The following is a 288,358-nucleotide window of genomic DNA, read 5'->3' as shown; positions in this document are numbered from 1 at the left end:
TATTTTTCCTTGGCACTTGACGAAAGTCCTGATGTTCGTGATTCTGCACAACTTCTAATTTTTATTTGTGGTACGAATGACTATTTCGAAGTCTCAGAAGAGCTTGCTGCACTGCAAAGCATCAAAGGAACAACTACAGAAGAGGATATTTATGAAAATGTTTGCCGAACTATGAATAGTTTGGAGCTAGACTGGACAAAACTAGCCAGTGTGACAATGATGGTGCTCCTAGCATGGTGGGGTCTAAGAAAGGAGTAATTGCTTGCATTAACCAAGAGATGGACAAACATAACCATTCTCCTCCAATAGCCATACACCGCCTCATCCACCAACAAGTGCTGTGTAGTAAATCACTGAAGTGGGACTCTGTTATGAAAACTGTGGTATCTTGTGTTAACTTCAGTAGAGGTAATCCACTAAACCACAGACAGTTTCAGGAATTTCTGTCTGAGCTAAATGTTGCCTGTGAAGATGTTCTGTACCACACAGAAGTCCATTGGCTGAGTCGAGGGAGAATTTTGAAACATTTCTATGACCTACTTCCACAGATTACAGTTTTTCTGCTTTCAAAAAACAAAGAAGTACCAGGGCTCAATGATGCAGAATGGAAGTGGCACCTTGCCTTTCTGACAGGTGTAGCAGAGCTACTCAACAGTTTCAGTGTGCAACTTCAAGGAAAGGGGAAGCTCATCTGTGATATGCAATCACATGTGAAAGCATTTGAAGTAAAATTAGGCCGCCTCATCAAACAAGTGAAAGAGGAAAATTTCTGCCATCTCCCCACAACTCAAAGTCTGTTAGCAGAAAATCCATTGGTTGCAATCCGAAATAAAATGTGTGGATTCACTGGAAAAGTTGCAAAAGGAGTTCCAATTTAGATTTAAAGAGCTTCATCTCCGTGAACAGGACATACGGTTTTTCTGTAACCCATTTTCTATTGACATTGAAAATGTGGGTACAATTTACCAAATGGAACTGGCTGAACTGCAGAATTGTGACTCTCTGAAAGAGAGTCAAGCAGCCTTCCTAATTTCTATGCATCTCTCCCCTCTGAGACATATTCTAATCTCAGGAACCATGCACTCAAAATGGCAACCATCTTTGGTAGCACTTGTGTCTGTGAACAGACTTTTTTCAGAATGAAACATCTGAAATCTCCAACCAGATCTAGACTAACGGATGCACACTTGCAACACTTATTAGGACTAGCAGTGACAAATATGGAACCGAACATTGACCATCTCGTTAGCCAAAAACAGGCCCATAGTTCCCATTGAAATACTGGTAAATTTGTTGATTTAACTTTACTTGTTCTTCATTTTAAATATTGTATTTGTTCCCATTTTGTTTTTTTACTTCAAAATAAGATGTGTGCATAGGAATTTGTTCATAGTTTTGTTTTTTTTTATACTATAGTCCAGCCCTCCAACGTTCTGAGGTACAGTGAACTGGCCCCCTGTTTACCCACCACCACATCTAGCTAGTTTTCCTGTTTTTAGTAGAGACAGGGTCTTCCTCTTGCTCAGGCTAGTCTGGAACTCCTAAACTCAAGTGATCTACCCACCTTGGCCTCTGGAGTGCTGGGATTGCAGGAGAGAGCCACAGCTCCTGGCTTAGAGTTTTATTTTCATTGTGATAACCAAACCTATAGGAAGGGGTTACTGAAAGTGAAACTATGCAAAGGAAGAATTGGATTCTGCCTGTGCTTTTGATCTTGCTCGGTTTACTTTTGTTCAAAACCTGACTTAGAGGTTAAATTCACCATGAGAGCTCGAACCAGTCTCTTTCTTACTAACTACAAATTCCAGAGCTCTCTGGACATAGCACCCGAGTGTGGAAGGCAGAAGGAAGAGTGTCGGGTTTTGTCAGTGCCCCATAGACATTTCCAATGTCAGGCTCGCCAGCCAGACAGTCTTTTCAGCTGTGAAATTATCAAGCTCAGGGGCTTCCCCATGTCTGAATCACATCCAACGCTTTTAAGAACCTGGATTAGTTAAAATATGCTAGTCATTCTGGCTGTTCCTTAGGTGAGTTAAGAAACCAATCCCTTAAAAATCTAAGCTGGCATTGTCTGCGTTTTCCCCTGTCCTCTCTCTGTGTGAGTTGAGTGAGTGGACACCTTTTGCTGCTTTTCTACTTTTACTCTTATTTTGTATTGGAGAGTGAGGCTCATTCATGGTGTACATCAGTTATAGGAACTACGTCCGACTCAGAGCCACGTGATTGCGCAATGAATCCTTTAAGCTAAATGGTATTTTCATGAATGCAAAGAGGGTTCACAGGGTCCCAGGGAAAATACTAAACAGTAATTTACACTTTGCAAGAACATAACTGACCCCAGAAAGAATACATTTTATTATTATTATTATTATTGTTATTTTAGACAGAGTCTCACTGTAGAGTGAGTGCTGTGGCATCATAGTCACAGCAACCTCAAACTCTTGGTCTCAAGTGATCCTCCTGTCTCAGCCTCCCGAGTAGCTGGGACTACAGGCACCTACCACCATGATGGGCTAGTTTTTCTATTTTTAATAGAGACAGGGCCTCCCTCTTGCTCAGGCTGGTCTTGAACTCCTGAGCTCAGGCAAACCACTGGCCTTGGCCTCCCAGAGTGTTGATATTTTAATTCTTAAATGATATGGACTTACCTATTTTCATCTCACTTCAAGCAGTGGGGCATTTGGTTTTCTCTCAAATTATTCTCGGTTCCTTTTCAGGAAATCAGCCCAAGTTCACAGCCTGAGGATCTCTTCCTCTACAGGTAAAAATAACTGCTTAAGGAACCTCTTGATTCTCTCCAATAGGAGTTTCAACAATTCTTTGTTAAAATGTAAAAGCAAAGTGGGATCACAGCCCTTCCATTGCCCCTCCTTTAAAATAACGTGGACATCCCTTGTTAGGCCTTTGACCAGTAGGATCCCTTGTTCCAACTCTCCTTGTCCACCCAGCACACTCACATAAACTGCTTCCTGCTTTTTGCACAGACATAAAAATACAAGAGTGACAGTGATCACCCCTTTTGTAAGGCCCCTTGCTGTAGCCGTGGGGAGCTAGAGTGGTGACTTCTTGGTGCGGGTTGTCTCCTGGGCTGATAAAGCCAATTGGGTGATGGGTACGCAGGGTCCAAAGGCCAATCATTGCTTCCTCTGCCAATGATTCACGAGGTGACTTTGAGTAACTCCCTTCTTTCTTCTGATAAACTTACTGGACATGAAAAGGAAGTGGCAAAGTTTTCTTATCTTTTTAGGAGCCAGAAGCTTGTAAAGACAGGGCTGGCCAAGCCTCCTGGCAGCTGCTTTTCATGGCTGCTTTGTGAAGGAACACTTGGGAGGGCACACGAAGGCCACTGAAAGAGAAAGTGTAATTGTGTGGGAGAAGTTTCTCTCACTTGTCACAAACTACTTCCTTGCCTTTGAACTACTTTGAGACTTAGACTCCGTGGCAGATGCTTAAAAAGGGGAGGAGTATTGTTCAATAATGTCTAAGAAGAACCATTTTTTTTTTTAATGTCTTTCCCCAGGAATGACAAGTTTAGGACAGTGTTTTTCAACCTTTTTCATCTCACAGCACACTTGAACCTGTAGTCAAACTTCTACAGCACACTGAAATGATGTTGATAAAAAAAAAAAGAGTAAAAAAGAGAACATACTTACTGTATTTTGAACTCCTTTAGAAAATGGTTTAACTAATTATCTTTAAGCTCATTTAGCCACACCCCCAGTCTGTCCTCCAACGCTGTGCTGTTTGCACAAATCTTTTTAAAATGACTTCTCCTGTACAGTTACTTGTGAATAATAATACTATAATAGTATATGGCACTATGTACAGAGTGTCCATAAAGTTTGTGTACAATTTACAATATAAAACTTTTAAATTGCACATGAACTTTATGGAAATCCTGTCTAATATTATAATACATAAGCAAGTAATTTGTGTATCTTGTTGTCATATAATAACAATAAATATATATACTAATATATAAATACATAAATAAATATACTATTATTATGACATAATAGTATATATAATATTATTATTATATTATAATATTGCAAGATTATAATATTATATGGCAACAAGATCCACAAATTATTTGTTTGTATTGTATTTCACAACTCTTAGGAAATATCAGACAGCTCAAGTGATGGGATGTCATCTTCTTTAAATCCTACCCTGTGGTCTAAAGTGGTGGCTTGCACATGAGTCAGCTTCATGAAATCTCAAAGGATGATAAGGATGCAGGGCAAAATATGTTAACTCCTTCTCCAACTTCTTGCCATTATACATCATCTTACAAAAAAGGGAGGGGACCTCTTCCTTCTCTGCTTGAGTGCTACGGGTATGGGGCTCTTAACAAAACAAACAGAAAAGCATTTCTTTGTGCAATCCAGGCTTTTAAAGTTTACATGCCTAGAGAGCTGCATAAAAATAGTACAGGGCTGAGCCTTCTAGTGAAGTTATTTTTTTTCAAACAGAATCATTTCTGAAAATTGGGCTGAAATTATAGTTTGCACATTGTAATGCATTGAAATTCCCTTCTGTTTTACCCTAAATAGCAATTGTAGTGTATCTAGTTGCAGGGATGGCATAAAATTACCGCAGGAGAATTTCAGTCTCGTTCTCAAAATGAAGTGTTGCCTGCTACACAGGGAGACTCCATGGGAATGGGGGAGGGTAGCAACAAAAGTGACATGTGGGTTGTGACTTCTAATGGAAAAGAACAAATTTTTCATTTTGTATGTTGTGTGTATGTTAAAAATACATACTCAATTATAACATGTATATTCAGGGTGGACATAAAGTTCATGAGCAATTTACTATATTAAACTATTTTAAATTTCACACGAACATAGTGTCCACCCCGTATATAAATCCACTTATTTTTATGTTTGCCTGAGTATATTGTAATTTTGCCACTAAAAGTTATGGCATAAGGACGTATTTTTCCTACAACCCTTTTAAAATTAAAAGCTACTGAACCAAAAGGAACATAAAAAGAAATGACTTTTTTTTTTTATGCCAGAGACCAAATTTTCCACTGTCATGAACTAGTTATGATTTATAAACATAATTACTAGTGATGTCCTGGAAAGAGAACCTAGGGGAATTCTAATTAGCTTTATTTAAAAAATTGCCCCCAATTTATTATGCACTCCCTGAAACTATTGACTATTAGCAACTGGTTTCTCCTTACTGTGAAAACGACTCAATGCCCAAGATTTCCCTATAACAATTTCTTTCTTGTTTTATTTCAAATATTTCATGTATTTTCTTGCTTATTTGTTAAAAGGAGCTCACGTGAGTGTCTGCCGCCTTGCAGAATGTCATGGAGTTCCCATGCGTGGTTCTCGTTTTGTAAGTTTTTATGAAAACCTATCTGCTTGTGTTATTCACTTCGAGATTTACAGATGTGGTTAAATATATGCTTTTCAAAGCTGACATTGCCAACTGTTACTGGGCCGTGTTGACACCGGACCTCCCAATATAATGTGGCATTTCTGCCAAAAGTGCATTTCCTGAATCTAATTACAAAGAAACATCATACAAATCCAACTGGAGGGACATTTTACAAAATAACTGGCATTTACTCAAAAAATAATAGGATGAGGGCCGGGCCTGGTGGCTTGCACCTGTAATCCCAGCACTCTGGGAGCCCAAGGTGGCAGGATCCCTTCGCCTCAGGAGTTCAAGACCAACCTGAGCATGAGTGAGACCCTGTCCCTACTAAAAAATAGATAAACTAGCCAGGAGTGGTAGCAGGCGCCAGTAGTCCCAGCTATGCGGGAGGCTGAGGCAGGAAGATGGGCTGAGCCCAAGAGTTTGAGATTGCTGTGAGCTGTGACACCACAACAATTTACCTCGGGCACAGAGTGAGACTCTGTCTCTAATAATAATAATAGTAGTAGTAGTAATAATAATAATAATAATAATAATAATAATAAAGTGTCTACTTGACTTCATACTATCTTTGTAATGTTTTGTAAGTTTGAAATTGCTACATGGGTGGATTGCTTGAGCTCAGGGGTTCAAGACCAGCCTGAGCGAGAATGAGACCCTGTTTTTAAAAATAGCTTGGTGTGGGGCGGCACCTGTGGCTCAGTCGGTGGGGCGCCGGCCCCATATACCGAAGGTGGCAGGTTCAAGCCCGGCCCTGGCCAAGCTGCAACCAAAAAATAGCCGGGCGTTGTGGCGGGCGCCTGTAGTCCCAGCTACTCGGGAGGCTGAGGCAAGAGAATCGCTTAAGCCCAGGAGTTGGAGGTTGCTGTGAGCTGTGTGAGGCCATGGCACTTTACCGAGGGCCATAAAGTGAGACTCTGTCTCTACAAAAAAAAAAAAAAAAAAAAAAAATAGCTTGGTGTTGTGGTGGGTGCCTGTAGTCTCAGCTACTCAGGAGGCTGAGGCAAAAGGATCACTTGAGTTCACGAATTTGAGATTGCTTGTGAGCTATGATGCTAAAGCACTCTATTGAGGGTAAAAAAGTGAGACTCTGTCTCAAAAACAAAAAAAAAAAAAAAAAAGAAAGAAAAGAAAGAAAACTTACTAAAATGAATTATAAATAGACATTTTATTTAGTTATATTATTTATCTTTCTTAGGGTATAATTTAGGACTTCATGTTATAGGGCATCATAATCTTCCAGTTTTATTTTTGAACTCTACTCTTGGAGTCCAAATCACATACTAGAAAAGCACCAGCTTTTCCAAAATGTTCTGCTATAATTAATGAGGAATCTGGTGCAGTGTTAATTTTGAATAAAAAATATGTGAGTTGAGTGACAGACGGCACCAGCTGACAGGGCATTAATATTGAGGGATTCCATGCAGGTGGAACACATCCAGCTGTGGGTGCCTGGGAGGTCTGGAGGGAGAAAAGTTTGAAAAGAAAAAGTCTTATAAAATGTGTGCATTCTGGAAAATTAGGGATGCTAATTAGTCTTAAATGATTTTGGAAGCAAAATTAATTCTTAGTGAAATCACTGAAATCAGAATAGGAACACAAGTATAAGAAATGTTAAAACTCACCTCATTTTAGCCGCAGTCTTTTTTTTTTTATTTTTTTATTTTTTTTGTAGAGACAGAGTCTCACCTTACCACCTTCAGTAGAGTGCCATGATGCACACAGGACTCACAGCAACCTCTAGCTCTTGGGCTTCCGCGATTCTCCTGCCTCAGCCTCCCAAGCAGCTGGGATTACAGGCGCCCGCCACAACACCCGGCTATTTTTTGGTTGCAGTTCAGCCGGGGCTGGGTTTGAACCCGCCACCCTCGGTATATGGGGCTGGCGCCTTACTCACTGAGCCATTTTGAGCTATTCCTTTGTCTTTTTTTTTTTTTTTTAACTTTTACTCTCAACTAAATGCAATTCTAATTATATTTCACTTATGATCCAAAGAACAAAGTCCAGACTTTTTAATTCATTACAGTGTAACATCTAGGAGTCTGTGTGTGAGAGAGACAGACTCAAAAAACACTGTCTATATGTGTGTATACAACTCAAAGACCATTTGTTGAACGTTTTGAACTATACACAAGGCATTGAACTAGATCCTAAAAGACTCTCAGGATACCAAGAGGAATCGGTCTCATCATGTTCTTTCTGAGGCCTTGGCAGACATACCAAGGTTTTTCTGGGTCTGCTATATGGCATAAATATGACCTCTGAAGTCATCAGACTTCAACTTGTCTACATCATGGTATTCATACCTTTTGCCCTGCAGGGGTTTCTGTGAGGGTCTCTGAGGCCTGTCCAGCCACTGAATTAAGGACCCACCCCATCTTTACTGCAAGTAACTTTTGTTTTATTTTATTTTACTTTATTTTATTTTATTTTGAGACAGAGTCTCACTTACTTGCCCTTGGTAGAGTGCTGTGGCATCATAGCTCACCACAGCCTCTAACTCCTGGGCTCAAGCGATCCTCTTGCCTCAGCCTCTTGAGTAGCTCGGATTACAGGTGCCTGCCACACTGCCCAGCTATATTTAGAGACAGGGTCTTTCTGTTGCTCAGGCAATCCACCTGCTTTAGCCTCCCAGAGTGCTGGGACTATAGGTATGCGCCACCAAGCCCAGCCTTGCAAGTGACTTTTTTTTTTTTTTTTGCAGTTTTTGGCTGGGGCTAGGTTTGAACCTGCCACCTCTGGCACACGGGGCTGGTGCCCTACTCCTTTGAGCCACAGGTGCGCCCCTTGCAGGTGACTTTTAATGAGTCTGATGTTCATCATCCTGGTGCTCTCTGAAGGACCCCAGGGCTAAGATGCCACAGTGCAGTCTGCCCACAGGGCTTACCATCTAGAAGTTTCTCTGTCATTGTCTCTTTCATATAACTTCTTCAGCTACTCTCTACTTTTTGGAACTTTGGTTGAAAACATGAAGTACCTTCTTGTTTTATTCTTCGGGTCTCTTCTTTTCTTTCTTTCTTTACGATAGTCTCGCTCTGTCACCCTGGGTAGAGTGCCATGGCATCACACCTCACAGCAACCTCAAACTTTTGGGCTCAGGTCATCCTCCTACCTCAACCTCCTGAGTAGCTGGAACTCCAGACACCCACCACCACTCCTAGCTAGTTTTTCTGTTTTTAATAGAGATGGGGTCTTGCTCTTGCTCAGGCTGGTGCTCCTTCCTTGGCTTGGGACTACAGGTATGAGTCACCATGCTCAGTTTTTCTTCATTTCTCATGAACTCCTTTTGATCTTTGGCTCTGTCTTTACCAATTATCTCTTCAGCTCACCGTGAATCTGCTGAATCTGCTCACTATGTGTTTTTACTGAATCTGCTCATTGTTTTTTTTTGTTTGTTTATTTTATTTATTATACTTTATTTGCTTGTTATTAAGTTCGTCGTTTTGTTATTTTCTTTTTTTTATTATTAAATCATAGCTGTGTACATTGATATGATCACGGGGCATCATTCACTAGCTTCACAGACCGTTTACCAAGTTTCACATATACCTTGTAAGATGCACCACTAGTGTAATCCCACCAATCCCCTTCCCTCTACCCACCTTGCTCACTGTGTTTTTAATTCCTAAAACTTCTATTTGATTCCGTAAAAACTATGCTTGTGAGTTTTTTTTTTAATACTCTGTGTTCCTGGTCCCTACTTTCAAATTCCTCTTATATTTCTCTAAGGCTAGAACATAACCATATTATATTCTGGTGGTTCTTTTCTGCTGTCTGTTTTGGTTGACTCCTTCTTCTGTGTTCTTGTTTCTTTGGGTGTTTCGTGACTATTTTTAGTGACAGCTCATATTCTAACTATGGGAACTCATTAATGTCTACATTGAAATACTGTTCCCCCAGAGAGAGTTTGCATTTGCTTTTCTCCATCATTTTAGGCACACTAACTTCTTCAGCTGGACCCATGTAAATGAAGTTCTTTGCTTTAAGTTTTCTGAATTCCATACATAGGCAAATTGAAACTTTAATAGTGTCAATTCTCAAAATCTTTTCTGCTTTGTTCCAGGGTTGAGACAGACAGATTTTTGTACTGTCCGCTTCTGGGAGGTTGGTTTATTTTTCATTGTCAAGGCTGAGGGTGTGAAGATCTGTGATGTCCCATTGTTACACATGGGTATCTTCTTATTCACCTTCCAACCTTGGGCATGCATTTCTTTATTTTATTTTATTTATATATATATATTTTATTAAATCATAGCTGTGTACATTGATATGATCATGGGACACCACAGGGCATGCATTTCTGTTTCCCTTTACTTTTGGCCTTTGTGGATTCCTTTCTTTAATGTCACCTCAGCAATGCAATTTGTGCCCTCATAATTCAACATTTCAGTCATTTTTATTGGCAGAATCATTCAGGTTATCTAGCCTATAATAGTGCCAGAGACAGAAGTTGGCTTGAAGCTTTCTAGAAGCCAATGAAAAGAAGGAAATCCAATCAATTACATGGTCAGAGGGGCCAGGAGAAAAAGGGCTCTCAGTTGCTTTGGAGAGGTGCCACAAGTTTTGGCACTGAGGCCAGACAGGGATTTTTCTCAGAAGCCGTTCCAGCAGTTGCCATGGTCTCTGTTGTTTCCTGGATGGGCCAGGCAGCTGCTCCTCACACTTCGAAATAACAGTACCCTTGAGATTGCCAAAGCTGGGTGGTGTTTGAGGATGAAGACGACCCAAGTGGACGGAATACTCTCTCCACCTCGTGCCATACTAGTAACAAGGGTCCTGAAGCAACGAAGCTTTCCCAGGAGCTATGGAAGGCTTGTGTCTGAAGTTTCTTTCTTTTCTTTCTCCCTTCCCCTCTCCTCCCCTCTCCTCCCTTCTCCTCTCTTACAGAGTCTCCTCCTGTTGCCCAGGCTAGAATGCTGTGGAGTCATCATATCTCACAGTGGGCTCAAGCATCCTCCTGCCTCAGGCTCCCAAGCAGCTGAGACTATAGGTGCCTGCCACAACCCCCAGCTAGTTTTTCTTTTTCTTTCTTTTTTTTTTTCTTTTAGTAGAGATGGGATCTTTCACTTGTTCAGGCTGGTCTCCAATTCCTGAGCCCATGCAATCCACCTGTCTCAGTCTCCCAGAGTGCTAGGATTACAGGCATGAGCCACTGCACCCAGCCCAGCGGGCTTCAGTTTTTTAGACATGCTCAGATGGGGATCTCTTGAAGTACAGGCACGGAAGATAATTTTCACTTAGGCAACCTGGAGTTGGCCCCTAGATGACACCAGTGGAATGAGTCTGTAGTAAAACTGAGTCATAGTGTCTTTTACACCCATTTTATGGTGTTGTTCAACCACCTTAAAAGCACATCTCTAGATAAGCTGAAATCAAAGATCAAAATGTTTTTCAGTTAAAGAACACCCTCTGTAATAGTTAACCATTGTACATTTGATATCCTGTTCTAGTTTGTTATATTTTAGTTTGGTTTGCTAGTAAAAAAAAAAAGTTTATAAAGTGAAAAAAATACTTATTTGGTAGATGGGACTGTTAAGATTAAAGAAGTTATTAGTTATTCACTACTTGAAAAAATTTTAAGAGTTTTAAATGAAACTTGGCTAGAAGATGTGTTTTCTATAGTAGTTGAACAGATTATATGACAAATAGAATTCTAGATTTCTGTTTCAACTTAAAATATTCAGAAAAATTCAGAATACTCACAGAAATATTCAGAAATATTTGTAAGAAACCTATTGCAAGGGAATACTATGTAAGTAATAGTCTCCAAAGAGTACTAAAAGATGCTTACTTAAAGCTTCTATACCTAGGAGAGTTGAGAGGAAGAAAAAATTTATATTATGAAATAAGAAAAGTTCAATGAATTGGTAAGGCCAATTGCTAAGAATGGATCTCCAGGAGGTTGAGAAAATAAGCTTCAGTTAAAAGAGAAATAACTGCCTTACAATTTCAGCTGGGTTTTGGTAAAGAAGCAAAGGGTTGAAAGCAATTGCATGAATCCCCTTATCTTGTGTAGTGAAAACAGAACTAACGTTCTTAGAAGGAATTTTCTGCCATTTCTCAGAAATAATAAAAAGTGCTATAAGGATTTCATGAACTGATGTTGGAAGACTGTGAAATAAATCATTCTTTATTGGATTGTATCCCTGCTGGAAAAATACCTTTCATAGTAGATGGGCGATTCCAACCACGTTGTGAAGTTAGCAGAAACTCTTGCCTATCTCTGAAGCTTTAGCGTTTGGTGAACTCAACTACATTATAAAATGTTTGTCTTAATTTTTAACCCGACTATTGTTTTCTCTCTCATGTTGCATGGGTAATAATAGCAACTTTAAATTCATAGTCAAATCTTTTGGTTTTGAAATGGTATCTGCAGTAATTTTTGGTTTCTAACCATTTTTCCCTTCATAGACAAGTTCTCCATCATGACAGGAAGGACACACACCAGGCAGAATAGACAGATTCCAGTGCTTGCTTTGTCATCAGGAAATCACTGCTGAGGTTTAGGATTTTCTGTCCCCCCCACTTAAAAATAAGAAATACCGGGCATTGTGGGGGCACCTGTAGTCCCAGCTACTCGGGAGGCTGAGACAAGAGAATTGCCTAAGTGCAAGAGTTGGAGGTTGCTGTGAGCTGTGATGCACAGCTCTACTGAGGGTGATAAAGTGAAACTTTGTCTCTACAAAAAGAAGAAAGAAAGAAAGAAAAGAAAAAAAGAAACTGTTTTGCCAGCTAGAAGAGTTCAGTGTGAATATTTAAGCCTGTGAATAAATCTAAATCTATAATTTTGTTACAATTTTGAGAAAGAGCTTGAAGCTCTTTTCATTTCCATTTTCTTCTCCACTCAGCTGGAATTGATTTATTCCAAGTAGTGTTACCAACACTGGTTCCCTATTGACTATTTTTACATGAATTAGGAAAACACAAAGAAATAATGATCTATCCAAAAAAAACTTTAAACAAAGAAAGGAAAATACCCACTTTTAAGGGTAGAATGGGCATTTAGCTTTGAGATGGCCATGCTCTTTTAAAAGGAGAAATGAGTATGAGTATCAATACCGAAAATCCAGGTTCTGCAAATTTTATGATTAAATGGCAATACAATTTTATACATTAATGAAATAAAATAATGTGAAATCTCTCAGTTTGAATATCTGCCCAAATGATGAAATTTCACCTGGTGGTAGTTTAATTGAGTTCTCACATTATAAAATTTAATTTAAGTGACTTTTCCTTCCAAGCTTTGGGTGTAAAACATCAAGATTCACCTAATTCATGACTTCAAGCACATGATTTTAGAATATTCAGGAAATTTCAAGTCACTCACCACACAGACAACCTGATATTCAAATGACCATTCATGCTTTAGTTCAGGTGTAAATCTTTACTCGATGACTGATGTGTTTAAAGCTTTTCTAAGTAAAAATTACAAAGAACTTCTAGGACCCACTTCCTTTTTGGGGGTGATTCTTTCACATTGTGGACATCTTGGTGTTAGGCCCTGTTGCTTCCTCATGATCGGTCGGCAGGGACTGGAGAAATCTATACTTTGGTCAGCTCAGCACGGTTTCTCATCCTGCCCCTCTTTCTCTGTTCCTTGGGGTCCAGATGGCAATGTCCATCACCAAGATGTCTCCTTCTTTGTGGGTGGCCTTGTGGCCATGCCTAGCTACCAGCGTGCTGAGTATTCATTCAGGAGTGTGCGTGAGACTCTAGAAAGATAAATTAGTGTCTGCCCTGAGAGACTGTTATGTGACTGCTGATGGGTGGAGGAAATCCAACTCCAGTGGGATTGCCAGGCAGGACAAAGGTGCACTGGGGCAGATTGAGGTTATCTTGTCAGACACAAAGACACAGAGGAGCCTTCCTGTAACACAGCAAGTGGAGAAAAGCGCGGCAGAAAGGCAGAGAGGAAGAGAGGCAGGAACTGAGCTATTGCTCACCCTGGCTCCATCCATGCTAAAAGGTACACCCAGCTCTGGATGTCCTGCTCACACAGCCACTGCATCCCGCCTTTCCTTACGCCACTTTGAGATGAGTTTCTTACAGGGCCAATCAGAAAGGGTCTTGCTTTATCTGTATTGAAGAACTTCAAGCCAGACTTGACTATAATTTCATTAAGTTCTCTTGTTCTTCTTCCTTCCTTTCCTTTCCCCCTTCCCTCTTCTACCTTCCCACTTCCCTTCCCTTCCCCTGCCTTTCTCCCTCTCTACTCCCTTCTGTTCCCTTCCCTTCCCTTTCCTTTTCCTTTCCCCTTTCCCTTCCCTTCCCTTTCCTTCCCCCTTTCCCTTCCCCGCTTCCCGTTCCTTCCATCTAACCCAGGACCAGATAAGGCAGTTTAAAGTTTGTATGGTAATCTGAACAAATCCACACAGAACATAAAGAGTGAGGCCTCAGTGCCGTTCCCACATAAATTCCCCACCGGAAAAAAACCCTCAGGTATTTGTACTTGCCAGCAGCCTTGTGTAGTAACTCTGGGTGTGAAGTCAGAGCACCCTGGGAGTTAACATGCAGGACAATGTAAAGAGGAGCATATATTCTTCCAAAGCAATTGTAGCTGTCATTTCGTTTTTTGAGAGTTATGAATGGAGGTATTGTTGCCAACAGCTGTACTGTGAAGACATTTAAGCCAGTTATTACTGCCTATGGTGTCTGCACTCAAAATGCTGCAAACACTAAAATGATGATTTACAGAGGTGAAAAATGTAACTTTTGTAAGATCTAGCTATGTGCTTGGTTCTGTCTCTTCATATTATTAAACAGATTCTTTTATAATGATAATTTTAAATCTGAGGGCTTGTGATTCCAATGAATTTAAAAGGGTTGACCAGAATATGTCACATAACATGTAATAATATATTAATTTGGAAAGCAATGTAGTAACATAGATATTATTTTGGTTGTATTTAATTACAGATGCTCACTGACTTGCAAAAGAGTTATGTTCCAACAAGCCCATGGTAAGTTGAAAATACCGTAAATTGAAAACGCATTTAATGTCCCTAATTTACTGACCATGACAATGACAACTTAGCCTAGCTTACCTTAAACATTTGCCAAACATTTGTGTTAGCCTACAGTTGGGCAAATCACCTAACACAAAGCCTATTTTATATGTAGTGTTGAATATCTCATGCAGTTTATTGCATACAGTACTAACAGTAAAAACCAGAATGGTTATTTATTTAGGTACTCAAAAGAGTTTCTTTTTTTTGGGCAGTGCCTGTGGCTCAAGGAGTAGGGTGCTGGTCCCATATGCTGGAGGTGGCGGGTTCAAACCTAGCCCTGGCCAAAAACCAAAAAAAAAAAAAAGAGTTTCTTTTTTTAATCATTTAAAAAAAAACAATTTCAAATTAATATGAGGATACAAATGTTTAGGTTACATTGTTTTCAGTTCCAAGATAAAGTTCAAGTTGTAACTGAACCCTTCACCCAGGGGGCGTGCTGAACACCCTCACTTTGTGCACATTTGGTGAGATCCTGCCAGTCACCCTCCCTTCTCCTTCTTCCCCTCTCTCTCCTCTCTCCTCCCCCTTGAGAGACTATACTTGTATTTTTCTTTCTTGTAGGTGTGTAATTGTTTATATATTGGTTTGATATTAGTATTGAGTACACTGGATTTTTATTTTTCTATTCTTGAGATACTTTACTAAGAAGAATGTGTATCAACTCCATCCAGGTAAACACAAAAGATGTAGCGTTTCCATCTTTTCTGATGGCTGAATACTATTCCACAGTGTACATATGCCACAGTTTGCTAACCCATTCACAGGTTGATGAGCATTTGCGTTGCTTTCAAAGCATAGTTTCTACTGAATTGCACAGCACTTTCTGTCCATTGTAAAGTTGAAAAAGTGTAAGTTGAACCGTTATATGTTGAGTACCCTCTGTATTTCCCACCACACAATGTTCAATCTATATTCTGTGGAATACAATCTGAAGGCTCATTATATAGTAAAATAATTTCTAAATACTACATATCTTAGATGACAATGAATTTATTTGAATGGAACTGAAATGTTATATTTTGGAATTGGAAAAAAATAATTTTATGTCTCCTGGGAGAACTCTTTTATATATTCTCATAAATCTTTTTCTTACAATAAAATGAGCTATCTTCAATATAAGATCTGTTGTTACACTCATTTCACTGGACTCTGATAGAGTTTCTTCTTTTCTCATCTTACCCAAATCATGACACAGTCCTTCACGGAGATCACATGTTCCCTTTGGATGACTTACAATAGTATATCACCCACCATTTCACGTCTCTTGGTTCTCATGCCAGATAAAAGCTATTCTAAGAAAAAAAAAAAAAATATATATATATATATTAGACAGAGTCTTACTCTGTCACCCTGGTAGAGTGCAGTGGCATTATAGCTCAAGTGATCTTCGTACCTCAGCCTCCTGAGTAGTTGGGACTATCGCACCTGCCATAACGGCTGGCTATTCTTAAAGATGGCGTCTCATTCTTGCTCAGGCTGGTCTTGAAATCCTGACCTCAGGCAATCACCCACCTCAGCCTCTTAGAGTGCAAGGATTACAGGTGTGAACCACCTCACTTGGCCTATTCCTGGAACATTTGCAAAAGGGTAGCCAATAGCAATTTCCCAATTAGTTTTCAGGTTAATAGAAGATATAATCTCTATTCTATTTCTCTGCACTGCATTTTCCAGATAGAGTTGGGTCATTTAATCAATCCAATTTTTTAACTTAAAAAGAATTTTAAAGATTACGGATTTTTGTTTTGGAAGGATTATAAGACATCAAGGGAAATATTCTCACTTCACAGATGTGTCAGGATGCTTTGGGAGGGTGGCATGTCACAGAGAATTGATTCAAACTTTCTTAAGTAAAAACCAGGAATTTAGAGGGTACATCCCTGAATGTTCCAAGTAAAAAAAGAGACTCTAACCAGGGCACAGTGTCTGTGACAAGCCCTATGTTTATCTCTCTAGGTTCAAGTCACCCTGGGTAGAGTGCCCTGACCTCATAGTTCACAGCAACCTCAAAATCTTGGGCTCAAGAACTCTGTCTGCCTCAGCTTCCCAAGTAGCTTAGGCTACAGGTGCCCACCAACAGCCTGGTTAGGTTTTCTATTTCAGTAGATGGGGTTTCACTTTTGCTCAGGCTGATCCCAAACTCCTGAGCTCAAGCGATCCTCCTGCCTAAACCCCCAGAGTGCTGGGATTCCAGGTGTGAGCCACTGTGCCCAGCCTCCAAGGACTGCTTCTTTAGCGCAGGCTAAGTTGGTAGACAGATGTGGGAGCGGTGACTGGCAGCTTGTAATACAGGCTTCCTGTACTTCCTCTAGGACAGAGTATACCTCCCAGATATTTCTAACCGAAATCCTAGAAGTAAGTTTTCATGGCCTCATTGGCCTAACTTGTGTGCCACTGTTTTGTTTGAATTAATGTCTATGATAAGTGGCATCATATTTGCTAACTGGCTTAAAGCAACCAGCTTCCCATCCTGGAACCAGAGCCAGGATCAACCCCATACCACTATTGCAGAGAAATTCAGGCTGCTATTTCTGATAAGATGTTGAAGTCTGAGAGAATCTGAGTGCCTTGGCCTGGTCACACAGTAAGCAGTAAATCCTCTTTTAGAATCTAGTTCAAAATTATTTTGTCTGTCAACAAAGGTCCATGAACTACTATGAAAATTGCCTGAGCCAGAGCAAGACCTCATGTCTACTGAAAATAGAAAAACTAGCCAGGCATGGTGGGGGGCACCTGTAGTCCCAACTACTCAGGAGGCTGAGGCAGGAGGATTGCTTGAGCCTAGGAGTTTGAGGTGCTGTGAGCTATGATGCCATGGCACTCTACCCAGGGTGACTGAGACTCAAAAAATAAAATAAAATAAAGCAAAATCTGGATATCACTTCTGGTAGGAGGATGATGAGGTTTTGCTAAATTCATGTAGCAAACAGAGAAAGCTGGAGAAGACTGATGGGCAGAGTTAAGAAACATCTTTGTTTTTCCCCACAAAGGAGTATCAGCAAGTATAAAAATGGTGAAGTTGGGGGGAAGAGACAAGATGGTGGACTGAAGCCAGCTTTCCACAGAGGGTCCCGTCGAGAAGGAGAGTTAAGGGACAGGAATTTAGTAAGTATCCTGGTGGATTTCAGCTGCACCAAGAGAGAGGTTGAAGAACGCACATCAACACCGCTGAGGCAAGCTGTGATCACAAGGACGCAAACAAAAGCAAAATGGCTCACTTCTGGATATTCTGAAACCACACCCCCTGTCTCCCTGGGCAACCAGAGGAGGTCACCAGTGAGCAAAGGATTTGCCTGATGCTGCTCACAAACCCTGGAAGCTTCCAGGGCAGGGCCGACTCAGAGAGGTAATCGGACACAAACCTCCAGCAGCAAAGACGTTTGAACTCAGAACAGCCCATCTTCTGTAGGCGATTTTAGCAGAAACAGAGACAGAACCCTGCAAAGTTGTCTGTTCTGTTCTGTTCTGTTAGCAACATCAATCAGGGATGGGGCTAAGCCTGAGTGAACACCTCCCCCCTCACCCACCTGCATCAAGCACTCAAAGATGTCAGGCCCCATCTCCTCCTGCTAGATAGCGGCAGAATGCAGGGGCCTGGCAGACTTCCTTGCAATTCAGGGAGGTGCAAACCCCTGGAGTATCTGTTCACTACAGGCAACTGGGTTAGCCATCTGCAGACCAGTGACTGGGTCCGATGGAGGGGCAAGTGGGGAAGGAGACATCAACCTTCCCAGACTGATCTATTTGCTAGGTGGCTCCTCCTGACTCCACACAGCACTGGAGTAAGCCATATCAGAGGAGTCCTCAGACCCCTGTGATCCAGTTCCCAGAGACCTCTTGAACTCTCCCACCCAAGACAGGTGCCAATTGAGACAATCGATTTGGACCTTTTGAACTGAACTAATAGACTGAGGACTTTTCAGGCAGTGCCATGGGTATGCTGTTGTAGGAAGGTTTGATTTTCCTTTTCCTTTTCAAATTGGTGCCAGAGGTGGGCAGGCGGGGTGACTTAATTGCTGGTTTTTCCACACAGCTGAGACTTAAAGCCAGAGTAAATGTTACAATAGGATCGAACAGAAAGCAACTGAAAACAAGACAGAACCACTTCACCCCACCACGCAAGACAGGGCCCCAGTTTCTCAGGCCACAACCCTGTACGGGCCCTCAATAAAGCTCGAGGGGAAAAATCAAAGGGAGTAAAATAACCATGGGGTGGAATCAGCGGAAAAACTCTGGTAACATGAATAACCAGAATAGATCAACCCCCACAAGAAAAGATACGGCAGATGTGATTGAAGATCCCATTCATAAACAACTGGCTGAGATGTCAGAAATCGAATTCAGAATTTGGATTGCAGACAAGAGTAATAAAATGGAATTAGGAATTCGAGGAGAAATTCAAAAGTTGTCTCAAGAATTTAACGAATTTAAAGACAAAACCACCAAAGACTTAGACACACTGAAGCAAGAATTTACAGCCCTCAAAGATATGAAAAATACAGTAGAATCCCTCAGCAACAGAATGGAGCAAGCAGAAGAAAGGATTTCTGACATTGAAGATAAAGTCTTCGAACACTCCCAATCTCTCAAAGAGGAAGAGAAATGGAGAGCAAAAATGGATCATTCACTCAGAGAACTCTGGGATAATTCAAAGAAAATCAATATACGAATAATTGTGATTTCTGAGAATGATGAAGTGGCCTTAAAGGGCACAGAGGCCCTTCTGCATGAAATTATGAAAGAAAATTTTCCAGACATGCCTAGAGAATCTGAAATTCAGATAGCAGACAGCTTCAGAACCCCAGCATGATTCAACCCCAATAAGTCATCCCCCAGGCATATCATAATTAGCTTCACTAAAGTTAATATGAAAGAGAAGATTCTCAAAGCAGCCTGGTGAAAGAAAACCATTACGTACAAAGGAAAGAATATTAGAATAACTGCAGATCTCTCTGCTGAAACTTTTCAAGCCAGAAGAGGTGGTCATCAACTTTTAATCTCCTAAAGCAAAATAACTTTCAACCCAGAATCTTGTATCCAGCTAAACTGAGTTTCATCTATGATGGAGAAATTAAATACTTCAATGACATTTATATGTTGAAAAAATTTGCCATAAGTAAACCAGCTCTTCAGGATATTCTCAGACTTTTCCTCCACAATGACCAACCCAATCCTACACCACAAAAGTAAACTCACTCAGAAACTTCGGATCAAACTCCAACTTCCACACTGGTGAAAGGATTAAAAATGTCCACTGGACCTTTGAAAAACTCGATACCCAAAATTCCACCAGACTTATCAATACTCTCCATTAATGTGAATGGCTTAAACTGCCCTCTAAAGAGGCATAGGTTAGCAGACTGGATACAAAAACTCAAGCCAGATATTTGTTGCATACAAGAGTCACATCTTAACTTAAAAGACAAATACAGACTCAGGGTGAAAGGATGGTCATTCATATTTCAGGCAAATGGTAATCAGAAAAAAGCAGGCATTGCAATTTTATTTGTAAATACAGTAGGCTTTAAACCAACAAAAGTAAGGAAGGACAAGAATAGTCACTTCATATTTGTTAAGGGTAATACTCAATATGATGAGATCTCAATTATTAATATCTATGCACCCAACCAGAATGCACCTCAATTTATAAGAGAAATTCTAACAGACATGAGTAACTTGATGTCCTCCAGCTCCATAATCGTCGCAGATTTCAACACTCCTTTGGCAGTGTTGGATCGATCCTCCAGCAAGAAGCTGAGCAAAGAAATCTTAGATTTAAACCTAACCCTCCAATATTTAGATTTAGCAGACATCTGCAGAACATTTCATCCCCACAAAACTGAATACACATACTTCTCATCAACCCACGGAACTTACCCCAAAATTGACCACATTTTAGGTCACAAGTCTAACCTCAGTAAATTTAAAGGAATAGAAATTATTCCTTGCATCTTCTCGGACCACCATGGAATAAAAGTTGAGCTCAGTAACAACAGGAATCTGCATACTCATACAAAAACATGGAGGTTAAATAACCTTATGCTGAATGACAGCTGGGTGAGAGATGAGATTAAGAAAGAAATCGCCAATTTTTTGGAACAAAACCACAATGAAGACACAAACTACCAGAACCTCTGGGACACCACAAAGGCAGTTCTAACAGGGAAATTTATAGCACTGCAAGCCTTCCTCAAGAGAACGGAAAGAGAGGAAGTTAACAACTTAATGGGACATCTCAAGCAACTGGAAAAGGAAGAACATTCCAACCCCAAACCCAGTAGAAGAAAAGAAATAACCAAAATTAGAGCAGAATTAAATGAAATTGAAAACAAAAGAATTATACAACAGATCAATAAATCAAAAAGCTGGTTTTTTGAAAAGGTCAATAAAATAGATAAACCTCTGGCCAACCTAATCAGAAAAAAAAGAGTAAAATCTCTAATCTCATCAATCAGAAATGACAAAGACGAAATAACAACAGACTCATCAGAAATCCAAAAAATCCTTAATGAATATTACAAGAAATTTTATTCTCAGAAATATGAAAATCTGAAGGAAATTGACTGATACTTGGAAGCACGTCACCTTCCATGTCTCAGCCAGAATCAAGTGGAAATACTGAACAGGCCCATATCAAGTTCAGAAATAGCATCAACTATACAAAACCTCCCTAAAAAGAAAAGCCCGGGACCAGATGGTTTCACGTCAGAATTCTACCAAACCTTTAAAGAGGAATTAGTACCTATATTACTCAACCTGTTCCAAAAGGTAGAAAAAGAAGGAAGACTACCCAACACGTTCTATGAAGCAAACATCACCCTGATCCCCAAACCAGGAAAAGACCCAACAAGAAAAGAAAATTATAGACCAATATCACTAATGAATATAGATGCAAAAATATTCAACAAGATCCTAACAAACAGAATCCAGCAACACATCAAACAAATAATACATCGTGACCAAGTTGGTTTTATCTCAGGGTCTCAAGGCTGGTTCAATATATGTAAATCTATAAATGTAATTCAGCACATAAACAAATTAAAAAACAAAGACCATATGATTCTCTCAATTGATGCAGAAAAAGCTTTTGATAATATCCAGCATCCCTTCATGATCAGAACACTCAAGAAAATTGGTCTAGAAGGGACTTTTCTTAAACTGATAGAGGCCATCTACAGCAAACCCACAGCCAATATCATATTGAATGGAGTTAAATTGGAATCATTTCCACTCAGATCAGGAACCAGACAAGGCTGCCCATTGTCTCCATTGCTTTTCAATATTGTAATGGAAGTTTTAGCCACTGCAATTAAGGAAGAAAAGGCGATCAAGGGTATCCATATAGGGTCAGAAGAGATCAAACTTTCGCTCTTCGTGGATGATATGATTGTGTATCTGGAAAACACTAGGGACTCTACTACAAAACTCCTAGAAGTGATCAAGGAATACAGCAGCGTCTCAGGTTACAAAATGAACATCCATAAATCGGTAGCCTTTATATACACCAACAACAGTCAAATTGAAAAAACAGTTAAGGACTCTATCCCATTCACAATAGTGCCAAAGAAGATGAAATATTTGGGAATTTACCTAACCAAAGACTTGAAAGATCTCTATAAAGAGAACTATAAAACTCTAAGAAAAGAAATAGCTGAAAATGTTAACAAATGGAAAAACATACCATGCTCATGGCTGGGAAGAATCAACATTATTAAAATGTCCATACTACCCAAAGCAATATATAATTTCAACGCACTCCCTATTAAAGCTCCGCTGTCATACTTTAAAGATCTTGAAAAAACAATACTTCGTTTTACATGGAATCAGAAAAAACCTCGAATAGCCAAGACATTACTCAGAAATAAAAACAAAACAGGAGGAATCACACTACCAGACCTCAGACTATAGTATAAATCGATAGTGATCAAAACAGCATGGTATTGGCACAAAAACAGAGAAGTAGATATCTGGAACAGAATAGAGAACCAAGAGATGAATCCAGCTACTTACCTCTATTTAATCTTTGACAAGCCAATTAAAAACATTCAGTGGGGAAAAGATTCCCTATTTAACAAATGGTGCTGGGTGAACTGGCTGGCAACCTGCAGAAGACTGAAATTGGACCCACACCTTTCACCATTAACTAAGATAGACTCTCACTGGATTAAAGATTTAAACTTAAGACATGAAACTATAAAAATACTAGAGGAGAGTGCAGGGAAAACCCTTGAAGAAATTGGTCTGGGTGAGTATTTTATGAGGAGGACCCCCTGGCAATTGAAGCAGCTTCAAAAATACACTACTGGGACTTGATCAAACTAAAAACCTTCTGCACAGCCAAGAACACAGTAAGTAAAGCAAGCAAACAGCCCTCAGAATGGGAGAAGATATTTGTAGGTTATATCTCTGACAAAGGTTTAATAACCAGAATCCACAGAGAACTCAAACTCATCAGCAAGAAAAAAACAAGGGATCCCATCGCAGGCTGGGCAAGGGATTTGAAGAGAAACTTCTCTGAAGAAGACAGGCGCACGGCCTTCAGACATATGAAAAAATGCTCATCATCTTTAATCATCAGAGAAATGCAAATCAAAACTACTTTGAGATATCATCTAACTCCACTGAGACTAGCCTATATCACAAAATCTCAAGACCAGAGATGTTGGCGTGGATGTGGAGAAAAGGGAACACTTCTGCACTGCTGGTGGGAATGCAAATTAATACATTCCTTTTGGAAAGATATATGGAGAACACTCAGAGATCTAAAAATAGATCTGCCATTCAATCCTGTAATTCCTCTGCTGGGCATATACCCAGAAGACCAAAAATCACATTATAACAAAGATATTTGTACCAGAATGTTTATTGCAGCCCAATTCATAATTGCTAAGTCATGGAAAAAGCCCAAGTGCCCATCGTCCATGAATGGATTAATAAATTGTGGTATATGTACACCATGGATTATTATGCAGCCTTAAAGAAAGATGGAGACTTTACCTCTTTCATGTTTACATGGATGGAGCTGAAACATATTCTTCTTAGTAAAGTATCTCAAGAATGGAAGAAAAATTACCCAATGTACTCAGCCCTACTATGAAACTAATTTGGGGCTCTCACATGAAAGCTATAACCCAGTTAGAACCTAATAATAGGGGGAAGTGGGAAAGGGAGGGGAGGGAGGGGGATTGGTGGGATCATACCTGTGGTGCATCTTACAGGAGTATTTGCGAAACTTGGTAAATGTAGAATGTAAATGTTTTGGCACAGTAACTGAGATAATGCCAGGAAGGCTATGTTAACCATTGTGATGAAAGTGTGTCAAATGGTCTATGAAGCAAGTGTATGATGCCCCATGATCATATGAATGTATACAGTTATGATTTAATAAAAAAAATAAAAAAATATAACTACTCTGCCCACTCATCACCCCCCTGAATTTCTCAGGCTACTGTGAAATAAATGCCTACTTGTGAAGTGCTTGTGAAAAGATAAAAAAAAAAAAAAAATCATAAAAAAATAAAAATGGTGAAGTTAATACAAGTACGGAAAATATATTTACTATGACAAATAGTAAATATTTTTTTCAGATATATTATTTACTTTTCAGAACTCTTCTAAATTGTCCTCTGGGTATGATTCATACTTTAAGACTTTGCTCAAATCTGCACCTCTTGGGTGGTTCAAGTAGGATGTTGACAGAAGTTACTGAAAATCATTTCCATGCTGACTGCGGCTTATCATAAGAAGTACAGCTTTCACTGTGTGACCTTGTTGGATCCTTGTTTGTGTCTGACAACATAAATCCTAAAACACATTTTCTCTTTTTTTTTAATTTCAGATTAATGTGAGAATACAAACAACTAGGTTACAGTGTTTGCATTTGTTAGGTAGAGTCCCTCTTGTAGCTGTGTCCTGCACCCAGGAGCTGTGCCATGTGCCCTTACATTGTGCCCATTAGGAGGGAGATCACCTATCCCCCTCCCTCCTCCCTTCCTCTCCCTCCTATCTTCCCCCTTCCCCCCAGCTGGAATTGAACTGAATTTTTTCTTTTGTGGGCGTGTGTTTGTTCGTCTACTAGCTTCATATTAGTATTGAGTACATTGGATACTTGCTTTTCCATTCTTGTGATACTTTACTAGAAAGAATGTGTTTCAAGTCCATCCAAATTTTCCACCTGCTTCCAAGAAACGACCTGGAGGGGACCTGCTGTCTCCCGAGGAGCTCCTCCTGCAATCCCAATGGCTGTTGTTACCTTATTAGCATAGTTTCTTGGAGAGTGATTGGGGTGTGGTAGTGACTATCAGTATTGTTTTTAGATAGTAAACAGAAGTCTGTGGAAGAACAGTGAGTTAGGATTATTACCACAGTAAAACTGACCTTTCCCCCCTGCATTTCTTGCAATGCTAAAGGATTTATGAGATATGAAATCAAACTACTGTTTGCTTCGAAGGATGATTTTTTTTTTTTTTTTTTTATGTGCTGCCTGAGGAGAAAATGATGTAAACAGAATGGTGAGCGAAAATTCTACATGCAAAGCCAGGTGCCTGTAATCCTAGAACTTTGGTGGGCCATCATTCTCGGTGGTCACAATGTTTTATTTATTTATTTATTTATTTATTTTATTAGTATTAGATCATAGCTGTGTACAGTAATGCGATCGTGGGGCACCAAACACCGGTTTTATAAACAGTTCGACACATTTTCATCACACTGGTTAACATAGCCTTCCTGGCATTTTTTTAGTTATTGTGTTAAGACAATCATATTCTGCATTCACTAAGTTTCACATATACCCTTGTAAGATGCACCGCAGGTGTAATCCCAATCATAATATGCCAATTAGCTTGATATGACCTTTGAGTTGGTTTGATAGTAGTCCATATGGATGTGTTTAAACCATACAAGATTTTCATGTGATTAGCTGTTGCCAAGGGTGCCTATTTGCATCGAAAGATGAAGATGAAGATTTGTTTATGGTAATGAAACTACACACTATCACCCTAGAACTATGTAAATACTTAAAACCCCTGCCTAGCTTTCCTACCATTCTTTCTAACCAAAGGAAAGGTGATTCTTTTTTTGGAGACAGAGTCTCACTCTGCTGCCCTCAGTAGAGTACCATGGTGTCATAGCTCACAGCAACCTCAGACTCCCCTGCTTGAGCAATCCTCCTGCCTCAGCTTCCTGAATGGCTGGAACTATAGGCACCTACCACCACACCTGACTATTTTTTCTATTTTTAGTAGAGATGGGGTCTCCCTCTTGCTCAGGCTGGTCTCAAACTCCTGAGCTCAAACGATCCACCTGCCTTGGCCTCCCAGAGTGCTGGGATTACAGGCGTGAGCCACCTCTCCTGGGTGGGCACATGGCTTTTGATGACAGCAGTGTAATGTAGCTAACAGGGTTTAAAATTTGTGCTACCTCTCAAGTAAATTTTTAGTAACAGTGATGAAAATAAAAAGCTCAAAATCTCATCCTTTTTGGCAAATAATTCTTTATACTTTTGTATATTCCTTTTCAGGCTTTGTTCTTCTACAGATAGAATTTTGTAATCTTGCATATATGCATAATATTGGATCCTATTTGTTACTTAACATTTTCCTTGCTCTATGATTTCTGTAATTGTTGTTATCTTAATGGCTACCCAATAAACCATTGAGTTGATTATATTTTATGTGACATTTTCTAAATGTTAAGCTTGTAGATTTTTCTACTTACTTGATAATAATTAACAGTACTGTACAGATTTGTCCTGCACACCAATTTTGTCCAGAATTTATTTTTGTAAATAAAATGTCATGAGAACGCAGCCAGGCACTCTTGTTTATATATCATCCATTGTTCCTTTTGCACTGCAACAGCCAAGTTGAGTAGGTGCATCAGAAACCAGAGGGCCCACAAAGCCTAAAATACTTATTATTTGGCTTTTTACAGAAAAGATTGCCATGGCTCGGCACCCATAGCTCAGTGGTTAGGTGCCAACCACATGCACTGGGGCTGGTGGATTCGAGCCCAACCAGGGCCTGCTAAACAATGACAACTACAACAAAAACATAGCTAGGCATTGTAGAGGGTGCCTGTAGTCCCAGCTACTCGGGAGGCTGAGGAAAGAGAATAGCTTAAGCCCAAGAGTTTGAGGTTGCCATGAGCTGTGACGATATGGCACTCTACTAGGAGCAACATAGTGATATGGCACTCTACTGAGAGCAACATAGTGATATGGCACTCTACTGAGAGCAACAAAAAGAAAAGAAAAGAAAACAAAACAAAACAAAAAACGAAAAGTTTGCCAATTCAAAATTGTTATCTCAGCAACCAAATTGATTTTGGATAATTTTCTTCAGCTGAATTCCCAGGATTGGGATTACTTAGCTCAAGCAAATGGATGTCACATGGTCTCAAAGTGCAATTCTAAATCATTTTGTAATGTTGCTGTATTGATTCATGAGGCTGCCACCAACATATATATAGGCTATTTTCGTTCAACTTTGTCATGATTGGCTGTGATCACTCGGAGTTTTTCCTAATTTTGGGACTCCTAACAGTGCAGCAATCAGTAGTCTCTTTGTTCCTCTTCAGTATGAAAAAAATATCTCCCTATAGACCTTTTCCCCATTTCACTGAATATATTTTTATTGGCCTTTGGATAAAAACAGGAATTTATTTGCCAGGAAGCATGATCCAATCATTTTTCTGCTGGAATCATCTCATGACTCCTGTTGGTTGATTCTGTGTTTGGCCCCCATACAGCCTGTCCTGTGCTTCTTGTCTGGTCTGCAATGCTGAAACCTGGTCTGCTCAGTACCGCATAGAAGTCAGGCTGTAGATACCAATGCTTGGGTCATATTTGATACCCAGATCAATGTACTCTTGAATGTCAAAGCCAAACTTTACAGTATCTGAGAAGTTCTTTTTTCTTTTCTTTTCTTCCTTCCTTCCTTCCTTCTTTCTTTTTTTCAGTCAGAGTTTCACTCTGTTGCCCCAGGCTAGAGTGCCATGGTATTATAGCTCACAGCATCCTCAAACTCCTGGGCTCAAGTGATCCTCTTGCCTCAGCCTCCCAGGTAGCTGGGTTACAGACACCTGCTGCAACACCCAGCTATTTTTAGAGATGGGGGTCTCAGTTTTTGCTCAGGCTGGTTTCGAACTCCTGAGCTCAAGTGACCCACTTGCCTCGGCCTCCCAGAGTGCTGGGATTACAGGTGTGAGCCACCGCACCAGGCCAGAAGTTATTTTTACTTAATTCATAGTCTCTTACCTTTAGACATTTCTCCAGGAGTTCTTCTGCCTTGGTCTCTCTGTGCAGGATCTGACAGTGTATCTAGCTTTGGAAAACACATTGTTCTGTGAGCAGCTCCAGTACTTTGGCTCCCCATGAAGATACTGAGGCAGATCCTGCAGGCAGGGAGTTCCCCCATGGATTTCTCCTTCCCACCTAGATACTGCACCATGATGGGAGACAGGAAGGGTCTCTGTAGATTTATCAGTTGTTTTTCTCTCCGCTGAAATGTCTGTTCATGTTTCTTATATGCTAATCTGTTAGGGTCTTTATTGCTTCACTTGTTAATTTGTATGAGCTTGGGAATGATTTTCTGACTTGCAGTAAAAAGAATCAGCAATAAGATATGTTGGTTGATGGCTTTTGTGCACACAGATACACATAAATCATGCAAGCTTCATGTGATTCATGGAAGCAGACAGGAAGGCCAGGCTTGTAATAATTGTGAATGCTACCTTTTAAAGCTGGAATATTTGTGTCACTGATGTAAATAATACCAGTAGCTCTTTTATTACTCTCTAAATCTGGAAGCTGAACTCCTGCAAGGAAAATATGTCTTTTTTATGTAATGAAAATATTTGCTTATGTAGTATTAAATTTCTCATTTGTGTATGACTCATTAAAGTACACAGCCACCTCGGCTCTGGTCCTCAATCAAAGAACCTTGTTACAACAATCTTTTCTCTCAAGATGCAAAATGTTGACAAGTTTGAGTCTCTTTCACTCTGGCTTCAAAAAATTGAAAAGGGTTGCAGTGAGATTCTATTATACAAGGGAGATCTGTGAGCAAATGCAGGCCAGAATCCCCTAGATGAGGAAGAATAGGTTCAGGGGGAGAGGAGCAGGGAGAATTTACTTCTTTATATTTGTTTATGATCCTAAGGAAGGGTTTTTAGGCAACATTTGGTACAAAAATACCAATGTGTATTGGTGATATTGTGAACTTATGAAGTCAGCGAATTTCATTTTCCATTTTGCTCGTTTTCCCTTCTTGCCAGCCAATGATGGGACAGGTCTCCCCGGGAGAAAGGTATGACCACATCAGCTGTGCTCACAAAGCTGAATTACTTGAGCAGGCAGCAAGACAATAATCTGAAAGCCCGGTTTTTGTGAGAAGGAGACGCATTTTTTAAATGTCTTTAGCTCCCGTGAATACACATGGGATTGGTTGATTACACTAATCAACCATGCATACACTATGCAAAGTGTATCAGAACTCAGGGTTTAGAGATATAGAGAAATAAGAAATATTTCCCTTTTGAACACTTCTGCACTGCTGGTGGGATTACAAACTAATACAACCTCTATGGAAAGAAATATGGAGGGTTCTCAAAAAACCAAAAGTGGACCTTCCATTTGATCCTGCAATTCCATTACTAGGTATCTACCCAGAGGAAAAGAAAATCACTTTAACCAGATGGACATTTGCACTAGAGTGTTTATGGCAGCTCAGTTCACAATTGCCAATATGTGAAATCAACCCAAATACCCATCAACCCATGAATGGATTAATAAACTGTGGCATATGTACATCATGGAATAGTATTCAGCAAGAAAAGATGGAGACTTTACATCTTTTTTGTTTATGTGGATGGAGTTGATACATATTCTTCTTAGTAAAGTACCTCAAGAATGGAAAAACAAGTATCTAATATACTCAATACTAATAAGAAGCCAATGTATAAACAACCACACCCCTATACAAAAGAAAGACACAAGTATAGTCTATTGAGGGGGAGAGGAGAAGAGAGGAAAGGGAGAAGGGAGGAGGGAGGGTGACTGGCAGGATGTCACCCAATGTGCACAATGTGAGGGTGTTTGCATGCTTCCTGGGTGAAGGGCTCAACTACAACTTAAACTTTACCTTAGAAATGAAAGTAATGTAACCTAAACATTTGTAACCTCATATTAATCCAAAAGAAAAGAAAAAAGAAAAAAGAAAGGAAGTATTTTCCTTTTGATCTGAGATACAGTGCAGCTAAAGGATAAACAGACATAGAGTGATAATGTTGTTAGTGTATTCCAGCTGTGATAGTTGTGTTGGGAACAGCTGGTGTTCCCTTCCTGTGTTGTGGACACACAGTGCCATAGTGATTGAGGAAGGATATGGGGACAGGAATGGTCCTGGTCCTCCCGCCTGTCGGGGGTGCTCAGGGCTCCAGCTGTCTTTGATGCTTTGGAGAGGGACATGGAGCTGCTGAGGACACACAGGTCATGGTGTATGGGGATGTCAGTGTCTGCAGGCCACCGCTGGGACTGGGAGCATACCAGCTTGATCCCTAATGATCAGATGGAACTTGTTGCCCCATAGAACTCACCAGGCTAAAGAGCAGATCAAACAGCAGATGATGAAAGGCCTGGGTGATTCTGAAAGGCCCATTTCTTTTCTGTCTTTTTTTTTTTTTTTTTGAGACAGCATCTCATTCTGGTGCTCTGGGTAAGTGCAGAGAAGTCATCATAGCTCACAGCAACCTCAAAGTTCTGGGCTCAAGAGAGACTCCTGCCTCAGCTTCCCAAGTAGGTGGGACTACAGGCCTACCTACGCCTGGAGAGTTTTTCTGTTTTTAGTAGAGATGGGGTCTGGCTCTTGTTTAGACTGGTCTCCAACTCCTGAGCTCAAGCAATCCTCCTGCTTTGGCCTCCCAGAGCGTTGGGATTACAGGTGTGAACCACCATGCCCAGCCCATAGGCTGTATTTGTAATAAGCAAAACCCTCTTCAGTATTCCAGCACATTTAATATTTACACATAAATAACTTTTAGTAACTAACCATGTTTCTCTGACATTGTTAAGTGAATGTATAGTCATCCTACATGAGTTACAGATTATGAAAATCAAGCTTACACAAAGTATCATTGCACAACTGGTAATAATTATACAAGTTAATCTATAAATCTTAGATAAATAGGAAATAGTCTGGGCAGGTTAAGAAACTTCCCTGCATCCACTGTTTGAAACAGTCATGTGGCTATCCTATAATTAATTGTGTATGCCTGTTTCATTTTTCTCCCCAGGCACGCATCATGATTTCATCTTAGGAAGCTGACATTTTCTTTTTTACACCTAAATTTCTTTCTATCCTGATTGGTCCTGAACCGGGATTTTTTTTTTTTGTTTGTTTTTTTTCTCTCAGTAGATCCCTTACTGTATAATGTAATAAATAAGTAGAGAAAACTAGCTCTTTTCATCATTTATTTATTTATTCATTCATTTTGGACCAAGTCTCACTTTGTCGCCCTGGGTAGACTGCTGTGACATCAGAGCTCACAACAACCTCAAACTGCTGGCCTCAGGCAATCCTCCTGCCTCAGCCTCCGGAGTAGCTGGGACTATAGGCTTCCACCCTCATTCCCAGCTGGTTTTTCTAGTATTAGTAGAGATGGTGGGGTCACAGTCTTGCTCAGGCTGGTGTTGAACTCCTGAGCTCAGGCAATCCACCTGCTGTGGCCTTCCAGATTGCTGGATGACAGGCGTGAGCCACCGCGCCCGGTCTCCTTTGGTTAACTACAATCAACCAACATGAACTGAAAATCAAAAATCAACAAACACACTGGAAAAAAAAACACCTTGAAATCAAGAGACAGCAAATTGAGACCTTCAAATTCTTCAGGTATTGAATTACTAGAGACAGAATTTCATTAATTTGATTAAGATCTTATAGTGAGATCTTATAGTGAGTGAGTGATAGAACCAAATTTGTATACATGTGTGAAACATATGTGTAAAAATACATGTGCACACATACATGTGTGAGATTATATGTATGCTGACTATTTTCTTCTGGAAAATCCTTTCTCCAAATGTAGAACTTGCCTTCTTTTTTCTTTTGTTTTCTTAGATACTGTCTCTTTATTTGGTCATAATCACCATTGTTGCCACAATTCAGATTTCATAGTTAGAGTTTCTTAGCACATTATTTTGTAACGATTTCTACCATCATAATAGAAATAGTTTTTTTTTTTAATAGAGATTTGTTAGTATTGCTATCTAAATGAAGAAAGCAGAATAGAACAGTTTGAAGTCACAGTAGAGACCTGGCTGACATGACAGCCTGAAGGTCTTATTCATGCCCTTGGGGACCTTCAGAGCCCTCTCTGCTCCAAACTGCAGATATTTTGCACTGAATTGCCAAAGAAAATCCAGTTTTAACATTATTTACATAAGCCAAAACTATCCTATTAGACATAATAGTAGGATTTCTAGTCTTTTGTTGATATACTTTTAAGAAAGTCCTTGACCTTTTTCAGGACTGTCAAATGCATTTTATTAACCACTTTGAGAAGTGTATGGGTAAAACAATGGCCAAGAGAGCATGGCAAATTAATTTGAAAAGTAGAACAGAAGCCTGCCATTTTTGCATTTTATTTTTCCATGTCTTGCATTTTACAATTCTTTGATCTGTCCGTGAAATTTGAGAGGTCGGTTGTAAGTTGGGTGAGCTCAGCTTTCGAACGGTCATATGGATAGTTCTAGGAGCTCGGGCAATGTTTCCAGTTGTGTTATAACCCTAGAACTGCCTCCATTTTTAGCAGTAATCATAAATCAAATATTTAAATAGTACAATTAAAATAATTTAAAAAACTTTAGGAACCCTTAAAAGTCATACCATGTCAGTCATACGAGTATAGGGTTGAAAGAATTAGGTGTTAGGGACAGAATGATGTGGGTAAAATCCAAGAATCACTGCTGGCCATCTATGAGTGTTGAAAACAGTACTTGCTAGACCCAGCCTACTGTCCTGGCTCTAAGTCATACATCAGCAGTGATAAGATTAAGGCAAGATAGAAGTACTGTAAACAGGCTGTGTTAGGAGTTCAAGAATGCCGTTAACAGAAAAACTACTTGTTTTAACCTTTACTCTCTTCATGCCTGAGCTTGCAATAAAAGACATTAAGGAAAGTTGGGAGGGACTTCAGCCTCGTGTCTCCTTGTGCAATGCTTGCTGGTGTTGGCCTCCCTGAGTCCCTCAGTTCAGAGGAAATTGTCTGAGTAGGTGTAACTCATTTTTGGTCAAGTTGCGCTGACAACACCATATTCTAGAGTATAACAAGAAAGTGAGAGAGTGGAGGAGTTACTCAACCAGTACCGTGGTTGTCATTTAACGTACTTGGCCTTCGTTTATATCTGCAGAACAATGAGGACAATACTATAACAGTAGCATCCAAAATTTGATGCTGCTGTTTGCAGCAGTTGAACCATTTATGGAGACCTTATAGGCAGGAGCCCAATAACAGCAGAGTTGCTGTATTTAAAGCACGCATATGTGTGTGTGTGCATGCGTGTGTCCACGTATATGTTAGGAGGTTGTAGAGCCCTGGCCTTACAATTTCTTTTCTCACTCGATGTCCTCCTGAGTTCCTTCTGCAGAACTCTTTGTACTTCTAAGACTGTAATCTGAAAATGATTATTTAGAGCAGTGGTTCTCAACCTTCCTAATGCTGTGGCCCTTTAATACAGTTCCTGTGGGTTGAGACCCACAGGTTGAGAACCGCTGATTTAGAGAATTTCTAAAATCCAGCCCTAAATAACTATTGGCTGGTTTCCAATTCTTAAACTCAGGAGATTCACCTGCCTCGGCCTCCCAGAGTGCCGAGATTACAGGTGTGAGCCACAGGGCCCAGCTTCATTGTGGTTTCTTTTCTGTTTTCTTTTTTTTTTTTTTTTAATTTCAAGTTAATATAAGGGTACAAACAACTAGGTTACAATATTTGCATTTATTACGTTGTGTTCCTTTTGTAGTTGTGTCCCTTTTGTAGTTGTGTCCCACACGCAAAAAGTGTGCCATACACTCTTACACTATGCCCATTAAGTGGGGGTGCACCAATCCCCTCCCTTCCTCCCTCCAACTTGAATTGAATTAAGTTTTTCTCCTATGTGGGCGTGTATTAGTTCATCTACTGACTTCATATTAGTATTGAGTACCTTGGGTATTTGGTTTTCCATTCTTTCAATACTTTACTAGAAAGAATGTTCTTTAATTTCATCCAGGTTAATACAAAAGATTAAAGTCTCCATCTTTTTTGTAGATGAATAGTACTCCAGATTTATTCCTGGGTTAATGGGCACTTGGGTTGTTTTCGCATCTTGGTGATTGTAAATTAAGCTGTGATAAACAATCGAGTGCAAATATCTTTATGATAAAATGATTTTTTTTCTTCTGGATACATACTCAGTAATGGGATTTTGGGATCAAAATGGAGGTCTAATTTGAGTTCTTTGAGGATTCTCTGCACTTCTTTCCAAAGAGGCTGTATTACTTTGCAGTCCCACCAACAGTGTAAAAGTGTTCCCTTCTCTTCACATCTGTGCCAGCCTCTGCAGCTTTGGGACTTTGTGGTGTGGGCTGTTCTCACTGGGCTCATTGTGATTTCTTGAGACTAACATTATGCTAAGTAATATAGTTTGATATTTGACTGTAAATTAAAGAAAACATGGAAGAATCTTACACATTTCTGTAGAAGTAACTTTAAAAGTCATAGCCAAAACCTAAATTGCTTTAGGAGCTCACTGTAATTAATCAGTTAGATAGTTTATGAGAGTAAGGAAAGTGACGTGAAGAAAAAAATCATTGTACTTGGAACGACAATAAGAAAGAAGGTAAATACATTCTCCAGGAAGAGACAAAGGAATGATAATGAGCAGAGGGGGAAGGTTTTATTCGTTACAGAATCAGGACTAATATGTCAGGAAAGTGAAACCACAAAGATGATGCTATAAACTACTGTCAGGCGGGTGAGCTTGGCAGCGTGCTGTGAGGACTGCTGTTGTGAACATCTGCTTTCAGCAAAAAAGGCAAGTATCATGACACCGACAGCTCCAGGCATGTCAACCAAGGAGTCTCCTTGCTCAAGCTAATTCATGCTCAGTGCACATTTCCAGTTGCCTCTGGAATTCTAGGCAGTTGTTGATTTGGTCAACAAGCTGACAGCATGGCAGATCAGACATAATCAGACTAATTCTCACCCACCCTGCACGCTTAGGAAGGGAGATTACTGGAAAGGCCTGAGGGATGCTCTTGGATACATTTCAAAACTTCATGCATCAGAAAGAGAGTGGCTGTAATAGCACAAATCCTGAAAGTCTGCAGTTCAATTCCATTTCGAACACTTTAAAGACTAAAATTGAATGAGGACATTTAAACTAGATTGTTTATCATAGCTCAGTTCATAATCGCCAACACGTGGAAACAACCTAAATGCCCATAAACCCAGGAATGGAATAATAAACTGTACTATGTATACACCATGGAATGCTATTCAGCCATTAAAAAAATGGAGACTTTACATCTTTTGTATTTACCTGGTTTTGTATTTACCAATTTGGATTGAATATTTTGAATCCAAATACAGATTCAATATTTGATACTTCTCAGTAAAGCATCATAAGTATGGGAAACAAGTATCCAATGTACTCAATACTCAATACTAACATGAAGCCAGTGGATGATCTAATTCACGATCACGTGATGATCTATTTCACGATCTTGAATCACATTCAAGATCACATGATCTTTTTCACGAGAAAAAGTCAATTCGATTCAAGTTGGGAACAAGGTGGGGAGAGGAGAGGTGGTGTTTGGGGTGCTCCCACTGATGGAGCACAATGCAGGGGTGTAGGAACATCTTCTGGGTGCAGCACATAACTGCAAGAGGAAGTCTACCTAACAAATTCAAAGATCGTGACTTGGTTGTTTGTACCCTCACATTAACCTAAAATTAAAAAAAAAAAAGACAGAAACCGATTTTCTGCAACAGTGGCTGGGAGGACAAACATAGTCACAGATGGAAGGTAAATCTGTAATTCTTCTCAGAAGTAAAGGAAAGAGTCAGAGAGAAAAAGAGACAGGGCATGTAAATTGCTTAGTATGTTACCTGACACCGAGGCAGCCTCGAATAAATGTTCTCGATTACATGGAATGTGGTGGGTTTTCACACAAGAGCTTTCTCACTTTATTCTAGTAACCCTTCCTGTGCTGCAGAGATGTGAAAGATAAAAGTCTGCATTTCCTAAACCATATTGCACCTAAGGTTCCGGTTGCAAATTAGACTTATATGACTTAGACACAATCATACAAGATTTGGAAGGCATGAAGAAGAAAATATCTTGCTGCTTTTGTCCATTTTCTGCTGGCAAATGGGTTTGTGGAGCAGTGAGTTCTTTTCTGCCACAGAATTTCAGTGCCTGCGTTGGGCCGATTGCATAGATGACTCTAATGAATGTATCCTCCTTTCCCACCGTTGATCCTGGCCTGGCTGCATCACTTGGTTCAGTCCGAATGTATGCGGTACTGGTATGCCAGTTCCAAGCCAGCCTCCTGGAGACTTGCACATTTCTGCTTTTGCTCTTAAAACCCTGCCTGTGCTGGTTATAGGCAACAGAGAAGAGCTGTCTCAGCCATCCCAGATCAGCTAGTCCCCAGCCAGTCTAGGAGCTCAACCAGCCGTGATAAGCAGAACTGTACAGCTGACCATAGAGTGAGCAAAATAGATTTGTTTTTATGGTATACCATTGCTGTTTTGTTGGTTCTGGACTAAAATAAATGTGATGACCTGACTGCTGAGAGCACCTACATCAGAGGTGACCCTGCACTCCAAAGCCAGGGTACAATCACCAGTTAGTTGTAGCCCGAGCTGTGCTACCACTTTGTATTACAGCTTTGGTAGTGTGCTCTTGAATGCAGAGATTCCAGTGTCAGTGTCTTTATCCCCCTCTCTCCTGTCTTCAGAATTTGATAAAGGTAATATGGCAGTTCTTGCATTCTGTAAAGTCTGCAATATTTTGAGTGGCATTGGTGGAAACACAGTTTAGAATCTTCTCCTCCAATCCTTTCGATGTATTTTAAGTGCCTAATACCTTGTATTAAATGCCTTTCTGATGCCTTCCTTCTTTTTTTTTTTTTTTCAGACAGAGTCTCACTGTTGCCCTGGCTAGAGTGCTGTGATGTCATAGCTCATAGCAACCTCAAATTTCTGGCCACAAGTGATCCTCCTGCCTCAGTCTCCTGAGTAGCTGGGACTATAGATGTCCACCACAACACCTGGGTTATTTTTAGAGATGGGAGTCTTACTCTTGCGCAGGTTGGTCTCCAACTCCTGAGCTTAAGGGATCTATCTGCCTAGGCCTCCCAGAGTGCTGGGATTAGAGGCATGAACCATGGTGCTCCATCTGCCCTTGAATATTTTAAATCCAAATACACATTCAATATTTGTAATTGTGCATACTCTATAAAATTAGGGTTTTTTTGTAATACATTCTCTGTCCTCTTTAGCCTAACCCCCCTTCCTTCTTTCTCCTTCAAACTCATATTTCTTCAGGGCAAAATTCCAATGAAAGTATTAAGGATTTTTTTGTTTTTGAGGCAGAGCTTCACTCCGTCTCCCTCGGTAGAGTGCTATGGCATCATAGCTCACAGCAACCTCAAACTCTTGGGCTCAAGTGATCCTTTTTCCTTAGCCTCCCACATAGCCGAGACTACAGGCTCCTGCCACCACTGCTGGCTGTTTTTTTTTTTTTTTTTTCTATTTTTAGTAGAGATGGGGTCTTACTCATGCTCAGCCTGGTATTGAACTCTTGAGCTCAAGGGATCCTTCCACCTTGGACTCCCAGGATGCCAGGATTACAGGTGTGAGGCACTGAGCCCAGCCAGTATTAAGGATTTGTATGCTTAACACCCTAGGGAACAAATTGCATATGAAAATGTTAGACCTAAAGTAAGTGGAATAGAGAAAAGCCAGCACACTGAGTCCAAATTAAGCAAGGCTCCTTGATTGATCAGCTGGGCTGAGAGTGGGCTCACACCTCCAAATCTCTTGACCCCTAGAAGCAGGGGTGGAAACTTTTCATAAGGGGCTTTCCGTGGGGGTGAGGGAATCCTTAATGCAAGAAGAATTTTACAAGAGCCAACACCTGGTAAAGGGAGGCCTTACAAAGGGAAGATGGGTTTTGCAGTTATAACTAAGCTTTTTCAGCTGAGCTTCCTGTCTTAAAGGGGGAGTGCTGAAAGCCCCCAGGAAGATGCAGTTGGGGCATAACACAGAGATGACATTAGTAAGTCAGAGGGACAAAGCTATGTGTTTGAACACCTTCTTGGGTACTTGGTACAACTTGCCCTATCTTAACTTGCTTAAGCCAACTCAGGAATAAAGACCTGGCAGTTTCCCATTGCACTTGTGAAAGATTGTATTAAACCCTAGGCATTTAGTGTGTCCGTGTGGTCCACAAATCTTTGGGCGTTACGATTCACTTTTAGAGGTAAGATGGCTGTGGTGTTCCTGTGGCTGAAATGGTCTTCCCCATAGCTGTGTTTGCTGTCTGAACAGCCTGTTACTTTCTTAGTTTTCTCTCTCGTGGATTATTTGACAGTTTTTTCTCAAAATGTCCTATTGTTCAGCCTGTTGGTTCATCAGGTACTATTTCTATGAATTTCGCAAACTATACTCATCGGTGCTACACTGGAATGTATTTAATTTCCTGCCTGATCCTAACCCCACTGCTTCAGAGCTGCTTAGATCGTTTTCTTTCATCTGTTTTCTTACCTTCCACAACGGGGAGAGCTGGACCACAGGAATCTCATCTCATTGGTGATGATTTCGTCTCATCCAGAATCTCAGTATTGGTTCATTTGTCTTTCCGTTTTATGTTGAGAAATGCTTGTTGGTAATATTAATAAAGACTCACTGGGCAAATCCTCTACTTTCCCCTTCTCCAAAATCATCTTCTGAGATTTTTATCTTTCTGATCTTCTGTGAGTGTTTTTCTTTTGATTCATGTACCACACAAATGTTGTTGTGATTTAGATTGTCATTTCATTTAATTTACAGAATGACTTAGGGTTGAATGACATTTTTTTTTTTTTTTTGAGAAAGAGTCTCACTCTGTTGCCCTGGGTAGAGGGCTGTGAAGTCACAGCTCACAGCAACCTCAAACTCCTGGGCTCAAGAGATTCTTTTGCCTCAGCCTCCCAAGTAGCTGGGACTACAGGCACCCGCCATAACTTCTGGCTATTTTTTGTTGCAGTTGTTGTTTAGCTGGCCCAGGCCGGGTTCGAACCCACCACCCCTGTAACCACTGAGCTAGGGGTGCCAAGCTGCATATTTCTTTTATGTCTTTCAATAATGTTTTAATTTTTCCATGAAGGTCTTTCATACTCTTTATCATATTTATTCCTTATAATTTATAGCTTTTAACAATATAATTTGAGTGGAATTTTTTTCTATTATGTTTTCAAGAGGAACTCTATTGATTTTCAAAATTCTGTTGTTGTATTTAGTAACTTTGCTGATTTATCTTTTTTTTTTTTTTTTTTAAGACAGAGTCTCACTCTGTTGCCCTGGGTAGAGTGCTGTGGCTCACCACAACCTCAGATTCTTGGGCTCAAGCAATTATCCTGCCTTAGCCTCCTAAATAGCTGGGACCACAGACACCCACCACAATGCCTGGCTATTTTTAGAGATGGGGTCTCACTCTTGCTCAGGTTGGTCTCAAACTCATGAACTCAGGCAATCCACCTGCCTTGGTCTCCCACAGTGCTGGGATTACAGGCCGGAGACACTGTGCCTGGCCTGATTTGTCTTGTTATAATAACTTATCCTGTTTATTTTTGGTTTTCTATATATTGTACAATTTGCAAATAATGAATGCTTTTATCTCTTTCATATGATTATCTGTACCTCTTAAAATAGTATTTTACCTCTTAAAATGTTCTTTTTTGGGACATTATCTGGGGCGGCCAGATAATGTTTATGTTCAATAAACAGAAATAGTCACCATCCTTGGTTTGGTTCTGATTATGATGGGAATGCTTCTGACTCTTCATTATTTCCCTTCACTTTGTCTTTAACTGTGGTCATTGTCTTCCTGGATAAATATTACAGAAAGCAAAAAAGTACTTTGTATGGTAATGTATGTCTGTAAAAATATTTCAGGAGCTGGCCGGGCATGTTGGCTCAAACCTGTAATCCCAGCACTCTGGGAGGCCGAGGCAGGTGGATTGCCTGAGCTTAGAGGAGTTTGAGACCAATGAGCAAGAGTCTGACCCCGTCTCTAGAAATAGCTGGGCATTGTGGGGGATACTTGTAGTCCCAACTACTCAGGAAGCTGAGGGAAGAGGATAACTTGAGCCCAAGAATTTGAGGTTGCTGTGAGCTATGATGCCAGGGCAACAGAGTGAGACTCTGTCTCCAAAAACAAACAAACAAACAAAAAACACTTCGGGAGCTTATAGGATTTATAGGCGAGCCTGTTGATTGCAAACACACTGCAAGGTGAATATGTTGAAGAGGCCAACATCCCACCAACTGGCATAGATGTTACTTCAAAGCTATGGAAGATGCAGAAAGAAACTTTTAGAGAACTTCTCTAATCTGATTAGTAGAGAGGTTAAGAGAATCAACTGTTATAACTCCAGTCTGCTGTGTAGAGAAGCCTCAGCAGAACCTCCCATTTCTTGATCCCCTAAACCTCTCCCCCACTTAAGTGAGCCAGTACATAACTCTTTGCTCCCTGACTCTCTCTGTAGGGTGCTGTAGTGTAGGAGCAAAGGAAAGGCTTCCCCTTTGCCCTGGAAATGTTTGCTGAAAAACCAACTCACAAAAATAGATGCATAAGACAGAAGGGAAATAAATGTATTACTACCCTGTGCAAGGTGATTGTCCAACATCCCCATGGGGTACAGATGCTCATCTACAGGTGAGGAAATATGCATGACTTTTGATGCATGAATAGCAGATTTTTAGGGGAATTCAACGGGCTTGAAAAGCATACAATAGTCTGGGGCAATGTCCGTTGAGCCTGCAGAGAGGACAATGGTTTGTGACAAAAGTCTGTCTAGATTTGTTGACAGACTTTAGATTTCTGTGATGTGGGTTTAGTTAATAACAACTCAGCAAGGAGATGGGGGATAATCATGTCCTTTTTGTTTTATTATTTATTTATTTGAGACAAGGTTTCATTCTGTTACCCTGGGCAGAGTGCTGTGACATCATAGCTCATGGCAATCTGGAACTCTTGGGCTCAAGCAATCCTCTTGCCTCAGTTTTTTTTTCATTTTTAGTAGAGAGAGGGTCTTTCTCTTGCTCAGGCTAATCTTGAACTCAGGAGCTTAAGCAATCCACCTGCCTCAGCCTTCCGGAGTGCTAGGATTATAGGCATGGACCACCACGCCCAGCTAATCGTGTCCTTTTTGGTAGGCCCAGACTTTAGGCAGAGAAGGGAACTTTGGCCTTGGAAAAGGTAGGAGATAAGGGACAGGATGGCAGTGGAGGGAAGGAAAGGCTGTGTCTGTCTAGCCTTTATGTAGATGAGGAAAGTCTCTTCTAACATCTGTTCATCTCAAAGAACTTTTATTCATTATACTGAGGAGCCGAGTGTCAGGGCATATTTCTTTGGACCCCATTGCCAGCATGTGTAGTTAATTTTTCTCTTGTCGATCTGTTTGTCATCAGTTAATTTGCAGGCCCCCAAACAGAGGAGATTTTCCTCCTAAGGGTGACAACCTCACAACTGCAGGTAGTTGTCTGCATCCTCAGTTCTGGGGATGCTCTTGGCTGAAAAATGACCAGAGTCTCCAAAGGAAGTCCAGTGTGAAACAAAGTGTACTGAGGAAAAGAAAGGTAGGTTAATAGAGTAAGAGCAAGATGCAGGCTGACAGAGCAGGATACAGTCACCATAGATAGCGAACGGACCTCCATTGTCATGGCAAGAAGAGCCCTGGGTTATCGGCAGTGGTCCCCTTTTATACCACCTGGGTTAGGCCCTACCACATGGTTTATCGGTCACCTTGGAAGCTGAGTCTTACTGCACATGGGACCTCCCATGAGCCTCTCTGAGAGCCTATTGGATATGTGTGTGTGGACCCCCATGTAGATTTAAGATATGATAATTAGCCTTAAGACTGTTCTAGGTCACGTTCAAGATGATAGTACCTAGGCTGCTTGGCTCATGGGCCAGAAAGTCCTCTCCGTCCTTTTGCAGTTGGCATGCTAAGTTCTGACTAGGAGATTGGCAGGGTGTGCCTCCTTCCCTAGGTGTGAGTGGTCAGGATCAAGGTGGGGCATCACCAAGATGGGGGCCTGCCCTTGTCATCTTTGCCTACAAGAGCCAGATCCCTAGCTATTTACTTACTACTGCCACTGGTGGGCATAGACACTGTGGCCTTGTGTTGCTGGTGTCCCCTATGTAGGACATTGTACAAATCTGCTGCCTCTGAAACCAGACGTAGCTGCAGTAATGATTTAGCCTTTCTTTCCACCATGCCCTCTGAATTGTGTGTGGGCCCTGCTCCTTTATAGTTCAAAGTAGGGGAGCAGGTCTGTTCAACGAGCGGAGCCCCATTGTGAGAGCGCAGGTAGTGAGAATAAGGTGGAGTCAGGGAGGTCGGGGCCCACAGCACACGGCTGGTCTGGCTGGGTTAGGTCCTACCTGACCTTCACCTCCTGTCTCCCATTCTTGTTGTTTTGTAAGTTTAGCTTCTACAGATGCCCACCTTGAATGGTTTCGGAAGATTGATTTAGGAAATTAACTTTTTTTCTTTTTTTTTTTTTTTTTTTGAGACAGTCTGGCTTTGTCACCCCTTGGTAGAGTATGGCAGCGTCATAGCTCACAGTAACCTTAAACTCTTAGGCTCAGGTGATCCTCCTGCCTCAGCCTTCTGAGTAGCTGGGACTACAAGTGTCTGCTCCAGGGCCTGGCTATTTTTAGCGATGGGATCTCACTCTTGCTCAGGCAGTCCACCTGCCTCAGCCTCCCAGAGTGCTGGGATTACAGGCATGAGACACTGTGCTGTGCCAGGCCCAGAAATTAACTTTTGGATGAGAAATGCTATAGTAGGTCCCTGGGTTATTCTGATTATTATTTAAAATAAGAGTTAATGTGGTCTTTACTTTGAACCTTTATGTATAAGTCATCTTGGAAATGGAAAAACAGAACAGTTTTGAAGAGACTACTCTCACTGTTCTGCAGGATTGCTGGCCTTCTGACAAATAAAATTTGGTGGACATATCCCTGTCTCTGGGTATTGGCTGACAGTGACAGGTGGCCGGACCCTCTGTCCAGCAACAATGGCATGCCCACACTGCCTGACTGACAGGGAGTTTGGGGAGACAAGAGCTGGGCATTTTTTGGCTTCAATATCAGTAGGTGGGCTAAATGCAAAAGGTGGGTACTCCTTAAAAGAAGAAAATTTGGTGCTGTAGCTAAAAGAATTGAAAAAGGCAACCAAACACTACGTAGGCTTTGAAAGCTGCCAGAGAGCTCTTCATCTGGATTCAGGAGAAGAGCACATTTTCCTTTGCTTTTGGCTGGAAATTTTAAGAATGCTCATTTTCAATCATAGACCAGATGCAATGCAAGGCATGGAATCTGCAAGATGGCATTCTGCTCTGCACATAACTGATACAGTAAATGCCTGGCATATTAAGCGCAAACTTTACAAGTCACGGCAAGATTGCCAGATTAGAAGCTCAGGGTGCTCTGCCCAAATTTTGCCTTAAACACCATTACCAATAACAACCTGCAGGATCCCAGCTCAGCTGAATATTTGGCTGGTGATGTGTGAGGTCGAATGGAACGCAGCTGTCTGGTAGCTGAGCTTTGCTAAGCAGTAGAAACCGGTTTTTGTCAGCTTGTCCACTGTAGGTATATTATATATCATTTTCCTTAGCCATTTATGAGTCAAGAGACACATAAGGTGTCCAATTAAAAATGTCCTTTCATACATGCCCGGTTCAGACCCAAGCCGCACTTTCATACAGAGGAATGCATAAATACACATGATAATTGCCTCTAATGACAGCAAAAGAATGTGATGAAACATTTCCTGATAAAATCTAGTCTCGCCTGCAAAGAGGATCAGGAGTCCTCTTCCACCGCCCACCATGATTTACAACATAAAGGGTGAAATTCTAAAGGGGGAAGTAATTTTCTTCTAAATGGATAATATATGTATGAAGTAGAGAGCAGAGACCTTTGTGTTCCTTGAACAAGGAAAAATTATAAATGTTTTCCAGATGGAAAAGAAAGCATCCATTTGACAAGCCAGCCTTCCTCCTGGCCTTTTTCGTTTCTAGGTTATCAAGTCAATTTTTCAATTCCTTTTACAAGTGTGTTGTGCTCCTGACTACAGAGTAGTCAGGCTTGGTAATCAGTAGGCAAAGGGCATCGTTTCTGGGCTTTCTTCCATTGTTTTTTAGAGCTTGTCTCTAGACCCGCTTGTGTAATTGTTATGAACCTGGCACTCTTTAGAGATCCGGAATGCAGTTATAATGATCAAGGATCTGAGTGCTTAAAAATGATTCTTTTTAAAGCTAGACACAACAGTTAGAAAACAATTGCAAGCCTTTCAATAAATGTCCGTGCTTCTTACAGGTGGGTGGATGTACAGAGAGCTCCTTGGCACGTGATGCTATGTGTTAATAAAACCCAGCAGGACACTTATCAGATGGCTCATTTATCAGATTTCTTATCTCATAGCTGTTCGATGTTCAGCTTCTCGCACAAATGGCTTTAATTCTCTTGGGGAAAGAATTGGAAAAAACACAGAGACAAATAGAACTCCGAGGCAATAAACAAATATTCCATCTGATTCCAAACAGGCTTTTAGCGATGAGAATAATGGTCAACAAAACAGATACCTCAATACTGTATTAAACAGCAAGCACCTGGCAGATTTAGTGTTCCTAACGCTCAGAAAACCAGGCAAAGTCACTTGTTTTGCAAACGGGTGTGCTTCCTCTCTAATTAAAGTGGTTTCAGTAAAGATAGGAAAATATATTCAGCCAATTTAAAAGATACTTGTTTTCAAATAGTCCAGATTATTTCCTGAGACAGACTTCTGAAGCTAGATTGGGGAATTAGCAGCTCATACCTCTGTCTGAATAGATAATCTTTGATGACTATCCATTCAGGTCTTATATTCACTTTGTCACAAATTTAAGAACCATATATGACCTTTTAAATGGGCATCCCCAGAAACTCTTCATCTTATGCTGTAAACTGCTTTTCTTACCTTTTCACTCTGAACAGTGCTGGTGAATGAACCCTGGGCTTTAGAAGTGATAGAGACAGGGGCTTTCTGGATGACACAATGGGCCCCATGCCCCATCATGTTCAGAATGCTAGTAGAGCTGACCACATGGTGGGAGAGTGTTACAGGATGAAGATTGTCTGGCCGCCTGTCACTGTCCACCAGTATGCAGAGGTGGGGATAGGTTCACCAAACTTTGTTAGAAGGCTGGAATTTTGGAGAACAGTGAGAGTAGCCTCTCTAAGACTGTTTTGTTCTTCCATTTCCAAAATCACAGTTTCATACATGAAAGTTCAAAGTAAAAACTATTTTAATCTTTATCTTAAACAACAATAATCAGCACAACCCATGACTCATAATAAACAATAATCAGCATAATCCATGACCCCAAACAACATTCCAATTCAAAAGTTAATTTCCTGGTCTCTCTCACCTTCCCTTCACGAAAGGGACCCACTTCCGACTCTCTGGAAGTGCTCTAAACTTCTCTTTGTCTTCCTAAATAAAATCTTTGCTACCCTGAAACTCGTGTAGGTTACTTTGCTCTCTGTTCACACTGCCTGTGCCGCTCCAGTTATATTTCCAGTTTCTATTCATTATTACTTTTGGTTACCGCCGTGCTTGATTGAACTTTGTAGCTTAGTCAAGTAATAAACCAGGGTAACTGGGTTTGGGGAACTGAGACCACCACCCTCACCAAATAGTTTCCCCCCAAACTTAACTACTAAAATTACTAATAGCCTACTCTTGATTAGAAGCCTTTTTATTACTAGACAAAGAGGGTCTGCCCACCTGTCACTGTCAGCCAACATGCAGAGACAAGGATGGGTCCGCCAAACTTTGGCAGAAGGCTGGCAGGTCTGGAGCACAGTGAGAGTAGCTGCTCCAAAACTGTTCTGATCTTCCATTTCCATCATTATAGTTTTATACATTTAAGTTCAAAGTGAAGACCATGCTAACCCTTATCTTAAACAATAATCGACAGAACTCATGACCCATAGTAAACAATAATTAGTATAACTCATGACCCCACACATATTTCAATTCAAAATTAATCTCCTAAATCAATCCACCTAAACTACTCAAGATAGGCATCTTCAGGATGGGAGTTAAATTTACAAAACAGTAAGAATGGGAGACAGGAGGTGAAGGTCAGGCAGGACCTAAACGGACCAGCCCCGCTGTGTCATGTCTGCCCAGCCTGACAGACTCCATCTCATTCTCACTACACGTGCTTTCCAGATGAGGTGCAGGCTGGCTGCCTCCTGAGGAAGAGTGGGCAGTTGGAAGCTGGCCATGTTCCTTGTCCCCCTGCTCCTTCACCATTCTGTTAAGTAGTCCAGTTCTTGATTCTCATTTTCCAGATAAGGAGACTGAAGCACGAAGAAGCTGGCTGACCTGTCCAAGGTCTCTGGTAGTAAGTAGGAAAAGAGATTCCCTGGAAGTTATTTGAATCTCAGGCCCCCATTTCTGTTTTGCATGACTTTAATCCCTCCCCGATCCCACATATTTCTAAATTTCTTTATTTTCTTTTTTGAGATAGAGTCTTACATTGTCACCCTGGGAGAGCACCTTGGCATCATAGCTCACAGCAACCTCAAACTCCTGGGCTCAAGCGATCCTCCTGCCTCAGCCTCCCAAGTACAGGTGCCCATTACCACGCCCAGATAATTTTTAGAGATGAGGTCTCATTCTTGCTCAGGCTGGTCTCAAATTCAGTTCAAGATTTGCCCTCCTTGGCCTCTCAGAGTGCTGGGATTACTATTAGAGGTGTGAGCTACCACACCTAGCCTTCTAAATATTTTAACCTCTTGGTCACACAATGTGCCTTAATTTATAAATCACTTTTACATACATTATTTAATCTCTATAACAACTCTGTGGATGTTAGATAGGATAGGACAGATTTGGATAGGATAAATTTGGACTTCCATTTGACAAATGAGAAGAATGACGTCCATAGACATTGTGGTGATTTAGAATTAGGCGGCATTAATTCTGGAAAGTGTATGAAGGAATATCCATTTTTAGGACTTTGAGCTTTGGAGAAATGTAGGCTGGTGATTTTCAACCAGTATGCTGAGAAAATTTTTAAAGATCATTAATTAAATTATTTTCAAAAGGAGTTCAAACCACAGTAAGTATATTCTTTTTTTTTTTCTCTTTTTTTGAACCATCGTAATTGAAGTGTGCCTTGAAAGTTTATAGATTCAAGTGTGCCGCAAAATGAAAAAGATTGAAAAACGCTGATGTAGTAAGCCTTTCCCAAGTTCCCATGGCTGGGCCAGTCCAGTCCTGGGTCCACTGTCAGCTGATGCTGGGCAAGTTTCATCGACTTTGGAGCCAATGATTCACTCTTTATAAAATAGGGATATTCTTTTTTCCTTTTCAAGTCTATTGTGAAAAATAAATGACATTATCATGTACCAGGACTACCATGATCCCCATTCCTGTAATAGACTCAGTGGTCAGCCTTTTTGGTCCCTCCTGGGAGACCTCCTTTCTTTCTAAGATTGTTGTGAGGATGCAAGATAAATATTTCATTCTGTACCATGTAGTTTATTCTATACCATGGGGCTATGAAATTAAAAAACTCCCATATACTGCTCTCTGATCTTTTTTCCAAAGCAGTTTCATGCTACGTCTACTGGTTCTCAGCACGTTGTTCTGGCTGTAATCTTCTCTGGCTGCAGAGAAACCTCCGGGCCCAATCAATCAGGTGGCCTGCCTTCCGCCAGATTCCATCTACAGACCAAACTCTGCAGTCCATCACTTCAGTCACGCTCCTGCTGCTATTCCTTAACTCCCTGCCCTCTTTGCTCAGCAAAACTCCAGTCCCCCATCAATCCAAACAGTTGATATCTCTGCCCGGAGCCCACGGAGAGGCCCAAGGGCAGGGCAGAGTTTGCTGCACACTCCTTGTCACCACAGCTGGGCCCTTGATTCTGCCCAGCAATTGTTTGCAGTTCTAGTCCCATCCGCCTCCCAGCTCTTGGAGTTTCTCTGTCTCATTCCTCAAACCCCTCACCCCTGCACTTGTGCCTTCCAGAAAAGATCTTGTTTTCTGCTCTGTTGAGAAAACCAAAGTCGTCCTTGGGAACATAAATGCCACTCCCTGTGCCATGTGTCCTTCACTGACATTGTCTCATCTTCACCAGAGTGGCAAGAGGCAGATCTGGTTGTTAATGCTCCATTTGCAGGGCTGAAACAGCTTAGGCTCAGAGAGGTTGGGTGATTTTTCCAAGGTGGAACAGGTGGCTGGGATCAGGAGGGTGTGGTGACAGTCATAATAACCTTGTGGGTTGCATTTAGAGCTGATCTTTCTAAAATTATTATATACTTATTTATTTTTTTGAGACAGAGTTTCACTCTGTCACCCTGGAAGTAGAGTGCTATGGCATCGTGGCCCACAGTAACCTCAAACTCTTGGGCTAAAGCCATCCTCCTGCCTCAGTCTCCCAAGTAGGTGGGACTACAGGTGACCACACCACACCTGGCTAGTTTTTCTATTTTTAGTAGAAATGGGGTCTTGCTCTTGCTCAGGCTGGGGGTCCTCCCACCTTGGCCTCCCAGAGAGCTAGGATTACAGGTGTGAGCCAGAATGTTGGCCTAGAACTGACCTTTCACATAGGGTGGCCATAAAGTTTCTATGCAAACTACACAGGAACTTTACGGCCACCCATATATCAAACAACAAATTCCTCTAAACAGTAAAATCATCTTTGTTAGTTTTTAAATGTTGGGTTTACAGACCTATCTGGGTTACTCTTGCCACCATTTAAAGAGACAGACAGGTGTGAGAAAACAGCAGTCCTGGACTTCTTTTTTTTTTGAGATAGAGTCTCACTAAGTCACCTTCCATAGAGTGCTATGGCATCACAGCTCACGGCAACCTTAAACTCTTGGGCTTAAGTGATTCTCTTGCCTCAGCCTCCCAAGTAGCTGGGACTACAGGCACCCACCAGAACGCCCTGCTATTTTTTGGTGGTGGTTGTCATTGTTGTTCAGCAGGCCGGGGTCAGATTTGAACCTGCCAGTCCCAGTGTATGTGGCTGGCGCCCTAACCATTGAGCTATGGGCACCAAGCCAGTCCCAGACTTCTTGTCTTTAATTTCTTCTTCTGCAGAAGCAACCGCTTGTAGCTGAGATTTTTGGCACTTACATTAGGCTTCTGAATAACATGCTGGTATCACTACTTAGTGATTTGCGCATTTTATTCCCTTTTTGTGGGCTTCCTGGAGGGAGCATGAAGCTAGAACACATTGATGGGTGATAGGCCCTCTCAGCATACGCGCCATGCTCTCCGCCCTGTCATGCACTTTATATTCGTTTATATACTCTAAAGTGTAAATGCTAACCACAGCTAAGCCAAAGGTGCATTATAATTACTTTTCCTTTTCTGAACACTGTGGTGTAAGGCTTAAAATCAAGGCCCAGGGCTATGTGACATTTAGTGACACCAGTAAGGCCTCAAATGGTCTAACTTAACTTCCCGTCAAAACTGCTGCAGTGGATGAGGTCCCCTGGCCGAATAACTGCCTTCTCCCTTAACCTTCACTTCTTCTTCAGGGCCAGGCCTCTTCTTGGCCTCTGGTTTGGCCTGGTTGACCACTGGGCCCTCTCAGTGGCTGTCACCTGTGTGATACTTGGCATGCCTTGCCTTTGGCCATACCACCTTGATCACGCCTGACCTCTTCTGATTTAGGAAGCTAAGTAGGGTCAGATCTGGGTACTTCGTGGATAGGAAGCTTTGACTGTCTGAAAATGTTGTTGGTCTAGTACAGGGGTCCTCAAACTATGGCCCACGGGCCACATGCGGCCTGCTGAGGACATTTATCCGGCCTGCCAGGTGTTTTTGCCACAGCTGCCTGTCCTGCTTAGCAGCCGACTTGTCTGGGCCGCAGTGCGCATGTGTGGAATGTGGCCCAAACTCTCCGACTTACTTCCTACTCTCCGACTCCCCTCCTTCTCTCTGTCTCTCCCCACCCCTCATTCTCTCTGTCTCTCGACTCCTCCTCTCATCTCTGGTGTAATTGGAGGAGTCACCAGGTTGCCTGTGCAAAGCCTGCTGCTGCCTAAGGACCCAGGTAAGAACAAGTCAGGATTTTTTTTTTTTTTTTTTGATGTTAGGAGGTCTATTTTTTTTTTTTTTTATTTCGCAGTTAGTAGGGCCTTTTTTTTTCGGTTAAGGGGGGCCTTTTTTTTCTGAAGTTAGGTGCTCTTTTTTTTTTGCAGAATAGGGTTCACCTTCTTTTTTGAAGTTAGGAGAGCCTTTGTTTTTTTTTTAAGTTTGTTAGTTGGTTGGGGGTGGTTTCTAGGGGAGTTGCATCACAGTGATAATGCAAATAGCACTCAGTGCTAATGCAAATGGTCAGAGCTCAGAGGTAATGATAATTGTAAGCGCTCAGTGTTAATGCAAATTGTCAGCAGTCAGTGTTGTCACAAATGGTCAGTGGTCAGTGTTAATGCAAATGGTCAGTGCTCAGTGTTATCGCATGGGGGCCCCAAACTGGTAATCTGCCTAGGGCCCCATGAGAACATAATCTGGCTCTGCAGACAGCTGAGGAGTAGGAAACCCAATTTAATTTCCAGTAAGTCCATTTATATTCTGATTGCTATTCAGTTGTGTATGATGTTGTATGTTGTGTGCTGTGTGCTGTGTAAGCCCCGGTTCACACTGTTGCGATCTCTGAGCAGTGCGAGTTCAGCTATGGCCATACTCACACTGCTCAGAGGTGGGTAAGAAGACCTATGCGATCAGATTCCACTGCAGGAAAAGGGAAGGCACATATGCCTTTTTTCTTCTGAAAAAAGGAAGTCTTCTCACCCATGAGATCAGATTCCTGTGAGAGTTCACAGATCGCAGTGCAGTTCGCACAGGGTAGTGTGAACTGGAAAGGTGGTGGAGGAACCAGCTCTGTAATTGTGCCTGTTCCCGCACCACACCAGTGTGAGCCTGAGGTAAAAGTGGAGTTCCACCATATGGGCACTGGCAAGGCTGAAATGATGTGGACTGGCAAGGCTGCATTGATGGACACTGAGCAGACTGCATTGATGGGCAGTGCAGTCTATATGTCTCTGTGTGGGCAAAGTTATTGCTGGTATATTGTTTTTGGAGCAATATATATATACCAATATATATATATTGGTATTTTACTAATAGCAATTTGGAATCCCTAGGAAACAATGATATCAAGAAAGAGAAAAATTGACTCGGAGTATAGGATATTCAAAGAACAATGGACTTATGATTACTTTTTCATGCAGTACAAGGAAAGAGCTGTGTGTTTGATGTGCCAGAATATAGTGTCTGTGTTCAAAGAATACAATTTATGTCGACTATCAAACTCAACATAAAGATAAATATGATTGGTTGGTTGGAGAAGTGAGAAAAGATAAAATATTAAAACTGAAATATACATTGACAACTCAGCAAAATACTTTTGTGAAGCAGAAACGGCTAAATACTTCATCACTACGAGCAAGTTTTCAAGTTGCCAAGCTAACAGTGTGCACTGGCAGACCATTCGTGGAGGGAGGATTTGTTAAAGAATGCCTTCTTTCTGTTGCCAAAGAGATGTGTCCAGAGAAGGCCGATTTATTTAGTACAGTGAGTCTTTCAGGACCCTCAATTACACGAAGGATTGAAGAAATGGGAGACAATTTGCATCAGCATTTGCAAAACTCTGCAAAAAACCTTTCCTATTTTTCCTTGGCACTTGATGAAAGTAATGATGTTCATGATTCTGCACAACTTCTAATTTTTATTTGTGGTATGAATGACTATTTCAAAGTCACAGAAGAGCTTGCTGCACTGCAAAGCATCAAAGGAACAACTACAGGAGAGGATATTTATGAAAAGGTTTGCCAAACTGTGAATAGTTTGGAGCTGGACTGGGCAAAACTAGCCAGTGTGACAACTAATGGTGCTCCTAGCATGGTGGGGTCTAAGAAAGGAGTAATTGCTTGCGTTAACCAAGAGATGGACAAACATAACCATTCTCCTCCAATAGCCATACACTGCCTCATCCACCAACAAGCGCTGAGTAGTAAATCACTGAAGTGGGACTCTGTTATGAAAACTGTGGTATCTTGTGTTAACTTCAGTAGAGGTAATGCACTAAACCACAGACAATATCAGGAATTTTTGTCTGAGCTAAATGTTGTCTGTGAAGATGTCTGGAACCACACAGAAGTCCATTGGCTGAGTTGAGGGAGGGTTTTGAAACATTTCTATGACTTACTTCCACAGATTACAGTTTTTCTGCTTTCAAAAAACAAAGAAGTACCAGAGCTCAATGATGCAGAATGGAAATGGCACCTTGCCTTTCTGACAGAGGTAACAGAGCTACTCAACAGTTTCAGTATGCGACTTCAAGGAAAGGGGAAGCTCATCTGTGATATGCAATCACATGTGAAAGCATTTGAAGTAAAATTAGGCCTCCTCCTCAAACAAGTGAAGGAGGAAAATTTCTGCCATCTCCCCACAACTCAAAATCTGTTAGCAGAAAATCCATTGGTTGCAATCCGAAATAAAACATGTGTGGATTCACTGGAAAAGTTGCAAAAGGAGTTCCAATTTAGATTTAAAGAGCTTCATCTCCATGAACAGGACATACGGCTTTTCCATAACCCATTTTCTATTGACATTGAAAATGTGGATATGATTTACCAAATGGAACTGGCTGAACTGCAGAATTGTGACTCTCTGAAAGATGCATTCAAGTCAAGCAGCCTTCCTAATTTCTATGCATCTCTCCCCTCTGAGACATATCCTAATCTCAGGAACCATGCACTCAAAATGGCAACCATCTTTGGCAGCACTTATGTCTGTGAACAGACTTTTTCCAGAATGAAACATTTGAAATCTGCAACCAGATCTAGACTAAAGGATGCACACTTGCATCACTTGTTACGACTAGCAGTGACAAATATGGAACTCAACATTGACCATCTCATTAGCCAAAAGCAGGCCCATAGTTCCCATTGAAATACTGGTAAGTTTGTCGATTTAACTTTACTTGTTCTTCATTTTAAATATTGTATTTGTTCCCATTTTTTTTTTTTTACTTCAAAATAAGATATGTGCAGTGTGCATAGGAATTTGTTCATAGTTTTTTTTTTTTTTAACTATAGTCCGGCTCTCCAACGGTCTGAGGGACAGTGAACTGGCCCCCTGTTTAAAAAGTTTAAGGACCCCTGGTCTAGTATGTATTTTATGGCTGGGCCAGATTTAGAAGTATTGGTTGGAAATTCTATTTCCTCAGAGCTTGGAAGCAATTTACCATGTCTTTTAGTTTTCCAGGATTGCTGTCTCCAAGTTTAAAACCATTTAAATTGTTAATCCTTCACAGATGACTTGTTTTTCCTTTGCTCAGTGGAAACAAAAACGTTCTCTTCACCCTTTTTTATAAACTTACCAATGAAAAATATACTGGTGTGGTTCTATTTTCATATGTTGAACTTGACACTTGCTGGATCTTTTCAACCTGGAAACACATCCTGCAGCTCTAGGGACGTTTTCTTGACTTGCTCATTTGATGATTTTCTCCGTCCATTTGCTTTTCCCATGTCCTTTTCCTGGAATATGTATTATATAGACACATAGTCTCTTTGAGTAGTTCTCTAATATTTTAAAATCTTTTTTTCTTTTACTTTCCTATTTTCTTTGTTTGAGTCTTTACCTTTCTGGATTTCATCACCTTGTCTTCCAGTCTACCCACTGAGTTTTTCTTTTCTACTGTACTCTTGTGGCTAATTTCTAGAGTGCTTGCTGATGTTTTCTTTTTGGGTCATCTCTATGCTTGTGATTAGGATTGTATTGATGGCAGGATTTGCCAGGGGATGTGTTGGTTGGCTGTTTTTCTCTAGGGTCAGTATCTTTGGTCTTCTCTTGTAGGTGGTCCAGAATCCCCCAAGGAAGGGTTTTCCAAGCTTTCTCCTGGAGGAATCTGCTCCACTGGCCATCTTGTCTCTGGCAGTGGGAAGATAGACATTGGATCATTTTGTCTCCTTCCTCAATGCCAGCTAAGTCAGACACCAGCCAGTTATCTAGTTTCCAGTTTCCATAATTGCACTGCTGATGTTTCCATTCCTTTTTCATTCTTACACTTTTTATTTGTTAATAATTTTACTGTTAATCTGAATGAGATTTGGGAAGAGGCCAAGGCCAATGCACCTGCTAAATTTTTGTCTCTTTATTTCTATTTCTACCATTTTTCTTCATTTCCTCTTATTTTTGCTAAATTCATTTCTAGTCTAAGGCTGTTACTTCATCTGATACTCTAGTACCCTTGTTCTCTGCACTTCTTCTGTCATGTTCTTTTTTCTTTTTCTTTTTGATACAGGATCTCGCTCTGTCACCCTAGGTGTGATGGCCTCAATAGCTCACAGCAACCTTACATTCCTGGGCTCAAGTGATCCTCCTGCCTCAGCCTCCTGAGTAGCTGGGACTACAGGCACCCACCACCACACCTGGCTAGTTTTTGATTTTTAGTACAGACAGGGTCTCACTCTTGCTCAGGCTACTCTCAACTCCTGGTTTCAAGTGATCCACCTACCTAGGCCTCCCAGAGTGCTGGGGATTATGGCATGAACCACCATACCTGGCTTGTCCTGTACTTCTGAATCTATGTTACTCTTTCTGTGGTAGACACCCTCACACATTTAGACATTTCTTTCTCATCTTCCCATCCACATTTCTACTCCAAGCACCCCCTTGGGACTGACTTCTCTCATTCCTAGAGCCCCTCTTCCACTCTCCTCATGCAAAAGGGTTGCTGCTAACACCCCAAGTGACCTCTAGTTTGCCACACCAGCAGACACTTCCCTAAGTTAACTCCTAAGTTAACTACTTTAGGCCCTCTTGACTGCACTTCCATTTTTTTTCATATTAGTTTTTATTTTATTTTATTTTTTATTAAGTCATTTGTACATAGATCATCCCAATAAACATAATAATACATATTCATTATATAAAGTTGGAAAACAGAAAAAATATAGGAAGAAAAAAAGGAAATCCCATTCGTAAATTTACCAGAGATAAATCTTGCTAAATATAGGATGACATGTTATTTGTATAACTGAATGATTTCACATATATTCTCATAAAGTTATATGTTTTGATTTTATGAAAGGTTCCAAAGCTCTCTGTTTAGTGATCTTGAGGGTCTATGTTCTACAGAAAACTCAACATTTTCAAAGCAATTTCCTGGAAAATTGATGCCTTTTAAATTTTCTCTCTATACAACGAATAGTATCACTGTTCAATCAAATGGCAAAACCAGAAAGTTGGGGACATGGTTCCCTTTTCCTCTCCCTCACCCATGCCCCTCGCCCAGGCACAGAGTCCTTCCAATTCTCCCTCTTGCACAGGTCTCCTTCAGCAAACTGCCTCTTCTATCTGAGGTCATCACCACCTAATTAAGATTCCTTGTTTCTAGCCTTCCCTTCCTTCTAAACAATTATTCAGAATGCTGTCAGAAAAACTGGTGTTTTTCATACCATTTCCTTATTTCAAAATGCTTCAACATCTTTTTATAGTTTGCTGAGTAAAGTTCAAATTCTTGAATTTTATTTATTTATTTTTTTTGCAGTTTTTGGCTGGGGCTGGGCTTGAACCCACCACCTCTGGCACATGAGGCCGGCGCCCTACTCCGTTGAGCCACAGGTGCCACCCTAAAGTTCAAATCTTTAGCCCAGGACTCAAGGCTTTCATGCACCTTCCAGAGATGTCGTGCGTCTCTTCATAGCTTTATTGCTTCCCTTTCCCCACGTCTCTTCCCTATGGGAACGTGGCATTCCTAACACCCAATCCAGTATGAGACACAAGATAGACTCTCAAGGTTTACTGAAGAAATAATTTTCCATTCTGATTTTCATGTGAGTATTCTATTTTCTTTATTTTTTTAAATTTCAGCTTGATATAAGGGTACAAATGTTTAGGTTACATTGTTTTCTTTTCTTTTTTTTTTTTTAATTATTGAAACAGAGTCTCACTATGTCACCCTCTGTAGAGTGCTATGGTGTCATAGCTCACAGCAACCTCAAACTGTTGGGCTTAAGAGATTTTCTTGCCTCAGCTTCCCTAGTAGCTGGGACTAATAGGTGCCTGCCATAATGCCCAGCTATTTTTTGTTGTTGATTTAGCAGGCATGGGCCAGATTTGAACCCACCAGCTCAGTGCATGTGGCCAGCACCCTACATACTGAACTACAGGTGCCCAGCCTGTTTTCATTTCTAAGGTAAAGTTTAAGCTGTAGTTGAGCCCTTTGCCCAGGGCATGCTTAACACCCTCACACTGTGCACGAGATCCCGCGGATCCGCCTCCCTCTTCCCTTCTCCCCTCTCTCTCCTCTCCCCTCCTCCTTACTATACTATACTTGTGTTTTATTATTCATGTGGACCTGTAGTTGTTTATATATTGATTTCATATTAGTATTGAGTACATGGATACTTTTTGGGTGTTCTGTTTTCAAGGACAGTCCTTTTTTACTTTACAATTCCTGAATTAGTGTGTAAGCAGTGATGGTTATATGGATGTGGAAGAAGAGGGGAAGAAACATTGAAATTCTTACAGATCAACACTAAGGATCATTCCAAATTATCTCATAGCTGCTTTTAGGACTCAGCCGGAACTGAACCAAAGGGCAAAAGTAGGAAGAGATGGGTGGGTGGTTACTCCATTTGAAAGTTGAATGTGGCCCAAGCACAGCGGCTCATGTCCGTAATCTCAGTAACTCTGGGAGGCTGAGGCTGGTGGATTGCTTGAGCTCAGGAGTTTGAAACCAGCTGAGCAAGAGTGAGACCCCGTCTCTCCTTAAAAAAGAAAGCCAGGTGTAGTGGTGCAGACCTGTAGTCCCAGCTGCTCAGGAGGCTGAGGCAGGAAGATCGCTTGAGCCCAGGAGTTTGAGGTTGCTGTGAGCTGTGATGATGCCACGGGACTCTACCCAGGGCAACAGAATGAGACTCTGTCTAAAAAAAAAAAAAAAAAAAAAAAAGAAAGAAAGTTAAGTGTAATGTATTGTTGTATTTTTGAAGAGAAATTGTTGTGGCATAATATCCTTTAAAGCACTTGAATTACATGGTATGACAACACAGGAAAGTATCATTTAAAATTATACACTTCAAAAATATGAAAGACTGAAAAATCACACAAAATTTGCACTCCTAATGGTTGAATTGTCATTAATTTTCCTCCTGTGCTTATACTCAAGGCTTTGTTTACTGGGTAATGTTCACTCTTCACCTCCCTTGTGGCGTTTCTCTCTTAGTTCTTCAACAATAATAAAGCATTTCACACTGAGACCTGTAATTTCCTCAATTGCATTAAGATGAAGAAGGTTAGTTACTTGGCCTTAGAAACAAGTTGTCACATTTCCCTTGTGGTTCTGTCTGCTAACACACATATGCATCTTCAGAGTGGAGGCCGTTATGCTTTGTACTCCTGATACCTAACCTAGTACTGACACAAGACAGACTTGCTACATTTATTAAAGAAGTAGTTTTCCATTCTGATTTTTATATGGGTATCCTGTTTTCAAGGAGCTATTTTAAAGGCCAGACATGGTGGCTCATGCCTATAATCCTAGCACATGGGAGGCTGAGGTGAGTGGATTGCCTGAACTCACCGGTTTGAGACCAGCCTGAGCCAGAGCGAGACCTGGTCTCAATAAATAGCTCAGCATTGTGGCAGGTGCCTGTAGTCCCAGCTACTTGGAGGCTGAGGCAAGAGAATCGCTTGAGCCCAAGAGTTTGAGGTTGCTGGGAGCTAGGACGCCATGATACTCTATCCAGGGTGACCAGGTGAGACTGTCTCCAAAAAAGAAAAAAAAGAAGAAGCTATTTTAAGGAAGGGGGGACTGGTGTGCTTAATACTAATATCAAGCCAGTAGACCATCTAATACATACCCACATAAGAGAAAAACTCAATGCAATTCAAATTGGAGGGAGGGGGAGGAGGGAAGGGGAGAGGGCTGGAGTGAGGGGGATGGGTGAGCGCCCACCTAAAGGACACAATGTGAGGGAACGTGGCACACCTTCTGGGTGTGCCAGAAGTCCCCCAGTAGGGACTTTACCTAACAAATGAAAACATTGTAACCTAATCATTTGTTCCCTCATATTAATCTGAAATAAGCTATTTTCTAGCTTCTTAGCAACCTGATGGGTTCTAGTGATTTTTCTACCAGAAAGTGGTGGAGATAAAGATGGGAATGGTTTATATCAAAATCCTATCCAGAGGGGTCCTGATGGGTAGCAAGAAGGCATCTGCCATCAGAGTTTTCAGGGTAGTCTAACCACAGACCCCACAAACAGGGTTCCCCGACAGAGTGGACGACCCTAAACCAAATGTATCCAGAGCTTTGACACCAGCAGGACCGCATCTCACTCTCCTGCAATTTCATAGTATCTCAGGGAAGTCAGCAGATCTGCTGATGTGTCAGGGTCCACCTGACACTGCTGAAATCATAAAAACGTTAGCTTGGAAATACAGAAGGAAATTCGTGTCACAAGAAGAAATTGAATTTCTTCAGGGTGAAGACGCAGGATAATCCCTATGACTGCTGTTTGTCATTAGACAAAGGAATTTTCACAATAAAAGACAACCAGAGGGAGCGGCGCATGTGACTCAGTGAGTAGGGTGCCAGCCCTATTTACCAAGGGTGATGGGTTCGAACCCGACCCCAGATAAACTGCAACAAAAAATAGCTGGGCGTTGTGGTGGGTGCCGATAGTTCCAACTACTCGGGAGGTTGAGGCAAGAGAATCACTTAAGCCCAAGAGCTGGAGGATGCTGTGAACTGTGACGCCATGGCACCCTACTGAGGGCAACAAAATGAGACTCTGTCTCAAAAAAAAAATTAAAAGATGGTCAGAATAACAAATGAGAAATGGTATATTAAACAACTTTAATAAATATTGTTTAAAAATGCAGAAAAGGAAAAAAAAGCACATCAAGAACTTTTTCAAAACATGCATTGCTGGCTTCCTGGTTTCCTCCCTCCAGAATCCTGAAACTCTGTAGGAGTTTCCATGCATTTGTGCATTTTAATGCATACACAGATGCATTACTCACACACAAATGCATGGAAACAAAACAGCTTCCAGGCGTTCACTGTATCTTTGCCCCTGCCTTTCTCTTTGCACTGAGAACTATTGATTTTCTGTAGGTTTTCTTTCTTTCTTTCTTTCTTTATAGATTTTCTTTTCAAGGACACTGTAGCTGAGAAGGTTGAAGTTTCAGTGACTTGTCCTGGGTCGCACAGCTAGTTAACTGCAAAGCCACGCCAACACTGGCAGCTCCATCTTTCCTGCCATTGGCAAAGCGATCCTTCCACTCCATACACTGCATTCCTGGTGTCTTCCTAAAAACCATCTCTTTGGCTCTGAAGAATCTAGAGAAATCTTTTTTTTTTAATTTCAGGTTAATGTGAGGGAATAAACAACTAAGTCATAATGTTTGCATTTGTTAGGTGGAGTCCCTGTTGTAGTGTGTCCTGCACCCAGGAGGTGTGCCAAGTACCCTTACATTGTGCCCATTAAGTGGGAGCTCCCCCATCTCCTTCCCTCATGCCTTCTCTTCCTTCCTTCACTCTTACCCCCTCCCCCCAACTTGAATAGAATTGAGTTTTTCACTTACTTGAGCGTGTGTTAGATCCTCTACTGGCTTAATATTAGTATTGAGTACATTGGATACTTGCTTTTCCATTGTTGTCATAGAGTTCTCCAATTCCACCTAGGTTAACACAAAAGATGCAAAGTCTCCCTCTTTTTTATGGATGAATAGTACTCCATGGTGTATATACCACAGTTTATTAATCCATTCATGTGTTGATGGGCGCTTGGGTTGTTTCCACATCTTGATGGTTATAAATTGTGCTACGATAAACAATCTAATGCAAATGTCCTTATGATAAAATGATTATTTTTCTTCTGGGTAGATGCCTAGTAATGGGATTATGGGATCAAATGGGACGTCTAATTTGAGGATTCTCTATACTTCTTTCCAAAGAGGCTGTATTAGTTTGCAGTCCCACCAACAGTGTGAAAGTGTTCCCGTCTGTCTGCATCCACGCCGGCATCTGCAACTTTGGGACTTTGTGTGATGTGGGCCATTCCTATTGGGGTTAGGTGATATCTCAGAGTGGTTTTGATTTGCATTTCTCTGATGATTAGGGATGATGAGCATTTCTTCATACGTTTGTTAGTTGTTCGTATGTCTTCCTTGGAGAAAGGTATCTTCATGTCTCTTGCCCAGTGATAGATGGGAGTGTTTGCTATTTTTTTGTTGATTAATTTGAGTTAGAATCCAGAGAAATCTTGAGCCCAGCTCTGTGGCCTAAGCAGTTTTGAGGACACTCTCAGTACCATCCTGAGGGAGCTGTCCTGCCTCTCCTCCTTTCGCTGTGTTTCCGGAAGGCTCCCAGTACTGTTAGCAGCTGTTGAAAGCTCCAGAGAATGATTTCTCCAGAGTGGGACTTTGCCCCATGAGTGTGAAAAAAAGGCTAAGGAAGGAATGGGAGTAACTATTATCTTTCATCACAGCTTTGAATCTTGGGAGGCCTTAAAACAAAAGACAAATCCTTCGTTAGAGGGAGATAGACCATCATTTGCCCAAACCCAGTTTGAGAATTAGCTGAGTGGTCCTCCTTGCCAACAAAGCAAACTTTAGGCCTGCAAATCACTGCCAGCAGGCGACAGAGAATGTAAACTATAATTCAGAGATCTGACATTGCCGGGGGTGGGGGTGGGGGGGTTGCTGTCTTGTTCTGGAAAACACAGGCACTCTTATGGGAACAAACGGATTACTTTGCACTTTGAGCAAATTTTTTGCCATACAGTTATCTTCTTCCCTAAGGAGGCAGTGTGAGCTTGTATTTTCTTTTCAGCAGACAGCAGGAGGCCTAGAACTTTCCAAGAGAACCAATGGTCCCCTGCCCCTCTTTTCCAAACAATGTCACAAGTCAGTAGAAAATACTATCTCACAAAGGCTTCGACTGCAAGAGGAAAATAAAACCAAACCAACCCCCTCACCTGAATATTCTAGAACCCAACAGAGGAGCAGTAAATGGAATTAGGGATATAGTGTACTGAGCCCTCATTTCTGCACAGGAAGGCGCTGGGCAAGGCACACCCTTGTAAGGGGACAGTGCAGAGGGGATTGTCTGGGTGTGATGCTGCAAACACAAGGCCTCTGTAAGTACACAGGGAGGGTGGGCTGTCTGAGCAGGCTGGAAGAGCGCAGCTGTGTTTTATGCCCTGAGTGGGGAGGCAGAGTTGAAACCTCACATCCAACACTGCCTGTGTACCCAGCCCATATGCACACACAGTAGGAAGTGTCTTCTTTTTGGGCTAAAAGTTAACAAAGCAGTAAGTGATTGCCTAGAAGGGGAAGTTCTAGACTTTGCTCTAGCAAGCAAGGAAAAGAACAGATGGCTGAGGGTTTGCTTATCCTGCTTGACAACCACACGATGGGAGGCAGCAAAGCTGTTGTTTTGTCTTCAGTTTTGTTCTGAGCTACTTGCATTCATCTCTCATCGGGTCTCAAGTTGTGAGCTGCTCTGGGAAGTGCGGTCCTGGCCTCTCCCTCATTGCTGTAGAATGAAGAGGGATAGCTCATCACTTCTAGAGGCCCTGCATGTGTGAGCTGCTGTGGCACGAGGGTGGCTGGTGCCACACAGATGGGCTCACCTGTTGCCCCTCCCCTACCTGTCAGAATTAACCGCCTCATCACTTCCCCTCCTCTCCCCACCTGTCAGTTAACTACATCTCATTACTTCCCTTCCCCCCACCTGTCGGGATTAGCCACACCCCATCATTTCCCCTCCGGGTGACTCCAGTAGTTCTTCTCCTTCATGATCACCATGGTAGAATTCCTTTCCCCCCTGCTCCCTGAATAGAATGACCTGGGATCCAGCTTATTTTTTCTCTAGTTTCACTTTGCATTCACACCATGTGAGTTTTCTAGAGAGCAGATGTTTTCCGGGCTCAAAAGGCCTCCGCCAGTCCTCTTTATTTGCATAATAAAAAAACTTCCCTTCACAAAGTCTACATTGTTTGTGTTGCTGCCCACCCCTGAAGACCCCCCCACCCCAGGCTAGTCTTTTTGTTGTTGTTGTTGTTGTTGTTAATTTCAGATTCATAGGAGGGTACAAATGAGGTTACAGTGTTTGTGTTTGTTAGATAATGTCCCTGTTACTGTTGTGTCCTTCCCAGGAGTTGTCCCATATACACCTTACTTTGTGCCTTTTAGGTGGGAGTGCATCCTCCTCCTCCCTCCTCTTGAGTTGAATTGAGTTTTTCTCTCATGTGGGTGTGTATTAGATCGTCTCCGTCTCCGGGCTTCACATTAATACTGAGTACATTGGATACTTGCTTTTCCATTCTTGTGATACTTTCCAGCCAGGTTAATACAAAAGTTGTAAAGTCTCTGTCTTTTCTCATGGCTGCATGGCATTCCGTGGTATACATACACCAGTTTGTTAATCCATTCTTGGGTGGATGGGCACTTTCCACATCTTGGTGATTGTAAATTGAGCTTCAATAAACAATCTAGTGCAAATATCCTTATGATAAAATGATTATTTTTCTTCTGGGTAGATGCCTAGTAATGGGATTGTGAGGTCAAATGGAAGGCCTATTTTGAGTTCTTTGAAGATTCTCCAGACTTCTTTGCAAAGAGGCTGTATTAGTTTGCAGTCCCACTAACAGAGTACTGAGGCTGGTCTTTCCAAAAGGACTTCTCTCATGGTTCTGATACTGGAATTTCATCTTCAGTAGGTCCTTGGTCTCTGCGATTCAAAGAATGAATCCATAGACCACAGATTAGTGGTAAGACAGGATTTATTTACAGAAAAGAATACAAAAACACCAAAACTCCTGGCCCAAGGGTATATATATGTATATATATATTCACAGGTCCTCTGTCGTTACATTTAGCTGGGACTTGGTAGTTACATTTAGCATGCACAGGCCCTCTGTGGTTACATTTAGCCGGGACATAGGAGCAAATGAATGGCTGCAATCCCTTTCATTCCCAGGCCTAGGAAACCTACATGAAATTGACCAGGCCTAGGAAATGGGGGTGAAGAGGTAAGGGGTTCCCTGTTCAGCTGCAAGTGCAAGGGGAGGGAGACCTAAGGTGCTGGTGTCTCCCCAGCAGTTGTCTGGCTTGCCAGCCTACCCTCCAGCCTGCTGGTTCCTCTGCTGGCTGCTGCCACACTAACACCACCAAGACTGAGGCAGCAGGTCCACCCTCAGCTCATGAAGCTGGCTGGTGACCCACCTGTCCCATATCACTTCCATGTGTAGGGGACTTTCCTTCCCCTTCCTCACTGTTCTGTGTCCACAGCTGAGTGAGGGCCCTGCTGGTTGTCTGCTTCCTGTAGCTCTGTGTCTCTGACCCACCAGGGGCTCCTTGAACAGGACAGAGGTCAGGGACAATATCACAAGAGAATAATGGGAGAGGGACAGGACTGAGAGTAGGTGTGGGGAAGATCATTGTGACACAGAGACCTCTCACATGCCCCTGCTTTGGTGTTGCAGTTCTTATATATAAAATCTAATCTTTGCAAGGTTTGTGCACATTCATCACAACCAGGATTACATCTTCAATCAAATGTTCCATAACATGCATGTTCAGAGGGTGCTGAAAAATGTATACACATTTTAAGAAAGGAAATAAAACTATTAAAATAGTAATACTCAAGTTATGTTTGACTTCTACAATTACAAGATATACAAGATACAATATACAAGATAACAAATGTTATTGGTATATATCGAACATTACAATTTTAATACAGTTTTCTGTATTTAATCCCTTTCTTAAAATTGCACACATTTTTTGGCATCCTCTGTATGAAATGCTCAGGTGTAAGTAGGGTATATGCAGGATATATCATAGGATATTATTTGAAATAGAGATATGAAAAATCAAATCTGTTAAAAATGCCCAGAAAATACTCCAAGGGGCTCTATGTAATCATCAACTTGTAATGTTTGGAGAAAGAGTAGAAGAACATAAAATCGGAGCAAATTTACCCCAATGGATCTTTTAGCTTCCAGATTTGCAGAATGTCTTGTCACCTGCTTCAGTTCCTCGTATAAAAGGAAAGAGAGATTTCTACACACTGCTGCTCAATATTTATTTATGCAAATGAGACACAAGACACAAGGATGTAGAGATGAACCCTGATTTATGACAACATCAAGAAAATAGCTAAAAATAAGCATGTCTCAGGATGATTCAAAGTGCAATAAGGGAATTTCCAATGATTTGATAACAAATGTAGCAGCCCAATGCCATTTATTTTTCCAGCAAATATTTCCAAGGAGCCTGAAAAATAACAGCTGTGTAATCTGAACAATTTTTTCCATCTTAGTTGATTCAAACTTTTGTGTTCAAAAAAAAAAGTGAGAGAGAAAGAAAAAAAGAAAATGTAGGAGAATGTAAATCATAAATCAAGTTGGTGTGTTAATGACTCTGGAAACAAAACTTTCAATAGTCTATTTGTAGCCAAATTTTAATATTCTAGTCATTAATTGCACAGAAATTATACAATAAACAAGATGCAGCTATGTTCTTGGTGAGCTATCTAAATGAAAGTTAGAATTATAGAGCCTTGGAGTTGAAAAGAACATGAGATTATCATTGAATTCACCCTCCTACAATGAGCAAGAATAATCTCCAAAACACTGATCTCTGAGAAGTAGAATCTTACCTGTTTAATACTTAGGGCAATGCCAGGCTCACTACCTCTGTCTTATTTCTCAGGGTTACTGTAATGAATTGCCACACACTCAGTGGCTATGAAGAAACAGTTACTTCTTATCTCATAGTCTGGAGGCCAGAAGCTCCAGGGGGCTCTGCAGGGCTGCTCTCCCTACAGATGACTGAGGGGAGAGTTCATCCTGTGTTTCTGGTTTCTGGGGGTTGCTAGCTTCCTTGGCTTGTGGCCACATCGCTCTAATCTCAGGCTTCACATTGTCTTCTCCTCTTTCTGTATCTTATTTATTTTTAGGTTTTTTTTTTTTTTTTTTTTTGAGACAGAGCCTCACTCTGTTGCCATGGGTAGAGTGCTGTGCTGTCATAGCTCACAGCAACCTCAGACTTCAGGGCTCAAGCGATCCTTCTGCCTCAGTCTCTCGAGTAGCTGGGACGACAGGTGACCACCACCATATCTGGCTAGTTTTTCTATGTTTAGAGATGGGGTCTCCCTCTTGCTCAGGCTGGTCTCAAATTCCTAAGTTCAAGGGGTCCACCTGCCTCGGCCTCCTAGAGTGCTGGAATTAGAGGCTTGAGCCACCCAGCTGTTCTTTCTGTGTGGCTCTTAAAAACAGACACTTGCCTGAATTTAGGAACTACCCAGATAATCCAGAATGAGGTCCTCACCTCAACATCTTTAACGTAATGGCCTAGACAAAGACCCCTTTCCCAAATAAGGTAACATTCACAGGCTCCAGGAATCTTTACATGGACACATCTTTTGAAGTGGCACCATTTAGCCCACTACTACCTCCCAAGATGCTCCATTTTTGGACAGATTTCACTAGAAGGACTTGTGCTGTTTTGAACAGTATCTCTTTTAGGACAAATCCCAGGTAGGGCTCTGTCTCTTCCAGTTGGACCGAGAGGGGCAGGTTTATCTCTTCCTAGTCCATGGACTCTGGGGCTTGAGCATGTGGTCAGTGCGGAGTCATCACATTCCCTCCCTGGGCCTGGGGCTCTGGAAGGGGGATGGGACAGCACAGTCAGAGTGGGCTGTTATTTGTGGCTGCTTGTCCCTAGCACAGCCCTTCTCAGAGAATCCAGTGGTGAGGGTGCCCTTGACAGTGTTGTGAGCCAGTAATAGCATTTTGTCCAGGCCTTGCTTCTTTGTTTTCCCACCTGGGCTTGGCTGTGTAGTCTGCTGATAAATGTTGTGAGCTAGCCTTTTCTGTAGGTCTTTTTTCCATGTATGTTACCAGAGTTTCTAGTGTTGTTGAGAGCCAGAAACCCCTGGCTGATGTCCTCACATGAAGCTCCAATGTGTTTCTATGTTGTAGTCACTTAAACATCTGAACCCTGAAACGGTACACAATAAACCCACATTCTTTTGCCTGTAAAAAATTCCTGAAAGAATGGCTCGTGGAGGCTGGCAAGGTGGCTACACCTGCAATCCTAGCACTGTGGGAGGATGAGGAGGGAGGATGGCTTCAGCTCAGGAGCTGGAGACCAGCCTGAGAAAGAGGGAGACCCTGTCTCTACTAAAATAGAAAGACTAGCTGGGTGTTGTGGCGGGCACCTGTAGTCCCAGCTACCTGAGAGGCTGAGGCAGAAGGATTGCTTGAACTCAAGAGTTTGAGGTTGCTGTGAGCTATCAGGCTATGGCACTCTGCCCAGGCAACAGAGTGAGATTCTGTCTCCAAAATAAAAAAAAAAAAAAAAGAGTTCCTCATGCACGCAGGTCAGAGCCAGCACTTAGCATCCCTGAGTCATGGGGCAGTGCCCTCAATTACCATCCCAAATTGTTTCTCATGTCCTCTCCCTTCCTTAAACTCCAGCCCCACACCTTTCTCCCGAGGCAGACATCTCCAAATTGGTCATCCCTGATACAATTCCCAGGCCAATTTAGTAGTGCTTCTATATTTTCTAATATCACATTATATTACTATTGCAAACAATTTTCTCTAGAAACTAGCAGTGCTTTTAAATCATGCAGTTGCCCTCTGAGACCTTCTGCAAGGAAAAAAATCTTTCCTAGAAATTTCTTAAGGCTCATTCTCAAGGCCCATGTTCTGGGCATGCCCAGATGTTCTGTGTCACTCATTCACTCCGCCTGGCCTCACCTACTCCTGCTTGTCCCACCTCCAGCTCTCCTGCAGCTCGCACCCCTTCAGGAGGACACCCTTCTGTCTCTCTTCCTTGGCCCTGTATATTAGTGTTCTGTCCTATGTTAATGACACCCTCTCAAACACTGATCCTTCCTTTCAGGCAACTGTCACCATCACTTTTTGCAGTGGGCCATATGCATCAGATTACAGTCAACGTGCAACTTTATAGGAGGCTTAGTTTTTTTCCCCCCAAACTGATTTATTGCAAACCTTGCCTTCCCAACAACATTGTAAGCTCCCAGAGGGCAGGTGTGTGGTCTTTTTTCTTTAGTATAATGTTTCAGAGGTGTTTAATGGGCACAGTAGACATTTTAGTTTTTCCTATTTATAAGTAACCTGATAGTACATGACTTGTAAATAAGTTGTCATTTTGCTACAGCAGGAGTTTTCTAATTATAAACATTAAACAAGCTCATGAAAAAGAAAAGTTCCCTAACCACCCCATTTTCCAATTGCACTTGACCTTAATTTTACCAAAATGAAGGGTGTTACGTATGTCCTTTGAGAAATTTTCTTTTGAAATGCAAGCATATTGTCCCTTTAAATAAATATAAAAATATTATTTGCATTGAAAATCCTTTGTAGTTCTTGCCGAATTGCCCCGTAACTTGTTTATAGAACTGAAGAATTTCAATTTCTCTCTCTCTTTTTTTTTGAGACAGAGTCTCACTCTGTTGCCCTGGGCAGAGTGCACTGGCGTCATAGCTCACAGCAACCCCAAATTCCTGGGCTCAAGCGATCCCCTGTCTCAGCCTATTGAGTAGTTAGAACTACAGGTGCCACCCCCATGCCCCCACTGCACCCGGCTAGTTTTTCTAATTTTAGTAGAGATGGGGTCTTGCTCTTGCTCAGGCTGGTCTTCAACTCCTGAACTCAAGGGAGTGACCCGCCTTGGTCTCCCAGAATGCTAGGATTATATTGCACGTGCTACCTCACTTGGCCAACAATTTGAATTTCTCAAATCTGTGAGTTTGGTGAGCAGAAATAAGGCACTTAACCAGTAACAAGAGCCTACCCAGCCTCCAGGTCTCTGACGTCTGGGGGTCTCTGTGCCTCTCAGTCCCACAGCACATAATGTCCATTTATTTAACTCTTTGAGTAAAGTGTCTCAGATAGGAAGATGATGGCTGGTGCTGATAATAGCAATGGAAGAAAAAATATAAAGAAGTCTAAAATAGCACTGGCTTGGGGCCATAGCATAAAAAGTTATTTTTGTTTTGTTTTGGTTTTTTGGTTGTGAGGGAGGAGAATAGGATGTGGTCATGTGTTTATAAATCTCAAAGACCGCTTGATAGAAATACTAAGGGCCTTCTGTCCATCAGTGAATAGAATTGAATTTAGTGACAACAAAGAAATATGAACTGTTGTGCCGTGAATCACTGATAAACTATTGACCTTTCAATTGAAATGCATGTATGCGTATCTACATACATGTAAAATTATATATATAAAATATGTTCTTCCTATGACTTAGTGTGCGGTAAAGGCATGGGAATTTAAAACTATATAGTGTTCTAATAGCCATTCTTAACTCATCTGTTTTTAAAAATTTATTTATTAGCTGGGCACAGTGGCTCACTCCTGTAATCCCAGCACTCTGGGAGGCTGAGATAGGAGGATTCCTTGAGCTCAGGAGTTAGAGACCAGCCTGAGCAAAAGCGAGACCCTGTCTCTACAGAAAACACAAAAACTAGCCAGGTGTGATGGCAGGGCCTGCAGTTCCAGTTACTCAGGAGACTGATGCAGGAGGATTCCATGAGTTTAGGAGTTTGAGGTTACTGTGAGTTGGCCTGACACCATGGCACTCTACTGAGGGCGACAGAGTAAGACTCTGTCTCAAGAAAAAAAATTATTTATTACTTGCATAGTATTTATTGTTTAAAGTCAAATAATATTAAAATATTAACAAATAAATGTAAAGTTTTCTAATGTCCTGGCCCTGAGAAAATAAATACTAAATTTTTGGTGTTTCTAGATTTTTGTGACATGCTTTTAATGTCATATGACTATTTGCCTATGTTTTAATCTAGAACTGTCATGATTGAACTCTTTTAGGTTTAAAATTCTGATGAATCTGGAAATAATTTGTATGCTTCAGAATAAGAAAATAAATTATTATCATTTAGTTTAATTTTTCCCAATGGATAATCAAATATACTGTTTGCTAAACAATCAATTTTTCTTCCTATTATTTTACCATGTAACATTATCATATATTAAATCCCATATATGATTGGGTATAATTTTCAATCTTTCCATTCCTGAGCTAATGCCAAATTTTATAATTATTATAGCCCAATAGTCATTTTTAATATCACAAAATGCTTGCTGATTGCAAAATAACTCATATTATTTATTAAGTTTCTTTCTTTTCTGAGACAGAGTCTCACTCTGTCGCCCCGGATAGAATGCCATAGAGGCATAGCTCACAGAAACCTCACACTCCTGGGCTCAAGCCAAAACGCGATTTAAAAGTGAATAATGCTGAAAGTAAAAGCCTTTCTTCTAATGCTACTTCCTGGAGATCAACATGGCTCACAGTTTGGTGTAGATTCTTCTGGAGGTTTTTTACACAATATGTATGTCTGCATATGTATACTATAAACGGAATCATATTTATCTTGTTTTGCAACATTTTTCACTCAACAATTTATGATGTGTTATTCAAATCAGTGCAGCAAGATAGACTACATGCTTTTAACTGAGTATCATTGTATGGCTGGCCATTATTTATTTTACCCAATATCTTATTGAAAGCACTTATATATTTTTCCTAATATTTTACTATTAGCATCAATCTTCAAAGTCTCTTTTTATACAGTAGAACCTTGTAAGTTGACCACCCAAGGGACTGTGACAAGCTGGTCAATGTACAGAGGTGGTCACCACAGGAACGAGGTACACTGGGCTGATATGGACATGTGGTGCATGTCCCGTCTATGAGAATTAGGTCAGCTTAAGGAGGAGGTCAATGTAGGGAGGGGTCAGCTATGGAGGTTCTCATGCATTTCTGTCTTCAGTATTTCTGTAGAATGAATAGTTACCCATAAGGTTATATGGTATTGTATTACATTGCAATAGATATTTCCAAATTGTCTTCCAAAAAGTTTAATTAGTATCTGGTACAGCTCTAGCCAGGAGCCTATGAAGCTCTCCAATATCACCGAAATTTTTAGGAAACAGGAGTTAAGGAAGAAATAAAGACTTGAATGCAGAATTGAGAAGGAAGTAGGGTGAAAGCAGAGTTTTCTCCTAGGTTAGATAAAAAAGAACAGTTCGCTAGAGTCTCTAAGGCATGTTAGGTAAAAAAAGAAAAAAAAAAAAAAGAACCAGCTTAATTGTGGATGTCTCTCCATGGAACTCTCATTCGGAGTCACTCATAGTACTCAACATTTGTTGAGGGAGAACTTCTCTAAAAAAGGTCCACATAGGGCAGCGCCTGTGGCTCAGTCGGTAAGGCGCCGGCCCCATATACCGAGGGTGGCGGGTTCAAACCTGGCCCCGGCTGAACTGCAACCAAAAAATAGCTGGGCGTTGTGGCGGGTGCCTGTAGTCCCAGCTACTCGGGAGGCTGAGGCAAGAGAATCGCTTAAGCCCAGGAGTTGGAGGTTGCTGTGAGCTGTGTGATGCCATGGCACTCTACCGAGGGTGGTAAAGTGAGACTCTGTCTCTACAAAAAAAAAAAAAAAAAGTCCACATAATAACTGTTGCGAGTTTTTGATCTTCTTCTGTAACTGTGGAATTTTTGGTATCTTTATAGAAGGATTAATAAAAATTAAACTCATGATGGTTAGTATACCAAATGAAAAAAATGCTCAAAAATAGTGTTCACCATAAGGAATTCTAGGATTAATACAATTTTTTTATCTAAACAAGTAATTACTTTAGAATTTTTATATTATTTTCTAATTAGTTGATGATCATACAATATTGTGATTATTATAAAAAGTATTTGCATTAAGATTAAATCCCTTCTTCCCTCCCTCTCTTCCTCTCTCTCTCTCTTCCTTTCTCTCTTCTCTTTCCTTCCTTCTTTCCTGGTGGTGGTGGGGAGAGCAATTATGAAGTATCATATCTCCAAGGAACCTTAATCCAGACGTCTGTGATGTTAGGATGGCGCTTTCTACAAATGAAAGGGTTATGAGTGACTCTGGGGCTTATCTTGCAAATTGTGCTAGGGAGAAATATGTCTGTCCTGGCATCAAGCCCTGGCTGCAAGCCAGAGAGAGGGTTACAGACAAAGATTAAGGTGTCAGTGCTAGAGGCAGGGAAAAGATGTTGGGCAATATGTTGTACCACACACCTGATATTCACCCAGTTTGTGAATAGTTTACAATAGGTAAAATGCCAATAGTCATTTCACTAGGGTAAAGTTTTGAGAGATTTATCTTCTATATTTTTCAAACTTTACATAATGTCTTATTGTTTTTACAATAAACAGTTTGGAATTTAGTCCCTTAATACTTAGGCATGTGGTAATAGCATAAAATGCTCAATATTATTTTGTACATATTAAAACATGCTTGTATTCTTTTTTTTTGTTATTGTTGAAGATTGGCCAGGGCTGGGTTTGAACCCGCCACCCTCGGCATATGGGGCCGGCGCCCTACTCACTGAGCCACAGGCGCCGCCCCAACATGCTTGTATTCTTTGAGATGAAATACTGAAATCAATATGAGATAATATTGCCACTGATTATTAGAAATTATTTGAATGATATAGACATTTAAAAATTATCCGATCCCATACACACAGCATAATCAATACAATCTAAATAACACTTCCAGTATAATTACTTTTATTGGAAGGATAGTTGAGTGTTCAAAATAAAACTTGTTTAGGTTATTTTTTACTGTTTACACGTTATGTCTAAGAGTCTTCTTTAATTATAAAATTATACTAACACAAGGCAAAGCTTTTCCCCCAGGGTTATTTTGATGGATAGCTCTTCCTATGAACATTTCAGCAAAAGAATTCAAGAATTAAGATTTAAAAGCCCTCAGTTTCAGCTTTTTTAATTCTTAAGAAAGAACTGTAGAGCTTTTAAAGACTGAAATTCATCTTTAGAAAGGTAATACTATTACAAGTAAACCTTGATCCATTGAGGAAGGAAAAATGAAAAAGTCTAGGCAGTTTAAATGTATGAGGTTGGACAATTAGGTTCACAAACTCATCCTAGAAAAAGTTCTGTGAAGGGTGGGCTAGACGCCAGTGTCAGTGCACACGGCTTCCCAAGGGGAGAGCTTCCGGGGAGACCAGAGTGGTAGTCAGCAGTGAGGTATGTAGAGCTTTTTCTAGGATGAGTTCAAGAACTTAATTGTCCAATCTCAATGTTTTTTAGATTATAAAGACCTCATGGAACTGATACAAATCTGTTGTTGCAGGGGGAGAAAAAGTAGTGAGAAAATAGCCTCTGTCTACTTTGTTATAGGTGAGTCGTTTCTGGGTGGTGGTCTTGTTTCTGCCTGCCCATTCCCTAAAAATTTCTCCCTCCCTTTCCTCCCTCCTCCCCTGCCCTTCCTCCCTTCCTCCCCTCCTTCCTTCCTTCTTTTTTTTCTTCTGCAACACTTTTTCCCACCCAGCCAACCCCCTCATCATGGTTGACTGCTTGTCATCATTCAGATGACATTTGGAAGCCTGTGCCTCTGGGAGGAGCGCCCTGGTTTCTCATGCTGGATTGCTGTGTCGCCTCCCCCACTGCGAGCTCCCCACAGGAGGCCCATTACATTGTGCTGTAATGGCCACTTTTCCTGCTCACCTTTGTGCCAGTCAGGTCTGGTATCGTGTTTCAACTAGTAAAAGCTGTCTTATTTTTTAAAGAAGAGCAAATAAATAAGCAACAAAACATAATTTTCTTTTTTTTTTTTTTTTTTTGTAGAGACAGAGTCTTAATTTATGGTCCTCGGTAGAGTGCCGTGACCTCACACAGCTCACAGCAACCTCCAATTCCCGGGCTTAAGTGATTCTCTTGCCTCAGCCTCCTGAGTAGCTGGGACTACAGGCGCCCGCCACAACGCCCGGCTATTTTTTGGTTGCAATTTGGCCGGGCCGGGTTTGAACCCACCACCCTTGGTATATGGGGCTGGCACCTTACCGACTGAGCCACAGGCGCCGCCCACAAAACATAATTTTCTTAACTTAAAAAAGCACTATAAGACATTTCTTCATTTGTTTATTCATTAAATGTTTCCTGAGAGCATGATTGTCATCTAAATCTTTCCATCAGGAATGAAACTGTATTTACATTTACCTTTTCATCCAGAGGAGAAAACAACTTAATCCATTTTTTTTTTTGGTTGACTCAACCCACAACTATAAAATGCACAGAAGAAATTACTCTTTTGTGTTTTTTGTAAGAAGATACGATTCTTATTTCCTTTTATCTATGACAGGCTATTTCTGTTTGACTCCTGACTCTGGGTGGTGGTTGGTTTGTCTAAGGAGCTTATGGCCTGATCTAAGATGAGTGTATCCTGAGGTGAATGATTATAAACTAGCTGTCCAAAAACAAGTGACTCATATTCATATGGGTGGCAACTCAGACTGATGAGTGTGGGAGGTAGGCAGAAAGGAGAGCAATGCTGTAGGTATTTTCTCCTTGATGTGTTAGTACATTGAAAACTTTTATTGCAAGATCATGATGATTACTATGTCTAAAGGGAAATGTGCAAAGTTGTGCAAACACTGTGCTAAGACCAATCACTGGTTTTTCTTTTTCTTTTCTTTTCTTTTGTTACCTTTTCAGACAGATTACTCTGTCACCCTGGATAGAGTGCTGTGGTACCATAGCTCACAGCAAACCGTAACTCTTGGGCTCAAGAAATCCTCCTGCCTCAGTCTCCCAAGTAGCTGGGACTGCACGTGCCCACTATAACACCTGGTTAGGTTTTTCCATTTTTAGTAGAAAGGGGGTCTTGAACTCCCAAACTCAGGTGATCCATCTGCCTTGGCCTCCCAGAGTGTTTTGGGATTATAGGTATGAGCTACCATACCTGGCCTGTGGTTTTTCTTTACTCAGTTTCCTGATAACTGAAGTGCTATGGCCAGGAAACAATGGCATTTTCACATTGTGGACAATAATTACACTTAACATCAGAATGGGAATGTTAAAGACTTTCCTCTGTGGCTAATAAATAAAACCAGAGTGTGACTCTGAGACCCTTGTTAACCTCTTGATGTCTGCTGAGCGTGTGGCTCAGTCAGTGTAAATTAAGGCAATACACAAGCATGGCCCCTCACCCAGAGAGAGAGAGAAATGCACACTGCTCTCTGAAACCAGTTACTCAGACCTTGTGCCCTGGATGGCATGTGACTTTGGGGACATGCCTAAAGCCAGCCTGAAAGGGCAGGGCTGCAAAATGTCTATAGTCCTCTCATCTCCACAGTCAAGCAAACAAGAATAAGACAAAAAAGACAAAAATTCATCCCTCAGAACAATTTCATGCACTACAGGGCTCAGAGTGCTATGTATTTGTCATTTAGATTTAGCCAAACTATTTAAATCAAAACGTGATCAAATTTCTCATCTGATATTTCTTTCTGAAGTTTATACAGTACAGTTAAATGATAAAATAGTGTATGCTTACTGGTAGAAAAAGGACGGGAGAATTAAAGTGATTATCTGAGGGAATTCAAATCTCAAAACTACTTTTGGATACAAAAACTCAGGCCAGATATTTGCTGCATACAAGAGTCACATTTTACCTTAATAGACAAATATAGACTCAGGGTGAAAGGATGGTTGTCCAAATTTCAGGCAAATGGTAATCAGAACAAAACAGGTGTTGCAATTTTATTTGCAGATACAATAGGCTTTAAACCAACAAAAGTAAGGAAGGATAAGAATGGTCACTTCATATTTGTTAAGGGTAATACTCAATATGATGAGAGTTCAATTATTAATATCTATGCACCCAACCAGAATGCACCTCAATTTATAAGAGAAACTCTAACAGACATGAGCAATTTGATTTCATCCAGCTCCGTAATAGTCAGAGATTTCAACACTCCATTGGCAGTGTTGGATCAATCCTCCAACAAGAAGCTGAGCAAAGAAATTTTAGATTGAAACCTAACCATCCAACATTTGGATTTAGCAGACATCTACAGAACATTTCATCCCAACAAAACAGAATATACATACTTCTCATCAGCCCACGGAACATACTCCAAAATCGATCACATCTTAGGTCACAAGTCTAACCTCAGTAAATTTAAAGGAATAGAAATTATTCCTTGCATCTTCTCGGACCACCATGGAATAAAAGTTGAGCTCAGTAACAATAGGAATCTGCATACTCATACAAAAACATGGAAGTTAAATAACCTTATGCTGAATGATAGCTGGGTCAGAGATGAGATTAAGAAGGAAATTACTGGGGCAGCTCCTATGGCTCAAGGAGTAGGGTGCTGGCACCATATACTGCAGGTGGTGGGTTCAAACTCGGCCCCAGCAAAAAAAAAAAAAAAAAAAAAAAAGGAAATTGCCAAATTTTTGGAACAGAACAACAATGAAGACACGAATTATCAGAACCTCTGGGATACTGCAAAGGCAGTCCTAAGAGGTAAATTTATAGCACTGCACAGATCCTCTAAACAGAAATTAAACAAAGATATAAGAGATTTAAATGAGACCCTAGAACAACTGTGCTTGATAGACGCATATAGAACACTCCACCCCAAAGATAAAGAATATACATTCTTCTCATCACCCCATGGAACATTCTCCAAAATTGATCATATCCTGGGACACAAAACAAATATCAACAGAATCAAAAGAATTGAAATTTTACCTTATATCTTTTCAGACCATAAGGCACTAAAGGTGGAACTCAACTCTAACGAAAATGCTCGACCCCACCCAAAGGCATGGAAATTAAACAATCTTCTGTTGAATAACAGATGGGTGCAGGAAGAAATAAAACAGGAAATCATTAACTTCCTTGAGCATAACAACAATGAAGACACAAGCTACTAAAACCTCTGGGATACTGCAAAAGCAGTTTTGAGAGGAAAATTCATCGCTTTAGATGCCTACATTCGAAAAACAGAAAGAGAGCACATCAACAATCTCACAAGAGATCTTATGGAATTGGAAAAAGAAGAACAATCTAAGCCTAAACTCAGTAGAAGAAAAGAAATATCCAAAATCAAATCAGAGATCAATGAAATTGAAAACAAAAGAATCGTTCAGAAAATTAATGAAACAAGGAGTTGTTTTTTTGAAAAAATAAATAAAATAGATAAACCATTGGCCAGACTAATGAGGAATAGAAAAGTAAAATCTCTAGTAACCTCAATCAGAAATGATAAAGGGGAAATAACAACTGATCCCACAGAGATACAAGAGATCATCTCTGAATACTACCAGAAACTCTATGCCCAGAAATTTGACAATGTGAAAGAAATGGATCAATATTTGGAATCACACCCTCTCCCTAGCCTCAGCCAGGAAGAAATAGAGCTCCTGAACAGACCAATTTCAAGCTCTGAGATCAAAGAAACAATCAAAAATCTTCCAACCAAAAAAATGCCCTGGTCCAAATGGCTTCACTCCAGAATTCTATCAAACCTTCAAGGAAGAGCTTATTCCTGTACTGCAGAAATTATTCCAAAAAATTGAGGAAGAAGGAATCTTCCCCAACACATTCTATGAAGCAAACATCACCCTGATACCAAAACCAGGAAAAGACCCAAACAAAAAGGAGAATTTCAGACCAATCTCACTCATGAATATAGATGCAAAAATCCTCAACAAAATCCTGGCCAATAGATTACAGCTAATCATCAAAAGTCATTCATCATGATCAAGTAGGCTTCATCCCAGGGATGCAAGGCTGGTTTAACATACGCAAGTCCATAAATGTTATCCACCATATTAACAGAGGCAAAAATAAAGATCACATGATCCTCTCAATAGATGCAGAAAAAGCATTTGATAAAATCCAGCATCCTTTTCTAATTAGAACACTGAAGAGTATAGGCATAGGTGGCACATTTCTAAAACTGATTGAAGCTATCTATGACAAACCCACAGCCAATATTTTACTGAATGGAGTAAAACTGAAAGCTTTTCCTCTTAGAACTGGAACCAGACAAGGTTGTCCTCTGTCACCTTTACTATTCAACGTAGTGCTGGAAGTTCTAGCCAATACAATTAGGCAAGACAAGGAAATAAAGGGAATCCAAATGGGAGCAGAGGAGGTCAAACTCTCCCTCTTTGCTGATGACATGATCTTATACTTAGAGAACCCCAAAGACTCAACCACAAGACTCCTAGAAGTCATCAAAAAATACAGTAATGTTTCAGGATATAAAATCAATGTCCACAAGTCAGTAGCCTTTGTGTACACCAATAACAGTCAAGATGAGAAGCTAATTAAGGACACAACTCCCTTCACCATAGTTTCAAAGAAAATGAAATACGTAGGAATATACCTAACGAAGGAGGTGAAGGACCTCTATAAAGAAAACTATGAAATCCTCTGAAAGGAAATAGCAGAGGATATTAACAAATGGAAGAACATACCATGCTCATGGATGGGAAGAATCAACATTGTTAAAATGTCTATACTTCCCAAAGCAATCTACCTATTCAATGCCATTCCTATCAAAATACCAACATTGTACTTTCAAGATTTGGAAAAAATGATTCTGCGTTTTGTATGGAACCGGAAAAAAACCCGTATAGCTAAGGCAGTTTTCTGTAACAAAAATAAAGCTGGGGGCATCAGCACACCAGATTTTAGTCTGTACTACAAAGCCATAGTGCTCAAGACAGCATGGTACTGGCACAAAAACAGAGACATAGACACTTGGAATTGAATTGAAAACCAAGAAATGAAACTAACATCTTACAACCACCTAATCTTTGATAAACCAAACGAGAACATACCTTGGGGGAAAGACTCCCTATTCAATAAATGGTGTTGGGAGAACTGGATGTCTACATGTAAAAAATTGAAACTGGACCCACACCTTTCCCCACTCACAAAAATTGATTCAAGATGGATAAAGGACTTAAATTTAAGGCATGAAACAATAAAAATCCTCAAAGAAAGCATAGGAAAAACACTGGAAGATATTGGCATGGGGAAAGACTTCATGAAGAAGACTGCCATGGCAATTGCAACAACAACAAAAATAAACAAATGGGACTTCATTAAACTGAAAAGCTTCTGTACAGCGAAGGAGACAATAACCAAAGCAATGAGACAACCTACACAATGGGAAAGGATATTTGCATATTTTCAATCAGACAAAAGCTTGATAACTAGGATCTATAGAGAACTCAAATTAATCCACATGAAAAAAGCCAACAATCCCTTATATCAATGGGCAAGAGACATGAATAGAACTTTCTCTAAAGACGACAGACGAATGACTAACAAACACATGAAAAAATGTTCATCATCTCTATATATTAGAGAAATGCAAATCAAAACCACCCTGAGATATCATCTAACCCCAGTGAGAATGGCCCACATCACAAAATCTCAAAACTGCAGATGCTGGCGTGGATGTGGAGAGAAGGGAACACTTTTACACTGCTGGTGGGACTGCAAACTAGTACAACCTTTCTGGAAGGAAGTATGGAGAAACCTCAAAGCACTCAACCTAGACCTCCCATTTGATCCTGCAATCCCATTACTGGGCATCTACCCAGAAGGAAAAAAATCCTTTTATCATAAGGACACTTGTACTAGACTGTTTATTGCAGCTCAATTTACAATCGCCAAAATGTGGAAAGAGCCTAAATGCCCACCAACCCAGGAATGGATTAACAAGCTGTGGTATATGTATACCACGGAATACTATTCAGCCATTAAAAAAAATGGAGACTTGACATCCTTCGTATTAACCTGGATGGACGTGGAAGACATTATTCTTAGTAAAGCATCACAAGAATGGAGAAGCATGAATCCTATGTACTCAATTTTGATATGAGGACAATTAATGACAATTATGGTTATGGGGGGGGAAACAGAAAGAGGGAAGGAGGGAGGGGGTGGGGCCTTGGTGTGTGTCACACTTTATGGGGGCAAGACATGAATGCAAGAGGGACTTTACCTAATAATTGCAATCAGTGTAACCTGGTTTATTGTACCCTCAATGAATCCCCAACAATAAAAAAAAAAAGTTTATATTAAAAAAAAAATAATAACCAGAATTCACAGAGAACTCAATCGTATGAGCAAGAAAAGAACATGTGATCCCATCGCAGGCTGAGCAGAGGACTTGAAGAGAAACTTCTCTGAAGAAGACAGGCGCACGGCCTCCCACCTCAGCCTCCCAAGTAGCTGGGACTACAGGTACCTGCCACCACACGTCACTACTTTTTTCTAATTTTAGTAGAGACAAGGTCTCTCTCAAACTCCTGACCTCCAGGGATCCTCATCCCTCAGCCTCCCAGAGTGCTAGGATTACAGTCATGAGCCACCATGCCTGGCCAAAAGCTGGCATTTTAATTTGGTGCATGCATTTGTGGTGATGGCCCTGTTGAGAATACCTGACTCCCCATGTAGACACTAGCTAGGAATTTGATTAAGCATGTCTCTAAGAGCTGAAGAAAGGGTATTTAATCCTCTAATTCAGTAGTTCTCAAGATGGGATTTTTTTTGATATTCCTCAGATACGTTCTTTGGGATCTGTGAGTTTTCTACAAGCATTTATTATAAAGGTATTTTTTGTTTAGGTAATGAAAAAAAGTTAAACATTTTTTTACATGAGTTTGATCATCACTTTATAAATGACCTCCATTTCTATGCCTTCTTCTGGGTTATTCTTTAGAACCAGACTGATGCCTAGAAGAAGAGCATGTGGCTTTTATTGTGTTGGGGAGCACACTGGTGGCTTTTTAAGTAGCGCAAAATGACAGTAGCTGTTAGGCCCACCATTGTGCTCATGGGGAATGCTTTTCTTCGGTTGAAGTGACAAAAGTAGCTTCTTTTTTTGCAGATTAAAATTGGCAAATAGATGTACATTAGTTCTTAATGAACTGACAAGAAAAGAATTCATGCTCCCTCAATCATTACTGGGCACCTACCTAGAGGAAAAAAATCATTTTATTACAAGGACTTTTGCAATAGATTATTTATTGCAACTCAATTTACAATCGCCAAGATGTGGAAACAACCCAAGTGCCCATTGACCCATGAATGGATTGATAAACTGTGGTGTATGTATTCCATGGAATACTATTCAGGCATAAAAAACATGAAAGTTTTACATCTTTTGTATTAACCTGGATGGAGCTGAAGCACATTCTTCTTAGTAAAGTATCACAAGAATGGAAAAGCAAGTATCCAATGTACTCAATACTAATATGAAGCCAGTAGACGAACTAATACACACCCACACAAGAGAAAACTTCAATTTAATTCAAGTTGGTGGGAGGGGGGTACAGGGGAGAGGTATTGTTCCTACCTAATGGACACATGTAAGGGTACATGGCACACCTTTTGGGTGTGGGACACAACTATAACAGGGACCTTATGTAACAAATGCAAACACTGTAACATCATCATTTATACCCTCATATTAATCTGAAATTTAAAAAAAAGATTAAAAAAAAGTAATTCAAGTTGAATTAACACATGGCATGTAAAAGATGCTATCACACCAAATGACAACCATGTAGGGGTTTCAGGTACACGATGTTTTCATAGCAGGCTGAGTAGTCCAAGTTAAAGGCAAAGTGTAAGCAATGGTAGGAAAACTCAACTCATGCTGGAATTACCTTCGGAGCAATAGGAATGAACGATACCTAACATTTCTTCATTTCCTTCAGTAATTTGGTGGTAACATTTGTGCAGAAACTAGAAATTCCTTTCAACATCTGCAAGAATTGAAAACTAATTACTGATGTCATTTTCTTAATAGATTTCAACATTAATTGGAATCTATTACAGGTTCACATTTGCAGATTTCAATAGTCTTATACTGTTTTCATTATCCCTTTAAAAGATAATTTTAGTTGGCTGGGCGCAGTGGCTGATGCCTATAATCTCACCACTCTGGGAGGCTGATGTGGGCAGATTGCTTGAGCTCAGGAGTTGGAGACCAACCTGAGCAAGGGCAAGACCCTGTCTCTACTAAAAATAGAAAAACTAGCCAGGTGTGGTGATGAGTGCCTATAGTCCCACTATAGCTTGGGCAGAAGCAGGATCGCCTGAGCCCAGGAGTTTGAGATTACTGTAAACTAGTGAGACTCTGTCTCAATTAAAAAAAGAAAAAAGTTAATCATGCAATCTTTTAGAAGTCTTCAGGATAGTATCTAAGTTGGAGAACCACTGCTTGTGCCAAAGATAGGACTAAGGCAGTTATTTAAGGCAACCCTCTGTTTCTTACCTAATTTTGTAATTTTATGTGGCTGGACCTTTGGAAATATCTCTGCTGCATGTCATAATTTTGTTGCATAGAATCATTTGTGTGTGATAAATTTAATTTTTTTCTTAAAATAAAGACTTCCATAATAGTGAGAGAATGAGAGGGTGGCTCATATTTTGTGGAGGAGGGATTTAGGGGATTAAACTCAGACATTTGTGAATAAATGAGATAGCAGTCCTCAGAGTAAGACCTATTTCTTAGCAACTGTCAGAGACCTCTCACCTCCTGAAATAGCGAGTGGTCAGAGACACCCACCTGTGGCTTTGTGTCATAATGTAGCAACTTGTTGTCTGCATCTGAGTCATAGCTATCATGTTCACTTCCAGTAATGACTTTGTAAATTTTATTGTTATCTTGTGTTTTATAGTTATCCTGGAAGTCAATTATATCTAATAGCATAATTTTAATGTGATTAATTACATGGGAATTTTTAAACTCACAGCAAAAGAATTTACACTAGTTTTAACAACCTATGACTATTTTATATGCCCTTGTATTTTATAGTGAGTAAAATATGCATAAATCTTTGAATATGCACACATTTTTATGAGAAAAATGATCTTTTGCTTTATGTCGTGATAGAATTTTTCTTTTCTCTCTTTCTCTCTCTCTTTTTTTTTTGGAGACAGAGTCTCAGTCAGTCACTCTGAGTTGAGTGGTGTGGCATTATCATACTTGACAGCAATCTCCAACTCCTGGGTTCCAGAGATCCTCCTGCCTCAGCTTTCTGAGTAGCTGGGACTACAGGTACCCCCACAATACCCTGCTATTTTTTCTGTTTTTAGTAGAGATGGGGTCTTGCTCTTGCTCAGGCTGGTCTTGAACTCCTGAGCTGAAGAGATCTACCTGCTTCGGCCTCCCAGAGTGCTGGGATTACAGGGGTGAACTACCGTGCATGGCTTAGAATTTTTCAAAGCTATTAGCAGTATTATAGCAGATACTTATGATTTGATTGGCCTTAAATTTCTCTGAGATTTAATCTTAGTATCTTAATCTTGCCCATGATGAAGATACTAAGTGACAGGGAAAGACTTGCCCAGGAAGAAGAAAATAACCTGATGTGCTAACAAGTTATGTTTGCTGATAAAGCAAGTGCAGCTGAGTTCAAAGGGAAGGCTTTTACAGAATTCCAGCTCTGGCATTTTTTGTCAACATAAATCAACTAACAGAAGAAATTGAAGGGTCCCCCTGGGTGGAAAACTTTCCTGTTTCATTTACTTTGCTTTTCCTATTTTTTCTTTCTTCCCGTCAACCTTTTTAGGCATTTTGCAGCCCCCAAGTGCCATATTTGATGTACTTCTTTGAATAATTTGGCCCCTTTCCAAAGAAAGTACAAGGTATTCATGCATTCAGAATATGTGTGCTGAATATCCATTAGGTGACATCCATGTGTTCAAGGTGAGTGATAGCAACTAATGAATGCCCCGTTCATAGTCCTGTTCTGAAGAGCTTCAGTGTGTTGTGAGAGAAAGGCACACAAAGCCACCCACGTTGTCATATGGCACTTTCAGCCCCAATTGCCTTGTTAGGATAGCATTACTCCCTATGCCTTGGGAAACAGTGTAAGGCTTGACAGCAGATACTGCATGTGACCTAGACTTGGTCAATAAGATAAGAACTCAGCAAACAAAAAAATAAAAAAGGGGAGAGGCACTCCAGGTTCTATCCATGTAGTGGCTACAGTATGTGCAACAACATGGGGTTTTGGAGGTCTGGGACGTGTCCAGGGAAGTCAACCCGGGACAACAGTTATTTTGTCCTTCCTTCACCCTGTAACTGAGAGATGACACCAAGAAGAAAGATTGCCCCCTTGTTATCCCCGCACTCTGGGAGGATCCCTTGAGCTCAAGAGTTCATGGCCAGCCTGTCTCTACTAAAGAGTGAGAACTTGTCTCTACTAAAATATAGCGGGATGTGGTGGCAGGCACCTGCAGTCCCAGATACTTGGGAGTCTGAGGCAGGAGATCTCTTGAGCCCAGGAGTTTGAGGTTGCTGTGAGCTGTGATGCTACAGTACTCTACACAGGATGACAGAGTGAGATTGCCTCAAAAAAAAGAAGGAAGATACTAATAAACATCTTATGTTATTAAAAAAAAATCACATTTAGAGACATAATACAAATAGAAAGAACCAAAGTAAAAAGAAAAGTGACCTACAACTGGGTATGGCACATGTGCAAAAAAAAAAAAAAAAAAAAAAGGTCTTATATAATTGAATAGGAGCCATGAGTAAGTTTTATTGAACAACTACTATGTGCTAAACATCTTATTTATTATCTCATTGAATCTTCACTCTCTTTTCATGAGTAGCCCCAATTTAATAGGCACTATTACTTTATCCACTTTATGGAAGACCAGTTGAGGATCAGGGAGATTGAGTGCCTGGCCTGAGGTTTCACATTTATATTTATCAAGTCCCTAATGCTGGATTTGAACCCATCTTGTCTAGGATCCCAAGGGCTTGATCCCTACACATGCTGGCTCTGCTACGTACACCTTTGATTAAGAATTTATGTGGCTATGACAGACAGAACAAATGCAACACAAAACACAAAGCAAACAACAGCAACAATATAAACGTTTTCTAGCTGAATTTGGATGTGCTGGTTCAAAGGGGGCCTTGAAGTCGTTATGAAGTGATACGATAAAGTCAAAATAAACCAAATTCTCCTCCTCATGAGGTTTTGGTCATGAATGCAAATGAGGAATACATGCATCAGAGTTACGTAGTGATGTGCACTCAAAGAAAAACTCTTCCAGAGTGGAGATTCTGTTAGTGATGACCTGGGATGAAGATGGGTGGAGGAAACCAAAGGAAACGTATGCATTGTTCTGTTCAGGGCACTTAGTCTCTGTCTCCTTTTTCAAAAGCAATTTTATTCTTTAAAAATGGCTTTTCTTTCAATCTTAGATCTCTTCATTATTCTCCTTTAAAACTATCTTCTTCCTCTTTTATATTTTTTCCTTAGTCAACAATATATATGTGAGTCACTATGGAAGTTTTGAGACAGACTGTTGTGATCTATTATTTCTCTTCCAGAAAACCACAGTTGACAGTGCCCTTTCTGATTCACCTGTGCATGTTTCAACTTGCTGGGCTTGTAAGTGTTGCTGGGAGGGCTTCATTTGCTTCTGTCTACATGGATTTTACGTTTCTTGATTTCTGTGTATTTCAAAACTTTTGTAATGACCTGCATATTAATAAAAATACAGTTCTTCAGTGATATGCCTAAGATTTGCAGAGTTTTGGACTGCTTTGCAGGGCAGCATATAGGACAATAGGGGAGCCGGGGCCAGGATGAATCTAAGGTGAGTGTCCATTCCCATTGGGAGAGGGGGACAGAGGGGCACCCAGAGACCCGAAGCCTTGGGAGGCCATCTCTGGCCGACTGGATGATGCTTTTCCTTAGTTAAAAGACAATTGTCTTTTCTGTGAGACTGAGTCTCACTCTGTTGCCCCAGGTAGAGTGCCATGGCGTCATTGTAGCTTATAGCAACTTCAAATTCCTGGGTGTAAGTGATTCTCCTGCCTCAGCCTCCTGAGTAGCTGGGACCACAGGCGCCCACCACCACACCCAGCTAGTTTTTCTATTTTTAGTAGAGATGGTCTCACTCTTGCTCAGGCTGGTTTTGAACTCCTAAACTCAAGCAATCCACCTGCCTCAGCCAAAGGCTATTTCCTGTACATTTAGGTAGAAAGTTCAGTGCATCCCATGTGAAAATGGAAGCCCAATATTACATCAATCTGAGACCCAGGTTTGGTGTTGCCACATACCTGTGTAGGCCCATGGCACGAACACGGCTTTTTGGAGACTCAGAACCTCCAGCATGTCAGTGAGAGTCAGGTGCTGGCGAGGACTCTCTGCCCAGGCCCATCCCTAACACACTGGATTCAGAGCAGATACCTGGTCATGAGTAACAAATACTCTTTTGCCAAAAAGAGACCATGCAGGGGGACTATAATAAGTCTTTGGGGCATCTGACCTGGGCAGGGGTGCAGTGGGGAGGGGTGGGAAGGTTGGGGGGAGTGGGAAACAGGAAGAGAGGGACTTGCAATTACAAAAGGGAAAGTTTGGGTCCTGGGCCATCTGGGGATGGCCCCAGCATCCCGGGAGTCCCACCTTGCCTGTCAGTCACAGCAAAGGTGCATCTATGTACACCATGATAGCAGAGACATTATTCAAGATTATTCTCAGATTCCTGGTGGTCCAAACAGAAAGATTAGACAAAACAATTTACACAATTTTTACTATTTATAAAACAAAACACACCAGGATGGCAAGCGTTGAAGCCAGTTTTCACTACAGTTCAAGATGAAACAAAGCTAGAGGAGGCAGAAATTATTCTAAGAGGAAAATGAACTAGCAGAGGGCCTTTAGCATACCTTTATTTGTCTGTTTTAGAAAGAAATCTTCAGAAGTTGTTTTTCTCAGAGTTTGAAAACAATGCTATAGGCCAGGTGCAGTGGCTCATGCCTATAATCCTAGTGCTCCAGGAAGCCAAGGTGGGTGGATCGTTTGGGCTCAGGAGTTCCAGACCAGTCCAAGCAAGAGCTAGATTTCTTCTCTACTAAAAATAGAAAAACTAGCCAGGCATGTTGGCGGGTGCCTGTAGTCCCAGATATTTGGGAGGCTGAGGTAGGAGGATCACTTGAGCCCAGGAGTTTGAGGTTGCTGTGACCTATGATGATGCCATGGCACTCTACCCAGGGTGACACAGTGAGACTCTGTCTCCAAAAAATAAAAAAATAAAAAAGAAAGAAAGAAAGAAATAAAATACTATATTCCCAAGAGTTCCAATAAATTATAAATTTACCTGAAAAGATATGCAGAAATGTTCAAAAAGTTTCCTAACACTTGCATCCTTTCTGTATAGTCAAACCTGATTTCACTAGACTCTGACATTTTGGTTACACTAAGGAATCCTCCACAATCAAAATATGCTATAGATAATAGATTTTTAACCACAGGGTTTCTATTTGTTAGTATTAGTGTCCTGAACAAGTGCAGAGCAGATAACGAAAATATACATTTGTGAGGGGCAAATTCTTTTCCTCTTGCCTGTTGAGTTTTTAGATGGAATGGAGTTCATTTCTTTTCTTACTCAGTTCTGGAAGTTTATTTTCTAAGAATCTATTTTCCAAGTTAATTTTAAAGAATTAGCTTTGATTAAGAGTGTAATGGAACTTGTGTAGACCCATAGCTAAAATGAGAAATTGGAGCCAGAGAAGAAATTCAAATCTTAGACTTAAAAACAACGGCGAAATATGCATCAGGAAATGCATCATTATTGTTTAATGGTTAAATGATCCAACTGCTGGTACTTAGACAACATGCCTGGACAAAACCTTCTCATTTTACAGTTGAGAGAGAGAGAGATACCATGAGATTCTAAAGGACAGCTCTGGTTTCATTTGGACCAGAATTTAGTTAATACTATTGCTCTTTGTACTCAAATGCAGAAGAAAGGACATACTTTATTGGTCTTTAAAAACAATTTTCACATGGATATTTATCAGCAGGTTTCAAACACCTTAAAGATTTAAGTGGTTTCCTTGGGAGATAAAATAGAAATCTGATAATACAGTTAACCCAGATTTGTGCCAAGTTACTTCATCCCATCAAGCAATCACAGGGATTATTTACATCTTGTGTGGGAACATGAATATTTTAAAAAGCAGACAAAACAATATACTGCTTTTTATTGTTCAGTACAACTTAACCTTTGTAAAAGTCAATGAATTGAAGTCCAGCATTGCTTTTTGTCCTGTGGTGCTGTGGCGGCCACCAGGGACTTCAGACTGTGGGAGGGACCAACAGAAAACAAGAGTAGATGTCATCTAGAAGCCATTGATTTTTGTCCCTGGTGAATTCAGGTAAAATTGCATCACTAACATACTCAAAACTACTGTTAAGCCACTTTTAAGAGGCTAATCTGTCTGAGTTTATTGCGGTTCAAAATATCAACCTATAGGCACAAGTACAAAGGTCAAAGGCATCTTATAGCTACTGAGAACTTGATAAGAACCACCATTAAGCATCCCAAGACCTGGTTTTCTCAACACTGGAAGAAATCATGAAATGCAAGTTCAGCCATAAATAGGAGGCTTAAGCTGTTAAGATGGAAGATAAATTCATTTTCTTTTGGCATAAAACCCAGGAAAAGTGGCGTGTGTCACTAATCTCACCAGCAAGAGACTTAATTTGGTCTTAGATGGAATAAATAACTTTGGAAAAAGTAATATTATTTTCATTCTTTGTGATAATAGAGTATACACAGCAAATGCTACGCCCAAGTCTGGCGACCTGGCATACTGAATATTTTAAACTGAAGGAAAATGAGACCCACCCCTACCCCGAGACCCTAGGAAGGCCATTCTCTGACCTCCTCTGGTCTTTTTCCCTTGAGGCCATAAAAACAATTCCCTGACCTGACTCTCCTGGAAGCAAGTCTAAGACCCCTTTTCCAGAGAGGTCCTCCCCAAGAAGAATCTCAACAATCAGGTCTTGCTAATTTCCCCCTAGTTTATTACTCTTAGGTCACAACCTGTATTTTCTAATAACCCTTCTACAAGACTATCCAGTCTTTGACAAACCTAATCATAAAAATACACAGTTTTCCATGGGTCTTTGGGTCTTCATTTCTGAATGTGCCCTTGTCTTATAAAACTTTGGTTAAATACATTTATATTTTTTATGCTTTCATGTTAATCTGTGTTTTTTTTTTAATAGGGATATCAGCCATGACCCTTGTGATGGGTGAGGAAAAGATAACACTTTTTCCTCCCAACAGTGGATTTTGAACCTTGGATTTTTTTTTTAATTCATAAAACAATATGCATGATTATCTTTCAAGATATATGTGTACATTTGTAGGCAAACAAGACTAAAATTGGTATGGAATATTTATCTTGTCCCATTTTTATACATGGGGTCACTATGAAAGTTTTGAGATATACTGTGCTATGGTCCATTCTTTCATTTTCAAGAAACACAGAAACGCAGTCAACAATGTCATCTTTTATCTTTTTAAAAATTTTTATTTCAAAATGCCTGGAATAGTGGGATGGCTTGGTTGTATGGTGAGGTTTTTGTCTTTTGTTTTTTTTTTTTTAAGACACTGTCTCACGCTGCTCCCCAGTAAAGTGCTGTAATATCACTGTAGCTCATAGCATCCTCAGACTATTGGGCTCAAGAGACCTTCCTGCGTCAGCCTCCCCAGTAGCTGGGGCTACAGGCGCCTGCTATATCACCCAGCTAGTTTTTCCATTTTTAGTAGAGACAGGGTCTAAGTCTTGTTCATGTTGGTCTGAAACTCCTGAGCTCAAGCGATCCACTCACCTTGGCCTCCCAGAGTGCTGGGATTATAGGCATGAGCCACTGTGCTCAGCCAATAGCATCTTTTCTGATTTACCCTTACAAGTTTCAATTTTCTCAGCTTATTGGTGTTGCTGGCAGGGCTTCGTTTGCTTGTATTCTGTGTCATTTTATATGTCTTGGTTTTTCTGTATCTCAAAACTTTTGTAATGACCCATGTATACTTGCAAACAAATCTGTAACTTTTTCTGTTAGTACTTCTAAGAGCAGAAAAACAATTGCACACTTTTCTTGTGTATTTGTTCTTGGTTTTAGTATCATAATTATTCCAAATCCCATTATTAGTTTTTCCTTTATTTTTATAAAATCTTTTTCTGGAAAATCCTTTAATTTGAAGATCCTAAAATTTATGCTTGCTCAGACAGTTGCATCCCCCAAAGAGTTTAGTTTCTTAAAATATATTTCACAGTTCCGCCTGAACTAGTAAAATAACTTGTAGGCTATAATAAAACTTCAAGTTCCTTTTACTGCCTTTGCCAATGTTAAATTCCACAATCTTCACACAGCCTCAGCAAGTGTTACATCTCCTTATTGTCTACCTACTGGTTTCGACGAAGCTTATGACAATCAATTTTTCTGTACTGAGATATAACTCAGTCCAAATCATTCCCCCACTGAGGAGCTTCACTATGAAATACGATATTCCCGATGCCAAGTCTTAGAGTGAAGCCCAAAGTTAGACATGAAAGGCCATTGAAGATGACCATCCTTTCATATTTATTTTAGTCTCCACTGCTGTTAATCCCTGTTCACTGATCCTAAGAGGACTGGGAAGAAAATTCAGACAACCCAGTGTCGATTCAAAAGTGCTCTAAGGAAAAATTTCTTTCTGATTTCGAATTTTGGCAGACCATTAAATACAGGAACACGATTCACCAGAGTAAAGAATGTAATTCCATGTATAGTCTGAAATCTCAAGTGTGTCATAAAAGAAGTTGCATATTTGAAAATGATGTCCTGTTGCTTCCTGCTTGTGCCAGACTGGACTTCAGGATGAAAAGGCACTTCAAAGAATCCACTACTTAATATTTTACCCTATATTGTATTTCTACACTCGATGATGCCATATCATAAATCCCAATAACTCTTTCTTTAACTTGGCTTTCCTGGTACAACCTAAGAAATAATTTCTTTGGAGGCAAGATTTGGGCCTTAGGAAGGTAGAATTTGAAAGTTCTCTATAAAAACACCGTATAGGTGTTTGTATATTTTTTAAGATTGCTAACATACATTATGTGCAGATAATATAATTCTCCCCCATCATAAATACAGCAAAGTAAATGTAGGAAGGGTATAAAATACAGCCATATAAAATACAGCCAACCAGCTAATACCCTGTAAAGAAGAATCCCAAGGTTATCCTTGAAGCCAAAGTTGTCCTTAGCTCTCATTAGAACTATAGTTTATAGTGGTACATGGCCCGAGACAGGGAACTATAAGAATTTTACACCATTTATTTAGAAGTGTATTTGGTTCATTGTATTTATTAATGAAAAAAGATGATGAAGACAGATGAAGGAGAAGATAAAGAAGAATGGTAATAAATCAAATCTGCAACATGTTTACTTCTGTGTGTAGACGTTTTAGGCAATATTCTCCTTCTCAGATAGCATATTTACTTTAAATCGTAAAGAAAGTTAAGAAGTCAAGTTCAAATTCATGGTGTTTTTTTTTTTTTTTTTAACAGCCACTGGGGGAAATAAACCTTTTTACATTAATACATCATTTTTACTTAGTTTATTCCAAGTAATAATTTAAGCTGGTAGGCTAGGAAAAGAAATAAAGTACATAATCGCTTCCCACATAATAATTTTTAAAAATTATTTATGCTATTTATCAATTCAGAGTACTTATTTCCAGTTTGAATTTTTTTTTTTTTTGAGACAGAGTCTCACTCTGTTGTCCTGGGTAGAGTGCTGTAGCCTCATAATTCACAACAATCTCAAACTCTTGGGCTCAAGCGATCCTCCTGCCTCAGCCTCTTGAGTAGGTGGAACTGCAGGTACCCACTACCACGGCTGGCTAGTTTTTATGTTTTTTAGTAAAGACAGGGTCTCGCTCTTGCTCAGGCTAGTCTTGAACTCATGAGCTCAAGGGAGCTTGGGAGCTCTTGGCCTCCCAGAGGCTGAGTGATTATAGGCATGAGCCACTGCACCTGACCCCCTTTTGAATTTTTAATCTTGTGCTTATGATTTGCAACGGCAAATCCAATTAGTTAATTTTTCTGTATGTGAGAAAACTTGGTGGTTTTCTAACTATATGGATAATATGTTAGTGCAATTTATCCGACAAAAATTGCAAAAATCGAAATGGTTTTCTGAGTAGAGTAGAAAGCATTAAATATAAAGATAGGGCAGTGGCTGATGACTGATCCTGAAAGCAGGCAACAGAGTCAACCTGTCTTTTAGTTCAGGCCACAATGTTTCAGGAGGATTTTTCATTTTGATGACACTTCTAATAAAAGCCAGAGATGCACAATGTTAGCATTAGAAATAATTTCAATTTTTATTCAAATTATTGATTTTAAGAGCAGAGCTTTTATTAGAGAAAGCATATGGGCAGTTGGAATGCATTTACAGTTTTGGCCTGGATTTCTCACTGGGGTGATATAGAATGTGAGTTTTGACTCTACAAAAGACATCAAACTGAGTTATACATATTCTCTTCAATGTTTCATTTGAACAGAAAATTAGATTAGTCTTGGCTGACTTATTATTGAAAATAGTTTTAAAGCTTCTAGCCCCCCCAAAAGAAAAATTCACTTTCTCTATTTGGAATGAGTGATTTAGTCCCTACCTGTGGAATGGTGTATATATAAACATATATAGAAATATCAGGATCATATTTACATGTGTGTGTATATGTGTGTGTGTGTGTGTGTGTGTATATATATATATATATACAGGGTGGCCATAAAGTTTGTGTGTGCAATTTAAAATAGTGTGTGCTATACATACATACACACACACACACGCATATATCGTTGACCTTTGAATGACACAAGTTTGAATTGTATGGGTCTACTTATATGCTAATATTTCTGAATAAATATATTGGAAATTCCTTTAGAAACGTCAGCAATTTGGAAAAACTCATGGATGAATCACATAGCCTAAAAATAGTGAAATAATTTTTAAAAAGTTAGGTATGTCATGAATGCATGACGTGTATGTTGATATTAGTCTATGTGTTAATGGACTTATCAATAAGCCTTATCAATAAGGCTTCAGGTCAACAGTAAAATATTAATAAACTGTGACGTATACACACCATGGAATACTATTCAGCCATATAAAATATGGAGACTTTACATCTTTGATATTAACCTGGATGGAACTGAAACACAGAAATTATTAAAAAAAATTTTTTTGAACAGATGTAACCATTATTTTTAGAGATATGCTCGTATAACCTTAAAATTATAAGTGAAGATTATAAATGTATATGTAAAAAGATGAAAGAAAAAAGGAATTCTTTTTTTATTTGTTTGTTTTGAGACAGAGTCTCACTCTGGCCCTCTGAGTAGAATGCCCTGGTGTTATAGCTCACAGCAACCTAAAATTCCTGGACTCAAGCAATCCTTCTGCTTCAGCCTCCCACTAGCTGGAATTACAGGCATCCCCCACCATGCCTGGCTACTGTTTCTATTTTTTAGTAGAGTTGGGGTCTTGCTTTTGCTCAGGCTGGTCTGGAACTCCTGAGCTCAGGGGATCCACCCACCTCGGCCTCCGAGAGTTCTAGGATTATAGGCTGGAGCCACCTCTCCTGACCTTCATTTAGTCTTGGTTTTATCTGCAGAGTCTTCATGATCTGAGTCTGTGCCCACAAATATAGGGTCCTGGATACTGGTGAGGACAGATGCTATCTTTACTTAACTGTTGCTTAGGGAGAAGAAAGTGGATCGCGGTTGAGAAGGAAGCAAAAGCTTGAAGCAGCAGCAAGGGTGGATGGAAAACTCAAGGAGATCTGACTCAGAGGTGAGGGTGACTTGGAACAAGACAGAAAGAAGAGTAAAGGGAGTCAAGGGAGGGGTTCCGGATGGAAGCCTGGATTTGTCAAAGGCCTAAATGATATAGAAGAAAGCCCGAATTCTGAAAGCAAAGTCAAAACAAAGCCACCTTCCCTTGAGAAGTTTTCCTGCCAGGGTGATGGGCAGCTCTAAAAATGCATCACACGCTTTAGCATCAAACACAGAGCCCATTTTTATAAAAAATGGAATGGAATCTAAATTTGTCAAGACCAGTTTATGGCTCCCATTTTTCAGGGTTAATCTTAATCTATACTAATTATTATTAGTGTGATCAATATAAATAAAATAATATTTGAAACAAACATAATGACATAAAATAAATATATGCCAAATATAAATGAAATCAAATAATATATTAAGGCTGGGTGTGGTGGCTCACACCTGCAATCCCAGCACTCTGCGAGGCCTAGGCGGGTGGATCCCCCGACCTCAGGAGTTCGAGATCAGCCTGAGCAAAAGTGAGACCCCATCTCTAGTAAAAATAAAAAAACTGGCTGGGTGTGGTGGCAGGTACCTGTAGTCCCAGCTACTTGGGAGGCTGAGGCAGGAGGATCTGATTGCTTGAGCCCAAGAGATTGAAGTTGCTGTGAACCATGATGATGCCGTGGTGCTCTATCCAGGGTGACAGGGTGACACTCAGTTTAAAAAATAATGTATATATACTCTCCCTCCACATATATACACACACACACATTAAATACATATAATGACAATAACATTTTCTGAGCACTGCTGTAATTGGGACACATGTAGGGCAGAGGACTGACTTTGGTTAGAAGCTGGTGATTACTTTCTGAGATAAATGGGAGTATCTTTGAGATAGAGTGAAAAAACAGTGTTAGAGGGAAGGATTAGAACGTGCTAGCTGGGAGAGAGTGAAGACTGGAGGTAGGAGCACACTCTTAGAAGCCTGTGCTCCCAAGGAAGAGGAAGAAGAAGAGGATGGCTAAAGGCAGGGGGTGCCTGGTTTGTTTGACCCACACCCAGCTCTGGGGTGGGAGGAACTTAGTGTCCCCTCTGCTGGACCGGAGGTTTTAGTCCAGCACAAGCTCTGGTGCCATTCCGGATGTGAGAAAGTTTAATTATCACTTTTACTTTGCAAGCCGTTTTTACTGACGGCTGCAATGTTTCTTACTCTGAGTCACACAGTCCCAGCTTGTGACTTGCACAAGGTGTATCCGGGTCTGCGTTCTCCCACCTCTCCGGCTGTTGCTCTCTATCTAAGCCCTACTTTGCTTTCTGGGGCTCTGGGCTGTGCCTCAGTCTCTTCTGCTTGGGGTTAGATAACCTATTTTAAAGGCAAAGATGACAGCCACAGGATTCTGGCTGGGTATTGAGGATTCTTTGATCCAGATACAAGAAAGAAGCTTGTGGAGTTTGCGGAGTCATCAGCTGGAATAGTTCAAAAGTTTCAGCAATCCCACAGTAGAATACCTGATCTAAATCTTTAGATGAGATGCTGCCCAATTTATGAATCACTAATAAAATCAGTTAGATAAAACTAAATTTGTTTAAATTGTGTCTTTTGACATAAAAAAAAAAAAGTTTCAGCAATCCTGTATAATGAAGAGAAGGCTGAAAAGAAGTGATTAGCGTGTTAGAATTCTCCTTAACCAAAAAACAAACAAACAAAAACTCACAAACAAAAAAAGTGGACTCCACTAAGAAAATTGTAAGAATTAGAGCTGGAAAAATAACTCCCAGTATCCCCACTATCCTAACAAATCAAAACTTTCTCACATCCAGAATGGCACCAGAGCTTGTGCTGGACTAAAACCTCCGGTCCAGCAGGGGGGACACTAAGTTTTTACCCATACAAATATATTATTTTCACTTAGTTATAACAATAGCAGAGATCCAAATTAATATACCAGATCTACTACTAGTATGTTTTACTACCCAACACAATTGGTGGAAACACAAGCAATTTATCAGGACTGGGAGACCTCTTATTGAACCAGCTAGTGGGACTGCAGCTCCTAAAAGTACTATTATTTTTTCTTTTTTTTTTTTTGAGACAGAGTTTTGCTATGTCACCCTCGGTAGAGTGCTGTAGTGTCATAGCTCACAGCAACCTCAAACTCCTGGGCTTAAGCAATTCTCTTTCCTCAGCCTCCTGAGTAGCTGGGACTACAGGCGCCCACCAAAATGCCTGGCTATTTTTTGGTTGCGGTTGTCATTGCTGTTTAGCAGGCCTGGGCTGGGCTCGAACCCGCCAGCCTCCTCGGTGTAGGTGGCTGGCGCCCTACTCACTGAGCTATGGGCACTGAGCCTAAAAGTCCTATTTTTGTAAATGACACTGAACTTCCTCTGTGAGAAAAAGATTACCTACCACCCCAATAAGAACATTCTTGAAAAGTGTGGGAACCCTTCGCTCTATGCACTACAAACACATTCTCTCAATTCTCAGTTGCCAAACATTACCCAAGCTGATCTCAAAACTAACTCCTGGAAGTTTTATTCACCACCCTAACCCCTTCCCAGTTACAGTTTTGAGGGACTAGAAAATAGTCTTTCAGTGACAGAAACACAGCAGTTGTAAACGCAGCCTGTGTTGTCAGGAAAGGATCATGAAACCCTGGGAAGAGGCCCTGCTGCCACAGCCCTTTCAGGGAAGCTCTGTGTGCCGTTGCATTATTTGAATGTGACAATCAGGTAGCACAGTTCTCCAAGATGGAGATAAAAATTGTGGTATGGAAGAAACACGATCTTGGTGGTTGAAGATCACAGTCTGGGAGAGCCGGGGTGAGACTTGTTTGGGGACAAACCTGTGAAGTTGGCAGAGCTTGTCCTTGAATCACCTTGGCCCCATTTCTTCTTTTCGCACTGTGGATATCCTGTCCTCCCAGACTACACTGAGCGGGCTTACTGGATTAATTAACTCTGAGGTTTTAGTAGCTTAATTATTGGCCCTTCTGGAAGGGTATAAATTTCAGCAGGAAAAACCTCAGGGGACAATATTTATCCCCCGTCTGTGGTTCTGCATTCCTGGAAGAAGGAGACGTTGGCTGGATTAAAGGCTTCCTGAACTGCAATTATGTTATATTAGAGCATAAACACCCCATGTGTGTGAAGACACCTTGAAAAATGTTCAAAGTCTTTGGAAAAGGAATTGGGTAGATAATCTCAAGATTTAGGGAAGAATGAGGAAGAGGAAATTGCAACTCATCTTGATTGAAAGAAAGAATGTTTGTTGTGTCAGTTATGGGAATGCTCTATGCCCAGTCCCAGCTCCTGGAGAATGACGAGGTAAATTCAGTGATAATCTGAATCCATGCAGGGAAATATTTTCCCCTGGGGATTTAGTGAACCCTTAAATGAAATCACTACTTTGAATGCTTCTGTGACATTAGGACTTACTGGGCCTCTTAATATCCTTTTCCTCTTTAGTAATAGGTTGGGCAGGTCTTCTGAATTTCTGTCCTCAAGGAGCAATCAAAACTCTGTTGTAGTAGTAACTAAGGCTAAAATTAGGTGAAACCATTGGCAGACACCCCTGAAAGCCCCCAACCCTGCTGAGATACAGCAGCATGGCCAGGTTGGTTCTTATTCCTCTGGGGTCTTCGGGTTACGGAGCACATTTAGGGACATGGTGGCTTTTGACATATAAAGAAACAAAAATCTACAGTTAGTTTTTTTAATCACTTGATGGTAGCTAAAATATTGCATGTCTACTTGAATCAAATTTAAAAATATGTTAAAAGAAAAACTAGCCACGTGTGGTGGGGTGGGGGCTCCTGTAGTTCCAGCCACTCAGAGGCTGAGGCAGGAGGATCGTGTGAGCCCAAGAGTTTGAGGTTGTGAGCTACGATGATGCCACAGCACCCTAACCAGGGTGAGAGAATGAGATTATGTCTCAAAAAAAAAAGGAAGGAAGGAAGGAAAGAATCATAGTGATTACTTACTTACTTTTGTAAATTCATTTACCAATCTAGTTTCATTGGAATTGTATGTAAACATCAATAAACTCTTTAAGCCAGTATCTGAAGGTTCTGTTTATTCGTTTTCCTAAGAAATATATGACACAAGTAAAACTGTACTGTTTAGAAGAGGTACTTATGGATTCAATTAATTGGGACCTATTCTTCCCACTAATTTTATTTTAAGTCACCAGCTCATTTATGTGGTAATGCAGCAGCTCTTGTCACTAGCAAATTAAAATAAGAAATGTCTACTTTTAGAAATTTTTTATGATCTGAAACTTCCACAACCACAGGTATCCGTCTTTTGAAATATTGCTATAAAAATTTATACCATCATTTCTGGCCAAATACAAAAAATTAAAATGGGTTGTACTGAGTATTTATTAGTGAGGGAAACATAAGTAAATTGATACCTGAAACTTCACTGTGAAACTAACATGGTCTTGTTTTCATCTGCCCTGAAAGGTTAAATGCTTTGTTCTTAATAAGACATTCAAACACAGAATAAATCAGATTATCAGCTGTCTGTCTGTCACCTTAGTGGCAAAACTGACAAGGGGTAGTTCTTAACTAGAATTTGCATTTCTTCATGATGGGTTCAAATGATATTTTATTTCTTCCTATAGTCTGCATTTATACTCTTGCCCAAATACATTCTGCACACTCCCTTGGAAAATAATCATTAGTTTATTTATTTTCAAAGGTTAGAAACTCACAGAATTATGATTCATGATGTGGAAATCAAATACACACAGGTAACATATGTATTTTGCAAGACACTTGGTGGTCAATGCTTGTTGGTTTATATACTCTTCTTTCAGACAGTAAAGTCAGCTTTGAGTGCGTCAGAGTGGTGCGCTGGTAACAGTGAGAGCCTGATTTAGAAATTCTCTTCATTCCTTGTGGCTCTGTCCTATGACCCTGCATCGTGAGGTGGAGGCTGGGTGACTGAGTACAACTCGGCCTGCACAAATGTGCTCACCTTTATTCCATTGGGCCCTTTCACGGGCCCTTCTAGAAGTTACTCTTGTTAGTATTGCATTGGAATGGAAGAATCTGATTGCTCTGCCCATCAATAGCCACTCTAGACATTTTTGAAACTCGGGCTAGATGAACTTGTCATTTTTTTCCTGCCTTCATTTTTAGACACATGACTCTATTAAGGGAAATTTAATCCATATGTTTCTGATCCCTTTACACTTAACTCATCAAAATGTTTTTTAAGAGCGCTTTGAAGTCAAGGAAGCCTTTTAAGTCATTTTTTATGGGACTTTTTTCAAGCCTCTTTTCTTAGGAGCAGGAAGTGGCATTTAGCCAACAGTTAACAAACTCAAACACCAGAAGGTTCAAGTGGGGTTTGAATCTCTGAACCCACAAGTGTTTGAATGGACCCTTGACATGCCCTGTCTCTGCCGTATGTTAGTGCCAGTGGCCACCATCGTAACACTCCTAATGGCGGAGATGACTTCTGGCTTCTAACTAAATGCCGGCTTGCAAATGCAATCAATCTGTTTCATGCTAAATAATGACTCATTTGACTTTAAAGGAATTACTTTATAACCCCTTCGGCCAAGTGTTTTTGTGACTTCTCTGAGAGCTATTTAAATTGCCACTCTCACCCAGCTACCTAGCTAGAACTTTAGAATCCAGCCACTAGTAAAATCGCACAGGAGTTCAAGTTCACAGGACAAGTGAATGTTGATTGACCATGAAGGTTGCTACCCACGAAGACACAAAGATTATTTCACTTGCTCAATTTTGGAGGCAAGAAGCTAATGTTCGTAGATCCTGCGGTTCTGCAGAAAACAGAGTGCACATTAAAGGAACGAAGCATCTGGCTTCAGAAGTCCTCCTTTGATTTACGGCTGACAGTTGTCCTGAGTATAAACGGGTCTCCATTTCTCAGGAAATTTATCACCCAAACAAGCTCACAGCTGCCACAGTAGTTCCTGCCGCTGAACGCATTTGAAGTGGTTCTGTCCAGTAGGCTTTCAAATCATCTTACTAAGTAGTCTTGATTCTGCTACTTGCAAATTATGCAATATTGTATATGAGGTCGGACAATTAAGTTCATGAACTTGTCCTAGAAAAAGTGCTACCTACCTCATTTCTGAATATCGCTACGGTCCCCTTCAAGTTACTCCCCTTGGGAAGCTGTGCACGGACACGGGTGCCTAGTCCACCCTTCAGAGTACTTTTGGAACTCTTTTTCTGGAATGGCCATCAGAACTGTCATCATATGAGGGTAGACAATTAAGTTCACAAACAGGTCCTAGAAAGAATGCTATATACCTCCTGGCTGAACATCACTGAGGTCACCAGATGGCCAAGGGGAATACTTTCTAGGTGACCGTGGTGATATTCGGCCAGGAGGTATGCAGCAGCAATGAGAAGTAACTTTAGGAATGAGAGAGTTTTCGGTAATGAACTTGGACGTGAGGACAGCCCTAGCAGACTGCCACACCTCTTCTGCTCTGTGGACGGCGTGTTTTAGCCGGGCTCAGCAGCCTGGGTGTGGTGTGGCCATATCAAGATAGATAGTGACTAAGTACGTGGGGGCTCTGGGATCAGACTACCTGGCTCCATCCACCGCAGGATCTGTGATCTTGGGAAAATGGAGCCAACAACACACCCCCATTTCACTGGGCTGGTGTGAGGATTAAATGAGATGAAATGTGGAATTCCTGGTAGAGGTTCAATAACTGTGGTGACAATGTAGTCACCTAGGAGCTGGGAACAGCACAGCAAGGAAGCCGTGACTCGGGTGTAAGGTAAACACAGGAGGGATGAGCTCCGCATGTTCTTTAGAAATGCTCTCCCATGTCCATGGCTTTATGGGACACTTGTTTATTGATGACTCTTCCTCTGGACCTGCCAGGCTCCCTTCAGCCCAAGCATCAGTCAGCTCCTGTCATGGGACTGTCGCCCTTTCTCCAACTCGCATGTTCTTTTCATGCCCCAGAACTCTGCTGGTCATGCGTCCTCCCTCTGGAGTGTCCCTGCTTTGGGTCTGTCTGGAAAATGTCTGCTCCTCTGACTTCGTTTTGCTGATTTATGCTTTTGCTCACGTTTCCTTGTTGCACTTGCTGAACTGCGCTGGCAATCAGTGTGTGTGCGTCTCTTTCCTCCGCTGTGAGCTCTGTGAGGGAAGGGGCTGCTTCTCATGTCTTCAGACCCCAGACCCCTAACGTGGCACCTTGCACATCTGGTGGAAACTCAGTATCAATTTGGTGAAGGAGGAATGAAGGAAAGAAGGAAATGTGTCTGGAGAAATAACAGCAAGGCAAGGCGGGTTGAAAATAGTTTTGCTTTTGGGCTGGTCATGGTGGCTCACACCTGTAATCCCAGCACTCTGGGAGGCTGAGGCAGGTGGATCTGAGCTCAGGAGTTCCAGACCAGCCTGAGCAAGAAAGAGATCCCATCTCTACTAAAAATAGGAAAACTAGCTGGGTGTAGGGGCAGGGTCCTGTAGTCCCAACAGCTCCTTGGGAGGCTGAGGCAGAAGGATCTCTTGAGTCCAAGTATTTGAGGTTGCTTTGAGCTATGATACCATGACACTCGACTGAGGGGGAGAAAGTGAGATTCTGTCTCCATAAAAAAAACAAAAAACAAAAAAACAAGAAAATCGTTTTGGTTTTAACAGCACTTTTACTAGAATAGACTCGACTCCAAGTCTCTCTTCTTCCTGTGGTCTCCCTAGCACATTCGACTGTCTTGGAAATGGTTTACCTTTATGCGTGAGTTTTGTCTTTCTCCATGAACGATGTGCTGCAGTGCTCTGTGAAGGAGTGAGGCGCGTGTGTGTCCACTGTGCATTAAATATTGAATACTGTAGCCCAGAGTCCAAAGCAGCTCCTGCAGGACAGAAGGGGGTCCTTGATGTTAAATCCGTGCTTGGCATACAGGGGCACATGGTGTTTGATGAGTGAATGTATAAAAGCAAGAAAGAAACTTAATCTAGATGATTAAGTAAAAGCACCAGTGCTGTCTCTGCACTTATTCAGGTATTTGCTTCAGTTCCTGAGAGTGACTTTGCACTCTCAGAGTGACTCATTGTGTTCAGCATCAGTCCTGTCAGATGCCAGTGATAAGAGAATCTTCTTTCTCTATCCTCATTACTAATGATGCTGCCTCGTTGTCCTCACCAGTGTGGGCTTGCTGAGAAACTCGTATACAACCGTCAGAACCCAACTGTGTGTGCCCTTCGTGTGCTTGCAAGTCACAAGCGGTGGATGATGGATGCATGTGACCAAGGGGTGGCTGAATGCCCAGCACGTGCCCTGTTGTGAAGAACATGGGGGCTTTTCCTGGCTAGAGCCCTTATGTGAATCCGAAGACATCTGAAGACATTCAAACCCCACCACCACCCGAACTGTACTAGAAGCCCTGTGCCCTCCCAGCTTCTCTGTGTCAGGGTTGCAAGTTCAGATCTGGGCCACTCTCTCAGCCCTTGTGCTTAGTAAAGTTGTCCTACTGGGTGATTTTTAAACTATAGGTCACAGCCTATTAATTGGTCATGAAATTGATCTGGTAGGTTGCAAATGGTACTTAAAAGTGAAGTAGAATGGTGCCTATCAGTGCCTTTGATATCATAAGGGTAAGAATTGTATGAATCTTTTGTTAGTTTTTAAATTGAATCTCTCTCCCCCCCTCTCCTTCCCCCTCTGCCTCGCCTCCTTCCCTTTCCCCCTCTTCTTTTCTCCCTCTCTCTCTCTCTGTGCTGGCTCTTGATGTAAAATTTATTTATTTCTAACTCTGAGTTGCAGTAAAAGCAAATTGAAAGCTCCTGTCTTAGGAACTCTGAAGCAAGCTGGGGTTTGGATATTGATCAAGGAATTACAACCGTCCTGTGATGCCAAACGTCTCAACTGTGGCCTTGCTTGGCACAAACTTATGTGTGTCATGTGGCTTTTACCAATGCCGCTCTCAGTTACTCATATAAACAAAAGATTTCTTACAGAATTTACAGATTCTGTTGTCTAGTTTGACTCACTTTTCTCCCTTAAAATCTGAGAAACATCTATTGTGTATCTTGTATGTGCCAGGAGCCATTCCAGATGCTGGGGAGTCAGTCCCTGCACTCGTGGACTATGAGACATTTATTTCCTAACAAAAAGTCATACAATTCTGAGTAATAAAGTTAATTGCTTATTATTTTATCTCCTCCTTTTCTCCAGCTGTCCACCTCCTCTGATAAAAAGGCTGATAAACAGAAACCAAATAGCAACCAAAAGAAAAAAAATAGGAAAAAAAAATCAAGCCTGAGTTACACATAATCAGCCCCTGGGTATTTGAAGCAATAGAGGAAGTCATAAAGTCACATTCACACTCTTAAGTTCTAAAGTTGGAAAAATAAAATTAAAAACCTCAAAAATACTTCAGTCATATCTATGAACCCAGGACTTCCAGACTGTCGCGTGGCTGTTGCCATTGACTTCCTGAATTTTCTTCCCGGGAGAGGGAATTTAATTCTGATGCAGATTCCAAATTCTTCTCTGGAAGCCAAGCTAATGTAGCAAGGTATTTTGTTCCTTTGCTATCTATTTTGCCTGGCTTCGAATTGCTCCATGCTTGATTGTAACATTTAAAGATTTGGTCTCAAGAAAAAAAAAAAAAATGAAGATTGCTGAATAAAATCCCTTCAGAATAATCAGCTACAAACCTCCCGTGGTTAGTCACCATTAAAGTAAGGAAAGCAATGTCCTTGCTTTTTATTACATTTTATTTTTTTATTTCAGGTTAATGTGAGGGTACAAATGATTAGGTTACAACGTTTGCATTTGTTAAGTAGAGTCCCTGTTATAGCTGTGTCCTGCACCCAGGAGGTGTGCCATGTACCCTTACATTGTGCCCATTAGGTGGGAGCTCACCCATTCCCCCCCCCCCTCCTCCCCTCTCCCCGCCTTGTCCTTGCTTTTTAAGAGGAAAAAGAAAGAACTCGGTGCTGGGCCACTGAGAGACTTTCCCATGTTTTGTTTACACTGGAATTTGAAAAGCTAATAATATCTTCCCCTCCTTCCTGCTCCTTGATGTAGTTAGAAGCTGCCCCTTAATTCTGATCATTTTAGTTTACAATATTTATAGTCTCATGTGCTCGAATATTCTTCACAAGAAGCATCTACAAAGTAGGGGCTTGATAGCTTCTGAACTCCTATTTTCTTCTCCTTTTTTTCCTCTCAACAAACTCAACTTGTCTTAACTATCATATAATTTTATGGAAGGATCCATTCCCCATTCCTGCAGGAAATCTTCTTTTAAACATGATTATATACTGAGAGAATGAAGCTGCTTATTTTTCACGGAGAGTTCCCTTTTTAGATGACACATCCATAGCAACAGTAGTTTTATTTATACGTAAACTGAAGAGAAAACATGGACTTTGGCTAACCTGGGCGTACAAAGCATGTCATTGTAATTATGTCCACTGGTGGGGATGTGGTCCAAGGTTTATCAGGATTTCTAGAGAAATGTGTTCCATGGCAGGAATCTATCAGCGATCAACATATGTAATGAAATGAACTGGTGGGAGAAATTTCGATTCTTTTAAAACATCTCTTAAATTTAAATGCCATCTCTTAAAAGTAGGCATGATAATCTCAATCTCAACCCACTCAATATATCAATTCAACCAGCTAATATTATTGAATATTTATTTTCTTAAATATAGGGTGAACATAAAGTTCATATGCAATTTAAAAGTTATAACTAGTTACAACTACCTGATTAAAGGCAAAGGCTATCGTTTCCCCAGTCTGTCATAGTCTGGCTTTTAGATTTTTCTATTGCAGAGGAAGAAGGAAAAGCTGAAAGTTGATTGTAATAAGGAGGATGAAGCAAGAGGGTCAGGATGAGCTCTGTACCCCACAGAACCTGCGGGGTGGGCCACAGGGATAAACAGGACGGCATCTGTAACTCAGGGAACTGAGACCCGAGGAGCAGATACATTCATGTGAACGAAGACGAAAGTGGGGCAATAATATATGTGTAAAAATCTGGAATAAATGACATTGGTTCAAATGGGCTCCGGCTTCTTCTTCATCCCCCGGCCTCTCATTCCACATGGCCTTCCCAACAGGAGGGTCTGGACTTTTTCACGTGGGGGTTCAGGGAAAGAAAGCTGCAAGGGCTCTGAAGGCCTGGATGCCATGACACACGACATCATCTCTGCTATGTCCCACGGCTAAATCAAGGTGTCCATAGATTACAGGGCAGCAGAGATGCAGTATGGGAGGGGACTACACAAGGGCACAGCACATGGAAGTGTAATATGAGGTCAACAATTAAGTTCATAAACTCATCCTAGAAAAAGTGCCACATCCCTCATTGCTGAATATCACTCAGGCACCTTTGAAGTGTTCCTGCTGATCCTAGCCTAGCCCACTCTTCAAAGCAATTTTGGAACCCTTTTTCTAGAATGGCCACCAGAGCTGTTGTCATTTGAGGTCCAACAATTAAGTTAGCAAACTCATCTTAGAAAAAGCACTGCACTCACTTCATTGCTGACTGTCCTTAGGGTCAGTCGCCTTTGCGGCCCTCCCCTTAGAAAGTTATGCACTGACACCAGGGCCGAGTCCACTCTTCAAAGCAAATTTTCTAGGGGATGAGTTTGTGAACTTAGTTGTTTACCTTGTACACTGGGGCTGGTTTTTGTACCAATTTACTCTAATACTTCTAAAATAAAAGAAAAGGAGAAATAGGGCAGATTTGGAACACTTCTGAAGTGAGAGGAGGAAATTGGAGGAAGTTTAGGTTGAAAAACCTTCAATTAGCATAGACTGAAAAAAGCTCACCTCTCAAAGGAGAAGTTATGTGATTCCTTTTTGTTTTGTTTTTTGCTTTAGAAAACATAAAATAAAGCCACGCTGGGACTCTAGAATACAGCTCTTACTAGGAAATACAGCATGATATGAATCTACTTGTAACAAAAATTCCCACTTTTTGGAATAAAGCATTTTTTTAAATGCATGTGTCATTTGCACCTTTGGATTTATGTACTTTTAGTTGAACAAATTTCAAGAACTGTGAGGGGTCTGATTTTTGTTGTTGTTGTTGAGACAGAGTCCCACCCTATGCCCTGAGCAGAGTGCAGTGGCTTCATAGCTCACTGCAACCTCAGACCCGGGCTGTGGGCATTCTGCTGCCTCAGTCTCCAGAAACCACTGGGATTATAGACACCCACCACCACACCCAGCTGGTTTTTGTATTTTTAGTGGAGAAAGGTTATCATTTCTGCTCAGGCTGGTCTCCAACTCCTGAGCTCAGGCAATTCTCCCACCTCAGCCTCCCACAGTGCTGGGATTATAGGCGTGAGCCACCATGCCCAGCTGATTTTTATTTTTATTTTGTTTGTTTGTTTGTTTTGAGACAGAGTCTCACTCTGTCACCCAGGCTAGAGTGCTCTGGCATAATAGCTCACAGCAACTTCAAACTCCTGGGGTCAAGCGATCCTCTTGCCTCAACCTCCCAAGTAGCTGGGACTACAAGTACCCGCCAGAATACCTGGTTAGTTTTTCTATTTTTAGTAGAGACAGGGGTCTTGCTCTTGTTCAGGCTGGTCTTGAACTCCTGAGCTCAGGCAATCCACTCCCAAAGCACTGGGATTACAGGTGTGAGCCACCGTGCCCGCCATGGGGGTCTGATATTTTACCTGATTTGCAAGCTATCACCTTCCTTAATTTTCTATGAATGTGGAAAGAAGACATGAGACCTCTATGTCAGAGACAAAGGAATTCATTATTCACACCAGTAGCAGAATCTGAAATACCAGCATTCTCTTGGGCCACTTCCCTCAGCCCCAATCCCCACCAGGCAACACAGAGAGTCTGGTGACATTTTATCATAGAGAGGGTGTTCTAGAAGAGAAAAACTGACTACAGGAAATCCAAATCTATTATGATTGGCAGTTGGCATGCTTGCTCTTTTCTTACAGAGAAATTATACTTTTATTGACTGTATGATATGCATGTCAGTCTCTTGCTGTGGACAGAGATCTATCTTGGTCTCCCAGGGCCATAAGCAAACCTGCTCTTTGCTCCAGAAGGAGACACTATCTCTACCTTCATATACTGTTTGCTTTATCTCCCTGAAAAGATATCCCAGAGCAAAGACAGCCAGTATTTCCATTTGTAAGATATGCAGACATGTGAGAGACCCTTGGAGAAGTGCTTCCAACAACTAATTTGGAAATACTACTTAGTATGCAAGAAATGGTCAAATTAAAAATTTAAATAAATTTATACCATGAAGAATTTTTTTTTTGAGACAGTCTTACTATGTTACCCTCTGTAGAGTGCTGTGTTGTCATAGCTCACAGCAACCTCGAACTCTTGTGTTTAAGCGATTCTCTTGCCTCAGCCTTCTGAGTAGCTGGGAGTACAGGTACCCACCACAATGCCCGGCTATTTTTTGGTTGCAGTTGTCATTGCTGTTTAGCAGGGCTAGGCTGGCTCGAACCTGCCAGCTTCAGTATATGATGCCCCTACTCACTGAGCTATGGGCATCAAGCCCATAAAGAAATATTTCATAGTCAGCTTATAACATGATTATTTATATACTGAATTTAATATCGGTAAGTTTTTCGTACAGGAATAAAAGGAAAAACAAATAGAAGTAGTAAGCAAGGCCAGGCGCAGTGGCTCACTCCTCACTTTGGGAGGCCGAGGTGGGTGGATTGTTCCAGCTCAGGAGTTTGAGACCAGTCTGAGGAAGAGTAAGACCCCATCTCTACTAAAAATAGAAAAACTAGCCAGGTGTGGCGGCAGGCAACTAGTGTCTCAGCTACTCAGGAGGCTGAGGCAAGAGGATCACTTGAGCCCAGGAGTTTGAGGCTGCTGTGAGCTGTGATGATGCCATGGCGGCACTCCACTCAGCGGGACAGAGTGAGACTGTCTAAAAAGAAGAAGAAGAAGAAGAAGGCAAGTTAAAACACGGATTTGAGTGTTCAGCTCCTTAACTAAGACTTTGGGGTAAATTACAGTGACCAGGGTTCTGGTGAGCCTTTTGGGCAGCAGTGACCAATGGCTCTTTCTAGGATGGCCCTGTGTTAGGTGCCAGCTGGCTTTATTTCCTCTTGTTCATCTCAGAGGCTCCTGGAGCTGGTTATGCTCTGGGTATACCCAAATCTAAAAATTCACCAGGAGATTTTGTTTCAGCCCAGAATATGAGCTGGACACATAGGTAGGGACATGATAAAGATTTATGTCTTAAATTTACCATAAGATGGTGCCTTAGTCTGTTTTCTGCTGCTATAACAGAGTAGCACAGGCTGATAATCTATAAAGAAAAGAGATTCATTTGTCTCAGGGTCTGGAGGCTTGGAAGCCCAAGACGGAGGAGGGTATCCCATGAGGGCCTTCTTGCTGCACCCCGACATGACAGAATGCTTCACATGGCAAGTGATTGTGCAAAACCCAGAAAGGAGACAACCCAAACTCGCCCTTTATCAGGAGCTCACTCCCAAGATCATGGCCCTAATCCATTCTTGAGGGCAGAACCTTGTGACCTAAAGGCCTCAACTCTTAATAATGTCAGAGTGCCCCTTAGATTTCACATGAGCATTTCAGGGGACCTTCAGATTATAGCCGGTGGCATGGGTCTAGTGCTGTCCCCAGTGAAACAGAACCCACACATCTCTTCAAAGCAGAACAGGATGTTTCCAGTGACCCTAGAATGCTTTCATTTAGTGGAAAAGTTTGAGTCCCTTCTTTGCTAATCATTACACAGTTGCCATATTTTTCTAACAGATTTAAAGACATAAACTCCATTTTTTCCATAAGCAGAGAGACACATACCCTATTGTAGATTTAATTTTGCTCAATAGGGAGGGGAATTATCAATCCAAATCATGGGTAAATAAGTGGGCCAACTATTAGTAAGGAAGGCAGGGTAAGAATTGGAATTTAAAAGATTCAATTTCTTACCCCAGCCTTGGAACCTAATATTAATTGAAGTTCTTGTTGTCCTTGCTTAAATTTATATTTGCCTTTCTTTTCTTTGCTTTAGTTCATTTTGAAATATAATTTCATTTAAAGGAGGGCACTAAATCAATTACTTATCTTCTTAATGTTCAGTAGTGTCTGGCAACTTGATGAAATACTGAAGTGATTGGGAATGTAGCATTAGCCATGAGAGCCAGAAAGAACAAGGAAAGAAATCAGTGGAAGGAATGCACATGTCAGTTATCAGCTTCTTCTCCTGCCTTTGATGTGCCTACCTTCTCCTATCACCATCTGCCTGCTGGGAGCCTAGACTTACTGCTATTTTCCTATTTCTTTCCTTCTTTAAACATTTACTTTCTCGTTACTTATTTCTTTTGCTCTTCCTTTTTATTTATTTTTTGAGACAGAGCCTCACTCTGCCACCTATAGAGTGCTCAGCATCACAGCTCACAGCAAGCTCAGCATCACAGCTCACAGCAAGCTCAAACTCTTGGGCTGAAGTGATCCTCCTGCCTCAGCCTCCAGAGTAGCTGGAACTGTAGGTGCCTGCCACAACACCCAGGTAGTTTTTCTATTTTTAGTAGAGATGGGGTCTCAGTCTTGCTTCGGCTGGTCTTGAACTTCTGAACTCAAGGGATCCACCACCTTGGCCTCCTAGAGTCCTGGGATCGCAGGTATAAGCCACTGTGCCTGGACTCCTTTGCTCTTCTATTTACTATATTCTTTTTCTCTTTTACTTAATATTTTCTGAAAGTCCATTTTTAGTCTTTCCTGGAGGCAGAGAATTACCACTACAGTGATAAAGAAATGGCTTTGGCAAAATTAATTACTGAAACATTAGTTCTATAAAAACTAAAAAACATAATGTTAGGAGATCCTGATTTCCAGATAAAGGAGTTTTATCATGTACACTAGTCTTCAGCTTTCCCTTTTAATTTTTGAGTTTAATGTCCAACCTTACTGTGCAGGGCGATTGTTACGAGGTATATTGATTTATAGACCCAAATCTGTCACAACCCAAGCAAACAACAGTGGTAACCACAAGGCGGGACTTGAAAGACTATAGAATGAATATCTGTATCCCCCTAAATTCATATGCTGAAACTCTAACCCCCAGTGGGGAGGGTTTGGGGAGGGTTTGGGGAGGTGACCAGGTCATGAGGCTGCAACCCTCATGAGTGGAATTGTGTCCTTATAAAAGAGATCCCAGCGAGATGCCTCACCCCCTCTGTCTTGTGGGGACAGAGTGGAAAGGCGGCTGTCCATGAGCCAGGAAAAGACACTGAATCTGCCATATCTCGCTCTTGGACTTGCCAACCCAGAACTGTGAGAAATAAAGGCGGGTTGATTGTCTATAAGCCATGAGGTCTCCGATATTTTTGGTCTGGGAAACTGAATGGATTTAGACAAGGATGCTCTTCAAACAAAACTTGAGGCTTCTCTTTAAAAGCATAGAAATGACTTGCTGAACGCTCTTGGCATTCTGCTGCGGGACAGGCTGCACAGGGGCGCCTTCTGCTAGGCTGGATCTGCAGGGATGAGAAGCAGGGAAGGTCAGCAGAGGGAGCTGGAGTAGGACTGTGAGCAGAGGAAGTGCTTTAGGAAAGAACAAAACCGAACTCGAGTGTCGCCAGTGTATGGCGCACTGAAGGGAAATGGCTATTATGAAACACAGGACCCCAGAGTACAAACATCAAATGTGGTTGTCTGCACCAGAGGACCTCCTGACTCCTGGTGTCACAGTATGTCTGTTCCATGCAGTTATCACTATGTTCCTTTTCTCTTTGATTGAAAGGAGCTGGGGTCATACACTGATCTTTCTTTGACTATATGTGTCTTTTGGATGCCTGGGTAGCGATGAGACACGGGGACATGGTAGTTGGTGATGGCTATGACAGCAGGAAAGAAAGGTGTGTGACCTGAGCGTCCGCAGGAAACTGGGCACGTCTAATGAAAACACCAGATAAGTGCTCACTGTTTGATTGTCTGCCATGTTAGCAGGTGGAGAGAGAGAGTGTCACACAAGGTGACTTCCGCCCCTGTCCTCAAGTTGGCAGTCTGGTGGCAATCCACCTGGAGCCAGAGAATTCCCAGGCACCAGAGGTAAAGCCAGGGCCCCAAGGTGCCCAGCAAGAAATGTCAGAAAGACAAACACCAGGGGGTTTCTCTGGGGATCTTGAAGGAAAAGCTGTTTCCTCTTCAGCTAAGACATCCTCTTGCAAGGAAGAGGGCAGGGTCTCTCAGTGACTGTGAGGTCCTGAAGAGAGGAGCAAAGGGGACATGAGTGGGGGAAGGCAGCCAGCTGGCTAGAGAGGGTAGGGCCAGTGGGAAGGGCAGAAGCAGACATCACTGGCCAGATGTCTGCTTTAGATGGGCACATCAAGCCTCCAAAGAGCGCAACGGTGAATGCAAACACACAGTGACAGGCTGACCCCCGATAAGCAGGACAAGTCTGCCCGCTCCTCTCCTGTCCTTCCTCCTTTCCTTTCTCTTCTCATCTGTCACTAAGTTGTGAGGCCCATCACCTCTCAGGAACTGCGCCCAAGCAGCAGCAGCAAAGGAACTCTGACCTCGCTGCTGAAAGTGTTGCTCTTTGGAAGATTCCAGAGGCTGGGAAGAGCTGAGGCAGGGGAGGTTCAGGAAAGAAGGATGCAAAATGATACCTGGATGAGAGGAAGAAATTCCAGGGTTCTACGCCACTGGAACATCTTCAAAGAAAAATATATGGGTGTGTGTATACTTTTTTTTTTTTGAGACAGAATCTCATTCTGTCACTCAGCCTAGAGTGCTGTGGCCTCATAGCTTACAGCAACCTCAAACTCCTGGGCTCAAGTGATCCTCTTGCTTCAACCTCCTGAGTAGCTGGGACTACAAGTGCCTGCCACCACACCTGGCTAATTTTTTTATTTCTAATAGAGACAGGTTCTCACTCTTGCTTAGGCTGGTCTTGAACTCCTAAGCTGAAGGGATTCTCCCTACACAGCCTCCCAGAGTGCTGAGATTATAGGCGAGAGCCACCATGTCCTGCCAAAGTAAAATATTTTAAAATTATTAAAAAATATATGTTTAAGAGGGACATTCTTTGTTAGGAAAAGAGGTGGGAATAAAAGATAATACAATGCAGTTAAGTATAACTAAGGCCTGTTGGTAGGATGAGGGGTCCTAAAGATGGAATCTCTAATTCTACAGGGAAAAATTTAAGGGCATGTTTGAAGAAGAGGTTACATTTATGCCGAATCTGAAGATCAACTACTAGTTTGCCATGTACGTATGAGGTCTGACAATTAAATCCTTAAACTCATCCTAGGAAAAGGGTTATCTACCTTGCTGCTGAATATCACATGGTCACCCTTGAGGTCCTCCCCTCGGGAGCTATGCACTGACCCCAGCACCTAGTCCATCCCTCAAAGCAATTTTGGAACTGTTTTTCTACAATTGCCATCTGAGCTATAGTCATACAAGGTCAAACAATTAAGTTCATGAACTTGTCATTGTGCACTTACGTTGTCAGCACTATACAAACAACTCCGTAAGGTTTCATAACAGAAGTATATAAGACTCTCATAGCTGTGTTCATATGGACCTTTGGTGGTGTCTTGTTGAGTGGTATTCATTATAGTTGTTGCATGTTTTTGTGTGTAGTATGACTACAGCACTGATGGCCATTCAAAAAAAGAGTTCCAAAATTGCTTTGAAGGGTGGACTAGATGCCGGAATCAGTACATAGCTTGCCAAGGGGAGGGCCTCAAAGGTGACTGTAGTGATATTCAACAATGATGTATGTGGTAGTTTTTTTAGGATGAATTCTCAAACTCATCTGTCAGACCTCGTATTTCAAGAGTTTGAGGGTAGGATTAAAGAAAACAGAAAATATTATAAGCAGATAAATAGTACATCTGAATGTAAAAAAGGGTGGAAATATGCACAGAAAATTTGGGACACTGCAGGACGCTTGTATACAAAGCAGAGCTAGGCATAGAAATCAGCTTGGAAAGGAGGGTGGGGGCAGATAATAAAAGGCTTTGCTTGTTACAATGTAATCAAATTTGGGGGCGCCTACCCAGGCCACCCCTTTCTGTGGAGTTACCCACATTCACAACCTCACTGGAGGTGTGGGCCCTGTTGGGGACACCTGTCTCTGCTGTCCCTGGCCACAGCTGATTGGATAGGACCCCCTGGGAAGCAAATGCTAAGACTCTGCGGAACCAAGCACATGACTTCTCTTCTATGGTCTGAGCTATAGTCCCCTTGGTGTGTGATGGATGTATGAGCAGAGGTCCTCCAGAGCTGGGGCAGAGCCAGGCCTGCCTCATCACATGTACCCTGATCTAGAGCCAGCTCGTTCACAGTCCAATGAGGCCACAAGGCAGGTGCTCAGGCAGAGCAGAGACAGGACGCTCTGTGACTCACGAGAGTGGCCCTGTGTACACTCATCTGCCTTGTTTGCTGTGAAAGACCCTGTCACTCCTCCCAGGGGAAGTCAGGTCGTGTTCTCTGCAAACACAATGCTGTAAAATATATGCCCCTGCAGCCTGGGGAACTCATGAAAAGTAATAAGCAAGGTTCACGTAACTTTGTATTCTCATCTGCAACTTGTGATTCAGTTCACTTGACTGCAATATGGAGTAGGCCAGACAGTATCAAATTCAGGAGGGGAAATGCCAGCCGGCCATGGGAATGTACAATGCACTGGGCAGAGGCCTCACCTTCCTGAACCAGTAAGGTACTGGGGAAGAGAAGCCTGACCCAAGGGGTATTTAGAAAGCCCAAACCAGCCAGACATGGTGGCTCATACCTGTAATCTCAGCACTCTGGGAGGTGGAGGCAGGTGGATTGCCTGAGCTCAGGAGTTTGAGACTAGCCTGAGCAAGAGTGATAACCTTTCTCCACTAAAAATAGAAAAACTAGCTGGAAATGATGGTGGGCTCCTGTAGTCCCAGCTACTCAGTAGGCTGAGGCAGGAGGATCTTAAACCCAAGAGTTTGAGGCTGCTGTGAGCTATGATGCCACAGCACTCTACCCATGGTGACAGAGTGAGACTCTATCTCAAAAAACCAACAAACAACAACAAAGTAGAGAGCCCAAACCAGGGGGCCCAGGAATGAGTGTTGCCAAGGCCAAAGGATGGGAAGATGGGTGAGGAGTCAATTTTCTGTTTGCAAAGAACAAATCAGTAATCATGGTAAGAACTTCAGAAGGCAATGGATTTGCAAGTAAAATGAGAGAGAGAGAAAGAGAGAGAGAGAGAGAGATGAGTTTTGGAGATATTGAGGGACATCTAGAACAACCCCATGGGGATTATAGGCTCCAAGGAAAGGTCTGGGCTTCCACATACAGATGCCAATTGAGACAACAGGTGCGCAAGTGATGCCAATGAGAGATGGCAACGCGAGTGCAAAGGTCTGAAAACAGGGAGGACAAACAGCCACACTGAAGGGACAGACAGAAAAATGGACTGAGAAAGATTGAGGAGTGAGTAAAAGAGAGAAAAAAAACCCAAAAGACACCAGTCAGAGGGGAGATAAAGGATAGTTCTGGGGTCGTGGTGGGTCTAGCACAAGGCACGCAGGCAGGTGGGGGAGAGGTCTGCTGTGGCAAGGGTCAGGTGCAGCCACAGGAAAGGGAGAGAAGAATTTGGTGATCGCCACACACACTTGCCAGTCTGGGGACCTTTTTCCTTTAAACTATAAGGAAAATTTTAATGATCTACCTATGTTAAGATTCAAGAGCTGCTTTGTTCCCAGGCTTATGAAATGCAAAAAGGTAAACCTCCCCATTTACTATGAGAGAATGTGATTACCGTTTAACCAAAATGATGTAATGGCTAAGCGAGATCATTTAAAGAATTTGGAAGAGTCGTGACTGCAAATCAGTAATTGTATACAGTGCTTCTTTGCCCCTCCCAGCTGAGGTCACTGATGCTGGACATCTGCGGGTACGGCCCCAATGGGGCTGATGGGATGGAGCCCTGGCCATCTGCTTGTAGGGCCTGCGGCCCTAGACGCAGGTTCAGTGTGGCTGGGGTGAGCCATGGGCACAGAGAGTTACAGCCTCCTGCAGGTGAGGCCTGGGTTTCTTGGACACCCATATCCCTGCTGTCTGTGTTTAGCAGGTTTTGCTCTCTTTTCCTACCTTAGTTTATTTTTTAGAGACAGAGTCTCACTTTGTTGCCCTCAGTAGAGTGCTGTGATGTCATAGCTCACAGCAACCTCCAGGTCTTGGGCTTAGGTGATTCTCTTGCCTCAGCCTCCGAAGTAGCTGGGATTAAAGGCGCCCGCCACAATGCCCGGCTATTTTTTGTTGCAGTTTGGCCGGGGCCAGGTTCAAACTGGCCACACTCAGTATATGGGGCTAGCGACCTACTCACTGAGCCATAGGTGCTGCCCTTACCTATGTTTTAAGATTATTGCCACCTGTGCCCCTAATGCCTTCCTCTGCCATCTGGTAAGAACTCCACGGATGCTGACATTGGCCTGAACCAGGTCTGGGTTTAGCCTGATCTCTGCATCAGACCTCAGCTGACCCTCTCCCACATCTCTCTCCAGCAGCCCCCACCTCTGCTTGGCATTTCCAAGGGCTCAGCCTCCTGCCCGGTTCATTCAAGGTCATGATTTTAATCACAGAGAAATAGCTGCTTTAATTGAAAAAGCAGCCAGTTTTTCTTCTAATTTTTTCAGAGACAAAATGCAAGTTAAATAGAAGGAACAAAGTATCCCATTTAACCTAAAGCAATGGGTCACTTTACCTGAAAAAATGATGGAAATGTCCTATTTTGTCATTGAGCTGAGTGAAAAAAGAAAGGATGTGACCATTTTTCAACAAAGATATGTTTCTTTGCAGTGAGCAAGGGGACAATAAGGATCTCTGTGAAATTCCTGCTTGAGAATTGAGAGTCCAAACTACTATTGCAGGAACTGGCTACAGAAAATCCCAGTTAGAGTGGATATACTGTTGTAGTTTGGTTGATAAATAATTTTACTGTCTCTACAATTTTTTTGCTATGATAAAATTTGGCTTTCTTCCTGTTATAAAAAAAAAATGCCAAATTAAAGAAAGAAAAATTTTACTGTCTTATGAAGCTATTTTTACACCTGAGATTAGAGATATGAAAGAAAAGTTATGGTGAAAAAAAAACTACCCATGTTTTAAAAATGTGACTCCACTGATTGACATTATTGTAATAAAACTCCCCAATTGATCCTATCCTAGGTATAATATTTTTCTTCTTCACCCTTCCCCCATCATTAAAAAAACCCTAAGTTGACTCATCTGTCAAATGGCCTTAGGAACATTTAAAAAATATTTAAATTTTAGAGTTTTGATTAAGAAAATGATCACTGATTATTTCCAGTTAGAAATGTTTTATTTGAACATCAATGGCTTTTAAAATGCTCTATTTTACAGAATTACTATTACACTGATATTTTAAGGTGTCAGGTATGTTTTCTCCTTGGATGAAATATTTAGGTAATTTCTGGCTTGAGAAAACCAATAGAATAGGGTTGTCTATTTTGTCAGTTATTTTATTTATTTATTTATTTATTTTTGAGAGTCTCACTCAGTCGCCCTGTGTAGAGTGCTGTGGCATCATAACCCACAGCAACCTCAAACTCCGAGGCTCAAGAGATCCTCCTGCCTTAGCCTCCCGAGTAGCTGGGACTACAAGTGCCTGCCACATTCCCTACCTAGTTTTTTCTTCTCTTTTCTTTGCTCTTTCTTTCTTTCTTTCTTTCTTTCTTTCTTTCTTTCTTTCTTTCTTTCTTTCTTTCTTTCTTTCTTTCTTTCTTTCTTTCTTTCTTTCTTTCTTTCTTTCTTTCTTTCTTTCTCTCTCTCTCTCTCTCTCTCTCTCTCTCTCTTTCTCTCTCTCTCTTTCTTTCTTTCTTTTTTGAGATAGAGTCTCACTTTGTTGCCCTTGGTAGAATGCCTTGGTGTCATATCTCACAGCAACCTCAGACTCTTGGGCTCAAGCGTTGCTCTTGCCTCAGCCTCCCAAGTAGTTGGGACTACAGGTGCCCACCACAACGCCTGCCTATTTTTAGAGAGGAGGTCTGGCTCTGGCTCAGGCTGGTCTTGAACCCGTGAGCTCAGGCAATTCACCCGCCTCGGCCTCCCAGAGTGCTAGGATTACAGGCGTGAGTGAGCCACTGTGCCCAGCCTTATTTTGTCAATATTTTGAGATTCTTTTTATTCCCTGATCTCAAATGGAACAGGCAGGGCTTTGTTCCGACGTGAGCAGTTGGCCACTAAAAATAGCTTACAGAATGTAAAGTCACTAAAAGACATTGCGAGCATGGGAAAAAATGAGCGCCTTGTGATTTGCTTTCTGTGGTAAGAAAATTTCAAAGTACATCAGGGATTAGAATGACATATCTGACTCCTGCTTGGTCCCCAGAGGCACTTATTTTGGCAGTGCTTACAGATGACATAAACATGCCTGTACACTAAATACTCAGGAAGGGAATATGTACTCTGCCACCATGCTAGTGGCAGCCCTTTCCTTCCAGCAAAATCAGGGCTCCATTGGCAGAGAATCAGATTAAGAATTTCATTAGCCTTTCACATGCCTGGCTGCTGGGTGCTTAGTGAGTTCAAAGAAGCCCAGTGAGGAAAGGAGCAGCCTTCATCATGTGCAGTGTGTCTTGTGGGGGATTAAAGTATTTGAAGACATCTCTGAATATACTTTCTCTTTTTCCTGTCTCCAGTTTAATCCCTGAAGCCCTTGTCTCATATATCTTAGAATGCAAAATATCCAGTTTAGAGCTTATTTTGAGGTCTGCTACTCTTAGGAGATGCTTGGGGCTGTGGCTAAGTGTTTCTGGAGCTTCCGCCTTCCAAATTGACACCATCCTTTCCTTCTTCCAGTTGACACCATTCCACTGTGTCTAGAGGCAGAGACAGGGGTCAGCCCCTCCCTAGCTGGGAGTAGTGGCCAAGTTCACACAGAAGGGCTTCTTGTCTTCTTATCTCACCTCCCTGTCATCCGGTCTCAGGTCACAGGTTGACAGGGGAGCCCAAGGTCAGGTGGGAAGTGCTGACAACGTCCCTAGTTCTGCTCATCCCCCACTCTGTGCAGACTGGACCTGTCACAAGAACTCAGGGCCCCTTGAGTCTTAGCACAGAGAACCGAAAGTGTCTAACAACAGCACTGCTCCAGGTCTAGGATGGCAGCATCAGACATGGCAGAGTTCTAGCAATGGATACCAACCGTGCACCCTGCTAATCAGATACTCCATTTGAAGTCATTGGGGGAGAGCTAGGGAGGGCTATGGTTGAATATTACACTGTTATTACATAAATATTACACTAGTTTGTTTCCTACAGAAAATAAGACCATGGCTCATTCGATTATTATAGCCTGAAGAATAGTTGTAGTAGAATTTTCTGCCGACACCTCTAGCCTAACTAGTGGCCCCTTAAGACACACATTATTGTAAATATAGTTATGTGTCCCCTTAATTCTCTGAGTATTCTCAGAGAATTCTCTGAAAAATGCATCATTTTAAGCAATGTCATTGTTGTGTGACAATCAAAATGTGCACTCACTGAACCCGGATGGGACAGCCTGCTGCACACCTGGGCTGTATGGTACAGCCTGTTGCTCCCAGGATACACAGCTGTACACCTGTGCACTGAATACTGCCTGCAGTGGTAATACAGTGCTGAGTGTTTCTGTACCTAAGCACATTCAAATACAGGAAAGGTACAATAAAAATACAGAATTATAATGTTACGGGACCACCATTGTATACGTGGTCCCATGACCATTACCTGGTACTTGACCTTATTTTACCTGTAGCAACCACCATGTGACTTATGGTTTCTGCTTCATAGAAAGAGCAGGTGAGCTCTGACTATGACCTGCATGTCCTCGGGCAGTCACTTCACATCTCTGAGGCTCAGTGTCCCCATCTGTAAACACATGTGTAATAACACCATTCAAGAGCTGTATTAAAAATAATATAACATCCCGTTACACTTAGCAAATAGCAGGGATTTGCATAGTATGCATAATTACTACTGATTAAAGATCTCAGATGCTTCTGTACTTTATACTCTTGTGCATTATGAAGCAGCTGGAGTTGCGCTAGTTTCCAATCTTCTTTAAAAATTGATACTTAGCCTAGGTGAGGTGCCTCATGCCTATAATCCCACCACTTTTGGAGGCCGAGCTGGGAGGATTGCTTAGGCTTTGGAGGTCTCCAGTTTAGAGACCAGCCTGAACCAGAACAAGACACCAACTCCACTAAAAATAGAAAACTAGCTGGGCATGGTGGCAGGCATCTGTAGTCCTAGCATTCTGGCAGACTGAGGTGGAATGATCCCTTGAGTCCAGGAGTTTGAGGTTTCTGTAAGCAAAGCCGATGACACAGCACTCTACGCCAGGGTGACAGAGGGAGACTCTGTCTCAAAAAAAGAAAAAAAAAAAACAAAACAAACCCATTACTAGGCATCTGCCTAGAAGAAAAAAATCATTTTATCGTAAGGACATTTGCACTAGATTGTTTATCACAGCTCAATTTACAGTTGCCAAGATGTGGAAACAACCCAAGTGTCCATTAACCCAGGAATTGATTAATAAAATGTGGCATGTGTATACCATGGAATACTATTCAGCCACAAAAAGATGAGACTTTACAGCTTTTATATTAACCTGGATAGATTTGAAACAGTCTTCTTAGTAAAGTATCAAAAGAATGGGAAAGCAAGTATCCAAGGTACTCAGTACTAATACGAAGCCAGTCGACAATCTAATACACATCCACGTATGAGAAATATTCCATTCAAGATGGGGGGAAGGGAAGGCAAAGAGGAGAGGGGAGATTGGTGTGCTCCCACCTAATGGGCACGATGTAAGGGTAGATGGAGAACAGTATGGCGATTTCTCCAAAAAACGAAAAATAAAGCTACCATATGATTCATCAATCGTGCTACTGGGTGTATTTCCAAAAGAAAGGAAATCAGTACATTGGAGAGATACCTGCATTCCCATGTTTTTTTTTTTTTTTTTTTTTTTTTTTTTATACTGTATTGTAATGTTTTATTGTCATAAAATTAAAAAGAACAATAATTTCTTTCTTTTTTTAATTAAATCATAGCTGTGTACATCAATATGATCATGGGGCACCATACACTTGTTTCGTAGAATATTTGACACATTTTCATCTCATTAGTTGACATAGCCCTCCTGGCGTTTTCCTAGTTACTTTGCCAAGACATTTACATTCCACATTTGCCAAGGCTCACATGTACCCTTGTAAGATGCACCACAGGTGTGATCCTTTCAATCGCCCTCCCTCTACCCACTTCCCTCCTCCCTCCCCACGCTTTCCTCCTTCCCCCTGTTCTTAGGTTGTAACTTGGTTATAGCCCTATTCATAATTGCTAAGTCATGGAAGAAACCCAAGTGCCCATCGATCCATGAATGGATTAACAAATTGTGGTATATGTATACCATGGAATACTATGCAGCCTTGAAGAAAGATGGAGACTTTACCTCCTTCATGTTTACATGGATGGAGCTGGAACATATTCTTCTCATTCCCATGTTTATTACAGCACTATTCATAGTATTTAGGGGACCAAACCTGTTTGCATCAACAGGTGAATGGATAAAGACACACCCTCCTGGGTGCAGGACATAACTACCAGGGGGTCTCTATCTAGCAAATGCAAATATTGTAACCTAGTTGTTTGTACCCTCACATTAATCTAAAATAAAAAACAATTGATACTTAATATTTGCACATATTTGTGTGGTACATATGATATTTTGATACACGCAAAGAGTGTGCAATGATCAAGTCAGGGTATTTAGGGTAGAGTAGTTATCATTTCTTTGTGCTGGGAACATTTCAAATCCTCTCTTCTAGGTATTTTGACATACACAATACATTGTTGTCACCCTGCTATGCTGTTGAACATTGCACCTTATTCTTTCTATCTATTGTGTACATTAATCAACCTTTCTCTATTCTTCCCTCCCCACCCTTCCTCAGCCTCTGGTTACCATCATCCTACTCATTGTTTCTATCAGATTAACTTTTTATGCTTTCACATGAGTAAAAACATGTGATATTTATTTTTCTGTGCCTGGCTTATTTCACTTAGCATAATGACCTCCAGTTCCATGCATGTTCCTGCAAATGACAGGTTTTTACTCTTTCCTTTTATAGCCAAATAGTATTCCATTGTTATACATAACACTTTTTCTTTATCCATTCATCTATTGATGGACACTTAGTTTGGTTCCCTACCCATTATGAATAGTGCTATAATAAACATAGGAATGCAGGTATCTCTCCAATGTACTGATTTCCTTTCTTTTGGGTAAATACCCAGTAGCAGGATCAGTAGATCACATGGTAGCTTTATTTTTAGTATTTTGGAGAAATCTCCAAACTGTTTTCCATAATGGCTGTACTCATTTACATTGCCTCCAACAGCGTATGAGTTCCTTTTTTTCAGCATCCTTGCTAGCATCTGTTATATTCTGTCTTTTTGACAATAGCTGTTCTAACTAGGGTGAGATGATATCTCATTGTGGTCTCAATTTGCATTTCCCTTTGTAATTGTGAGTATCTTTTGATGTGATTTTTGGCTATTTGCATATCTTCTTTTGAGAAATGCCTATTCAGATCCTTTGCCCATTTTTAAATGGGATTATTTGTTTTATTGCTATTGAATTATTTGAAATCCTTGTATATTCTGTTATAGGCCCTGCTGAATGACTAATATGTAAATATTTTCTCTTAATTCAACAGGTTATCTCTTCACTCTCTTGGTTGTTTCCTCTGCTGTGCAGAAAAATTTTAGTTTAATATAGTTACAGATGTCTATTTTTATTATTGCTGCCTCTGCTTTTGAAGTCTTAACCACAAAATCTTTGCCTAGACAGATAATTCTGAAGCATTTCCCCTACGTTTTCTTCTACTAGTTCTATAGTTTTGGGTTTTACATTTAAGTCTTTAATCCATTTTGAGTTGACTTTTGTATATGATGAGAGATAGAGGTCTAGTTTATTGTTTTTGCATGTGGATATCCAGTTTTCTCATTTTATTGAAGAGTTTGTCCTTGCTCCAGTGTATATTCTTGGCACCTTTATTGAAAATCAGCTGGCAGTAAATGTGCAGGTTTATTTTTGGGTTCTCTGTTCTGTCCCATTGGTCTGTATGTCTGTTTTTGCCCTGACATTGTGCTGTTTTGGTTTCTGGAGCCTCATAGTGTGTTTTGAGGTATTTCGTGATGCCTCCAGTTTGCTGTTTTTGTTCAGGATTGTTTTGGCTATTTGGATTATTTTTTTTTTCTTTGAGAAATCTACAGATTTTCCCTTTTTTTTTTTATTTCTCTGAAAACTCTTATTCCATTCTTTTTTATATCTTCTCTTAGGTTATGTCATAGGGTCCTGGATTCAAATCTCTAAGCTTGTGGTTCTTAACTTTTTATCTTGAAGAATCACTAGGATAGTGAAAATGCAGATGCCCTGATCCGACCTTCCAGGGTTCTCACTCTGTAAGTTTTTGGTGATGTCCAGAGTTACATTTCACAGAAGCATCCAGGCCGTTTTTTATTTTACCCATGCAGATCACAGTTTGAAAACTAAGACCAAAAGCAGGAAATTCTCTGTCTCTACCTGAGCTTTTATTTTTGCATCATGCTGCTACTTTATCAATTTATTGAGCAGCCAACTGTATGCCAGGCCTTCTTCTAGGATCTTTATACATGTTATATTATTTTGTCTTTGTGGCAGTCATCTATTATAATAGTTAGTGCCTGGTTTTACCTAGAGGAGATTAACTGGAACAGCCCAGAAAACTCCTTCACTATATGTTTGGCCCTGGGCCAAGAAGGCTAGAAAATCTGGGGATGACTGGCGTTGCTCATTCTTGCGTGTCAATATTATGTATATGGATCCGTATGCAACCCAGTATTATGTGCTGTGAAGTTCATTTATTTGCCCTGCTATAGAATATTCAATTGAATGAGTGCAATGCCTGGTGGAGAATAAGCAAGGACCAAGAATGGTATGTGTCAAGTTGAAATGTAGTTTTTAGAGCACCACTGCTCTAGAGTGAGTTCAGTGAGTCTCCATGGAATCTCCTTTGAAATAAGGTGAGATTGTGAAAGACACTTGTTGATTAACTATAGACAGGAATCAAGAAGCCTCTCTCAGCATGGGCCAGTATTGCAGCCTTGTGTCTTCTAGGAGGGCACTAACTCTGCCCTAGTCTCTACAGGGTCTAGGATGAGTGGTGGAGACACAAGCAGGCAGGGAGTCAGGCAGTGGTCAAGTCAATTGACATGTATAAAGGGTGGGCAGAGATTCTTTTCTATTATCTATCTATCTTATACCTAGAGACAGAGTCTCACTTTGTCACCTTGGGTAGAGTGCACAGGCATCATAGCTCACAGCAGCCTCAAACTCCTGGGCTCAGAGGATCCTCCTGCCTCAGCCTTCAGAATAGCAGGGACGGGCGCCCACCACCATATCCGACTAGTTATTTTTACTAGAGATGAGGTCTGACTCTTGCTTGGGATGGTGTAGGATAATATTTAAAATAAACCTATCCTACATCAAGCACACAAAGTGAACTCAGTGTGAGTTTAAAATGGCTTGCTTTTTTTCCAGAGGCTTAAGGGACCTTGGGCTCCCCGGGGACACGTGCAGAGTTGACTTGCCTGGAGTTAAAAATTCCACAAGCCCATTCTCTGAAGCTGTGTGCTCCGTGAAGCCTGAGATCAAAGGGCACACTGCCCTTCCTCGGAGATACAGGCCAGAGGGTTGGCATATGTTAACAACATATTGTCAGAGGTCTATAGGTGCTCTGCCCTGAGGAAAGACACAGTCGTTACTTCATACTGAGTAAACTGAGTGAACGCTTGAAGATACTCTTCCATTAACTCTATTCCCCTGTGGCTACTTTCTTCTTTGTGATCTCTATTTAGATACCTGCCCAGAGATTAGTCAGTGTCTAGAAGATGTTTACTGCAAAAGTGATTGTGTTGATATGGTAACAGGATATTTTCTTTCAAGTTAATTTCAGATAGGTAAAATGAGGTAATGGTGAAACTAACAGACAATAGATTAAGTGTGTACGTGACTAGAAAAGTATAAAATCAAAACCCTAAATAAAGAATTTCGCTACACGCCATCCCATCCCGTGTAGTCTGTTTCTTAATTTAATAATTACAGGAGTGAGTTTACACCCACGGCAAAGCTGCTGTTCGTTCGTGTGTCTGGTCATGCAACAGGATGGTCTCTAACTCCTGAACTCAAGAGATCCCCTGCCTCAGCGTCCCAGAGGGATGAGATTACAGGAGTGAGGTATGGAACCCAGCTATGGATTTATACACACACACACACACACACACACACAGATATATATATATCCAGTTTGCAGTGGTGGTACCCTACCTCTATCACATACCTATTTAGAGTACCTGTGAAACAATAATTAATAGTAAGTAGCCAGCCATTGACTAGCAAAGATAAATCTAGAACTTGATCTAGAGGAAATTTCATTTATTTTTTTTTTTTAAATTTTTTGAGAGAGAATCTTACTTGGTTGCCCTGGGTAGAGTACTGTGGTGTCACAGTTCACCTCAAATTCCTGGGCTCAGATGATCCTTCTGCCTCAGCCTACTGAGTAGCCTGGATTACAGGCACCCACCAGCATACCTGACTAGTTTTTCTATTTTTAGTAGAGACAGGGTCTCACTTGCTCAGGCTGGTCTCAAACTCCTGAGCTCAAGGGATCCACCAGCCATGTCCTCTCAGAGTGTTGGGATTGCAGGCTTGAGCCACCGCACCCAGAGATTTCTTTTAACATACAAAATTTCCATTCCCTGGCCGATGGACATTCATGTTGTTTTAGATTTTTGTTTGTTTGCTATTAAAAACAATGTTTCTATGAACATTTTGGATATGTCTCTTGGTGCACATGGGGAAATTTTTCAAGAAAATATTCCCAGGAGTGGAATATTGGGGAGTAGTCTATGTGCATCTTCAATTTTATTTTTTTTTTTAGACATAGTCTTACTTTGTTGTCCTTGGTTGAGTGCCATGGCATCATAGCTCATAGCAACCTCAAACTCTTGGGCTCAAAGCAATTAATTCTCTTGCCACAGTCTTGCTGGTAGATGGGACCACAGGTGTCTGCCACAATGCTCAGTTGTTTTTTTTTTTTTTTCTTTTCTTTTTTTGCTGTTGTTAGAGATGGGGTCTCAGTCTTGCTCAGATTGGTCTCAAACTCCTCAACTCAGGCAATCTACCTGCCTTGGCCTCCCAGAGTGCTAGGATTACAGATGTGAGCCACCGTGCCCAGTCTTGTTTCTCAACAGGTTTGAGCTACTGTGCTCTCCCACCTACAGTGCCCAAGGTCTGTCCTGTGCAGCCCTGAGATGGTGAGCTCCTTCCGGCTTGCAATGAGTGAACAGATCCCTTGTAAGTTGATTTGGGTTGTGACAGGAGACTTAAATGAATGCTACATTATGCAATCTGTACAGAATCAGCATCAAGGATTTTCAAGAAGAGGCTTGGTTTATCCAACTTTTTTAAATTTCTTTTTTTTAATTTCAAATTAATAGGAGGGTACAAATTTTTAGGTTACATTGTTCTCACTTCAAAGGTAAATTTCAAGTTGTAAGAATAGCCCCTCACCCAGGGAGCATGCTGAGCACTCTGGCATTGTGCACAGTAGGTGAGATCCCACCAATTGCCATCCCTCCTCCCGCCAGTCACCTCCCCACCCACCTCCCTTCTCCATGCTCTTTGCCCCCTTTCTAGACTATATTTGTGTTTTATCATTCTTGAGTGTGTAATTATTTATATATTGGTTTTGTATTAGTATTGAGTATATATTTTTCCATTCTTGAGATACTTTACTAAGAAGAATGTGTTTCAACTTCATCCAGGTAAACATAAAGGAGGTAAAGTCTTTATCTTTTTATGGTTGTATATGGTTTGAATAGTATTTTAGTATCAAAATGCCTTGCAGAGTGCTGGAACTTGGAGGTTTATTAATATATTTGTTCATCTTGACTGAATTACAAAATTCTAGCCCATGAATAGCCTTTCTACCTTGTTTGCGTATTTTTAAAAAATCCTTAGAAGTCTTGCATACATCCTATCTATTCTGTAATTGCCATAACTCTGTTCTGTCATGTAGGATTTTTGTGTGGGTTTATAATAATGGGTTTCATGGCTGAGAAGCATAATGCAATGTTCATATAGGTAACAAGGTTGGTTCATTAAAACAAAAGTGGAGAGATGCTCAGAGGCTGAGCTAATAAGACTTAAACACAAAAAGTGTTTGAATGCCATTAAGTACGGTGAAATTGCAGGTGTATAATTATTTGGGGTGACCCAGAATGCAGAACAGCTGTGACTCCTTAGCCCACCAGGTGCCTGTGCTCAGCCAATCTCTACAGTGGTAACGAATTTAGGTCACTGGGAAAGGCAGCTCTCGCTGTTCCTGTCACTTTCCATCCACCTGAAAAATGACACAGTGTTGTTCTGCAGAAAAGATAACAAGCCTTCAAGGGATCACAGATGGACGTGGAGAACTTAAACACAGCCTGAGACATGTCGGAAAAGCTAGGAAGAGAAAGGTGGATCTTATCCTATTTGCCACTAAGTTGCCAGAAAGAATCCCGCTCATGTTGATGGTGACTCTGAGTTAGCATCTCAGCACCCGGCAGAAGTCTGTGAAATTATGTGGTGATGGAGCTCTATCCCTGAGGGACAGGTGTCCACATCAGAAAACCAGCTACTCCGCAGGCCTCACAGCAGAGCCATTCCGAGGCTGAGTCAGTGGCAGGAAGGCCTGTCCGGGAGAAGGGGAGTGGGAGAGCGGTCACACGTCCCTTTAGAAATAAAATTATATTCCATCCAAAAAGTTTATTCTGCATTTCTGTTAGGTCCAGCACAGTGACTTGGGCATTGCAGGGGAAATGGAGAGGGACCGTGTGTCACTTGCATCAGGAGCCTGCCGTCAGATCTGTTCTTTGCTGGCAAAGGGAAGAAAGGCAGGTTGTAAAGCTTAACTATGCCTTCTCCCTACCTTGTTTGAAAACTGACAATAAGAAGCTTAATGTTAGTGATTTTCAGAAAACAATGGGCAGTCAGACTCAGGAGCTGGTACTTTTCTAGAAGTATTTTTCTGGTGAATGTGAGAAAAGTTGTGGACAGGAAATCCTCTCTGGAAATGGAGAGCTGGAGGCAAAGTCAAGCCTCTGCTATCAAAGAGGTGACTAAAGCTGTCTCCTGTTTGCTTCTATGCATTCGACACTGTGGTGGTGGGGTGAACTGGGCCAATGTCAGCCCAGAAAAATTGGAACGGCCTGAGTCTATCTGGAAGCAAATAGTTCACAGATGGAGAGGGAAGTGGGAGGTTAGCTCAGACCACTTGATTTTAATTAAACAGCTTTCAGTTTTATGAACTTGGAAAAGAAAAGGCAAGCAGAACTGATAAAGTCTATGTGACATTGACTTAATGTCTTTAACTCCCCGATAAATAACAAGAGTGAAGTCTATTATTGCTAATCACGGGGCCTATGTTATAATCCCCTCGCCTAAGGATGGGGTTCCTATTCCTGTCACTGGGAGCAAGTATGAGATATTTGAGGAGCCTGAGAACATAGAATGAGGCCTTAGTAATTGTTGGCATGTATCTAAAGAAAGGGCAGATGTAAAGGGCATATTTTCTATTTAGGGATGTTTAACAGAACATATTCAAGGGAGGGAACGTGGTTTCATGGTTAGTAGAACAGACGGACAGAAGGGCGGCTCAGCTCTGCTTCTCGAAGGGACTCCGGCACTCCTGGGTAACATGAAAGAACACAGCCATCAGATATCTCATGAGGCCGGATACTGGAAACAGGCCAGGGTCCAATGTTGGAGGTGAACTAGGTTGTTGCTTGTATTCTCTTTCCGCAGAAGGCTTTGCTTTCCTTTCCCTTCTCCCTTCCCTTCCCTTCTCTTCCCTTCCCTTCCCTCCCTCCTCACCCCTTCCCCCCATTTTTTTTAGAGGTAGAGTCTCACTTTGTCACCCTGGCTAGAGTGCAGTGGCATCATAGCTCACAGCAATCTCAAACTCTCGGGCATGAACGAATGTCCTGCCTCAGCCTCTGCGTCTTCAGGTGCCATGACCATGCCTGACTAATTTTTCTATTTTTAGTAGAGACAGGGTTTTGCTCTTACTCAGGCTGGTCTCTAACTCCTGAGCTCAAGGGATCCTCTACCTCAGCCTCCTAGAGTGTGCTGGGATTACAGGTGTGACCTACAACACTGGGCCTCTGCAGAAGGCTTTATAAGACCATAAGGGAGAAGGGAGACGGACAGAGAGGCAGTCTATCACCTTAATTCCCACTCCTAACCTTCCTCCTGATCACATACTTCGATGTGATGAATCAGAAATCACACTAGCAGCCACTACTGACATTTTCATATTGGACATACCACCATGTCTAGGTCACTTGTTCTCAAGCATGACTGATTTCACCCCTCAGGGGACATTTAATAATATCTGGAGACATTTTGGATCATCACAACCTGTAATGAGATGCAAATGGCACATTGTAAGTACAGACCAATGATATAAACTATATCCCACTAGGGTCGGGACGACGCCTCAGCCCTGGCATCTAAGAATTCATTAGACTCCACGTGTCAATAGTGTCAAGGTAGAAAAACCTTGGTCTAAATTAAAGCATTATTTTTGCTGAGAAAATTTGGCAAGGTTGAAAGCGATTGGACCAAGTTGTGCTGGTGGATCTAATTTTATAAAGTTGAACTTCAGGCTTTTTTTCATTAACCATGAGCTATTAGCAGACAGTTTTAATGATGTATTTGTCTGCCATGTTCTGCCTACATCCCCAATTATCAATTTGCTTCTTATGAAATGTTGCTGATCGCATGTGGGAATGTCATCTTTGTTCTGTGACTGGTGGACTTGGAGGTTTCCTACCTTCCTTCTGTTTTCTGTAAGTGCTCTTGTTTTCTGTAAGTGGGATGTATCTCTCTGTCTAATGATCTGCTTTGCTCTTGAGAAAATTATATACTCAGTGAGAAACTACAGCATGTTGTGTGTGGCCATCGGTTTGATATTTACTCTTTTTTAATTTATTTAAACTTAATTGAGATGATTTTTATTCACGACAACATATTTAAATGCTCAGTAATGAATCATCCGAAGATTTTGACTTGAATCTACAGAATGTCCTACCCCTGACTTCCCTCACGATCTCTCAGACGGCAGATGGCACGAGGGCTTGTTTTGCTGAGCTGTGCTCCAGAGGTTGGGATATGGTGGAGTTTGGAGGTTTAATGCAGATGCCCAAATATTAGTTGACCTTGAATAAAAACAATTCTCAAAGAGAAGATCCTGGATTTGTTTTGCCATCTTCAACATATGACTATTTGGGGATTTAGGTGAAATAATCAAATATCTAACTAAAATATTTCATAAATTTTGTTACAGCAATTTATTTAAAATCTCATTATTATGTGACACAATAATTGAACTGTATTTTTTCTCCACTTCTAGCTTTTGTAAAACAACTTAGTTCAGCTCATCATGTGTCTTTATTTTTTTCCTAATTTTTTTATTATAGTAAAATGCACATAAGATAAAATTTACCATCTTAAGTACTTGTATGAGTATAGTTCAGTTGTTAAATACATTTGTAATGTGTAAACATCACCACCATCCATCTAACTCTTTTCATTTTGTAAAACCAAATTGGTATACCCATTAAACAATAACTCCACATTTCCCCTTCCCCTAGTTCAGTGGTTCTCAACTTTCCTAATGCCGTGAACCTTTAATACAGTTAAAAGGGGTCGCAACCCACAGGTTGAGAACCGTGTGGAAACCACCACTCCACTTTCTGTCTCTATGACTGTGACTGTTCTAAGTATTTCATGTAAGTGGAATCATACAGTATTTTATTTCACTTAGAATAATGTCCTTAAGATTTACCCATGTTATAGCATATTGCTGAATTTTCTTCCTCTTAAATGTTGAATAACATTCCATTATGTGTATATTAGGTCAGACAATTAACTTCACGGGCTTCCCATTGCTCACTTCCATTGGCAGTATGCACACACTTTTTTAATTTTCACGAAGTCCAGTTTGTCTGTTTTTTCTTTTGTTGTCTATGCCTTTGGTGTCATATCTAAGAAATCACTGCCAAATCCAATGTTGTAAAGCTTTTGCCCTATGTTTTCTTCTAAGAGTTTTATAATTTTAGGTCTTACATTTATGACTTCAATTCATTTTGAGTTATTTTTAATATGTGATGTTAAGTAAGGGTCCAACTTCATTCTTTTGTATGTGGATATCCAGTTTTCCAAGCATCATTTTTTTGAAAAAACTATTCTTTCCCCATTGAATGGTCTTGGCTCCCTTGTCAAAAATTACTTGACCACATAGGATAAAGGATTTATGTCTGGGCTCTCTATTATGTTCCATCAGTCTGTGTGTCTGTCTCTATGCCAGAACCACAACATGGGTCTTTAAATAGGAGATCTTCAGCCTCCCCAAAGCTACTGTTCTGAACTCTCTCCTATGACATTTTTTCCATGTCCGTCTATTCTTTGAGAAGTGGTAGTTTTCCAATTACACATGACGCCATCATTGAAATTTTATCCCATGGAGGTGCCCATTCACATAACATTAAGAATGACTTTATTTGGGTGGGTGTGGTGGCTTATACCTGTAATCCTAGCACTCTGGGAGACTGAAGTAGGAGGATCCCTTGAGCTCAGGAATCCAAGACCAGCCTGAGCAAGAGTGAGACCCATTTCTACTTAAAAAAAAAAAAAAAAAAAAAAACTAGCTGGGCATGGTGGTGGTTGCCTGCAATGTCAGATACTCGGGGAGGCTGAGGGAGGAGGATTGCTTGAACCCAGGAGTTTGAGGTTGCTGTAAGCTATGGTGCCGCAGCTATCTACCCAGGGAGACAGAGTAACTCTGTCTTAAAAAAAAGAAGAGAGAAAAGTAACAATTAAAAAATTCTAAGTTGTTAAATTTAACTTAAATAATTCTTTGAAAAGCTACTAAACCAGATTTACCAGAGTCCATGTTCCAATCCCTAATGTGTAGAAAAGGCTCTTACTTCTTGCTTAAATAAAAGGTCCCTTCTCAGGGGAGAAGCCAGAGGCCAGGTGCACGGTTGGTGTGACTTCACCCTGAAACCCCCACATGGTCACCCCCAGAGAAATAGCAGTATGTTTTCAAAACAATATGTATGTTTCTTAAAAGAAAAAAAAAGCTTCAAGGAAAAAAAAGTGAATAAAAGTGAATAAAATAGCAAGCCAGAGCACATGGACTCCAGGTGTGTATCCCAGACAACTTTTAGACATATGTAAATATTTCCGAGCAATTAGGCTTATCTCATGATTTATAGCTTAAAATTATCTAAACAGCAAAAATTCAGGCGAGGTGGTATGAACTAGAATTCCTCTTGGATTTCAACCTCTTCAACATTTACTAGGTGGGTGACCTTAGACAAGTCATGCCTTCTTTCCAACTTTGCTTATCCATAAGATGCTTCTCAGGGAGACTGCCAAAAACACATGTGAAAACATACTTGGAAATGGAAATACCTGGCATGGAAACATCAGACGAAACTGATTAGTAGAAGTACAAAACTGAGCTGTGGTTTAGCGATTATTATTCCTCCTGCATTTGACTGCCAATACTTTCTTTCCGCCATTTTGATGATAAGGGCATGGAGTTTTTTTGAGGGGCTGCAATAGTATTATTCCATGTTTATAGTGGGTAAAAATTACAAATACTTTTGCTTTTGCCATCTGAGACAATGGAACAATGGAAGCCAAGTCTTTTAAAATTCTTTTTCAAGTGGAGTTTTTTCTCTAGTTCAGGTATTTGTGGATGTGAGGATATGATGAGTTTCCCTCCAAGTTGGGGGTGGGGAATTGTATTTCCTGGAACCCTTTCCCAGTTAAGTTGTCACCTGTTCTTTGTTTACTGGGCCTAGGGCCATGTTTGAATCAGGCCAGTGTCAACTTTGAGTCACGTCCTGAGACTTCTGGACAAGACAGTAAATTAGCTTAGAAAGCTGACCTTCCTTAAACTCAACCTGGGAAGGCAGTACACACCACAGAGAAGGATAGATAACAGAATTAGCACAACTCTTATGGTAATGAAGGGCATTATGGTCATTTTCTGGGAGGTGAACAGCAGCCCAGACTGGGGAGAACCAGGTGCTGCTCACTAGAGGATGCCGTGGGAAGTAGCTTTTTCATCGTCCCATTGTTTCCACCCTACATTGCCTTTGATGGATCATGGGTTTCCCTAACGCCCTATAGGTGAGAGGACCAGTGGATGAGGTGGGTCGTGCATGAGCTCTGGAGAGGAAGGCTGCTCACCAGCATCTGGCATGGTGAGCCTGGCTTCCTCTTCTTGGTTAGTGTACAAGATAATCAAATACCACAGAGGAAAGTAGATCCCAGGAAGGGAGTGCCTGGCAGAAGACATGGGGAGTTCAGTAAGTGGCAGTGTTGGGGATGAGAGTGGAGATAGAGAATTCCAGATTTGCAATAATGTGTTTCTTTCCTCTAAATCATTTTCTTATCGCCTAAGTGTGCCAAGAGGTGAGTCCATGCTAGGGTCAAACTTCCATCCATAGTCCTAAATTAGAACTATTAGCTTAGGTAGTCTTATGAATCTGAGCTCATAGGAGGAGAGAAAAAAGAAATTTAAGGAAGAATGTTAACTTTTAAAGAAGAGAACACAGATATGCAGGGAACTTACCAGAGGGAGCTAAATTCATGGCCCAGATAAAAGAATTTGAAAATAAAAAAGACAATTAACAAATAAACAAGGCAGAGGAAAGGATATTGCAAATATGAAGCAGGAACCATCCATGAAGATGGAGAATCAAATAAAGGTAGAAATAAAACAGGTAATAGCAAAATGTATATAACGAAGAATAAATCAGTGATATAAAGGATCTGCTTAGGAAATTTTTCCCAGAAGGTGCAATAAAGGATAAAAGATAGAAAATATCTGAAAACTAAAATATAAGGAATGTGAAAGTAGACAGGTCAACTTTGATCTTCTCGATAAAGCTAAATGAAATAGAGAAATTTTTGTTGTGATGAGTGTTGAGAATTAAAGAAAGATTAGAAGAGTTAAATCAAAAGAGCCTCATAAATCAACAGAAAACATGGATAAAAAAAACCCCTGAATCTTGACACATTCATTCAATTTAAAATACCAAAGACAAAATTCTAAAAGCATCCACGTAAAGTATAACATTTTACTATAAATGAAGAAAACTGGCATTAAAAAAGTCAATGGCAATACTAGAATATTAAAGTAATATTTTAAAAGTATTGAAGGGGTAACCTCAGACCTAGAATTTTATATGTAATATAAAATAATAACATCTAACATAGAAGTGTATATTTAAACAATTTTTTATTTGCATAAAATAAAGGCATTTTGAGATACAGATACAAGGCAAAGACACATAATACCTTACGGAAAACGTTCTACAGAAGGTATTTACAGAGGAAACAAATGATTCCAAAAAGACAGCTTAAGGTTGACCAAATAAGCAATGGGAAAAAGAAAAGGTGCGTGTGATTACTTGTGTAATAGTGTTGTTCAACAGACCTTTCTGTTTTAATGGAAACAGAATTGATTTCAGATGTCTATTCGTACTGTTCAATATGATAGATCTTAGCCACGTGTGGCTACTAAGATGTAAAGTGTGGGTATGCGGCCATATTAATAAATGCTATTTATTTTTAATAAGTTTAAATTTGAGCCATGTATGATGAGCAGCTGTTACATTACATAGCACAGTTGTGTAATAATCCCACTGTGATGTTTCAAATTTGTTGAAGGTTAGAGAACATGCAAAGATCACAGGATTTTGCTACCATGCTAGGTCCTTGTTATATTCAAAGAGAAGAAATAAATAATAATGAGTTGTAAAAATTACACTATGAAATTTAACATTAGCGGAAACCAACTGACAGACGGACATTGAGTTTTGGCCTTTAAATCAGAGGAGAGAAAAAAAATTGATCTCATCCACAGAAAGCAGGAAGAGAGAAAAAATAAAAAAGAAGAAAGGCATGTATGCAGAAAATATACACTACAATGACAGCAATAAGTTGTAATAGGACGGTAATTAAAGAAAACACAAATAGACTGGGAGCAGTGCCTGAGGCTCAGTGAGTAGGCTGCCGACACCATATACCGAGGGTAGCAAGTTCAAACCCAGCCCCAGCCAAACTGCAACAAAAAAATAGCCGGGTGTTCTGGTGGGTGCCTGTAGTCCCAGCTATTCAGGAGGCTGGGGCAAGAGAATCGCCTAAGCCCAGGAGTTGGAGGTTGCCGTGAGCTGTGACGCTACAGTACTCTACCGAGGGTGATAAAGTTAGCCTCTGTCTCTAAAAAAAAAAAAAAAGAAAGAAAGAAAAAGAAGAAAAAGAAAATACAATTAGATTAAACAAGCACATCAAATCACAGAGACTCTTAGGGAAATAAGATGCTCTAATTCATTGTCCGCAAAAAAAATTTAAAATGAAAGAAAAAAGATAGGAAATAACAGTTAACATATATGAGACTATTATTAATTTTTTGTTATTAATGCTAATAAGAGAGAAAATAGAAGTTAAGTTGTCAAACTACATAAGTAATGGGTATGAATATTACATAGATAAAAGAGGAGATCAAAAAGAAAATGATCGGAACTATGCACATCCACCTGTATGGTGGAAAAAGATAAAGTAAGAGGAAAGAATAAATAAATCAACAATTGCAGTTGGAGTTTCTAACACACTTTCAAGATGACAAGCTGATCAAGAACACAAAAACATAAAAAGAAGATTTAGGGAAAGAACCCTCTGATCAATAAGCTCAAATCCACACACCTGTACATAGAATTCCATGCTCCCAAACATAGAATGCACGTGCTTCCTGCACAGGGAGAGTATCTATAAATAAAGTCTCAAATTTTATAAAATCAAAGTCATAAAAAGAGGTGAATAACAAAAATACAGTTATTTTTCCTTTATGAAAAAAGTAAATCAGGAGTACCAAGTTCTGTTCAGATACATGATATAGCAGTGGCGTTGGGGCTTTAGTGTGCCTGACACTTCAGCAGTGTACCTCATAGGTAATTTCTCCTCCCTTACCCCCTCCCTCTCCCTCTTGTGAATCTCCAATGTCCATTATGCGACTGTTTGTCTTTAGCTGCCACTTATAAGCCGGAGCATGTGGCATTTATTTTTCTGTTCTTGAGTCACTTCACTTAGGACAATGCCTCTGGGTCTATCCAAGTTGCTTCAAAAGACACTATTTCATTCTTTCTTATCACCAACCAGTACCCCATGGTATGTATATGTCACATTTTCTTACTCCACTCATCAGTAGATGGACACTTAGGTTGATTCTGTATCTTTGCAACTGAATTGTGCTGCAATAAACATATAAGGGCAGTTATCTTTTTGATAGAGTGATTTCTTTTCCTCTGGGCAGATGCCCTGTAGTGGGATTGCATACGCAATGGTAGACCCACGGTTGGCTCACTCTCCCTGGGCACACACATTGCCTGTTCACTCCATGTGCTGGTATAGCACTGCTGGGGGAAGGGAAGGGATCATGCAGGCCATACAAGACTCTTTCCCCTCTACAGGGCTGCTCTCCATGATATAATGTGAAAAACAGGTACCATGATTAATCACTTGAATTTTGGTTCTTCTGAAAGAGCTTCTGTGTGAGGATAGTTGCTGAATTTGTCTTCCACGCAGAGGGAGGATTGCTGAAGGCATCTATTCAGCCATCTTGCTCCATCTCCTAAATCTGCTAATTCATATCTTAATATCAGACAGTCTATTAATGATTATACCCACTAGAAAAGCTATAGTCATACATAGTCTTTAAAAATAGGAAAAGAAAAAAATTATGTTCCCTGTCATTGCAAATGTTTAACAGGATATTGGAGATCTTACTTAACCCAAGATAATTAGAAAAAAATAAGATGTACCAGCATCAGTCATAAAACTGTCAAAAATAGTCCAAATTATTTGCAGTTGATAAGAGCTTCTAAACAGAAAACTCCGCAACATGAATAGAAAAATTTAGTAGTGATAAAATGGAGCAAAGTTGTTTAAACACAAGGTCTGAAATCTGACATGTGACATCTTAACATTCTTTAAGACTGAATTTGAAAATATGATTTAAAAAATAAGACATTACGGATAATATTTCTAAGGTTATTCAGGAATCCTTATAATGAAGAAGCCAGTAATTTCTATTGGTTAGAGCAGGCATCCTCAAACTTTTTAAACACGGGGCCAATTCACTGTCCCTCAGACCGTTGGAGGGCCGGACTATAGTTTAAAAAAAACAAACTATGAACAAATTCCTATGCACACTGCACATATCTTATTTTGAAGTAAAAAACAAAACGGGAACAAATACAATTCACACAGCTTCATGTGGCCCGCGGGCTGCAGTTTGAGGATGCCTGGGTTAGCGATTGGAGTGAGGACTTGGGTAAAGTCTAATTAGTAGTTTTTCAAAGAATTATGCAAGCAAACTTTAAGTGACTTTAGAATTTTAAAAAATAGTTGCTTAAACCATTTTCCACTGAGATTCTTCTCATTGTTTCCAACTTGTAAGTTAATGTATGAGTTACTTAGAGTAGAGCCCAAGTATGAGTTTTATGTTATAATAACATCTAATTGATGCCAAATTATATAGACAGCATGGTAGGTCACCTCTCCAGTGGGTCCCCAATGAACCCTGTCTCCTGTACTCACACCTTTGTGAACTACCCTTCTTCTGACCAGGGGCTGGACAGAGTGTGGGCTTTCTTTTTTTGTAGAGACAGAATCTCACTTTACCGCCCTCTGTAGAGTGCCATGATGTCACAGGACTCACAGCAACCTCCAGCTTTTGGGCTTAGGCGATTCTCCGGCCTCAACCTCCCGAGCAGCTGGGACTACAGGTGCCCGCCACAATGCCCGGCTATTTTTTTTTGTTGTTGCAGTTTGACTGGGGCTGGATTTGAACGCGCCACCCTCGGTATATGGGGCCGGTGCCCTACTCACTGAGCCACAGGCGCTGCCCATAGTGTGGGCTTCCTAATGCATAGAATATGGCAAAAGTGATAGGATGTCATGGTCTCAATTGACATTTTTCATCTCACTGTTTTTCTCCCTCATTTTCTTGCTAGCTTCTTGGGTGGGAAGTTGGCTTCTATGCTGGGTGCTGCACTGTAGCAAGGCCACCACAGCAAGGAAACGAAGGTGGCCTGTTGCCACTGAGCAGCTAGTTACTGTGATCAGTGAGCACAGTCCTGCCAATGGCTGTGTAAGTGAGCTTGTGAAAGGATCTTCCCCAGTTCAGCCTGTAGATAAGGCCACAGCCCCTGTTGGCACCTGAATCACAGCCTTGGGAGGGGCTCTAGGCAGAGACACTCAGCTAGGCCACACCTGGATTCCAGATGAACAGAAGTAATGTTTACTTCTGTAAGTAACATTTCTAACTTTTGATGCTATTTGTTATGTAGCGATAGATAACTAATATAGAAACTTAAGAGCAATGTTGGTGAATACAGAGGCTGCCAAAAAAGTATACCCATTTTAAGAAAGGGAAAAAACTTTATTAAAATTGTAATACTCGGTATAGACTGATAATAAAAGATGAAGACAAGTCACATTGAGCACCTCTTCTAATTGCAGATGTCAAAGGCGACTTGAGTGTCATAAATATAGTACAGATCTTTTCAAGGCCTGGTGCGGTGGCTCATGCCTGTAATCCCAGAAGTCTGGGAAGCTGAGACTGGGGGGTTACTTGAGCTCAAAAGTTCCATACAAGCCTGAGCAAGAGCTAAACCCAGTCTCTACTAAAAATAGAAAAATTAGCCAGGCATGGTAGTGGGCACCTGTAGTCCCAAGAGGATGGCTTAGGCCCAGGAGTTTGAAATTGCTTTGAGCTATGATGATTCCATGGCACTCTACCCAGGGCTATAGAGTGAGCTGAAAAATAAACAAATAAGAAAGGGGAAAAAGTGATATTTAGAAGTGTAGGACTTCTTGCTACCAGATAGAAAACCACCTGCTAAGGACAGCAGGACAGGAAGCTGAAAGTGATCTGGGGTCCTGAGGGCATTGCCGAGAGGGGGGACTAGTCTCAGCCCCTTGTTTGTGAGTCAAATGAGCCATTACTCTTTTAAACCTATGTGACAGGGTTTTTTGCTTTCCGCAGGTAAGTGTATTCCTAGCTAAAACCGGTGGAATAATTTTCAATTTTGTGCCAACATTTTTCTGGGAGAGTCAGAAATTCCTTCAGATTACCTCTGTCAATAATTATGGAAGTGAAGATTTCATAAATGTCTGTCCTAGGTATTATTTTTGATTTAGCAGAAATGTATTAGGGAAAAAACTATTTAAAAGGGTTAGCCAAAGAGGGTGAAAAACCTAAATCTAGTTGGCTTGTGGAATGTCCAGTGCATCCGGACTGAATTGAACCAGATTTCCGGAAGTTTCAAACTCAAGCCAGGTATGTAAGTGCTCAAAAGGGTCTTCTTTTATTACGGTGTTTATGTTTGGAGATTTTTCCAGGGCCATTAAATGGAATTTCTGTGACAAGCTGAAATCTGATGTTAGAACGAGACCAATCTGTACAGTACAGTGAATCAACTATATTTTACGTCTTACCTTTTGTGCCTGAGAAATATATGTAAGTTATAAATTCAGGGCACCATTCAAGACCCTCCAGGAAATAGTACACTAATGGTGTGGGAGTCTAATCAGTCTCTCTGTTTTACTTACAGTACTTTGTGGCTAGCCTTTGAGACCAACTCTGGCTTGTTTAAACACTGAAAGGAATTTTTTTAAAAGTGTGAACTAAAAGACAATCTTAAGGCTTCCTCCTTCCTCAGCAACTGACTCACTGGACCTCCCTGTTGGCCAACAGGATCCCTAAAACCAAGTTGCTAGCCATGAGAAAGGAAATCAAACAAGCCTCATCGTTTCTTCCTCCCCTTCTTAGAGAGGTCCTCTGTAGCTCACTAACAGGCCTCAGGCGCTGCAACTCACACCTGCAGGTCCTCAATGTACACAACAAATCACTTTGGTCTGTCCAGTACTTTGTCTCTAATTAACAGACCCTTTATCTTAAGTATCCTTTCACTGACTTTTGATCCTTTAGACTAGGGGTCCTCAAACTGCAGCCTGCGGGCCATATGAGGTGGTGTGATTGTATTTGTTCCCATTGTGTTTTTTTACTTCAAAATAAGGTATGTGCAGTGTGCATAGGAATTTGTTCATAGTTTTTTTTTTTTTTTTTTTAAACTATAGTCCGGCCCTCCAACGGTTTGAGGGACAGTGAACTGGCCCCCTGTTTAAAAAGTTTGAGGACCCCTGCTTTAGATAGAGCCTAACTCTTTCAGCTAATTGTCAGCTAGAGAATCTGCAGACCCACCTATCACCTGTAAGCTACTGCTTCCAGATGTCCCACCTTTTGGGGTCAAACCAATGTGGTATTTTCCATGTATTGATTCTATGACCTCACCTGTAATCCCCGTCTCCCTAAAATGTGTAAAATCAAACTGTCATCCCATTGCCATGAGTCCACTTGCTCAAGGCTTCTTGGGTGTGGCTCTGGGTCATGTCCTCCAATTTGGCTCAGAATAACCTTCTTAAATTATTTTACAGAGTATGGCTTCTTTTCCGTCCACAGAGGGCTCTTGGGTAACCCACAGAATTGTCAGAATAGCTGGGGAATCAAACTCGGAAAATCGGCAGGGACCAGAGAAAGTGAGGGATGATGACTGCAGCCTAACTCCTACCTGGGACGGCCTGGCAGGGGTATTTCTCATGTCACAGACTGACCACTGCTGGCCTTGGATGGTGTAGCTAGTAGGAGCAGTGTCACTGCCTCTGGTCTAACTGTCCTGGGAAGAGAGAAGTATTCCCACTGCCCTGGACAGAATTCACCTCTGATCTAGCTCCTTTGCTAAATTTCTCCACCTTTAGAGCTGTGGGTACTCAGAGTCTGACTGCCCAAATCTAGCAATAAAAATCAAAGAAAATTTTAACCCAATGAGAGGTAGACAAAAGTTAATACTTACTGTGTTCCAAATGCTTTCCAATTTATTCCCGTATCTCTGGAATATTTTATTAAAAAAGGGATGATATTAGAAGGGGGGAAAGAAAATAAGAACAAGTTGTAAAAATAATTGGTTGATGGAATAATTAAAGGGCATAATCAAAGAATGTGACTTTAGTGTGTTACATGTATACAGCAAGAGTCTAAAGTGTGACTGTAGTGCATATGTTGGAATGATTTGGCTCTGAGTGTGATGCTGGAAATAAAAAGAAGTGTCTGAACTTTCTCTTTTCTCTGTCTCAGGAAGTTCAGCCACATGAGACTCTAAATACTCACTAGTAATTGGGAGTCCAGGGTTTATTTTTTTAAACATGCAATTAGAGGAATCAATTGAGAAATTTTGTTCACCTTACACAAATACCTTTGCATTTATTCAGTTTAATGTTTTGGCAAATTACTTGCACCTTTAGCTTTACTTCCTCAAGAGTATTTTCCCTTCCTATTAGTTAATTTTGATTTACTTCTTTCAGTTGCCATCACCTCATTTAACTGAGTTCTCATGGTGTTCTGAGTAATAACTTTGTATTTGTAATTGTCATCCGGGATTAACCCTGTTTGAGTTGGAGGGCTATAAGCCCTCTTCCCGGAAGAGGGAACGCTTTAACATGTTTGCATTTGGGACTGCAAACTAATACAGCCTCTTTGGAAAGAAGTATGGAGAATCCTCAAAGAACTCAAATTAGACCTCCCAATGGATCCTGTAATCCCATTACTACGCATTTACCCAGAAGAAAAAAAATCATTTGATCATAAAGACATTGCATTAGATTGTTTATCGCATCTCAATTTATAATCACCAAGATGTGGAAACAACTCAAGTGCCCATCAACCCATGAACGGATTAACAAGTTGTGGTCTATGTATACCATTTACTACTATTCAGTCATAAAAAGATGGAGACTTTACATTGTTTGTACTCCTGGATGGAGTAGAAATACATTCTTCTTAGTAAAGTATCACAAGAATGGAAAAGCAAGTATCCAATGTACTCAGTACTAATACGAAGCCAGTTGACAATCTGACACACGCCCACATAAGAGAACAACTCAATTCAATTCAAGTTGGAGGGAGGGAAAGAAGAAGGGGGTTGGCATGCTCCCACTTAATGGGCACAATATTTGGGTATATGGCACAACTTTGGTGGGGGACACAACTATAAGAAGGACTCTACCTAACAAAAGCAAACATTGTAACCTAGTTGTTTATCCTCACATTAACCTGAACTAAAAGAAAAAATGTTTGCACTATTTGTGTGTAAGGCAAATTCACAAACATTGGGAGGGGGGAAAAATGAAAATGAAAAATTTGTTCTGAAGTCCTTTCTGGAGAGCTGAGGAAGAAGATAGATGGTCTGGAAGATTTTTGGTGTCAGATCCGAATTCTCATCATTCAAGGAGATGTATTTCCAGAACTGGGTGGTCAAAATGGAATCCTAGGAATTTTGACTTGCATTCTTTAACAGGAGAGCCTAAGAAGCAAGACAAAGAAATCCTCACCTCTGAATGCAAAATGATGAAATCTAGAGGAAAATTAGAAAGAGCCAATTTCTGAAAACTATAGGCACACAATGAACTAATTGTGGTACAATTGTTGTGTTAATGCTATGAAACCTTTTTGGGGAATTTGGTATTCTTTTTTTTAATTTATTTTTTATTTTCACATATACATGTGTTCATTAGGCTTCCACTTTTTGCCTTCACGAAATTAAAAATGCTTAAAATTTAACAGCATAACTGTTTAAGATAGGGACCAGAAACAAAAACCTCATAAAGAACAAACAAAGACAAATACATTCAGAAAAGAAATCAGATTGATTGCTGCAATGAAGTATTAAGCAATAATAATAATAGTAATGCAAAGAAAGCAACAAAGTATTCTTGATTAAAATTTAGATTCCATTTTTCCCCATTTAAATGATCAGATTAGTTCCTGTGCGTATATGTTCCTACATATCTGGATTTCCTGTTCTCCCATAGTTTGAACATTTCAGAGTGGAGGAGCTGGGTCTCTCCAGTCCCTGTCCCCTCTGTCCACTCACCCAGCACATATGCACCTGGCACACAGTAAATCTACTATTTGGTGATCAACTGGCAAAGAGGAGCATGGAAGTCTATGAATTATATATGAAAAATTTTATCCCGAAGATATACACCCACAGTAAAAGGCAGAGGGCTAGATAGTCTGTTAATAGTTAACTCCATCGAAATTCTTAATTCCTTAAAGCTCTTGCTAGTTTTGTCTCAGTACCAAGATTCTGTGTTTGCTTTGTGACTGTCCTCTGCAAATCTTTGGAATGGACTAACCGTTGCAAACAACAGACTTTCTGTAAATATTTATTATCTGGATATTGCTCATTGTTGACTAATCTGGGAGTCTTGGCTGTGGTATTTTCAATAGAGTTTTGTATGAGTTTAGTTGACTGTGGAATCTGGGCCTAGCATCAGTTGTAACATAATTATTTACATAATATGTCATATGCAATTTATGTATTCATATATAATACATATTTTATATATATGTGAAAGCACATGTACTGAGAATAAGATGGAGCCTGTCAGGCTAGGGCTACGACATAGCTGATCTGAACTTTACCCCCTGTCTCCCATTCTTACTGTTTTGTAAATTTAGCTCCCACCCTAAAGATGTCTATCTTGAGTAGATTAGGTGCATCAATTTAGGAGATTGATTTTTGAATAGGAATATTATAGTAGGTCACTGAGTTATGCTGATTATTATTTAAAATAAAGGTTATTGTGGTCTTTGCTTTGAACTTTTATGTATGAAACTATGATTTTGGAAATGGAAAAGCAGAACATTCTTGGGGAGGCTACCCTCACTGTTCTCCAGAATCACAGGCCTTCTGACAAAGTTGAGTGGACCTATCCTCGTCTCTGCATATTGGCTGACAGTGACAGGTGGCTGGACGCTCTTTGTCCAGTAATATACATGTATATATAACTTGGTGTTCCTAGACTGAGGACACTATCTGAAGGAACCGTCTTTCTAAGGAGGACCATACAGCCATTCTTTAAATACAGTACGCTTATTGGGCAAAAAAGAATTGTGACTTTTGTGTATTGCCTACAAAGTTTAATTGAGTGATTTTTTTACCATTGATGTAGGAGTATTTTTAAATATCATGTAATGACATCATTATTATTCCTGTTATGCCTTTATTTTTCCAAATTTCAGGCTTCTATGTTTACACTCTGCATTGTTTGAAATTTTTTTATAATTCTCCTCTTCACCTCAATTCCTCCCTGCTGTCACTGGACACCCCCCCCCCTTGGCCAAGAGGATCCCTAAAACTCTGGCCATGACAAAGGAGGCCATACAGGCCTCATCACACCTCCTCCTCTCCTTAGAGATGTCCTCTGTGACTAACAGGCCTAACGCTCTGTAGGACACACCTGCAAGTCTTCAGTATACATAACAAACCACTTGAGTCTGTCCACTACTTTGTCTCTAATAACAGACCCTTTATCTTAAGCATCCTTTTCACTAACTCCTGGTCCTTTACACAGAGCCTAACTCTTTTAGCCAATTGTCAGCTAAAGAATCTGTAAACTCAGCTATCACCTGTAAGCTCCTGCTTCCTGATGTCCCACCTTTTTGGGTCAAACCAATGTATGTCTTCCCTGTACCTCACTTGTAATCCCCATCTCCCTGAAATGTATAAAACCAAACTGTCACCCCACCACCCTGAGTCCACATGCTCAGTGTTTCTTGGGTGTGGCTCTGGGTCATGTCCTCCAATTTGGTTCAGAAGAAACCTTCTTAAATTGTTTTATAGGGTGGCGCCTGTGGCTCAGTCGGTAAGGCGCCGGCCCCATATATGGAGGGTGGTGGGTTCAAACCCGGCCCCAGCCAAACTGCAACCAAAAAATAGCCGGGCGTTGTGGCGGGCGCCTGTAGTCCCAGCTGCTCGGGAGGCTGAGGCAAGAGAATCGCTTAAGCCCAGGAGTTGGAGGTTGCTGTGAGCTGTGTGAGGCCACCGCACTCTACCGAGGGCCATAAAGTGAGACTCTATCTCTACAAAAAAAAAAAACAAAAAACTGTTTTTCAGAATGTGGTGTCTTTTCTGTCAACACTTCCTCATCACGTTTTGCACACAGGCATTTCGCCTGTTTGAGTTCCTGTTTCTCCTGCTTGGCGGTGCATAAGCCATGTGAAGACATGTACTGTACCTGTCCTCTGTTCCCAAGGCTACTGTGACACCTGGCATACGGTTGACAATATCCCTTTGCTAGACAGAAAATGGATAGATGAATGAAAATGTGTCCTAAATAGAATGTTTCTGTGTCCTGTTTCTGTACCTGCTAACTATCTTTCTTGTAGCTTTAGCAGATTTGGGAGAGGGGCTGTAGAAGAAATGCCCTCTCCACTTCTGCTTCTGGGTCAGACCCTGTGACTGGCCCTTCAATTGCCACAGTAGTCCCAATCCCACTGCCACTGGCTTGTGTCATGTCCACAGACCTTGGAAAAACAGCACAAACCACTGTGAAGCAATCACCACAAAGCACATGGATAGATTTCAGGCTGTGTGTTGCTTTCCAAAGCGAGTACGCAGGCAGGTAGTGTCTCATAGCCATGGCCTTGCTATGACACTCACAGCCTTGTCACTCAGAACTCTTTCATTCGTTGTACTCCTCTTTCTGTGTCAGTCAGATGCAGAGTGCCAGAGAAGGTGACCTTGTCAATCCCTAACTCTTTGCCTGCTCCAGCACCTGGTGGCAGCCTTGGATGGAGAACCAATGAGGCACAAGGGTAAGCCAAGAGCCCTTGCCAAGGTCATCAGGCGGTGGGAGGCTGCAGCATACTGAGGAGCTAGGATTGCACTCTCAGAACCTTTGAAGCACGTTTTGCAGGTTGTACAAAGCCACACAAGCTTGAAAGACTGAGTTCTGTGTATGGATTCTTTGCATCATAAGTTACATTGGGAGTAGAAACCTGTCTTTGTAGGAGACCATGCACCAAGCTTGTGAAAGTGGTCACTGGTTTTTGAAGGAGGCTCTGGGAGCGGGACAATCTTCTGGCCAGCATGGAGAGGTTTGGCTGCCCATTGACAAGCCCTCAAGCAGCTGCAGGCGTGAATGAGATAATAGGTCTCATTAGTTAGCAAGCAGGTGTTATACTTTGGACATTAGTGGTACAGCAGGGTGGGAGTCCAGCCTGTGGGGAAAGAGCAGGCAGTGATCATTTAGAGTGTAGCTCTTGTGCGTGGGCCCCCACACCTGTTGTATAATGCTTCAATAAAAGGCCATGGCAGAGGTGGCTCGAGGCTCTCTCTGGAATATGGGGAGCCCCCCTCTTGGAGCCATTTGTACCTTCAATCTGAGATCCAGGCTGCTTTTATTCACGCAACAATGAGGTGCCCACAGCAGGCACTGACATGTCTTTATGTGGGTGAACATTGGGGAAGTTAGGATTATGGGAATAGTTAGGTTGATATAATAATGAAATGATTGTATGAAAAGTTTTGTGATCAGGGTCAGGTATGCAGGATAATGGGAGAGGACATGAGCCTCCACAAATTACTTATTATACTGGAGGCTTCACAAGACAGCTTGTCATGAACATCAAAGGACTTCAGGGAAAAGGCCTGCAAAGGCCTGGCTGACGTCAGGGAGAGCTTGGGGAAAAAGGACTGTAAGGGCCTGGCTGAAGCCAGTAAGGACCCCAGGAAAAACGGTCCATAACGGCCTGGCTGAGGCCTGACAGGGCTTGGGAAGCCATTTTAATATTAACTAGGACAGCACGTGCCGCTGACTCAATGAATAAGAAAGACTAGTTCTTGTGGTTGTGAGATAAGAGGATTCAGCTTTTCTCTCCCTGGCTCCTGAGATGCGTAGGGCATCAACTAGTCCTCCCCGCAGGAACACAGAGGATTAATTGGGTGGCGTCTAGCGCCAAAGTCCATGTTCCCTTTTCAGGAACAGGGCTTGGCTTCCCAAGCCCTGTCAGGCCTCAGCCAGGCCCTTATGGACCGTTTTTCCTTACTGGCTTCAGCCAGGCCCTTACAGTCCTTTTTCCCCAAGCTCTCCCTGACGTCAACCAGGCCTTTTTCCTTTGTTTTCTGTAATCCTGTTAGTGATTGGTAACTATTTTAAGAAGTAAAAGCAATGAAAATAGCTACAGGGTGATAGGGTGGGTAATGGAGAATTAGGGCATGAGAAACCACAAGGATGATGTATATTGTTGTGGTTGCAAACACCCAAGAGAAGTAATAAAAACCGAGTGCATCTGGAGCAGGGGTCCTCAAACTTTTTATTTTTATTTTGTTATTGTTGGGGATTCATTGAGGGTACAATAAGCCAGTTTACACTGATTGCATTTGTTGGGTAAAGTCCCTCTTGCAATCATGTCTTGCCCCCAGAAGGTGTGGCACACACCAAGGCCCCACCCCTCTCCCTCCTTCCCTCTCTCTGCTTTTCCTCCCCCCCCATGACCTTAATTGTCATTAATTGTCCTCATATCAAAATTGAGTACATAGGATTCATGCTTCTCCATTCTTGTGATGCTTTACTAAGAATAATGTCTTCCACTTTTTAAACAGGGGGCCAGTTCACTGTCCCTCAGACCGTTGGAGGGCCGAACTATAGTTTAAAAAAAAAAAAAACTATGAACAAATTCCTATGCACACTGTACATATCTTATTTTGAAGTAAAAAAACAAAACGGGAACAAATACAATCACACCGCCTCATGTGGCCCATGGGCCGCAGTTTGAGGACCCCTGATGGAGTTTGGGGCTGTTTCTGTCTCCCGCATAAAGGGCATTGCCCCCTTGGGCCTCTCTATAAATTCGACTCTATTTCTATTGTCTTTATTTTCTTCAGTCCCTCAGCACTGGGGACACTCACAGGGTGTGTGGAGGTTGGCTCCCTAAATCTTTAGGCATCAGAAATACCCCACAGTATTGACTCAGAATGTCTGGATTTACTTCCCAGCTTTCCCACACCTGTGCTGCATGGCCTTGGACAACCGACTTCATCTTTTCTCACCTCTCAAAGGGGAGAGCTGGAGGAATGACTAAGGTCACTCACAGTTCTGGAATTTTATGAACGGCTCTTGCTATCTTTCAATGTGGCCCTAAAATTCAAGTGGTACCTTATTCCTTTGAACAAAAACATGATGCCATTGACCCTAAAGATAGTGTGTACCCCTCTGATAACAAGGAAAACACCAGGACCTGAATGTTAATGAAACTACCACAATCTCAGTCCCATGTCTGCTTTTCTCCTAAAAGAATGGAAACGTTTTTGTGTGTAGAAAGTGTGCCATTTTTAAGTAATGTAAAGAAAACACTATTGTGGGGGGAAACCCCAAAAGTTACTAAAAGTTCCATGAAAGGAACAGAGTAATTTGTTCCTTATTGAAAGATGATGACTCTGCCAGACCACATTTATGGAAAGTCAGACCATATTTCAGCTACAGTCGTAAGCCTTGTGTGTCTGAGTTTTGTCTTTTTCTCCATTCTTAACTTTTATAATATTATGGTAATTATTATAAAGATTTTGATAGCCTAAATAATACATGAATGCATGCTCTTAATAAGAAGTAAAACTGGGAAGAGTTTCACAAACTAAAATGGGAAACTCCCTCTTCATGCCCCACTCTCCTCCCTAGAAATCCCAACTTATCCCACTTGGCTGTGAGACCTGCAGACTGACTTTTAAACCTGTAAATGTCCTTGGCCCCTGAGTCTGTGAGTAACTGACCCCCCATCATTCTTTCCATGTAAGTGTCAAGTTCATCAGAGAGAGGCCTTTTCCATCCACCCTTAACTGGAATAAGTTTGGGCAATCTCACCCCATAGTATTTTTATTCAGAATTTGCTGTTTGCATCCTTCAGAAATCCATGTAAAGTGATTCTATTTGTTCATTTTACTTCTTTTCTTTATCTGTCTTACCTTCTTGCTTTCTGCATTACAAGGCCTTCCAGGCAGAGCAGGTGATATGCTTGTTTTATTTACTGTTGTGTCCCTACTGTAGAGTAAATTAATATGCACATGTAGAGGCATACCTCTTTTTATTGCACGTTATGGCAAGTTGCAGATGCTGTGTTTTATACAAATGGAAAGTTTGGGGCAACCCTATGTGAACAAGTGTAGCATGCCATTTTCCCAAAAGCATCTGCTCACTTTGTGACTCTGTATCACATTTTGGTAATTCTTACCCTATTTTAAATGTTTTCATTATTATTATATCTATTAAGGTAATCAGGGATTTTTTTAAAGACAGAGTCTGGCTTTATTGCCTTCTGCAGAGTGCCATGGTGTCATAGCTCACAGCAATCTCAAACTCTTGGGTCTCTGCCTCCCAAATAGCTAAGACTCCAGGAGCCCACTATCATGCTCCGCTGTTTTTCTATTTTTAGGAGAGACGGGGTCTTGCTTTTGCTCAGGCTGGTCTCCAACTCCTGAGCTCAAGGGATCCTCCGGCCTCAGACTCACAGAGTGTTGGGATTACAGGTGTGAGCCACTACATCTGGCTCAATTTTAATATTGATGAACCAAATTATGTTTGAGACAATTGTGATTATAAAGGTTCTTGTATATTCTTAATATTACCAGGTATTATAAGCCTTCTAGTTTTGTCAAGCTAAAAGGTAGAAAACCTTACTATATCTTGTTATCTTAATCTGCATTTCTGATTACTATCAAGGTCAAGAAGGTTAAAGATTTTTAATGCGCTCATAGTCATGTGTGTGTCTTTCCCTACAAACTGCCTGTGTGTACATTATCTCTCTCTATTTTGCTTAGTGGTTTAGAGAAGCTTTTATCTTTTGATATTTATTATTTGTCTGTCATGTGCATTCCAAAGACTTTCTGCTGATTTATTGTTTGTGAGCTAACATTTTTGAATAATGTCTTCTTCTACACGTAACAATTTTCAAGACAGTTTTATTGACATATAATTGATATATAAACAACTGTACATATTTAATGTGTATATTTCGATTGGCCTAGTCCAGGAAAAAACAAATGAATAGCCCAATGTGTAATGAGAATTGGAGTCAAGTCTACCAGGACACATTATGTTTACTTAGATAATACACTTTAAAAATCCAGAAAACATGGACGTGAGCTCAACTCAATGAACTAATTTCTACTTATTTAGATTTTGGGGCAAATAAAAATTTAAGTGTGATTTTTTTTCCTGTTGCCCTGAGGTATTGCTAGGATGGAGGGGTCATCCTTTTGATATTTAACGTGAAGATATGTCCTGTGTAACCTTTTCATTGTTCAATGATCATTTGTTTTAACCTTCTTCTTTCCTTCTTTTTTAATTTTCTTAGGACAGTATTTTAATTTTGATTTATTAACTGGTATTCTAATTTAATGTGTTGTATAATTAGGGTCAAGCTAGTTATTCCGTTGCTGCCCTCCAGGATGTTTTCTCCTGGTATCCAATATACCTTTCCAGTTAACAACTCTGCATGGATTAGGACTCTCAGCTTTGGAATGGCAGTGAAGGGTTTCGTGCTTAAACATTTATCATTCATTTACTTTTGGGAGTTCACCTTAGTGAGACTTGGAGTGGGAATAATGCACCTTTAATCCACTATCTTTTAAGGAAGCCCTTTGAGTCATATATTGACAGTAGGGTGGAAGAATCTCAGTAAAGCAGAAATTGAGTATGATTAGGTCACATTGCACTTAAAAATTATTAAGTTGAAATTGTTGATTTAGTGGGTCAAAACCAGTTGGATATTGGATCTTATATGGGTTGACAATTGTTAAAATGATCTCATTTACTCGAGTTTGATAGCATGGACAGAGAAGGGTAATCATATCCTGCTGTATTGCTTCTTGTGACAAGATACAACCACAGAAATATTGATCTATGAGGGGAGATACTATTTCATCAATGTTACTAAGCTATACAGAGTCAAGAAATGTAATAAAAGCCATTAATATCCGTCACTAAAAGGATTTCTATTTTTTCAAACTGCTCACTCAGTTATTGTAGTAACATAAAGGTTAACTCAGTAGAGGTTCTTTTAATTATATTTGCAGGGAACTAGTAAGATAGATTTTCCTCTCTTGAGAAAATAAAAGGCTTTTGGGAACTATCTGTAAGTCTTCTTTTAAAGAATAATAATTTAGAAGTTACTGTGATCAGCCATCTGTAAACTTGTGATATTCTTATTGAATCAGTTTCCACGTGACACTTTTAGAGACGAGTAGAAGAAATGTTCTGTTAGGATAAAGATTTAATTCCATGGAGAATGTGAAGACCTACAATTTCAAAGGATTCAAGTGAAGACAGTTTGTGCCTAACTTAGCATTGGAATAATAGTCTACACAAAAAGTAAAATTGTGCTTAATATACTTAATATACTTCATATGTTACACATATATTTAATATGTTGAATATATATGAGCTTCTGTAAGTAGTTTTCATTCCCAAATTATATTGTAAGACAGAAAAAAGACCTCTAGGCTTCATTTGCATTTGCAAATAGAAATGAAGAAACAAGAAAATGAATAATTCTGTCTTCAATTTTTTTTTCTGTAATGGATAGTGACTTTAAGGAAAACTAATTTTTATTTGAATTAATTAAAAATTGATAATGTTGGCTCAGTGCCTATAGCTCAGCGGCTAGGGCACCAGCCACGTACACCAGGGCTGGTGGATTCGAACCCAGCGTGGGCCTGCTAAACAACAATGACGACAACAACAACAAAAAAGTAGCCAGGCATTGTGGCGGGCGCCGGTAGTCCCAGCTACTTGGGAGGCTGAGGCAAGAGAATCACTTCAGCCCAAGAGTTTGAGGTTTGTGAGCTGTGACGCTATAGCACTCTACAGAGGGTGACATAGTAAGACTCTGTTTCAAAAAAAAAAAAAAAGAAAATTTGATACTGTTTTCTCTCTTCATGGAAGTAGAGAGATTGGAGGGAAAAACAATTTGAAAGTCAGATCAGCTTTCCCTAGATGTGTCAGTTAAATCGACTTAAGGAATTGTAAGGATGAAATTTCAGTGTTACTTAGCATCAATTATTAAGCAACTTTTTCTCTAAGTTCTTTAAAAAATCGCTGTTTAGATCACAAATAGTATCAGAAATCATGACACCTAAATCTCAAGACTTTTTTTTTTATTTCAAATTAATATGAGGGTACAATTTTTTTTTTTTTGAGACAGAGTTTTATTATGTTGCCCTCAGTAGAGTGCTGTGGCATCACAATTCACAGCACCCTCAAATTCTTGGGCTTAAGCAATTCTCTTGTCTCAGCCTCCCAGTGGCTGGGACTACAAGTGCCTGCCACAGTGCCCGGCTATTTTTTTGGTTGTAGTTGTCATTGCTGTTTGGCTGGGTTCGAATCCACCAGCTCCAGTGTATGTGTCTGGCGCCCTAGCTGCTGAGCCGAGGGTACGAATTTTTAGGTTACACTGTTCTCACTTCCAAGGTATAGTTCAAGTTGTCGTAGAGCTGAACCCTCTTACTGGGCACATTAGGTGAGATCCTACCAATCACTTTCTCTCCCACCCCTTTCTCTCTCCCACTCCCCTCCCTTTTGCAGAACTATATTTGTGTTTTATCATTCATCTGGGTGTGTAATTGTTTATATATTGGTTTCATGTTAGTATTAAGTACGTTGGAGTTTTTTTTTTTCCATTCTTGAGGAACTTTACTAAGAAGAATATGTTTCAACTCCATCCAGGTAAACATAAAAGATGTAAAGTCTCCATCTTTTCTATGGCTGAATGGTCTACATCTCAAGACTTTTGCTTACACTTGAATATAAAAGATATTTAAATTAATTATTGTAATGTTTGCTAGGCACAATTAGAAAATAGTTCGGCACATTAGTGTTGTAACTTTTCATTCTTTAATTTAATTTTGTGTAGAATTTATAAGTCTTGGGTCTGTGTTATTATTTGGCTCCATGGTCATTCCCCAATATGCTTTGCCTGCAAAACCACTTTAGAATGTATCCCACATCACACACACTACAAATCCTGGCACAGCATTTCCCCTGAGATTTGGCAGACATTTTCCCAGTGTGCAATGGAGCAAAAAGAACTGAAATACTGTACAGTGGGTAGATTTGTTGTGGAACTCTACCCAAAGACCTGCTAGAGTATTTCAGGGCTTTAGACTGGATCAAATAGGAACTCTCAATATTTCTGTAAAGAGAAATTCTACACAAGACAAATTTTCCCCTCCATATGTAGTAAATGTCTCATGACAGTCTCTGGAAAGATGGTATTGGCAGTGTAGGGAATATCACAGTCTTTTGGGTATTAATTTTTTCTAAATGTGATATGAAGAAATTTCCTCTGATCACCTCTGTCTTCCAAAGGAGGAATATGTGCTATGCCTGTGTAGGAGGATGCAAAATGACTTTACCACATTCAGCTGTTTTTTTAGGCACTGCTCAAATTTTAGCCATAAGTAAGCAAGATGATGGATGTGTTAATCAGTTCAGTGTAAGCATTTCACATTGTATATCAAATCAGTACACTGAACCCCATAAATGCATCAATGTACACAGTTATGATTTAATAAAAAAGATAATCGTATATTAACATTAATAAATGTTTCTACTCCTTATAAGCAAAGAATAGCAGAATGTGAAGGAACCACAGAAGTAAGTTGATTAATAAATTAAAAATATATATCTTTTTTTATTTTATTTATTTTTTTTGAGAGACAGCCTCAAGCCATCGCTCTGGGTAGAGTGCTGTGGCATCACAGCTCACAGCAACTTCCAACTCCTGGGCTTAAGCAATTCTCTTGCTTCACATAATATTGGCTTTGAACTCCCTTCAAATACTTTGTTTCTCATCCTCTCTCTTCTTATCCCCTTTCTGTGCTTGAACAGCTGGTAATCAGTTTCCTGGATACACATCTGAGATTACGAGGAAAAGCTCAGAAGGCAGGAGTTTCTTGAGACTATGGTTGGAGGGAGACAAATGTGTTATCAAACTGGGATTTCCTCAATTCTGGTCCAGTTCCTTGCTGGAGTTGTCCTTACCCAAAAAGCCAATATTATGTGAAAAGTGGGAACCACATCGTAGGAGAATGTCTCCAAAAGTATGATCTAGGGCCTTTTAAGGATTTCTGAGTAGCTTTCAGGAGATCTGTGACTCAAAACTGTCATTGTGGTAATATTAACACACATTTGCCTTTTTCACTAATGTTTGATACTGAAGGTGCCAGAGCACTGATGGCAAAATAGCGGGGGCTTTGCACGGATTAGGGTAGTGGCTGGCACCAGACTGTTGAGGTAGTTCTTGTGGTCTGCATTGCTAGCCAAGTACATTAAAACAAAACAAAACAAAGTGAAACAACTCACTAGTTTTTCTTAAGAATATTTTTGATGAAACAGTAATAATTATTATTAATTTTATTATCTCAGTCCCTGAATAAATGTCTTTATTTTATTTTATTTTTTGAGACAGAGTCTCACTCTGTCACCCTGGGTAGAGTGCTATGGTATAGGAGCTCACAGCAACCTCAAACTCCTGGGCTCAAGAGAGCCTTCTGTCTCAGCCTCCTGAGTAGCTGGGACTACAGGTGCCCAACAGGCTAGTTTTTCTATTTTTAGCAGAGACAGGGTCTCACTCTTGTCCAGACTGGTCTTACAGGCATGAGCCACCCTTCCCAGCCTGTAAATGTCTTTTTAATCCGAGATTTAGGCAATTAAGTTCAAGAACTCATCCTAGAAAAAATGCTACATACTTCATTACTGAATATCACTACAGACACATTTGAAGTACTTCCTTTGGACCTCCGGTGACCATTATTTTAAAATAAATAATAAATACTCAAAAATTGCTAAGTTGATTTCTAGTATAGTAAATATTATTAGATATAATCTAAATAAAGGAAGCTTTTGTGGTCTTCAATACTTTTTTAAGAATGTTACAGAATAATCTGGAGACTATACAGTTTAAGACCTGCTGCTTTAGCCAAATACTGGAAAAAATTCTACAGGAAGTTAAAAAAAAAAAAAAAAAAACCTCTAAAATCTCCCAACTCACTATTGAGCAAAAAATAATTTTGTAGCATTTTTTATTATTTTTCATCAACAAAATTGTGTAACTTATTTGCCATTAAAATAAAGATATATAGGCTCTGTGTCTGTAGCTCAAGCAGCTAAGGCGCTAGCCACATACAACAGAGCTGGGGGGTTCGAATGCAGCCTGGGCCTGCCAAACAGTAATGACAACTACAACCAAAAAATGGCCGGGCATTGTGGTGGGCACCTGTAGTCCCAGCTACTTGGGAGACTGAAGCAAGAGAATTGCTTAAGCCCAGGAGTTGGAAGTTGCTGTGAGCTGTGATGCCACAGCACTCTACCCAGAGCGATGGCTTGAGGCTCTGTCTCAAAAAAAAAAAATAAATAAATAAAATAAAAAAAGATATATATTTTCTGCTTTAGTTCCAAAAGATTCCTATAATTATAATTGTGATATTAAGTAATATATGACATTACACATTGTAATGAGAAAGATATTATCCATGGTCTAATCAAATTGTCTCTTCTCAAAATTGTTCATTTATTTTTTAATTTCACTTTATTTGTTTTATTTTATATTATATTTTTAATACTGCCTCCTAGAATTTGGAGCAGAATACATCTTTGATACTCTTGTTAAAATAGTATAGTCTGAGAGGTGTGGCAGATTCAGTTGCTCAGTAGGTGCTGAGTGCAGGATGAGAAAAGCATTTCTCTAGGCCAAGGTTAGGATATAAAAGTTTATTTTATATTGGAGAAGGGAAGAGAGTGGGGGGGAGAGATGAGAAAAAGAGAGAGAGCAGAGAGCAGGGAGTGAGAGAGAGGAACATGGAAGGGAAGGGAGGAAGAGAGAGGGAACAGAGTGGCATCAAAAAAGGAGCAATGCCAGCCCATAACTTCCTTGTATTTTTAACAAATACACGCTGTATAATAGCACAACATTTTGCTTTCCACAATGCCATCTTGTTCTCTGTTTCCACTGAGATGCTGGGCACTAAACAACATACGAAGTCTGACAACTAAGTTCTCGAGCTCATCCTAAAAAAAGTGCTTTGAAGGGTGAACTAGGTGCTGGTGATGGTGCCCAGCTTCCCAGGGGGAGGGTCTCGAAGTAGAGATATTCAGCAATGAGATCTGTAACATTTAGGATGAGTTTGCCAACTTAGTTGTCTAACCTTGTATAACCTAATTTGAAGTTTGAAGTCAAAAGGCTTCTGAGGCCCTCAAGTATCATGCATGAAATTCTGTTGTGAAATGGAAGGTTCTCCATTTCACAGACTGTTGACAGACTGTTAGGCATTAGCAGGCTGGTGTGGAGGAGAATTTTATGTTGGGGTGTTGGAGGAGAGGGGAGGGAAAATAGAATCTCATAGGATGACAACTCTGATGGGATTTCTACAGAAAAAGAGTTCCAAAATTGCTTTGAATAGTGGACTAGGCCCTGGCATTGGTGCATAGCTTCCCAAGCGGAGGACCTCAAGGATGACTGGACTGATATTCAGCCATGAGGTTTGTGGCACTTTTCTAGGGTGAGCTGACAAACTTAGTTGTCTGACCTTAGCAATATGTCCCTCTAAGCCTTGGCCTGTGGGAAGGCCTGCTGAGAACTCAACTTGTGAGTGAGGAGGCAGCCTTCTGTCTGTCTGTCTTCGTGCTCCAGACCTTTATGAGTCCTAGAGCTCCTCATGCCCAGCTGGGTGTAGATTGCCCTTGGTCTCAGGAGGACCATCCTTGGCCTGGGAGCTACGTGCACCAAAGATGATCCTGCCAACCCCCATAGCCTGCAGCCAATGGCCATGGGTCACGGATGTGAACACCCAGCCCTGTGAGTCCAGGCAGGCCTTGCTGTTGGCAGGACCTTCACTGTGCTGCAACTTTATGCTCAGAGCTCTCTTGACACTGGACTGAAGTCGGATCCCACTGGAACCACATTCTGCTGGGTTCCCTGTTGTTCCCCTCACTCCCACTCAGGTTCCTTGTAGTGTAGTCCATCAGTAATAACCCTCGAGAGCCCAAGATGAGAGTCAGACTTAATATTCCACTGTAGACATCCTGCCTCGGGCAGCTGCATTTGTTCTGGGGGCCAGGGAGTAGGGCGAGCCAGTAGGGCTTTTTTAGTGCCTGAGTTGGGGCCAATGGGAGTGTGGACATGCCCATTATCAGCATCATTCTTTCATTTTGTCTCCCATTTATGACTATAATTTTATATCCTTGATTTTTGTTATCATTTAGGTGCAAGCATAAGGAAATTCTTATAAAAGAAGAGGCATGTACTTTTTGAAAAATATCACTGGGATGATTTTGCACCCAAGGGGACATTTGGCAATTTTTGATTGTCACAAAAGGGGGAGAACACTACTGGTTCTAGTGAGCAGAAGCCACAGATGCTGCTAAATGTCCCATAAAGCAACAGACAATCCCCCAACAAAGAATTGTCCAGCCACAACATCATTAGTGCCAATCCTGAAAGATGTGATTGAAAGTTAAAAAAATTTCCAACACAGTGCTCATTAGCAGAGTATGTAGCATTTCCATAAAAACTAATTTTGTAACAAAAATTACAGAAATGAAGACATGTATTGTTTGTCCTCCTTCAGACATACATTATTTGTTCTTTGTCCTATTGCATAGGACAAAAACAAAACAAAACAAATAAACAAACCAAAAAAAACGAAAAATAACTCATGGTAGAAAAATCATCAATTGCATTGATTTTCTCCAGAAATTGGCAAGAGAGCAGAACCTCTGTTTGTATTAGCCTCAGAGTTCTGGTTTATGTCAAATGCATTTGAATAAAATGCCTAGAGCAGAAAGTTTTAACAAGCACCTTTCCACTTCCTCATGATTTCATTTAAGACAAAGCATTGGAGAAAATGTTGAAAGGCAACGGCCTCATACTCTGATCATCATAGTCCCAGAATGCTACAGGACCAGTCTCACTTAGCACTTGACTTATTTGCGCCTTTTACCACAATAGTCATTGTGCTGATGGGTAGTTTGTGAAATAATTGCATGAAAGACCTTTCTGGGCTCGTTTAAATAAAAAAGGAATACTTTGAAGTATCATGCACTTAGCCAAGAATAAAGCACTAATTCAAACCAGTTAATTAGCCTTTGACTCTGACCTTGAATGGCTCATGCCAAGTGCTGTGTGTTCATCTTGGAAATCACAGACTTTCCATGTTGTATCTGTGTGAGTGGAGAGTCCAGTTGGAGACATTAATAAAAATAATGGAGACATTATTTTTCTTTAACTCCTTCCTGCACGCTATCCTGTTTGACTCAAGCCATTTTCAGACTCTTTGCAAAGAAAGGCTTCTTGGTCATCTCTATAAAATCTCTTCTATTTCTATTTTTTTTTTTAATTTCATCCTTCGGCACTAATTAATATGCGGTCACAAAGGGTCATTTCTACATGCCATTTCCAAATCTGGGAGCAAAAATTCCTTTTGGTTTTCTTATTCGTGAATGTGCTTATGTTCAAACTGTCTCACTTTTACAGTAAGATTATTTGGTACCACACATTTTGGCTCCAGAGTCTGCCTTCTGTTGTCAGGTGTGGTTACCTCTCTTGGCCCAAGTTCAGGCATTTCCGTTAGCATCCATTCCTGCCTGGTATCCTGTCTTTGCAGGTAGGAACTCAAGCTGTCTGGTCTAAAGCCAAATATTTGCACCAAAAGTAGAATTGGCCTGTAAATGTCTTTGATTCTGTTTTTAAAGAGGATCCTCAGTTTACAGTGGACCACATGATGCTAGGGTTTCAGTAATGGCTAAAGCGTGAGTACATTCCAGGCCTTTTGAAAGGAAATGGACTCTGAGAATTGAAAGGTGGATGCATTTTTTCCCCTGGAAGAAATTGCAAGAAATTTCCCAGTCATGTTTGTCCAGTGAATTAAAAAAGGCAGCACAATAAATACAAATGGGGTCCTGGTCTATTTCCTTGCTTTCTTTTTCTTTTCTTTTCAGATTTGCCCCTTGAAATGCTGGATTTTTGTAGCACTTTTCTAGTGCACAATTCAGAAATGATGTAAAACTGGATTATATCTAGAGCAGCTTTTTTCGACCTTTTAAAAAATCTCACAGCATACTTGAACCTATAGTTAAACTTTTGCAGCACACTTCAATGAGGTCGATAAAAAAAAAAAAGAGTGAAAAAAGAATATACCTACTGTGCTTTGAACTTCTTTCAGAAAGAATTTAATTAACTATCTTTAAAAATTTTTGAAGCACACCGAAGATCTTCTTATCACACACTGTGTTCTGCGGCACCCTGGTTGAAAATCACAGATCTAGAGGAAGAAAACTGTATTTCCTGTGTTATTTAAAGTACACACTGGCCATGTAATACTTTCATAGAAGGACCATGCTCCTAACTACGTTTTGTGCAGTGAAATATAGTACAGGTGTTTGCTAGAGTTAGAAGGAGATTTCCCAGATTAGAAAAACTTTTGTGACTCAAATGGTACGCTGTTACGGGAATGATTGATAAGTTGTATTGGAAATAAAGTAGATGGCGCAGTCACAATTAGCTAAAAATATCTGAGAGAGAAACTTTGTCTATTGCATTACACATTCCCTCGTATGCTATCCCTAGTGAAAAATAAACTGTATGATTTGTTAATATTAAAGTCAAAGCACCGCTACCTTTTCTAGTTAGCTTTTTTTCCTATCTCCCCCCACCCTCTACTAGCTTCTTGGTTTGGACACTGCTTATTTTGAAGTTGTTCTTTCCCTTCCCCCATCCTTTAGTCTGGGACTGTTGCTACCTCTCCAAGTGTCAAAGGCAAATGATTGATGGTCGTTCAGGTCCTCATAAATACACCACGTCTTTAGTGCCTTTTTATACCTGAATTTCACCACTAGTGGTGATTGATGGTATGTTACTTACCTGGCATTGCAGGGCATTTGGATCATTCAAGGTAAAATATTTTAAGTGGTATGCAATGTGGAGATTTCTTTCCACTGGGAAAGGTTAATGGTTTACCAAAAAGAAGAGGGACCTGCCTGTGCAGGTTGATTTTTTTAGAGACAAAATTACTTGTAGGGTAATTTTCATATCCTCTTGATGATTAAGTTAATAGATTTTCATCTTTTTTTTGGTTTGTTTTTGGAGACAGAATTTCACTCTGTCACCCTGGGTAGAGTGTTGTGGTATCTTAGCTCACAACAACCTCAAACTCCTGGGCTCAAGTGATCCTCCTGCCTCAGCCTCCTGAGGAGCTGGGACTTCAGGCTCCCACCACAATGCCTGCCTAGTTTTTCTATCTTTAGTAGAGATGGGGCTTTGCTCAGGCTGGTCTGGAACTCCTGAACTCAAGGGGTCTTCTGGCCTGCACCTTCCAGAGTACTGGCTGGGATTAAGGCATGAGCCACCTCGACTCACCAAGATTTTCATCTTTTTAATTACTGTCATTACCTTAGAAGGAAGATTTTGGATAAATGTAGTTTCATGATCTACTCTCTGAAAAATATTTCTATGAATTTGTATTTAAAAGTTAGATTGTTCCTTTCTTTCCCTGTTTTGGGAAATACTGTTGCACATCAACCCCTATCCAGTGTTTGCACAGGAGGAAGTAATTTTATTGCTTGAATTGCAAAGACTATACCATCTATTTTATTTATACTACCCAGAGTAATAGTATAATGGTGACTACATGATAAGAATACAATGCCTAAACATCTCGTGGCTAAATGAATAACAATGAATGGTCTAAAGTCTACTTTATCAGTTTCATTCTTTTAACTTGTCAGAATCTTGAATTCAACTTTAGAAGTTTTTGTTTGTTTTTGGTTACACCATGTTTACACACAACTATAGAATGATGATTATGAATAAAAGGAGGAACAATGAGCAGCTTTGTGTATGCAGGCTGCAGTGATGGACTGTCTTTTGGATGACACTTCCATCCGGCTTTTTGAATTTCTTTTTAATTCATTTTCAGGTCACATTCTATGCTTATGTTTCTCACAATAACAAATTAATTGAGCATTACAACATCAAACATTTTGAATTATATCTTTTATATAATCCAACTGAAAATTTTGAGGCAAAAACAGTACAAACACACCAGAACTTCCATGAGAATGACAGAGATGAATGGAATACATATATTAACTTTTATAGAAACTTCAGATTGAGTTGTTTCTGGGAAGCAGACCCTTTTCTATGCAGGCTAGAAGAGGTTATTTGCTGCCATTTCCAAGTACTTACAACTGAGTGGGGTTAATTTTTAACATGCTGTTTTACAGATTTAGCAGTTGAAAAAACCCGAGATAATGTAATATGAATTTATCATCAATTTCATAATATGAAACTGGTGAAACTGGTTTTCATTCTGTCTTAAGGACATCCTACCATAACACAATGAACTAGTTAGCATTAAAGCAGCATTCTGCAAATAACATCCTTAGGTATTTTTTTGTAGCTACAAGTTCAAAGAATGACTAGAAACGGAGGAACTTTCAAATAGTACAAAAGAATTTACAACAAGTTCTGACGGTGTTAACTGATTAAAAATAACCTAATAAGGTTGCTGGATTCATTAATGGGTACTTTTAAAGCAAAATTGGCAATAAAACAATAGTATCTAAGTAGAAAAAAAAACTCGCCTGCATTCCTTCTTTTGAAAGGAAACAGCCACATGATGGGTGTTCTCATTGTTTTACCTTGAAACAAGGCACTTTTTCAAAGCCTATCCAGGTTGGTGTTTCAAAGACATGTTGAAGAATTAAGAGGTAAATGTGTAAACAAATGCGGGGACTGGACAAAAGCTGTTTCTAGTTTTATTTAAGTGATGTTAGGGCTTCTGAAAGAGTGTGGTTTTACATGTTAAATACCTAAGTTTATAATTTTCCTTTAGTAACACTGTTTATTAGAGGTGACCTTAAAATTTTCCTTTGTTTAAGTAAGAATAAGCCAATTTAGGGCACAGCAAGTTTTATCAATTCCTCTTCTTCAATTTTCTGAACAAAAGTTTAAAAACATTTCAAAAATTTCTGATTGATGTAAGAGATTTCATATTAAATTTAGTTATATTATGGTGCTGAGACTGATTTAAGAGTGTTCTTCTTTTTTTGGAAGAGTCTGAAAAAGATTGTTGTTAATTATTTTTCTTAAATGTTTCATAATATTCAGCAATAAAACCATCTTTGGAAATTTAACTTAAAATATGGGTAAATATTAACCATTAGGCCTAAAGTATTAACATTCAGATGAAAATATTTTGGATTGGTAATAACAAAAAATATACAAGTTTAAAACATATTTGCCCAAACAAAGACACATAAAGTTTCCAAAATTACCAATTTAATAAAAGAGGGGAAAGGGATAAAAATCATTTTATAGCATTTCAAGACTTAGGTAAAACTTTACTTCTAGCAGGTAAATTACATACATATAAAATATGTGTTCAGGCTCAGTGCCAGAGCTCAGTGGTTAGGGTGCCAGCCATGTACATCTGGGCTGGCAGGTTCAAACCTGGCCTGGGCCTGCTAACCAACAAAGACAACCGCGACAAAAAAATAGCTGGGTGTTGCGGTGGGCACCTGTAGTCCCAGCTACTTGGGAGGCTGAGGCAAGAGAATCGCTTAAGCCCAGGAGTTGGAGGTTGCTGTGAGCTGTAATGCCACGGCACTCTACTGAGGGTGACATGTCACAACGGCATAAATGATCATATGAGACACAGATTGACAGTACACACTGCAAGAGGTGAGGCTAATCTTAGGTGCAGAATAGCCCTGAGCACTTTTCCCAGAGTACTTTTATTGAGAAGATACATAATGGGTGGAAAGATTACTAAGCAAAGACATGCAGGGGCTGTGTGCTCAGGGCAATGATCTTCAAGTGTGGTAAGGGAAATGATCTCCAAAGACACTACATGCAATTTTTCTCCACTAATCCTTCAAGGACCTGTCATAAAATGCTTAATGTTTAACATTAGCCTTACTACTACAGGGCTGAACTTTGCTCCTCCAGGATTACTGAGTTTCTTGGTGGCTTGCCTTCCAAGTCACAAGAGATTTCCAGGCTTTCCAGGAGAATGTCTTGTTCTCAGTAATTCCTCAGAAGAGTTATGGTATTGGTGGCTGTTGTAGTAAGTATGATGTTTAATCTTCTATAGTGAGATAATGAAACTGTCTCAAAAATAAAGTGTTCAATAAATTCTAGTGTTCGATAACACAATAGGGTTAACTATATTTAACAATAATATATTGTATTTTTCAAAATATCTAGAAGAGAAGATTTGAAATGTTCCCAACACAAAGATATAATAAATATTGAGGTGATGAAAACCCCAAATATCCTAACTTGATCATTAAACATTCTATGCTTGCACAAAAATGTCATATGCACCTCATACATATATACAGATATGATGCATCATTAGCTGGAACTACAGGTGCCTGCTACCATGCCTGGCTAGTTTTTCTATTTTTAGGAAAGAAGGGTCTTGCTCTTGTTCAGGATGGTCTCAAACTCCTAAGCTCAGGAGATCCACATGCCTTGGCCTCCCAGAATGCTGGGATGACAGGCATGAACCACTACATCTGGTCAAAAAAAATGAATTATTTTAAAAAATTTAGGCAATTATCTAACCAGGACTGTGATTGAGACATGGTTTGCTGCTCTATTCTATTCAGACAATTACCTTCATGCTTTGTTTTACTTTATCTCTATACAAATAATCTCCATTACTCTTAGTTGGAAATTTGTTTCAACTAGGAAAAGAATCTGCAATTAACTTTACAACTTTTTTCTTTGTTAAACTCATTATTTTTCCAAGATACCGAGTTTATGTTTTTAAAAACTTTCCACAACTTTGATTTGGCTGAGGTGTTTGTTTTATACACACACATATATAAATCACACACACACATATACACATATATATACTGGCTATTAGTTTATCAATAAGATAGATAGCTAACTAAAGTTAAAAGTTGTAACCTATGGTTTACCCATCACATATAAATCTCCTAGACACCAACCGTAACATCATCATCATGAATATTAGTTCTGGGAGGTGTAGATCATAGAATGTGTTTGGAAAGACAGTTTCAAAATAAAATCTGACAGATGTTGAAGTGATGAATAACAGAATTGAATATCAATTTGTCTTTGAGTAGAAACGATGGTTCCTCTCACCATTAAAGAGAAAGATAAGCATGGACTAACCTTCAGAGACAGAAAGATGCTAATTTTGAAAACTCTTAAAATAAACCTACCATATAAAAAACACTGTTCGTGTTTTGCTTAAAATTTCAGAAAGGTAAACACTCTGACTGGCATAATACTTGGGTTATTGGCAACTTTTTTCAGAGGAAAAGGTTTTTAGACAGCTTCTGTGTGACTCATACTAGTGTTTCTCAAGATAACGGGTTTGTATCAGAAGGCTTGACTCACTCCCACATTTTGTGTGGCTTTCTGTTATTAACAAGGCTCTAAAGGTCTTCTGAGCATTCTTTTTACAGTGCCACGTAATAACAACATGTACTAGCCTCCAGACTTAAAGCAGCTTTATAGGCCGGGTTTCACGTAATTATTCTGAATGCCTGGCACCTATAAAGCAAGTATTCAATAAATATTTATTGAATAAATAATTTTACAGTAAAGATGAAGCATGAAAAACGAATTATATTCACTTCTAATCTTTTTTTTTTGAGACAGAGTCCTACTTTGTTTCTGGGTAGAGTGCTGTGGCGTCATGCTCACAGCAACCTCAAACTCCTGAGCTCAAGTGATCCTGCTGTCTCAGCCTCCCAAGTAGCTGGGACTACAAGCACCGCCTACCCCCAACCTGGCTAGTTTTTCTACTTTTAGTAGAGACGGCATCTCGATTTTGCTCAGGCTGGTCTTGAACTCCTGAGTGCAAGGGATCCTCCCACCTCTGCCTCCCACCACACCCACCCCATTTTTAGTCTTAAAGTTTAGAATCATTCTAGAGACTTTGCCTGTTTAGATATAACATGTGACCTTAACTTACTTACACTTCAGTTTTGTTGAATTAGGGAGTCTCCCTTTTATCTTCTCAACTTCATGACATAGGTTTGAGACAGAGCTTGTGATCTTCTCAACTGAACTCACTTCTGGATGTCTCCTACTCAGTCTTTTAAGATGTAACATTTGTGCCATGTGCTGTGGCTCCTGCCTGTGATCCCAGCACTCTGGAAGGTGGAGGCAGGAGGATCCCTTGAGCTCAGGAGTTCAAGACCATCCTGAACAAGAGTGAGAACCTATCTCTAAAGAAAAAAAAAATAGCTGGGCATGGTGGCTCATGCCTGTAATCCCAGCCCTGTGGGAGGCTGAGGCGGAAGGATTGTTTGAGCTTAGAAGTTCAAGGCTTGTCTGGTGAGAGTGAGATCCTGACTCATAAAAAAAATGGAAAAACCCAGCCATGCTGAGTGCCTGTAATCCCAGAGGCTGCAGAGGCTGAGGCAGCCAGATGCCCACAGCTGGAGTCTGAGGTTGCAGTGAGCAACAATGCCAATGCCCTCTGCTCAGGGCATGGGGTAGTCTGTACCGACAAAAAAAAAAAAAAAAAAAAAAACACAACAAAAAACAACAACAACAACAACAACAAGAAAAGTTGAATGAATGCATCACTTGGATTTTTTAAAAGTCTGAATTGCCATAAATGTAGTTGGAATTAATTAGCACCTACAGGAGATACATTTCAAGATGGCGGCCGAGTAACAGCTTCTCTGCAACTGAGCATGGTGAGTCTGAGGAGATGAGACTCCAGGTATCTCTGGCTGGTGGGATCTGCCTATAATCATCCCTTTGAGGATACAGGGAGTCAGCAAGGGACTTCTGGTCCCCAAGAGGAGGACAAAAACAGTGGAAAACTGGCAAATGGTTGTGTGTGTTCGATCGACCTAATCCCGCCAGCAGCTGTAAGTACAAGCACCAGTGAGACTGCAAACCGGAAAGGTCTTACCTGTGAACTGTTTCAATGTTTTTGGACTTGGCACTCAGTTGAACTGCCTTGGGGAGAGCTTGTACAGGAGTGCGGAGAACTTTGGGCATTGTCTAGGGCCCCAGACTGAGCCGCTGGGCTGGATGGAGCTAATAGTGTTCGGCTGTGGGCTGCAGGGAGCTATTGTGAGAGAACTGCCCTGGCACGCTCTGCTCTCAGGGTAGCAGAGCAAGGATCGGGCAGGCAGGAGCTAGTAACCTAGTGACTGAGCAGCCTAAAAGCAGCCTAAAAGTACTGAGCTGCCTTACAGCCTTAACCCTCGGGGCAGAGTGAGACCGGTTTTGGCACACTGGCGCCTTGGTCTATTGCCCCGGGTAGAGTGCCGTGGCATCACAGCTCATAGCAACCTCAAACTCCTGGGCTTGACACCACCGAGACCTCCATAAGTGCTGTGCCGCGACCCCTGACCCATGACCTGCACTGTCCAGGCCTCCGTATGCCCTAACCAGGAGCTGCGGGAGCTGTACAACCCTGCATCCTCCCTCCTGTACCCTCCCTGCCTCAACACCGGCCTGCTCATCTGGCCAGGAACTCTGGTAGCCACGTGCCCTCCGCAGCCCTCCCTGCCTCTGTGCTAAGCCCTTCCACTGGCCAGACACTGCTGGTGCCTTGGGCTCATTGTGCCAAAGTCACTGGGCACTAGGCACGTCCAGAACTGTGTGCACCACCTCCTGCCCTGTTTCTGGAACTGGGTGTATCACACTCTGGAGCTGCTTCCACAACCAGAACTCCCTGGCTGGGGCATCCCCAGAGGTACTACGCAGGGTCACTCCCTGCAAAGACCCAGCAAAAATAGAGTGATCCCACTGGGGTCTAATCTTGGAGAGACAGCTCCCCAACTCTGAGGATGGTCAGAGGCAATGGTGAAAAATAATCACAAGGTGAAATCAACAGAAAAACTTGGGCAATATGAATAATCAGAGTAGATCAATTCCCCCAAGGAACAATGGGGCAGACACAGCACAAGATCCCAGGCACAAACAAATAGCTAAGATGTCAGAAATCGAATTCAGAATTTGGATAGCAAATAAGATCAAATTAGAATTCCAAGCAGTAACCCAAAAGATATTTCAAGAATTCAACAAATTCAAAGACCAAATGACCAAAGATTTTGACACATTGAGACAAGAAGTTGTAGCCCTCAAAGATCTGAGAAACACAGTAGAATCCCTCAGTAACAGAATGGAGCAAGCAGAAGAGATGATTTCTGACATTGAAGACAAAGCTTTCGAACGCTCCCAAACTCTCAAAGAGGAAGAGAAATGGAGGGCAAAAACAGATCACTCTCTCAGAGAGCTCTGGAATAATTTAAAGAAAACCAACATTCATCTTATAGGGATCCCCGAAAGTGACGAGTGGTTCACAAGGCACAGAGTCTCTTCTCCATGAGATTATGAAGGAGAACTTTTCAGACATGCCAAGAGATTCTGAAATTGAGATAGCAGACAGTTTCAGAACTCCAGCATGACTCAACCCAAATAGGACATCCCCCAGACACATCATAATCAATTTCACTAAAGTTAATATGAAGGAGAAAATTCTGCAAGCAGCCAGACAAAAGAAAACCATCACTTACAAGGGGAAGAATATTACAATAACTGCAGATCTCTCTGCTGAAACTTTTCAAGCTAGAAGAGGATTGACTTTTAATCTCCTAAAACAAAATAACTTTCAACCCAGGATCCTGTATCCAGGTAAACTGAGTTTCATTTATGATGGTGAAATTAAATACTTCAATGCATTCACATGTTGAAGAAATTTGCCATAACTAAACCAGCTCTCCAGGGTATTCTCAGACCTATCCTCCATAAAGACCAGCGTAATCCTCCACAAGAAAAGTAAACCCACCCAGAAAATTTTGATCAAATTTCAACTTCCACAGTCGAAAAGGATTAAAAATGTCCACTGGATTCTTGAAAGGCTTATCAATACTCTCAATTACTGTGAATGGTTTAAATTGTCCTCTAAAGAGGCACAGGTTGATTGACTGGATACAAAAACTCAAGCCAGATATCTGCTGCATACAAGAATTGCATCTTACATTAAAAGACAAATATAGACTCAAGGTGAAGGGATGATCATCTATACTCCAGGCAAATGGAAAGCAGAAAAAAGCAGGCATTGCAATCCTTTTCACAGATGCAATAGGCTTGAGACCAACCAAACTAAGGAAGGATAAGGATGGACACTTCAAATTTGTTAGAGGCAATAATCAATATGATGAGATTTCAATAATTAATACTTAGGCACCCAACAAGAATGCTCCTCAATTTATAAGAGGAACTCTAACAGACATGAGCAACTTGATTTCCTCCAGTTCCATAGTAGTTGGAGATTTTAACAGCCCTCTAGCAGTGCTGGATAGATCCTCCAAAAAGAAGCTAAGCAATGAAATTTTATATTTAAACTTAACCATTCAACATCGGGACTTAACAGATATCTACAGAACTTTTCATCCCAACAAAACTGAATACACATTCTTCTCATCAGCCCACGGAACATACTCCAAAATCGAACACTTCCTAGGCCACAAATCTAACCTCAGTAAATTAAAAAAAAAAAAAAACAACTTATTCCTTGCATCTTCTCAGACAATCATGGAATAAAAGTTGAACTAAATAACAACAGGAACCTGCATATCCATACAAAAACATGGAAGCTAAAAAAACTTATGCTGAAGGATAGATTGGTTATAGATGAGATTAAAAAGGAAATCACCGAATTTTTGGAACAAAACAGCAATGAAGACACGAATTACTAGAACCTCTGGGATACTGGAAAGGCAGTCCTAAGAGGGAAATTTATAGCACTGCAAGCCTTCCTCAAGAAAATGGAAAGAGAGGAAGTTAATAACTTAATGGGAAATCTTAAGCAACTGGAGAAGGAAGAACACTCCAACTCCAAACCCAGCAGAAGAAAAGAAATAACCAAAATCAGAGCAGAATTAAATGAAATTGAAAACAAAAGAATTATACAACAGATCAATAAATCCAAAAGTTGGTTCTTTGTAAAGATCAGTAAAATAGATATACCTTTGGCCAACCTAACCAGGAAAAAAAGGGTAAAATCTCTAATTTTATCAATCAGAAATGGTAACAATGAAATAACAACAGATCCCTCAGAAATTCAAAAAATCCTTAATGAATACTACAAGAAACTCTACTCTCAGAAATATGATAATCTGAAAGCAATCCACCAATACCTGGAAGTATGCCACCTACCAAGACTTAGCCAGAATGAAGTGGAAATGTTGAACAGGCCTATATCAAGCTCTGAAATAGCATCAACTATACAAAATCTCCCTAAATAGAAAAGCCCAGGACCAGATGGCTTTATGTCAGAATTCTACCAAACCTTTAAAGAAGAACTAGTACCTATATTACTAAACTTCTTCCAAAATATAGAAAAAGAAAGAATATTACCCAATGCATTCTACAAAGCAAACATCACCATGATCCCCAAACCAGGGAAAGACCCAAGAAGAAAAGAAAATTATAAACCAATATCACTAATGAATATTGATGCTAAAATACTCAATAAGATCCTAACAAACAGAATCCAATAACACATCAAAAACATTATACACCACGACCAAGTGGGATTTATCCCAGGTCTCAAGGCTGGTTCAATATACGTAAATCTATAACGTAATTCAGCACATAAACAAACTAAAAAATAAGGACCATATGATTCTTTCAATTGATGCAGAAAAAGCTTTTCATAATATACAGCATCCCTTCATAATCAGAACACTTAAGAAAATTGGTATAGAAGGGACATTTCTTAAACTGATAGAGGCCATCTACAACAAACCCACAGTCAATATTGTATTGAATGGAATTAAATTGAAATTATTTCCACTTAGATCAGGAATCAGGCAAGGTTGCCCATCGTCTCCATTGCTCTTTAACATTGTAATGGAAGTTTTAGCCTTCACAATTTGGGAAGAAAAGGCAATCAAGGGTATCCACATAGGGTCAGAAGAGATCAAAATTTCACTCTTCGCAGATGATATGATTGTATATCTGGAAAACACTAGGGATTCTACTGCAAAACTTTTAGAAGTGATCAAGGAATACAGCAATGTCTCAGGCTACAAAATCAACACCCATAAATCTGTAGCCTTTATAAATACCAACAATAACCAAGCTGAAAAAACAGTCAAGGACTCTATTCCTTTCACAGTAGTGACAAAGAAGATGAAATATTTGGGAATATACCTAACAAAGAATGTGAAAAATCTTTACAAAGAGAGCTATGAAACTCTAAGAAAAGAAATAGCTGAAGACATTAACAAATGGAAAAACATACTATGCTCATGGCTGGGAAGAATCAATTGTTCAAATGTCTATACTACCCAAAGCAATATATAATTTTAATGCAATTCCTATTAAAGCTCCATTGTCATATTTTAAAGATCTTAAAAAAAAATACTTCATTTTATATGGAATCAGAAAAAAACCTCGAATAGCCAAAACATTACTCAGCAATAAAAACACAGCAGGAGGAATCATGCTACCAGACCTGAGACTGTACAATAAATTGATAGTGGTCAAAACAGTATGGTACTGGCACAAAAACAGAGAAGTAGATGTCTGGAACAGAATAGATAACCAAGAGATGAATCCAACTACTTACTGTTATTTGATCTTTGACAGGCCAATTAAAAACATTTGGTGGGGAAAAGATTCCCTATTTAGCAAATGGTGCTGGGTGAACTGACTGGCAACCTGTTGAAGATTGAAACTGGACCCACACCTTTCACCATTAACTAAGATAGACTCTCACTGGATAAAAGATTTAAACTTAAGACATGAAACTATAAAAATACTTGAAGAAAGTGCAGGGAAAACTCTTGAAGGAATAGGCCTGGGTGAATATTTTATGAGGAGGACTCCCCAGGCAATTGAAGCAATTGATCAAAAATACACTACTGAGACCTGATCAAACTAAAAAGCTTCTGCACAGCCAAGAACATAGTAAGTAAAGCAAGCAGACAGCCCTCAGAATGGGAGAAAATATTTGCAGGTTATACCACCGATAAAGGTCTAATAACCAGAATCCACAGAGAACTCAAACACATTAGCAAGAAAAGAACACATGATCCCCTCTCAGGGTGGGCAAGGGACTTGAAGGGAAACTTCTCTAAAGAAGACAGACGCACGATCTACAAACACATGAAAAAATGCTCATAATCCTTAATCATCAGAGAAATGCAAATCAAAACTACTTTGAGATATCACCTAACCCCAGTAAGAGTAGCCCACATAACAAAATCCCAAAACCAGAGACATTGGCGTGGATGTGGAGAAAAGGGCACACTTCTACACTGTTGGTGGGAATGCACACTAATACGTTCCTTCTGGAAGGATGTTTTGAGAATACTTAGAGACCTAAAAATAGACCTGCCATTCGATCCTATAATTCCTTTACTAGGTTTATACCCAGAAGACCAAAAATCACAATATAAAGACATCTGTACCAGAATGTTTATTGCAGCCCAATTCATAATTGGTAAGTCATGGAAGAAGCCCAAGTGCACATCAACCCATGAATGGACTAGCAAATTGTGGTACATGTACACCATGGAGTATTATGCAGCCTTAAAGAAAGATGGAGACTTTACCTCTTTCATGTTTACATGGGTGGAGCTGGAACATAGTCTTCCTAGTAAAGTATCTCAGGAATGGAAGAAAAAGTATCCAATGTATAGACTTTACCTCTTTCATGTTTACATGGATGGAGCTGGAACATAGTCTTCCTAGTAAAGTATCTCAGGAATGGAAGAAAAAGTATCCAATGTATTCACCCCTACTATGAAGCTAAATTATAGCTTTCACATGAAGGCTATAACCCAACTATAGCACAAGACTATGAGAAAAGGGCCAAGGAAGGGGAAGGGAGGGGGGAGGGTTAGGGTGAAGGGAGGGTAATGGGTGGGGCCACAACTACAGTGCATCTTAGAATGGTACAGGTGAAACTTACTAAAGGCAGAATACAAATGTCTACATACAATAACTAAGAATATGCCATGAAGGCTACGTTGAACAGTTTGATGAGAATATTTCAGATTGCATAGGAAACCAGCACATTGTACCCCTTGATTGGACTAATGTACATAGCTATGATTTAACAATAAAAAAATAAAAAAAGAAAAAGAAAAAAAGAAAGAAAAGAAAAAAATAATTAGTACCTACAAATGCAGGTATTAACCTCAGACGTTTTATGAACAGGAAACATGGTCTCCACTTTTAAGGAATTTATTATCTAGTACAGAAAAGAAAAAAGAAATATATAAAAATGATGCATCTAACACAAGAGAATTCAGGGTGAGTTGGACAGTATTTCATAATTTCTGCTGGTAGTCTAGATTTATTTATTTATTTTATTTTTTAAATTATTTTTTATTAAATCATAACTTTGTACATTGATGCATTTATGGGGTTCAGTGTGCTGCTTTGATATGCAATGTGAAATGCTTACACTGAAGTAAGTAACACATCCATTATAATTATACTCATTTCTTAACAGTTTTGAAATGCACCATTGTATCATGCACATTAAGTGAGGGCCCCCTAATACCGTCCCTCCTCCCATATCCTCCCTCCCCTTCCTTCTCTCTCCTTTTCCTTTCTACTTTCTGATGTACAGTCATGTTTTGCCATTCATTTGATTGTGTAGGTGATTATATATTGATTTCATAGTAGTATTGAGTACAGTAGATACTTTCCCCCCCATTCTTGAGATACTTTACTAAGAAGAAAATGTTCCAGCTCCATCCAGGTAAACATAAAAGATGTGAAGTCTCCATCCTTGTTTATGGCTGCATAGTATTCCATGGTGTACATATACCACAATTTGTTAATCCATTCATGGGTCGATGGGCACTTGGGATGTTTCCATGTCTTAGCTATTATAAATTGGGTTGCAATAAACATTCTGGTGCAAATGTCTTTGTTGTAAAATGATTTTTGATCATCTGGGTATATACCTAGTAGAGGAATTGCAGGAGCAAATCGTAGGTCTACTTTTAGTTCTTTGAGTGGTCTCCAAACTTTTTTCCAAAAAGGGTTGCACCACCCTTCATTCCCACCAGCAGTGTAGAAGTGTTTCCTTCTCATCACATCAATGCCAACATCTGTAGTTTTGAAATTTTGTGATATGGGCTGATCTTACTGGAGTTAGATGATATCCCAAAGTGGTTTTGATTTGCATTTCTCTGATGATGAAGGATGATGAGCATTTTTTCATGTGTTTGGAGGCCATGCACCTGTCTTCATCAGAGAAGTTCCTGTTCAAGTCTCTTACCCACATAGAAATGGGGTTATTTGTTCTTTTCTTACTGATTAGTTTGAGTTCTCTGTAGATTCTAATTACCTGACCTTTGTCAGAAGCATAACCTGCAAAAATCTTCTCCCATTCTGAAGGTTGTCTGTTTGCTTTACTTACTGTGCTCTTGGCTGTGCAAAAGCTTTTTAGTTTGATCACATCCCAGTAATGTAGTTTTGGTGTTGCTTCAATTGCGCGGGGAGTCCTCTTTATAAAATATTCTCCCAGGCCAATGTCTTCAAGTGTTTTCCCTGCACCCTCTTCTAGTATTTTTATAGTTTTGTGTCTTAAGTTTAAATCTTTTATCCAGTGAGAATCAATTTTTGTGAATGGTGAAATGTGGGGGTCTAATTTCAGTCTTCTCCAGTTTGCATGCCAGTTCACCCAGCACCATTTGTTAAATAGGGAGTCTTTCCCCCACTGAATATTTTTGATAGGCTTGTTGAAGGTCAAATGATGATAAGTGGCTGGGTTCATCTCTTAGTTCTTTATTCTGTTCCATAAATCTACCTCCCTGTTTTTGTGCCAGTACCATGCTGTTTTGATCACCATAGATTTATAATATAGCCCGAAGTCTGGTAGCGTGATACCTCCTGATTTGTACTTATTTCTGAGTAATGTATTTGCTATTAGAGATTTTTTCTGATTCCATATAAAACGAAGTACTATTTTTTCCGGTTCTTTAAAGTATGACAACGGTGATTTAATAGGGATTGCATTAAATGTGTAGATTGCTTTGGATAGTATGGACATTTTAACAATGTTGATTGTTCCCAGCCATGGGCATGGTATGTTTTTCCGTTTGTTAACATCTTCAGCTATTTCTTTTCTTAGAGTTTCATGGTTCTCTTTATAGAGATCTTTCATGTACTTTGTTAGGTAAATTCCAAGATATTTCATCTCCTTTGGCACTATTACAAAAGGAATAGAGTCCTTGATTGTTTTTTCAGCTTGACTATTGTTGGAATATATAAAAGCTACTGACTTGTAAGTATTGATTTTGTATCCTGAGACATTGCTGCATTCCTTGATCACTTCTAAGAGTTTTGAAGTTGAGTCCCTGGGATTTTCCAGGTATAGGATCATATATCAACAAAGAGTGAGAGTTTGATCTCCTCTGCCCTATTTGGATACCCTTGATCACTTTCTGTTGCCAGGTTGCAATGGCTAAGGCTTCCATTACTATGTTGAATAGCAGTGGAGACAGTGGGCATCCTTTCCTCATTCCGGATCTGAGTGGAAATGTTTTCAATTTTACACCATTCAATATGATATTGGCTGTGGGTTTGTTATAGATGGCCTCTATCAGTTTATGAAATGTCCCTTCTATGCCTATTTTCTGAAGTGTTCTGATCATGGAAGGATGCTGGATATTATCAAAGGCTTTTTCTGCCTCAATTGAGAGAATCATATGGTCTTTGTTTTTTATTTATTGATATGATGTATTATATTTATAGATTTGTGTATGTTGAAGAATCCCTGTAACCCTGGAAAAAAACCAACTTGATCATGTTGTATAATTTTTTTTGATGTGTTGTTGAATTCTGTTTGCTAAGATCTTATTAAATATTTTTGCATTGATATTCAGATTCATCTATAATTTTCTTTCTTTGTTGGATCCTTTCCTGTTTGGGTATCAGGGTGATATTTGCTTCATAGAATGTGTTGGGAAGTATTCCTTCATTTTCTATGCTTTGGAAAACATTGTATAATATACATACTAGTTCCTCTTGAAAGGTTTGATAGAATTCAGATTTGAAGCCATCTGGTTCTGGACTTTTCTTTATTGGGAGATTTCATGTTGTTGATGCTATTTCAGTGATTGATATAGGTCTATTCAAGATTTCTAATTCTTTCTGGTTGAGTCTAGGAAGGTGGTGTGCTTCCAGGTATTGGTCCATTTCCTTCAGATTTTCATATTTCTGGGAATAAAGATTTTTGTAGTAATCATTGAGGATTTTTTGAATTTCTGAGGTGTCTGTTGTTTTTTCTCCTTTATTGTTTCAGATAGATAATATTAGAAATTTTACTTTTCTGTTTCTGGTTAGGTTGGCCAAAGGTTTATCAATTTTGTTAATCTTCTCAAAACACTAATTTTGTTTTGTTGATCTTCTGAATGATTCTTTTATTTTCAATTTCATTTAATTTTGCCCTAACTTTGGTTATTTCTTTTCTTCTGCTGGGTTTGGGGTTGGAATGTTCTTCCTTTTCCAGTTGCTTGAGATGATCCATTAAGTTATTGGCTTCCTCTCTTTCTGTTTTCTTATGAAGGCTTCCAATGCTATAAATTTCCCTCTTAGGGACTGCCTTTGCAGTATCCCATAGGTTTGGATAATTTGTGTCTTTCTTATCATTTTGTTCCAAAAATTTGGTGATTTCCTTCTTAATCTCATCTTTGACCCAGCTATAATTCAGCCTAAGATTATTTAGTTTCCATGCCTTTGTTTGAGTATGAAGATTCCTATTGCTGTTGAGTTCAACTTTCATTCCACGGTGGTCTGAGAAGATACAAGGAATAATATCTATTCTTTTAAATTTGCTGAGGTTAGACTTGTGTCCTAGGACATGATCTATTTTGGAGGATGATCTGTGGGCTGATGAGAAGAATGTATATTCAGTTTTATTAGGATGAAATGTTCTGTAGAGGTCTGTAAAGTCCATTTGTTCTAGCGTCAGGTTTAAGTCTAATATTTCTTTGTTGAGTTTCTTCTTGGAGGATCTATCCGAAACTGTCAAAGGGGTGTTAAAATCTCCAAAGTTTGCTTTATAAATTGAGGAACATTCTGGTAGGATTCATAAATGTTAATTATCAAAATCTCTTCATGTTGGGTGTTTCCCTTGATAAATATGTAGTGACTATCCTTATATTTCTTTATTTTTGTTGGTTTAAAGCCAATTGTATCTGCTATTAAAATTGCAACCCTTGATTTTTTTTCTGGTTCCCTTTTGCCTGTATTATACAAATCCATCCCTTCACCTTGAGTCTATTTTTTTCCTTTAAGGTAAGACAAGATTCTTGTATATAGCAGATATCCAGTCTGAATTTATGTATCTAGTCAGCCAGCCTATGCCTCTTTAGAGGACAATTTAAACCATTCACATTAATTGAGAGAATTGATAAGCCTGGTTGTGTTTGGGGTGTCATGATTTTTGGATGCCCAGTGGATATTTTTAATCCCTTTGCCACTGTGGAAGTTGGGTTTTGTTCAAATATTTCTGGGTGAGTTTATTTTGGAGGCAGAGTATTGCACTGGTCATTGTGGAGGATGGGTTTGAGAATATCCTGGAGAGCTGGTTTAGTTATGGCAAATTTCTTCAACACATGTATGTCAGTGAAGTCTTTGATTTCTCCATCACAAATGAAACTCTGTTTAGCTAGATACAGGATCTTGGGCTGCAAGTTCTTTTGCTTTTGGAGATTGAATGTTGATGACCATCTCTTCTGGCTTGAAACATTTCGGCTGAGAGATCTGCAGTCATTCTGATATTTCTCCCTTTGTAGTTGATACTTTTCTTACATCTGGTTGCTTGCAGAATTTTCTCCTTTGTCTTAACTTTGGCAAAGTTAATCACAATGTGTCTAGGAGATGCTTTATTTGGATTGAGTCCTGATGGGGTTCTGAAACTGTCCACAATCTGAAGCTCTGTATCTCTTGCAATGCTTTGGAAATTCTCCTCCAAGATCTCTTGGAGTAGAGCATCTGTACCTTTAAGACCATCCTCTTCTCCTTCAGGAATTCCTATAAAATGAATGTTTGATCTTTTTGATTGATCCCACAACTCTCTGAGGGAATGATCAGTTTTTGCTCTCCATTTGTCTGCTTCTTTGAGCATTTGGGGATGCTCAAAAGCTTTGTCTTCAGTTTCAGAGATCCTTTCTTCTGCCTGATCAACTCTATTAGTGAAGGATTCTACTGTATTTTGGATCTCCTCAACTATTTTTTTCGTTTCCTTGAGCTCTGCGATCTCTTTTCTCATTAAGAGAGTTTGTCTTTGAATTCATTAATTTCTTGAGACAATCTTTGGAATTCAATTTCTATGTTTTCTTCCATTCTATTTAGCTTTTTTGCCATCCATATTCTGAATTAAGTTTCTGACATTGCTGCCATTTGTCTGTGCATGGCATCTTCAGTTGTATCTCCTTTGTCATTTCTTGGATAGGTTAATCTACTCTGGTTATTATGTTACCAGAGTTCTTCTGTTGGGTCCTCACCATGTTTATTTTCCACCATTTGGTTATTAGAACTGGTAGAGTGAGATTGAATAGGGGTTCCCAGGTCGTAGAGATAGCCCCTTACCAAAGTGCTAGGCTTTGTAATTGTGGCTTATCTCCTACAGCCTTACAAAGACCCCTTTCAGAGTTTTAGCCAGAGACTCTGAGGACCTACTTGGGGAGCTAGTGCAAGCTGGCTCTGTTTTGATATCAGCCAACCTCTACCCTATCCTAAGAAGCCATGGTATTAGGTTTAAATCTTGGCTGTGAAGACATACAAACAGCTATGGCTCCCAGCCCCACCCTTCAGTTCTTTTCTGCTATAGAACTTCAAAGGTCGACATAAAAATGTCCCTAAGTGGATAGCCCCAGACCTGAGTTCCAATTAAGTTGTCTCAGGCAGTGTAAACCCTGCTCAACAGAGAGGGATTCAAGGGTCTCCAACAGCACAGTTGGAGCCAGGGATCAATACCCTCACCCACCAGACTCAGTCCATGCTGTTGTCCACTTCTCTGCTCACAGGCTCAGTTGGGGCCAGGGGGCCACAGCCCTGTCCACAGGTCTCAGTCCACACCCAGCTAGCCTTTGCTTGCCAGACCCAGTTAGAGTCAGGGAACCACACCCCCATCTGCTAGTCTTAGTCCACTGCTTGGCAAGCCTCTGTTCACAAGCTCTGTTGGAGTCAGGGCACCACACCCTGCCTGTAGGTCTTAGTCCTCTCCCAATAAGCCTCTGCTCACTGCCCCTGCTGGAGATAGGGGACCACGCCCTTGCCCTTAGGTCTTTGTTCATACCCAGGAAGCCTCTGCTTGAGGTTTCTGTTGGAGTCAGGGGACCACACCCTTGCCCTCAGGTCTCAGTCCATGCCTGGTAAGCCTCTGCTCACAGGCCTAGCAGGAGCTGGGGACCAGTCTTGCCTGCCAAACTCAGTTCACATGGGGCAACTATTCTCCCACTGTGGGTGCCATCAGAGCCAGGGGTTCTGCATCCCATCCCACCAGACACAGCCCAAACCGAGGATCAGTACCACCACTGACCGGGCAAAGTCATAACCAGGGTACTGTTCCTCCTCCCACTGAATGTCCTTTTCTTCCCATACCTTCTTTCTTCCCTGTTAGTCACAGACTCCATCCTGATGGTTGGTGGTCCACACTATGCCCAGATCTCTCAGGAAAAGACCAAACACTCTGTGCTCTGCAGGAAGCAGAACTTCAGACTGTCATGCAAAGGGGGAAGGGTGGAATGGAAATTTGGATTGGGGGTAGGGTGGGGGGGGAATATCTGTTCAATTTTATTCCTGGTGCGGTGGTGTCTAGGTTCGTAAGTGGGACCTCCCTGGAGAAAGAGACCTGGTGTTAAGCAGTTCTCTCCAGTGAGGTAAAATGAGAGGTCTTTTGTTCCCTGCTCACTCGCAGATAGCCTTCGGTGAGCCTCCTGCTTGGGGGAGGGGTCTCCCGTCCTCTAGTCAGTAGGCTTTGTACCTGTAATTTGTTTTCTTGAATGCTCTTCCTTGGAATTACAGCCTGCTGAACTTCTTTCCTGGCTCAGCTCCCCACCTTTGGCTTCATAGAGTCCGATTCTGTCCAGTTTTTCTCCCTCTGGTCAGGAGCCTCTGCTGAGGGTTACTACCAGTCGGCCATCTTTCCACAATTCCTCATAGTCTAGATTTAGTTGAGACTTGAGATAAGTATATGTATATCAATGAAGAAGGAAATTACAAACATTTTAGAAAAAAAGAAACCCATGTGGAGAGGAGTAAGAAATCCTGTGTTTTTGAGAGCACATTCACGATTTTCAGAATTCATTCTAGACCTTTCTTTTCCTTTTCTTTTTCCTGGTCTTTCCCGGACTTTGGTTATATTTATGGCCATAGTGAATTATATTCATGATGTTTGCCTTATACCTCTTTTCCCTATGTCCTTAATGTTTTCCTTCAATTGATTCATTATTTATACTTAAACAAATGTAAGTTAGAAGAAGTTTAAATAGGAAACCCAAGTACTATATATAGATAATATTTATAAAAATAAGCCCAATGAAAAGAAAACAGACTGCTTAAATTCTTTCTGTGTACCGTTGCCTTCCTGAAGCATCTGCATGGGATCCTTGTTTCTTTCTTTTCTTTTCTTTCCTTATTTCCTTCCTTCCTTCCCTCCTTCCCTCCCTCCCTTCCTCTTTCTTTCTTTCTCTTTCTGCCTGACCTCCCTTCCTTCTCCCTTCATGAAGCTTAGCACATATTAGAACGTTTATTAAACTAAGTGCCTACATTTCCCTTCAAGGATTTCTAAGTCTTGAGAAGAGATGAAAGAGAATGGAGAGGGAATATTAACTCTATGGTGACAGGCTTTGTTTACACCCACTCCTTCTGAAAGGAAAATGCTTAACTACCAGGAGGCTGGAGGAAGCATTGTTAGTTTTATCTTTGTTAAACTCAAAGAGACATTTTGTGAGCTGACTCACAGACTGAATAAAGTAAGAGAAATCCAAGTAGTCAGAATTTTCAAGTTATTGAGTATAATTACAGTGGATTCCCTCCTTGAAGCCAAGTCCACTAGGAAAATGCAGCATTTAAATTCTTTTCCCTTTTCTCTTGTCATCCGTGGTGAATTTTTCCAATGATAAAAATCAATCGATTTTACTTCATGACAGCAGGAGAGGACAGGCAATAAATGTAGGAAAACCAGGAATGGAATGTGACTTAATATATCCAGAGTTCATAGATAACAGTGACAGAAATTTCAACTTTAAATTAAAAATTTTTTAATTTTGTTAAAGAAAGTAAATAGACACCCTGGTATGTCAAAAATAAAATATTCCAACAATAGCCCCTGTTGAGTGAAACCTCTGCTTAGAAAGTTTTCATTCTTATTTAAAATTAATAATCACAAATGGTTTGCCAGATGTTATGAGCTCTAGTCCAAGTTGCATGATATAATTAATATCATCATTATTACAGAAGATGTTAACATATTATCTTATTTATGGGGTTTGCCTTTCAAGTCAACCAATATTTGAGTACTTTTTATAAAGAAAATATTATGTCAAATGATAGTGGAGAATCAAAGATATGTGGGGCAAAACTCCTGTCTTCCAGGAGCTTATGATTTACAATAGTAAAAAAAGGATAGCAGAAAAAAAAAATAGCTCTGTAAAGGGCCTTGCAGGGATTCAAAAGAAGAAAGAAACACAGTAATAAAGAAAGTGGCTTCACGGAAGATGTATGTAGTATTTGACTTGGGCCAGGAATGAAGGGCCAGCTCTTGCCAGGGGAATTTTGTAGGACATTCAGGTAGGTACCTACGACAGTGAGACAAGTAAGGACTGCAGTGAGAAAAGCTTGGCGTGTGTCAGATGTCCAATGAGAAGCCCAGGTCTGTGGAATATGGAGATCAGGGAGAGCTAAGGTTGGGAAGGTGGGCTGGGACAGAGAGGTGAGCCAACAGGGATTTAGCAGAGCTATGTCACTAGCTCTAGGAAAGCCCCATGGGACTTTAATCACCAAGACTGGCAGACTTCATGGGTAGGTAGTCACAGGAAGAATGACTGCTGTCTGTGGCAGACATCAAGTGGCAGGTGTAATGATGGGTGCCTTATGTATGTGATATGGTTGAATTTTCAGTGAACTTCTGTGACATAGTTACTATCTTTATTTTTACAGAGAAAAAAATAGAGCTTCTTAAAAAACTAGAAAGTAAAGAGAAATAATTTATATCAGCCTAGCAATGGTATTTTTTTAGTTTATTACCGAGGTATCTTTGAGGAAGAGTGGGCTTATCAGTGTTTTATAGTGACACAGAAACTCTTAGAAATATCCTAACACTAGATTCCCCAGCATTTCTTCCACCCTATAACATTTGGTAACAAAATGCAAATGGCAACCACGAGTACAAGAGGGCCCAGGGTCATTTACTAACCACAGTGAATGACAAATTACAAGTATTTTCTGTGGAAAGCAGGTTATTGAGTGTTATAGTCAGACTTGATGTGGCCATCAGCCATTTTTCAAGATGCCACATTTCAAGCCAGGCTATTAATCCCATTTCTCGTGTATTTCAATCTCATTTCACAATGCGAAATCCTTAAGAGACATGCATTTATCAAACATGTTCCATAATATTACTTGTTTGGCATTACTTCCTTCAGTATGTCATTTTTTTTTTTTGTGATCAACATGAGTCTTCTCTCCAGAGAAGGCAACTAATCTTCCTTCCTGGTTTGAAGAAGAGGGATTTAAATCATTTACAAAAATCCTTCTTATTATTTTTCTTTCCCTATTCTTATTCTTCACTCTTAGAGTCCTTTAGATATAAGCCTGTTTCTTTGCAGTCTATGCCCTCGAATCATGAAGACTTACTGGCATATTAGATTTAGTTAGTATCTATTGATATAAAAAGGTGATCTTGGTTTGGTCTGGAGCCAGAAAATATTATCATTATCATTATTATTAAGACAAAGTTACTGCCACCCTCAGTAGAGTACCATGGTGTTGTTACCAGAAATTCACTCTTCAGTAGGGCCTTGGTCTTGGGGATTTGAGGAATGAACCCATGAACACAGATAAGAGGCAAGGCAGGATTTTATGAGAAATTAGAAAGGAATATAGAAGAAGTAAAAGACACTAGAGCTTTTGGCAGGGGGAAAGAACTAACTGGGGAGTCTCTACGTGGGCTCTTTATCTAGGGGTATTGGGTCTTGAGAATTACACTTGGTCAGGACTTGGCAAATAGAAACACATTTTCATTGTTAATGAGTGTTATGGACAAAACATGAATTCAGTCCCTTCAGCTCAGGGCAAAAGGTCAGGGTGTTCCCTTCATGAACCTGCCCAAGCCTAGGAAAACTGGGGTCTCCTGTCCAGCCTTGAATGGAGGAACCCTGTATCAGTGTCATCATAGCTCACAGCAAACCTCAAACTCCTGGGCTCAAGCAATTTTCTATTTTTAGTAGACACAGGGTCTGACTTTTCCTCAGGCTGGTCTCCACTCCTGAGCTCAGTTGATCCACCTGCCTTGGCTTCCTAGAATGCTGGGATTATAAGCGTGAGTAGTCACCATGCCCAGCCCCAGAAATTATTTTGAACCTGAGTTGAGGAGAGTCCGGAAAATGGTTTGTTAAAAAGTGATAGGACAGAGTTTTTTGTTGGAAAGGCTGGTAAAAATATTGATAAGCAAAAGAGAACCCGAGCGGGAAGCATATATACATATATATATATCTGCTTTTTGTGTATGTGTGTGCTGAGAGGAATATATTAGAATTCTCCAGAGAAACAGAACTAATAGGATGTGTGTGTGCGTGTGTGTGTGTGTGTGTGTGTGTAGATACTCATATATAATTAACATACATTTAATTAAGGCCAGGTGAGGTGGCTCACAACTATAATCCCAGCATTCTGGGACGCTGAGGCTAGAAGATCTCTTGAGGTCAGGAGTTCAAGACTGTCCTTAGCAAAAGTGAGAACTCAATCTCTACTACAAATAGAAAAATTAGCTGGGTGTGTTGGTGGACCCTTGTAGTCCCAGCTACTCGGGATACTGAGGCAGGAGGATGGCTTGAGCCCAGAAGTTTTAGGTTGCTGTGAGCTAGGCTCATGCCACTGCACTCCAGCCTGGGTGACAGAGTCTCAAAACAAAACAAACAAAAACTATATAGTTAACTATGATAAGAAAGAATCTATCTTTGAGAGATATTTTCCTCTTGTCCTGGAAAACCATTTTATAATTATTTCTCAAGAAGTATTCAATGGAGAAATCTGAAGTTCTGTCTCCAAAGAACTAAACTGCTCTGCTCTGCTACTGCTAAAGGCCATCCCTACAGATTTCGTTTCCTTTGGAGAACTGTTTGTCTTCCAAATCTGAATTTAGATTGCCATAGGTATTTTTGGAAGGTTTATATGTGGGTTGTCTGTCTAGGTAATGTTTTCAGGCAGTATTCATTGGAGATTGGGAGCCAAAGAAAAGACATGTACCATGAAGGTACTTGGAGGTAGTCCAGGAGTCATATGAGAGGAAGGAGAATGGTGTCCTGGGGACTGTGCAATCCTTGTAAGTTATCCACTGTGTTATTTCTGGCATTATTATGGAAATCCTAGCAGATCATCCTGCACCTCTATCTCTAATAGCCTATGTGAAAGCCATTCCCTTGACAAAAGCGTAATGGGTCCTGTTATGAACTGAATTCATAGGTTAAAGGTCTTCGGGAGCTGGTTAGGTCATGGTGGAGGGCCCTCAGGAGGGGGATTAGTGGCCTTACGAGAAGAGACAAGAAAGAGGCTACTCCCCCACTCGGATGCCATGGGGGACACAGTGAGAAGGCGGCTGTCTGTAAAGTGGGAGGTGGGTTCTCCCTAGACATGGGATCAGATCAAAGTCAGGAGCTATTGCCATGTGACTGATTAAGATGTCTGAGTATTTAGGGAAAATTTAGGTGGGTGGATAATTCTTTCTAATAACCTTTCCAAAGCCCAGTGCAAGATAGGGACTGGCTGGAGCAAAAGCTATTACTGAATTATCCAGGGATGAGAAGGGCAGAAGAGAAATAAATGATCATAAAGTAGATAAGACAAAAAGAAAACAAGTCTAAACACCACCCAAGTTATTTTCTAGCCTGCGCCAGGCCAAGGATGTAGAAGAGAACTTTTAAAATGTAAATAACAATGTTAATTAGCTCTGATTCTTTTATTTTTCTTCTTTCTTGAGACAGAGTCTGACTCCATTGGGAGTGAGTGCTGGGAGTCTGACTCCATTGGGAGTGAGTCTTTACTCCCCGGGTAGAGTGCTGTGGCGTCATAGCTCACAGCAACCGCCAACTCCTGGGCTCAAGGGATTCCCCTGCCTCAGCCTCCTGAGTAGCTGGGACTACAGGCACCTGCCATGCCTGGATAATTTTTCCATTTTTAGTAGAGATGGTGTCTTGTTCTTGCTCAGGCTAGTCTCAAACTCTTGAACTTAAGGCATCTTCCCACCTTGTCCTCCCCGGGTGGTGGGATTACAAGCGTGAGCCACTATGCCCCGCCTTACCTCAAATATGTTGACGAATACTCACACTTATGAAGTGTATATGGCTAGCTCTGATTCTTTCAATTTCATTGAATGTGAGTACGTTTGTGCCAATATGTATCATCCGTAACTTTCAGTAAGCTATTCATTTGATAATGGTTGTTCAACTGGTTTTATCTCAATTTGTTTTCTCTCAAGTCACAAAATTTCAGGTATGTAGTTAATCTGGCCCCGTCTCTGATTCGGGGAAGATTAAGTGTGAAGAATAAACTGAGAGTAAGTCCTGTTGAGTTGGAGTGTGGCTCACCATACACTGGACTCTTGTTGGCCTCCTGAAAAGTGAACAGAATCAGACTGCCGTGATCTCTTGACCTGGCACTCAACGACACTGATATGAATATTCTTAAGTAGACACATCAGACTCACCCACTGCTGGATTTATTTCTCTGGTTTTGTATAATTTGTAGATTTCACTGGGAAATCCGCTATGCAAAAACAATTAAGGAAAAGCCACCTTGAAGTAGGCAAAGGCTATACCTCTGGAAATATACAGGTACTCACTAAAGAAAACCTTCTGGGATTCGAGAGTTGTGCCCACTTGCAAGCTTGTTGTTAGGGTCTCTTATCAGAGCATCAGATTTAGTGATTTCACAAGTGATGGCTTTAAGAAATGACTTGTTGTTTTTTCTTTCCATTTCTCTGGAGCAGTGTTTTCCCACATTTTTGATCTGATGGTACATGTGAATCTGTAGTTAAACTTCCATGGCACACTTAAATTGTGTTGATCCAAAAAAAGAGTTTATAAAAAAGAATATACCTACTGTGCTTTGAAGTTCTTTTGGAAACAATTTAGTGACCGATTTTTTTTTTTTTTTTTGAGACAGACTCTCATTATGTCACCCTCGGTAGAGTGCTGTGGCATCGCAGCTCACAGCAACCTCAAACTCTTGGGCTTAAGTGATTCTCTTGCCTCAACCTCCTGAGTAGCTGGGACTACAGGCACCTGCCACAATGCCCAGCTATTTTTTTGTACAGACAGAGTCTCACTTTATGGCCCTCAGTAGAGTGCCATTGCATCACACAGCTCACAGCAACCTCTAACTCTTGGGCTTATGCGATTCTCTTGTCTCAGCCTCCCGAGCAGCTGGGACTACAGGAGCCCGCCACAACACCCAGCTATTTTTTGGTTGTAGTTGTCATTGTTGTTTAGCAGGCCCGGGCCGGGCTCGACCCTGCCAGCTTTGGTGTATGTGGCTGGTGCCTACTCACTGAGTTACGGGTGCCGAGACTTGGTGACTGATTTTTAAAAATTATCTATTCACATTTTTTGAAAATCATGGCTCTAATGCATTTCCTATATCTGAAAATCAAAAATGTCTTTCATTAAGATTTTTGGCTTATTCTTCCAATAAACTCGAAAGGCCAAGCTGGCAATACTTGCACTTTGGGGAGCAAAAGTCAACTAGCCTCTTTTCTGTGGCAAAGGAAAATATGTGATATGGAGACAAAGAGGCCCATCTTGGCATAGATTTGTCTTAATCTAAATAGAAAGGACTTGTGAACATTACTGAATTGATTTTGCCAGAGTTCTTTAACATATTCAGATGAAAATACAGAGGGTTGACCAGGTCTGGGGGGCTCATACCCGTGACCCCAGCATTCTGGGAGGCAGAGGTGGGAGGATCACTTGAGCTCACTGAAAATAGAAAAATTAGCTGGGCATTGTGATGGGTGCCTTATAGTTTCAGCTACTTGGGAGGCTGAGGCAGGAAGATCGCTTGAGCCCAAGAGTTTGAGGATACTGTGAGCTATGACACCATGGCACTCTACCCAGAGCAACAGAGGGAGACTCTGTCTTAAAGAAAACAAAACAAACAAACAAAAAAAAACAAAGAAAAGAAAATACAAAGGGTTATTTTTGCTGTTATGTGTGATATTAAATAAACTTGCTTAGGTGTTCTTAAGTTTCAATGCCTCTGGCCTGCCAATACAGCAGTTGTGGTTAAAATAACACCTGGTTCTCTCGGATGAGAGGTTATGGGACTGTTCTGAACTACTGATGATTTTAAATATTAATTACACGTGCATATAAGGCCCAGTTATATTTTGAACATAGTTCACAATTTTGAGGGGAAGGTGAAATAAATATCTGATTTTGCCACTTACTCTATGGCCCTAACAGAAGCTGAGTTGAGATATTTCATCCCATCCACCCTATTAAAATTTCGAAACCACCATTCCAACAGACTGGCACTGTTCCATTCCATCACCCCGCTCACCGCTCCAAGGTGTCTTGATGTATCTAGTTCTTCACAGTAAAGAGAAAAGACAAAAACCACTCAGGAAACCAAAAGATAGCTTTAAAAAAATTTACATACCTTGGGATGTGTGGAGGCCTTCTAACCTTTGGAGTTGAGAAAACTTGCCTTTTCTTATCTTTTAAAGATACACAGAAGAGTTCCATCTCAGAAGGGACTGGATCAAAAATTATGTTTTTGATTTTTCACTTGCCAAAGATTAAATTTGTGGTTTATGTAAACCCCCAGGGATTTTTCTGTATATTTCACTCTGGTCTGGCCTATAAAAATCAGTAAGTTGGAGTATACTAGATGCCACATGGGGAACATGTTACTAACCATCTCCCTTGCATGCTACAAATGAGCTGAGCTGGGGCGAGTGGGGCCCTCTGGCATGCCTCTCTTGGTGGCTTTTTCTAATTGATTATGGCCATTTTCCTGCTGAGTCTTGGTGTAGCTTTACAACCCTGCTCAACACAGCCCTGCAGGAAATGAGGCGGTTGGCAGGTGTTATTAAGCAAGCTGAAACCCCTTTGTTAACTTGAGCTTAGACTCGAAAGAATAGGAAGTCAAGGTGAGTTCTAGGAGTTTCGTGTATTTTCAAATATAGAAATATTTCTTTGGTTTAGAGAAAGGTAAGATGAAGAAGAGAGACAGTGTCAGTATAGCAGCTAGTAAGTAATTATTATCATATGCCTCTTTTGCTCAGAATTTACCTGGATATAGATGTACTTTCTAGAAGAATCTGGCACATTGCCTCCCCCACAAAGGGGCTTGCAATTTCACTGCCAAGAAAATAATTACATATATGAAAGAATTATCAAATACAGAGTTTGCCAAAAATTATACACACTTTAAGAAAGGAAAAAAGTGTATTAAAATTGTAATACTCAGTATATACTAACAACATTTGTTATCTTAGATCTCATGTAATTGCAGAAGACAAAGGTGATTTGAGTATTATGTTTTTAATGGAGTTTTGATTTTGTTTCTTAAATTCTAGCACTCTGGCAGGCCAAGTGGGGAGAATAGCTTGAGCTTAGGAGTTACAGACCACCCGAGCAAGAGTGAGATCCCATCTCTACTAAAAATAGAAAAACCAGCTAGGCATCATGGTGGACACCTGTAGTCCCAGCTACTCAGGAGGCTAAGGCAGGAAGATATCTCCAGCTCAGAAGTTTGAGGTTGCTGTGAGCTATGACGCCATGGCACTCTACCCAGGGTGACAGAGTGAGACTCTGGCACCCTCTGTATTAATATACTATACAGTATGGAGCAGTCTTTATAAGATAGTATTCCAACCTTCTTAGACTAAATGGAATAAGATTTCAGAGAAAGGTATGTTCAAAGACAGGCTTCTTGGAGATGATAGTATTGTTCGTGCCACGAGTCTTAAAACTGATGCAGAAGTAACTGTAATAGAACACTCAGGGGGCTATGAGTTCATGACTGAAAATTTTCAACAAAATCAATTTTAGACTTTATCTCAAAAGAGTGACTTAACTTTGCCATGGAGTAAAGTACTCTTTTATAGAAATACTTTAGCAACATTTTTTTTTAAGATTATTGGTATTTCATAAAATGAAAGATAACTACAGCCAAATAATTCCCATTAAAGATGCTGATTGAATTGACAAAGTAATTTAATGTGCTTCTATAGGCCGAGAGGCAGTGAATGCCCTGAACTGAATTGAATAATTAGGTAACTAATTAGGTTTGTTATGTGTGATGTGAGGAAGATTTTTCTGAGACTGAACAACAGAAAATCTTGAATTTTTAACTGAACGCCCGTTAAAGTGTGTGACACTGAAATACAACTTGACACTTACATCATGTATTTCTTCTTTTGAAGCTAATGAATCAGAACATAGTATTTAGTTATTATTATACTTTTCTTGCATAATTTTATTTTATTTTTACTTTAGGTTAATTTGAGGGTACAAACAACTAGGTTATATTTGCATTTGTTAAGTAGAGTCCCTGTTTTTCTTGTGTCCCAAGAGGTGTGCCATGTACCCCTACATTGTGCCCATTAATCATTATACTTTTATTCTAGAAAATGAAAAATTCATATTGTACTCTTTGTGCATTCAAAGCACAGCTGTTGCTCAGGCAAGGAATGAAAATTTAACTTCTCAGGCCCCCTTTAGACCAAATTCAGCTGCATTTTCTTTTCTTTCTTTTTTTTTTTTTTTTTTTGTAGTTTTTGGCCGGGGCTGGGTTTGAACCCATCACCTCTGGCATAGGGGGCCAGTGCCCTACTCCTTTGAGCCATAGGCGCCACCCAGCTGCATTTTCTTTTGCAAATGGGACTGCAGTGGAAACCAGAGGCTGATAGCCTATTTAGAGCTAAAGTAAGTAATGCTGATTTGCTGAAATGCCTGTAAAACTTTGCCCATTTGTCAAGTTTTCTTTCTTTTGTGGGATGCAAGCAGAGAACAGGGTTGGGGTGGGGGGTGGGAGGGGATGCTGGAGATGGAAGGAGGAAGGGGGATTGGTGAGCTCCCACCTAATGGGCATAATGTAAGGGTACATGGCACACCTCCTAGGTGCAGGAAACAGCTACAAGAGGACTTTACCTAACAAATGCAAATATTGTAACCTAGTTGTTCATATCCCACATTAACCTGAAATTTAGAAAAGTAATTAAAAAATAAATACTATGTTATTGGTGCAGGCCTGCAGGTTGGAAGGCTGGGAGCCGGGGAGAGTTTGTTCTACAGTTTATGAACTGTGTGTATGAGGAACTTAATCACAGCAGTTCCTCAGTCGACATTATAGATGGGACAAAATATAATAGTAATCCTTTCTAGCCCATAAAATGAATACCTTCTAATGGTGTGGGCATAATTAAAGGAAATATTAAGTTAATTGGACAGACAATGACGTGAGGTCTTAGCAGTGACCCACCGTGGCTCAGTGAATTGCTGTAACATTCACAGATCATATTTCAAGAGAGTGTTGCTGAGAGAACTCCCAAATATATTCTTGGCAAGTGCAATTATTTTTTTTAAAAGCTCTTCATCTCCACTGGCCTTTAACAATTACATTAAAAATGCTCTTTGGAGCCTCCTGATCATTTTCCCTCTAGCCTCACTGAAAAATGTTTGCCTTTTTTACAAGGTTGCAACACTCAGAACCAGGACCAAGGGTTATGGGTGCTAAATTCCAAGTCGTCTTTTTATGGACTTGCTTCAAAGCAGGCTTATATTTTTTAGTATCTTTTAGTAGAATATAAGCCACCAATAAAAGAGAAGAGGATAATCCCAATCAAAATTCGTAGTCATCTTTTATGGTACATCTGATCATTTTCTTTAGAGACAGAGAATAATATGCATTTAAAATAATCTCTTGAAACTCTTTTTTTTTTTTTTAATTTTTTGGAAAGGAATTTGTTGTGGTCTTTATCTTTTCTTTCTAACTGTCTGGACCATGTATACCAGAGAGGATAAATTATCTTTCCAGCGACTGCAATGTCCATGCTTCTCATTTTTATTTTATTCATTCCTTTTTATGGAGTCTACAAGGCTGACTTGCAGTTAACCTTATGCTCCCTGAGGCCAAAATTTTGATTTAAAATTATTTGGAGCTTTGGGCTGGCTGGCCTGTGGAGTGCACAGAGATGATGCTAAGGTTGTAGTTAATGCAGAGTGAGAATAAGGTGGAGTCAGTGAGGCTCCGGCTGAGACGACACGGCTGGTCTGGCTGGGTTAGGTCTTACGTGACCCTCAAGTCTCCTTTTCCTGTTTTGTAAATTCATATTTAACCTAAAAGTGTATGTCTTGAGTAGTATAGGGCTATTATTTAATTATTTTGAATTAAAAATGTTGTTTTGCAGGCCCACACATGGTGGTTCACACCTGTAATCCCAGCACTCTGGGAGGCCAAAATGGGAGGATCCCTTGAGTTTAGGAGTTCAAGACCAGCCTGAGCAAGCATGATAACCTTATCTCTACTAAAAATAGAAAAACTAGCTGGTGTGGTGGCAAGTGCCTATAATCCCAGCTACTTGGGAGACTGAGGCAGGAGGATCCCTTGAGCCCAAGTGATTGGGCTGTGAGCTACGAGACCATAGCCCTCTACCCAGGGCATAGACCCAAAAGAAATGCTGTTTTGGGTCATGGGTTTATGCCCATTATTGTTGTTTAAGATAAGGGTTAATTATTGTTGTTTAAGATAAGGGTTAATTGGTTTTTGCTTTGAACGTTTATGTATAAATCTGTTGTTTTTGAAATGGAAGATCAGAACAGTCTTAGAGAGGCTGTTCTCACTGTTCTCCAGAATCCAGGCCTTCTGACAAAGTTTGGTGGCCCTATCCCCATCTCTGCATATTGGCTGATAGTGACAGGCAGCCAGACTCTCTTCTTCCATTAACAAGAGCTGGGTGCTAGTCATGGAAAAAGCCCAAGTGCTCATCGATCCATGAATGGATTAATAAATTGTGGTATATGTCCACCATGGAATATTATGCAGCCTTAAAGAAAGATGGAGACTTTACCTCTTTCATGTTTACATGGATGGAGCTGGAACATATTCTTCTTAGTAAAGTATCTCAAGAGTGGAAGAAAAAGTATCCAATGTACTCAGCCCTACTATGAAACTAATTTATAGCTTTCATATAAAGGCTATAACCCAACCATAACCTAAGAATAAGGGGAAAAGGGAAAGGGAGGGGAGGGGAGAGGGGAGGATGGACAGAGGGAGGGTAAATGGTGGGACCACATCTTAGGTGCATCTTACAAGGGTACATGTGAAACTTACTAAATGTAGAATATAAATGTCTTAACATAATAACTAAGAAAAAGCCAGGAAGGCTTTGTTAACTAGTGTGATGAAAATTTGTCATATGGTATGTAAAACCAGCGTATAGTGAAAAAAAAAAAGCTGGGAAGAGTGGCTTTCAGAGATGAGGCCAGCAACCTTGCAAAGGAGGTCACAGTAGGTGGCTGGGAGTTACAATGACCCCGGGTCTTGAGGACCAGACTGGAGGATTCCTCTTCCCAGGTCCAGCGACGATGCAGACAGCCACTTCAGCTCTGAGCTACGCCATCAGCGGAGGCCTTCTAGTGTGACCCTCCCTAGCACCACTGCCTTCCTTGTCCCCTAACCTTCCATAGTGAATTCTAGGGCAATTCTGGAAGGAAATCCCACATCAGCTCTTGGTTGATTTCTCTGCTACTGCACCAAGCTCATGAAGCTGGGAAAAGCTCCCGAATGATTGGACCTCATCACTCTGTCCCCTCCCCTGTAAGGAGGATAATCTGCCCCTAACTTGCCCTGAGCTCTGCATCTTCAGTTCTTACCTGAATCCTGAGCTCTGTTCCTGGTTCTAAATAAATTGATGGGCTTTTATCCCCCGAACCTCAAACTCCTGTGTGAACTCACATTCACCTTCCCCCTGTATTCCATGTGTATGGGCAGGTGGTGTCCATTACTTGCAGTCTGTACACTTGAGTTTGGGACCCGATGCAACTTCTGGCAAATTATGTGACCTAAGTTGTTATGCTTTAGTAGTACGACATGCATTATGATCGTAATTCTGCACTTTTTGCTCTTTCTTTTCATTCTCCCTATGAGTGCTCTAGGTCACATCTATTCATGAAACTGCCAGAAATGTCTTCCTGAAATACTGCTTTGATAAATTACTGCCCAAAGTTATATTCTTTAGTGTAATGTTTAAGATAACAAAGAATTATTCTTTTTCTTTCTTCTTTTTTTTTTTCAGACAGAGTCTCACTATGTTGCCCTCGGCAGAGTGCCGTGGTGTCACATCTCATAGAAACCTCAAACTCTTGGGCTTAAGCGATTCTCTTGCTTCAGCCTCCCAAGTAGCTGGGACTACATGTGCCCACCACAACACCCGGCTATTTTTTTTTTTTGCTGTAGTTGTCATTGTTGTTTGGCAGGCCTGGGCCAGGTTGAAACCCACCAGCCCTGGTGTAGGTGACTGGTGCCCTAGTTGCTGAGCTACAGGTGCCAAGCCGTTCTTTTTTTTTTGAGACAGAGTCTCATTCTGTCTCATGGTGCCATGGTGTCATAGCTCATAGCAATCACAAACTCCTGGGCTCAAGTGATCCTCCTGCCTCAGCCTCCCACTGCAACACCTGGCTAATTTTTCTATTTTTAGTAGGAAAGGGGTCTTGCTCTGGCTCAGGCTGGTCTCCATCTCCTGAAGTTAAGGTATCCTCCCACCTCAGCCTCCCAGAGTGCTGGGATTGCAGGCAGGAGCCACCACACCTGACACTGACTCCTTCATCCTTTTGGTTCTTTGATTCTTTCTGGAAGTCAAATTGTATGATTCTATTAATAGCGTTTCTCTGCCTAGGAGGGTAACCAGTACTGCTAAGAATCTGATAAAATTTACAAAATGTCTTCTCCATAGAAAGTGGTTTCCTAAAAGATACATACACACACATAGATTATCATATTTACATCATGATTTTAATCATATAAAATAACATATGCATAATTTTATATAACTAATATATATAATTATATGTAAAATATATGTACTTTTTCTCTCAAGCTGCCCAATGTCAACTCACTGTGCACGTTTCTGAGGCTCTCCACTGCCAGTGTGGAGCCCCAAATGTCCAGGGACCTATTTGTCTTCCATGAACCTGCACAGACAGAGTGTGGCGTTCGGCCTCAGCTTGGCTGACTGAACCATCCTGCTTAGTTCTGGGACTTTGAATCTCGAGCCGGTGTGAGAAAGAAACAGGCCCAGCTCAGCATTTATTCAGGAGGCACGGTGGGAGCAGCCTGCAATGCTCCGAACATTGCACTACCAGCTGCATTTCTGGGGGTGAACAGCTGTGTCCTAAGCAGTGTAGCAGAGGGGTCTCAATCAGTTTTTTTCTGTGGTGTGATTTTCACTGTTGTTTCAGGTCCCTACCCTCCTTTGCTTTTATAACTGATTTGTGAGCTATTCTATCTATTTCTAGTAAAGTTAGAATACTCTCCAATATACTGTAGAGTTCCTATATGAGTTCACCAGAGTTGGTTTCTGATCTTTGCAAATAGAAACCCAAACGCACACAAAAGTAAGGAAAAAAAAAGTCTGCCTACAATTTCAGTGTTCTGATGAGCCCCCAAGCCCACCCCTGGATTCAGCCTTCTTCTCTCACCCTGGTGGTATTGGTGGTTTGGGGGACTCTGAGAGCAGAAGGACATGGACAAAGAGGGGTTGAAGACACCTGCTCAAAAGAGCATTCAATTAATTCTTAAAATAATTAGGGGCCTGGAAGCCTCAATTCTCTCATCGTATTAATGTAAGGTGAAAAGTCACCAGCTTCTGCATATCAATTCTAGAAAGCCCAATTTATTTAAAATGGTTTAAATATATAATGCCAATATGCCAGTTATTTACTTGAAAGCTCACTCTCTTCTTTTTTATTTTTATTTTTTATTTTTTTTTTAGACAGAATCTCACTCTGTCACCTGGGCTACCGTATTGTGGCATCATAGCTCAGCAACCTCAAGCTCCTGGGCTCACGGAAAGTTCCTTCTCAAATTCTACCATGTGTAGATTTTGCTAGAGGGTGGTAGTGTGTGACCTTTTCTTTTTCTTTTTTTTTCTTCTTGAGACACAGTCTTACTCTGTTGCCCTGGGTAGAGTGCTGTGGCATCATAGCTCACAGAAACTTCAAACTCCTGGGCTCAAGGGATCCACCACAGCTGACTAGTTTTCCTATTTTTAGTAGAGATGGAGTCTCACTCTTGCTCAGGCTGGTCTTGAACTCCCAAGCTCAAGGGATCCTTGCCTCGGCCTCCCAGAGTGGTGAGATTACAGGAGTGAGCCACCATGCCCAGCCAGTTTCTCTTTTCTTCGAGCTGATGAATGGGGCAAATCTCCACTACAAAGCGAATCAGGTAGAATTCCTCATAAACTCATTCTCTGTAGCTCAAACTGAAAGGTTTTATTAATGAAGGAAATAAAACAAAAAAGTTTACAATATGGGCTATCAGTGGGCTCTCCCATTCCTCTGAACCCGCAATTCTCCCACACTGAGAACTTTCCTAAAGCCTTTCAGAGCAGAAATACAGAGGCTTTACCACCTGAGTGTCTTCCACAAAGACAAGTTATAAAAATCTACTTCAGGGGCAGTGCCTGTGGCTCAAAGGAGTAGGGCGCCAGCCCCATATACCGGAGGTGGCGGGTACAAACCTGGCCCTGGCCAAAAACTGCAAAAAGAAAAAAAAATCTACTTCAGAATGTTATGAAGTAACAGATGACCCCTGATGAATGTCTATATCAATAAATAATGTGCCCCTCACACCTAGATGAATGCTCAATTATGTACTAATGTCATTTAGGTTTTTTTTTATTATTAAATCATAGCTGTGTACATTTATGCGATCATGGGGCACCATACACTGGTTTTATAGACCATTTGAGAAATTTTCATCACACTGGTTAACATAGCCTTCCTGGCATTTTCTTAGTTATTGTGCTAAGACATTTATATGCTGCATTTACTAAGTTTCACATGGACCCTTGTAAGATGCACCGTAGGTGTCATCCCACCAATCACCTTCCCTCTGTCCATTCTCCCCCTCCTTCTCCTCCCTCTCCCCCTTCCCCATATTCTTAGGTTATAACTGGGTTATAGCTTTCATATGAAAGCCATAAATTAGTTTCATAGTAGGGCTGAGTACATTGGATACTTTTTCTTCCATTCTTGAGATACTTTACTAAGAAGAATATGTTCCAGCTCCATCCATGTAAACATGAAAGAGGTAAAGTCTCCATCTTTCTTTAAGGCTGCATAATATTCCATGGTGGACATATACCACAATTTATTAATCCATTCATGGATCGATGGGCACTTGGGCTTTTTCCATGACTTAGCAATTATGAATTGGGCTGCAATAAACATTCAGGTACAAATATCTTTGTTATAATGTGATTTTTGGTCTTCTGGGTATATATCTAGTAGAGGAATTATAGGATTGAATGGCAGGTCTATTTTAAGATCTCTTAAGTGTTCTCCAAACATCTTTACAAAAGGAATGTATTAATTTGCATACCCACCAGCAGTGTAGAAGTGTTCCATTTTCTCCACATCCACACCAACATCTCTGGTCTTGGGATTTTGTAATATGGGCTATCTTACTGGCGTTGGATGATATCTCAAAGTGGTTTTGATTTGCATTTCTCTGATGATTAAAGATGATGAGCATTTTTCATATGTCTATAGGCCGTGCACCTGTCTTCTTCAGAGAAGTTTCTCTTCAAGTCCCTTGCCCAACCTGCGATGGGATCACTTGTTCTTTTCTTGTTTGAGTTCTCTGTGGATTCTGGTTATTAAACCTTTGTCAGAGACATAAACTGCAAATATCTTCTCCCATTCTGAGGGCTGTCTGCTTGCTTTACTTACTGTGTTATTGGCTGTGCAGAAGCTTTTTAGTTTGATCAGGTCCCAGTAATGTATATTTGAAGCTGCTTCAATTGCCCAGGGGGTCCTCCTCATAAAATACTCACCCAGACTGATTTCTTTAAGAGTTTTCCCTACACTCTCTTCTAGTATTTTTATAGTTTCATGTCTTAAGTTTAAATCTTTAATCTAGTGAGAGTCTATCTTAATTAATGGTGAAAGGTGTGGGTCCAGTTTCAGTCTTCTACAGGTCGCCAACCAGTTCCACCCAGCCACCCAGCACCGTTTGTTAAATAGGGAATCTTTTCCCCACTGAATGTTTTTAATTGACTTGTCAAAGATCAAATAATGGTAAGTAGGCGGGTTCATCACCTGGTTCTCTATTCTGTTCCATACATCTACCTCTCCATTTTTGTGCCAGTACCATGCTGTTTTGATCACTATTGATTTATAATATAGTCTGAGGTCTGGTAGTGTGATTCCTCCTGCCTTGTTTTTATTTCTGAGTAATGTCTTGGCTATTTGAAGATTTTTCTGATTCCATATAAAATGAAGTATTATTTTTTTCAAGATCTTTAAAATATGACAGTTGAGCTTTAATAGGGATTGCATTAAAATTGTATATTGCTTTGGGTAATACGGACATTCTAACAATGTTGATTCTTCCCAGCCATGAGCATGGTATATTTTTCCATTTGTTAACATTTTCATCTATTTCTTTTCTTAGAGTTTTATCTTTCTCTTTATAGAGATCTTTCATGTCCTTTGTTAGATAAAGTTCCAAATATTTCATCTTCTTTGGCACTACTGTGAATGGAATAGAGTCCTTAACTGTTTTTTCAGCTTGACAATTGTTGGTATATATAAAGGCTACCGATTTATGAATGTTGATTTTGTAACCTGAGATGCTGCTGTATTCCTTGATCACTGCTAAGAGCTTTGTAGTAGAATCCCTGGTGTTTTCCAGATACACAATCATATCATCACGAAGAGTGAAAGTTTGCTCTCTTCTGACCCTATATGGATACCTTTCATTGCCTTTTCTTCCCTAATTGCAATGACTAAAACTTCCACTACAATGTTAAAGAGCAGTGGAGATGATGGGCAACCTTGTCTGGATCCTGATCTGAGTGGAAATGCTTTCAATTTAACTCCATTCAATACGATATTGGCTGTTGGTTTGCTATAGATGGCCTCTATCAGTTTAAGAAATGTCCCTTCTATACCAATTTTCTGATCATGAAGGGATGCTGAATATTATCAAAAGCTTTTTCTGAATCAATTGAGAGAATCATATGGTTTTGTTTTTTAATTTGTTAATGTGCTGAATTATATTTATAGATATACGTATATTGAACCAGCCTTCAGAGCCTGGGATAAAACCAGCTTGGTCATGATGTATAATTTGTTTGATGAGTTGCTGGATTCTGTTTGTTAGGATGTTGTTGAATATTTTTGCATTAATATTCATTAGTGATATTGGGTCTTTTCCTATTTTGGGGATCAGGGTAATGTTTGCTTCATAGAATGTTTTGGGTAGTATTCCTTCTTTTTCTATACTTTGGAAGAGGTTGAGTAATATAGGTACTAGTTCCTCCTTACAGGTTTGGTAGAATTCTGATGTGAAGCCATCTGGTCCTGGGCTTTTCTTTTTTAGGGAGATTTTGTATGGTTCATGCTATTTCAGAACTTGGTATAGGTCTGTTGAACATTTCCATGTGATTCTGGCTAAGTCTTGGAAGGTGACATGTTTCCAAGTATTGGTCAATTTCCTTCAGATTTTCATATTTCTGAGAATAAAGTTTCTTATAATATTCATTAAGGATTTTTTTAATTTCTGAGGACTATGTTGTTATTTCACCTTTGTCATTTCTGATTGATGAAATTAGAGATTTTACTCTTTTTTTTCCTGGTTAGGTTTGCCAAAGGTTTATCTATTTTAAAAATAGATGGATTTTTCAAAAAACCAAGTGTTCAATTTATTGATCTGTTATATAATTCTTTTGTTTTCAATTTCATTTAATTCTGCTCTAATTTTGATTATTTCTTTTCTTCTACTGGGTTTGGGGTTGGAATGTTCTTCCTTTTCCAGTTGCTTGAGATGTCCCATTAAGTTGTTAACTTCCTCTCTTTCCGTTCTCTTGAGGAAGGCTTGCAGTGGTATAAATTTCCCTTGTAGGATTGCCTTTGCGGTATCCCAGAGGTTCTGATAATTCGTGTCTTCATTGTGTTTTTTTTCCAAAAATTTGGCAATTTTCTTCTTAATCTCATCTCTGACCTAGCTATCATTCAGTATAAGGTTATTTAACTTTCATGTTTTCGTATGAGTGTGTAGATTCCTGTTGTTACTGAGTTCAACTTTTATTCCATGGTGGTCAGAGAAGATGCAAGGAATAATTGCTATTTCTTTAAATTTACTGAGGTTAGACTTGTGACCTAAGATGTGACCGATTTTGGAGTATGATCTGTTGGCTGATGAGAAGTATGTATATTCAGTTTTGTTGGAATGAAATGTTCTGTAGATGTCTGCTAAATCCAAATGTTGGATGGTTAGGTTTAAATGTAAAATTTGTTTGCTCAGCTTCTTATTGGAGAATCTATCCAACACTGCCAAAGGAGTGTTGAAATCTCCAACTATTATGGAGCTGGAGGAAATCTAGTTGCTCATGTCTGTTAGAGTTTTTCTTATAAACTGAGGTGCATTCTGGTTGGATGCATAAATATTAATAATTGACATCCCCTCATATTGAGTATTACTCTTGACAACTATGAAGTGACCACTCTTATCCTTCCTTACTTTTGTTGGTTTAAAGCCTATTGTGTCTGCAAATAGAATTCCAACACCTGCTTTTTTGCTGATTACCATTTGCCTGAAATATGGTAATCCTTTCACCATTTTTTCACCCTGAATCTATATGTATCTTTTAAGGTAAGATGTGATTCTTGTATGCAGCAAATATCTGGCCTGAGTTTTTGTATTCAGTCAGCCAACCTGTGCCTCTTTAGGGGACAGTTTAAGCCATTTACATTAATGGAGAATATAGATAAGTCTGGTAAAATTTTGGGTATTGAGTTTTTCGAAAGTCCAGTAGACAGTTTTAATCCTTTTGCCACTGTGAAAGTTGGAGTTTGATCAAAAGGTTCTGAGTGAGTTAACTTTTGTGGTAGAGGATTGGGCTGGTCATTATGGAGGATAGGTCTGAGAAAATCCTGAGGAGCTGGTTTGGTTATGGCAAATTTCTTCAACATGTGAATGTCCTTAAAGTATTTAATTTCTCGAAAGATGGTGGCAGAGTAACAGCTTCCCTGCAACTGGGCACAGTGAGTCTGGGGAGATAAGACTCCAGGCATCCCTGGCTGGTGGGATTTGCCTATTATCATCCCTTTGAGGATACAGGGAGTCAGTAAGGGACTTCTAGACCCCAAAGGAGGACAAAAACAGTGGGAAACTGGCAAGTGGTTGCGTGTGTTCGATCGACTTAATCATGCTGGCAGCAGTAAGTACAAGCAACAGTGAGACTCCAAACCAAAAGGCCTTACCTGTGAACTGTTTCGGTGTTTTTGGACTTGGCACTCAGTTGAACTGCCTTGGGGAGAGCTTGAGCAGGAGTGTGGAGAATTTTGGGCATTGTCTGGGGCCCCAGACAGAGCCACTGAGCTGGACTGCAGGGAGCCATTGTGAGAGAACTACCCCAGCAAGCTCTGCCCTCAGGGTCCCAGAGCAAGGATCGGGTGGGACCTAGTAACCTAGTGACTGAGCAGACTAAAGGTAGGGATTGAGCTGCCTTACAGCCTTAACCCTCAGGGGCAGAATGAGACAGTTTTGGCACACTGGATGCTCGTTCTGTTGCCTGGGATAGAGTGCCATGGTGTCACAGCTCATAGCAACCTCAAACTCCTGGGCTTGGTGCCACCTGGATCTCCATAAGATCTGTCTCACGACTTGGCACCAACTGGGCCTATGCATGCCCTGACCAGGACCTGCAGGAGCTGCACAACCCTGCATTCTCCCTCCTGTGTCCTCCGAGCCCGCTCGTCTGGCCAGGGATACTGGTAGCTGTGTGCCCTCTGGAGCCCTCCCTGCCTCTGTGCAGAGCCCTTCTCCTGGCCAGAGACTGCTGGAGCCTTGGGCTCTCTGTGCCAAAAATCACTGGGCACCAGGCACTCCCAGAACCATGTGCACCACCTCCTGCCCTGTTGCTAGATCTGGGTGTGTCACATGCCGGAGTTGCTTCCAAAACCAGAACTCCCTAGCTGGAGCAGTCCCAGAGGAACTACACAGGGTCACTCCCTACAAAGATCCAGCAACAATAGAGTGATCCCACTGGGGTCTAATCTTGGAGAGACAGCTCCCCAACTCTGAGGACGGCCAGAGGCAATGGTGAAAAACAATCATGAGGCGAAATCAAGAGAAAAACTCTGGCATTATGAATAATCAGAGTAGATCAACTCCCCCAAGGATCAATGGGGCAGACACAGCACAAGATGCCATGACAAACGAATAGCTGAGATGTCAGAAATCGAATTCAGAATCTGGATAGCAAATAAGATTGAATTAGAACTTCAAGCAATAACCCAAAAGATATCTCAAGAATTCAACAAATTCAAAGACCAAATGACCAAAGATTTTGACACATTGAGACGAGAAGTTGTAGCCCTCAAAGATCTGAGAAACACAGTAGAATCCCTCAGTAACAGAATGGAGCAAGCAGAAGAGATGATTTCTGACATTGAAAATAAAGCTTTCGAATGCTCCCAAATGCTCAAAGAGGAAGAAAAATGGAGGACAAAAACAGATCACTCTCTCAGACAGCTCTGGGATAATTTGAAGAAAACCAATATTCATCTTATAGGGATCCCCGAAAGTGACGAAGTGGCTTCACCAGGCACAGAGTCTCTTCTCCATGAGATTATGAAGGAGAACTTTCCAGACATGCCAAGAGATTCTGAAATTCAGATAGTAGACTGTTTCAGAACTCCAGCACGACTCAACCTGAATAAGACATTCCACAGACACATCATAATCAATTTCACTAAAGTTAATATGAAGGAGAAAATTCTGAAAGCTGCCAGACAAAAGAAAACCATTACCTACAAGGGGAAGAATATTAGAATAACTGCAGATCTCTCTGCTGACACCTTTCAAGCTAGAAGAGGATGGTCATCAGCTTTCAATCTCCTAAAACAAAATAACTTTCAACCCAGGAACCTATACCCAGCTAAACTGAGTTTCATTTACGACAGAGAAATTAAATAATTCAATGACATTCACATGTTGAAGAAATTTGCCATACTAAACCAGCTCTCCAGGATAATCTCAGACCTATCCTCCATAAAGACCAACGTAATCCTCCACCACAAAAGTAAACCCACCCAGAAAATTTTGATCAAATTCCAAGTCCCACAGTTTCAAAAGGATTAAAAATGTCCACCAGACTCTCGAAAGGCTTATCAATATTCTCAATTAATGTCAATGGTTTAAACTGTCCCCAAAAGAGGCACAGGTTGGCTGACTGGATACAAAACTCAAGCCAGATATCTGCTGCATACAAGAATCGCATCTTACATTAAAAGACAAATATAGACTCAAGGTGAAGGGATTGTCATCTATATTCCAGGCAAATGGAAAGCAGAAAAAAGCAGGTGGTGCAATCCTGTTCACTGACACAATAGGCTTTAAACCAACTAAAATAATTAAGTGTAAGAATGGACACTTCATATTTGTTAAAGGTAATACTCAATATGATGAGATCTCAATTATTAATATGTATGCACCCAAACACAATGCACCTCAATTTATAAGAGAAACTCTAACAGACATGTGCAACTCTATTTCCTCCACTTACAAAGTAGTTGGAGATTTTAACACCCCATTAGCGGTGCTGGATAGATCCTCCAAAAAGAAGCTAAGCAATGAAATCTCAGAGTGAAACTTAGCCATTCAACATCTGGACTTAACAGACATCTACAGAACATTTCATCCCAAAAAAACTGAATACACATTCTTCTCATCAGCCCATGGAACATACTCCAAAATTGACCACTTCTTAGGCCACAAATCTAGCCTCAGCAAATTTTAAAAAATAGAAATTATTCCTTGCATCTTCTCAGACCATCATGCAATAAAAGTTGAACTCAATAACAACAGGAACCTGCATACCCATACAAGAACATGGAAGCTAAACAACCTTATGCTTAAGGATAGATGGGTTATAGACAAGATTAGGAAGGAAATCACCAAATTTTTGGAACAAAACAACAATCAAGACACGAATTACCAGAACTTCTGGCATACTGCAAAGGCAATCCTAAGAGAGAAATTTATAGCACTCCAAGCCTTCCTCAAGAAAACGGAAAGGGAGGAAGTTAATAACTTAATGGGACATTTCAAGCAACTGGATAAGGAAGAACACTCCAACTCCAAACCCAGCAGAAGAAAAGAAATAACCAAAATCACAGCAGAACTAAATGAAAGTGAAAACAAAAGAATTATACAACAGATCAATAAATCCAAAAGTTGGTTTTCTGAAAAAATCAATAAAATAGATAAACCTTTGGCCAACCTAACCAGGAAAAAAAGAGTAAAATCTCTAATTTCATCAATCAGAAATGGTAAAGATCAAATAACAATAGACCCCTAAGAAATTCGAAAAATCCTTAACGAATACAAGAAACTCTACTCTCAGAAATATGAAAATCTGAAAGAAATCAACCAATACCTGGAAGTATGCCACCTACCAAGACTTAGCCAGAATGAAGTGGAAATGTTGAACAGGCATATATTTAGTTCTGAAATAGCATCAACTATACAAAATCTCCTAAAAAGAAAAGCCCAGGACGAGATGGCTTTATGTCAGAATTCTACCAAACCTTTAAAGAAGAACTAGTACCTATGTTACTAAACCTCTTCCAAAATATAGAAAAAGAAGGAATATTACCCAACACATTCTATGAAGCAAACATCACCTTGATCAGCAAACCAGGGAAAGACCCAACAAGAAAAGAAAATTATAGTTCAATATCACTAATGAATATTGATGCTAAAATAATCAATCAGATCCTAACAAACAGAATCCAACAACACATCAAAAAAATTATACACCATGACCAAGTCGGATTTATCCCAGGGTCAGGATAAATTATAAAAATTATCACCATGACCAAGTCGGATTTATCTCAAGGCTGGTTCAATATACATAAATCTATAAATGTAATTCAACACATAAACAAACTAAAAAATAAGGACCATATGATTCTTTCAGTCAATGCAGAAAAAGCTTTTGATAATATACAGCATCCCTTCATGATCACAACACTTAAGAAAACTGGTATAGACAGGACATTTCTTAAACTAATATAGGCCATCTACAGCAAACCCACAGCCAATATAATATTGAATAGAGTTAAATTGAAATCATTTCCACTTAGATCAGGAACCAGGCAAGGTTGCCTATTGTCTTCATTGCTCTTTAATATTGTAATGGAAGTTTTAGCCATCACAATTAGGGTAGAAAAGGCAATCAAGGGTATCCACATAGGGTCAGAAGAGATCAAACTTTCACTCTTCGCAGATGATATGATCGTATATCTCTAAAACACTAGGGATTCTACTACAAAACTTTTAGAAGTGATCAAGGAATACAGCAATGTCTCAGGCTTCAAAATCAACACCCATCAATCTGTAGCCTTTATATATACCAACAATAACCAAGCTGAAAAAAAACAGTCAAAAACGTGCAGCAACTGAGGCTCAGTCAGTAAGGCGCCAGCCCCATATACCAAGGGTGGCGGGTTCAAGCCCGGCCCTGGCTGAACTGCAATCAAAAAATAGCTGGGCATTGTGGCAGGCGCCTGTAGTTCCAGCTACTCGGGAGGCTGAGGCAAGAGAATCACTTAAGCCCAGGAGTTGCAGGTTGCTGTGAGCTGTGTGATGCCATGGCACTCTACTGAGGGCCATAAAGTGAGACTCTGTCTCTACAAAAAAACAAAAAAACAAAAAAAAAAGTCGAAGACTCTATTCCTTTCACCATGTTGCCAAAGAAGATGAAATATTTGGGAGTATACCTAAAAAAGGATGTGAAAGATCTCTACAAAGAGAACTATGAAACTTTAAGAAAAGAAATAGCTAAAGATGTTGACAGATGGAAAAACATACCATGCCTATGGCTGGGAAGAAGCAACATTGTTAAAATGTCCATACTACCCAAAGCAATATATAATTTTAATGCAATTCCTATTAAAACTCCATTGTCATATTTTAAAGTTCTGAAATAATAATACTTCATTTTATATGGAATCAGAAAAAAACCTCGAATAGCCAAAACATTACTCAGCAATAAAAACAAAGCAGGAGGAATGACGCTACCAGACCTGAGACTGTAGTATAAATCGATAGTGATCAAAACAGCATGGTACTGGCACAAAAGCAGAGAAGTAGATGTCTGGAACAGAATAGAGAACCAAGAGATGAATCCAGCTACCTACCGTTATTTGATCTTTGACAAGCTAATTAAAAACATTCAGTGGGGAAAAGATTCCCTATTTAGCAAATGGTGCTGGGTGAACTGGCTGGCAACCTGTAGAAGATTGAAACTGGACCCACACCTCTCACCATTAGCTAAGATAGACTCTCACTGGATAAAAGATTTAAACTTAAGACATGAAAGTATAAAAATACTTGAAGAAAGTGCAGGGAAAACTGTTGAGGGAATCGGCCTGGGTGAATATTTTATGAGAAGGGCTCCCCAGGCAATTGAAGCAGTATAAAAAATACACTACTGGGACCTGATCAAACTAAAAAGCTTCTACACAGCCAAGAACATAGTAAGAAAAGCAAGCAGACAGCCCTCAGAATGGGAGAAATATTTGCAGGTTATTCCTCCGATAAAGGTCTAATAACCAGAATCCACAGAGAACTCAAACGTATTAGCAAGAAAAGAACAAGTGCTCCATTACAGGGTGGCCAAGGGACTTGAAGAGAAATTTCTCTAAAGAACACAGATGCACCATCTACAAACACATGAAAAAAAGCTCATCATCATTAATCATCAGAGAAATGCAAATCAAAACTACTTTGAGATATCACCTAACCCCAGTAAGAGTAGCCCACATAACAAAATCCCAAAACCAGAGATGTTGGCATGGATGTGGAGAAAAGGGCACACTTCTACACTGCTGGTGGGAATGCACACTAATACATTCCTTCTGGAAGGATGTTTGGAGAATACTTAGAGACCGAAAAATAGACCTGCCATTCGATCCTATAATTCCTTTACTAGGTTTATACCCAGAAGACCAAAAGTCACAATATAACAAAGACATCTGTACCAGAATGTTTATTGCAGCCCAATTCATAATTGCTAAGTCATGGAAGAAGCCCAAGTGCCCATCGACCCACGAATGGACTAGCAAGTTGTGATGCATGGATACCATGGAATATTATGCAACCTTAAAGAAAGATGGAGACTTTACCTCTTTCATGTTTACATGGATGGAGCTGGAACATAGTCTTCTTAGCAAAGTATCTCAGGAATGGAAGAAAAAGTATCCAATGTACTCAGCTCTACTATGAAGCTAAATTATAGCTTTCACATGAAGGCTATAACCCAACTATAGCACAAGACTATGGGGAAATGGACAAGGAAGGGGAAGGGAGGGGGGAGGTTTTGGTTGAGGTAGGGTAATGGGTGGGGCCACATCTACGGTTCATCTTAGAATGAGTACAGGCCAAACTTATTAAAGGCAGAATACAAATGCTATATACAGTAACTAAGAAAATGCCATGAAGGCTACGTTGAACAGTTTGATGAGAATATTTCAGATTGTATATGAAACCCACACATTGTACCCCTTGATTGCACTAATGTACACAGCTATGATTTAACAATAAAAATAAATAAATTAAAAAAAGTATTTACTTTCTCCATCATAAATGAAACTCAGTTTAGCTGGATACAGGATCCTAGGTTGAAAGTTTTGTTTTAGGAGAATAAAAGGCGATGACCACCCTCTTCTGGCTTGAAAAGTTTCAGCAGAGAGATCTGCAGTCATTCTAATATTCTTCCCTTTGTAGGTAATGGTTTTCTTACGTCTGGGTACTTTCAGAATTTTCTCCTTCATATTAACTTTAGTGAAGTTAATTATGATATGCCTGGGGTGTATCTTATTCAGATTGAGTCCTGCTGGGGTTCTTAAAGTGTCTGCTATCTGAATTTCAGAATCTCTTGGCATGTCTGGAAAATTCTCTTTCATAATTTCATGGTGAAAGGCCTCTGTGCCTTTGAAGCCACTTCATCACTTTCAGGGATTCCAAGAGGCGGATATTAGCCTTCTTCGAATTATCCCAGAGCTCTCTGAGAGAATAATCTGTTTTTGCTCTCCATTTCTCTTCCTCTTTGAGAGTTCAGAAGCTTTCAAAAGCTTTGTCTTCAGTGTCAGAAATCCTTTCTTCTGCTTGCTCCACTCTGTCACTGAGGGATTCTACCGTATTTTTCAGATGTTTGAGGACTGCACATTTTTGCTTCACTGTGTCAAAATCTTTGGTGGTTTTGTTTTTAAATTCATGGAATTCTTGAGACAAATTTTGAATTTCTCCCTAAATTTCTAATTCCAGCTTTTGAATTGCTCCTTGAATTTCTAATTCCAAATTTTCCTCCATTCTATTAATCTCATTTGCAATCCAAATTCTGAATTCAATTTCTTATATCTCGGCCATCTGTTTATGAATGGGATCTTCAGTTACATCTGCCATATCTTTCCTTGGGGGGGTTGATCTACTCTCTTATTAATGTTATGAGAGTTTTTCTGCTGATTCCACCCCATGATTATTTTACACCGTTTGACTTTTCCCCTGGAGCTTCATCAAGGTACCATATAGTGCTAACGCCTGAGAAACTGGGGACCTGTTTTGTGTGGGCTAAGTGGCTCTGACTTGTTTTCAGCTGGTCTCTTTATGACCCTAGTGAAACAATTACTCTGGGTTGAAGTCTCAGCTGTGGAGAAATACCAGCAATTAAGTCACCCTGCTCCCCACAGGCAACAATTGGAAAAGGAAAATCAAACCTTCCTACAATCACACACCCAGGGCACCACTTGGATAGTCCTTGGGTGACTGGCTCAGTTCAGAAGGTCCAAATCAATTGTCTCAGTCAGCACCTGTCTCAGGTGGAAGAGTTTAAAATGTCTCTGGCAAGTAGATCGCAGGGGTCTGCTGACAACTCAAATATGACTTGCTCTAGTGCTCCATGTGTCAGGAGGACCCACCCAGCAAATAGATTAGTCTGGGAAGGTTGATGCCTCCTTCCCCACCTTGCACCTCTGTCACACCCAGTCACTGATAACCCCTCAGGGCTGTCACCCAGTTGCTTCCAATGAGCAGATACTCCAGGGGTTTGCACCTGCCTGAATCACAAGAAATCTATGTCTCCTCAGCCAGATTGGTGCTCTCTGCATCTACCTGGCAGGGGGAGGTGAGGCCTGGCAACCTTGGGTGCTTGTTGGAGGCTGGACGTGTTCACTCAGTTTCAGCCCCATTCTGATTGATGTTACTGACTGAACAGAACAACTTTGCAGAATTTGTTTCTGCCCTGGCTTTATTCCCCTGCAGAAGAGAAGCTGTCTTTGCTTGCACCTCAGGCCCTGTCTTTGCTGGTGCAGGTTTGTATTTGCAGCACAGTTAGCTGTTAGTTCTAGCCTCCTTCCCCCTTTGGTCTAGTCTGATGATCCCCTGGGGCCTGGTGTGTCTTAGGTCGGTAAAGTGGTCTTTTGGGTCAGCCCTGCCCTGGAAGTCTGCTGGCACTGTCCATGCATTTTCTAGTCCCCACGTTCCACCCAGGCTGGTATGCGAACCCTTTACTCATGGGGCCTGCGTTTCTGTCCCAGATCTGTTCCGCCAGTGGTTGCCACCTGAGAAGATGCCCAGCCTTCTCTGGTTGCCCAGGGAGACAGGGGGTGTGACTCCAGAATATCCAGGGGTGAGCCCTGTTGTTGCCAAAAACTGCTGCTGTTTTGTATCTCGGGGCACCGCTGCTCCAGCGTGGTTCCCTCTCAGCTGACTGTCCTCACTCCTGTGCTGCAGAATCAGCACTGACCAGCTGCAGTCCAGGCCGTGTCCATACCCCTCAAGAAATCACCCAAGAATCTGAACTCCTGGGGGACAGGCCTCCAGACCTCAGAGTGAGAGTGGAGGGGAGTGCTGGGAGCTCAGAACTGCAGTTAGATAATTTATACAGTTTTACACAGTTGTATGCCTGGCAGGAGAGCTCCATGGCACCCTAGTAGGGAATGTAGGTCCAGTGTTTAGAGGGTCTCTCCCGTGGAGTATAATGGGAGAACTTTTGAACTCTGCTCATTTGTTTATGGGTACTATGAGCTGTTCTCATGGGGGAGGGGACTCCCGTCCACTTGGTGATGGATTTTCTACCTTTTGTTTGTATTCCTGGGGTCGCAGCTGGCCTCAGCAGGGTTGATGTGTGTTCTTCAACCTTCTCTCTTGGTGCAGCTCTAATCTTCCAGGTTATTTGCTAAATTTCTGTCCTTTAACTCTCCTTCTGGATGGGAGCCTCTGTGGAAAGCTGGCTTCAGTCAGCCATCTTGTCTCCCAAGTCATATAGGTTTTATTAAAATACCAATGGCTGGTGCTTAGGTTAAGAGGCTGAATGGCCAAGCAATGACATAGTGTATGTGTGTTCTAGAAAAATTCTTTCCACCAAAGTCATCAAGGTCATTGGTCAATGTCATCAAGTTTTCTCTCTCTCTCTCTCTTTTTTTTTTCAGACAGAATCTCACTTGTGGCATCATAGCTCACAGCAACCTCAAACACCTGGGCTCAGGCAATCCTTCTGCCTCATCCTCCCCAGTGGCTGGGACTATAGGTACCTACCACTGCACCCAGCTAATTTTTGAATTCCTTGTAGAGATGTGGTCTCACTCTTGCTCAGGATGGTCTTGAACTCCTGAGCTCAAGGAATCCATCTGCCTTGGCCTCCCAGAGGGTTGGGATTACAGGCATGAGCCACTATGCCTGGCCTCATTAAGTTCTCCTAGTAGGACTTATAACACCGTTTTTGAGGCAGTCCTTATATACTAAAATTTTATTTTATTTTATTTTTATTTATTTATTTTTTTGAGACAAAGGCTTACTACATTGCCTTTGGTAGAGTGGTCGGGTGTCACAGGCCACAGAAACCTCAAACTCTTGGGCTTAAGCGATTTTGTTGCCTCAGCCTCCTGAATAGCTGGAACTACAGTCTCCTGGCACAATGCCTGGCTACTATTTCTATTTTTAGTACAGAATGGGTCTTACTCTTGCTCAGACTGATCTTGAACTCTTGAGCTCAAGGTATCCTCCCGCCTTGGCCTCCCAGAGTGCTGGGATTACAGGCATGAGCCACCAAGCCCAGCCTCTTTTCTCCTTTTGCAAGCCAATTTCCTTGGAAATACAAAGACAAATATTTGCTATGTTGTTTATTTGTTTTCCCTCCACTTGGGTCTTCACTCACCATGGCATCATCTCTTCTGTGTTTATCGGACTCCTTGTGCAGCCAGAAGTGGATGCTGCTTGTGTGAGCATTAGAATTATTCCTTCAAGACAGAATTTGTCCTAGGTTAGTTTCATAGTAGGGGTGAATACATTGGATATTTTTTCTTCCATTCTTGAGACACTTTACTGAGAAGAATAAAATGCCAGGAGGGCTATGTCAACTAATGAGATGAAAATATGTCAAATATTCTATGAAACAAGTATATGGTGCCCCATGATCATATTGATGTACACAGCTATGATTTAATAAAAAAAAAAAGACAAAATTTGTCTTTACTGCTTATGGAAGTCTTCAAAGTAGGGTCTGTACCCCAGGGAAGCATTCCATACTGCAGAAAAGACTTTCCCACTCAGCCTGGTAAGGAAGGATCATCTCCATGATGGAGTGATTCTCCATGAGAATTCAGTCTTTGGTTTCTCTGGTGTCAGTGGAGTTGTTTATGGCCATTTACATTTTTTGTATAATGAAGACAGCTGTTTGCTAATAACTAAACAGAGGGTATCATAACACAGGGCCTTAGAAAACAACACAGGAATACTTTGTGGATCACCTGTGTACACAGATAGAGCTTTGCTCTTGGTAGCTTAATGGGCCATAGCCACATATTTCTTAAGTAGCTAAACGGACTTAACAGATTTTCTAGTATTTATTACATTTCATTTTAATAAGCAGTTGTTATAGCTGAATAGCTAATTATCTTATAGCAGGTGTAACAAATATCATGGGGAGGGTGTCATCAATTAAAGCATTTTATCGCTGCTTTTCCTGTGTCACAAGGTAATAATCCAAAGGCAGAGCTTAAAAGAAACGAAATGAGTTCCATTAGTGAAATAAATTGAGATATCATTTTCAGTGGGACTCAGTATGCTCCGGCGGCTGAATAAAGCAGTGCAGGCTAGAGACAATAGCTCTATTGAAGTGATTTGTGTTGATGAGGGACTAAAAGGAAAGAGGTCATCTGAGTCCACTTGGGGACTTGTCACTGGGGAGGAATCTGGCATTGGAATCTGTTTCTCCTCAAGCTGTTGGCACCCCATACAGAGAAGGCAAATGCTTTGTTCCACCTGAGTTTGTGACTATAGTCACAGAGGATGTGACTGAGAAATGAAAATTGGCTAAAAGTAGAAAACTTCTTATACCTCTATAGGTCTAATGTGGAGGTACTACTTACAATTAAAGACAAAAATTAGAGCTTGGAATGGATATTGATAAATATAACTATTGATATACAATATCAAAAGTAAAAGTAATCAAATAATCAGAAGACCTAACACCCAAGTTACTAACCTCTTTGATCTCAAAAATCTAAATGTATACATAAATTAATAAATATTACATACATATTTTTTCTTCATAAGCAACTGGCAGAATCATGAAATTTTTTTTTTTTTAGGCAGAGTCTCACTCTGTCACCCAGGCTAGAGTGCTGTGACATCAGCCTAGCTCACAGCAACCTCAAACTCCTGGGCTTAAGTGATCTTCCTGCCTCAGCCTCTTGAGTAGCTGAGACTACAGGTGCCTGCTGCCATGCCTGGCTAGCTTTTCTATTTTTAGTAGAGAAGGGGGCTCACTCTTGCTCAGCCTGGTCTCAAACTCCTGAGGTCAAGTGTTCTGGGATTACAGGTGTGAGCCACCTTACCCGGCCAGAATCATAGACTATTACAAATATCAGAACTTGTAGAGGACTTTCAGAATCACCACACTATCCCTCTATTTTTGTGACTGATAGCCAGGGGAAACACTTCCTTAAAGTGTAATAATGATATTTGTGCATAAAAGATGATATTTCTGTTTCTCTACATGAAAGCTTCAAATTCAACTTTAATTCACTTTTAAAAAGAACTTTAGTTTGGCCTCACATTTGATCTTTTTATTTACCAGTATAGAGGGTCTCTGTATCACCATACATAGGGCAATTTGACCCTCATTAGCTTGCAGGCCAAAATGCAATGATGCTAACTAACTCTGAAACCCAGGTCTGCTCACCTCGAGGTCCCCATCCAATTTCCAGGGAGGCTCTCAGGGTGGGTCTTTCCCCAGTGATTCAAGGAATCCCCAAAGTGGCAATGGCTTCCTCAGGAGAGCAGCTCTCAATGTTCTTTCCTTCCAGACTCTCCTTACGGGCTGGCTGGCCCTACGCCCTAAGCTGTGGCTATCATGTTTTCCCTGGGTGGTGACTGGGTCTCAGCACAGTTCCAGCTTCTTGTGCCCAGAGCCTCCTTACACTTGCACATTCTGCTACTGAGCTCTCCAGGTCCCCTCAAGCCTCTCCCTTTTTTCAGAAAATAATAGAGAATACGTGGAGAGCTGCTGTTCCTCCCTGCCGCCTGTGAAACAGCCTGCTGGTCCTGCCCTCCCCACCCCAAGTTAAACTTTTAGAAACATTTTGAGATACGTTTTACTTTCCGTGAACTGGCACAAAAGATTGATCATCATCACTCTAATTAATCGCTTCAATTTGTAAGGATGATGAGGACTGCTGTAGTTTGGTCAAAATATTGAGTCTCCATGAAGAAATGCTTTCTCTAGTCATTCAAATAAAAACCTATCTCCAATGAGCCGCATGGGAAAGGATAGTTTCAGTCTAGTCTGTGCTTCTAAAGCCTCCCTTTCTATAAATTCCAAACGGACCTCAAGCTTTTTTCTGGACCAGTGACACGGAAAATGATAGTTGGCAGTTGATGGTCATTAAAAAGCATCCCAGGAATGCAGTCAGAGCGCCGGGCGGCCATTACTGTCATGTTGTGAGTGAAAAAGGTGGCATCATAGCATTTTAAAAATGGAAGGGAGCTTAGAAATAATTTTGTTCAACTCCCTTGACTTGTAGATAAAAGTAGGATTGTAACTGTCATTTTCTACCCAATTTAGAAGCTTCCAATATCCCTCTAAAAATGAAAACATACACTGAAATTGGGTGCTATCGCTTGCCCACACACATTATTTGAGCACCCCCTGAGTCTCCCATCTCACTGTGCTGTTGGTATATGTGGCCGTAATTCTTCCTGCCCTTGGTAGACAAAGATCCCAGGTGTATTATAGACTCTATTCATGAAATTATTGAAACAGCCTTAAAAATACCTCACATTTTAGTAATGAATTTCACAAAATACTTTCACTATCAGGGAATATTTTGCAATAAAATAAGATTAGGCTGCTTTCAAAATAGCAGAGGTTTTAGAGAACCAATAAAATTAGTTGATGGTTGATAAAAATATCTTGAATGGGCAAAAAGAGGGAATCAAATATGAGAGAACTCACTTTCTGTTTCCTTGGATAAAATGCAATAACGTTTAAGTTTCTGAAAATTCTATCAGAACGTTCAAGTTCATTTTCAATTCAACCGATTGCCTGTTTCCCTGAATCATGTTAAACTAGAGTTGTGACTCCATGGCTCCCTGGGGAATTTCCAACTTCTTACCCTTCCTAAGAGCCATCTATTGCATGTTTGTTTCTTCCATATGGACTTGACATAAATATTTACATGCGTGTTCATGTTGAGGGGGGAACTGTGCCTAATAAATCCCTGGAATTCTGTACCACCCAACACATAGTCACTAATTTTATTTTTCTCAAGGCATCTCATCTGTGAAGTGATCACACTCATTTTTCTAATTAGTTAAAACTTTTAAAAGGATGATCCTAAGAGAACTGGTGGTCATTGAGGGCCTGGGGTAGTCAGAGCTCTTTCCTCAAGGGTTGGTTGAAAAATATCTAAACAAATCAAGTAGTCATATGAATGGAAAATACCTGTACCATATTCTTCCCATGAGTCAAATTCACATGATGACGGCGATTCATAGCGTGATTTTATTGACATTGTCTATGGAAGGCCCATCCAGGTACCATCGCCTAGAGGCAAGTTTGTTATAATTCACTGAAGAATCTTGTGGTGCCTATGTTCCTTGTCTTTTGAGGTTAACTTATAAAATCAAAACAGTATCCTCCTGGCCATATTTAATAACACAGTCAAACAGGCATTTTGTCAAATCCCACCGAGACCATATTAAATAGAAAGATATTTTAAACATTCATTTTGATGAATGGCGCATAGGTAATGACCTTTTCAATCCACAGAGCCTAGTGTACAATAAAAGCATTGACTAACAGAGGATTTATTACAGTGAGATAGGATTTATTTTTGGTACCTCGAATATTTCTTTCTTTTTTTTTTTTAACCTCGAATATTTCTTCATTTGCCTTTGTGTATTCTTTACTTCAATGTTATAGAAGATTTTTTCTGATTATAAAATTAATACATGTTCACTGTAGAAAATTAGAAAAATCCAAATAAAAAGTTAAAAAAAAAAAAAAAAGAAAATGAACCCAGTTCTTAAAAATAGCCATTATTTGTATTTTGGCATAAATCTTTTTGGATAAAGTATACACATACGTACATATACACATATGTACTTATTTTAAATTTTGCTATTCTATTTATTTTTAAACATATCTAATTTTATTTAAATTTTGCTATGTATTACTGCAAGGTTAAATGAAATAGTACATACTGTTGTATAATTTAGCATTGTTTATATTGTGTATCTAATAGAAGTATCATTTATACGTAAGCAGCATAATTTATTTCTCCAGCTCTCTATAATTGGATATTTGTGTGGTTTCCTTTTTCGGTTGCTATTATGATTGATTCTTTCATGAACATTTGTGTACTTAAATCTTATTAGCTCCTTTTTAATTGTCAAAAATTTAAGCATAGCATAATGTGATTATCTCATGTGCCAAATTCCTAGAAGCAGACATTTGGGCAAAAGCCTGGGAGAAGTGTCAAATATTCTATATACTGTCAAATTATTCTTCATAAAATTTCCTAATGTTCCAGGGTTCTTCCATTATCAATTTAAGATAGTCTGTTTCTTGTGTCTTTATCAATTTTATAAATTTTAGTAATCTATCATTTTATAATCCACATATTTCTATGAGAGAAAATGTTTGCTAATTATATTGTACTGTGTACATCTTATTTGAATAAGCCTTTTATTTTCCCAAAGTGGTACTGGTATTAAAGATTTATAGGGAACCATGTCCATCAAAAACTGAGGTAGTTCACGCGGTTTTTCCCTGTCATGCTATATCCATCATACTAACTGGTTTCAGAGTTTTGAACATGCTGTGATTTTGGTTATCTCTCAGCCTTTGAGACCTCTCTGTCCATCCCCCCCATCCCCTGCCGCGTTCTTCCCTCTTGGCCCAACTTCATCCGATCACCGTGGAAAGGATCTTCCCCATCCTCGCTGGGGTCCTTATGTTCCCCTTCTTCAAGTTCTTAAATGCTGCCTTAAAGCTCTGAAATGGTATCCTCTCCGCTACCAGAAATTAAATACCCGTTGAGTTGATCATGTTCTTGATTAGAACGTGAAATCCTCAAGGCTGAAAAATTTCATCTGAATGTGAAAGAAAAGTGCTGGGCATGGCAGCACCTGTGGCTCAAGGAGTAGGGTGCTGGTCCCATATGCCGGAGGTGGCAGGTTCAAACCTAGCCCTGGCCAAAAACCAAAAAAAAAAAAAAAAAAAAAAAGAAAAGTGCTGGGCACACGGCACACACCTGGCACTCAGATAGCACTGGCCCGGTCACTGGTGTCACAGCATGGGGTTTTGGTAGTTGCTTTGTAGCACTGAGGAATCTTTGTGATTTCTCTTAGGACTATTTCTTGAAATTAGTTGTAGCCTATTACTAGCTTTCTAACAAGCTTAAATAAATTTAGCTTATTTTCTACACAGTGTTGCTTTAGACCAGTGTTTTTCAACCTTTTTTATCTCATGGCACCTATAGTTCAACTTCCGTGGCACACTTAAATTACGTTGATTAAAAGAAAGAGTTAAGAAAAGAATATAATTACTGTGCTTTGAACTTCTTTTGAAAATAATTTAATTAATGATCTTTTAAAATTATCTTGGCACACCTAAGATCCTCTCACGGCACACCAGTTGAAAATCCCTGCTTTCCAGTGAGTGCCTTTCTTAAGGCATAAAAATACACAATTCCTAGCCCAACTACTAATGCATGATTAGAGAAAAAATTTAATATATATGTAATTAATATTTTATCACACTTGTCAATTATTTCAAAGACATTATTCAAGGATGTCCCTAAAATACTATTTCTAATTGGATAATCTAAATGACCATCAGTAAGACTATGACCTGCTGACGTGAAAAGGGGTTGACAAAACCCATTCAGGGAAAAAGTCAAGATACAGAAGAACTTATGCAGTACACAATATAATGTATAATGTATAATATATAATATGACATATAATAAAGTTCCATTTTCTATATTAAATATATTAGAGAACATATGGAAGCATACTGACAGTTTTACTGCTGAGGAAGTTAATACATGGAGCATATAGTAGCTAATATTCCTAAAAGAGGATTTTTAAAAAAGCAAAGCCATTTATTAGAAAAGGAGTAGACTTGCTGAAAAGTACTTTGCAGCAGGTGGACATCAGGAGCGCTGACCTCCCTTCAGTCACTGGTACAGACTCCTGTGCAGTCCTTCCTGCACCCTGAGATCTCCCCGCAGGAGTTTACTCATGGTGAGTAAACTCTACTAAAAGCAGAAAAATTATCTGGGCATGGTGGTGGGCAACTGTAGTCCCAGCTACTTGGGAGGCTAAGCCAGGAGGATCACTTGAGCCCAGGGGTTTGAGATTGCTGTGAGTTATGATGACACCACGGCACTTTAGAAAGAGTGAGACTCTGTCTAAAAATAAAAACAAAAACAAAAACACACACAACAAAACCCCACAACAAACAAAAACCAAAAAAGATAAGATTCATGACAAACACCAAGCTTGCCTACTGTATGTAACCTTACCTAGGTTGTCAAACATTTTATCTTTCTAAGAGATCTGTAAAATGGAAATAACACTATCTAATATCAAAACTTGTGTTGGGAATTATATCTTTTGACATACGTAAAATGCATAGGAGAACACCAGGTATTCAGTAAGTGCTCAGCAAATGGAACCTAACAGCATTATTTTGAAGGCTCCTATGGCAATGTTATAAAAACTGGGAGGAGTCAGAAACAACAAGTTCAAATACAGCCTCTGCAGGATGGTAGTTATGTGGACAAGATTCAGTTTAACTTCTTGGCATCTCATTTTCTGGAAATTTCTCATTTCTCATATTTTATAGAAATGTCCTGTGCGATACTGTCTTTCAAGTATTTGAAAGACACACTGTAGAATCCCAGCCAATGGAAGTGTTAATGTTATCTTTATTGTTGTCACAGAATTCTAATAAACATATTTAACAACTGTTATTTTCTCCTTGGCATATCAGCTCCAATGGAGGAAAATGTTCCCTGAGGGGTGACTCAGTAAGTGAGAGATGCCTGTGGGTGTCTCTGGTCAGAGGCAGACACGGCTGGCTTACGTACCATCCTGGACATTGCCACAGGCCATTCTGCAACTCCTGCCACACTGCTTTGGAATTCAAGTTGGGCTCCACCAATTTTTGTGTTGAATATGCCTTGTTCTCCTTCCTGCCTCTACACATAGCCAAGGCCATTCCACAGTCAGCAGGACAGAAGAGGACTGTCCCATGCACACTGAGAACGTAGCACGTGACTGTCCTGGGAGAGACCCACTGGTTCGGGTGCTGTTCTGCAGATGCAGAGCGGGCATCCCACATGCAGAGTATTTCCATATAGTTCTCATAATCTTTCTCATGGCAGATTTTTCACTGATTCAACAACTGTGTTTCGTAGAAATCAAATCATAAAAAATACAGAATAAAAATAAGAGTCTTCCTAGACAAATATCACTGATTAATTCTGATGCTAACCATTTACAACTTTGTTAGAAAGTCATCTTCAATTTTTAGAAACATTTGAAGCCTCATGCAAAGTTCTCAACTAGTAGAGAAGTTTCTGCATTGCCTTCTCCATGGCAAGTTTCATCTTAGGTTGAAATGTTCACATACAATCTTTTCCATTTTAAAATCTCCCAATTTGCTTCCACCCTTCATGAGAAACATTGGCTCCAAATTCCTACTTTTTAAGAAGCGAAGAATAAAGGAATAGGCAGGGAAGACCCATAAGAAAGGTGCCAGATAAGCCTTCAGTTCCCTGCTCTTCTCCCCTGGCCCCAGAAAAGGACTTTATTTGCACCAGATTTTAGATGGTGGCCAAGCATCGTCCCCAGTGGTAGCACAAACAGCCAGACATTGTACTGTTTCACAAGGAGATGAGCCCTTTCTTGTGTTTTTAACTGCTATTTAAAAAACTCCAATCAAAAATTAAGCTATTTACATATGCAAAAAAAAATCCTAAGCAAGAAATAATTCTCTCTTCAAAAAGGAAGTAGGTTTTCTGGGAGGTAGGGTACATGTGTGTGGGGTGAGCGTGAAAACCTGAAATTGTGGTTTTTGAAATCAAGGTCAAAGTTCTTTGATAATCAGAGATGTGTCAATCAGAAAAGCCATGAGGACAATGCCTAGAAAAGGGCCTTGAAAGGATTTGGTGGTTGAATCATGTTTATATATATATATATATTTTATATCTGCATCTTCTTTGAAGAAAAATATCAAGTTCCATTTTGATATTGTGGAAAATAAACTGTAATCCCAGCACTCTGGGAGTCTGAGGCAGGAGTATTCCTAGAGTTCAGGGGTTCAAGATCAACCTGAGCAAGAGCAAGACCCTGGCTCTAATAAAAATAGAAAAAAGTAGCAGGGTATGATGGCTGGTGTCTGTAATACCAACTACATGGGAGGTGGAGGCAGGAGGATCACTTGACCCCAGAAGTTTGAGGTTCCTGTGAACTATGACATCACATCACTGTCCCCAGGAGGACAGAGTGAGGCTCTGGCTCCAAAAAAAAAAAAAAAAAAAAAGGGGAGAAGAATTTCAGAAGACATACCTTACCTGGCTAATCCTAGAGCTGCCCCTGCAAAGCTGACAGCATAAACCCCAATGGTGTCAGCCAAGCCTAACAAGGCCAGGCTGCGAGTCAGCAGGACCCCAGACTTCAAGCTGAGCTCTGGGTTCAGTTAGGCACCAGCTGTAATTTCCCTGTGTGCTCTTGCCGTGCCTCTCTGATCCGGTCTTCCTCGGGGGTCCCTAGCAATTTTACATAACTCTATTGTAGAATTTTCATATAGCTTTATAACCAGTTGTTTATGTCTCTTTGACCTCTGTCAGTTTTGATGGGGAAGAAACCCTAGTTCAGTGACTTTATTTTTGTCCCCAGGGACTAGAATATGGCATGGTATTCTATTGGTATAATACCAATACATAATAGGTATTCGGTAAATTTTTACTGAATGAATGAAAGCTGTCTGGGCCACAGCAATCACTTAGATGCTTAGGTTATAACTGGATTTGATATCTGACCTTTCAGAAAATAAAATATTCCAACAATAATGGAGTATCATACCCAACCTTTAATAAATGAGATTTTAGTCCTGTAGTGTGACATGTAGGTGTTAGCTTCCTCTTCAACTAAATGAGTGAGCACAGCAGACTGGATGTGGTGCCTTGGCTCTCCTGGTCAATATCAAGCCATTTCCCCATTTTTCATGTTTCCAAATGTTCTTAGGGGCCCCTGCGATAGGAGCAGCATTGAAGAAAGTGCAGGGTGCGTGTGCACATCCAGGGAGGACTCTGGTTTGAGCACAGACCACCCACCCCCAGCAAGTCTCCTAATCTATACAGTTAAATCCTTGGTAGCAACTTTCTTTGTTACTACTACCTCTGAATCTTTAAGAAATGTAGCCCTTCTCGGATGTGGCATTGCTTCTGAAAGATAGTGCTAGGAATGAGTTAGGGTTGCTCTTTCCTAATAATGCTGGCAAGCTGGCGGCCCGGGAGGCGCCTGCTCCCCGTGTCAGCCAGATCTCTGCTTTGCTGACCATGCTGGTCTAGGTGCATATGTATGTGCATGGAAGCTGTCAGCTGCCCACACCCCACACCCATTTTAGGACCAGGCCCTTATTCCACCAGTTTCTGTACCTTGATTCCATCTGCTGCAATTCTTTTTCTCTTTTTCTTTTTTTTTAAATAGTCTCACTTTGTTGGCCCAGTTAGAGTCCCCTGGCATCAGCCTACCTCACATCAACCTCAAACTCCTGGGTTCAAGTGATCCTCTTGCCTCAGCCTCCTGAGTAGGTAGGACTACAGGCACCTGCCACCATGCCCAGCTAGTTTTTCTATTTTTAGTAAAGATGGTGTCTCGCTTTTGCTAGGCTGGTCTCGAAATCCTGAGCTCAAGAGACCCTCTCACCTTGACCTTCCAGAGTGCTGGGATCACAGGGCTGAACCACCTTGCCGGCCTGGGGTGCCTATTGTTTGAGGTTGAGAAGGTGAAGTCGGGAGCTTGATGTGGGACATTTTAACAGGTCTATAAAATATCAAAGTGGAGAATGTCTCTGACAGTCTGGAATTGGGGATAAATTCCTGTAGCTGGAGATTTGAGTCTTGCTAACACAGAATGAATGATTACAGAAAGAGAAGAAGGCTGTGTAGGAACTGAGCCCTAGGGCACTGGAACAATCAGCCTTGGGGAACGTGCCTGATGGTCCGTTCCCACCTGGTGCTGCTGCCAAGCCAGGCAAAGCCTGAGGACTGCATTTCTGTTTCAAGTCTTCCTGGGTATCAGCCCATGGAACCTCTCGGTAAACCTCCTGCGTGCAAATCTCATCTCAGATCTGTGTCACAGACAACCTCCCCAAGACAGGGAGCAGCGCTAACCTTTCCGCATACCTGAAGTTAGAGTGGTGAGTTTAGGAAACAAGGGAAGGAGAAAGGGAATGAAATTGCTGTCACCTGGACTCCTGGCGCCTGTGGGCACATGTTCACCGTGAGCCGCTGAATCTTCCAGTTACCAGGAGGATTCTGGTGTTAGCTTTAGCCTAAGCCCAGCCTCTTCCAAACTGACAGTTCTCTCTTCAGTCACACTCAGAGGGAACCGAGGTCTATAAAGCACCCACAAAAATCCAGGTCATTAGGAATCACAGGAGGACGGTTAAAAAGCAACATTTTTAACTTTATGGAAACATGGGTTCAAATTCTTGCTCTTGCAATTGTGAGATCCATGATACTGACTTATTTCAGGGTCTTCATCTGTAAATGATTATAGTAATGAAGGTCCCCTCGCCTTTGAGTAGTGATAGCCATATTCTCGCCTTCTTCTCTGAGGACCACATTCTCGGGTTTTCGCGATTTTGAGGCGGCATCAGCTCCGAGCCCCAGGCAGAGCGGCCTCGGAGCCGCAGACTTATGAAGGCCACAGACAAACTGTACCGCCTGCTCAGGACGCCGCCCTCACCAGGTAGTCGTGCGCATGCCCAGTGGGACGCGGAAGGCCATGAGGATGTTTATTGCAGCATTGTTTTATTTATTTTCTTCTTCTTATTATTGTTGTCCTTCTTTTATTTCAAATTCATACGAGCCTACGAATGTTTAGGTTGCCTTGTTGTCACTTCCAAGGTAAAGTTCAAATTGCAATAGAGCCCTTCACCCAGGGGTCCAGCGAACACCCTCGCACTGTGCACGGTAGGGTGAGGTCCACCCATCACCTTCCCCTCCCCTCCTGTCTCCTCCCCCTGGCTAGACTCTAGTTGTGTTTTATCTTTTGTCCCCACAAAATATAAATAATGTTATATTAGTATTGAGTACGTTGGATCCCCCCACCCCATTTTTGAGATACTTTACTAAGAAGAATATGTTTCAGCTCCACCCAGGTAAACAGAAAAGATGTAGCCGTGTTTCCTTTCTCTACTCCACCGTGTACACGTGCAGCATTGTTCTAACAGCATAGGAAACAACCAGAATGGTTGTTTTGGTAGGGGGATGCAAAACTAAATCCTAGTACATTTTACAGTAAATGAAGTGAATACAGTGAATACATTTGATATTGAAATCCTAACATGGGATGGAGACTAAGCCAGCCTTCTAAATGCTCCCTAAATGCTCCGTGGAATCCTCACGGAGTAACAGGACGTGAAAAGGCAAGACCGTCCCCAGCAGTCTCCATTTCTTCTCTAAAGGTCCCAAGCATATAATTTATCAGGCAGCAAAATGAGTAATCCGTATGCTCCCGTCTTTCAGGTGAGGTGGTAAATGTGAGACAGATTAAGGTCAAGTATTTACCTTATGCAGAACTCCACTCCACACTCTGTGTTTGTTTACTTTTATATTAGGTTCTGTGGATGTAGGTGGGGAGAGGGAAAGGGGGGCAGACAGAGAGGCTGCTTTCTGCTGCAGCTCAGAGCCCTGTGCAGGAGGCTGGCTGGACAGCACGTTGCTGGCCTCATCCACGGATGGCCTCCTCTCCTCTGCTATCTGCCCTTGAACTTCCTTAGGCGTGGAGCATGCTTTTTCTCCAGGGAGCATTTAGAAGGCTGGCTTAGTCTCCATCCCAAACCCTTAATATCCTTATTTTTTAAAAAATCACAAACTGAAAGGAAACAATTCATTTTTGTTTTAGTTAGTTCTTTTCATAAGGTCAATTTGTGCCCGTTTCCCACTAGTAGGAGGACAATTTGAGCAAACAATCGCATTGAATTAGATAAGGAAAGAGGAGGCTTAGCTTGTCACGATGATGGGCAGCGCAAGTAATTAAAATTATTTTAGAAAAGCATTGATTTCTTTTACACTGGAATATGCCCAGAGTGCATTTATATTTTATATACAGGCTGTCCCTAAAGTTTGTGTGCAATTTAAAATAGTGTGCAATTTATAATTGTATTCAAATAACTTTTATTTTGAAAGTTCTGCTTAAAAAATTGTATTCAAATAACTTCTACTTTTCAGTCTTTTCTCGTTTTAAAGCATTTGTGAGCTGCTTTTCCATTTATGCTGGGGGATGTTCTATATCCCAGAAGAATAATTAAAAATGCTCCATAAACACTTTACATTTATGAGAATATCACTCACTAGCTAAACTACAATTCCTATAGTTGGATAAAGCAGAATTCTAGGGAAGACAGGTCCTGGTTTTAACTTCTTTATGTTCAACAGCTTTATTATCGTTGAATTTCCCATAAATTAAAATGCAAAAGCACAGCTTCTCGGCTGGGCTTGATTACTTAACCTTAATAAAATATAAGGGTCTGTTTCATTAATCAGAAACACACCAGACACAGTGCATGAATGTTAACTTTTGCTTTGTCCTTTGTATTTCAGAGTGATGATGGTAATAATATAAAACGTTCTTGAGTTTAGGAAGCCAGACAACCACATTCTCTTTGTTACTAGCATGCTTCTACATAAAATGGATTTCTCAGACAGACGAAACACCTTAAGGGGCAAAAATCCCTATGATCCTGTTCTCTGGAAATCTTTAAAAATAGAACAAACTTTCATTTGTCTGGGTGTGGTGTAAGTACAGTCCGTCTTTGGCAGAAGGATTGTTTAACTGACCTACTGATGTTGCTCTAAGCTACAGTGTCACTTAGGGGGGAGAATTTTTCCCTTCATCCTTGCCAGAATCAATTTATCACAATCATACCTGTTTTTATGGAATCTTCTATTCCATGGTAAAGAAGTAAAACAGTTTTTCTCAAATTCAAGGAAGTAAAATTACATCAGGAACATGTATGTTGCTTTTTCCTTTCCTCAAAGTTCTACTTAAAGATAGTCAAATGTGATAAATATGATAAATTGTGATAAACAACTGGACCAAATCAGTAAAACGGAACCATATGTCCCAGGAGGACCACGTGCATGTTGGTCGTGTGACTCTGAAGCATCTGGGCAGACAGAGGCAGCTGCCCAGGCCTGAATGTGCTGGCGAGTGCCAAGGCCACCGGTGGTGGGAGGGAGTGATGACATATTTTGCAGGTTGGCCTGATCCTCTTTGTTCATCCATTATTCTGTTCTCCTCCCAGACACACCAGACCAGCCACAAGCTCCCTATAGTCCAGGGGCCCCCTGCTTGGGGTGATATGTTATGAAAGTTTTCACTTTCCTAAGAAACGCAGAAAAGAATAATGTTAGCTTTTCAGCCCATTAGTCATTGACACGCACACATGGAGGCCTAAGAACGGATCACTCTTTAAAAACTGTATTTCAGCTGTAGTCAAATTCAAAGTTGTATTTATTCAGCCATGTACCAATTATTTGGACTCTTGGGAGAAATTCCAAACTTTATTTTAACAATTTTATTGAGGTATTGTTTATTTACCAAAAAGAACCCGTGAGATGTTCTCTGTGGCTCATATCTATAATCCCAGCACTCTGGGAGGTTGAGCTCAGGAGGTTGAGACCAGCCTAAAATAACCAGCACCTGTATGGCAGGCACCTATAGTCCCAGCTACTTGGGAGGCAGAGGCAAGGGGATCGCTTAGGTGTAGGAGTCTGAGGTTGCTGTGATGATGACGCCACAGTACTCTAATCAGGGTACAGAGTGAAACTCTGTCTCAAAAAAAAAAAAAAAATTACACTTGTATAGATTCAATCCAATGTTTTTTAGTGACTTTATGGAACTGCGCAGCCATCACTACATCTGGTTTTAGGTTTCCATTACACCAGTCTGTTCCCTGGGCCCATTTGTAATCCAATCCCATCTCCTGCTTCCAGTCCCAGGCAAGCACTAACTACTTCCTGCCCTCTAGATCTGCTTTTTTTCTAAAAATTTTATATAAATCAAATCATGCAATATGAGGTCTTTTTTGAATGCATCTTTCACTTAGTATGCTTTTGTGGTTCATCTGTGTTGTAGCATGTTATCAGTAGCTTGTGTCTTTTTATTGCTGAATAGTATTCTAATCTGTGGATACCCTACTTTTTTTCATAAAAGAATTCTCCAGGGCTGGGTGCAGTGGCTCATGCCTGTAATCCCAGCACTCTGGGAGGTCGAGTTTGAGGTTGCTGTGAACTGTGATGATGCCACGGCCCTCTACTCAGGGCATGGAGTGAGACTCTGTCTAAAAAAAAACAGACAACGAATTCTCCAATTGATAAACATTTGCTTGTTTCTGATTCTTGGCTGTGATGAATACACTGCTTGTGAATATTCACATACAAGTCTTCCAGTAAATATGATTTTCATTTCTCTTCTTGAGTGTCTACTTACCCAAGAACATATGGCATTGTCATATGCTAAGTTTATGTGTAACTTTTTAAAACAAATACTGTTTTCCAAAATGACTGTATCTTTTTACATTCCCTTTAACAATGCACGAGAGTTACAGTTTCTCCACATCTTTGTCAACACTTCTTATTGTCAGAGTTGATATCATCCTTGAGCATATGAAGTGGCGTCTCAGAGTGGTTTTGAAGTACACGATTTCTGAATGATTTTTGATGTTGGTTGTCTCTTCATGTGCTTATGCCATTATCATCTTTGGAGAGATGTCTATTCAAATTCTTTACCCATTTTCATTTTTGTATTGATTTCTGTTTATTGATACATAATAGATGTATATATTTTGGGGTATGTATGATATTTTGACACATTCATATGAGTCTTCATTCATTAGACAAATTTAGGAAGGAAAGGGTGCACTGTGGGTACAGCCTGTAGGTAGAGGTGACTTGCTCTGAGATGTGGCACTTTGGCAAATAGTTTCAGCTCATTGGAGCAGTACTTATGGATTCGAGATACTCTTTTGGCCAGCTGGGAGCACCGACCACCACTTACATATACTGTATACTTGGGGAAAAAATAGCTAAGTAAATAAATCGTTTTACAAATACAGCCCATTTATAAGTTGTAATTAGTCTGAATTATGTTTATTCCAGAAGAGTGCCCATAAAGTTCATGTGCAATTTAACACAAACTTTATGGACACTCTGTGTGTGTATATATATATATATTTACATATATAAAATATATAGCATCTATATTATATACAAAATATGTAATATAGAGCATGTATTATATATAAATATATAACATATATGTTATATATTATATATTTATATAAAATAAATATGGTAGATTTATATAAAAACAATATATAATATTATGTATAGATTTATATGAAAACTACAATATGCTCTTTAGCCAAACTAACCAATGAATTCAATTTCCTGCAGAAAACACATCAAGGCTTCCTGTTTTTCTCATTGATCTGATAAGTTTGTGAGTGGAAATTATTATGTGGGGATGTCAGACATGAAAGTGGTCCTGACAAATTTAAGTTATGATGTATCCAGACCATTTCAGGCACCCAGTGAGAGACTAGTTTTTTGTCATGGCTGCTGTTATTTTAAGGGAGCTTCTGACACTATGCGGGGTTGTGCTTGGTCAGAGACAGGCCTGGTTCTAGAATGCCTTCTAGAATGATGACTTATGTGAGTCACCTGCAGGCCTCAGATTCTGTTTAAAATTGTGGATAAAGCAAGAAACATGATCCCTGCCCAGGCTGAGTTGCTTCACTAATTAAATTAGCAGTGGAAATTTTACTAGGTTTAATTAGTGTAAAATAAGCCACAGGAACAAAGCCAGTGATTAAAGCATGCTAATCTGATTGGAATCACAATGTGCATTGTCACGGGGCTGCTTGATAACATAGTGTCCACCTCAGACTGAGGCTAGAAAGAGGCGGGACCTGTTTCAAAGAAGAGGGTAGTTGCAAAGGGCGGGCGCTACTGTGGGATGCCAAATTGTTTGGGGGCATCCTACCTGAAATTCCGTGAACATCATGGGGGGACATTGTACTGAGAACAGCCACCTTTCTAGGAGGAAGGGAGCTAAATCTGCTTCCTGCTTTCATATTTCATGAGCCAAGGGACGTGGGAGCCAGTCTCTTCCCAGCCTCTCGAAGTTTCAAACTTATGGAAAAACTGCAGAGCAGAAAGATCGTCCTTCTTCTGTCCCAACCCACACGATGAAAGTAGTGTGTGTTTGAGATCTTTAGACCGAGGACATCCAAGTGTCTCATGTATTAAAAAACATACTGTGGTATTAAACTCAGTGCAGTACAAGTCACATCATTAAATTATCGTGTAGATCCCTTCCAGCGCTCAAGTCCTTGGTCTAAGTTAGTACAAAACTGATTTTAGCTTATGAGTATAGATCCATGGAAACTATGCATTTCCTTTGCCCCAGTTCTCAGCCTCTACCCATTTCCTGGTTTGTGAAATTTCCAGTTGCCCCAAAGGCTGAATGTTAAAATAGGTAAAAAATCCGTCTTTGTCATTTTCCATGTATGTATACCATGCACACATACCATACCATACCATGTTGTTTATGGGGCTTTAATAATATTTAGATATTCATAAACCAACAAGAACCATAACAAAAATTTGCTGTTAAGTAATAACCAGAGTTTTCAGAAGACACTCAGTTACAAATTAAATAAAACAGCATAGCTTGTATTGATTGGCTTCTATTCCTTGGCATTGACTATTTTAAAGTTTTATTCCTTCAGTCTGGGTTTATTGTAAGAATAGATTTTCCTTCCATTTTGCAAATGCTGAGATGTAAAGTGAAATTCACTTTTAGTGGCCAGTATTATGACAGAAGGTTATGGCTGTTTCAAATCAAATTATTTAAAAAATAGGCATTTATTGTCAATTGAGTGGCATAGATTTCAGCCACAATGCTGTCACCCTACCTGTTGAAATGACCAAGTTCAAAATAAAACATCACTCACTATGGATTTTTTTTTTTATTAAAAATATCTATTAAGAGAAAAGACATTTCTTTGGTGCTTATGGCTAGAAAACAAAAGGGTGGTGTGAAGCATTGCCAAAAAGACTTGAATTAGGTGTTTTAATTCAATTCTTTATATGTATCTAATTCATTAATCATAAATCATGATTTACAGCCCTCCCAAAATATTATGTGAAGTTCAATTTCAATTGAACTACCATGTATATGGTAATAGATTTTTTTTTCTTTCAGCCAATGAATACTTGTTGAGAAGCCCAGAAGATGCATTATCTGTTCTGTATGTTTGGTATCTTTTTAAAGTGATATATATGATCCAGTGAAGAGAGAGACTACGTGTCTGTCTTGGTTTTTAAGAGACACACGGATAATGTGAGATCAATACAGGCCCTTAGAGATACAAACAATATATCACAAGAATAGAAAGCAAGTATCCAATGTACTTAATACTAATATGAACCCAGTAGACTAATACAGGCCTACATAAGAGAAAACTCAATTCAATTCAAGTTGCCGGGAACAGACAGAGGGTAGGGGGAGAAGGGAGATGGTGGGGGAAGGGAGGGAGAGAGTGGGAAGAGGGAGGGGGATTGGGGAGCTCCCACCTAATGGGCACAATGTGAGAACACATGGCCCACCTCCTGCCTGTGGGGTACAACTACAACGGGGAGTTTACCTAACAATACAAACAGTGTAACCTAACTGTACTCTCATGTTAATCTGAAATTAAAAAAAAACAATGTCACACCCACATCGCAGAATAGATATAAGCAATAACCAGGTAGAACATTGGTGGCTATTTTAAATTCAGACTGTGTTCTCTGCTTGCCTCTTTCCTCCTCAATCTGAAAGCTACAGGCTGGCTGAATGGGACAGGAAGCTGCAAGAGGGGACATGGTGACCCAGCACAGGTGCAGTTGCTGGAGCCGCTCCAGGATCAAGCAGGGTCTCTGCACAGGGAGGAGGCAGGCTGGGTGCTAGTGGTAGTTCCAGTGATGGAGGCTGAGTGTAGGGGTGAAGAGGCCTCTTGCAGGGACGCTGAGGCTCTAGGGGCCCAGTGAGGGTCGTGGAAGGCAAACTGAAGGGAGAAAGCCCGTGGGTGGAGGCAGCTAAGTGTACCCTGGCCTAGCCCCGGGAGTTGGCGCTCCGGTGGGTGCAAACAGCCTAGTAAAGAGCCTTGTCCCCAAGAGGGGCTGACAGACTTGCTTGGGTGAGCGGGTATGGGGCCTGAGGATGGGGGAGGAGGACTCTTGGCAGCAGCACCTGGTTGGAGCCCATTCCCTGAGTGGGGAGTCCCCAGCTGGGAGCTGGGGGAGGGGGGTGAAGAGTGGGAGTGGCCTGGATTGAGGGCTGGGGAGGGCCTATGGGGGGTGCCTAGTGATGGATAAGCATTGTGAAGAGGAAGGCAGCCGCTTTCTCACTGTGGAAATGGGGAAAGGGAGGAAACTGGAATGAAGCCGTTGGTGGTAGGAGGAATTGCAGGACTATCAGCACGTGTGTGGATGGACACGCGAATGTCAGCAGAGACTGACAGAGATGCACGTGTGGGTGCTTATGTGTCCGCAGTGTGTACGTGCATTTCCGTGCTTATATCCCCTGTCCAGCGAGAGGCCCTGAGAGTAAGGATGCTGAGTCCATCCAGCATGCAGGCTCCAATAAAGAATTGGGACTCCTAGGAGAAACATCTGGTGCCAGGGATGGATCAGGAATGTTACAAAGTAGACATGAGGGCTCACATCTGTAATCCCAGCACTCTGGGGGGCCCAGGCAGGAGCATCCCTTGAACTCAGGTGTTCCAGACCAGCCTGAGCAAGGGTGAGATCCCATCTCTACTGAAAAATAGAAAAATTAGCTGGGCATGGTGGTGGGTGGTTGTAGTCCTGGCTCCTTGGGAGGCTGAGGCAGGAAGATCATTTGAGCCCAGGAATTTGAGGTTGCTATGAGCTACAATGCTATGGCACTCTGCCAGGGTGACAGAGAGGAAGGAAGGAAGGAAGGAAGGAGGGAGGGAGGGAGGAAGGAAGGAAGGAAGGAAGAAAGGAAGGAAGGAAGGAAGGAAGGAAGGAAGGAAGGAAGGAAGCTTGAGGAATATTTTGCTAAAAATATATGATGTGTCAATATCCTGAACATCCAGGAACCCTTGGGCACTGCTGGAGGCTGAAGAAAATTAAAGAGCCAGAATCACTTAGTATGGTCCTGGATGGGGCCTTTTTCCAAAAATGCATTGGTGAAACTTCAATGGTGAATGTGAATTTCGAGGGTAGTAATTATTATTCTTTTTAGTACTAAATTCTTTATTTTGGTTATTGCAATTTGTAAGAAAATATTTTGTTTGTAAGAAATATTTGGGGGTCATGGGGTATTTAGACAAGAAAATGTCTCTTGAAAGCTTGAAATCATCTCAAAAGAGAAAAGGAAAAAAAATCACGAATTTGAAAAGTCTGTTTTCTGGAATTGACTCTGCTATGAGCTAGCTGTTTGCGGGACACAAATCCCTTCATCTCTTTATGTTTCTATTTCTTTGTCTCTTAATGAGGGAGTTGGACTAAATTACCTTAAATCCCCTTGAAGACCTAATACCATAAGGTTCTCAGATGTCAATCAAAAGACTATACAAGAATAGGATAGGTGGTAAAAGAGCCTTCTGCATGACGAAATCTTGTGGTTGCATTTTCTGAGGACCAAGATTCCCTGCGATGTCCAGCAGAGGGTAAAGAGAGTGCTAGAAACAAACAAACAAACAAACAAACAAACAAACAAACAAACGAATGCTTTAACCAAAAAATTTTATTTTCCACGGGGAGGTTTCTTGGTTCAACTCCCTCCCTCCTTCCTTCCCTCCCTCTCTTCCTTCCTTCCTTTCTCCTTTTCTCTATCCTCCCTTCCTCCTCCCCATCCTCCCCCACTGTACCTTCATCTTGAGCATTTCCCACAATTGAGAGACTTTTACTGCAACTTTGGGGAGTGCAGTGAAAAGACAGTTTCTGTCCTCAAATTTCTGACATTTCCATAGAGGAGGAGAGACACAGACACTGGAAATCCTGCTAACACCACCTGTCCCCAACCACTCTGCTGTTTGCCCTCTGCCCCTCCCATGATCACAATTTAATTAGCCTCTTGGTCAACAGTCTCACTCTGCCCTGAACACATTCTCCATCCCCCGCACCTTGAACATGATTCTTTTATAGACTGGGTGACATGTACCTTATTTTTTATTTTTCATTGATAGCTATAAATTTTACCAGGGAAAGGAAATGCCCTAGTTCATTATGCCCATTCACAGTACGGACCAGGCCTGGGGCCTGGGCTGGGGGGTACCTAGGGTAGGTTTACTCTGCTTCCTCTTTCTACACAGTCAGTGTAAGAACACAGCCTGTAGTAGGCACCAGGAGGTCTATCCCCTTGATTTTTAACACTCAAAGAAACCCTACTTTCCCTTTCCTGTCACAGGGAAAACTGCAATGTAGCAATTTATATATGAAATGGATAATTTTATTTGGCTAAAATTATGAGATGCAGTATGAATTGGGTTCTTAAGGCATATATTATCTTTTTAATCTGGTAAAATCACAGCATGTATTAATTTATATAATATTGTTATACTAAGGTCAGAAGATTTCTATGCATGCTAGTGAAAAATCACTTAGGGAGTTAATCTTTCAAGTCCATATTTTTTTAATGAGTAGTTTTGGAGGAGACATGGAAAATTATATTGCTTGAATAAAATATGGTATTTGTGAATTTCCAAATACATTTTTCCTCATGTCCATCTTGTTCAGTAAGTTTACATACAATGGACTAAAGCTGCCAGTAAGTAGGGGGTCAATGGCTCTCTGTTTAAAGTGTGTGCCACTATTCCAACCAATAATGTGCCTATTGTCTTGGAAAATGCTAATTGTTAAATTGATTGTGATATTCATGTTCCAACACTTGGGTTAAAACATTGCACAATGTACCATGTGATGATGGAAAACAGCTTATTGTCTGAAGCTCTGTGGTAACAGGTCCGCATCCCTCTCAATTATGAAAGGTTGCTTCAGCACCACAGTTGTTTTGCTAAATGCGAATAGCCAGAGCGGAGAAGGAAATTGTAAGGTTTTAAATGATGCTTATTCTTTTCATTAGGGAGGTTGCCCAGATTAATGGATGCTGAGCAAGGAGATTACATTTTACATATTTATTTTGGGTTTTAAGGGTGGCCACCAAAGCCAGCGTAATGAGACTCTGCCATTTGGTTCTGTCCTGCACTGCTACTTCGTGAAATTGGGAAGTTACCCCGGGGAATCTTATCTAAGAAGAAAGTATTTGGACAAAACAAACAAACAAAAAATTCTGAGTCCCTTCCAGCTTTTTAAAATATGAAATACCACTATGTCAAAAAAATTTTTTTTCCACTATGTCAAATTTGGTTGGTACTTAAGAACTCATAATCTCCAAACAGTCTTTCATCCGATGGTTACCAAAGCCCTTTTCATGTGTTAAGAATTATGTTTATGCTGAAGCATAGAGAGTAATTAATTCATTAATCCAGCATGTGTCATCAAGCGTTTGTAATCTGGCCTGATCCTGGGAAACTGATTAATAATGAAGTTACTGAGACATTGTTGGCATAAGCGCCTTACTACCACTACATGTAATGCAATAGCTGATGTTTGGTTCTGCCTCAGAGGAAATACTGCCATAAAGAACATGACCAGGAAAATTGCATTAGTATTAAATTTACTGAGTGTGATAATTGAATTAGGGTTATGCAGGTATCCTCAATCTTAGGACACACGATAAAATGTTTGAGGTCACAGTGTGTGCACTTACTCTCAAATGACTCAGCCAAATACATAATATATACATATATAATGTATGTATATGTAATATTTACATATATATACCCACACATAGAACCTCCATAGCTGCCCACCTCTCTACACTGACCACCTCCTTCATTTGATCGCATTGTCACAGACCGGACATGCACCACAGGTACATGTCAGCGCAGTAGGCCTGGTTGCTTATGGTGACCACCTCCATGTGTTGACCACGGTGTTACAGTCTCCTGGGTGGTCAACTTACAGAGATTCTGCTGTATGTAGAGGGCACCAAAAATATATATACACATTTTAAGAAAGGAAAAAAAACTGTATTAAAATTATAATGCTCTCTGTATGCGGATCGTTCGTTATCTTGTACATCATGTCTTACATCTCTTGTAATTGGCAGAAGTCCAGCCTGACTTGGGTGTTACAGTTCTAACACATCAGTCATCACGCTTTCACTGTGCAGTCTCTCTGTTAACTGCCGCTCTAAACTTCCCCTAATGATTTTGTATTGAACTCAGTTTGGAGGATTCATGTTAGACCATTTTGGGGGGGGGTCTACTTTTTAAAGTTTCATTTGAAATAAAAATGTCCAAAGGAACTCACATATGGCTGGAGGATGATCAGTGAAACAGCCAATGTGAAACTCTGCTGATCTGATGACCTTGCAGCCCTAATTATTGTCCTTTATAATAACTGTAAATGCTTTTTCTGGTCATTGATTTTGAAAGCTTTCAGAATAATCAGATCTACTATGTGACAACTTGGATCATTAAAAATATTATATATTTTAATATATGTAAACTGTGTATTTCAAAGGAAACAAAAGCCATCTAATTCATGATCCATAAGACTGCAATTAAAAAATGAAAAGTGTGATATTAAGCAAATCTTCTCCAAGTCCTCATCTAAGTTTCTTTTCTCCATAGAACAATGTCCACATTGTTGATTTTAGGTTTAGGAGAATATTAAGTATTTTAGAAGATATTAAGAGAATAAAATCATAATTTTTTTAAAGGTTTATAAGAAAGGTAAGGGATAGACACATGATTAGACAAAAATATTTGGAGAAGAAAACTATGAACATTAAAATTCCTTTAGAAGGGCGGCGCCTGTGGCTCAGTGAGTAGGGCGCCGGCCCCATATGCCGAGGGTGGCGGGTTCAAACCCAGCCCCGGCCAAACTGCAACAAAAAAATAGCCGGGCGTTGTGGCGGGCGCCTGTAGTCCCAGCTGCTCGGGAGGCTGAGGCAAGAGAATCGCGTAAGCCCAGGAGTTAGAGGTTGCTGTGAGCCGTGTGACGCCACGGCACTCTACCCGAGGGCGGTACAGTGAGACTCTGTCTCTACAAAAAAAAAAAAAATAAAAAAAAATAAAATTCCTTTAGAAACATTCTCTAAAGAAAAGAATACTTTTTTTTGTTGGTTAATTTGAGTTCTCTATAGATCCACAACATAAAAGTATCAGATTTGTCAGATTCGCAGCATACATATATCTTTTCCTACTCAGAAAACACATTCTTCTTAGTAAAGTAGCACAAGAATGGAAAAGCAAATATCTAATGTGCTCAAGAGTAATATGAAGCCAATAGATGCCCACGTAGGAGGAAAAAATTCAATTCAAGTTAGGGGGAGGGGGCTCAAGGGAAGGGATTGGGGTGCTCCCACATAATGGCCACAATATAAATTTCTGTGGTGCACCTTTTGGGTGCAGGACACAAATACAAGAGAGACTTTACCTAACAAATTCAAATACTGTGACATGATTATACCCTCAGATTAATCTGAAATGAAAAAAAAAAAAAGAAAGAAAGAAAAGAGTGCTTTGTTATTAGAAGAAAGAAGAAAGGGCAGAGATGGGAGAGGCTAGTCTTCAAGCTTAACGTAACCCTATGCTTTTGGATGCTATAATTTTAGGTAAACCAGTCTTGTACATTTTTCCCTCTCTGATGTCTGCTTCTTTTCACTGCGAAGATTCAACCTTCAAAGAAAAACTTGACAGGCTGTGCTCTGTTAATCTAGCCTTCTGGGAAACTGCGTTTAGTTGAATAATAGCAACAAATCTGTGAGCTCATGGCTGCTCTCCTGGCTCATTCATCTTAACCAAGTGGCAGCAGAGAACTCAAATGAGCCGTACAGAAGTGCATTTCACAAACAACTCCAACTCGGAGTTCTTGAATAATGTTACCTTTCTGTTTTTAAAAAGTTGTATTATGTTCATCATTGAAGCTTAATGGAAAGTATTTTGCATTTTGAGAGGAAGAATTATTAATGTGAAAATGCTCTGGTACTGTGTCTAAATTATTTAAATGCTAATCCAAAAAAGTTTCCTCTCAGAATATAAGAGGAATCATCATGTATTACCCCAGTCAAAAATTTTGAACAGATTATAAAGTAATGAAGAGTTATGCAATTAACTATTTATATTTAATATATTTCTTTTGCTATTCTCTGGTGACCTATAAGACCCTTGAATGTACTTAATTCCTCCTTTATTATCTAATGGTTGCTTTGCTTTCCGATTGTTTTATATATAGAAGTATTGTTTCTTCTTAGTGGTGGGACAAGCCAGGGGGGTGACTGAGGGAGAGGAAACACAGGTGTAGACAGAGCCCGGGCAGATGGATTCTCCTGTGGAGAGCTGGTCTCTGCATGAGAAGATGGGGCTTCAGCTCAGAGTGCCGGGAGCAGCAGTAATCTTGGGACAAGCACAGCAAGGTTGCTGTTCTAGAAGTCTGATGGGTCAAACAGAACATGGAAGCAGAAAGTGACGGGACAGGGGAAAAGAAGGGCTGGGGCTGGGGACTCCTTCATTTCAGGGTGCTCTGTCTCTAAGGCCCCAGATAGCTGTTTGAGGGTCCAAGGAATGATCTATCTAGTGAAGGGGGAAGGTCTGTAAGTGCTTAGTTGGTTCAGGTTCTAGGCAAACAGGCTAAATTTCAGAGTAGGACTCTAGGCCCAGTGGTAGGAATAGAAGGTTCTCTTAGAACAAGGAAAAGGCCAGTCCTCAGGGTAAAGAGAGAGTGTGGCCAGGCCTTATCTAACCCTAAGTAGACAAGGGAGAGTGGACACTGGATTTAGGGCAGAAAACTACATCCTGGTCTCCTCCGCTGAGAGTCTGGGGTTCATTATCAGGTAGGGTTCTGCCAGGTGTTTGGTTAGGGGAGATTCTTAGGTCAGGGGTTGCTGGTGCAGGCCAGGGCATCTGTAGGCAGGAACCGATGGATTACCTGATTTCAAGGATCCCTGCCTCTCTGTCTTTCAATCTCAGCTCCCAGAGCCCAGCGCAGCATCTGTACCAGGAAGATGCTCAGAGCAGGTACTGAGTTGATGCTTGTGAGTTGCACCGTGTTTGCCTCAGGAGACTTAAGTGAATAGTGCAAATCCACATCAGGAGCTCCCATCTTGCCTGTTTAGGACGGTTTCAGGATATATTCAGATGAAAGTTCTTGTTTCTACTCCTAGTTTTGAAAGTGGTCTTTGAAAATGTTTCCTCCTGGTGTCCCACAGACCACAGCCAATTAACAACGTTCATCTTCTTTAAAACTGAATTAAACCCTGTACTCATTTCTGTGGATTTGTTATCAAGATTGCAATTATGGTGAGGTTTGCTGTATTGAAAAAATTAACATTCCTGAGACCATATTTCTGCCACATTTGGAATTCAGACGTTGATTAAAATTAGATATTTTTTATATATACAAATGATGCTACTGCAAGCTATTGGAAGAAGTGTCCCTGGAACATTAGTAGGAAAGATTTGTCCTTTGTCATTCATGTGGTGAGTTCTGTCATTAGGGATAGCATGTTTCTTTCCACTTTCCCCCAGGCAACAATTTATAATTCAGTGTAACTAAGCTTATGTATTTCCCATTGTATTGCCTTTTCTTCCCTTGCACAGGGCTTCTATTAGCTAGAATTTCCTTCATAAAATTTTCACTTTCTGAAAATTTCTTAGTAATTTTTAAGTTTAGTTTATTTTATTAAAAAAAATTTCAGATTAATATGAGGGTACCAACAACTAGGTTACAATACTTGCATCTGTTAGGTAGAGTCCCTGTTGTGGTCGTGTCTCACACCAGGAGGCGTGCCATGTGCCCTCACATGGTGTTTGCTCAGTGGGAGCTCACCAATCCCTCTCCCTCCTCCCCTCTCCCCCCTCCTTTCTTCTCCTCCTCCCAGTTTGAATTGAATTGAGTTTTTCTCTTCTGTGGGCATGTATTAGATTGTCTACTGGCTTTATATTAGAATTGGGTACATTGGAACTTGCTTTTCCATTCTTGTGATACTTTACTAAGAAGAATGTGTTTCCACTCTACCCAGCTTAATACAAAAGATGAAAAGTCACCCATCTTTTTTATGGCTGAATAGTATTCCATGGTGCACATATAGTATAGTTTGTTAACTCATTCCTGGGTTGATGAGCATGTAGGTTGCTTCCACATCTTGGCAATTGTGAATTTTGATAAACAGTCTAGTGCAAATGTCCTTATGAAGAAATGATTTTTTTCTTCTGGGTAGATGCCTAATAATGGGATTGTAGTTTAACTCTCTCTCTCTCTGATATATATCAGGACTCAAGGGAGCTGAAATAACTTTGCTTGAAATGAAACAATTGTTATTGCATGGGTCCTGAGATCCTGTTTTCCAAACTAGTTGTTTGGAAAACATTGATAAATCATTGATAAAGTGTTTGTAAATCATTGTAAAGTGTTTGACATTTGTTTATCATCATCTGTAACCAATAAATTTGCATCTCTGCTGCATACTTCTCTCCTTTTTCACTGTTTAGTGTCCTCTAATTAAGTCCATTGTCAATCTCCATACAACAAAACCTCTGCAGGGTGAGGTGACCACCCACAGGGGCTGTAACAAACACACAAAGGTGGTCACCATAAGGAACTAGGCCCACTGTATTGATATTGATACGTACATGTGGGGCATGTCCCATCTATGAAAATGGGTCAACATGAGGAGGTGGGCAGTGTAGGAGGTGATCACCAATGGAGGTTCTACTGTGACAACTATATATCTGAAATACTCTGTGATGAGGTAAATCTTCATGAAATTAAATACTCAAAAACAAAAAATAAATTAGCCAAACATCCAGATTCTAAATTCCCACATTTATGGTGTTCTGCAGAGAAATTCTTCAAATAAATGTCTAAAATGTTTAATCATCCTGTGACGTCACCTTCCTTGTAGACACTTCTTGAAACCTTTTCTGTGTTATTCTATATTAGAAACTATATAGAATACTAATGCTGCCTCTCTGGAAATACTGATTTAGTTAATGCTTTTATTAAATTTATTGAAAGTGAGCTTCTTTCTCATTACCTCATCTCTTGCAATGTAACTGTATTTACATTTGTGGAGTGTTCTTAATGGTATCTTCAGGTATCTACCAGCAATGACTTTCCATGACCATTAATCTCATTATTAATTTAATACCAGTAAATAGAAGAGGAATAATTATCAAGCACTATCAATTAATTATGTACCTAGGGCCACAGACTTATCAATTTTGTATCTCTGTTTATCCATCATTTTCCTTCGTACATGATATTATGTTAACATACTAAAATATTCTGAAAACTCAGGGGAGCTTTACTTAAAATCGTATTTCTTTTTTGTTTTTGTTTTTATTTCTAGACGGTCTCGTCTGTCACGCTGGATACAGTGCCCTGGCATCATAGCTCACAGCAACCTCAGATTCCTGGGCTCAAGTGATCCTCCTGCCTCAGCCTCCCGAGTAGCTGGAACTATAGGTGCCTGCTACCATGACAGCTAGTTTTTCTATTTTTAGTAGAGACGGAGGGGGGTCTTAGTCTTTCTCAGTCTGGTCTTGAACTCCTGAGGTCAGCAATCCACTTGCCTTGGCCTCTGGGATTCTAGGCATGAGCCACCGAGCCTGGCTAAAATCATATTGGTATAACAACTTAGCCAATGGTAGGCCTCGTTAGGTGTCTCTTTGAAAGGAATGTTAAAATGGTCATAATTGTCATTTGAGTTGACTTTATCACTTTAATAGTGCCTCAAGGAATTTTATTGCCTTATGGATTTATACATCCTCTTGTAAAGATAAAGAAGATTAGTTGATAATAATTGAACTTATACTATGGCAGAGCAAACAATATATAGCGGATTAAATAGTTTACTCATGTATATAAATTTCATTTAAGAATATTGCATATGTGGTTAATCTGACTACCTTGTTCGTGTGTCCAGTAGGTATTCACTGAGCACCTGCACGGGTCCAGACAAGATGAGATGCACACAGCAGCTGTCCTGGCACCCTCTGCCCTGCACAGGGAGTGTCACATCGCCTGCTCCTGTTCGCTTGGCAGGCAGCAGTAATCAGTGAAGGTGTTCTTGCCCCAGAACTTGGATCTCCTCAGCTTTTGTGCTCTCTGGCAGGTGCCATGAATAAATCAGAATTGGCCTGGGTGTTTGAACAATTTGCCATCATCCTAGCTGTTTATTTACATATATACAGAGGGCATTAAGCAAACGTATACACATTTTAAGAAAGGAAAAAAGTGTATTAAAATTGTAATACTCAAGTCACGTTTGACTTCTGCAATTACAAGAGATATAATATACAATTTGCTTACAAGATAACAGACCCTATCGGTATATATTATTACAATTTTTTTTTTTTTGAGACAGAGCCCCAAGCTCTCACCCTGGGTAGAGTGTGGTGGCATCACAGATCACAGCAACCTCTAACTCCTGGGCTCAAGTGATTCTCCTGCCTCCACCTCCCAAGTTGCTGGGATTACAGGCACCACAATGCCCAGCTATATTTTGGTTGCAGCGGTCATTGTTGTTTGGCGGGCCCAGGCTGGATTTGAATCCACCAGCTCAGGTGTATGTGGCTGGCGCCTTAGCCACTTGAGCCACAGGCACTGAGCCATATTATTACAATTTTAATGCACTCTTTTCATTTCTTTCTCCTTTTTTTTTTTAATTTCAGTTTGCTTATTCATTCTTCTTTGTTTGAAGTACTCCTTTTTTGTTGATTTTCTTCTTCCTCTGGCAGTGCTGGCTGTTTTGATGTTGTTAGTAGAGACAGGGTCTTACTCTGGCTCACTGCTGCTCATACTGGTCTTGAACCTCTGAGCTCAGACAATCCACCCACCTTGGCCCCCGACAGCGCTGGGACTACAGGCGTGAGCCACCACGCCCGGCCTCTTTTCATTTCTTAAAACATGTATACACATTTTGTCATAAGGCCATTTGCACTACATGGTTTATCACAGATAAATTTACAATCTCCAGGATATGGAAACAACCTAAATGCCCATCAATCCAGGAATGGATTAATAAACTGTGGTATATGTGTGCCATGGAACACTATTTAACCATAAAAAAGATGGAGACTTTACATCTTTTGTATCAACCTGGGTGGAATTAAAACACATTCTTCTTAGTTAAGTATCACAAGAATGGAAAAGCAAGTATCCAATGTACCCAATTCTAATATGAAGCCAGTAGACAATCTAATACATGCCCACACCAGAGAAAAACTCAATTTAATTCAAATTGAGAGGAAGGAGAACAAAGGAGGGGGGAGAAGGGAGGAGGGAGAGGCATTGGTGAGCTCTCACTGAGCAAGCACCATTTAAGGGCCCATGGCATGCCTACTGGGTGTGGGACCCAACTACAACAGGGACTCTACCTAACAGATGCAAATACTGTAACGTAGTTGTTAGTACCCTCACATTAACCTGAAGTAAAACATGCACACCCAGACACACACATACACGAATGTGTAAATATTTGTTTGGCACCCTCTGTACTTACTGATGGCTGCTAAACCTGATGTTTCAACCTAGATACTCAAGCACAAACAAGAATCAAAGTAAAATTGGTCACAGACTATCAAGAAATTTACTAATACACGTTACAGTATCAAGTTTGAAGGTTTAGTGCACAACTGGCTGCAAAACTTCTGGGTCCCTTCCCAGGGGCCCGTCACCAAAATCAAAAGTCAGAAGATAGAGCCAGTTCATGCCAGAGCTCTGGGGAGGCAGCTTTGCAGGCAAGCAGATCCAGCCACCATGTGGGGACTCTGAGGGAAAAGCTCACAGCAGGTTGACCCGGTGGTGCCACCATGGGCAAAGGAGACCACAACAACCTGGTTGGCAAGATGTCCTTGTATGCCTTCTTCATGCCACAGGGAGCACAAGAAGAAGCACCTGGACTCCTCTGTCAACTTTGCCAAGTTCTCCAAGAAATATTCAGAGAGATGAAGACTGTGTCTGCAAAGAAAAGGTCCAAGTTTGAAGATATGGCCAAAAATGACAATGCTCACTATGTCAGGCAGGTGAGAAACTGTTTCTCCCAAAAGTGAGAAGAAAGGAAAAGAAAAAGAACATCCCCGTCTGCCTTTCTCTTGTTTTGCTCAGAACGTTACTCAAAGATCAAAAGTGAACATCCAGGCCTGTGCATTGGGATACTGCCAAGAATTTGGGTGAAATGTGGTCTGAACAGTCAGCCAAAGATAAGCAGCCATACAAACAGAAAGAAGCTAAGCAGCCATACAAACAGAAAGAAGCTAAGCTAAAGGAGAAATATGAAGAGGCTATTGTTGCATTTCACAGCAAGGGCAAAGATGAAGCAGGGAAGAAGGGCCAATAGGTTCCAAGAACAAACCAGAAGATGAGGAGGAAGGAAGATGATGAAGAATAGATGGCTGTCCTGTAATGATGTGTGCATGTGTATGTTCAGGCAATTGTTTTGCCAAGAATATGAATTTATTGTACCCATTGCCTTCTGTAAGAAAGGACTCAGACCCCGCTTCAAGTATAAAACAGATGGTGATTTATTACACCTGTGCAGGGGACCACTGCACCAAACAGCAGGTGGCCCCGAAGTGAGGAGCAGGCTGATTTTTATACCTTTTATGTGCTGCATGGCAAGCAAGCTAGCAAGAACAGAAGCGGAATGTGGCAGTTAGCTTGGGGTGGGGTTACAGTGTGGTGGTTGGCTCAGGGGGTTACAATGTGGCGGTTGGCACAGGGACAGCTTGGGAAACTCAGCTTTGGCAAATTTCCATTGTTTGGTCATGGCTAGGGGGTTCTCAGAGATTTTTCAGGAACTTCCTTGTTCTGAAACCTGTTCTCGGAATTAAACCAAAGTGGGGCATGCAGGGGACTAAGGCTGAGACAGGCTGAGACAGACTTGGGTCACAGGCTGAGACAGACTCGGGTCTTTTGGGGGACTGTTGGTCTATTACAAATTCAAGTGAGGCTTACTATTAGCTCAGTATAAAAACTGTACAGGTTTTTGTATAGCTGATAAAATTATTTGTAGAGAAAATACTTTCTAAAAAAATGTAGGTTGTAGCTTTTTGAGAGGCTACTACATACAGTTAGATTTTAAGGCTTCTGACGTTGAATGTTCCTAAATATTTAAGCGTATCTTTGATTTCTTGACTTATCTATGGTAGCAAAGCAAACTCATAGGAATTTGGTTCAATAGCAAATTTTGGGGTTTTTTGGATGTTGCATTTTGTTCCTTTTTTATCATTTCTAATAAAAGCATGTGTATTTAAAAAAAAAAAGGTGGAACAAGATTAGGAAAGGGATTTGCAAGGACAGTTTCCATGTATAGATGACTTTAAGAGTCATGATTCCTGTAAGGAACCACATCTCCTTTGCTCAAGGCTATTGGGGAAGGTGTTCAGGGACATCTTGGAAAATTTGTAGGTTATGGACCGCAGAGCACTGGGACCACACTCATACCTGAGACAGCTGATGTGGCTTAGGTGGAAAAGAATTCTGTATCCTGAAGAAAATGCCCTTCTACATCAGCAGGGCTTGGAGACAATCACACTGATGCCACCTAACAATGAATCTTGCCTAAGGGATTTTTCCTCCTGAGAAAGAGGCTGGAGGATCCCAGGATCAGAAGCTGAGGTGGGGTTCAGGGCACAGGAGTACCCAGTGATGAGGACTGCAAGGAAAACTTCAAAGACCTCACAAAAGCATCTGTGCAAGAGCTGTCAGCTTCAAATCTCTATCCAGAAAGCTTGACACCTGCTCATGATGGTGATGGTCCAGTAGGAAGTGCAAACATTCCCATCACTCTGACATCCAGCTTCCCCCACCCCAACTAGTAGAACTGTTTCACCTATAGGATTCAGCTGAGGGGAGGAGCTAAGATTTAACATCAAACCAAGTTAGAACTTCTAAATATTATCTGGAAAACGTTACAGTAATCGGCATCATCTTTGTTAGCTGAAATTATCCTACACCTTTCTAGAATATTACCAAAGAGTGACCCCCCAAGTTGTGGGGATTGTTACTCAAGGGCAGGGAATGTACTATGAGACTTGGATTGGGGACAGTGAGAAGCGAATGTCAAACTGTTCATATCATTCATTTATTTTATCAACGGACAAGGAGCCATGCTGTGTAGAATAATTTAAAGAGGTGTATTCTGAGCCAAATTTGAGAATCAACCTGGAGCCACACCCCAGAAACTGTGACATGTGGACTCCCAGTGGTGGGGTGACAGTTTGGTTTTATACATTTTAGGGAAACAGGGATTACAGGTAAAGCCATAAATCAATATGTGGAAAACACACATTGATTTGGCAACAAATGGTGGGACATCTGAAAGTTTGAGTTTACAGGTGATAGGTGGGTTTAAAGATTCTTTAGTTAACAATTGGCTGAAAGAGTTAGGTTCTGTCTAAAGGACCAGGAGTGAGTGAAAAGGATGCTTAAGATAAAGGTCTCTTAATTAGAGACAAAGTCCCCCCAGACTCAAGTAGTTTGTATATTGAGGAACTGTAGGTGGGTCTTACGTATTGAACACCAACTATGTGCCAGGCACTGTTCTAGTATCCAGACATGCCTTTAGGAAAAGAAAAATTGAAAAACATCCCCTGATTGACAGAGTGTTAGAGTTCAGTGAGAAAGTGAGTGACCCAGTGTCCCTGTCACCTCTCTAAAGTTTAGTTGGAACCCTAAGCTAGGGTTACTGAGGGAAGTGCTGTGATTCTGCTTCTGTCTGTTGACTTGACCATATGTGAGATTGACCTGTGCTTGACTTACATCCTATGCTGGTGTTCATTTAAATGGTTCCATTCTTGCCTCATGACTGCTAAGTAAATCACACAACCTTCTCAGTCTGCCCACAAAGCTCAACTTTAAAGTACTGCTTTCCTTCACTTATGTATATAACCTAACCTGCAGTTTGCCTAATTTGCTCTTATTTATTTATTTTTGAGACAGAGCCTCACTCTGTCAAGTTCTGTAGAGTACCACAGCCTCAGCCTTGCTCACAGCAACCTCAAACTCCTGGACTCAAGCGATCCTCCTGCCTCAGCCTCCTGAGTAGCTGGGACTACAAGCACTCACTACCATGCTTTGCTAGTTTTTTAAATTTTTACTGGAGACAGGGTCTCACTCTTGCTTAGGCTGGTCTGAACTCCTGAGCTCAATGGATTCACTGATTCACCTGCATCTGCCACCCAGAGTGCTCAGATTACTGACTGGAGCCGCTGAGTCTGGCCTAATTTGCTTTTAAATACTCTTTTCAATACTATTTAAAATTGTTTCTGATTAAGGGGAAAGCAGAATTGCATCCTTTTTCTTTGGACCTAGAGCACCTTGAAAAACTGTTAACCAAGAATGACAATCCAAGATGGCAGCTGAGTAACAGCCTCCCTGCAACAGGGCACTGTGTGTCTGGGGACATAAGACTCCAGGCATCTCTGGCTGATGGGATCTGCCTATAATCATCCCTTTGAGGATACAGGGAGTCAGCAAGGGACTTCTGGACCCCAAGAGGAGGACAAAAACAGTGGAAAACTGGCAAGTGGTTGCATGTGTCTGATTGACCTAATCCTGCTGGCAGCCGTAAGTACAAGCAGCAGTGAGATTGCAAACCGGAAAGGCCTTACCTGTGAACTGTTTTGGTGTTTTTGGACTTGGCACTTAGTTGAACTGCCTTTGGGGAGAGCTTGAGCAGAAATGCAGAGAACTTTGGGGATTGTCTAGGGCCCCAGACTGAGCCGCTGAGCCGGACAGAGCTAATAGTGTTCGGCCGTGGGCTGCAGGGAACAATTGTGAGAGAACTGCCCCTGCAAGCTCCGCCCTTAGGATCTCAGAGCAAATAGGGAGGGAGCTAGTAACCTAGTGACTGAGCAGCCTAAAGGTGGGGACTAAGCTGCCTTACAGCCTTAACCCTCAGGGCAGAGTGAGGCCAGTTTTGGCACACTGGAGCCTCAGGCTGTTGCCCTGGGTAGAATGCTGTGGCGTCACAACTCATAGCAACCTCAAACTCCTGGAATTGGTGCTGCCAAGACCTCTATAAGACCTGTGTCATGAACCCGACCTGTGACCCGTGCCCGCCGGTCCTCTGCATGCCCTGACTAGGAACTGTGGGAGTGTGCAACCCTGCATCCTACCTCCTGTACCATCCTTGCCTCCACACTGGCCCGCTTGTCTGGCCAGGGACTCTGGTAGCTGCATGCCCTCCAGAGCCCTCCCTGCCTCTGCGCAGAGCCCTTCTCCTGGTCACAGACTGCTAGAGCCTTGGGCTCTCTGTGCCAAAGTCACTGAGCACTAGGCACTCCCAGAACCAAGCGTACCACCTCCTGCCCTGTGGCTGGATCCAGGTGTGTCACACTCCAGAGCTGCTTCCACAACCAGAACTCCCTGGCTAGGGCAGCCCCAGAGGAACTACACAGGGTCACTCCCTACAAAGATCCAGCAACAATACAGTGATACCACTGGAGCCTAATCTTGGAGAGACACCTCCCCAACTCTGAGGACGGCCAGAGGCAATGGTGAAAAACAATCATGAGGCGAAATCAACAGAAAAACTCTGGCAATATGAATAGTCAGAGTAGATCAACTTCCCAAAGGATCAATGGGGCAGACACAGCACAAGACCCCATGCAAAAACAAATAGCTGAGATGTCAGACATCTAATTCAGAATCTGGATAGCAAATAAGATTGAATTAGAATTTCAAGCAGTAACCCAAAAGATATCTCAAGAATTCAATGAATTCAAAGACCAAATGACCAAAGATTTTGACACATTGAGACAAGAAGTTGCATCCCTCAAAGATCTGAGAAACACAGTAGAATCCCTCAGTAACAGAATGGAGAAAGCAGAAGAGATGATTTCTGACATTGAAAATACAGCTTTTGAACACTCCCAAATGCTCAAAGAGGAAGAGAAATGGAGGGCAAAAACAGATCACTCTCTCAGAGAGCTCTGGGATAATTCAAAGAAAATCAATATTCATCTTATAGGGATCCCTGAAAGCGACGAAGTGGCTTCACAAGGCACAGAGTCTCTTCTCCATGAGATTATGAAGGAGAACTTTCCAGACATGCCAAGAGATTCTGAAATTCAGATAGTAGACTGTTTCAGAACTCCGCATGACTCAACCCAAATAAGACATCCCCCAGACACATCATAATCAATTTCACTAAAGTTAATATGAAGGAGAGGGAGGCGGAGCAAGATGGCAGCCGAGTAACAGCTTCCTTGCATCTGGGCACCGTGAGTCTGGGGAGATAGGACTCCAGGCATCTCTGGCTGGTGGGAACTGCCTATCATCACTCCTAGGAAGATACAGGGAGTCAGCGAGAGACTTCTGGACCCCAAGAGAAGGACTAAAACAGTGGAAAACCGGCAAGTGGTCGCGTGTGTTCAATCCGTCTAAACCCGCCCACAACTGTAAGTTCAGTAGCAGTGAGACTGCAAACCAGAAAGGCCTTACCTGTGAACTATTTTGATGTCCTTGGACTTGGCACTGAGTTGAACTGCCTTGGGGAAGGCCTGAGCGGGAGTGCGGAGAACTTTGGCCGTTGTCTAGGGCCCCAGTCTGAGCCGCTGAGCCAGACGGAGCTAATAGTGTTTGGCGGTGGGTCACACGGATCCATTGTCAGTGATCTGCCCCGGCAAGCTCCGCCCTCAGGGTTGCAGAGCTAGAAACGGGTGAGAGCTGGTAACCCAGCAACCAAGTAGCCAAAGGGTGGGGTTTGAGCTGCCTTGCAGCCCTAACCCTCAGGGGCAGAGTGAGACCGGTTTTGGCACACTGAGTAAGTGGATAGCCACTTCAGCAGCGATTCCAGCGAGAAAGCTGGGAAAGCTTCTGCTCAGCAAGTTTACAAGTTCAAAGTGCCTTTTAAGTAGGCTGAAGAGAGATTTAGGGTGTCTACCTGCTGGGGTTTGAGAAATCAGCAGACTCCAGTCGTATCAGAACTGTGACTAATATCTCATACCCTAGAAGACCACGTGTTGCCCTGACAATATTCAATAACATATACAAACTGCTTTGTTTTTGGTTCTGTATTTTTTTCTTTTTTTTTTTTTGTTTGGTTGTTTTTTTTTTTCTTTATTTTGACGTTGCTGATGTTCTTTTGTTTTTTTAATTTCAATCTTTTCCACACAGATCCCTTTTTCTTTCTCAATTTTCCTAGTTTAATTATAATTTCCCATTGCTGCCTTTTTTAATAACTTCAACTTCATTTTTGCTAGTGTTTCTACTGATATAATTTGGTTTTTCACCCAATTTTATCCCCGTAAAGTTTTCTGTTTGCTTCTTTTGGTTTGATTTATAGCATTTTTGTCTTTCCTCTCTACTTGGTGGAGGTGGGGTACTGTGTCTGATCAGGTTAGCAAAGAGCTGCTGACCTCAAGGGAACCACGCAACTGGGCACCCCCAGAAGGTGGGGTTTTTTAAGGTTGTGTCAAAGTACCCTACTGTACACCTATATTGCCCTGTCTCCCTCTTTCTGTGCCTCTCTTCTTTTTGTCAATATTCCTTATACCCACCCCCTCTCCTTTCTCTATCTTTCTTTTTTTCCTATCACTCGGTCCTCCTTTCTTTCATCCCCTTTTTTTGCTCTTCAACCTTCTCACCTTTCTTGTCCTGTAACCCTTAGTCCACAGGCACAAGAACTTAAAGAGCAAGAGGAAGTGAAAGGAAAATTAGGGCAAGGAAACAGATAAAAGAAATCACTCATGAGGAAGAATCAGCAGAAAACTCCAGGCAACATGAAGAACCAGTCTAGAACAACCCCACCAAGGGACCATGAGGTAGCTACTGCAGATGATTCCACCAGTATAGAAATGTTAGCAATGACAGAAAGGGAATTTAGAATACACATCTTGAAAACAATGAAAGAAATGATGGAAACAATGAAGGAAATTGCTAATAAAGTGGAAAATAACCAAAAGGAAATCCAAAAACAGAATCAAATAAGAGATGAACGATATGAAGAAAATAAAAAGGATATAGCAGACCTGAAGGAACTGAAACAGTCAATTAGGGAACTTAAAGATGCAATGGAAAGTATCAGCAACAGGTTAGACCATGCAGAAGAAAGAATTTCAGAGGTAGAAGACAAAGTTCTTGAGATAACTCAGACAGTAAAAGAGGCAGAAAAGAAGAGAGAGAAAGCAGAACGTTCACTGTCAGAATTATGGGACTTTATGAAGCGTTCCAACATACGAGTTATAGGAATTCCAGAAGGGGAAGAAGAATGCCCCAGAGGAATGGAAGCCATACTAGAGAATATTATAAAAGAAAATTTCCCAAATATCACCAAAGAGTCTGACACACTGCTTTCAGAGGGATATCGGACCCCGGGTCACCTCAACTCTAACCGAGCTTCTCCAAGACACATTGTGATGAACCTGTCCAAAGTCAAGACAAAAGAAAAGATTCTGCAAGCTGCCAGGAGTAAGCGCCAGTTGACCTACAGGGGCAAATCCATCAGAGTTACCGCAGACTTCTCTAATGAAACTTTCCAAGCAAGAAGACAATGGTCATCTACCTTTAATATACTTAAACAGAACAATTTCCAGCCCAGAATTCTGTATCCTGCTAAGCTAAGCTTCAAAATTGACGGAGAAATCAAATCATTTACGGATATACAAACATTGAGGAAATTCGCCACAACAAGACCAGCTCTACAGGAAATACTTCAACCTGTTCTGCACACTGACCACCATAATGGATCAGCAGCAAAGTAAGAACTCAGAAATCAAAGGACAGAACCTAACCGCCACACTGATGCAAAAGACAAAACTAAGCAATGGACTCTCACAAAATAAGACGAATAGAATACTACCACACTTATCAATTATCTCAATAAATGTTAATGGCTTGAATTCCCAACTGAAGAGACATAGATTGGCTGACTGGATTAAAAAACACAAGCCATCCATTTGCTGTCTGCAAGAAACACACCTGGCTTCAAAAGACACATTAAAGCTCCGAGTCAAGGGTTGGAAGACAATTTTTCAGGCAAATGGAATTCAGAAGAAAAGAGGAGTTGCAATCTTATTTTCAGATACATGTGGATTTAAAGCAACTAAAGCCAAAAAAGACAAAGATGGTCACTTTATATTGGTCAAGGGAAAACTACAACAAGAAGACATTTCAATTCTAAATATTTATGCACCCAATTTAAATGCTCCCAGATTCTTGAAGCAGACCTTACTCAGTCTGAGCAACATGATATCTGATAATACCATCATAACAGGGGACTTTAACAAACCTCTTACAGAGCTGGACAGATCCTCTAAACAGAAATTAAACAAAGATGTAAGAGATTTAAATGAGACCCTAGAACAACTATGCTTGATAGACGCATATAGAACACTCCACCCCAAAGATAAAGAATATACATTCTTCTCATCACCCCATGGAACATTCTCCAAAATTGATCATATCCTGGGACACAAAACAAATATCAACAGAATCAAAAGAATTGAAATTTTACCTTGTATCTTTTCAGACCATAAGGCACTAAAGGTGGAACTCAACTCTAACAAAAATGCTCAACTCCACCCAAAGGCATGGAAATTAAACAATCTTCTGTTGAATAACAGATGGGTGAAGGAAGAAATAAAACAGGAAATCATTAACTTCCTTGAGCATAACAACAATGAAGACACAAGCTACCAAAACCTGTGGGATAAGGCAAAAGCAGTTTTGAGGGGAAAATTCATCGCTTTAGATGCCTACATTCAAAAAACAGAAAGAGAGCACATCAACAATCTCACAAGAGATCTTATGGAATTGGAAAAAGAAGAACAATCTAAGCCTAAACTCAGTAGAAGAAAAGAAATATCCAAAATCAAATCAGAGATCAATGAAATTGAAAACAAAAGAATCATTCAGAAAATTAATGAAACAAGGAGTTGGTTTTTTGAAAAAATAAATAAAATAGATAAACCATTGGCCAGACTAACAAGAAATAGAAAAGTAAAATCCCTAATAACCTCAATCAGAAACGATAAAGGGGAAATAACAACTGATCCCACAGAGATACAAGAGATCATCTCTGAATACTACCAGAAACTCTATGCCCAGAAATTTAACAATGTGAAGGAAATGGATCAATATTTGGAATCACACCCTCCCCCTAGACTTAGCCAGGATGAAATAGACCTTCTGAACAGACCAATTTCAAGCACTGAGATCAAAGAAACAATAAAAAAGCTTCCAACCAAAAAATGCCCTGGTCCAGATGGCTTTACTCCAGAATTCTATCAAACCTTCAAGGAAGAGCTTATTCCTGTACTGCAGAAATTATTCCAAAAAACTGAGGAAGAAGGAATCTTCCCCAACACATTCTATGAAGCAAACATCACCCTGATACCAAAACCAGGAAAAGACCCAAACAAAAAGGAGAATTTCAGACCAATCTCACTCATGAACATAGACGCAAAAATTCTCAACAAAATCCTAGCCAATAGATTACAGCTTATCATCAAAAAAGTCATTCATCATGATCAAGTAGGCTTCATCCCAGGGATGCAAGGCTGGTTTAACATATGCAAGTCTATAAACGTTATCCACCATATTAACAGAGGCAAAAATAAAGATCACATGATCCTCTCAATAGATGCAGAAAAAGCATTTGATAAAATCCAGCATCCTTTTCTAATTAGAACTCTGAAGAATATAGGCATAGGTGGCACATTTCTAAAACTGATTGAAGCTATCTATGACAAACCCACAGCCAATATTTTACTGAATGGAGTAAAACTGAAAGCTTTTCCTCTTAGAACTGGAACCAGACAAGGTTGTCCGCTGTCACCTTTACTATTCAACGTAGTGCTGGAAGTTCTAGCCAATACAATTAGGCAAGACAAGGAAATAAAGGGAATCCAAATGGGAGCAGAGGAGGTCAAACTCTCCCTCTTTGCTGACGACATGATCTTATACTTAGAGAACCCCAAAGACTCAACCACAAGACTCCTAGAAATCATCAAAAAATACAGCAATGTTTCAGGATATAAAATCAATGTCCACAAGTCAGTAGCCTTTGTATACACCAATAACAATCAAGATGAGAAGCTAATTAAGGACACAACTCCCTTCAGCATAGTTTCAAAGAAAATGAAATACCTAGGAATATACCTAACAAAGGAGGTGAAGGACCTCTATAAAGAAAACTATGAAATCCTCAGAAAGGAAATAGCAGAGGATATTAACAAATGGAAGAACATACCATGCTCATGGATGGGAAGGATCAACATTGTTAAAATGTCTATACTTCCCAAAGCTATCTACCTATTCAATGCCATTCTTATCAAAGTACCTACATCGTACTTTCAAGATTTGGAAAAAATGATTCTGCGTTTTGTATGGAACCGGAAAAACCCCGTATAGCTAAGGCAGTTCTTAGTAACAAAAATAAAGCTGGGGGCATCAGCATACCATCTTTTAGTCTGTACTACAAAGCCATAGTGGTCAAGACAGCATGGTACTGGCACAAAAACAGAGACATAGACACTTGGAATCAAATTGAACACCAAGAAATGAAACTAACATCTTACAACCACCTAATCTTTGATAAACCAAACAAGAACTTACCTTGGGGGAAAGACTCCCTATTCAATAAATGGTGTTGGGAGAACTGGATGTCTACATGTAAAAGACTGAAACTGGACCCACACCTTTCCCCACTCACAAAAATTGATTCAAGATGGATAAAGGACTTAAATTTAAGGCATGAAACAATAAAAATCCTCCAAGAAAGCATAGGAAAAACACTGGAAGATATTGGCCTGGGGGAAGACTTCATGAAGAAGACTGCCATGGCAATTGCAACAACAACAAAAATAAACAAATGGGACTTCATTAAACTGAAAAGCTTCTGTACAGCTAAGGAGACAATAAGCAAAGCAAAGAGACAACCTACACAATGGGAAAGGATATTTGCATATTTTCAATCAGACAAAAGCTTGATAACCAGGATCTATAGAGAACTCAAATTAATCCACATGAAAAAAGCCAACAATCCCATATATCAATGGGCAAGAGACATGAATAGAACTTTCTCTAAAGATGACAGACGAATGGCTATCAAACACATGAAAAAATGTTCATCATATCTATATATTAGAGAAATGCAAATCAAAACAACCCTGAGATATCATCTAACCCCAGTGAGAATGGCCCACATCACAAAATCTCAAAACTGCAGATGCTGGCGTGGATGTGGAGAGAAGGGAACACTTTTACACTGCTGGTGGGGCTGCAAACTAGTACAACCTTTCTGGAAGGAAGTATGGAGAAACCTCAAAGCACTCAACCTAGACCTCCCATTCGATCCTGCAATCCCATTACTGGGCATCTACCCAGAAGGAAAAAAATCCTTTTATCATAAGGACACTTGTACTAGACTGTTTATTGCAGCTCAATTTACCATTGCCAAAATGTGGAAACAGCCTAAATGCCCACCAACCCAGGAATGTATTAACAAGCTGTGGTATATGTATACCATGGAATACTATTCAGCTATTAAAAAAAATGGAGACTTTACATCCTTCGTATTGACCTGGATGGAAGTGGAAGACATTATTCTTAGTAAAGCATCACAAAAATGGAGAAGCATGAATCCTATGTACTCAATCTTGGTATGAGGACAATTAATGACAATTAAGTTTATGGGGGGGGGAAGCAGAAAGAGGGATAGAGGGAGGAGGGTTGGGCCTTAGTGTGTGTCACACTTTATGGGGGCAAGACATGATTGCAAGAGGGACTTTACCTAACAATTGCAATCAGTGTAACCTGGCTTATTGTACCCTCAATGAATCCCCAACAATAAAAAAAAAAAAAAAGTTAATATGAAGGAGAAAATTCTGAAAGCAGCCAGTCAAAAGAAAACCATCGCCTACAAGGGCAAGAATATTAGAATAACTGCAGATCTCTCTGCTGAAACCTTTCAAGCTGGAAGAGGATGGTCATCGACTTTTAATCTCCTAAAACAAAATAACTTTCAACCCAGGATCCTGTACCCAGCTAAACTGAGTTTCATTTATGATGGAAAAATTAATACTTTAATGATATTCACATGTTGAAGAAATTTGCCATAACTAAACCAGCTCTCCAGGGTATTCTCGGACCTATCCTCCATAATGACCATCGTAATCCTCCACAAGAAAAGTCAACCCACCCAGAAACCTTTGATCAAATTCCAACTTCCACAGTTGCAAAAGGATTAAAAATGTCCACGGGACTCTTGAAAGGCTTATCAATATTCTCAATTACTGTGAATGGTTTAAATTGTCCTATAAAGAGGCACAGGTTGGGTGACTGGATACAAAAACTCAAGCCAGACATGTGCTGTATACAAGAATCACATCTTACATTAAAAGACAAATTTAGACTCAAGGTGAAGGGATGGTCATCTATTCTCCAGGCAAATGGAAAGCAGAAAAAAGCAGGCATTGCAATTCAATTTGCAGACACAGTAGGCTTTAAACAAACCGAAGTAAGGAAGGATAAGGATGGACACTTCATATTTGTTAAAGGTAATACTCAATATGATGAGATTTCAATTATTAAAATTTATGCACCCAATCAGAACGCACCTCAATTTATAAGAGAAACTCTAACAGACATGAGCAACTCTATTTCCTCCACTTCCATAGTAGTTGGAGATTTTAACACACCTTTAGCAGTGCTGGATAGATCCTCCATAAAGAAGCTAAGCAAAGAAATTTTAGATGTAAACTTAACTATTCAACATCTGGACTTAACAGACATCTACAGAACATTTCATCCCAACAAAACTGAATACACATTCTTCTCATCAGCCCATGGAACATACTCCAAAATTGACCACAACCTAGGCCACAAATCTAACCTCAGCAAATTTAACAAAATAGAAATTATTCCTTGCATCTTCTCAGACCATCACGCAATAAAAGTTGAACTCAATAACAATAGGAATCTGCCTACCCGTACAAAAGCATGAAAGTGAAACAACATTATGCTGAAGGATCGATGTGTTATAGACAAGATTAAGAAGGAAATCACCAAATTTTTGGAACAAAACAACAATCAAGACACAAATTACCAGAATCTCAGGGATACTGCAAAGAGAGTCCTAAGAGGGAAATTTATAGCACTGCAAGCCTTCCTCAAGAAAATGGAAATAGAGGAAGTTAATAACTTAATGAGACATCTCAAGCAACTGGAGAAGGAAGACCACTCCAATCCCAAACCCAGCAGAAGAAAAGAAATAACCAAAATCAGAGCAGAATTAAATGAAATTGAAAACAAAAGAATTATACAAAAGATCAATAAATCCAAATATTGGTTTTTTGAAAAGATCAATAAAATAGATAAACCTTTGGCCAACCTAACCAGGAAAAAAAGAGTAAAATCCCTAATTTCATAAATCAGAAATGGTAACAATGAAATAACAGACCCCTCAGAAATTCAAAAAATCTTTAACTAATAGTAAAGAAACTCTGCTCTCAGAAATATGAAAATCTGAAAGAAATCGACCAATACCTAGAAGTATGCTACCTACCAATACTTACCCAGAATAAAGTGAAAATGTTAAACATGCCTATATCAAGTTCTGAAATAGCATCAACTATACAAAATCTCCCTAAAAAGAAAAGCCCAGGACCAGATGGCTTTATGTCAGAATTCTACCAAACCTTTAAAGAAGAAGTAGTACCTATATTACTAAACTTCTTCCAAAATATAGAAAAAGAAGGAATATTACCCAGCACATTCTACGAAGCAAACATCACCTTGATCCCATACCAGGAAATGACCCAACAAGAAAAGAAAATTATAGTTCAATATCACTAATGAATATTGATGCTAAAATACTCAATAAGATCCTAACAAACAGAATCCAACAACACATCAAAAAAATTATACACCATGACCAAGTGGGATTTATTCCAGGGTCTCAAGGCTGGTTCAATATGTATAAATTTATGAATGTAATTCAGCACATAAACTAAAAAATAAGGACCATATGATTTTTTCAATTGATGCAGAAAAAGCTTTTGATAATATCCAGCATCTCTTCATGATCAGAACACTTAAGAAAATTGGTATAGAAGGGACATTTTTTAAAGTAACAGAGGCCATCTATAGCAAACCCACAGCCAATATCATATTGAATGGAGTTAAATTGAAATCATTTCCACTTAGATCTGGAACCAGGCAAGGTTGGCCATTGTCTCCATTGCTCTTTAACATTGTAATGGAAGTTTTAGCCATCACAATTTGGGAAGAAAAGACGATCAAGGGTATCCACATATGGTCAGAAGAGATCAAACTTTGACTCTTCGCAGATGACATGATTGTATATCTGGAAAACACTAGGGATTCTACTACAAAACTTTTAGAAGTGATCAAGGAATACAGCAATGTCTCAGGCTACAAAATCAACACCAGTAAATCTGTAGCCTTTATATATACCCACAATAACCAAGCTGAAAAAACAGTCAAGGACTCTATTCCTTTCACAGTAGTGCCAAAGAAGATGAAATATTTGGGAGTGTACCTAACAAAGGATGTGAAAGATCTCTACAAAGAGAACTATGAAACTTTAAGAAAAGAAATAGCTGAAGATGTTAACAAATGGAAAAACATACCATATTCATGGCTGGGAAGAATCAACATTATTAAAATGTCTATACTACCCAAAGCAATATATAATTTTAATGCAATTCCTATTAAAGCTTCATTGTCATATTTTAAAGATATTGAAAAAATAATACTTCATTTTATATGGGATCAGAAAAAACCTCAAATAGCCAAAACATTACTCAGCAATAAAAACACAGCAGGGGGAATCATGCTACCAGACCTGAGACCGTACTATAAATCGATAGTGATCAAAACAGCATGGTACTGGCACAAAAACAGAGAAGTAGATGTCTGGAACAGAATAGAGAACCAAGAGATGATTCCAGCCACTTACTGTTATTTGATCTCTAACAAGCCAATTAAAAACATTCAGTGCGGAAACGATTCCCTATTTAGCAAATGGTGCTGGGTGAACTGGCTGGCAACCTGTAGAAGATTGAAACTGGACCTACACCTTTCACCATTAACTAAGATAGACTCTCACTGGATAAAAGATTTAAACTTAAGACATGAAACTATAAAAATACTTGAATAAAGTGCAGGGAAAACTCTTGAAGGAATCGGCCTGGGTGCATATTTTATAAGGAGGACTCCCCAGGCAATTGAAGCTGTATCAAAAATACACTACTGGGACCTCATCAAACTAAAAAGCTTCTGCACAGCCAAGAACATAGTAAGTAAAGCAAGCAGACAAGTCCTAAGAATGGGAGAAAATATTTGCAGCTTATACCTCCGATAAATGTCTAATAATCAGAATCCACAGAGAACTCAAATGCATTAGCAAGAAAAGAACACGTGATCCCTTCTCAGGGTGGGCAAGGGACTTGAAGAGAAACTTCTCTAAAGACAGATGCACGATCTACAAACACATGAAAAAAAAGCTCATCATCCTTAATCATCAGAGAAATGCAAATTGAAACTACTTTGAGATATCACCCCAGTAAGAGTTGCCCACATAACAAAATCCCAAAACCAGAGATGTTGGCATTGATGTGGAGAAAAGGGCACACTTCTACACTGCTGGTGGGAATGCACACTAATACGTTCCTTCTGGAAGGATGTTTGGAGAATACTTAGAGACCTAAAAATAGACCTGCCATTCGATCCTGTAATTCCTTTACTAGGTTTATACCCAGAAGACCAAAAATCACAATATAACAAAGATATCTGTACCAGAATGTTCCTTGAACCCAATTCATAATCACTAAGTCATGGAAGAAGCCCAAGTGCCCATCGACCCACGAATGGACTAGCAAATTGTGGTACATGTATACCATGGAATATTATGCAGCCTTAAAGAAAGATGGAGACTTTACCTCTTTCATGTTTACATGGATGGAGCTGGAACATATTCTTCTTAGCAAAGCATCTCAGGAATGGAAGAAAAAGTATCCAATGTACTCAGCCCTACTGAAGCTAAATTATAGCTTTCACATGAAGGCTATGACCCAACTATAGCACAAGACTATGAGGAAAGGGCCAAGGAAGGGGAAGGGAGGGGGGAGGTTAGGGTGCAGGGAGGGTGATGGGTGGGGCCACACCTACAGTGCATCTTAGAATGGGTACAGGTGAAACTTACTACAGGCAGAATACAAATGTCTACATACAGTAACTAAGAAAATGCCATGAAGGCTATGTTGAACAGTTTGGTAAGAATATTTCAGATTGTATATGAAACCAGCACCTTATACCCCTCGATTGCACTAATGTACACAGCTATGATTTAACAATAAAAAAATAAATAAACATGCAAAATAAAATAAAATTGTTTCTGCAGAGTCTGTTACATAAGAAGGGGCCATTTACCTGCTCTTTCATATCAAAGGCAATTTAGAAGAAATTTGGATTTGGGGACAATTTTTTGTGGGTTCTCCAGCAGGAATGAATTAGCGAAATCTGTGTTATACTCAATACAATCAGATTCTGGGCAGGTAATTTGCTCGGATGACATTCCTTCCCTAAATACTCATACACAGCCTGCCTTGTAGGTACTATTAGTACTGAAATGGATAAAAGGAACACTTTGACTTATGGGAGAAGAAAAACGTTCCTGCGGAATGGTCTAGTGTGTAGCTGTCTAAAAAATTTGCCATTGAATTCTTTCATCTTCATTTTCGTGTGGTAGAATCAATGCAAAATGAAAGGAATCCAAATTAAAATTTGAAATAGTTTGATCACTTACTAAAAGGAAGGGGAAAGCATCTTTTAGTAAAACATTAAAAATAATTAGGAATTGATATTTAAACAAATAAGTTTCTAATATAAATTTAAAATTCTACTGCTAGATATTTACTTATTAAAAAATCCTTTTCTGAAAATATCATGCCTAGTTCTACTCATAATGTAGCTGCTGTCCAGTTTCAACTTCATAAGCTTCTTGACATGCTATATTGACATTCTTTCTTTTTCCTTTAAATTTCAGATTAATACTTGGGAAGAAATGATTAGGTTACATTGTTTGGGTTTGTTAGGTAAAAGTCCAAGTTGTAATTGAGCCCTTCATCCAGGAGGCGTGTCATGTACTCCATATTGTACCTGTTAGAAGGGAGCACACCAATCCCCCTCCCTCCCACCTTTGCCCCTTCCACCTCTCCCTCCTCCATTTTAATTTAATTGTGTTTTTTTTCTTGCGTGGGCATGTAGTTTTTCATCTACTAGTTTTGTATCAGTACTGAGTACATTGGACACTTGCTTTTCTATTCTTGAGGATGTCCTCCAAATCCATCCAGGTAATACAAAAGATGCAAAGTCTCCATCTTTTCTTATGGCTGAATAGTACTCCAAGGTGTACACAGACCACAGTTTATCAGCCCATTCATGTGTTGATGGGCACTTGTGTTGTTTCCACATCTTGGCGATTGTGCATTGAGCTGTGATTGATGTTCTTTCTACAGACATTGAAATGTATTTTGTCTTAAATATCAGAAAAGAGTCCTTTAGTGTTTTAGTTCATGTAATCTAGCCATTATTAAAAACCAATTTAGCTAAACAATGTTTATTCTGTGTAAGACTATTACCACTTAACAACATTGGTAAATAACCTGTGATGAGTTTAAGTCAGTTTAAAAAGGCTACTGCTTTCTTACTACATACCACACACAGCATTAGTTTCTGTTTTGTTTTGTTTAAGAGACAGGGTCTCACTCTACTGCCCCAACAGGGGTGCAGTGGTACTATCACAGGTCACAGCAACTTTGAACTCTTGGGCTCAAGTGATCCTCCTGCCTTAGCCTCCCAAGGAGGCCCCTGCCACCATGCCTGGCCATAATTTTTGTGTCAGCTAAAAAAGGGTATTGTCTCTTAGGAGTTTATCATCCAATATGTTATGAGGAAAAAGATACGTGAATTTGTAATTTCCACTTTCATAGTGCATCATAGATAAATTTATAATTTTAGTAAAATGTGGCAAGCTTGCACGGATGATGACTCTTTCTTGTTTCTAATCTCTGCCTAATTTCACAGGGACGCACAAGAGGTTACAAGGAAAGATTATACATAAAAATGACAGCAGAGGATCAGAAGAATTGTGAATGCCTCATGTTGTACATGTGAACGCTAAAGTGAAGACATTCATCCTCAGGAAATATGCACTGATAAACAACATACATTAAAATACTGATTGCAGCTATCTGATTAATTCAACAGTAAATGCTCTAGGGGCATTCAATTGAACTTTCAAACAATTATTATCTATTTGAATCATTTTAATTTCTCAAGTACTTCTAATACATTATTTACCACTTGTTAGTTTTTGAAATCACAAGAGTAATGTTATTTGCACATTAAAAAGCACACACCCACACACACACACACACACACATATATAAAGCTAGACCTAAATTCATAGGATAATATGTCTTTTCTTCCAATAAGCTATTCTCCCTCCCTGACTGTCCTTGCTAGTTAATGGTTGAGCACAAGTGAACCTCAGGAGGCATCGTAATAGTACAGGGCCTGCTTTCAGAGTGTGTTGTCATACAGAATTCTCTTTGCTTACTCATACAGCTAGAATTCTGAGAATCATACAGAAAAAGAAAAACATATTTCAGGAAAAAAAGGTCTGTCAGCCTGCCAAGATAGAAGATACTTCTGTTGTGAAGGCAGTCCATACATCAAAGCTGGAACATTCCGGAAAATACAGTATTACAGAAACCTATTTGTTACAGGCCAGGAGATTTAAGAACATTGAATACCTGCAGAACTTGGCTTTATTTAAGTATCAACATTATATAAAAGACAATAATATATGTTATCTGTTTCAGAAATAAAATTAAGAGTTTTTTTGGATTAAATGAGCCCATGGTGGTTGAAATCAACCTCACCCACAGGCTTTGGGAGCCCACAATGGTTTCCTAATTATGCAGCATTAAGTCAAATGAAAAATGTGCAGTTGTGTTTGTGGGTGAGCATTTTCGATATAAATGATATTAAATTTAGACATGGCCACTCTACTGAAGCCAGAAGAGTGGCTTGCAAGGTGGGGTCTGGGAAGCTGAGCTGACGCGGTCCAGCTGACCTACTCTGCTCAGCTCACAGCTCCCCCACTCCCTTTGTGATTATCTAGCTAAGGTTTCACCATGATTGTGAGGACGTTTGTCTCAGGAGACTCTGAAGACATAGTCACACATAGACAACAGGTGTTGTGATATTGGTAGGGTAAAGGTTACATTTATGATAGGATGTTTTTTCTGATGATTCATTTATTAAAATGAAAATCCCCTTTCTGTTGTGTAAACATTTTACAATGTTAGAATGGAGACCACTTTGATGTTACTTCCTATCAGATAAAGTTAACATTTTCTAGATTGGTTTCCTTGTAGTTGGTTATAAAAGTTATTAGAGCAGTAACTGGGACAGAAGAGAATTGAGAGGCTACTCTGCTGTTCTCCAGAATCACTGGCCTTCTTAAAATAAAGCTTGTTCGGATCTATCCCCATCTCTGCATATTGACTAGACAGTGACAGGCAGCTGGACCCTCTTTGTCTAGTAACTCTGATGCATTTTGCCATATCTTTGTCCTTCTCACCTTCCATTTTTTATTTCTTTCTCATCCCCCCCAGGGAAATGAGAGAGAATCAGGGACTCTGGAAGAGATATGACTGTCTGTGTATCTGGTGGGGGCACAGACTGAGAAAGAAGTGGGGGCCAGAGAGTGCACAGGAGCCAGGTAGGGCACAGGTGGGAGCGGACACACACCGCAGGAGGGGGAATTGCACTTTTTTGACGTTCTATGTCGAGGTTGTTCTTGAGTGCTAGAGTTAGTAGCTTTGTGCCATTTCTTGGACACAACTCTAATTTGGTACTCCGAACCACTAAGGCAAATATTCTGTTCTATGTTTAGCTGTGTTTATTTATTTATGGAGATAGAGTCTCACGTTGTCCACCTTGGTAGAGTGCCCTGGTGTCACAGCAACCTCAAACTCTCAGGCTCCAGTGATCCTCCTGCATCAGCCTCCCGAGTAGCTGAGACTACAGGCACCTGCCACCACAATTTCTATTTTTAGTGGAGACAGCGGGGGTGGGGGAGTGGGGCCTGCTTTTTGTTCAGGCTGGTCTTGAATTCCTGAGCTCCAGGGATCCTCCTGCCTCAGCCTCCCAGAGTGCTGGGATTACAGGCATGAACCACTGCGCCTGGCCCTACATTTAGCTTTTTCAGTAACTTTTCATTCTTCTTGTACAGAGATTTCTAAATTTACCAGGGGTTGACTGTTTCTGGATCTTTCAGCCATGTTGTCACTTTCCCAATGACTGAGGAAAATATAAAGCCACATGCCACTCCGTGGCTTTGCCCTCCCGCACATTCCTGATTGGAAAGGCATTTCCTAACATAGTTTATTCATCTACAGCTGAATGCAAAGTACTGATCAGCTCCTAGTAGTTTGTAGACAAAGTGCATCTTATCACTTAATACCTCTTCTCATCTGGCCTGAAGATAGCTTCTTTTACTCTCTTGTCGACAATTCCTGTTCTACATAATATTTAGGCAAGAAGCCATAAGAAGGAAATATGCAATTAAATAGAGAGATTACTATAGGTCTCAGTGGGTTGGAAGCTGGGCATTCCAGGATAATTCTACTGGTAGAATTTTGTTAGAAGGAATCAAACACACCCCAAATAAGACCCTATCCTTAGAAATATTCCATCCTTTAGAGGAAAATGGCTATTTTTATGGAGATCCAGTTCTGTCTCTAATTTCAGTACATTTAAATAGCTTATATACACAAATAAGCCTGTTATCTGAACAGCGTTCTAACTGCAAGACTATCTGGAAATATCTTTGAAACATGTAAACGTTTTTCTTTCCAAAGAAAATGCTCATTTTTCCTGTATATTTAATCACTCTCTTAAAATGCCTTTTTAGGCCTTCTGAATATGCAAGATATTAGATAAAATCTCAATTACGTTCCAGTACATTTGGAATTTACTTGTCTTTAAAACACCACAGTCACTTCAAGGAGGTATTTCTTGTCTCATTTGTAATTCTGTGATGTAAACCCTGAAGTCTCACAAATTAGTGATGATGGTTATTACAGGAGTAACATCACTGTACATCTGGTTAGTTTACATGCTTAATTAATCATGTTTCATTTTCATTCGGGCTTTCATAGCTGTTTCTCTTATTTTTAAATTAAGTGATTTTGAAAGAGAATATCCTTGGAGGGCTCACTAGTTCTCCCATCTTTATAGACATTTCTTCTGTAGAATTCGCTCAACATTGAAGCCAAGACAGGGAAATGTAGCTCTGGACGTGCAAGGCTGAATACTGACAGGTGCTTGGGATTACCTTTCGAAGCGTGTTTAATCTGCTTGTTGTGTAGCTGAAGGGCTATCGCATCTTTCCAGACCTCATTTCACTTGTCAGTTACACAGAGCCTAATATTTTTATCCTAGTGTCTTGTAAGTCATTTAATTTTGATGTTTCTAATGAACTCTTCGTTCATGCTGAAGCAAACCCGAGCTATTACCAAGTGATAATGGTAACAATAAAAAAGCCCCTTCCTCTGTGGAGAGCCCCAGGGGCAGTTCCATCTTCTGTCATTGAGCCTCACACCTTTCTCAACTAGGTGATCTAAGGTCAGCGTGCAAAGGATTTTCTGCCTGAGAGGGTCAAGCCCTAGAGTTTCAGCCTACCTGTTTAGAACACCTACTCTCTCGGGGGTCTTCAAACTGCGGCCCTTGGGCCACATGAGGTGGTGTGATTGTATTTGTTCCCATTTTGTTTTTTTTACTTCAAAATAATACATGTGCAGTGTGCATAGGAATTTGTTCATAGTTTTTTTCTTTTAAACTATAGTCCGGCCCTCCAACGGTCTGAGGGACAGTGAACTGGCCCTGTTTAAAAAGTTTAAGGACCCCTGCCTAGATCTTAGTAGAAATAAAACTTGGCAACCCTTAGGGAAGAAGCAAATTTTATTTTTTGCTGAGAGCCAGAAGTTTTATCCATAATGTGTGTCTTCCAGGACATTATTATTCACCGAGTCATCCAAGAGAAACAAAGAGTTTTAGGTCTAACTCACCTGGCTCTTCTGTTCTTCAGCCTTCTTTTTGGAATAACTCAAGACACGAGCTTTCTTCTGCAGCTGTTTGTTCATGTAGAATGAGCTGATACACATAAATTCCAGATTGATTCCACTTCCAATGCCTAATTTTGAAAGATATCTGGCCATTTTGTTCTTCCTCTGACTTTTATCTAGTGTTGCTACAGTAACAGAATGAGCAGGGCTAAAAATAAAGATGTTAAAAACTGAATGTGATGATCCCAATTATCATTCATTGATCAAGAATGTTTTAGGGAGGGCAGAAAACTGTAATGAGGACTACAATGAAAGCTGAAGACTCTTTTATTTGGAATGTTAATTTTCTTCCCATTATTATCAGCCTTTTTCCTTTAGTAATAATGAGGATGACCATGGCCAGTGCTGTTAGTTCTATGGTTTGCAATTTACAGACTACTTTCCATGCACTCAACTCAGCACTTCACAAGCTTTATCTTGTGGAAAACACTACACAGGAGCACCTGCAGAGACTCTGGAGCCTTGTCCACCTGCCATGGGAGGGTTGGTAGCAAGGAGGTGCATGAGAGGAGGTGGGGCTCCCTGCTGGTAGTCTGAGGCAGGACGGGGAAAGTGGAGGGTCTCACTGTTCTTTCTTTGGATCTCACTTCATCTCTTATTTCCTTCCTTCCTTCCTTCCTTCTTTTTTCTCTCTCTCTCTCTTTCATTGTCTTTCTTTCTCTGTCTCTCCCTCTTTCCTTCCTTCCTTCATTTCTTCCTTTCTTCCTCCCTCCCTAAGTGAGTTATTTTCTTGCTGGAGATTTGAGAGTCTTGCTTTTGTTTATTTGAAAACTGCCTTAGTTTTCTGTGTTAGGGGTCGGTTCCCATGGTATGATGCCATAATCTCCACATAGAACCATCACCCTGCTTTGCGGTTGATTCCACATGTTTTCATTGATCTCGGTTTCCTGGGTACTGATGCAAACCTTTCATCAATACACTTCCCAGGGCTTCTCTGGCCCCTGTTCCAGTTTGCATAGTCTTTTCCTCGTTCTGAGCCATAAGTTATGAAGAGGAAGGCAGGGCCATTTCCAAAATCAATACCGGGCAGGGGAGAAAGGGCCTGCATGGATCAGAAAACTATTTCAAAGGTTTACCCTTTGTCCAAGGGCATTAATTAAACTTCTTTCATAAATAAAGGTTCAATGTTGACAAAAGATGGAGTGCATGAGGGGACAATTCCAAGGCTGTAACTTCCTTCATGGAAAAGAAATGAAGCTTTTCCCAGACATAGCCTATTAAGAAAATTCACTTTCAAATTATTAGGCAGAGCAAGCCATGGTGGGGGCGGGGCAGCAGGGGCAGAAGAGCTCTCCATTCAAGGAACAAAGAAAGCCTTCTGCATTCCCTGGTCTTTTCTCAGAACAATTCAAAGAGGGCTGAACATGGGGATAATTAAGCAGATTATTGATATCAAACCAAAGATGATCTTTTAGGTTCATTTGATGCCCGTCGCCTTCACGGAGAGTATTTGTGTATTACTTTTTAGCACTGATCCCCGCAGAAGAGATTAAAAATGACACAGCCTTTGTTAAACAGTTTAAAAGAATTAGAGAATTTTTTCTTTCCTAGGCTTTGATGGGAACAGCTCTGCACCAATTAATACAAAAGGACACAAAAAACAATGGAAAAATTAGAGAAGAAGCTCTTGTAGTCACTTCTGTGATGGGAGTTTTCCTGGGCAGGTCTGCTGCTTGCATCTGACAAAATATTGCCAAGGCCAAGGAAATAAACAGCCAGGCTTCTGTTGTCACGTGGGCACTGAGCTTTAGCAGGATAAAGTACAGGTGTTAGAGAGCTGTAGAGGATGCCGGGCACATGCTAACACCACGCGGTTTATCTTCTCCCGCAGTGTACAATGGCACCTATTTCTAAGGTGTTAGGTGGCAGACGTGTCCTAGAGGAGGTAGAATGTTCACGATGTGGAAAAATAAGTCAGGTTAAGACATGTTTAATGAAGACTTTTAAAAAGTTTAATTTACGCAATGTATTTTTTTGTACAGAAATTATTCAACCTAGTTTGAGGCCCAGACCTGACAGCTGCTAAATTTTCCGAAAGTAATTGACACCAAGGATAAAGAAGAGTCAATTCCGAGGCGGAGCAAGATGGCAGCCGAGTAACAGCTTCCTTGCATCTGGGCACCGTGAGTCTGGGGAGATAGGACTCCAGGCATCTCTGGCTGGTGGGAACTGCCTATCATCACTCCTATGAGGATACAGGGAGTCAGCGAGAGACTTCTGGACCCCAAGAGGAGGACTAAAACCGTGGAAAACCGTCAAGTGGTCGCGTGTGTTCAATCCGTCTAAACCCGCCCACAACTGTAAGTTCAGTAGCAGCGAGACTGCAAACCAGAAAGGCCTTACCTGTGAACTGTTTTGATGTCCTTGGACTTGGCACTGAGTTGAACTGCCTTGGGGAAGGCCTGAGCGGGAGTGCGGAGAACTTTGGCCGTTGTCTAGGGCCCCAGTCTGAGCCGCTGAGCCAGACGGAGCTAATAGTGTTTGGCGGTGGGTCACACGGATCCATTGTCAGTGATCTGCCCCGGCAAGCTCCGCCCTCAGGGTCGCAGAGCTAGAAATGGGTGGGAGCTGGTAACCCAGCAACCAAGTAGCCTAAGGGTGGGGTCTGAGCCACCTTGCAGCCCTAACCCTCAGGGGCAGAGTGAGACCGGTTTTGGCACACTGGGTAAGTGGATAGCCACATCAGCAGCGATTCCAGCAAGAAAGCTGGGAAAGCTTCTGCTCAGCAAGTTTACAAGTTCAAAGTGCCTTTTAAGTAGGCTGAAGAGAGATTTAGGGTGTCTACCTGCTGGGGTTTGAGAAATCAGCAGCCTCCAGTCGTATCAGAACTGTGACTAACATCTCATACCCCAGAAGACCACGTGTTGCCCAGACAATATTCAATAACATATACAAACTGCTTTGTTTTTCGTTGTGTATTTTTTTCTTTTTTTTTTTGTTTGGTTGTTTTTTTTTGTTTGTTTATTTTGACGTTGCTGATGTTCTTTTGTTTTTTAATTTCAATCTTTTCCACACAGATCCCTTTTTCTTTCTCAATTTTCCTAGTTTAATTATAATTTCCCATTGCTGCCTTTTTTAATAACTTCAACTTCATTTTTGCTAGTGTTTCTACCGATATAATTTGGTTTTTCACCCAATTTTATCCCTGTAAAGTTTTCTGTTTGCTTGTTTTGGTTTGATTTATAGCATTTTTGTCTTTCCTCTCTACTTGGTGGAGGAGGGGTACTGTGTCTGACCAGGTTAGCAAAGAGCTGCTGACCTCAAGGGAACCACGCAACTGGGCACCCCCAGAAGGTGGGGTTTTTTAAGGTTCTGTCAAAGTACCCTACTGTACACCTATATTGCCCTGTCTCCCTCTTTCTGTGCCTCTCTTCTTTTTGTCAATATTCCTTATACTCACCCCCTCTCCTTTCTCTATCTTTCTTTTCTTCTTATCACTCGGTCCTCCTTTCTTTCATCCCCTTTTTTTTGCTCTTCAACCTTCTCACCCTTCTGGTCCTGTAACCCTTAGTCCACAGGCACAAGAACTTAAAGAGCAAGAGGAAGTGAAAGGAAAATTAGGGCAAGGAAACAGATAAAAGAAATCACTCATGAGGAAGAATCAGCAGAAAACTCCAGGCAACATGAAGAACCAGTCTAGAACAACCCCACCAAGGGACCATGAGGTAGCTACTTCAGATGATTCCACCAGTATAGAAATGTTAGGAATGACAGAAAGGGAATTTAGAATACACATGTTGAAAACAATGAAAGAAATGATGGAAACAATGAAGGAAATTGCTAATAAAGTGGAAAATAACCAAAAGGAAATTCAAAAACAGAATCAAATAAGAGATGAACGATATGAAGAATATAAAAAGGATATAACAGACCTGAAGGAACTGAAACAGTCAATTAGGGAACTTAAAGATGCAATGGAAAGTATCAGCAACAGGTTAGACCATGCAGAAGAAAGAATTTCAGAGGGAGAAGACAAAGTTCTTGAGATAACTCAGGCAGTAAAAGAGGCAGAAAAGAAGAGAGAGAAAGCAGAACGTTCACTGTCAGAATTATGGGACTTTATGAAGCGTTCCAACATACGAGTTATAGGAATTCCAGAAGGGGAAGAAGAATGCCCCAGAGGAATGGAAGCCATACTAGAGGATATTATAAACGAAAATTTCCCAAACATCACCAAAGATTCTGACACACTGCTTTCAGAGGGATATCGGACCCCGGGTCGCCTCAACTCTAACCGAGCTTCTCCAAGACACATTGTGATGAACCTGTCCAAAGTCAAGACAAAAGAAAAGATTCTGCAAGCTGCTAGGAGTAAGCGCCAGTTGACCTACAGGGGCAAATCCATCAGAGTTACTGCAGACTTCTCTAATGAAACTTTCCAAACAAGAAGACAATGGTCATCTACCTTTAATCTACTTAAACAGAACAATTTTCAGCCCAGAATTCTGTACCCTGCTAAGCTAAGCTTCAAAATTGACAGAGAAATCAAATCATTTACGGATATACAAACATTGAGGAAATTTGCCACAACAAGACCAGCTCTACAGGAAATACTTCAACCTGTTCTGCACACTGACCACCACAATGGATCAGCAGCAAAGTAAGAACTCAGAAATCAAAGGACAGAACCTAACCTCCACACTGATGCAAAAGATAAAACTAAGCAATGGACTCTCACCAAATAAGACGAATAGAATACTACCACACTTATCAATTATCTCAATAAATGTTAATGGCTTGAATTCCCCACTGAAGAGACATAGATTGGCTGACTGGATTAAAAAACACAAGCCATCCATTTGCTGTCTGCAAGAAACACACCTGGCTTCAAAAGACAAATTAATGCTCCAAATGAAGGGTTGGAAGACAATTTTTCAGGCAAATGGAATTCAGAAGAAAAGAGGAGTTGCAATCTTATTTTCAGATACATGTGGATTTAAAGCAACTAAAGTCAAAAAAGACAAAGATGGTCACTTTATATTGGTCAAGGGAAAACTACAACAAGAGGACATTTCAATTCTAAATATTTATGCACCCAATTTAAATGCTCCCAGATTCTTGAAGCAGACCTTACTCAGTCTGAGCAATATGATATCTGATAATACCATCATAACAGGGGACTTTAAAACACCTCTTACAGAGCTGGACATATCCTCTAAACAGAAATTAAACAAAGATATAAGAGATTTAAATGAGACCCTAGAACAACTGTGCTTGATAGACGTATATAGAACACTCCACCCCAAAGATAAAGAATATACATTCTTCTCATCACCCCATGGAACATTCTCCAAAATTGATCATATCCTGGGACACAAAACAAATATCAACAGAATCAAAAGAATTGAAATTTTACCTTGTATCTTTTCAGACCATAAGGTACTAAAGGTGGAACTCAACTCTAACAAAAATGCTCAACCCCACCCAAAGGCATGGAAATTAAACAATCTTCTGTTGAATAACAGATGGGTGAAGGAAGAAATAAAACAGGAAATCATTAACTTCCTTGAGCATAACAACAATGAAGACACAAGCTACCAAAACCTGTGGGATACTGCAAAAGCAGTTTTGAGAGGAAAATTCATCGCTTTAGATGCCTACATTCAAAAAACAGAAAGAGAGCACATCAACAATCTCACAAGAGATCTTATGGAATTGGAAAAAGAAGAACAATCTAAGCCTAAACTCAGTAGAAGAAAAGAAATATCCAAAATCAAATCAGAGATCAATGAAATTGAAAACAAAAGAATCATTCAGAAAATTAATGAAACAAGGAGTTGATTTTTTGAAAAAATAAATAAAATAGATAAAGCATTGGCCAGACTAACTAGAAATAGAAAAGTAAAATCTCTAGTAACCTCAATCAGAAACGATAAAGGGGAAATAACAACTGATCCCACAGAGATACAAGAGATCATCTCTGAATACTACCAGAAACTCTATGCCCAGAAATTTGACAATGTGAAGGAAATGGATCAATATTTGGAATCACACCCGCTCCCTAGACTTAGCCAGGAAGAAATAGACCTCCTGAACAGACCAATTTCAAGCACTGAGATCAAAGAAACAATAAAAAAACTTCCAACTAAAAAATGCCCTGGTCCAGATGGCTTCACTCCAGAATTCTATCAAACCTTCAAGGAAGAGCTTATTCCTGTACTGCAGAAATTATTCCAAAAATCTGAGGAAGAAGGAATCTTCCCCAACACATTCTATGAAGCAAACATCACCCTGATACCAAAACCAGGAAAAGACCCAAGCAAAAAGGAGAATTTCAGACCAATCTCACTCATGAATATAGATGGAAAAATTCTCAACAAAATCCTAGCCAATAGATTACAGCTTATCATTAGAAAAGTCATTCATCATGATCAAGTAGGCTTCATCCCAGGGATGCAAGGCTGGTTTAACATACGCAAGTCCATAAACGTTATCCACCATATTAACAGAGGTAAAAATAAAGATCACATGATCCTCTCAATAGATGCAGAAAAAGCATTTGATAAAATCCAGCATCCTTTTCTAATTAGAACACTGAAGAGTATAGGCATAGGTGGCACATTTCTAAAACTGATTGAAGCTATCTATGACAAACCCACAGCCAATATTTTACTGAATAGAGTAAAACTGAAAGCTTTTCCTCTTAGAACTGGAACCAGACAAGGTTGTCCTCTGTCACCTTTACTATTCAACATAGTGCTGGAAGTTCTAGCCAATACAATTAGGCAAGACAAGGATATAAAGGGAATCCAAATGGGAGCAGAGGAGGTCAAACTCTCCCTCTTTGCTGATGACATGATCTTATACTTAGAGAACCCCAAAGACTCAACCACAAGACTCCTAGAAGTCATCAAAAAATACAGTAATGTTTCAGGATATAAAATCAATGTCCACAAGTCAGTAGCCTTTGTGTACACCAATAACAGTCAAGATGAGAAGCTAATTAAGGACACAACTCCCTTCACCATAGTTTCAAAGAAAATGAAATACCTAGGAATATACCTAACGAAGGAGGTGAAGGACATCTATAAATAAAACTATGAACTCCTCAGAAAGGAAATAGCAGAGGATATTAACAAATGGAAGAACATACCATGCTCATGGATGGGAAGAATCAACATTGTTAAAATGTCTATACTTCCCAAAGCAATCTACCTATTTCAATGCCATTCCTATTCAATGCCAATCATTTGGAAAAAATGATTCTGCATTTTGTATGGAACTGGAAAAAACCCCGTATAGCTAAGGCAGTTCTTTGTAACAAAAATAAAGCTGGGGGCATCGGCATACCAGATTTTAGTCTGTACTACAAAGCCATAGTGCTCAAGACAGCATAGTACTGGCACAAAAACAGAGACATAGACACTTGGAATTGAATTGAAAACGAAGAAATGAAACTAACATCTTACAACCACCTAATCTTTGATAAACCAAACGAGAACATACCTTGGGGGAAAGACTCCCTATTCAATAAATGGTGTTGGGAGAACTGGATGTCTAGATGTAAAAGACTGAAACTGGACCCACACCTTTCCTCATTCACAAAAATTGATTCAAGATGGATAAAGGACTTAAATTTAAGGCATGAAACAATAAAAATCCTCCAAGAAAGCATAGGAAAAACACTAGAAGATATTGGCCTGGGGAAAGACTTCATGAAGAAGACTGCCATGGCAATTAAAACGACAACAAAAATAAACAAATGGGACTTCATTAAACTGAAAAGCTTCTGTACAGCTAAGGAGACAATAACCAAAGCAAAGAGACAACCTACACAATGGGAAAGGATATTTGCATATTTTCAATCAGACAAAAGCTTGATAACTAGGATCTATAGAGAACTCAAATTAATCCACATGAAAAAAGCCAACAATCCCTTATATCAATGGGCAAGAGACATGAATAGAACTTTCTCTAAAGACGACAGACGAATGGCTAACAAACACATGAAAAAATGTTCATCATCTCTATATATTAGAGAAATGCAAATCAAAACCACCCTGAGATATCATCTAACCCCAGTGAGAATGGCCCACATCACAAAATCTCAAAACTGCAGATGCTGGCGTGGATGTGGAGAGAAGGGAACACTTTTACACTGCTGGTGGGACTGCAAACTAGTACAACCTTTCTGGAAGGAAGTATGGAGAAACCTCAAAGCACTCAAGCTAGACCTCCCATTTGATCCTGCAATCCCATTACTGGGCATCTACCCAGAAGGAAAAAAAATCCTTTTATCATAAGGACACTTGTACTAGACTGTTTATTGCAGCTCAATTTACCGTTGCCAAAATGTGGAAACAGCCTAAATGCCCACCAACCCAGGAATGGATTAACAAGCTGTGGTATATGTATACCATGGAATACTGTTCAGCCATTAAAAAAAATGGAGACTTTACATCTTTCGTATTAACCTGGATGGACGTGGAAGACATTATTCTTAGTAAAGCATCACAAAAATGGAGAAGCATGAATCCTATGTACTCAATCTTGATATGAGGACAATAAGGTTATGGGGGGGGAAGAAGAAAGAGGGATGGAGGGAGGAGGGTGGGGCCTTAGTGTGTGTCACACTTTATGGGGGCAAGACATGATTGCAAGAGGGACTTTACCTAACAATTGCAATCAGTGTAACTGGCTTATTGTACTCTCAATGAATCCCCAACAATAAAAAAAAAAAAAAAATTGTGAAATGCTAAAAAAAAAAGAAGAGTCAATTCCCTGTGGCACCTGTGGCTCAAAGGAGTAGGGCACCGGCCCCATATACCGGAGGTGGTGGGTTCAAACCCTGCCCCAGCCAAAAACTGCCAAAAAAAAAAAAAATACAAACAGTCAATTCCAAGCCTCAGCTTTGGACGTTTGTTTTCAGTTATGAACTATTTCGGGGGGGGGAGGGAGGCGGAGACAAGATGGCTGACTGAAGCCAGCTTTTCACAGAGGCTCCCATCCAGAAGGAGAGTTAAAGGACAAAAATTTAGCAAGTAACCTGGTGGATTAGAGCTGCACCAAGAGAGAAGGTTGAAGAACACACAACCCCGCTGAGGCCAGCTGCGACCCCAAAGATACAAACAAAAGGTACAAAATCCATCACCAAGTGGACGGGATTCCCCACACCATGAGAACGGCTCAGAGTGCCCCACAAACAAATGAGCTGAGTTCAAAGGTCCTCCCATGACACTCCACGGGAGAGACCCTCTAAAAACTGGACCTACCTCCCCTACTAGGGTGCCACGGTGCTCTCCTGCCAGGTATAAAACTGTGTAAAACTGTATATATTCTCAACCTACAACTCTGAGCTCCCAGCGCTCGCCTCCACTCTCACTCTAAGGTCTGGAGGCCTGTCCCCCAGGAGTCCAGATTCTTGGGTGATTTCTCAAGGGGTATGTACAGGACCTAAACTGCACCTGGTCAGTGCTGACTCTGCAGCACGGGATTGAGGAGAGGACAGTCTGCTGAGAGGAAACCACCCCAGAGCGGCGGTGCCCTGAGGCACAAAGCAGCAGCTGTCTTTGGCAACAATAGGGCTTACTCCCGGATAGTCTGAAGCCACACCCCCTGTCTCCCTGGGCAACCAGAGGAGGCCGGGCATCTACTCAGGTGGCAACCACCACGGAACAGATCTGGGACTGAAACACAGGCACTGTGAGTAAAGGGTTTGCCTGAGGTAGTACCTGCCTGGGTGGAGTGCAGGAACTAGCAATGCACATGCAGAGCTGGGAAGTTCCTAGGGCAGGGCTGACCCAGAGGACTGCTTTACTGAGCCTAAGATGCACCCAGCACTCAGGGGATCATCAGCCTATAGACAAAGGAAGACAGGTGGCTAGAACTGTCAGCTAACTGAATACAAACCTGGAGGAGCAAAGATAGGGGCTGAGGCACAGGCTCTGGGAATTCAAAACAGCTTCTCTTCTGCAGGGAATTTAACAGGGACAGAAACAAATTCCCGCAAAGTTGTTCTGTTCTGTTCTGTCAGTAACATCAATCAGGGGCGGGGCTGGAACTGACTGAACACCCTCCAGTCTCCATCAAGTGCCCAAGGTTGTCAGGCCTCACCTCCCCCTGCTAGATAGAGGCAGAGTGCAGTGGCCTGGCTGAGCAGAAATAGATTTCCTTGTGACTCAGGCAGGTCCAAACACATGGAGTATCTGTTCACTACAGACAATTGTGTCACAGCCCGGAGGGGCTATCAGTGACTGGATGTGACAGAGGTGCAAGGTGGTGAAGGAGGCATCTTCCTTCCCAGATGGATCTATTTGCTGGGTGGGTCCTCCTGACTCCACAGAGCACTGGAGCAAGCCATATCTGAGTAGCCACCAGACCCCTGCGATCCAGTTGCCAGAGACCTTTTATGTATTTATTTATTTTGCACAGTTTTTGGCCGGGGCTGGGTTTGAACCCACCACCTCCGGCATATGGGACTGGCGCTCTACCCCTTTGAGCCAAAGGGGCCGCCCACCAGAGACCTTTTGAACACACCCACCTGAGACAGGTGCTGACTGAGACAATTGATTTGGACTTTTTGAACTGAGCCAATTGCCCAAGGACTATTCAGGTGGTGCCCTGGGTGTGTGGTTGTGGGAAGGTTTGATTTTTCTTTTCCTGGGGGGGGGCGGCGGGGTGACTTAATTGCTGGTATTTCTCCACAGCTGAGACTTCAACCCAGAGTAACTGTTTCTCTAGGGTCGAACAGAGACCAGCTACAAATAAGACAGAACCACTTAGCCCCACCACACCAAACAGGTCCCCAGTTTCTCAGGCCATAGCACTGTACGGGTCCTCAACAAAGATCCAGGGGCAAAATCAAATGGTGTAAAATAATCATGGGGAAGAATCAGCAGAAAAACTCTGGTAATATGAATAACCAGAATAGATCAACCCCCCACCAAGGAAAGATATGGCAGATGTAACTGAAGATCCCATTCATAAACAGCTGGCTGAAATGTCAGAAATTAAATTCAGAAGTTGGAACACAATGAAGATTAATAGAATGGAGGAAAATTTGGAATTAGAAATTCGAGAAGCAATTCAAAAGTCAGAATTAGAAATTCGAGGAGAAATTCAAAAGTTGTCTCAAGAATTTAACGAATTTAAAGAGAAAACCACTAAAGATTTTGCTTGACTAAAGCAAGAATTTGCAGCCCTCAAAGAGCTGAAAAATACAGTAGAAGCCCTCAGTAACAGAGTGCACCAAGCAGAAGAAAGGATTTATGACATTGAAGACAAAGCCTTTGAACGCTCCCAAACTCTCAAAGAGGAAGAGATATGGAGAGCAAAAACGGATCATTCTCTCAGAGAGCTCTGGGATAATTCGAAGAAGGCTAATATCTACTTCATTGGAATCCCTGGAAGTGACGAAGTGGTCCCGCAAGGCAGAGAGGCCCTTCTCCATGAAATTATGAAAGAGAATTTTCCAGACATGCCAAGAGATTCTGAAATTCAGATAGCAGACAGTTTCAGAACCCCAGCATGACTCATTCCGAATAAGACATCCCCTAGGCATATCATAATTAACTTCACTAAAGTGAATATGAAGGAGAAAATTTTGAAAGTAGCCAGACGTAAGAAATCCATTACCTACAAAGGGAAGAATATTAGAATGACTGCAAATCTCTCTGCTGAAACTTTTCAAGCCAGAAGAGGGTGGTCATCACCTTTTCATCTCCTAAAGCAAAATAACTTTCAAACCTGGATCCTGTATCCAGCTAAACTGAGTTTCATTTATGATGGAGAAATTAAATACTTTAGTGACATTCATATGTTGAAGAAATTTGCCGTAACCAAACCAGCTTCTCAGAATATTCTCAGACCTTTACTCCATAATGACCAGTCCAATCCTCTACCACAAAAGTAAACTCACTCAGAAACTTGTGATCAAACTCCAACTTCCACAGTGTTGAAAGGATTAAAACTGTCCACTGGACTTTCGAAAAACTCGATACACCAAATTTTACCAGACTTATCAATATTCTCCTTTAATGTGAACAGCTTAAACTGTCCTCTAAAGAGGCACACGTTATCTGACTGGATACAAAAACTCAGGCCAGATATTTGCTGCATACAGAGTCACATCTTACCTTAAAAGATAAATATAGACTCAGGGTAAAAGGATGGTCATCCATATTTCAGGCAAATGGTAATCAGAAAAAAGCGGGTGTTGCAATTCTATTTGCAGATACAATAGGCTTTAAACCAATAAAAGTAAAGCAGGGTAAGAATGGTCACTTCATATTTGTTAAGGGTAATACTCAATATGATGAGATTTCAATTATTAATATTTATGCACCCAACCAGAAAGCACCTCAATTTATAAGAGAAACTCTAACAGACATGAGCAACTGGATTTCCTCCAGCTCCATAATAGTTGGAGATTTGAACACTCCTTTGGCAGTGTTGGATTAATCCTCCAATAAGAAACTGAGCAAAGAAATTATAGATTTAAACCTAATCATCCAACATTTGGATTTAGCAGACATCTACAGAACATTCCATCCCAACAAAACTGAATACACATACTTCTCATCAGCCCATGGAACTTACTGCAAAATTGATCACATCTTAGGTCATAAGACTAACCTCAGTAAATTTAAAGGAATAGAAATTATTCCTTGCATCTTCTTGGACCACCATGGAATAAAAGTTGAACTCAGTAACAACAGGAATCTGCATACTCATACAAAAACATGGAAGTTAAATAACCTTATACTGAATGATAGCTGGGTCAGAGATGAGATTAAGAAGGAAATTGCCAAATTTTTGGAACAAAACAACAATGAAGACACGAATTATAGGAACCTCTAGGATACCGCAAAGGCGGTCCTAAGAGGGAAATTTATAGCACTGCAAGCCTTCCTCAAGAGAACGGAAAGAGAGGAAGTTAACAACTTAATGAGACATCTCAAGCAACGGGAAAAGGAAGAACATTCCAACCCCAAACCCAGTAGAAGAAAAGAAATAACCAAAATTAGAGCAGAATTAAATGAAATCGAAAACAAAAGAATTATATAACAGATCAATAAATCAAAAAGTTGGTTTTTGGAAAAGGTCAATAAAATAGATAAACCTTTAGCTAACCTAACCAGGAAAAAAAAAGTAAAATCTCTAATCTCATCAATCAGAAATGACAAAGATGGAATAACAACAGACTCCTCAGAAATTCAAAAAATCCTTAATGAATATTATAAGAAACTTTTTTCTCAGAAATATGAAAATCTGAAGGAATTTGACCAATACTTGAAAGCATGTCACCTTCTAAGACTTAGTGGAAATGTTGAACAGGCCAATATCAAGTTCTGAAATAGTATCAACCATACAAAATCTCCCTAAAAAGAAAAGCCCGAGACCAGATGGCATCACATCAGAATTTTACCCAACCTTTAAAGAGGAACTAGTACCTGGGCGGCACCTGTTGCTCAGTGAGTAGGGTGCCGGCCCCATATGCCGAGTGTGGCGGGTTCAAACCCAGCCCCGGCCAAACTGCAACCAAAATAAAAAAATAGCCGGGCGTTGTGGTGGGCGCCTGTAGTCCCAGCTGCTCAGGAGGCTGAGGCAAGAGAATCGCGTAAGCCCAAGAGTTAGAGGTTGCTGTGAGCCGGGTAACACCACGGCACCGAGGGTGGTACAATGAGACTCTGTCTCTACAAAAAAAAAAAAAAAGAGGAACTAGTACCTATATTACTAAACTTGTTCTAAAATGTAGAAAAAGAAGGAAGACTACCCAACACGTTCTATGAAGCAAACATCACCCTGATCCCCAAACCAGGAAAAGACCCAACAAGAAAAGAAAATTATAGACCAATATCACTAATGAATATAGGTGCAAAAATATTCAACAAGATCCTAACAAACAGAATCCAGCAACACATCAAACAAATTATACATCATGACCAAGTTGGTATCATTCCAGGATCTCAAGACTGGTTCAATATATGTAAATCCAGAAGTATAATTCAGCACATAAACAAATTAAAAACCAAAGACCATATGATTCTCTCAATTGATGCAGAAAAAGCTTTTGATAATATCCAGCATCCTTCATGATCAGAACACTTAAGAAAATTGATATAGAAGGGACATTTCTTAAACTGATAGAGGCCATCTACAGCAAACCCCCAGCCAATATCATACTGATTGGAGTTAAATTGAAATCATTTCCCCTCAGATAGGAGCCAGACAAGGCTGCCTATTGTCTCCATTGCTCTTTAACATTATAATGGAAGTTTTAGCCACCGCATTTAGGGAAGAAAAGGAGATCAAGGGTATCCATATAGAGTCAGAAGAGATCGAACTTACACTCTTCGCAGATGATATGATTGTATATCTGGAAAACATCAGGGATTCTGCTAAAAAACTCTTAGAAGTGATCAAGGAATACAGCAGCGTCTCAGGTTAGAAAATCAACATTCATAAATCAGTAGCCTTTATGTATACCAACAATAGTTAATCTGAAAAAAAAGTTAAGGACTCTATTCCATTCACAATAGTGCCAAAGAAGATTAAATATTTGGGAGTTTATCTAACAAAGGACGTGAAAGATCTCTATAAAGAGAACTATGAAACTATAAAACTCAAAGAAAAGAAATAGCTGAAAATGTTAACAAATGGAAAGACATACCATGCTCATGGCTGGGAAGACTTAACATTGTTAAAATGTCCATACTACCCAAAGCAATATACAATTTTAATGCAATCCCCATTAAAGCTGCACTGTCATACTTTAAAGATCTTGAAAAAAATAATACTTCATTCTGTATGGCATCAGAAAAAACCTCAAATAGCCAAGACATTACTCAGAAATAAAAACAAAGCAGGAGGAATCATGCTGCCAGATCTCAGACTATACTATAAATCTTTAGTGATCAAAAGAGCATTGTACTGGCACAAAAACAGAGAAGTAGATGTCTGGAACAGAATAGAGAACCAAGAGGTGAATCCAGCTACTTACCGTTATTTGATCTTTGACAAGCCAATTAAAAACATTCAGTGGGGAAAAGATTCCCTATTTAACAAATGGTGCTGGGTGAATTGGCTGGCAACCTGTAGAAGACTGAAACTGGACCCATACCTTTCACCATTAACTAAGATAGACTCTGACTGAAGTAAAAATTTAAACTTAAGACTTGAAACTATAAAAATACTAGAAGAGAGTGCTGGGAAAACCCATGAAGAAATCGATCTGGGGGAGTATTTTATGAGGAGGACTCCTCAGGCAATTGAAGCAGCTTCAAAAATACACTACTGGGACCTGATCAAACTAAAAAGCTTCTGCACAGCCAAGAACACAGTAAGTAAACCAAGCAGACGGCCCTCAGAATGGGAGAAGATATTTGCAGGTTATGTCTCTGACAAAGATTTAATAACCAGAATCTACAGAGAAATCAAACGTACAAGCAAGAAAAGAACAAGTGATCCCATTGCAGGCCGGGCAAGGGGCTTGAAGAGAAACTTCTCTGAAGAAGACAGGCGCACGGCCTACAGACATATGAAAAAATGTTCATCATCTTTAATCATCAGAGAAATGCAAATCAAAACTACTTTGAGATATCATCTAACTACAATAAGATTAGGCCATATCACAAAATCTCAAGACCAGAGATGTTGGCCTGGATGTGGAGAAAAGGGAAAACTTCTATATTGCTGGTGGGAATGCAAATTAATACATTCCTTTTGGAAAGATGTTTGGGGAACACTTAGAGTTCTGAAAATAGATCTGCCATTCAATCCTATAATTCCTCTACTAGGCATATACCCAGAAGACCAAAATCACATTATAACAATGATATTTGTACCAGAATTTTTATTGCAGCCCAATTCATAATTGCTAAGTCATGGAAAAAGCCCAAGTGCCCATCGTCCATGAATGGATTAATAAATTGTGGTATCTGTACACCCTGGAATATTATGCAGCCTTAAAGAAAGATGGAGACTTTACCTCTTTCATGTTTACATGAAACATGTTGGAACATATTCTTCATAGTAAAGTATCTCAAGAATGGAAGAAAAAGTATGCAATGTACTCATCCCTATTATGAAACTAATTAATGGCTTTCACATGAAAGCTATAACCCAGTTACAACCTAAGAATAGAGGGAAGGGGGAAAGGAAGTGGAGGGAGTGGGGAGCGGGGTGGAGGGGAGATGATTGGTGGGATTACACCTGTGGTGCCTCTTACAAGGGTACATGTGAAACTTAGTAAATGTGGAATGTAAATGTCTTAACACAATAACTAAGAAAATGCCAGGAAGGCTATGTTAACCAGAGTGATGAAAATGTGTCAAACGGTCTATATGACCAGTGTATGGTGCCCCATGATCGCATTAATGTACACAGCTATGATTTAATAATAATAAAAAAAAATTAAAAAAAAAAGAACTATTTCTGGATGTCCCTGGTCTCTTTACTCTCTGGACCTGTCCTCTCTCTCTCTCAATGTTTCATACCCCCTGATGATGCAAATCATTGGGGAGCAAAACAGAAGAAGCAAATGGAGTAGATTATTTTGGAGGGGGGATGGTATCAGGGACGGCCCACCCTACATGTGAGATTAAGGAGGACATGGCTGGATCTGAACATTGGCCAGTGTGAGTTATTGTGCCCAGGACCCCTCTGCAACTCAGCCCAGTTTGCAATCCCACCAACAGTGTAAAAGTGGTCCCTTCCAGCATCTGCAGCTTTGGGACTTTGCAATGGTCTGAGCTGCAGAGGGGTCTGGAGGATAAGGGGTCTGGAGGATAAGGGTGCAGCTCCAGGACTCAGGGACTGAGTTAGGTTCAGCAGAAAGCGCCAGACTAAGGGTAGATAAGATTCTACTATATTTAATTACATATCATCTACATCTTCTCTGTGTAAGGAGAGACCAGGGTTTTCTGTAACATACAATCCTGCAATAGCAGAAATCAACACTCAGGGAGAAAGTGAGACTGAGGGCCCTGCAGGACCCTTGAGTTCACAAGCCAGAGAGAGAGTAGGGCCTTTTATTAGGCATGAGGCATCAGACAAGTGACCCAGAACTGGAGGGTGTAGAAATAAAAATCCCAGGAAATAAACAAAGCCCTGACAATTTTGATCAAGACAAGGAAGACATAAGTTCATAGTCTTACATACTCAGAGGGGCCCATGCTACACGGAGAAATTAAAATAAGGACACTGCCAACAAATATGTGCTTGGCATACAGACTCCTGGGAAAACATAATAACATAATACATAGAAATGAATTAAAGAGAAATAAAAAGCTCAAGTTGTCCTACGACTATTAAAGAGGTTATAGTAGAAGTTCAAATCTTCCTTTAAATGAACACTAGAACCAGATGGTTTAGAGAGAAAATCTACCACAAATCCTCTAAGTTCGGAGTATCTTTTCTTTTTTAAATAAACTTTTAATGGTTAGAGAAGATGAACATCCAGCTCATTGTACAAGAGAAGCACAACCTGCCAGGCCCAGTGGCTCGCACTTGTAATTCTCACACTCTGGGAGTCCGAGGCAGGTGGATCCCTTGCGCCCAGGAGTTCAAGACCAGCCTGAGCACAGCGAGACCCTGTCTCTACTAAAAATAGAAAAACTAGTCAGGCGTGGTAGTGGGTGTCTATAGTCCCAGCTGCTTGGGAGACTAAGCCAGAAGGAGTTGGACGTTGCTGTGAGCTGTGACACCATGGCACTCTACCAAGGGTGACAGAGTAAGACTTTGTTTCAAAAAAAAAAAAAAAAGAAGCATAACCCCATATAAAAAGCCAAAAAAAAAAAAATGTGTAAAAGGAAAAGAAAAATTATAGTTCAATTTCATTCATGCAAAAATCTTCCAAGAAAAACAATCTAGAAAATCAAATCTAATGTGTATTAAAAAAGAGAATACAACAAGACAAAATTGGATTTATCTAGGCATGCAAAGGTGACTTCACGTTAAAAAAAACTAAGTGTAATTCATATTAATAAATAGTTAGCCAATAAATAAAATTAACATTGAGCTTTAACATAGTAGGGGTTCCTGGAGATAAATCTTGCTATACAAAACCTGTGTAAATCTGTTTAACTTGTATTTTTTTTTTTTTTGAGGCAGAGTCTCACTACGTTGCCCTCAGTAGAGTGCTGTGGCGTCACAGCTCACAGCAACTTCAAACTCTTGGGCTTAAGTGATTCTCTTGCCCTAGTCTCCTGAGTACATGGGACTACAGGCTCCCGCCACATCACCCAGTTATTTTTTGTTGTTGTTGTTGCACTTGTCATTGCTGTTTAGCAGGCCTGGGTCAGGTTCAAAACTACCAGCCCCATTGAATGTGGCCAGTGCCCTACCCTGAGGAACCTAACTTGTATTTTTCCAAGATTTACTTGAACATTGACCTATTGTTAAATGCATCCCTAAGAATTACTTAAATACATATTTGCTATGAAACAATGTATAAGGGTTTTTTATTCTATTCTATTTAGCATATGGAATTTATTTATGCTAAATAAATCCTACATACTAAATTTTTCATTTAGAGTAATGTGGTGTGATACAGTTTTGTGGCCCTGGGACAGGGGTGTGAGACTAACAAGCTAAGTGATCTTTAGACTTATTTGCATTGTAGCTTTCTAAAACACAAAATGAAGAAGTAGGATCCTATGACCTTTATAATCCTTTTACCTCCTAAGAGTTTTGAGTTTTTCTAGGTTAGAGAAATACGTATTTTTATACTTAAGGATGTATGGGTGGTTTTGTATTTGTTGTACTTCATTTATTTTTGAGATAGAGGCTCACTCTGTTCCTCTGAATAGAGTACCTTGGCATCATATAGCTCACAGCAACCTCAAACTTCTGGGCTCAGGTGGTCCTCCTGCCTCAGCCTCCCAGAGTAGCTGGGACTACAGGCGTCTGCCACCATGCCTGTCTAGTTTTGTTTTAGACATGGATCTTGTTCTTGCTCAGGCTGATCTTGAGTTCAGGAGCTCAGGTGATCCACCCACCTTGCCCTAAAGAGTATTGGGATTATAGTTGTGAGCCACCTCTCCCATCCTGTTGTACTTTAATGACTTTGCCAAATAAAAGATCTTGTACCATTTTGACAAATTGTGTGACATCAGTTATCTCACAAAATACAGTGTCAACAACGTAAGCCTGTAGCAATCATGATTTGGGGCCCAAGAGGAGCTGGAAAGCATTCTGTTCTGAATGGCCGTGCTGTGGTGTTTCACCTGAAATGTGTGTTTTGACACCAGGGTCATTTGCATAGTATTTTTTGATGAAGTACATACTTGTATTTTGAAAGTCACCTTAATTTCATGATAAAAAATAATACACTGTTAACCTTTTCTCTTCTTTCTGTCTTTATTTATTTGAGACAGAGCCTTGCTCTGTTCCCTGGGTAGAGAACCTCGGCATCAACATAGCTCATGGCAACTTCAAACTCCTGGGCTAGAAAGATCCTCCTGCCTCAGCCTTCCAAGTAGCTGGGACTGCAGGTGCCCGCCACCATGCTCACTAATTTCTCTATTTTCAGTAGAGACAAGGTCTTGTTCCGTCTCAGGCTGATCTTGAACTCCTAAGCTCCAGGATCCTCCCACCTCAGTCTCCCAGAGGGTTAGGATTACAGGTGTGAGCCACTGGGCCCAGCCCATTAACCTTTTCATTTAAAAATACGACCAATTCCTGTGTGCGACATATAGCCTTCCTTTGATTATTGATTTTCACTTAAACCTAAGCTCCACTCTTGTCCTGAGCCACTCTGCCCTCAGGATCAAAATGCCTTGTGGCTAGAGAAGTTTCTGACAAAGAGTGGACCCTGAATCAGTGAACTTTTAAAGGACTGAATGGGTGATTATTCTAATCTTACATTCTATACCGACTTCTTATACCTGCTCTTGAGAGTAGGACTTTCTTGTTTCTATTTTTAAGTTGCGATGTCCTCGTAGCTTTACCTGCAATAAAGTCACTATTGGAGGTAATAGTGTTGTTGTTAAAGTCTGTTTATCATAAATGACATTTTTTAAACACCCACCTCATATTATCATATGGTATATGTGTACATTTTAAGTAAAGATATGAACATATGTATAATGCAAAGAACAAAAATAATTGGGGATTTAGGCAAAAGGAATTGTGTACAAGGAAATAAGATGGACAGTCTCTGAGGCGGTCCCAGTGGCCCCACTTCTGGGGGTCTGTGCCATTGTGCAATTTTCTCCCTTTGCGCATCAGCTGGACCTACTGATTTGCCTCTAAAGACTAGACAACCTCCAAAATGTTAGGCAGTCACCCCAAAATTAGACTACAAAACGACAGTGATTTGCATCCAACTCACTCTCTTTGTATTTATGTACAAGGTGGCCATAAAGTTCATGTGCAATTTAAAAATAATTGTCTATTTTAAACTGCACACGAACTTTATGGCCACCCTGTATATATTTATTTGTTTGTTTTTTTTTAAGACAAGATTTTGCCCTGTTGCCCAGGCTAGAGTGCTGTGGCTTCAGTCTAGCTCACAGCAACCTCAGACTCCCAGGCTCAAGCAATGCTCCTGCCTCAGCCTCCAGAATAGCTGGGATTACATGTGGGTGCCACCATGCATGGCTAATTTTTTATTTTATATTTTTCAGCGAAGAGAGTCTTGCTGTTTCCCAGGCTAGTCTCAAATTCCTGGGCTCAAGAAACTCTCCCATTTTGGCTTCTCAAAGTGCTGGGACTACAGCATGAGCCACGGGCCCGGCCTCTACTCACTCTCCCGAGCTTGCACTTGCTTGCTAAGTCTGCTATACTGTGAGCTGCACCCACAGGAACTGTGACATGATGAATGTTTGTGGCTTGTGAGCCCTCGTGTTTTGAGCAATTTGCTATATAGCAAGAGATAACTATTAACAGTCAGAAATAAAATTAACACATCAAAACATATACTAGTATAGTTTGGTGATACACAATTGCTGGAAGCAAGTCAAAATCCTGTCGCTGTATTTGAGTCTCTCGAGATCAGTGTTTTTTCAACCTTTTTTATCTCACGGCACACTTGAACCTACAATTAAACTTCTGCGGCACACTTAAATTATGTTGATCAAAAAAAGATTAAAAACAAAAAATATATACCTTACTGTGCTTTGAACTTCTTTTAAAAATAATTTATTCAATGATCTTTAAACATTTTCATGACACACCTACCCTGTTTCCCTGAAAATAAGACATCCTCTGAAAATAAGACCTACTTACAGGAAAGATAAGACGTCCCCTGAAAATAAGACCTACCACATCTTTGGGAGCACACCTTAAAATAAGGCACTGTCTTATTTTCGGGGAAACAGTGTAAGATCCTTTCATGGCACACTGGAAAAAAGATAAAGAAAGATAAGGAAGGTCACTACATATTTGTCAAGGGGAACACCCAACATGAAGAGATTTCCATGATCCACATTTATGCATCCTACCAGAATGCTCCTCAGTTCACACTGAAAATCGCCACTTCAGAGAGACAAAGCAAAGACAGATGCCACCATTCACAAGAGACAGCGTGTCCGGAAATAGGCACGACTGCTCCGCTCAGGGGAATCACAGCTTTCTTCCATTTTGGAGGTAGAAGAAATGTTTCCCATTAGGCTGTTTAAAGTAATGCCTGGAGCAGGGCGGTGCCTGTAGCTCAACAGAGTAGGGCACCAGCCTCACATGCTGAAGGTGGCAGGTTCAAACCCGCCCTGGCCAAAAACTGCGAGAGAAAAAATAAAAAAGTAATCCCTAGAGCTGGACTAGTGATGTCTTTAATACCAGCAGAATCTCAGTACATAACGTCTCTGGATAATAAGTCAATGGCAGAATGCTGAAGTTTCATTTATGAGTATTTTTGTAAGAGGCTTCAATAACTGTGAAAACACAGTAGTCTGGTCTGGGCATGGTGGCTCACACCTAAGATCCTGGCTCTCTGGGGGGTCAAGGCGGGTGGGTTGCTGGAGCTCAGGAGATTGAGACTAGTCTGAGCAAGAATGAGACCCCATCTCTACTAAAAAAGAAAGAAAGAAAGAAAGAAAGAAAGAAAGAAAGAAAGAAAGAAAGAAAGAAAGAAAGAAAGAAAGAAAGAAAGAAAGAAAGAAAGAAAGAAAGAAAGAAAGAAAGAAAGAAAGAAAGAAAGAAAGAAAGAAAGAAAGAAAGAAAGAAAGAAAGAAAGAAAGAAAGAAAGAAAGAAAGAAAGAAAGAAAGAAAGAAAGAAAGAAAGAAAGAAAGAAAGAAAGAAAGAAAGAAAGAAAGAAAGAAAGAAAGAAAGAAAGAAAGAAAGAGAAAGAAAGAAAAAACTAGCTGGGCATGGTGGTGGGTGCCTACAGTCTCACCTACTCAGGGGGCTGAGGCAACAGGATTACTTGAGCCCCAAATATGGAGGTTGCTGTGAGGTATAACTCTAGGGCACTCTACCCAGGGTAACAGAGGGAAAGTCTGTCTCAAAAACAAACCCCCCCCCCAAAACCCTCCAAACCCCTAAACAAACAACCACCCTCCCAAGCCCTGAAACACAGAGTTCTGATGGTTTAAGGCAAAATTTAGAATATGCAGATAATAGGGATGAAGGTAAGAATTCTAGCCCTCTTCTTAATAAGCATTCTTAATAAGCACCAGATGTGGTGGCTCACACCTGTAATCCCAGCACTCTGGGAGGCTAAGGGGGGAGGATCGCTTGAGAGCTCAGAAGTTTGAGGCCAACCTGAGCAAGAGTGAGACCCCTATCTCTACTAAAAATAAAAAAAGTAGCTGGGCATTGTGTGGGGCGCCTGTAGTCCCACCTACTTGGGAGTCTGAGGCAGGAGAGTAGCTTGAGCCCAGGAGTTTGAGGGTGCTGTGACCTCTGAGTGAGACTCTGTCTCAAAAAGAAACAAATCAATGATCATAAACTTCACGTTTGTAATCAGCAGGAACCAAAAACAAAGATACTTTGTGGTGCAATTTGAAAAGATATCCACACGTTTTAAAAACTCAGCAGGGCAGGAGTAGAATCAAGCTCCCTTTTTTAAAAGTAATTACAACATTCAAAGCTTGGCTTGGACCCGGCTCTGGATGAGGTACCGCTCAGGAAGCAGGTTCAGACCCTGGGAAAAGGTGAGCAAAGCCAACCTGTAGCAGGTGCTCCAGCCAAAATCAGCCACAAGCAGTGATGTGTCACTGAGCTGCCGCATGCCCACTCGAGCGGGAGCGTTGGAGCCCCCGTTGTCTCAAATGTTTCGAATTCTCTTCCTGCGGCTGCTCATTTTTCCTTGAACTGTGGAACAACTATACAAGGTGCTCAGAAATGAATATCTTCACTTTTCCTTTACTCCCCTAAAGCATCTAGACTAGTGTTTTCCAACCTCAGTTATTTTATGGCACACTTGAATCTGTAAATTTCCATGGCACACTTAAATTATGTTGATCAAAAAACGATGAAAAGAAGAATATACTTACTATGCTTTGAACTACTTTCAAAAATAATTAATAATGTTTAAAAGCTGCTCGGGAGGCTGAGGCAGGAGAATCGCGAACGCCCAAGAGCTGGAGGTTGCTGTGAATCCTGTGACATCATGGCACTCTACCAAGGGTGGTAAAGTGAGACTCTGTTTCTACAAAAAAAAAAAAAAAATTTTTTTTGTGGCACACTTGAGATCCTCTCATGGCACACTGGTTGAAAATCACTGATCTATACTCTTAGAAAGTCGATTTTAACTTTCTGCAGTCTAAATAACCTTGAAACAGACACATGTGCTATTAATGACTAAGAAATAATTTTTCAATTGCAAATAGTTTTATAAAATCTACTCTCTTTTCCTTTTAATTCCTTCCCCACCCTTTTTTTGAGACAGAGCTTCCCTCTGTCGCCCTGGGTAGAGTGCTGTGGCATCGTCACAGCTCACTGCAACCTCAAACTCCTGGGTTCAAGTGAGCCTCCTGCCTCAGCCTCCTGAGTAGCTGAGATGACAGATGCCTGTCACCACACCTGGCTAGTTTTCTACTTTTAGTAGAAATGGAGTCTCAGTCTTGCTCAGACTGGTCTCGAACTTCTGAGCTCAAGTGATCCTCCCATCTCAGCCTCCCAGAGTTCTGTGAGCCATTATGCCCAGCCTTAATTCCCTTTAACTTCCTGCAAAATTATTAGTATTTTTTTCCCTATTACTCTAGTCTCCTTGACAGAGCTGATCTCCTGGAGTTCTTCAGAAACAAACTTTCTGTTTCTATGGTCTATTACCAGCGCAAAACCTCATTTTCTGCTCCAGCCTCTTTCTGACATGACCAAAGGGAACACGAAATTGTGGGGATTTATGGAGGGAGATTTGTCAGCCTTTTCTTATTTACTTGCACTGTGAGATATAAATTGGATTTAGGGCTCTCTCTTCAAGAATAAGTTATTTGTTATCAAACCAGATCAGGTTAGTGGATTGGACATGGATAAGGTGTTGTCTTTGTAACCTTGTTAGCTATATTTGAGGGCTCTGAGTTCTAGACTAATGGCTTGTTTTCTACCTTATTGGAACAGCCTCGTTCTGCTCCATAGTGAATGTCTTTTCACATAAAACTGAGCAGTCTGAGGACAGCAGAACTATTATACTTCTCACAGCATTTTTAACAGACACATAGGTTCTCACATGATCATCTGAGCCACTGCAGTCACTACTGGGTAAGAGTTTAGTCCAGGAGGACCGATTAACAATGTCACGGCTACCGTGGTGTTCACTGGACTCACTTGACCTCACGCATTGGTAATGTAGCATTATGGCATTTAAGAAGTAACCAAAACTTAAAAGAACAGTGAAAAGATGATATTTAAGGTATGAATTTGGCATATGTTAATATAAATTGGTCATATGAACTTCTTAGTTTACTTGTTTAGTATTTAGGGAATGAATCCAGTTGGATATAGAAACACTGAACCATCTAATTTTACCTCAAACATTTTTTTTTTTTTGATACTAAGTCTCACCCTGTTGCCCTGGGTAGAGTGCCATAGCCTCAGCCTAGCTCACAGCAACTTCAAACTTCTGGACTCAGGAAATCCTCCTGCCTCAGCCTCCCAGTATCTGAGACTACAGCCACCACCACCACACCCAGCTAGTTTTTCTATTTTTAGTAGCAATGGGGTCTCGCTCTTACTCAGGCTGGTTTTGAAATCCTGGGCTCAAGGTATCCTCCTGTCTCGGCCTCTCACCACAGGTATGAGCCACTATCCCTGCCTTATCTCAAACATGTTGAACAAAACTCACACATATGGAAAAAGGGATTATTCAAAATAATTAAAATTCAGTAGCAATTAAGGAATGAACACATTGCCTCCTATACCTCAGCGCTGTTATAATTTTTTTTATGGTACTTATTTATTTAGTGACTAATCCGGGATACTTAGTAATTTGCAGTGGGGCTTCTCATCATTAGCGTGAATTAACAAAACAGCTCTGCTGTCCTTAGCAATTAGTGTGAGTAAGAAATGAGGAAGACACAACAACGTGTTCCAAGGGCTGCTCCATACCTTTATCTTCCTTTAATGTGTGTTCGCTAAATATGGAATTTTAATTTCCTCCCTAATTGTCGAGGAGTCTTTTGCTAAATGGGCCTATCCCCTAGGCCCTAATTCCTTACTTTCCCTCTCTGTATTTTCACATCGCTTTGCTGGAAATGTATAATTTATAAATTTGTACAGTGGTTCACAAACATTTCTGTGGAAAAGGGGAAAAACTAGCCAACATTAAGCAGCTGCTGGGTGCTCAGAGCCTCATGCTGGGCACACTCCCTCAGGTCAGGCACTTGGCCCTCCCAGATGCTCCTCAGGAATGGACCTGGCGGGTTGTGTTGTCCAAGATCTATGCAGAAGAAAAAAGATTCATTTATCATAAATACATTTGCACTAGATTGTTTATTGCAGCTCAATTTATAATTGCCAAGATGTGGAAACAACCTAAATGCACATCAACTCAGGAATGGATCAACAAATGCTCGTATATGTACATCCATGGAATACTATTCGGCCATAAAAAGATGGTGACTTCAAATCTTTTGTATTAACCTGGATGAAGTTGAATCACATTCTTCTCAGTAAAGTAGCACAGGAATGAAAAAGCAAGTATCCAATGTACTCAATACTAATTTAAAGCCAGTAGATGATCTTCATTCCCACATAGGAGAAAAACTCATTTCAATTCAAGTTAGGGGGAGGGGGAAGGAAGAAATGGAAAGGGGAGTTTGGGGTGCTCCCATTTAATGGGCACAATTTAGGGGTGTATAGCACACCTTTTGGGGTATGGGACACAACTATAAGAGGGACTTTACCTAACAAATCCAAATATTGTCACCTGGGTGTTTGTACCCTCACATTAACCTGAAATAAAAAATATTTTTTTTAAACTTTTAGTGACTTTAAGGACAATTGTAATAAATTAAAAAATAAATTGAAAAAAAAAATAAAAGAAGGAAACAGGCATGTTGATGTCCCTTCCTCTGCATCCCTTACCTAAGTGGGTCAACTGAGATTCGAACTTCGTTTGGTTCTCAACCCCACAATTTGGTCTGGTCTGGTTCTAGAGCCCCAGGAACTGTGAGGCAGCAACAGGTTATTCTATTTACCCAGAACCAGTTTCACTTTGGTCACCTTATCAGCCACTTTTTCCAGTTACTGCTTGTCATTGGATGCCAATAATTTTTCTTTGTTTACTTTGGCATGGGAGACAGGAAATATTCAAACTCGTATGTCTTTATTTTCTCTAGGCTGCAAATTCTACGGAAACCAAAACTCTTTTTTTTTTTTAATGTCAATATCAATGAACATTTTCAGGATGAATAGACTATTTGAAATTTAAGTGAAAATAGTTGCAAGAATCTATGTCTACATTTAAACCACTATAACAATGGAGGCTATCATGGTTATCCATCATTATCACATGAAATGCAGAAGCTTGCCTTGTTTCCACTCTGAATCCCATTAATATATTCTATTTATTTATTTTTTATTTTTTACAAGGCTAGCATAATTTTTTCAATAGCCTAGAACAGACCACATTACACCTCTCCTCAAAAATCTTTCAACAGCTCGTAATGCCTTCATATGCAAAGGAATCAAATGGAAATCCTTCCTTCTGCTCCACGAGACAGTTTTCTGTACATCTCTGCCTCTGCTATGCCCCAGACCCCAACCCTGCTGTCCTTCCAGCTAACAGGTAACAGGCACTGGCTGCCTTTAAAAGTTGTTTTATCACCTTCTTGTCAAAACTTCTATACCCCACACAATTTACAGTAGGTAAATCTAGTTAAGTTTTAATATTCTTATTCTGTATTATTTTTCCAGAAGTCTTTCATCATATATGAAGTTATTCCATTTATACAAGTCCACAAGAGCAGAGACCTCATCAGATTCCTCACCACTGTTTTCTCAGCACCTAGAAACTTTTTCCAGAACAGTGATTCTCAACCTTCCTAATGCTGTGACATTTTCACACAGTTCCTGTGGATTGTGACCCACAGGTTGAGAACTGCTGTTCTAGAACCAAATAGAGACTCAATAAATGTCTGCTCAGTATATGATCCTTATTACTCTCCTAGACTGTCCAATGCTCCACCTCATCTCTATTTTAACCTGGGCATTATAAACCCAAGAACTGGTCAGGCGGCATTCCTTTCCTCTGTAGGAGAGAGGTAAGGATAGCCCATGATAGTATTACTATTTTAGGCCAAGATTTAATAAAACCACAATATATTGAGTTTATTATGTGCTTCTATATATCCTATGATTTACACCTTTGATCATCTTGGAATGTATATTATTATGACAGAAAACTGATGCTGGGTGTTACTGCCAGAAAGTAACTACCCTTTCTTAGGTCTGTAGTTAGTCCTGGAGAGCCTTGAGGTCTGGTGGACTGGATCCTGCTACCCTGGACAAATGGTGGACTTGCGGCCTGGGCAGTCTGAGTTTTTTTTCTCTCTGGAAAGCAGAGCTTGTTTTGAGATGATCACAGATCCAAGCATGCCTCTCTTATGGGAATTTTGTTGGAAAGAGTAGGGAAGTTACAACCTTTTTGTATACCTGGGTGGGACGGGATCCTGCTTTGTCTCCAAGCCCCTGGTGTCTAGCAGGATGCCTGGGACATAGTTTATCACATTTTTTTGAATGACAGAATAAATATCTGCAGCATCCATGTTAAAGATGGAAGCTTTGATGTCTCTGCTTAAAATGATTCCTCTAATTATTTATTAATAGATATATTCTCTAGCTTGGAAACTTAAAAAAACCTTAATCATATTCAGAACCCTTTGGGATTTTTCTTGATAGATGCTCCTGTTTTGAATTTCCTCTTATTACCTCATAACATTGAGCTGGACAACAGCCATGTCTGTGTAATTAATAAAGCACATGAATATTTTGTGTCATTATCTTCTAGCTTACAAATCAGAATGAATAATCCTCACACTGAATGTGCTCAGTTGCGTAGCTTTCTTCAAATATCTCCC

General features: G+C 40.5%; 1 non-coding gene and 1 pseudogene across 1 annotated transcript; one reads left to right on the top strand and one right to left on the bottom strand.

Annotated features, from left to right (window-relative positions):
* Positions 1 to 227,940: 227,940 nt before the first annotated feature.
* LOC128593307 (small nucleolar RNA SNORA51) lies at positions 227,941 to 228,071 on the bottom strand. The gene has a single exon (XR_008382322.1). It is a non-coding gene; the product is annotated as a small nucleolar RNA SNORA51 (small nucleolar RNA).
* A 9,530-nt stretch (positions 228,072 to 237,601) lies between these two features.
* LOC128590789 (high mobility group protein B2-like) lies at positions 237,602 to 238,128 on the top strand (annotated as a pseudogene).
* Positions 238,129 to 288,358: the final 50,230 nt, after the last annotated feature.

The sequence above is a fragment of the Nycticebus coucang genome, chromosome 1, assembly GCF_027406575.1.
Source record: "Nycticebus coucang isolate mNycCou1 chromosome 1, mNycCou1.pri, whole genome shotgun sequence".
Classification (NCBI taxonomy): domain Eukaryota; kingdom Metazoa; phylum Chordata; class Mammalia; order Primates; family Lorisidae; genus Nycticebus; species Nycticebus coucang.
Note: the sequence above shows the minus strand (reverse complement) of the source record. Positions and strands in the feature narration are given on the sequence as shown.